The following is a 288,358-nucleotide window of genomic DNA, read 5'->3' as shown; positions in this document are numbered from 1 at the left end:
TTAGTATTTACCCTGGGTTCCAGCACCGCCAGCTGTTTCCCAGCAGTGTCTTTGGCACGGGTACTCCCTCCTGCCCAGCCTGTTTCCAGCACGCCAGCTGTTTCCGGGTAGTGTCAATGTCACTTTGCCTCCAATACGTTGTCCTGTCGTGTTGCAGTCGGGTTAGCCGACTCTATGGTGCCTGCAGTTTAGGTGACTCCTATGTGGGCTGCAGGATCTGGCAATGAAGGCTGGTTCCATAGTGCCAATAAGACAAGCACCCCCTGTAGGACTGTGGGTTTCGGTAATTGCGGCCGGCTCACGGCCTTGCAACTTTTTTCTTCATGGGTACCTTCTGCTACCCATCTGGGTTCCAGTACCGTCAGCTGGTCCTTGGCAGTGCCTTTGGCTTAGGTGTCTCCTTCTCGGTATCCAAGTTCCACCAACGTCTGCTGGTCCTTGGTAGTGCTTTCTGGCACAGGTACCTCCTGCTTAGTAACCGAGTTCCAGTACCGTCAGCTGGTCCTCGGTAGTTCCATTGGCTCTTGTACCTTCAGTTACCCATCCGGGTTCCAGTACCGTCAGCTGGTTCCCGGCAGTGTCTTTGGCACGGGTACTCCCTCCTGCCCAGCCTGGTTCCAGCACGCCAGCTGTTTCCGGGTAGTGTCAACATCACTTTGCCTCCAATACGTTGTCCTGTCGTGTTGCGGTCGGGTTAGCCGACTCTATGGTGCCTGCAGTTTAGGTGACTCCTATGTGGGCTGCGGGATCTGGCAATGAAGGCTGGTTCCATAGTGCCAATAAGACAAGCACCCCCTGTAGGACTGTGGGTTTCGGTAACTGCGGCTGGCTCACGGTCTTGCAACTTTTTTTTTATGGGTACCTTCTGCTACCCATCCGGGTTGCTGTACCGTCAGCTGGTTCTCGGCAGTGCCTTTGGCTTAGGTGCCTCCTTCTCGGTATCCAAGTTCCACCAACGTCTGCTGGTCCTTGGTAGTGCTTTCTGGCACAGGTACCTCCTGCTTAGTAACCGAGTTCCAGCACCGTCAGCTGGTCCTCGGTAGTTCCATTGGCTCTTGTACCTTCTGCTACCCATTCGGGTTCCAGTACCGTCAGCTGGTCCTCGGTAGTTCCATTTGCTCTTGTACCTTCTGCTACCCATCCGGGTTCCAGTATCATCAGCTGGTCCTCGGCAGTGCCTTTGGCTTAGGTGCCTCCTTCTCGGTATCCAAGTTCCACCAACGTCTGCTGGTCCTTGGTAGTGCTTTCTGGCACAGGTACCTCCTGCTTAGTAACCGGGTTCCAGTACCGTCAGCTGGTCCTCGGTAGTTCCATTGACTCTTGTACCTTCTGCTACCCATCCGGGTTCCAGTACCGTCAGCTGGTTCCCGGCAGTGTCTTTGGCACGGGTACTCCCTCCTGCCCAGCCTGGTTCCAGCACGCCAGCTGTTTCCGGGTAGTGTCAACGTCACTTTGCCTCCAATACGTTGTCCTATCGTGCTGCGGTCGGGTTAGCCGACTCTATGGTGCCTGCAGTTTAGGTGACTCCTATGTGGGCTGCGGGATCTGGCAATGAAGGCTGGTTCCATAGTGCCAATAAGACAAGCACCCCCTGTAGGACTGTGGGTTTCGGTAACTGCGGCCGGCTCGCGGCCTTTCAACTTTTTTTTTCATGGGTACCTTCTGCTACCCATCCGGGTTCCAGTACCGTCAGCTGGTTCTCGGCAGTGCCTTTGGCTTAGGTGCCTTCTTCTCGGTATCCAAGTTCCACCAATGTCTGCTGGTCATTGGTAGTGCTTTCTGGCACAGGTACCTCCTGCTTAGTAATCGAGTTCCAGTACCGTCAGCTGTTCCTCGGTAGTTCCATTGGCTCTTGTACCTTCTGCTACCCATCTGGGTTCCAGTACCGTCAGCTGGTCCTCGGTAGTTCCATTTGCTCTTGTACCTTCTGCTACCCATCCGGATTCTAGTACCGTCAGCTGGTTCTCGGCAGTGCCTTTGGCTTAGGTGCCTCCTTCTCGGTATCCAAGTTCCACCAACGTCTGCTGGTCCTTGGTAGTGCTTTCTGGCACAGGTACCTCCTGCTTATTAACCGAGTTCCAGTACCGTCAGCTGGTCCTCGGTAGTTCCATTGGCTCTTGTACCTTCTGCTCCCCATTCGGGTTCCAGTACTGTCAGCTGGTACCCAGCAGTGTCTTTGGCACGGGTACTCCCTCCTGCCCAGCCTGGTTCCAGCACGCCAGCTGTTTCCGGGTAGTGTCAACGTCACTTTGCCTCCAATACGTTGTCCTGTTGTGTTGCGGTCGGGTTAGCCGACTCTATGTTGCCTGCAGTTTAGGTGACTCCTATGTGGGCTGCGGGATCTGGCAATGAAGGCTGGTTCCATAGTGCCAATAAGACAAGCACCCCCTGTAGGACTGTGGGTTTTGGTAACTGCGGCCGGCTCGCGGCCTTGCAACTTTTTTTTTCATGGGTACCTACTGCTACCCATCCGGGTTCCAGTACCGTCAGCTGGTTCTCGGCAGTGCCTTTGGCTTAGGTGCCTCCTTCTCGGTATCCAAGTTCCACCAACGTCTGCTGGTCCTTGGTAGTGCTTTCTGGCACAGGTACCTCCTGCTTAGTAACCGGGTTCCAGTACCGTCAGCTGGTCCTCGGTAGTTCCATTGGCTCTTGTACCTTCTGCTACCCATACGGGTTCCAGTACCATCAGCTGGTTCTCGGCAGTTCCTCAGCCTTCTTGTACCTTCTGCTACATTTCCAAGTTCAAGCTTTTTGAAATGGTTCTTGGTAATCACTCTGGATCTCCCTGACGAGGACCCTGAAGACGAGGACCCTGAAGACCACCCCAAAGAAGACGAGGACCCCGAAGATGAGGACCCTGAAGACGAGGACCCTGAAGACCACCCCGAAGAAGACGAGGACCCCGAAGACAATGACCCTGAAGACGAGGACCCTGAAGACCACCCCGAAGAAGACGAGGACACCGAAGACGAGGGCGCTGAAGACGAGGACCCTGAAGACCACCCCAAAGAAGACGAGGACCCCGAAGATGACGACCCTGAAGACGACGACCCTGAAGACCACCCCGAAGAAAACCAAGAAGATGACCCTGAAGAAGATGACCAAGAGGACAAAGAACAAGAAGACAACCACCAAGATACAGAAGAACAAGAGACAGAAAACCAAGAAGCAGAAGTACAAGAAGCTGCAGAACAAAAAGCGGAAGAACATTAAGCATAAGACTAAAAATCAGAGCAAAAGATATTATCTAAATTATAAGCAGAAGATGACTAAGCAGTGTATGGGGGTGAGTCCGTTCCTCCTCGTGGTGCCCCTGGAAAAGACCTGCTGCTGCAGGCCAAACTGAGCGCGGACAAATCCTGTTGTAAATCTTTTGTGACGGGCAGAACGAAAGGTGTAATGTTCAAACTTTTATAGATAACAACTACAGGAATGCCTATCACAAATAAGAATATGATGAAGAAGAAGATGAAGAAGATGAAGAAGTAGAATATGAAGAAGAATAATAGTTGAATAAGAAGAATATGAAGAATGTAAAAAAAAAGAATAATACGAAGAAGGTGAAGAAGAAGAAGATGAAGAAGGTGAAGAAGAAGTTGATGAAAAAGATGCTGATGCTGAGGATTATGAAGGAGAAAGTGTGGGAGAAGTAAAAAAGAAGGTGAAGAGCATGGAAGTAGTGAAATAAATATCTGACAAAATATTAAAAAAATTAACATAGTCAATATTTCCGTAACTCAGAACGTCTTAAAAAAAAAATTAATTCCTGCTATTCCATTTGATTGGGCTAAACCTCTATGCCTTTATTGTCTCCCCCACCTCCCCCAATACATTCTACATTATTCTTAGTTGCTTTCCTTCATGTAGAATTAACCTACAAGGAAAGAAAGGGTTTATTTTTATTCCGATATTTCTGTCCCATTGACTTGCATTGGGTTCCGGTATCGGAATCGGCGATATCCGATACTTTTTGGGTATCGGTCCGATCCAATCCGATCTGATATTTCCCGATATCGGAAGGTATCGCTCAACACTAGTCAGGACCCTACATATCTGGGAAATAGGTGGCCTGCTCTCCCCTAATCAGTACTCTACAGAGGAGGAAACTCTGTAACTCTCTACATTAAAGACTATGGGTGTTATAGTAGGTGGCTACATTTCACAATTCTCATAAATTAAAATGGTGAGAGCTGCATGCATAGGCAGCCACTGTTCTATCTCCTATATGCTGTTCTCGTGTGAGAAAGGTTAGGAAACCCAAGTCTTTTGATATATAGGGGACCAAGATCTGGTTATACAGTGTTCTAATTCGTACTTGCTCATCCCTGTTTCTGAGCAGTGTGCTACTTTTCTCTACTCTGACAAAGAAACTGCTTTATCAGGGGCGGACACAGACTGTAGTGGGCCCATGTGCAAGAAATTTTTTGGGCCCCCCCCTGCCCTTCATCGGGCAACAAAGTTATGTAAACATAACCCCTCCATGTCCATCTCTCACCCCCCCATGTGCATCTCATCCCCCCCGTGCAGCTCTCATCCCCCCCTGTGCATCTCATCCCCTCCCCCGTGCATCTCATCCCCCCCGTGCATCTCATCACCCATGTGCATCTCATCCCCCCCGTGCATCTCTCATTCCCCCAGTGCATCTCTCTCCCCCCCGTGCATCTCTAATCCCCCCCGTGCATCTCTGATTCCCCCCACTCCTAGTTAATTAATTGTATTTAAAAAAAGAAAACTTGTTATACTTACCCCCATGCGATCCCTCCAGAATCCTGGTGCTCGTCCACGTCGCTGCCACCAGGTTCTCCTGACTTCCGGCCATGTGACGGCGCCGTCACATGACCGGAAGTCAGGGGAATCATGAAGGCGCTGCACTGCTACACAGAGGAAAGCAGAGCTGAGATGTCCCGGCACTTAGCGCTCAGCATGGGGCCGGCTCCAGGTTTTTGTGGGCCCCGGGCGAAAGAGTCTCAGTGGGCCCCTTTAACACATACCACGATTCATGATGCACAGATATCTATATATATATAGATATAGATATATATAGTACAATGCAAAGATTTCACTTCTTACATTACATGAGTGATATCTGTTGTAAATTCCACAATAGCTCAGAAACCAGCCCCCATAAAATGCTCCATACAGGAGACTGGCCCCCATAAAATGCTCCATACAGAATACTGGCCCCCATAAAACGCTCCATACAGAATACTGGTCCCCATATAACACTCCATACAGGATACTGGCCCGCATAAAACGCACCATACTGAATAATGGCCCCCATATAATGCTCCATACAGAATACTGACCTCCATATAACGCTCCATATGGAATACTGGCACCCATATAATGCTCCATACAGAATACTGGTCCCCATATAACGCTCCATACAGAATACTGGCCCCCATATAACGCTCCATACAGAATACTGGCCTCCATATAACGCTCCATATGGAATACTGGCACCCATATAATGCTCCATACAGAATACTGGTCCCCATATAACGCTCCATACAGAATACTGGCCCCCCATATAACGCTCCATACAGAATACTGGCCCCCATATAACGCTCCATACAGAATACTGGCCCCCATATAACGCTCCATACAGGATACTGGCCCCCATATAATGCTCCATACAGAATACTGGCCCCCATATAACGCTCCATACAGAATACTGGCCCCCATATAACGCTCCATACAGAATACTGGCCCCCATATAACGCTCCATACAGGATACTGGCCCACATATAGTGCTCCATACAGGATACTGTTCCCCATATAATGCTCCATGCAGGATACTGGCCCCCATATAACGCTCCACGCAGGCTGTTCCCCCCACATAATGCCCCATGCAGGCTGTTCTCCCCCATATAGGATGTCACCCTCCCTTATAATGACCCATGCAGGATGACACACACCCCCCCTTCCTTATAATGCCCCATGCAGGATGTCACACACACCCCTCCCTTATAATGCCCCATGCAGGATGTCACACACACCCCCTCCCTTATAATGCCCCATGCAGGATGTCACACACATCCCCCTCCCTTATAATGCCCCATGCAGGATGTCACCCCCTCTCCCTTATAATGCCCCATGCAGGACGTCACACACCCTCCACCTCACCCCCCTCCCTTATACTGCCATAGGCCTCCATACTATAAAAAAAAATCAAATACTCACCTCACGTCTCACCTGCTGCCGCTGCCCCGGACTCCTTAGCGTCGCCGGCCTCATCCCACTCTGCGCTGTGACTGCTCAGGAGAGAGCGCGGTGTAAAGACGTCACCGCGCCCTCTGATCTGAGACGTCACAGTGAAGCAGCCGCGGAGGATGCAGGAGCTGCTGCGGAGGCACGGGGAGGGGTAAGTATTGTGCCTGGTGCTGGGGCCCTGAGCAAGCGGTGGGGGAGCGGGGGCTGGCACCGCTCTCCTCCATTCACGGGTCCGATAGCGCGCGGGGTGCCCGACGGTGAGGGTCCCCCCCACGCCTGCTCAGGGCCCCGGCATTTGCCCGGGTGCGTCGGGTTCTGACGCCGGCCCTGTGGGGGCCCCATGAGGAGACGCACAAGAGGGGGGCCTGAACGGGGCTCCGATGGGGCCCCGACCGGCTGGGCCCAATACTGGAGTCAGGACAGTCATGCCTGCTGGAGGCTGGAGGGTCCCCCTCTCCCTCGGGGCCCCCGTTCAATGAACGGGCTGCACGGGCGGTAGGGCTGCACGGCCGGTAGGTCTGCCCCTGTGCTTTATATAGAAGGCTGTGGGCCATAAAAAATAGTACGGTGGACGACCTCATGTGGCCCCTGAGCAGCAGGTTGTGAATCCCTGGTATAAATGAATAATTCAAGAAATGTCATATAAAATCATTATCAATCCTCTAGACACCTGGACTGTGCCCCTTGAATATGTTTAACACTTAACCAACAAGCAGGGACAGGCTTAGGCTGATTGTTTCTTTTGCGCAAAATTGCACTTATTGCCCACCACCATTGCGCATATCACAGGTTCAAGTCCCCTAAGGCCATGTTCACACCTTCAGTGTTTGATCAGTATTTGTAAGCCAAAATCAGAAGTTGAACAATCAGATGAAAAGTATAATAGAAACACGTGCACCCCTTTTATGCCCACTTCTGGTTTTGGCTTACAAATACTGATGTAATATAAAAATCAGACAAGTTTGGTATCATACTGACCTAGACAATCATGATGCCAGGTCATTGTTCCCACATATTTCTCAAAAAAAGATGTCAGAGTTGTTTTTTTTCCGCATGTATATCACGCCTGTAGTGCCGGCGTCCCTGCCCTCTGCTAGGCAGGGACGCTGTTCCCCTCACCGCTCTGCTCCGTGCCCGGCGTCCCTCTCCCGCTCTGCTGGCAGCGCGCGCTCCTTCCCGGCCACTGTGCTTAGGGCGCGCGCGCGCGCCCTCCCTCCCTCTTAAAGGGGCCGCGCGCGCCGTCCTAAGGAGTCCCCGGCCAATGGCCGGAGGACTTTACCATATATAAGGCACCTCCTCCAAAATGGAGGTGCCCGAGCAATGTTGTTGCACCGTTCTACTCTGCTTCAGCCCTCAGGTCCCGTTGCCAGTTACCTGCCAGTTACCTGCCAGATTCCTGCCAGCTTGCTGTCCTAATCCTGCCTGATTTCCTGTTACCTGCCTGCCTGCCTGAGGTCCGACGGTCTGCCTTACAACTCCGGTCAGTCTGTCTAAGGACCAACTTGCCCGCTCACCTGGGAGCGCACATCAGCTACCTGCCTGCTTGCCTGAGGTCCGACGGTCTGCCTTACAACTCCGGTCAGTCTGTCTATGGACCAGCTTGCCCGCTCACCTGGGAGCGCTTCTCCGCTACCTGCCTGCTTGCCTGCCCGGAGGCTCCGCTGTCACGTGCTGTGACCACCAGCTATTCCAGACTCTTGCCCGCTCACCTGGGAGCGCTTCTCCGCTACCTGCCTGCTTGCCTGCCCGGAGGCTCCGCTGTCACGTGCTGTGACCACCAGTTATTCCAGACTCTTGCCCGCTCACCTGGGAGCGCTTCTCCGCTACCTGCCTGCTTGCCTACCTGGAGGCTCCGCCGTCACGTGCTGTGACCACCTGCTATTCCAGAGACTCTCGCTTGCTCACCTGGGAGCACACATCCTCCATCTGCCTTGCTAGCCTACCTGGAGGTTCAGCCATCACAGGTCGTACCTACCCTTTACCTAGAGACTGCCCCGGTCACTTGCCGTGACCTCCAGCCCGTTCTTCCAGAGACTGCCCCGGTCACTTGCCGTGACCTCCAGCCCGTTCTTCCAGAGACTGCCCTGATCACTTGCCGTGACCTCCTGCCCGTACACCCAGAGACTGTCCCGGTCACCTGCTGTGACTGCCTGCCTGGTCGCCACCCGCTCCCTTACAAGGACCGCTCCCTTGTATAGTAGCCCAGAGGTTCCGCCTCCCAGGCCCGTTACAGTTTGCTCGGGCCATGGAACCCGGTGGCACCCAAGCTCCCTCGCTCTCGGACCTGTGTCATGAACTGTCCCGTCAAAGGTCCCAACAGGAGTCCATCCTGGGTCACCTGCGGAATGTCAATACTCGCCTGGACACTCTGACTGCTCCAACAACAACCTCCGCCAGTGCCATGTCTCGCAATCCGGCAGCTCCGCTGTCCACTAGCACCATGATATCCTACTCCGGACCTCGGCTTTCTGCACCTCCTCGCTTCGGAGGCGACTCAGCCCAGGCTCGGGGCTTCATAAATCAGTGCACCCTGCACTTTGAACTATTGTCCCACCAGTTTAACTCCGACCGAGCCAAAATTGCATTCATCATGTCCCATCTCACCGGGGAGGCCCTGGCCTGGCTAAATCCTCTATGGGAGAGAGGAGACCCCCTGGTGTCCAACTTGCCTGCTTTTCTCACGGCTTTCCGGAAAGTCTTCGACGAACCCGGACGGAAGACCTCATCCGCATCATCGTTGCTACGCCTCCGTCAGGAAAGTCTCACCGTGGGCCAATATGCCATACGGTTCCGTACCCTTGCCTCGGAGCTGGCCTGGGATAACGACGCTCTGGTTTCTGTCTTCTGGGAGGGTCTGTCCGGCCGTATTAAAGATGAACTTGCCGGTCGGGACATTCCTACCACTCTCGATGACTTAATAACTCTTGCCACCCGGATTGACCTACGGTTCCAGGAGTGTGCCAGAGAGGTCACCCGTGAGAGGAGGTTACCACGTCTAGCTCCTACTTTTCAGAAACCCGTCACTCCTTCTGTCTCTAACCAGGTACACCCTCCTGAGCCTATGCAGGTCGACCAGACCAAGATGGTCAAGACCCGTCAGGACTTACGCCGTGCCGAGGGGACCTGCTTCTACTGTGGCAGTAAGGAGCACCGGATCCGTGCCTGCCCGGAGAGGTCGGGAAACGCCTGTGTCTAGGTTCGCTCAGAGAGGTCCAGTAGACAAGAATAAATCCTCTCCATCCCTGCTGTTGTCAGTTTCAATCGTCTACGGGGAGAACCGTTATTTCGAACTAGCCCAACTGGACTCTGGAGCAGCCGGGAATCTTATTTCACAGTCCCTGGTAGAGAAATACCGCATCCCCACCAAACCTCTGGCTGTACCCTTGTCTGTTGCTGCCGTGGATGGGGGGCTCTTACCACGCCCCATCCAACTCATCACCGAATCCATTACTCTGCAGGTGGGAATGCTGCATTCTGAAAGTATCTCCTTCCATGTTCTGCCTGGACTCTCTCACGCCCTCTTGCTAGGCCTACCTTGGCTCCAGAAACATGCACCCGTTCTTGACTGGCAGACCGGAGAAGTCCTTCGCTGGGGACAGGGCTGCCATAAGACCTGTCTGGTTCCCGTTCATCCCGTCCGTCCTTCTCCTACCCCAGCTAATCTACCTGGACTTCCGATTCCTTATTGGTCTTATGCTGATGTCTTTAATAAAAAGGAGGCAGAGACACTACCCCCTCATAGACCATATGACTGCCCTATCGACCTGTTACCTGGTACTTCTCCTCCCCGTGGGCGTATTTATCCATTATCCGCTGCTGAGACCCGGTCGATGTCCGAATATATTGAGGAGAATCTGGCCAGGGGATTCATCCGGAAATCTACCTCCCCGGCGGGAGCAGGCTTCTTTTTCGTCAAAAAGAAGGACGGCTCTCTCCGTCCCTGTATAGACTATAGAGGCCTTAACCAGATCACGGTGAAGAATAAGTACCCCCTTTCGCTCATTCCGGAGTTATTTGATCGTCTGAGGGGGGCTAGAATCTTCACCAAACTGGACCTCCGTGGGGCGTACAACCTGGTTCGTATCCGTCAGGGGGATGAATGGAAGACGGCATTCAACACCCGGGACGGCCACTATGAATATCTGGTAATGCCCTTTGGCCTCTGTAACGCTCCTGCCGTCTTTCAAGAGTTGGTCAATGACATCTTCCGGGACCTTCTCTACTCCTGCGTAGTGGTGTACCTGGACGACATCTTGGTCTTCTCTCCGGATCTCCAGACTCACCGGAGGGATGTTCGTCAGGTCCTGCTCAGGCTCAGGCAGAACCATCTCTACGCTAAATATGAGAAGTGCCTCTTTGAGCAGACCTCGCTTCCGTTTCTGAGCTACATTATCTCTCAGACCGGCCTACAAATGGATCCTGAGAAACTGTCTGCCATCGAGAAATGGCCCTGACCAGAGGGGTTGAAGGCTATTCAACGGTTCCTGGGCTTCGCCAACTATTACCGCCTCTTCATCCCGCACTTCTCTTCCCGGACTGCCCCAATTTCCGCGCTCACCCGTAAGGGTACTAATCCCAAAGAGTGGCCGCCCGAAGCAGAGGAGGCCTTTCTTTCCCTAAAACAGGCCTTCTCTTCCGCCCCGGTGCTGCATCGCCCGGACGGCAACAAGCAGTTCTTCCTGGAAGTTGACGCCTCCTCCTCTGGAGCCGGAGCGGTACTTACTCAAAAATCATCTTCCGGGAGAATGGTAACTTGTGGCTTCTTCTCCAAACTCTTTTCCTCTTCTGAGCACAACTATTCCATAGGAGACCGAGAGTTATTGGCCATCAAGCTGGCGTTGGAGGAGTGGCGTTACCTACTCGAGGGGGCTCTTCATCCGGTAATAATTTACACTGACCACAAGAACTTGGCTTACCTCCAGCATGCCCAGAGACTTAACCCGCGCCAAGCCCGGTGGTCCTTGTTTTTTGCTCGCTTTGATTTTGTTCTTCATTTTCGCCCGGCAGACAAAAACGTCAAAGCAGACGCCTTGTCCCGATCCTTTCTGGTGTCCGATCTCGAGGAAGAACCTAAACATATCATCGATCCCGCCAGAGTAATGCAGGTGGCTCCCGTGAGTCTAAATCGTCTCCCTCCCGGTAAGACATTTGTTTCAGTACCTGATCGGGAGAAGATCCTACACTGGGGCCATTCGTCTAAACTAGCTGGCCACGCCGGTCAGAAAAAGACCCTCCAGCTTATTGCCCGGCACTATTGGTGGCCTACCCTGCACAAGGACATAATAGACTTTGTTTCTGCCTGTGTGTCCTGCGCCCGCAACAAAGTCCCGAGACATCTGCCAGCCGGACGCCTCCTTCCGCTTCCTGTACCTGCTGCCCCCTGACAGCATATAGCAATGGACTTTATAACTGATCTCCCCGTCTCTGCCGGTTGTACGGTCATTTGGGTGGTCGCTGACCGCTTTTCCAAGATGGCTCACTTTATTCCCCTGCCAGGCCTTCCGTCTGCACCCGAGCTGGCTAAAGACTTTATCCGCCACATCTTCCGTCTTCATGGCCTGCCCCTCCACATCGTGTCGGATCGTGGGGTACAGTTCACCTCACGTTTCTGGAGAGCCACTTGTAAACTACTAGACGTCACCCTGGACTTCTCTTCCGCTTACCACCCACAGTCCAATGGTCAAGTGGAGCGGATCAATCAGAACCTGACCAGTTACCTCCGGCACTTCGTTAATGCCCACCATTCTGACTGGGTGGATCTCCTACCATGGGCCGAGTTCTCTTATAATAATCACGAGAGCGAATCCTCCTCCAAATCCCCGTTTTTTGTAGTCTTTGGTCAGCATCCTCGGATTCCTTTTCCTGTCTCCACCTCTGTGGACAACCCGGCTGCGGAATCTCTCGTTAGCAAATTTTCCTCCATATGGGAGAGTACCCGGTCCGCACTCCTTCTGTCATCCGAGCGTATGAAAAGACACGCTGACAAAAAACGCCTGGATCCTCCACAATTTCGTCCAGGAGATAAAGTCTGGCTCTCATCTAAATATGTTCGACTCAAGATACCTTCTTACAAGTTAGGGCCTCGGTTCATCGGTCCTCTAGAGGTCATCAGTCAGATCAACCCGGTGGCCTATAAATTGAAACTCCCGGCCAACTTACGGATCCCTAACTCCTTCCATGTATCTCTCCTCAAACCCGTGGTGCTTAACTCTTTTTCCAAGTCTACAGGTACGCCTCCTGCTCCGGTTTCTGCTGAGGACGAGTTTGAGGTAGAGAACATTCTTGCCACCAAAAGGGTAAGAGGAAAGACCTTTTTTCTGGTAGATTGGAAGGGGTTTGGTCCTGAGGAGAGAACGTGGGAGCCCCGGGAGAACATCCATGCCCCTCTCATCCTAGCTAAATTTCTATCTGGCCTAAAAAAGGGGGGGCCTAAAGGGGGGGGTACTGTAGTGCCGGCGTCCCTGCCCTCTGCTAGGCAGGGACGCTGTTCCCCTCACCGCTCTGCTCCGTGCCCGGCGTCCCTCTCCCGCTCTGCTGGCAGCGCGCGCTCCTTCCCGGCCACTGTGCTTAGGGCGCGCGCGCGCGCCCTCCCTCCCTCTTAAAGGGGCCGCGCGCGCCGTCCTAAGGAGTCCCCGGCCAATGGCCGGAGGACTTTACCATATATAAGGCACCTCCTCCAAAATGGAGGTGCCCGAGCAATGTTGTTGCACCGTTCTACTCTGCTTCAGCCCTCAGGTCCCGTTGCCAGTTACCTGCCAGTTACCTGCCAGATTCCTGCCAGCTTGCTGTCCTAATCCTGCCTGATTTCCTGTTACCTGCCTGCCTGCCTGAGGTCCGACGGTCTGCCTTACAACTCCGGTCAGTCTGTCTAAGGACCAACTTGCCCGCTCACCTGGGAGCGCACATCAGCTACCTGCCTGCTTGCCTGAGGTCCGACGGTCTGCCTTACAACTCCGGTCAGTCTGTCTATGGACCAGCTTGCCCGCTCACCTGGGAGCGCTTCTCCGCTACCTGCCTGCTTGCCTGCCCGGAGGCTCCGCTGTCACGTGCTGTGACCACCAGCTATTCCAGACTCTTGCCCGCTCACCTGGGAGCGCTTCTCCGCTACCTGCCTGCTTGCCTGCCCGGAGGCTCCGCTGTCACGTGCTGTGACCACCAGTTATTCCAGACTCTTGCCCGCTCACCTGGGAGCGCTTCTCCGCTACCTGCCTGCTTGCCTACCTGGAGGCTCCGCCGTCACGTGCTGTGACCACCTGCTATTCCAGAGACTCTCGCTTGCTCACCTGGGAGCACACATCCTCCATCTGCCTTGCTAGCCTACCTGGAGGTTCAGCCATTACAGGTCGTACCTACCCTTTACCTAGAGACTGCCCCGGTCACTTGCCGTGACCTCCAGCCCGTTCTTCCAGAGACTGCCCCGGTCACTTGCCGTGACCTCCAGCCCGTTCTTCCAGAGACTGCCCTGATCACTTGCCGTGACCTCCTGCCCATACACCCAGAGACTGTCCCGGTCACCTGCTGTGACTGCCTGCCTGGCCGCCACCCGCTCCCTTACAAGGACCGCTCCCTTGTATAGTAGCCCAGAGGTTCCGCCTCCCAGACCCGTTACAACGCCCCCCTGGGCCGTGGGGTACTCGGTAGCCGGGCCGGTCGATGCTGGGGAATGTCACAGTCGCAGTGACCCGGTCTGTGACCCAGGGTGGTCAATTAAAAGGGGTTAGTGAAAAGGGAATGAAGTTTTTATATATAATGTTCGTGACGCCACCTGTGGTATGCGGCTATATGGAGCCTCTGCTGCGGTGCAGATTCTCTGGAGCTGATGGTGACGCAGCAGAGTTGGTTCAGCTCTCCACAGGTAGAGCTTAGCTCCAGGGCAAGATGTAGTAATACTAAGAGGTAGCTGTGTTTGGTGCAGGGTAATGCAGGTGATGGCGTAGATAATAATTCTAGGACACAGTGGGGGTGCAGTCTTCAGATTTACTCACAGTTGTCAGACTCCAGGTTACCAGCGCCAGGGTAACCTCCCATGCCGTCCTGTGTTCACCAAGGGAGGGGTTCAGCAATCTCCCAGGTATCTCAGGAATACTTAACGGGACCCCATTCTGTGTGCCTTCCTCGGTCGTCTTCCTGCACTAGCTCTCACCCTCCTTCCCTGTGCCTCGCAAACAGTGTCCCAAGCCGGTAGTCTCAGATGTTGGCGGGCAACGTGCCGTTCCCTGAATCCTATGCGGCCACTTTTTTGGCAATATAGTTGCAGTAGTGAGCAGCTGCACCCTGAAAGTACAGTAGCCTCCAGCTCCTAGCTGAGCCTGGTTGTTCTCTACCACTTAGGGGCCGGTCCCCTCTGCGGCCTGATCCCTCCACACCATTGTAGATTCGGCGCACGGGTGGCTTCCACACTCGTCGTGCCTCTGGGATCCCCTCTGTTCCTGGAGCCTTCCCTCTGCTCCTGTCCTCTTCCAGCCTGTCCTTCTGGGCCTCTCAGTCTAGGCCCGCTCCTCTCTCCTCTCTTTCCTGAGCAGAGCTCCTACAGAGCTCCTGCTCCCAGTCTTTCTCCTCTCAGACTCCACTGACTCTTCCAAGATGGTTCCCCTTTTGTACTCGTACTCAAAGTGCTCCCCTGGTCTGCTCCCTCCACCCACACCCACTACATGGTTCCCCCTCTCTTGGTTCCCCCCACTTGCAACCAGGGAAAGGGCTCAGCATAAGCCAGTGCATCTTGCCCTGCCTGCTGGTCTGGAATGGTGTAGTGTTGAATGCAGGTGGGTGGGTCCGGGCAGTACTCCCTCCTTACCTGAGAGTGGGGCACCACACCTCTGGGTGAGATGCAGTACCTCTGTGGTGACTGAACCCGCAGGGGCGCCACATACCCCCCTGGTAAAACACAGCACGTCCGCGGGCTGGAACAGAGTAAAAACACAGGTGTTTTAGACATACAAAATTTTTTAGAATGCATTCACATAGAAGAACAATCATAACTTTTCTTCCCTTTATGGAAGGCACATTTTCTTAAACATTACAGATTTCTCTATCAAAATATTATAAAAGCACTTTTAATAACTTTGTCTTCACATATACACTACCTTTCAAAAGTCACCCAGACAATTTTGTGTTTTCCATGAAAGCTCATACTTTTATTTATCAAATGAGTTGCAAAATGAATCGAAAATATAGTCCAGACATTGACAAGGTTAGAAATAATGATTTTTATTGGAAAGAATAATTTTGTCCTTCAAACTTTGCTTTCATCAAAGAATGCTCCCTTTGCAGCAATTACAGCTTTGCAGACCTTTGGCATTCTAGCTGTTAATTTGCTGAGGTAATCTTGAGAAATTTCACCCCATGCTTCCTGAAGCCCCTCCCACAAGTTGGATTGGCTTGATGGACACTTTTTGCATACCATACGGTCAAGCTGCTCCCACAACAGCTCAATGGGGTTGAGATCTGGTGACTGCGCTGGCCACTCCATTACAGATAGAATACCAGCTGCCTGCTTCTTCCCTAAATAGTTCATGCATAATTTGGAGGTGTGCTTTAGGTCATTGTCCTGTTGTAGGATGAAATTGGCTCCAATCAAGCGCTGTCCACAGCGTATGGCATGGCGTTGCAAAATGGAGTGATAGCCTTCCTTATTCAAAATCCCATTTACCTTGTACAAATCTCCCACTTTACCAGCACCAAAGCAACCCCAGACTATCACATTACCTCCACCATGCTTAACAGGTGGCGTCAGGCACTCTTCCAGCATCTTTTCAGTTGTTCTGCGTCTCACAAATGTTTTTCTGTGTGATCCAAACACCTCAAACTTTGATTCGTCTGTCCATAAAACTTTTTTCCAATCTTCCTCTGTCCAATGTCTGTGTTATTTTGCCCATATTAATGTTTTCCTTTTATTAGCCAGTCTCAGATCTGGCCTTCAGAGCAAAGTAGCAAAGGAAAAAACCATCATCCCGGAGTTGCCTCTTCACTATAGATGTTGACACTGGTGTTTTGCTTGTACTATTTAATGAAGCTGCCAGTTGAGGAGCTGTGAGGCGTAGATTTTTCAAACTAGAGACTCTAATGTACTTGTCTTGTTGCTCAGTTTTGCAGCGGGGCCTCCCACTTCTCTTTCTACTCTGGTTAGAGCCTGTTTGTACTCTCCTCTGAAGGGAATAGTACACACCGTTGTAGGAAATCTTCAGTTTCTTGGCAACTTCTAGCATGGAATAGCCTTCATTTCTAAGAACAAGTATAGACTGTCGAGTTTCACATGAAAGTTCTCTTTTTCTGGCCATTTTGAGAGTTTCATAGAACAAACAAATGTAATGCTCCAGATTCTCAACTAGCTCAAAGGAAGGTCAATTTTATAGCTTCTCAAATCAGCCAAACCATTTTCAGCTGGGCTAACATACTTGTGCAAGGGTTTTCTAGGTTTTCTAAACATCCATTAGCCTTCTTACACAGTTATCAAACACAATGTACCATTAAAACACTGGAGTGGTGGTTGTTGGAAGTGGGCCTCTATACACCTACAGTGGTGGCCAAAAGTATTGGCACCCCTGCAATTCCGTCAGATAATACTCAGTTTCTTCCTGAAAATGATTGTAATCACAAATTCTTTGGTATTATTATCTTCATTTAATTTGTCTTCAATGAAAAAACACAAAAAGAATTGTCCTAAAGCCAAATTGGATACAATTCCACACCAAACCTAAAAAAAGGGGTGGACAAAAGTATTGGCACTGTTTGAAAAATCATGTGATGCTTCTCTAATTCGTGTAATTAACAGCACCTGTAACTTACCTGTGGCACCTAACAGGTGTTGGCAATAACTAAATCACACTTGCAGCCAGTTAACATGGATTAAAGTTGACTCAACCTCTGTCCTGTGTCCTTGTGTGTACCACATTGAGCATGGAGAAAAGAAAGAAGACCAAAGAACTGTCTGAGGACTTGAGAAACCAAATTGTGAGGAAGCATGAGCAATCTCAAGGCTACAAGTCCATCTCCAAAGACCTGAATGTTCCTGTGTCTTCCGTGCGCAGTGTCATCAAGAAATTTAAAGCCCATGGCACTGTGGCTAACCTCCCTAGATGTGGACGGAAAAGAAAAATTGACGAGAGATTTCAACGCAAGATTGTGCTGATGGTGGATAAAGAACCTCGACTAACATCCAAACAAGTTCAAGCTGCCCTGCAGTCCGAGGGTACAACAGTGTCAACCCGTACTATCCGTCGGCGTCTGAATGAAAAGGGACTGTATGGTAGGATACCCAGGAAGACCCCACTTCTTACCCCGAGACATAAAAAAGCCAGGCTGGAGTTTGCCAAAACTTACCTGAGAAAGCCTAAAACGTTTTGGAAGAATGTTCTCTGGTCAGATGAGACAAAAGTAGAGCTTTTTGGGAAAAAGCATCAACATAGAGTGTACAGGAAAAAAAAAGAGGCATTCAAAGAAAAGAACACGGTCCCTACAGTCAAACATGGCGGAGGTTCCCTGATGTTTTGGGGTTGCTTTGCTGCCTCTGGCACTGGACTGTTTGACCGTGTGCATGGCATTATGAAGTCTGAAGACTACCAACAAATTTTGCAGCATAATGTAGGGCTCAGTGTGAGAAAGCTGGGTCTCCCTCAGAGGTCATGGGTCTTCCAGCAGGACAATGACCCAAAACACACTTCCAAAAGCACTATAAAATGGTTTGAGAGAAAGCACTGGAGACTTCTAAGGTGGCCAGCAATGAGTCCAGACCTGAATCCCATAGAACACCTGTGGTGAGATCTCAAAATGGCAGTTTGGAAAAGGCACCCTTCAAATATCAGGGACCTGGAGCAGTTTGCCAAAGAAGAATGGTCTACAATTCCAGCAGAGCATTGTAAGAAACTCATTGATGGTTACCGGAAGCGGTTGTTTGCAGTTATTTTGGCTAAAGGTTGTGCAACCAAGTATTAGGCTGAGGGTGCCAATACTTTTGTCTGGCCCATTTTTGGAGTTTTGTGTGAAATGATCAATGATTTGATTTTTGCTTCATTCTCTTTTGTGTTTTTTCCTTGCAAGCAAATTAAATGAAGATAATAATACCAAAGAATTTGTGATTGCAATCATTTTCAGGAAGAAACTGAGTATTATCTGACAGAATTGCAGGGGTGCCAATACTTTTGGCCACCACTGTATGTAGATATTGCAATAAAAACAAGACGTTTGCAGCTAGAATAGTCATTTATCACATTAACAATGTCTCTGCTGGTCCTCAAACTTTGCTGACCAGTCCCATGCAGGGCGCCCGTACACCCATGCGGGTGCAGGCAAAGGAGGCTCCTGTAGAGGGCCCAGGAGGAGATTGACGCTATAGGCGCCCAGGGAAGGGGGTGCTGCCAATGGGCCCAGGAGCAGATTGTTGCTGCAGGCGCCCAGGGAAAGAGGTTCCGGTAAAGAGCCTAGGAGCAGGTCGGCGCTGTCAGTGCCCGGGGCAGGGGTGTCGTCAATACCTGCTCCTGCGGCCGCTTCATCACTGCTTGCCACCTCCTGGTCCAGGAGAGGCTCCACCGGGGCTGGGGCGCTGCTGGTGGAACGCAACACGGACTTCTGCCGGGTCAGTAACTTCTCCAACAGCTCATCCTTCCAGAGGGTGACAGCAGCCTGCTGGGCCTCCTCCATCCTCTGGCCCAACTCCTGTACCTCATCACGGAGGAAACTCGTATCCTCCAAGGATAATTTAGATAACACTCCCTCCAGGTTGAGGGTGACGCTGCAGGCTGCAGGCCACCAGCTGGACTCTCATGCTGGTCTCCCTCCATCGTGCCTCCCGGGTGCGGTCTGTCTGCACTGCTGGAGACCCCGCCCTGTCTCCAAGGTCTCTCCTCTCCCCTTTCTGGAGCGGTTCCATGGCTGCTTGCTGTCGGCCACACCTGGGGGCAGCTTCCCCAGACTGATGGACAAGTCTAGGTATATGGCCATAGGCGCATGGGGCGGGCTGTGCTTTTGGCGCCATTCTGGGACCTGGCCCACGATGGGAGGTTCCTTGTTGTCTTTTATCACGCACATAATGGCGCCCGTTCTTCTGGGGCGGGCGCCACATTCAGTATACAACACAGTCTCTAGGCATACGGTACCCGGCTATAATGGGTGTAAAGAAGTGCGGTTCTGGGTTGTAAGTAATCACCTAGGCAGGTTAACGATGCAACAATATTTTATTAATCACATCCATGGTAATGCAGCAATTCCAAGTAAATGGTCAAAATACAGTTCTCTCAGTCCTTAAGTTCTCAACCTGGGATCAATAGTTCCACTTGCTTTGTATCAGGCCATACTCACTGTCTCCCAATTTTTGGTTGGCCCACAGATTTTGTATCTCCAGCCAGTATAGTCTGTTGCCATAGTCCACGATCCTCCAGATGACGGCTAAAACAATAGAAGCACAGCTATCCAGTAGCAACAGTCCTAGAATAAAGTTGATATCCAACGACATATCCACAACTGTAGTATGTTTATCCAGCCCAGTTGATAACTGATCTCCAACCATACCCAAAAAGTGTGGCAAGTGGAGTAGGATGCGGCCAACACTCCAAAAGACTCAGCTCTTTTTGCTCCTCTGTGTGCAATATGAGTAATAAATAGTATTATTGGTTGATGTGCTGAAGCCACAGAAGATTACTAGTTGTTCTCTACATTATACAGCAGATAACAAAACTCCTCTGGTATATGTTCTGTTTCACCATCTATTTTGCTTCCCCTTTTCAGAAAATACTCCTAATAGCAGGGAACAAGTCAGCAGCGCAGATGGGTGCCGGCTAGTGTTGAGCGATTATGTTCTGTTAACCCTTCAGCCTCAAGCATTCACTGTTCGATGAAGACTATTCTAGAAGCCTTCATCTGAGACTGCAAGTAAGACCCCCTGTGATGATGGCTCCACTGTGTCTCAATCCAAACTCACCTAATGAGACCATTGGCTGTTGAAACAATGGACTCCTGAGATACAGATTAGTGGAATGCTGAACATTTTACAAGTGAATCTAGTGTACATACTGACAAGTTAGCAAAACTATATAAAACATGACAAGTAAATCACTAATAAAACACAATAATAATATTAACAAAAATGGTGGTCCGTTACCGGTAAAGTATCATAGTCTTTAGAAAATGTGCAGCTCCTCACAACGGGTTAGTTCATATCCTGTTTGTGTCCTGTTTGTGACGCTGAGTATGACGAGCCGTGGGGTACTCGGTAGCCGGGCCGGTCGATGCTGGGGGATGTCACGGTGGCAGTGACCCCGTCTGTGACCCAGGGCGGTCAATTAAAGGGGATTAGTGAAAGGGGAATGAAGTTTTTATATATAAAGTTCGTGACGCCACCTGTGGTATGCGGATATACGGAGCCGCCGCTGCGGTGCAGATCCTCTGGAGCTGATGGTGACGCAGCAGAGTTGGTTTAGTTCTCCACAGGTAGAGCTTAGCTCCAGGACAGGATGTAGTAATACTAAGAGGTAGCTGTGGTTGGTGCAGGGTAATGCAGGTGATGGCACAGATAATAATTCTAGGACACGGTGGGGGTGCAGTCTTCAGATTTACTCACAGTTGTCAGACTCCAGGTTACCAGTGCCAGGGTAACCTCCCACGCCGTCCTGTGTTCACCAAGGGAGGGGTTTAGCAATCTCCCAGGTATCTCAGGAATATTTAACGGGACCCCATTCTGTGTGCCTTCCTCGGTCATCTTCCTGCACTGGCTCTCATCCTCCTGCCCTGCACCTCGCAACCAGTGTCCCAAGCCGGTAGTCTCAGATTTTGGCGGGCAACGTGCAGTCCCCTGAATCCTATGCGGCCACCTTTTTGGTGATGTAGTTGCGGTAGTGAGCAGTTGCACCCCGAAAGTACAGTAGCCTCCGGTTCCTAGCTGAGCCTAGTTGTTCTCCACTAGTTAGGGGCCGGTCACCTCTGCGGGCTGATCCCTCCATGTCCTTGTAGATTCGGGCGCAAGGGTGGCTTCCGCACTCGCCGCACCCCTGGGATCCCCTCTGTTCCCGAAGCCTTCCCTCTGCTCCTGTTGACGCGCCCCCTGGGCCAGTGTTGTTTGGGGGATTACCCGGAGCCAGATCAGGTGGGGGTTGTAGTCTCCGAGTGGCGGTGACCCGGTCCGTGCCCAGGGTGTCAAGCTCAGTGTGTGGCAGTCCTACAGATGTTACTGGATGTTCTTTAGTGTCGACTACGCCACCCGTTGATTTGCGGTCGCTACGGCCGCCGCTGCAGCAGGGTCCGCTGAGGCTGGTGGTGTGTGTGCAGCTCAGGTAGTATAACCCCCAACGGGAGGGGTATAGCCTCAGGGGGTCAGTTGTAGAGGGTGGTGGTTGTGGTGGTGCAGTGAGGGTGGTAATAAGACTCCGAGTCGGGCTGTGCAGTTCAGGGTTTTACTTACTGCTGTTGTTCTGGTCACTCCGGCCTTGAGTGACCACCCGAGCCGTGCTGCGTCCACCAGGTCCTGGACTCGGCCAACCCCCAGGTGATTCTGGAGCGTGGTCCTGAGCTCCCTTTCTGACTTGTCCTTCTCTCTGGCCTTCCCCACCAGGGATCCACCTATGTCCGGCTCCCTCGGGCCTCTTGTTGGTAAAACCCTTGTCTCTGGGTTCCCTGACCCTATTCTTGGTTTGCCTTCTGGGTGGATTTAGTGGGTGGTCGTGGCAGATCCTGCCCACGACCTCCGGTCTCTGGCTAAGGATTAGTGCCCTCCACCAGCTTGGGATCCGGTACCCTTGTGCCAACTCTTCACCCTCTGGTCTAATTTTGGGTTCTTGGAGTTCCCTCTTCTCCCCCTCTGGGTCCTTCTTTCTCCTCTCTCTCTCTCTCTTGTCCTTGGAGCTGGCTGATCTTCTCTGCTCTGCTCCTCAGGTTACACTCTGACAGACTGACCAAACCTCTACAAAAGACCCTGTTCTAAGATGGTTCCCACCTTATATACTCCCTCTATGTGTGAGCTCAGGTGACCAGCACCCAATGAGCTCCTAGCATTACCCAGACTGCTCCCCCTATCTGCCCCTACACTACTGGGATGTTCCACCCCCCTCCCACTCCAGCCAGGGACAGACACTGTCGTACCTGCACATTTCTCTAGTGGGAGTACCATTGGTCTGTCCCCCGGAAATGGGATGTATGTAGTGCATGCAGCCTACTGAGCTCAGTTCCACACTCCATCCTTACCCGGGAGTGGAATATCACACCTCTGGCTGAGGTGCAATACCCCTGTAGCAGCCGAATCCTCAAGGTGCTACATTCCCCCCTGGTAAATCACAGCACGTCCTCGGGCTGTAAGATATAAAAAACATCCAAAACATACAATTTTTTTTTTTTCATAAACATAAACATATAAAACATCACATATATTATCAGCAATAAAACTTTTCATATAAATATTCTTGTTAACACTCTTGCTCCTCCGGCCACGGTGCAACTTGTGACCGGGTAAAGTGCGACAGTCTCTTCAAGAAAAACAACAGTTTCCTATAAAACCGGTAGGGGGCGCCTTAGAAAGCGCAACTATATACAGGGGGAATATGGCCGCTCTCAGTCCTCGGCCAGGTAATGGGAATAGGGACACACGGGTTAACAGTTCACTCTTGTCCCAACGGGGACATATTTAAAGCAGCAACAGTTCACTGTACCCCGATGGGTAACTATTTACAGTCTCTTTACCGTACTTTAACGACGGCGTCCTCCTGCTCCTTCTTTGGATTCAGACCCGTCCGGGTCCTCTTGCTCCTCCTCACACCGCAGCTCCTCCTCCGTCAGGCGATGTACATGGAGGGCGTAGGGTCCTTTGGCACACTTGTGCCGGGTGAAGGTGACCTCGTCCCCTACATACAGGTCACGACCTCTGTGTCCCTCTGGCAGATGGGACTCCACGTCTCTTCTGGTGACAAAGACGTCGCCGGGGGTATGAGGGTCTCTTATGAAGCCCCACCCATGCTGCAGGTTGAATTTAATCACAGTCCCGGTGGTACGGGGACCATGAGCTGCACGGGGGTTCCTCCTGGTCCGGCTCTTCTGCCCTGCGCTCTGTTCTTGCAGCCGCTGCTCTCGGACCCGCCTCTCTCTCCGTTCTCGCTCGAAGTCTGCCAACTGCTGGCGGCAGCACTCCACTCGCTCTGCTGCGGCTGCCCGCGTTTCTTGAGTGAACCCCATGAGATCTCCTCCGGTGGGGTCCCACTCGAATTGTGCTTCTTCTAGCGGGAGCGGGGTTCTCCTGACGGGCTTCGGAGCCGGAATCAGGGGCTCATCTAGGGGTCTTTCTTTCCGGAGTCGGGGATGGTGAAACTCCGGTGGCCACACAAAGGGCTGCCCATCCGGGCACGTGTGCTGGTGAAATAGATCTTCGCCCAGGTGCGGCACTCGAGATGTTGAGGGCGCGTTGATGGTAGCGGCGCCCGGGTTGACCAGGCCTTGCGTCCAGGCTTGGGGCACCCTAAAGGAAAAGGGCACCGTAAGGACGGCGGCGCCCGGGGTTACTCGGCCCTGCGACCAGGCTGGTGGCTCCGCGGAGGTAGGGGGCGCTGTTGGAATGGCGGCGCCCGGGTGTACTAGGCCTTGCGACCATACCGATGGTATTTCCTGCTTTGCCGCGCTCAGGGTCGAAGCGCGTGACGTCACAGGGGTCGCGGCCGCGGTTTCCGGTTGAGGCCTAGTCTGCGGCGGTGACGATGCAGCGACGGGCACGGCAGGGGGAACTTCGGGCTCTGCGACGGGGAGCTGGGGCAGGCACGTGGTTTCCCGGCTCGGGGTAGAGACGTCCCCTTTACCTGCCTCCATTCGTTCAGCTCCCTTCTCGGCGCCGTCTCCGGCCTTGAGTCCTCCTGCACCATCCTCAGAGGCGGTCTGTCTCCTCGTCTCGGGTGGCGTGCTCCGCTGACGGGTTTCGGTCCGCTGGGCCATCTCTCGGCTCCACTCCGCCAACGTCTCTCGCTGCACCCGGGCCATCCTCCGTGCGAGGCCCTCCAGCGCAGTCTGTGCACACTCCCGGTCTCGGGGGAGCTGTGCCAGGACCTCCACTAGGCCTAGTGGGGTTGTGGCTTGTAGCAGGCTCCTGACCACTGGGTCGGTGCTGCCTGACTCTCCCTCCATCTCCAGTAGGCTTTCTCTGGACTCCTCTCCAGACTTCTTGTCTCCGGGTGCGCTCTCTCCAGACTGCTCCAGGCGGCACCCATCTTCGTTCTTTTGTTTAGTCTCCGCCCACATTGAGGGTGGTCCCGGGGCAACTTAGTGATTGTCAGTTCCAGGGGCAGTTCTCTTACGCTGATGGACACTTCCAGCATCACAGTCTCTGTTGGTGGGCGCGGTTTCCGCTTTTGGCGCCATTCTTCGACCTGGCCCACGATGGGAGGTGACCTCTTGCCACCCTCTGGCACGCCCATAATGGCGTCCGCTCTTCCAAGGCGGGAAATCTTTGGAAATGGCGGGAATCGTCTCCCAGTGGCGGGAAACTCCATGGATGGCGGGAAAAAGCTGCAAATGGCGGACAACCGGCGGGAAACGACTTGTGATGGGGCCCGATGGCGGGGACCCTCCGGAACCGGCGGGAGACTTCTTTTTAAGGTAACGGTGTACTTTTCTTCAGGCACGCAGTACCCGGTTGTTGCGGGCACGTTATCCTGCCGACTACGCCAAAGTTGACGCGCCCCCTGGGCCAGTGTTGTTTGGGGGATTACCCGGAGCCGGATCAGGTGGGGGTTGTAGTCTCCGAGTGGCGGTGACCCGGTCCGTGCCCAGGGTGTCAAGCTCAGTGTGTGGCAGTCCTACAGATGTTACTGGATGTTCTTTAGTGTCGACTACGCCACCCGTTGATTTGCGGTCGCTACGGCCGCCGCTGCAGCAGGGTCCGCTGAGGCTGGTGGTGTGTGTGCAGCTCAGGTAGTATAACCCCCAACGGGAGGGGTATAGCCTCAGGGGGTCAGTTGTAGAGGGTGGTGGTTGTGGTGGTGCAGTGAGGGTGGTAATAAGACTCCGAGTCGGGCTGTGCAGTTCAGGGTTTTACTTACTGCTGTTGTTCTGGTCACTCCGGCCTTGAGTGACCACCCGAGCCGTGCTGCGTCCACCAGGTCCTGGACTCGGCCAACCCCCAGGTGATTCTGGAGCGTGGTCCTGAGCTCCCTTTCTGACTTGTCCTTCTCTCTGGCCTTCCCCACCAGGGATCCACCTATGTCCGGCTCCCTCGGGCCTCTTGTTGGTAAAACCCTTGTCTCTGGGTTCCCTGACCCTATTCTTGGTTTGCCTTCCGGGTGGATTTAGTGGGTGGTCGTGGCAGATCCTGCCCACGACCTCCGGTCTCTGGCTAAGGATTAGTGCCCTCCACCAGCTTGGGATCCGGTACCCTTGTGCCAACTCTTCACCCTCTGGTCTAATTTTGGGTTCTTGGAGTTCCCTCTTCTCCCCCTCTGGGTCCTTCTTTCTCCTCTCTCTCTCTCTCTTGTCCTTGGAGCTGGCTGATCTTCTCTGCTCTGCTCCTCAGGTTACACTCTGACAGACTGACCAAACCTCTACAAAAGACCCTGTTCTAAGATGGTTCCCACCTTATATACTCCCTCTATGTGTGAGCTCAGGTGACCAGCACCCAATGAGCTCCTAGCATTACCCAGACTGCTCCCCCTATCTGCCCCTACACTACTGGGATGTTCCACCCCCCTCCCACTCCAGCCAGGGACAGACACTGTCGTACCTGCACATTTCTCTAGTGGGAGTACCATTGGTCTTTCCCCCGGAAATGGGATGTATGTAGTGCATGCAGCCTACTGAGCTCAGTTCCACACTCCATCCTTACCCGGGAGTGGAATATCACACCTCTGGCTGAGGTGCAATACCCCTGTAGCAGCCGAATCCTCAGGGTGCTACACTGTCCTCTTCCAGCCTGTCCTCCTGGGCCTCTCAGTCTAGGCCCGCTCCTCTCTCCTCTCTTTCCTGAGCAGAGCTCCTACAGAGCTCCTGCTCCCAGTCTTTCTCCTCTCAGACTCCACTGACTCTTCCAAGATGGTTCCCCTTTTGTACTCCTACTCAAAGTGCTCCCCTGGTCTGCTCCCTCCACCCACACCCACTACATGGTTCCCCCTCTCTCGGTTCCCCCCACTTCCAACCAGAGACAGAGCTCAGCATAAGCCAGTGCATCTTGCCCCGTCTGCTGGTCTGGAATGGTGTAGTGTTGCATGCAGGTGGGTGGGTCCCGGGCAGTACTCCCTCCTTACCTGAGAGTGGGGCACCACACCTCTGGGTGAGATGCGGTACCTTTGCGGCGACTGAACCCGCAGGGATGCCTCAATTCCATAGCATTTTAATTTTTTTTCACCATTTTCCAGTACGTGGTGTAACAGGGTCACTGGCACTGTAAGTGAGGGCAAATATGTATCACAAAGATTGCTATCTTTCGTGATGTGAAACCCAGGAGTTTCATTCCAGCATGTTGTGTGCTGAGAGGGGTTATTCGGCCATGGCAAGGTTGGGCTTTTTTGTGAGTGGCTGTAAGAGATGGGTGGGATGGACACTCACCATATCTCCACCTCAAGTGTGTGGTTCGACAGGTTAAATGTTTGGCCACTGAGTTTTTTTTCTCTGTCTGTATGTCTCGAAGAAAAGGAGCCCCAGAGAAGAGTTTATGTGCAACTGTGCTGGACTCTGTTGATTGTACCCTGAGCAGGTGGATCCCCACAGGCATATGGACTATGCTATACGTTATCTTTTGTTTTCTCATTTTGCCAGAAAGGCCACATTTGTGTTGTTGAACCCTGCATTGGTTTATGCCGTGCTTGAATAAACCAGCAGAAGAAACATTCCTGTGTCTACCTCTGTGAGCAGCTGTGTGAGTCGCATTACCACAGTGGAAAAATGAATGGTGTCATTTAAAATTGCAATTCAATTGAAAAATAAACTGAAATATATTCAGGTAGAAAAAGAAAGAACTAAAATAATATGGTTGCATACAAATGCACAAACTTTAACCAATAGTTTGCTCAATTACCCTTTGAATTTATGACAGCATTCAATCTTTTTTGATACAAGTCTATCAGCATGGCACATCTAGACTTGGGAATCTTAGCCCACTCTTCTTCAGGCTGCGTGCCCACTATGCGTTTTTCAAACGTTTTTGCCGCGGAATGGTCCCCAATGTTAATCCGCATGTGTTGTGCACATGCTGCGGAAATTTCCGCTGCGGATTATCATCGCGGAAAAATATGCAGCATGTCCATTAATTTTGCGGACACGCAGCGTAATTGCCATTGACTTGCATTGAACTGCTTAATATCCGCATGACTACATGTACATATGTGGATATTAAGCGATTCAATGTGCGGATGGTACCCAGGTCTGGAGAAGAGAAGACTCTCCTCCAGACCCGGGTACCATAGTACCTGTTAAAAAAAAGAATTAAAAATAAAAAATAAACATTATACTTACCTTCCGATGTCCCCCGGTCTTACGTACGATGCGTTCGGTCTCTTGTACGGCTCGCGATGGTCTAAAAGAACCTGCGGTGACGTCATTTAGTCATGTGACAGGTCACGGGACCGCTGATGTCGGCGGTCGTGTGACCTGCCACTTGACTAAATGATGTCACCGCAGGTCCTTTTAGACCATCGTTAGCCGTACAAGAGACCGGATGCATCGTACAGGAGACCGGGGGCCATCGGAAGGTGAGTATAATGTTTATTTTCTATTTTTTACCATTTTTATTCTTTTTTTTAACTATTAACTTGGTCAGACTATATAAATCCATGCATGGATGTATATAGTGTGACCAAGTTGTCAAGCACTTTTCCAAGTGATGCTAAAATCACTTGGAAAAGCGCTTTATAACCCGCATGCAGAAATGCATGCAAAAATGCTTGACAAACGCTTCTACCTGGCAGGAAAAATGCATGCGGGAGGTGCATGGGAGATGCAGGAAAAATCTGCAGCATTTATGCATCATGGGCACTTATCCTTACAGTAGCTCTCCAAATTTTTAAGATTGTAAGGACATCACCTGTGTACAGCCTTCTTCAGGTGAGCCCACAGATTTTCAATTAGATGTAGGTCTGTGCTTTGGCTGAGCCATCATAAAACTTTGATCCTCTTCTGGGGAAGCCATTTGTTTGCCGTCTGTGGACTGGCAGGCGGGTTTTACAGAGCTCTACATATGCAAATTCGACACTGCAGCTTGCAAAGGAGGGGTCCGACAAGTGTGAGTGACAAAATCCCCCACCAGCAGTGGTGCAGCTGCTACAGACCCACTCATGTGGCTCCCTTTGTTTAAGAAATATAATTCAACAGCGAGTTATGGGAAGATGATACGTCCGAGTGATACACAAAATAGATTTTTGGAAACCTAAAAGAATGGAGAATCTCACCATTCCTTTCTTCACCGTCCAGCAAGCAAGGATAGTGAGATATGCTGCACAGCCTTTCAGAAGCCCCTAGGGCCACTGTACTTGGTCTCCATGCATAGCAGGGGCCCGGCTAGATCCGATGACACCAGAACCGGCTCCCTAAGATCGTCCAGTAAGGTGGTATAGCCCATCTTAGATTTGGGTATCTGTAGCTGGGAGAGAATCGGGGTGGAATCTTGGGCTCGACCAGGGGGTAGTTGGGGGAGTGACCCAGAGAGTTTAAGGGTCTCTGTAGCTAGAGCCCAGTGTCTTTTTCCTGGGGAGGTCATGACATCAAGACGTGTGAGAAAAGTCCATCAGTCAAGTGAGGGTCCACAGCCTCCCATGTGGCAGCCCTCCCCCACCAGCCAGGCCTTCCATCTAAACCGGTAACTGACTTGTAACAACTGCTTTATAACTTTTGTACCCATACTTTTGTATTTGTAACTCTGACCACTGTGTATGTACATAGTGTATTCTATTTGTTACTCTGAGCACTGAGTATCTGCATAGTGTATTCTATTTGTAACTCTGAGCACTGTGTATGTACATAGTGTATTGTTTAGTGTGCCCTTAAGGCGATTAAATACATAATTTAACATTGGGCTGTTCTTTTATCTCGATCCACGAACCTCACATCTGTTGTTCGGTCCAACGAACACGCTACCGGGCAGGTTTTTAGCCCGATATAAGTCCGTTATATCTAATAGAAACTGGTGGCAGCTCTCAAAGGCCGACTAGGCTCAGCTTCACTGGAGCTAGTGAAAGGAGCCTCTCAGCCTGTCAGGGTTGAGGGCGAGTGTGGTGCCACATCAGTGACTGAGTGGGCCTCCTCTTTTCACTCCCTGGTGCCTCCCTGTATCCGTGCGGACAGGGGGTGTCTGTGCAGAACTGTACCAATCTGACCTTATGCATCCTCGTGGCGGTATGGAATATCACATTGGTGCAGAGGGCCGGTCCATACCACGTGCTCCATCTGACGTAATTGTGACACCAGGCGGGAGGCGGCGTGTGGATCCATCACAAGTGGTGGCAGTGGCGAGATTCTGCGGGGTCTCCCTGCTGCCGTTTCTTCACATTGGTGGCAGCGGTGGGATTCTGTGGGGTCTCCCTGATACCATTTCTTCACATTGGTGGCAAGCGGTGTGGGATCGAGATAATAGGGCGTGTGAGTGTGGAACGTATACTCACAGACACTAAAGACTGCCAGTAGTAGCTTTTGCTGCTGGAGTTCAGCGCTAGACAGTTGGAGTGCAAATACTGTAAGCGGTGTGGGTGCATCAGGTTACAGTTTGGTGTCAGTGATCATAGAGTGCAAGGATGGCCAGTGGCACCAGGGCCCGAACCAACGAGGTGGCCGATGCTATGGGTGGTGTTGAGGAGGTGGAAGACAAGGTCGCTCTAAGAGAAGGGGAGTCTAACCTAGGCCCCCCAGAGAGAGAGTCGCCAGTGGTCGGCCCCGCAGAGGACCACCCACCATCTGACCTTTCATCCAGGCAGGCAGGCTTGGATGACCTTGTGCAGCTGCCTTAGCACGTCTCATGGCTGAGGATAAGGCCACCTATGAGGCCCTCACAGTCGCAGTGGAATGTCGTGAGGCAATCACCGCAACAGAACATCAACGGGAGCGTGAGCACCAGGAGAAAATGCTCCAGCTGCAGATCCCAGCCAGTCGCAAGTCCCATGAGATCCGAGTCCTGAACCTATGGTCAGAGGACTTTCCCCTGCTGGACAAAGGGGGGACTTGGACATGTTCTTGCTGGCATTTGAAATAACCTGCCATCAGTACCATCTGCCTGAGGACCAGTGGGTCCAGTTCTTAACCCCTCGCTTTAGGGGTAAGACTCTGGAAAGTTTTGGGTATCTGCCCAGTGAGACCACCCTGAGCTATGAGGACATCAATCAGGCTCTGGTCCGGCAGTACAACTTGACTCCTGAGACATACCAGAAGAAGCACCGCAGTCTGCAACAGGGTCTGGCAGACAGCTGGGTCAACCACATGCGGGCTCTACTGAGGGCCGTTGATCAATGGACCAAAGGACTGGAGCTCACCACTGTCCAGCAGCTGAAGGAGCTCATCGCGACTGAGCAGTTTCTGAAGAACTGCTCGGAGGACCTCCAACAGTACCTCCGTGACCGGAAGCCAAAGGGGGCCTCTGCAACAGCCACCCTTGCCGACAAGTACTCCAACAACAGGACTCCAGAGACCAAGAAACTTGCCGTCTGGAGAGGGAGTAAGACGAACGCGGTGCCTGCTGTCCCTGCCTCCAGGCCAAAGGGGCCACCTACCCATGCTTTCTCCTCCACGCCGGTAGAGGATCCCCAACTGTGTCACCTTTGCCGACAGCCAGGCCAATTCAAAGCCATGTGTCCCCAGCGCCAGAAGGGCCCATCCCCGTCCCAGAAACCGACCACTGTTTTGTGTGTGAGTGGGGGTGGTGGGAGGGCCCTTGACAACCTTCAGACTGTCACCACAGGCCAGGCCAGGGCCATGGGACTGTGGGATACCGGCGCTGAGATGACTCTTGTGCGGCCTGAACTGGTGTCACCCCAGGATTTGATACCTGGGAAGACTTTTGCCAGCTCTGGGATTGGAGGTGTCGAGCCGGCGCTGCAAGTCGCCAAGGTGTATTTGGACTGGGGCGCTGGGAGGGGAGTGCGGGAGGTGGGGGCAACTCCAAACTTTCCCGTGAGTGTTTTACGTGGGAGAAACTTTGGGCGGCTAGTGTCCTGCTATGTGGCCACTGAACCCCCAAGGCAAAACTCTCCAGACAATGTCATGTCCATCCCTATTGCTGCTAATGTTATTAACATGCTGACTGATGGGGATGTGCGGGTTAGTGATGTACTGTGTCCCTCTCCCCTCGGGGGGAGGAGATCATACAAGTCAGCTGTAATAAGGCCTTTGAGTGTGTGTCCCTCTCCCCTCGGGGGGAGGAGATCATACAAGTCGGCTGTAATAAGGCCTTTGAGTGTGGCCAGCCGGCAGGGTCGAACGGTTGGTCCTGTGAGGTTGTCACAGAGGTGACAGGGGGCAAACAGGAGGAGGAGCATGCCATGGAGGGCGGGGCAGTCCCAGGAGAGGTAGGGCTCCCAGGTAAGGCCGCAGGGCAGGGTTCCTATACAAACAGGATGTCAGAGGGCCAGAGTAGTCCATTTAGACTGGAGGTTTGGTCAGAAGCGGAGGAGAAGCGGGCACTACCCGCGGTCACAGTGGCCGTGGCAGCTGTCATGCGCAGTGGTTGCACCCGGGCCCCTCGGGAGTCCGACGGCTTCTCCCCTTCAGACCAAGTGGCTGCTGGGTCAGCTGGAGACCAGGAGACAGGTCCCGGGGAACTGACAGCAGACGTAGCAGTTTCATCTATTCTGGCCACATCCAGTCAGGGGTTTCAGCTGGCGTTATAGACTGACAACAGCCTGAAAGCTCTTAAGGAGCATGCCACACAGCCCGATATAAGTCCATTATATCTAATAGAAACTGGTGGCAGCTCTCCCAGGTCGACTAGGCTCTGCTTCACTGGAGCTAATGAAAGGAGCCTCTCAGCCTGTCAGGGTTGGGGGCAAATGTAGTTCCACGTCAGTGACTGAGTGGGCCTCCTCTTCTCACTCCCTGGTGCCTCCCTGTACCCGTGCAGACAGGGGGGGTCTGTGCAGAACTGTACCAATCTGACCCCTCGAGGGGGTGTAGAACCTTGGTCTCATCAGACCATCATGTTTTCCCACATGTTTTTGGCATATTCTATGTAGTTTTTTGTCAAAACATAGCCAGACTTGTGTAGCACCCTGAGGATTCGGCTGCTACAGGGGTATTGCACCTCAACCCAGAGGTGTGATATTCCACTCCCGGGTAAGGATGGAGTGTGGAACTGAGCTAGTAGGCTGCATGCACTACACACATCCCATTTCCGGGGAACAGACCGATGGTACTCCCACTAGAGAAATGTGCAGGTACGACAGTGTCTGTTCCTGGCTGGAGTGGGAGGGGGGTGGAACATCCCAGTAGTGTAGGGGCAGATAGGGGGAGCAGCCTGGGTAAAGTTAGGAGCTCATTGGGTGTTGGTCACCTGAGCTCACACATAGAGGGAGTATTTAAGGTGGGCACCATCTTAGATCAGGGTCAGTCAGTCAGTCAGTTGTCAGTCTGTGAGACGTCAGTCTGTCAGAGTGTAACCTGAGAAGCAGAGCAGAGGAGAAGAGAGAGAGACCCAGAGGCGCAGAGGGGACCCCAAGAGCCCATAAGAGAGCTAATAGGGTGAAGGGTCGGCAACAGGGTACCGGATCCCAAGCTGGCAGAGGCTACAGCACACCTTAGCCAGGAACCGGAGGTCGTGGGCAGGATCTGCCACGACCACCCACTAAATCCACCCGGAAGGCAGACCAAGAATAGGGTCAGGGAGCCCAGAGGAGGCTTGACCAACAAGAGGCCCGAGGGAGCCGGACTTAGGTGGATCCCTGGTGGGAACGGCCAGAAGAAGGGAGAGACAGAAAGGAGCTCAGGACCACACTCCGGAGTTGCCTGGGAGTTGACCGAGTCCAGGACCTGGTGGACGCAGCACGGCTTGGGTGGTCACTGCTGTACACAGTGACCCGAGCAACACCAGTAAGTAAAACCCTGGAACTGCATTTTATGTCTCTGAGTCTCCTTGCTGCACCTTCACAACCACCATCCTCCACGGCTGACCCCCTGAGGCTATACCCCTCCCGTTGGGGGTTATACTACCTAAGCTGCACTCATATCATCAGCCTCAGTGGACTCTGCTGCAGCGGCGGCCGTATTGACCGCAAATCAACGGGTGGCGTAGTCGACACAAAGAACTCTAATAACATCTGTAGGACTGCCACACACTGAGTTTGACACCCTGGGCACGGACCGGGTCACAGCCACTCGGAGACTACAACCCCCATCTGATCCGGCTCCGGGTATCCCTAACAACATGGCCCAGGGGGCGCGTCAACTTTGGCGTAGTCGGCAGGATTTCGTGCCCACAACCACCGGGTACTGCGTGCCTGAAGAAAAGTACACCGTTACCTTAAAAAGAAGTCTCCCGCCGGTTCCGGAGGGTCCCCGCCAACGGACCCCATCACAGGTCGTTTCCCGCCGGTTGTCCGCCATTTGCAGCTTTTTCCCGCCATCCATGGAGTTTCCCGCCACTGGGAGACGATTCCCGCCATTTCCAAAGATTTCCCGCCTTGGAAGAGCGGACGCCATTATGGGCGTGCCAGAGGGTGGCAAGAGGCCACCTCCCATCGTGGGCCAGGTCGAAGAATGGCGCCAAAAGCGGAAACCGCGCCCACCAACAGAGACTGTGATGCTGGAAGTGTCCATCAGCGTGAGAGAACTGCCCCTGGAACTGACAATCACTAAGTTGCCCCGGGACCACCCTCAATGTGGGCGGAGACAGAACAAGAGAGCAAAGATGGGTGTCGCCTGGAGCAGTCTGGAGAGAGCGCACCCGGAGACAAGACGTCTGGAAGAGAGTCCAGAGAAAGCCTACCCGGAGATGGAGGGAGAGTCAGGCAGCACCGACCCAGTGGTCAGGAGCCTGTTGCAGGTCGCCACTCCAGAAGGCCTGCTGGAGATCCTAGCACAGCTCCCCCGAGACCGGGAGTGTGCACAGACCGCGCTGGAGGGCCTCGCACGGAGGATGGCCCGGGTACAGCGAGAGACGTTGGCGGAGTGGAGCCGAGAGATGGCCCAGCAGACCGAAACCCGTCAGCGGAGCACGCCACCTGAGACGAGGAGACAGACCGCCTCTGAGGATGGCGCAGGAGGAATGAAGGCAGGAGACGGCGCCGAGAAGGGAGCTGAACGGACGGAGGCAGGTAAAGGGGACGTCTCTACCCCGAGCCGGGAAACCGCGTGCCTGCCCCAGCTCCCCGTCGCAGAGCCCGAAATTTCCCCTGCCGTGCCAGTCGCTGCATCGTCACCGCCGCCGACTAGGCCTCAACCGGAAACCGCGGCCGCGACCCCTGTGACGTCACACGCCTCGACCTCGAGCGTGGCCAAGCAGGAAATACCACCGGCCTGGTCGCAAGGCCTAGTACCTCCGGGCGCCGCAATACCAACAGCGCCCCCTACCTCCGCGGAGCCACCGGCCTGGCCGCAGGGCCGAGTAACCACGGGCGCCGCCGTTCTTACGGTGCCCTTTGCCTTTAAGGTGCCCCAAGCCTGGTCGCAAGGCCTGGTCGACCCGGGCGCAGCTACCATCAACGCGCCCTCAACATCTAGAGTGCCGCACCTGGGTGAAAATCTATTTGCCCAGCATACGTGCCCGGATGGGCAGCCCTTCATATGGCCCCAGGAGTACATTCAGCTGGAACTCCAGAGAGCAAGGCCCATGTGCGAGCCCCTGATTCCGGCTCCGAAGCCCGTAAAGAGGACCTCGCCCCCGCTGGAGGAGGCACAGTTCGAGTGGGACCCCACCGGAGAAGACCTCATGGGGTTCACTCAGGAGACTCGGGCGGCCGCAGCGGAGCGTGCAGAGTGCTGCCGCCAGCAGCTCGAGGTCTTCGAGAGGGAGCGGAGAGAGAGGCGGGTCCGGGAACAGCAAGCGCAGATAAGGAGCGCGGAGCAGAAGAGCCGGACCAGGAGGAATCCCCGTGCAGCACATGGTCCCCGTGCCACCGCGACTGTGATAAAATTCAACATGCAGCATGGATGGGGCTTCATTAGAGACCATCAGACCCCCGGCGACGTCTTTGTAACCCGCAGAGACGTAGAAAGCCATCTGCCGGAGGGACACAGAGGTCGTGACCTGTATGTAGGGGACGAGGTCACCTTCACCCGGCACAAGTGTGCCAAAGGACCCTACGCCCTCCATGTGCATCGCCTGATGGAGGAGGAGCTGCGGTGTGAGGAGGAGCAAGAGGACCCGGACGGGTCTGAAGAATCTAAAGAAGGAGCAGGAGGACGCCGTCGTTGAAGTACGGTAGAGAGAGACTGTACATAGTTACCCGTCAGGGTATAAGAACTGTTCTAGTTAAAATATAGTCCCCGTTGGGACCAGCAGATTGAACTGAAACCCGTGTGTCCCTATTCCCACTGACCGAGGACTGAGAGCGGTCATTCCTTTCCTAATACCTGACCGAGGACTGAGAGCGGCCATATCCCCTTGTATATAGTTGCGCTTCCTAAAGCGCCCCCTACCGGTTTTATAGGGAACTGTTTTATTCCAAAAGAGACTGTCGCACTTTACCTGGTCACAAGTTGCACAGTGACCGGAGGAACCAGAAACAAGAATGTTATTTATATGAAAAGTTTATGCTGCTGATAATGTTTATATGTTTTATATGTTTATGTTATGAAAAAATTTGTATGTTTTGGATGTTTATATTTTACAGCCCGAGGACGTGCTGTGATTTACCAGGGGGGAATGTAGCACCCTGAGGATTCGGCTGCTACAGGGGTATTGCACCTCAACCCAGAGGTGTGATATTCCACTCCCGGGTAAGGATGGAGTGTGGAACTGAGCTAGTAGGCTGCATGCACTACACACATCCCATTTCCGGGGAACAGACCGATGGTACTCCCACTAGAGAAATGTGCAGGTACGACAGTGTCTGTTCCTGGCTGGAGTGGGAGGGGGGTGGAACATCCCAGTAGTGTAGGGGCAGATAGGGGGAGCAGCCTGGGTAAAGTTAGGAGCTCATTGGGTGCTGGTCACCTGAGCTCACACATAGAGGGAGTATTTAAGGTGGGCACCATCTTAGATCAGGGTCAGTCAGTCAGTCAGTTGTCAGTCTGTGAGACGTCAGTCTGTCAGAGTGTAACCTGAGAAGCAGAGCAGAGGAGAAGAGAGAGAGACCCAGAGGCGCAGAGGGGACCCCAAGAGCCCATAAGAGAGCTAATAGGGTGAAGGGTCGGCAACAGGGTACCGGATCCCAAGCTGGCAGAGGCTACAGCACACCTTAGCCAGGAACCGGAGGTCGTGGGCAGGATCTGCCACGACCACCCACTAAATCCACCCGGAAGGCAGACCAAGAATAGGGTCAGGGAGCCCAGAGGAGGCTTGACCAACAAGAGGCCCGAGGGAGCCGGACTTAGGTGGATCCCTGGTGGGAACGGCCAGAAGAAGGGAGAGACAGAAAGGAGCTCAGGACCACACTCCGGAGTTGCCTGGGAGTTGACCGAGTCCAGGACCTGGTGGACGCAGCACGGCTTGGGTGGTCACTGCTGTACACAGTGACCCGAGCAACACCAGTAAGTAAAACCCTGGAACTGCATTTTATGTCTCTGAGTCTCCTTGCTGCACCTTCACAACCACCATCCTCCACGGCTGACCCCCTGAGGCTATACCCCTCCCGTTGGGGGTTATACTACCTAAGCTGCACTCACATCATCAGCCTCAGTGGACTCTGCTGCAGCGGCGGCCGTATTGACCGCAAATCAACGGGTGGCGTAGTCGACACAAAGAACTCTAATAACATCTGTAGGACTGCCACACACTGAGTTTGACACCCTGGGCACGGACCGGGTCACAGCCACTCGGAGACTACAACCCCCATCTGATCCGGCTCCGGGTATCCCTAACAACATGGCCCAGGGGGCGCGTCACTTGGATGTTTTACTTTGTAAGAAAAGGCTTTCATCTTGCCTCCTTACTAGTGTTGAGCCACCCCCGTAGTGTTCGAGTTCGGTTCGGTTCGTCGAACACCCGTGTGTTCGCCGAACAGTTCGTCGAACTGTTCGTCGAACACCTTCGAACACCGTTAAAACCAATGGCAGGCAAACAAAAACACATAGAAACACATAGAAAACACCTTCAAAGGTGTCCAAAAGCTGACAAACTGCTCAGAAGACACAACTAACACATGGAAAAGTGACAAGTACATATAGTCATGCGAAAAGAAAAGAGGTGGAGGAGTAAAAGGAGGGGGAGACACAGATATAGGCATGTCATGCCCTTCTAAAATCCAAAAAGTGAGAAGCCGAGACGGCCAGTCCGCTCCTGCCCGTTCCACCTCCGTGTCGCCGGGTTTGTGCCAGAGCCGCGGTGAACCCTGACGGCCAGCCCCCCTCTCCCAATACTGGTGCCTGTCCGCTGGTCGGTCGAGAGAGCCCCCCTGTGGTGGAGGCAGCTCTAAGCTTTTTAATTTAAATTGTCCCACTAATTTGAATGAATACACTTTAAATCCATTTACAAGGATCTATTGGAGGGCAAGTCTCATGCCAGCAGCCGCGTAATTCCAGCTCCAGTAGCGTCCACTAAAGCTGCTGCAGTTAAAAAGCTTTTATAAGGATCGAGCTCGGCTGTCCACCGCAAGGCATCCTAGTGCCAGTCCCAGCCCCTATGCCTTGGGGTGCCTCCTGATGCTCTTCACTAAGTATCCCGTGGTCCCGAAGCATTTCCTTTGAAAAAATTAAGTGTCCAAACTACAGGTGGTGTAGCTTGCTTAACAGCCGGGATAATCCGCTGACTAGCAGACACTGCTACTAGGCACAAAGTATTTCCTGGGCTAGATGCAGTTAAAAATTTGTAAGTAGATACTCTCGTTGGATGCTGAGAAAGCATTCCATAGAGTCTCCTGGCACGCCATATATGATTCTCTTAAAAAGCTTGGGGTAGGGGTCTAGGGGACCCTTTTATAGCCCAAATCACGGCCCTGTATCACAATACGTCACCTAGGCTGAAGATAAATGGAACTGTAGCACCGAGGGCTCGGTTGCTACAGACGTATTGCACCTCACCCAGAGGTGTGATATCTCACTCTCAGATAAGGATGGAGTGTGGATCAGGACCCGACACCTGCATGCATTACACCACATTGCCGTGGGGCAGGGCGACCAATATGCCCCTGAGATGGGCACGACAGTCCCTGTCCCTGGCTGGAGTGGGGGGAGGGAACACTGAGGAAGGGGAACCCTGCAGTGCAGGAGCAGGGAGGAAGCAGTTCCTGGGTGCATTGAGAAGGGAGTATAAAAGGTGGGCACCATCTTAGTTCAGTGCAGAGAAGTCTGAGCAGAAGTGGCAGGGAGCAGGGGCTCTGCATGAGCTCTGCTCCGGAGGCGGGCCTAGTAACAGAGGCCCAGGCCTGCAAGAGGGAGAAGGAAGGAAGAGGAGCGGAGAAGGCTCCAGGAACGAGGAATGAAGGGATCCCAGGGGTGCGGACGGGCGAGTCGCCACCGCACGCCCGAATCCACCTGCGTGGAGGGGTCAGGCCAAAGGGGGAGACCGGTCCCCGAACTAGTGGAGGCAGGAAACGACCCTCAGCTAGAAACCGGAGGCTCTGACATTTTATGTGGCGCAGCCCCTTGCTCCACCCGCTAGGAAGGCACCACATAGGGTCAGGGAAACTGGCGCCAAGTTTACCAAGAGGAGGCCCGAGGCAGCCGGACAGAAGTGTTGGTAAGAAAGGCCAGACAAAGGACACACAAAGGGGGTCCTGTGAAGCGCTCCAAAGTTATCTGGGAGTTGTCTGAGCCCCTCACCTGGTGAGCACAGTACGACGTGGGCAGCCGTTACCTGCAGACGTGGTCTGGATAATAAGAACTGTGAGTAAAGGCCCTGAACTGCATCACTGACTCCGTGTCGTTACTGCTGCTGCCCTGCACCATCACCCCCATCCTCCGCATACACTGCCCTGAGGCTATACTCCTCCCGTGGGGAGTTATGCTACGCTCTGCTGCACCCACAACACCAGCCTTAGCGGTCTGCCCTGTAGCGGCGGTTCACTCTGACCGCAATCCACGGGTGGCGTAGTCGGACATTTAAACATCAAAACCACATAAATAGTTCCGCCACTGGTTTGACCGCCCTGAGCCACGGAACCGGATCGCCGCCACGAAGACTACAACCACCAGCATCCACCAAAAAGGGTCCGGCTCCGGGTGTCCCAAGGCCCAGGGGGTGCGTCAGAACATTTTCATCACCTTTCACAATCACCAATGGGACAAGGCAGGGATGTCCTCTGTACCCTCTCTTATACATCCTAGTGACGGAGCACCTGCTCTCATCAATTCGCCATAACCCCAATATTAGGTGGATTGAGGTGGGAGGCACCGAGTACAAGTGCTCTCTATTTGCTGATGATGTCCTAGTATATATCACTCAATCACATATATCCATCCCTGCTGTTATGGCTGAAATAGATCACTTTGTTACATGGTAAAATTTTAAAATCAATGCAGCGAAGTCTGAGGCCCTCGATGTCTCCCTCCCTAAATCCATATAGGATTCCATCCAGTCCAACTTTCCCTTTGCCTGGCCCTCACAGGGTATCAAATACTTAGGAATTCCTATTCATAGAGACCTCTCCCATCTATGTTATCTTAATTTTGGGCCCTTTATTGAACAATTCCATACAGACCACGGTTGGCAAGTTAGAACTGTAAGATTCACTACGTGAACCACTGGTGTTTTGTGGAAAAGCACATGTACACCGCGTTCCAAATTATTATGCAAAAAGTGTTTAGGAGTGATAAGGGAAGAATTTGTTTGTTTGTCAGTTAAACTCATTGATGGTGATGTGTGTCAGGGCTCTTTATATCACTGTAAGCAATTGCAGACACCTGTGCTAATTAGTTTGGCAGGTGTGTCCAATAAAGGCAAGACTACTTAAGAAGGCTCTCTCACATTATTAAGCAGCCTACATTTTCTGCCAAAATGGGAAAGAAAAAGGATGTGTCGGCTGCTGAGAAGCAACAAATTGTGGAGTGTTTAGGTCAAGGCATGACTACAATCAACATTATGCGATGATCAGGATGAAGTGTCTTGGCAATCAAGAAGTATGTAGCTGATTCACAGTACACACGTGTGCGTGCTGATAAGGGCAAATTGAGGACTCTTTCCTACAGGCAATTACGTCAGGTTGAAAGAGCAGCGGCAAAAAAGCCTTGTCATAGCAGCAGACAAGTTTTTGAAGCTGCTTGTGCCTCCAACGTCCCCCGAACAACAAGATGCAGGGTCCTTCAGAGGTTTGCAGCTGTGCATACGCCATCCTGTCGACCTCCTCTATCCACTTCACACAAGCAGAAACGGCTCCAGTGGGCCAAACATTACATGAAGACTGATTTCAAAACTGTTTTGTTCACGGATGATTGCCGTGCAGCGCTCGATGGTCCAGATGAATGGAGTGGAGGATGGCTGGTTGATGGACACCCCACGCAAACACGGCTACAGCGCTAACAAGGAGGAGGTGGAGTAATGTTTTGGGCTGGAATCATGGGGAGAGAGATTGTCGGCCCCTTTAGGATCCCTGAAGGCGCTAAAGATGAACTCCATAATGTATGTGGATTTTCTCAAACAGCACTTCCTGCCATGGTTCAAGAAGAAGAACCGTGTATTTCACAGCAAGATCATTTTTCTGCATGATAATGCACCATCTCATGCTGCACATAAAACATCTGCATCTCTGGCTGATATGGGCATAAAAGGGGACAAACTTATGGTGTGACCCCCATGCTCCCCTGACCTCTACCCCATTCAGAACCTTTGGAGCATCATTAAAAGGAGTGTCTATGATGGCGGGAGGCAGTTCACATCTAAGCAACAGCTCTGGGAGGGTATTCTGTCCTCATGCAAAACAATTGAAGCAGAAACCATCCAAAACCTGACAAATTCAATGGACGAGAGAGTTCAGAAGCTCCTTTCGAACAAGGGGTCCTATGTGAAAATGTAACATCACCTAGAATAAAGTTTTGAGTTGAAAACTGTTTGATTTCAGTTTCTAACAACCTGCTAATGCTTATAATTTCAAAAATGACTATTTTTTTGGTCTTTATTAAAATGAAAAGGTTGATCGAAAAGTTTGGGGGATCTAAGAGTGTGGCAACCCAGTAGTCATGATTACTTCGAATTCTGACAATATGAGGGTCATGCTGCAGGTAGTGCAGCAAGAAGGCACTTATGTGTCTTGCGCATCTCGGAGCCCCAAAATTATTTTCCGGGCTAGATGCAGCTAAAAATTATTTTTAATTTTAAATCTGGTGAAGCTTATTATAGATGGCCTAATAGGATCAGTGCTGCACACTGCTACAAAGCCCAAATTATTTTCCAGTCAAGATACAGATAAACATGATTAGTAATTTGAAAGCTTAAAACGGTTGGTAGGGTGATTTTAACCAATCATCAAGCTTTTACTCTCCCCAGGATGACACAGGGGTAGAAAAGTCGTTTCGGATCCATGATTTGTTCATCTTTATGAACGTGAGTCTGTCTACATTATCAGTGGAGAGCCGCGTGCGCTTATCTGTCAGCACACCACCAGCAGCGCTGAACACACGTTCAGACAGAACGCTGGCTGCGGGGCATGACAAGATCTCCAAGGCGTAAGTGGCTAGCTCCGGCCATTTATCCAGATTGGAAGCCCAAAAAGAGCAAGGGTCCAGTGACACAGTCGTGGCTTCAATGTTTACTTGGAGATACTCCTGTACCATCGTCTCTAGGCGTTGACTATGTGTCAGACTTCTTGTCTCCTGTGGCCTTGCAAAGGATGGGCTAAAAAAGTGGTGAAATGATTCCGCAAAATTGATGTTACCAGCAGATACTGTGGTTCTGTTACGGTTTGAGTGCTGAACACTTGACGGTCCCACGGTTGGCAAGTTGGAACTGTGAGATTCACTACGTGCACCACTGGTATTTTGTGGAAAAGCACATGTAAGATTCTGCAACAGTCTCTGCTGATACTCCTGCATGCGTGCATCCCTTTCTATGGCAGGAATAATTTCTGCAAATTTACTTTTGTACCGGGGATCTAACAGTGTGGCAACCCAGTAGTCAGGATTATTTCTAATTCTCACAATTCGAGGGTCATGTTGCAGGTAGTGCAGCAAGAAGGCACTCGTGTGTTGCGCATCCAGGAGCACCAAGTCCCTGTTGTGTTGGTGGCGAGGTAACAATCATGCTTCCTTCCTCTGTCCTCTCCCCCCAACCTCGCACAACAGAAATGTGATCAAGGTCTCCCTCATCTGATGAGTCTTCCATCAGTTCGTCCTCCACTTCTTCCTGGGCTCCTGCACCTTCCTCACTAGTTTGGCTGCTACCATGCGCCCTGGTTAAACCATCTCCCCCACCCTCACATGCCTGCCGCCTTGGTGCTGCCGACCGTCTGGACCTTGCAGATGTTAGCCCTTCCGCATACAACTCCTCCTCCTCTACTTCCTCCACCTCCTCTTGTGCCACCACCTGACTCCGAATTCTGTTTAACATGTGCTCCAGCATGTAAATCACCGGAATAGTCATGCTGATAATGGCATCGTCAGCACTAAACATCTTCGTCGCCATTTCAAAACTGTGCAGAAGGGTGCATAGGTCCCTGATCTGAGACCACTCCTCCAGCGTGATTTGCCCCACCTCTGAATCTCGTTGGCCCAGGCTATACGTCAGAACGTATTGCACCAGGGCTTGTCGGTGCTGCCACAGTCGCTGCAACATGTGCAGAGTTGAATTCCACCGGGTAGGCACATCGCATTTTAGCCGGTGAAGTGGCAGGCCCAACGACTTCTGTAGAGATGTAAGTCGCTGAGCTGCGGGATGCGAACGGCGGAAGTGAGCACACAGCGACCGTGCCCTCTGCAGAAGGCCATCTAGTCTGGGATAGTGGGCTAAAAATTGCTGGACAACCAGGTTCAACACGTGAGCCATACAAGGCACGTGTGTGACATTGCCCCGGCGAAGGGCCGCACCCAGGTTTGCAGCATTGTCGCACACGGCCTTCCCTGGTTTCAGGTCCAGTGGAGACAACCATTCATGAAATTGGTTCTCCAGAGCTGACCACAACTCCTCAGCTGTGTGACTCACATTTCCCAGACATTTCAATGTAAAAACCGCCTGATGACGTTGAGCCCTACTGCCAGCATAGTAAGGAGGTGTGCAGGATCCCTTCTGCGCAGTTAGAAAGCTTGTGGCATGACCAGACAGGCTTTGGGTGCAGGTGGAAGACCGAGAGGAGGTTGAGGAGGCAGAAGCAGTGGAGGAAAAATGACATAAAGAGGATTGACGCACAACTCGTGGGGACGGCAAGACTTGGACAGCAGCCCCTTGTCCTGCTGTCACCATAGTTACCCAGTGCCCAGTCAGCGACATGTAACGCCCCTGTCCATGCCTACTCGTCCAAGTGTCTGTGGTGAAATGCACCCTGTCACACACAGAGTTTCTCAAAGAAGCGGTGATGTTGTGTGCGACATGCTGGTGGAGCGCAGGCACACCTTTCTTTGAGAAGTAGTGCCGACTGGGCATCTGGTACTGGGGCACTGCGACGGACATAAGGTCTCGAAAATCCTCTGTGTCCACCAGGCGGAAAGGCAGCATTTCTGTAGCCAAGAGCTTGCAGATGGTGAAATTCAACCTCTTAGCTTTCTCATGGCTAGGAGGAAATGGTCTTTTACTTGTCCACATCTGAGGGACCGAGGGCTGGCTATTGTGCTTAGACGGGGTTGATAAGGGTGTCCCCGGCAAACTGCCGGTCTGTGAGGAAGATGCAGGCGGACATGTTAGGTTGCCTTGATCCAAAGGTGGTGCTATCGATGTCGGACAGCGCTCAAGACCAGCTGGTGTTACCACCTCCAAAGAAAATGATGACCTGCCAATCACGCTGGCTGTTGCGGGTAAAGAGGTGGCAGGTCTGCGCCCCAAAACAGGTGTGACTGCTGTCCCCCCAGTCACAGAGGATGAAGAGGCCGCGGATGCACAAGATATGGCAGACGGTGGTTGGCCCGGCCGGCTAGACCGCATTGTAGCACACTGAGCTTCCCACTGCAACTTATGCTTCATGTCCATGTGCCGGTTCATGCATGAAGTACTCAAACTATGTATTTTTTGGCCTCTACTTAGCTTTTGCTGACAAATGTTACAGATAACACGAGTTGGGTCATCTTTATCGATCTGAAAAAATGCCCAGGCTATGCAAGGCTTAGCACCCATGCGACCTGAAGAGCCACCACGACTTGTGGTGAGAGGCAGAGTTGTGTTTGAGGATGCAGTTGTTGACATGCTTCCAGTACTACGTCTCTGTCCAGGAAGGCGCAACCTGACCTCGTCGTCACTAGCATCTTCCTCCACCTCCTCTGCTGACCTCATCTCTTGGCTGACTGTGGGTTGACAGTAAGTGGGATCTCCGACCTCATCATCATCACCCTGTGCGTTATCACACCCGTCGTCCTCAGAGCCAACCTGTTCCTGCCCTGACAAAAAACTAAAGTTGTCGCTCCAATCAGGTATTTGAGTCTTATCATCGTCTTCCTCATTGTCTCCACCAACAGGAGTTACAGTTTGGGAATGAGGGTCTACATTATGGTCAGAACCTTCTGCGTCTGGTCCTGGATCCGACTCATAAAGATTCTGGGCATCAGTGCAGATCATTTCCTCGTCTGGATTCACAGAAGCGCTGGAGTCGACCTCTGATTCCCAGGCTATAGTATGAGTAAACAGCTCTGCAGACTCAACCATCTGTTCTACCTCATACTCAGACGGGCAGCTGGAGATTTGGGAGCTGTGAGGAAGCAAGTGCGATTTGGGTGACACCTTTGAGGACTGGAGTATTTGTGATGTTGAAGTTGATGTGGAGGAGAGCCCACTTAAAGGAGCACTTGATATCCGTTGAAGCACCTGCTGTTTTTGTGCCTCATCTGGAATTTGTAGCGATTGGCGTGGCCGTAAGAAAGGGATCTTATCACATTGTCCGCTAAAAGAAGTAGACATTTTAGTTTGGCTGGAAGATGGTCTTTCTTCTGCACCTACCCCACGGACACAACCTTTTTTCCCCTTCCCAACACGCCTATTCCCCTTTCCACCAGCAGCAGGCCTTTTTCCACTCATTTTGGTGGTTAACTAATTCACAACTCTGGAGTTGTTTGCACAAAAAAACAATGGATGGTAACCGAGCAGAGCTGAGTGGCCAAACTGTGGTATTAGGCCAAAACTATTGGCTGGGTTAGATGCAGAAAAAAATTATTTTTAATTTGCAACCTGATGGAGGTCAGTATAGATGGACTAATAGACCAAGTCCCACACACCGCTAGAAGCCCAAATATTTTTTCAGAGCTAGATGCAGAAAAATTTTTTATTCAATTTGCAACCTGATGGAAGTCAGTATAGATGGACTAATAGACCAAGTCCCACACACCGCTAGAAGCCCAAATATTTTTTCAGAGCTAGATGCAGAAAATTTTTTTATTCAATTTGCAACCTGATAGAGGTCAGTATAGATGGACTAATAGACCAAGTCCCACACACTGCTAGAAGCCCAAATATTTTTTCAGAGCTAGATGCAGAAAAAAATTATTTTTAATTTGCAACCTGATGGAGGTCAGTATAGATGGACTAATAGACCAAGTCCCACACACCGCTAGAAGCCCAAATATTTTTTCAGAGCTAGATGCAGAAAATTTTTTTATTCAATTTGCAACCTGATGGAGGTCAGTATAGATGGACTAATAGACCAAGTCCCACACACTGCTAGAAGCCCAAATATTTTTTCAGAGCTAGATGCAGAAAAAAATTATTTTTAATTTGCAACCTGATGGAGGTCAGTATAGATGGACTAATAGACCAAGCCCCACACACTGCTAGAAGCCCAAATATTTTTTCAGAGCTAGATGCAGAAAAAAATTATTTTTAATTTGCAACCTGATGGAGGTCAGTATAGATGGACTAATAGACCAAGTCCCACACACTGCTAGAAGCCCAAATATTTTTTCAGAGCTAGATGCAGAAAAAAATTATTTTTAATTTGCAACCTGATGGAGGTCAGTATAGATGGACTAATAGACCAAGTCCCACACACTGCTAGAAGCCCAAATATTTTTTCAGAGCTAGATGCAGAAAAAAATTATTTTTAATTTGCAACCTGATGGAGGTCAGTATAGATGGACTAATAGACCAAGTCCCACACACCGCTAGAAGCCCAAATATTTTTTCAGAGCTAGATGCAGAAAATTTTTTTATTCAATTTGCAACCTGATGGAGGTCAGTATAGATGGACTAATAGACCAAGTCCCACACACTGCTAGAAGCCCAAATATTTTTTCAGAGCTAGATGCAGAAAAAAATTATTTTTAATTTGCAACCTGATGGAGGTCAGTATAGATGGACTAATAGACCAAGTGCCACACACCGCTAGAAGCCCAAATATTTTTTCAGAGCTAGATGCAGAAAAAAATTATATTCAATTTGCAACCTGCTGGACGTCAGTATAGAAGGACTAATAGAACAAGTCCCACACACTGCTAGAAGCCCAAATATTTTTTCAGAGCTAAATGAAGAAAAAAATTATTTTTAATTTGCAACCTGATGGAGGTCAGAATAGATGGACTAATAGACCAAGTCCCACACACTGCTAGAAGCCCAAATATTTTTTCAGAGCTAGATGCAGAAAATTTTTTTATTCAATTTGCAACCTGATGGAGGTCAGTATAGATGGACTAATAGACCAAGTCCCACACACTGCTAGAAGCCCAAATATTTTTTCAGAGCTAGATGCAGAAAAAAATTATTTTTAATTTGCAACCTGATGGAGGTCAGTATAGATGGACTAATAGACCAAGTGCCACACACCGCTAGAAGCCCAAATATTTTTTCAGAGCTAGATGCAGAAAAAAATTATATTCAATTTGCAACCTGCTGGACGTCAGTATAGAAGGACTAATAGAACAAGTCCCACACACTGCTAGAAGCCCAAATATTTTTTCAGAGCTAAATGAAGAAAAAAATTATTTTTAATTTGCAACCTGATGGAGGTCAGTATAGATGGACTAATAGACCAAGTCCCACACACTGCTAGAAGCCCAAATATTTTTTCAGAGCTAGATGCAGAAAAAAATTATTTTTAATTTGCAACCTGATGGAGGTCAGTATAGATGGACTAATAGACCAAGTCCCACACACCGCTAGAAGCCCAAATATTTTTTCAGAGCTAGATGCAGAAAATTTTTTTATTCAATTTGCAACCTGATGGAGGTCAGTATAGATGGACTAATAGACCAAGTCCCACACACTGCTAGAAGCCCAAATATTTTTTCAGAGCTAGATGCAGAAAAAAATTATTTTTAATTTGCAACCTGATGGAGGTCAGTATAGATGGACTAATAGACCAAGTCCCACACACCGCTAGAAGCCCAAATATTTTTTCAGAGCTAGATGCAGAAAAAAATTATATTCAATTTGCAACCTGCTGGACGTCAGTATAGAAGGACTAATAGAACAAGTCCCACACACTGCTAGAAGCCCAAATATTTTTTCAGAGCTAAATGAAGAAAAAAATTATTTTTAATTTGCAACCTGATGGAGGTCAGTATAGATGGACTAATAGACCAAGTCCCACACACTGCTAGAAGCCCAAATATTTTTTCAGAGCTAGATGCAGAAAAAAATTATTTTTAATTTGCAACCTGATGGAGGTCAGTATAGATGGATTAATAGAACAAGTCCCACACGCTGCTAGAAGCCCAAATATTTTTTCAGAGATAAATGAAGAAAAAAATTATTTTTAATTTGCAACCTGATGGAGGTCAGTATAGATGGACTAATAGACCAAGTCCCACACACTGCTAGAAGCCCAAATATTTTTTCAGAGCTAGATGCAGAAAAAAATTATTTTTAATTTGCAACCTGATGGAGGTCAGTATAGATGGACTAATAGACCAAGTCCCACACACTGCTAGAAGCCCAAATATTTTTTCAGAGCTAGATGCAGAAAAAAATTATTTTTAATTTGCAACCTGATGGAGGTCAGTATAGATGGACTAATAGACCAAGTCCCACACACCGCTAGAAGCCCAAATATTTTTTCAGAGCTAGATGCAGAAAAAAATTATATTCAGTTTGCAACCTGATGGAGGTCAGTATAGATGGACTAATAGAATGATGCTATGCCCAAAAGATTTTACTTCACTAGGTGCAGTAAAAAAATTGGTATTCTATACACAGGTGGTATATCTTGCAACACAGATAGGCTACTCCACTGACTAACACACTCTGCAATAGGCCAAAAAGGATTAGCTTTGCTAGATTCAGCCAAATGCTGTGAAAAAAACTTGCACAGCACTGGCACAGACCTGCCTGGCAAAAACTGATAGGAACTGATGTAACCTAGTCCTGAAAAGGACTCCAATTACAATTAGTCTTTACTCCCACAATCTATCTATTTAAGAGCACAGACCTGCCTGATAAAAGTCGTAGGAAATGCTGTAACCTAGTCCTTAAAAGGACTGCAATCACAACTATTCCCTACTCCCAAGCTATCTGTAGATTTGTGCGAAAATTGGCTTGAAATTAACAAGGTATAGCGCACACAGCAACAGCGGTGCCGTCTAACACGCAGCTGCAGCAGTGAGAAAATGGTGGCGACGGGGAAAATGGCTTGGTCTTATAGGGCAAGGACATGTGACATACACTGCCAATCACACATGCCCTTGCTTGTGTGAAAAAAAGCACTTCGCTCCGTGTGTGCGCTGCTGACAGATTGCACCTCCCCACTGCAAATGCGGGAAAGAGAAAAAAAAATGGAGATCTTCATTGTTCCTGCAGAGATCCATCCCCTGCCCCTCCCCCCGCCCCGCTGTACACTCAAACTGCGTATTAACATTAATTTTCATCATTACTGAGAAAAAATCCAGTTATGATTTTGGTGCACGAACAGTTATCGAACATAACCTCGAACAGCCGAATTTTTCTCAAATTGTTCGTGTTCGCCGACCGGCTCGAACACCGCCCAAAACAGCTCGAATTTGAGATTGGCGAACAGTTCGAGTAGAACAACGCTCATCTCTACTCCTTACCTCACAGGCCAGACATTAGAAGAATACAGGAGACTGTTATCCCATGCAGTACACAACTGTAACGAGGTGGCACGGGGTGGTAGTCGTGGGCGAGTCTACTGAGCAACCTTCAGCGAGCACCCCGGCACCTCGCACATGAATACACAGATAGAGTCAGTGCTTTTAAATAAAAACAACTTTACTGACAGATTGCAGTGTACAGGCAGCTGCAGCAGATATTCTCAGGCCCAGATCTTATGCAGGGACAATAAGCCGTTTCTCTACCTTCCGACTCAGTTTATCACAGCAGGCAGACTTTCACCTTCAGCACACCCTCTGTCCTGGTTGCCGCTTGTCCTAGGGAAGCTGTGCTACTCGGATAAGGCTCCTATCCCTTTTTCCACAGTCCCTGTTCTCTCTCGCTGTGCTACTCGGATATAGATATATATGTACATCCCTTTTTCACAGCCTCTGTTCGGTCCTCAGCTCCTGCTGAGGGCTGTCGGCACCCTCTCTCTCCTCCGCGCACCTTCTAACCCTGGCCTGGGTCTCTGGCTGCCGGACTCTCTGGTACTCACATGGACCCTTGATGTCTCGTGTACTGGCCTCTTCTCTGAGTGCATTTACACCATCACCGGTCCTTACTCATGGGCTTACGGCCCCACTACTTCGACCTGTCCTCGGTCCCGACCTGTCACGAGCAGGTCCTCACTCGTGGGCTTACTGTCCCCCACTGCCTCGACTCCTTCTTTGCGGGGACACCCCCGTCTTCACACAAGCTCCCTTTCTCTGGAGCACTTCTCTGAAACCTTGTCCTGGGCATGGCCGCCCAGACACTGCCCCTTGACTTCCTGTCTCCTGTCTCTAAGCTCACTGCCTCTGCTCCTCCCTGCTACGCTCCTCCCCCTGGACAGCTCTGCCATGCTGCTGTCACTAGGCAACTACTGCACTGTACAATACAGGGAGAACACATAAAAGCATCAACATTACACTCACACGGGGACAACTACTGCTGCACGTGGGAATAATAACAGAGAAAAGTCCTTCTTAAAGGGGTGGTGGCGTCCATCCCCCTTACACAACCATAACTTGCCATAAATTTCTGCAGCTCCATTATTGTTGCCTCTTAGCAGATGAGCAGATGATCGCAGCTTCAAGTCTCCTAAGAAGCATATAAATATAAAAAAAAAAAGTTTTTACAAATATTAAAAAAAAAAAAATCTAAAAGTTCAAAGCACCCCCCTTTTTGCCCCATTCAAAATAAAACAATAAAAAATGACACATATTTGGTATTACTGCATTCAGCAAAGCCAGATCTATCAAAATACGAAAACAATTAATCTGTTCGGTAAACGGCTTAAAGAAAAAGAAAAAAAAAGTCAGAATTACGTTTTTTTGGTCATTGCAACACTGCAATAAAATGCAATTAAGGGGCGATCAAAACATCATATTTACCCTAAAATGCAATCAATAAAAGTGTCAGCTCGCTACGCAAAAAAATAAGCCCTCACCCTGCCTCAGATCACGAAAAATGGAGACGCTATGGGTCTCGGAAGATGGTGCTATTTTTTTTTTTTTTTTACAAAGTTTGGATTTTGTTTTCACCACTGAAATAAAAAAAGAACCTATACATGTTTGATATCAACAAACTCGTAATGAGAATCATAATGGCAGGTCAGTTTTAGCATTTAGTGAACATGGTAAAAAAAAACAATTGTGGAATTGCACTTTTTTTTGCAATTTCACCGCACTTGGAATTTTTTCCAGTACACTACCGTATTTTTTGAACTATAAGACGCACCGGATCATAAGACGCACCCTAAATTTTGGGGTGGAAAATAGGAAAAAAACATTTTTGATAAGATAGGGGTCCATCTTATAGTCTGAATAGGTATCTTACCTGGATGGGCCGTGTATCTGGGGCACAGGAGGCAAGGTCCTTCAGAAAGCCGAGCCTGGCGCTGGTGGCTTGCGCTGGTCTCCTGGTTGCCTTGGTGCCTGGAGCTGGTGGCCTGGGGCTGGGCACCTGGTGACCTGGCTGCCTGGTGCTGGTGGCCTGCACTTGGCACCTGGTGGCCTGGCGCTGGTGGCCTGGGGCTGGGCACCTGGTGGCCTGGGTGCCTGGTGCTGGTGAACTGGGGGCCTGGTTGCTTGCACTGGGCATCTGCTTGCTGGCGCTAGGGGCTTGGGTGCCTGGGTGAGTGGTGGCTGGCGCTGGGGGCTTGGGTGCCTGGGTGAGTGGTGGCTGGCTCTGGGGGCTTGGGGCCTGGGTGAGTGGTGGCTGGGGGCTTGGGGCCTGGAGGAGTGATGGCTGGCGCTGGGGTTTGGGGCCTGGGTGAGTGGTGGCTGGGGGCTTGGGGCCTGGTGGAGTGATGGCTGGCGCTGGGGTTTGGGGCCTGGGTGAGAGGTGTCTGGGGCCCTGGGGCCTGGTACCGGGGCCGGTGTCTTGCTGTGAATAGTGTGGTAGAGCAGCATGAGTGGCTTCCGATGCTCGCGCCCATCTTTCTGAAGCTGAGATCTACAGGAAAATGGCCGTCGGCGTAGCAGAGAGCATGCGCCGGCTCCGGTGGCCATTTTCCTGTAGATCAGCTTCAGAAAGATGGCCACGCGCACCGGAAGCAGCTCACACCGCTCACATCAAGAAACCGGCCTCGGTGCCAGGCAAGGGCCCGGTTCCCAGGCAGATACCTCTTCTGCTGCCGCCACCGCCATCTGCTGCAGCTGTTGCCGCTGCCGATCCCGCTCCACCACCACTGGTAAGTTACTTTCGGACCATAAGGTGCACCCCCATTTTCCTCCCAAATGGGTATGGTAAAATCAATGGTGTCGTTCAAAATTACAACTCGTACCGCAAAAACAAGTCCTCATATGGCCATATTGGCGGAAAAATAAAAAAGTTATGGCTCTGTGAGGAAGGGGAGCAAAAAATGAAAACGCAAAAACGGAAAATCCCAAGGTGCTAAAGGGGTTAAGGCCTTGGAATTTTTTTGTGCCTTTCTGATAGCAGGGCCAGTGTTAAGGGAGGGTAAACTGGGCAATTGCCTAGGGCTCCCAACCCCATACCTGAAGTCCTGCTATGTATAGCGCAGGCAATCGGACGATCGCAGCTTCAAGTCTCTGAAGGGGACTATTGAAGTCAGTTAAAATTGTGAAAAAAAGTGTCTAAAAAAATAAAAACACCCACAAAAATTCAAATCACCCACCTTTTGTCCCACTGACAATAAAACCATGCAGAAAAATAAAAAACAGAAATGTCCAAACTATCAAAATTTAAAAACAATCCGATCTGCAAATGGTGTAACGGGAAAAAAATTCGAAACACCAGAATTACGGTTTCTTGGCCACCGCAACATTGCAATAAAATGCAATAAGAGGCGATAAAAATATTGTATCTACCCCAAAATGGGATCAGTAAAAACATTAATTTAGAGTGCAAAAAATAAGCCCTCACCCAGCACCATATCCCGAAAAATGAAAATGCAACGGTCTCGGAAAATGGCGACAAAAGCAAAAAAATATATAATAATACTCGTACTGACCTGGAGAATCATATTGCCAGGTCAGTTTTACTATATCGTGAACATGGTAACTAAAAAGAAACAAAAAGCAATTGTAGTATTGCACTTTTTTTTGCAATTTCACCTCACTTGGAATTTTTGTCCTGTTTTCCAGTACACAATGTGGTAAAATCAATGATGTCATTCAAAATTACAACTTGTCCAGCAAAACACAAGCCCTCATATGGCTATATCAATGGAAATGTAAAAAAAGTTATGGCTGTTGGAAGAAGAAGAGGAAAAAACGAAAATGAAAAAATGGAAAATGGCCCAGTGGTGAAGACGTTAAAGGTGGAAAAAGTTCTGAAATTAATCTAATTGGTATTTTTTTTTTCTTTTTACATAATCAGCAGCTGCTCATCGGCTGGAACTTTCACTTTTCCGTCAGACTGGACATCACATTTAGAATTTGGGTTTAGAAACGGGCATAATTCAGAATCAGGTTCATGTAAAGAGCCATATCCATGTGAGGACTATCATACAGTATAAAGGAAGCTATAGGGGCCATCATACTGGGCAAAGAAAACTGTGGAGACATCATACCGTACATAGCTCTTTAGAGCGCCAATCAACATGCAGGGATTGTCTGCCACACACTGTAATGCCGCAACCATGTTGGTTGTGGCATTACAGTGATTGGCTGGCTGCACAGCGTCATCAGGTCTATATCAGATCTGGCGCCGCCGTGCTCGTCACAGTCTACTCTGCAATCAGGCTGTGTAGGGAGAGGTGCTGCGGAGCTAGGGAGAGATTTGCTTAATTATTAGTTAGTGTAGGTATTCCACAAGATTCTCTACACATATCCATCTCAACTAACAGTCCTTCTGAGGACTAATACAGCTGCAGAGATATCAGTGGTAGGCAGGCGGGCAAGGTATATAGCAGACTGCAGTGCATATAGCAAGAGGGTCCATTCCAGTTCTATCTGCTGGTGGTTTTACAGATATTTGTAGAAATAGCCCCAGGTATCAGGGGCCAGGAATAATTTTTTTTTATCTTAATCCTGATTATTTGCTTAAAAAGCAATCCAGAGAACACCGTTTTTGTGCGCCAATTCGTTGTTGGCACTGCAGAATACAGGCAGGTCCTTTCTGCATTATAGCGCTAAAAATACAGCTAGTTAAAACTGTGGTTTGTCCGTCACACGGATCACATATAATTTCGCTGGAAACATTGCCCTTCCTGGCCTCCATTAAAATTTTGTTGCAGTGCGTCAGCAAACCTATTGACATGAGGTCAGCGCTGTTTAAAATAGTTACCTACAGGCCAGCTATTTAAAACTGTGGTTTGTCTGTCACACGGATCACATATAATTGCGCTCAAAATATTGCCATTTCTGGCCTCCATTGAAATTTTGTTGCAGTGTGTGAGTGAACTTATTGACACAAGGTCGGCGCTGGTAAAAATACTTACCTACAGACCAGCTATTTAAAACTGTTATATAGGAAAAAAAAGGAAAATTTCAGCCTACCATTAGTGTTGAGCATTCCGATACTGAAATATCGGGTATCGACCGATATTCGCGGTATCGGAATTCCGATTCTTAATTCCGATACTTTTAGAATATCGGATACCGGAATCGGAAGTTCCCATAATTCAATGAGCCAGTTTCATTTTATTCAGCCAATGAGGATCCTAAGAAGTGTGGGCACATCCTGTTAGGCATGTAGGCATGTTAACTAATGGCATGGCTGTGACTGGCTGCTGAAATGATGTCATGATGCCGCCGCCATTTTGAGCTCACTCTGCTGTGAATTTAGTTAGGGATAGGACGCTGTTGTTCTGAGGGACAGTTTTAGCTACCTATTTGCTCTATTCTGTTTTACCCAAGCTACTTTATAAATCGCTGTGCCTTGCAGTGCTAGTGCACAGTTCTCTGTGCTGTTCACCGCTGTCTGCAAGGTCTCTGTGTGTGAGTGCAGCTCACGATGTAGTGTGTGCTTCAGCCAAGTCTGGTTGTAGTGCGCTCAGCGTGCGTCACTGCCTCATACATTGTCATTTTTTGCTAATTGATCATTTTTCCTGATTTCTCCTATTAGTGTGGTGGTTCCATCCATATTCAGCTACATTGGTTCCAAACACACTATATAGGAGTGGATAGAGAAGTTTTTTTTGTCTTGCAGCGCTAGTGCACAGTGCTCTGCACCTGCACTGTTCACGCCTGTCTGCAAGGTCTCTGTGTGTGAGTGCAGCTCACGCTGTAGTGTGTGCTTCAGCCACGTCTGGTTGTAGTGCGCTCAGCGTGCGTCACTGCCTCATACATTGTCCTTTTTTGCTAATTGATCATTTTTCCTGATTTCTCCTATTAGTGTGGTGGTTCCATCCGTATTCAGCTACATTGGTTCCAAACACACTATATAGGAGTAGATAGAGAAGTTTTTTTTTTGTCTTGCAGCGCTAGTGCACAGTGCTCTGCATCTGCACTGTTCACGCCTGTCTGCAAGGTCTCTGTGTGTGAGTGCAGCTCACGCTGTAGTGTGTGCTTCAGCCACGTCTGGTTGTAGTGCGCTCAGCGTGCGTCACTGCCTCATACATTGTCCTTTTTTGCTAATTGATCATTTTTCCTGATTTCTCCTATTAGTGTGGTGGTTCCATCCGTATTCAGTTACATTGGTTCCAAACACACTATATAGGAGTAGATAGAGGAGCCTTTCTGCAGCATTGTGCCCTGCAGCCCCAGCCAGTTTAGTATTAGACTATTTTTTGTAGCCTCATCTATTGCATTGTAGGTTACCTTCCTGCATTGTAATAGCTACAAAAAGTTTGTGATACTATCGGTATTACATCTTTGGGCACATCCAGTGTCTTTTTGTGACAAAAAAAAACCTAAATAAAGTTCACCAAACACTCCACTTTACAGTTGTGTAGGCCACATTAGCTCATATTAAAGTCTAGTCCACACTTCATAAAATTAGTGTTTCTTACACCTGATAGCAGCTGTTCAGGAAAAAGCACACTAAGCCCTTAGTACTTTTCTGCCTATCTTTATCAGTCTACCAAGATGAAGAAGGCAGGGAGTAAGGCATGTGGTCGTGGTCGTGGGCTTGGAGTTTCTGCAGGGAGAGGACGTGAGGATTCTGTGCCTGCAGGGAGAGGACGTGGGGATTCTGTGCCTGCTGCGGGCACCAGTGACTCAGCATCCCCCAGTTTTACCAGGGAACAGTCCTTTATGCGCAGCTTTGTAGGAGCTAGCCGTACCCCACTGCTGCGGGAGGACCAAATTGAAGCCGTTGTCGGATGGATGGCAGCTAACGCATCGACTTCAATTAGTTCCAGATCCTCTCAGGTCCTGAGCACTGAAGAGCACCCATCTGTCTCTTCACTACCTGCCAAATTGCCCAGGCAGTCAGAGAGCCCTGGACAGGAGCCATCTCTACTTCTGTTCTCTGAATCTCTTGGCTTGGAAAGAGGGGGCCAGCCAAGCAGAATTCGAGAATTTGAAGAAGAGGTAGTATGCAGTGATGCGCAACCGTTTTGTCTCTCTGAATCTGAAGAGGCGGGTGGGCCAGTGCCTATGGTCAGCAGCACACCTCAGTACGCATCTGATAATGAGACTCAGGTGCCACTTTCTGGTGCGTACTGTGCTGTCGAGACAACCCAGGAGAAGCAGTTGTTTGAAGAGGGTGGTGTAGATGATGAGGTCCTTGACCCATCATGGCGTGAGGAACAGGAAGGTGGTGGGAGCAGCTCTGAGGAAGAGATTCCCCGAATGGCCCAAAAAGGAGGGAGAGGGAGGGGGCAGATTGGTTGCCTGTAGCCTCCACTTCGGCACCCATTAGGAGCATGGCTCTTCCAAAATCCAAAGCGGGCTCTCCCAAGACTTGCAGTGCCTGGTCCTTTTTTGATACAGTTGCAGATGACATTTGCTTTGTCAAATGCAAGCTGTGTAATCAGAAGGTGAAAAGAGGGAAAAGTGTCAGCAACCTCAATACCACAAATATGTGGAAACATGTGCGGACCAAGCACGTGGTGGAGTTACAGAAACACACTGAAGACCTAGGCCAACCTACAGCGCCACCTACCATCTCTTCAGCTCGTGTTGTAGCCTCTTCCTCCAGCTCACACACAGCTGGTTCGGCTTCCTCACAGGAAGAACCTCTGGCACTGTTGTACAGAGACACAGTGTAATTCCACCCACAGCACCACGTTTCCTGTCATCCTCACACTCCCAGGCCAGTCTACAGCCATCGTTAGCACAGGCATGGGAGAAAAGGCGCCCATACTCGGCAAACCACCCCCGAGCACAGGCTCTGAATGCTGGCATTGCAAAACTACAGGCCCTTGAAATGCTATCATTCAGACTGGTGGAGACTGACACCTTCCGTAACTTTATGGCATTGGCAGTCCCACAATACAACACGCCCAGCCACTTTTATTTCAGCAGGCAAGCCGTCCCTGCCCTGCAACAGCATGTGGAGGGAAAAATTAAACATGCACTACAAAACGCCGTCAGTAGCAAGGTCCACCTGACCACCGATGCGTGGACCAGTAAGCATGGACAGGGATGATACCTTTCCCTCACTGCCCATTGGGTAAATGTTGTGGAGCTGGGTACAGATCTTGAGAATGGCGCTGTACGTGTTCTGCCAACTCCAAGGATTGCAGGGATCCAGTCTGTACACATTGACTCCTCCTCATACTCTAGTTGCTCTGAATCAGCGCTGCAAGAGCCGTCACGGTCTACCTCCACATCGACCCGTGAACGGTTACCTGTTATGATAACCGATATGAGCACAGCCATGGCCAAACATCAACAGGCCATATTAACATTAATTTCTTTGGGGAATCGAAGCCACACAGCGCAGGAGCTCTGGAATGCCATCAAGCAGCAGAGCGACGTGTGGTTTGTGCCAGCGAATCTCCAGCCATGTATGGTAGTGTGTGACAATGGCCGAAATCTGGTGGCAGCTCTGGGGTTAGGCAACCTCACTCACATCCCATGTCTGGCACATGTGCTCAACTTGGTCATGCAGAGTTTTTTGAGGAACTATCCAGATCTTGATGCACTGCTGCACAAGGTCCGCATAGAGTGCGCTCACTTGCGGCGTTCCAGCAACGCAAGATCGCGCATTGCAGCTCTGCAGCGCCGATTACGTCTTCCGGAACATCGCATCATATGTGACCTACCCACCAGGTGGAATTCAACATTATATATGTTGGAGAGGTTGTGTGAGCAGCAGGCAGCAGTAATGGAGTACCAGCTGCAGCAGGCACAAACAAGTCGCAGTGCGCGCCGTTCACACTTCACCACCACTGAGTGGGCCTCTATGAAGGACATTTGCCACGTTTTGCGTGCCTTCGATTATTCCACGCGGATGGCGAGTGCAGATGATGCACTAGTCAGCATGACTATCCCCCTTATCTGCCTGCTTGAAAAAACACTGTAAGCACTAAGGGAGGAGGTTTTGGAAGAGGTGGAGGATGAGGAGTCACAAATGCCATCTGCTTCTGTCCAGTCTGCGCAACGTGGTTCCTCACAAAGGCCTAGGCAGGGGACACATTGTGAGGAGGATGAGGAGGAGTCAATGGTACACAATGCTCTAGTAGTCAGTATCTAGAGTGAGGGTGGGGTGATGCAGAGCAGGCAGAGATCACGCCTCAAGCAGGGGATAGCGTTTCTTGGCTAGTTTCCAGTCTGCAGCACATGGTTGATTTCATGCTGCAGTGCCTGAGAAACGACGCTGCATCGCCCGCATTCTCAACACGGCTGATTATTGGGTGTCCACCCTCCTAGATCCTCGCTACCGGGACAACTTACAAAGCCTCATAACACCGTTGAACCGGGAGCGTAAAATGCGGGAGTACCAAGACGCACTGCTGCATTCCATCATGTTCGCCATTCCAACCAAGAGCAGTGCTGCTAGTGCTTTACAAAGCAGCTTAGTGCGTCGAGGCAGTGGAGGAAGCTCTGCACAAAGAGGGAGCAGAAGCAGCGCCTCAGCACAAGGCAAGACCAGTATGGCCCAAATTTGGCAAAGCTTTGTGTCCCCGCCACCACAAATGTCTACACCATCACCGACGGCTCCGGTCAGCAGGAGGAAACGTTTCCATCAGATGGTGACAGACTACATGTCTTGCCTTCTCAGTGTACTCCCAGACGGCTCTTCCCCCTTCAAGTTTTGGGTCTCTAAGCTGGATACATGGCCAGAGCATAGCCAGTATGCATTGGAGGTGCTGGCTTGCCCTGCTGCTAGTGTATTATCGGAACGCGTCTTTAGTGCCGCAGGTGGTGTACTAACAGACCGTCGCATGCGCCTATCCTCCGATAACGTTGACCGGCTTACTTTTCTGAAAATGAACAAGGCCTGGATCTCGCATGAATTTGCCAGTCCTCTTCCAGAATAAATAATTGGTTGGCAACAGTATCCAGGTCTCCTGTTGTGTTCATGTTTCTACCACCTGAACTGTAATCCCTGAGATCCAACACCGCCAGTTGCTGCTCAGAAGTGCCGTCTGCACAGTCAACGCTTGCTGCCGTGTTATTGGGGGTTCAGTAACGTCAGCTGATCCCCTGCTGTGTGTCCGGCAAATTCTCCTGCTCTGTCCACATCCACTCTACTACTAATTTAAAACTTGCTCCAATTACACCTCTGGCTCCTCTGTTTTCAGTATTATCCCTGAGCTCCAACACCGCCAGTTGGCGCTCAGAAGTGCCGTCTGCACAGTCAACATTTGCTGCCATGTTACTGGGGTTTAGTAACATCAGCTGATCCCCTGCTGTGTGCCAAGCAAATTCTCCTGCTCTGTCCACATTCACACTACTACAGATTTAAAAGTTGCTCCAATTAGGCCTCTGGCTCCTCTGTTTTCAGTATTATCCCTGAGCTCCAACACTGCCAGTTGGCGCTCAGAAGTGCCGTCTGCACAGTCAACACTTTCTGCCGTGTTATTAGGGCTCAGTAACGTAGGCTGATCCCCTGCTGTGTGTCCGGCAAATTCTCCTGCTCTGTCCACATCCACTCTACTACTAATTTAAAACTTGCTCCAATTACACCTCTGGCTCCTCTGTTTTCAGTATTATCCCTGAGCTCCAACACCGCCAGTTGCTGCTCAGAAGTGCCGTCTGCACAGTCAACGCTTGCTGCCGTGTTATTGGGGGTTCAGTAACGTCAGCTGATCCCCTGCTGTGTGTCCGGCAAATTCTCCTGCTCTGTCCACATCCACTCTACTACTAATTTAAAACTTGCTCCAATTACACCTCTGGCTCCTCTGTTTTCAGTATTATCCCTGAGCTCCAACACCGCCAGTTGGCGCTCAGAAGTGCCGTCTGCACAGTCAACATTTGCTGCCATGTTACTGGGGTTTAGTAACATCAGCTGATCCCCTGCTGTGTGTCCAGCAAATTCTCCTGCTCTGTCCACATTCACACTACTACAGATTTAAAAGTTGCTCCAATTAGGCCTCTGGCTCCTCTGTTTTCAGTATTATCCCTGAGCTCCAACACTGCCAGTTGGCGCTCAGAAGTGCCGTCTGCACAGTCAACACTTGCTGCCGTGTTATTAGGGCTCAGTAATGTAGGCTGATCCCCTGCTGTGTGTCCGGCAAATTCTCCTGCTCTGTCCACATCCACTCTACTACTAATTTAAAACTTGCTCCAATTACACCTCTGGCTCCTCTGTTTTCAGTATTATCCCTGAGCTCCAACACCACCAGTTGGCGCTCAGAAGTGCCGTCTGCACAGTCAACACTTGCTGCCGTGTTATTGGGGTTCAGTAACGTCAGCTGATCCCCTGCTGTGTGTCCGGCAAATTCTCCTGCTCTGTCCACATCCACTCTACTACTAATTTAAAACTTGCTCCAACTACACCTCTGGCTTCTCTGTTTTCAGTATTATCCCTGAGCTCCAACACCGCCATTTGGCGCTCAGAAGTGCCGTCTGCACAGTCAACACTTGCTGCCGTGTTATTGGGGTTTAGTAACGTCAGCGGATCCCCTGCTGTGTGTCCGGCAAATTCTCCTGCTCTGTCCACATCCACTCTACTACTAATTTAAAACTTGCTCCAATTACACCTCTGGCTCCTCTGTTTTCAGTATTATCCCTGAGCTCCAACACCGCCAGGTGCCGCTCAGAAGTGCTGTCTGCACAGTCAGCATTTGCTGCCCTGTTATTGGGGTTCAGTAACGTCAGCTGATCCCCTGCTGTGTGTCTGGCAAATTCTCCTGCTCTGTCCACATTCACACTACTATAGATTTAAAAGTTGCTCCAATTAGGCCTCTGGCTCCTCTGTTTTCAGTATTATCCCTGAGCTCCAACACCACCTGTTGCCGCTCAGAAGTGCCGTCTGCACAGTCAACAATTGCTGCCGTGTTATTGGGGTTCAGTAACATCAGCTGATCCCTTGCTGTGTGTCCAGCAAATTCTCCTGCTCTGTCCACATCCACTCTACTACTAATTTAAAACTTGCTCCAATTACACCTCTGGCTCCTCTGTTTTCAGTATTATCCCTGAGCCCCAACACTGCCAGATGGCGCTCAGAAGTGCCGTCTGCACAGTCAACACTTGCTGCCGTGTTATTGGGGTTCAGTAACGTCAGCTGATCCCCTGCTGTGTGTCCGGCAAATTCTCCTGCTCTGTCCACATCCACTCTACTACTAATTTAAAACTTGCTCAAATTACACCTCTGGCTCCTCTGTTTTCAGTATTATCCCTGACCTCCAACACCACCAGTTGCCGCTCAGAAGTGCCGTCTGCACAGTCAACACTTGCTGCCGTGTTATTGGGGTTCAGTAACGTCAGCTGATCCCCTGCTGTGTGTCCGGCAAATTCTCCTGCTCTGTCCACATTCACACTACTACAGATTTAAAAGTTGCTCCAATTAGGCCTCTGGCTCCTCTGTTTTCAGTATTATCCCTGAGCTCCAACACCACCAGTTGGCGCTCAGAAGTGCCATCTGCACAGTCAACACTTGCTGCCGTGTTATTGGGGTTCAGTAACGTCAACTCATCCCCTGCTGTGTGTCCGGCAAATTCTCCTGCTCTGTCCACATCAACTCTACTACTAATTTAAAACTTGCTCCAATTACACCTCTGGCTCCTCTGTTTTCAGCATTATCCCTGAGCTCCAACACCGCCAGTTGGCGCTCAGAAGTGCCGTCTGCACAGTCAACACTTGCTGCAGTGTTATTGGGGTTCAGTAACGTCAGCTGTTCCCCTGCTGTGTGTCTGGCATATTCTCCTGCTCTGTCCACATCCACTTTACTACAGGTTTAAAACTTGCTCCATTACACCTCTGGCTCCTCTCTGTTTTCAGTATTATCCCTGAGCTCCAACACCGCCAGTTGCTGCTTAGAAGTAGAGATGAGCGTTGTTCTACTCGAACTGTTCGCCAATCTCAAATTCGAGCTGTTTTGGGCGGTGTTCGAGCCGTTCGGCGAACACGAACAATTTGAGAAAAATTCGGCTGTTCGAGGTTATGTTCGATAACTGTTCGTGCACCAAAATCATAACTGGATTTTTTCTCAGTAATGATGAAAATTAATGTTAATATGCAGTTTGAGTGTACAGCGGGGTGGGGGGAGGGGCAGGGGATGGATCTCTGCAGGAACAATGAAGATCTCCATTTTTTTTTCTCTTTCCCGAATTTACAGTGGGGAGGTGCAACCTGTCAGCCTATCAGCAGCGCACACACGGAGCGAAGTGCTTTTTTTCACACAAGCAAGGGCATGTGTCATTGGCAGTGTATGTCACATGTCCTTGCCCTATAAGACCAAGCCATTTTCCCCGTCGCCACCATTTTCTCACTGCTGCAGCTGCGTGTTAGACGGCACCGCTGTTGCTGTGTGCGCTATACCTTGTTAATTTCAAGCCAATTTTCGCACAAATATACAGATAGCTTGGGAGTAGGGAATAGTTGTGATTGCAGTCCTTTTAAGGACTAGGTTACAGCATTTCCTACGACTTTTATCAGGGAGGTCTGTGCTCTTAAATAGATCGGTTGTGGGAGTAAAGACTAATTGTAATTGCAGTCCTTTTCAGGACTAGGTTACATGAGTTCCTATCAGTTTTTGCCAGGCAGGTCTGTGCCAGTGCTGTGCAAGTTTTTTTCACAGCATTTGGCTGAATCTAGCAAAGCTAATCCTTTTTGGCCTATTGCAGAGTGTGTTAGTCAGTGGAGTAGCCTATCTGTGTTGCAAGATATACCACCTGTGTATAGAATACCAATTTTTTTACTGCACCTAGTGAAGTAAAATCTTTTGGGCATAGCATCATTCTATTAGTCCATCTATACTGACCTCCATCAGGTTGCAAATTAAAACTAATTTTTATCTGCATCTACAGTACCTCTGAAAAAATATTTGGGCTTCTAGCAGTGTGTGGGACTTGTTCTATTAGTCCATCTATACTGACCTCCATCAGGTTGCAAACTGAATATATTTTTTCTGCATCTACCTCTGAAAAAATATTGGGCTTCTAGCTGTGTGTGGGTCTTGTTCTATTAATCCATCTATACTGACCTCCATCAGGTTGCAAACTGAATATATTTTTTTCTGCATCTACCTCTGAAAAAATATTTGGCCTTCTAGTAGTGTGTCGGACTTTCTCTATTAGTCCATCTATACTGACCTCCATCAGGTTGCAAATTAAAACTAATTTTTATCTGCATCTACAGTACCTCTGAAAAAATATTTGGGCTTCTAGCTATGTGTGGGACTTGTTGTATTAGTCCATCTATACTGACCTCCATCAGGTTGCAAACTGAATATATTTTTTTCTGCATCTACCTCTGAAAAAATATTTGGCCTTCTAGTAGTGTGTCGGACTTTCTCTATTAGTCCATCTATACTGACCTCCATCAGGTTGCAAACTGAATATAATTTTTTTCTGCATCTAGCTCTGAAAAAATATTTGGCCTTCTAGTAGTGTGTCGGACTTTCTCTATTAGTCCATCTATACTGACCTCCATCAGGTTGCAAATTAAAACTAATTTTTATCTGCATCTACAGTACCTCTGAAAAAATATTTGGGCTTCTAGCAGTGTGTGGGACTTGTTCTATTAGTCCATCTATACTGACCTCCATCAGGTTGCAAACTGAATATATTTTTTTCTGCATCTACCTCTGAAAAAATATTGGGCTTCTAGCTGTGTGTGGGTCTTGTTCTATTAATCCATCTATACTGACCTCCATCAGGTTGCAAACTGAATATAATTTTTTTCTGCATCTAGCTCTGAAAAAATATTTGGCCTTCTAGTAGTGTGTCGGACTTTCTCTATTAGTCCATCTATACTGACCTCCATCAGGTTGCAAATTAAAACTAATTTTTATCTGCATCTACAGTACCTCTGAAAAAATATTTGGGCTTCTAGCTGTGTGTGGGACTTGTTCTATTAGTCCATCTATACTGACCTCCATCAGGTTGCAAACTGAATATATTTTTTTCTGCATCTACCTCTGAAAAAATATTTGGCCTTCTAGTAGTGTGTCGGACTTTCTCTATTAGTCCATCTATACTGACCTCCATCAGGTTGCAAATTCAAAATAATTTTTTTCTGCATCTAACCCAGCCAATAGTTTTGGCCTAATACCACAGTTTGGCCACTCAGCTCTGCTCGGTTACCATCCATTGTTTTTTTGTGCAAACAACTCCAGAGTTGTGAATTAGTTAACCACCAAAATGAGTGGAAAAAGGCCTGCTGCTGGTGGAAAGGGGAATAGGCGTGTTGGGAAGGGGAAAAAAGGTTGTGTCCGTGGGGTAGGTGTTAAAGCAACAGTAACATCTGCAGAAGAAAGACCATCTTCCAGCCAAACTAAAATGTCTACTTCTTTTAGCGGACAATGTGATAAGATCCCTTTCTTACGGCCACGCCAATCGCTACAAATTCCAGATGAGGCACAAAAACAGCAGGTGCTTCAACGGATATCAAGTGCTCCTTTAAGTGGGCTCTCCTCCACATCAACTTCAACATCACAAATACTCCAGTCCTCAAAGGTGTCACCCAAATCGCACTTGCTTCCTCACAGCTCCCAAATCTCCAGCTGCCCGTCTGAGTATGAGGTAGAACAGATGGTTGAGTCTGCAGAGCTGTTTACTCATACTATAGCCTGGGAATCAGAGGTCGACTCCAGCGCTTCTGTGAATCCAGACGAGGAAATGATCTGCACTGATGCCCAGAATCTTTATGAGTCGGATCCAGGACCAGACGCAGAAGGTTCTGACCATAATGTAGACCCTTATTCCCAAACTGTAACTCCTGTTGGTGGAGACAATGAGGAAGACGATGATAAGACTCAAATACCTGATTGGAGCGACAACTTTAGTTTTTTGTCAGGGCAGGAACAGGTTGGCTCTGAGGACGACGGGTGTGATAACGCACAGGGTGATGATGATGAGGTCGGAGATCCCACTTACTGTCAACCCACAGTCAGCCAAGAGATGAGGTCAGCAGAGGAGGTGGAGGAAGATGCTAGTGACGACGAGGTCAGGTTGCGCCTTCCTGGACAGAGACGTAGTACTGGAAGCACGTCAACAACTGCATCCTCAAACACAACTCTGCCTCTCACCACAAGTCGTGGTGGCTCTTCAGGTCGCATGGGTGCTAAGCCTTGCATAGCTTGGGCATTTTTTCAGATCGATAAAGATGACCCAACTCGTGTTATCTGTAACATTTGTCAGCAAAAGCTAAGTAGAGGCCAAAAAATACATAGTTTGAGTGCTTCATGCATGAACCGGCACATGGACATGAAGCATAAGTTGCAGTGGGAAGCTCAGTGTGCTACAATGCGGCCTAGCCGGCCGGGCCAACCACCGTCTGCCATATCTTGTGCATCCGCGGCCTCTTCATCCTCTGTGACTGGGGGGACAGCAGTCACACCTGTTTTGGGGCGCAGACCTGCCACCTCTTTACCCGCAACAGCCAGCGTGATTGGCAGGTCATCATTTTCTTTGGAGGTGGTAACACTGACGCGCCCCCTGGGCCATATTCTTTAGGGGAATACCCGGAGCCGGATCAGATGGGGGTTGTAGTCTCCGAGTGGCTGTGACCCGGTCCGTGCCCAGGGTGTCAAGCTCAGAGTATGTGGCAGTCCTACAGATGTTACAAAGTTCTTTATGTCGACTACGCCACCCGTTGGATTGCGGTCACTACGGCCGCCGCTGCAGCAGGGTCCGCTGAGGCTGATGGTGTTGGTGCAGCTTTAGATGGTATAACCCCCAACGGGAGGGGTATGGCCTCAGGGGGTCAGGTGCAGAGGATGAGGGTTGTGGTGGTGCAGCGTAGATGAAAAGTAAAGACAGAGTCGGGTTATGCAGTTCAGGGTGTTTACTTACTGCAGATATTCCGGTCACTCCGGCCTTGAGTGACCACCCGAGCCGTGCTGCATCCACCAGGTCCTGGATTCAGCCAACCCCCAAGCAAGTCCGGAGCGTGTCCCTGAGCCCTCCTTCTTGTCCTTTCTTCTGGCCGTCCCCACCAGGGATCCACCTAGGTCCAGCTCCCTCGGGCCTTCTGTTGGGAGACCCTTGGCCTTGGGTTCCCTGACCCTACACGTGGTTTGCCTTCAGGGTGGATGTGGTGGGTGGCCGTGGCAGATCCTGCCCACGGCCTCCGGTCTCTGGCTGAGGTATGCTTTAGCCCCCACCAGTTTGGGATCCGGTACCCTATTGCCAACTCTTCACCCTGGGGTTCTACTTGGGTTCTCAGAATTCCTTTCTGTCTCCCCCTCTGGGTCTTTCTGGCTCTCCTCTCTCACTCTCTCTGGGCTGCTCTGCTCCTCTGCTCTGCTCCTCTGACTCCTCGCAGACTGACTCCACTCTGACAGACTGACCCTGATCTTAGATGGTGCCCACCTTAAATACTCCCTCTATGTGTGAGCTCAGGTGACCAGCACCCAATGAGCTCCTATCTTTACCCAGGCTGCTCCCCCTATCTGCCCCTACACTACTGGGATGTACCACCCCCCTCCCACTCCAGCCAGGAACAGACTCGGTCGTACCTGCACATTTCTAAGTGGGAGTACCGTTGGTCTGTTCCTCGGAAATGGGATGTGTGTAGTGCATGCAGCTTTCTGAGCTCAGTCCCACACTCCATCCTTACCCGGGAGTGGAATACCACACCTCTGGGTTGAGGTGCAATACCCCTGTAGCAGCCGAATCCTCAGGGTGCTACAACACCAGCTGGTGTTGAGCGCTGTCCGACATCGATAGCACCACCTTTGGATGAAGGCAACCTAACATGTCCGCCTGCATCTTCCTCACAGACCGGCAGTTTGCCGGGGACACCCTTATCAACCCCGTCTAAGCACAATAGCCAGCCCTCGGTCCCTCAGATGTGGACAAGTAAAAGACCATTTCCTCCTAGCCATGAGAAAGCTAAGAGGTTGAATTTCACCATCTGCAAGCTCTTGGCTACAGAAATGCTGCCTTTCCGCCTGGTGGACACAGAGGATTTTCGAGACCTTTTGTCCGTCGCAGTGCCCCAGTACCAGATGCCCAGTCGGCACTACTTCTCAAAGAAAGGTGTGCCTGCGCTCCACCAGCATGTCGCACACAACATCACCGCTTCTTTGAGAAACTCTGTGTGTGACAGGGTGCATTTCACCACAGACACTTGGACGAGTAGGCATGGACAGGGGCGTTACATGTCGCTGACTGGGCACTGGGTAACTATGGTGACAGCAGGACAAGGGGCTGCTGTCCAAGTCTTGCCGTCCCCACGAGTTGTGCGTCAATCCTCTTTATGTCAAAGTTCCTCCACTGCTTCTGCCTCCTCAACCTCCTCTCGGTCTTCCACCTGCACCCAAAGCCTGTCTGGTCATGCCACAAGCTTTCTAACTGCGCAGAAGGGATCCTGCACACCTCCTTACTATGCTGGCAGTAGGGCTCAACGTCATCAGGCGGTTTTTACATTGAAATGTCTGGGAAATGTGAGTCACACAGCTGAGGAGTTGTGGTCAGCTCTGGAGAACCAATTTCATGAATGGTTGTCTCCACTGGACCTGAAACCAGGGAAGGCCGTGTGCGACAATGCTGCAAACCTGGGTGCGGCCCTTCTCCGGGGCAATGTCACACACGTGCCTTGTATGGCTCACGTGTTGAACCTGGTTGTCCAGCAATTTTTAGCCCACTATCCCAGACTAGATGGCCTTCTGCAGAGGGCACGGTCGCTGTGTGCTCACTTCCGCCGTTCGCATCCCGCAGCTCAGCGACTTACATCTCTACAGAAGTCGTTGGGCCTGCCACTTCACCGGCTAAAATGCGATGTGCCTACCCGGTGGAATTCAACTCTGCACATGTTGCAGCGACTGTGGCAGCACTGACAAGCCCTGGTGCAATACGTTCTGACGTATAGCCTGGGCCAACGAGATTCAGAGGTGGGGCAAATCACGCTGGAGGAGTGGTTTCAGATCAGGGACCTATGCACCCTTCTGCACAGTTTTGAAATGGCGACGAAGATGTTTAGTGCTGACGATGCCATTATCAGCATGACTATTCCGGTGATTTACATGCTGGAGCACATGTTAAACAGAATTCGGAGTCAGGTGGTGGCACAAGAGGAGGTGGAGGAAGTAGAGGAGGAGGAGTTGTATGCGGAAGGGCTAACATCTGCAAGGTTCAGAAGGTCGGCAGCACCAAGGCGGCAGGCATGTGAGGGTGGGGGAGATGGTTTTACCAGGGCGCATGGTAGCAGCCAAACTAGTGAGGAAGGTGCAGGAGCCCAGGAAGAAGTGGAGGACGAACTGATGGAAGACTCATCAGATGAGGGAGAACTTGATCACATTTCTGTTGTGCGAGGTTGGGGGGAGAGGACAGAGGAAGGAAGCATGATTGTTACCTCGCCACCAACACAACAGGGACTTGGTGCTCCTGGATGCGCAACACACATGAGTGCCTTCTTGCTGCACTACCTGCAACATGACCCTCGAATTGTGAGAATTAGAAATAATCCTGACTACTGGGTTGCCACACTGTTAGATCTCCGGTACAAAAGTAAATTTGCAGAAATTATTCCTGCCATAGAAAGGGATGCACGCATGCAGGAGTATCAGCAGAGACTGTTGCAGAATCTTACATGTGCTTTTCCACAAAATACCAGTGGTGCACGTAGTGAATCTCACAGTTCCAACTTGCCAACCGTGGGACCGTCAAGTGTTCAGCACTCAAACCGTAACAGAACCACAGTATCTGCTGGTAACATCAATTTTGCGGAATCATTTCACCACTTTTTTAGCCCATCCTTTGCAAGGCCACAGGAGACAAGAAGTCTGACACATAGTCAACGCCTAGAGACGATGGTACAGGAGTATCTCCAAGTAAACATTGAAGCCACGACTGTGTCACTGGACCCTTGCTCTTTTTGGGCTTCCAATCTGGATAAATGGCCGGAGCTAGCCACTTACGCCTTGGAGATCTTGTCATGCCCCGCAGCCAGCGTTCTGTCTGAACGTGTGTTCAGCGCTGCTGGTGGTGTGCTGACAGATAAGCGCACGCGGCTCTCCACTGATAATGTAGACAGACTCACGTTCATAAAGATGAACAAATCATGGATCCGAAACGACTTTTCTACCCCTGTGTCATCCTGGGGAGAGTAAAAGCTTGATGATTGGTTAAAATCACCCTACCAAACGTTTTAAGCTTTCAAATTACTAATCATGTTTATCTGTATCTTGACTGGAAAATAATTTGGGCTTTGTAGCAGTGTGCAGCACTGATCCTATTAGGCCATCTATAATAAGCTCCACCAGATTTAAAATTAAAAATAATTTTTAGCTGCATCTAGCCCGGAAAATAATTTTGGGGCTCCGAGATGCGCAAGACACATAAGTGCCTTCTTGCTGCACTACCTGCAGCATGACCCTCATATTGTCAGAATTCGAAGTAATCATGACTACTGGGTTGCCACACTCTTAGATCCCCCAAACTTTTCGATCAACCTTTTCATTTTAATAAAGACCAAAAAAATGGTCATTTTTGAAATTATAAGCATTAGCAGGTTGTTAGAAACTGAAATCAAACAGTTTTCAACTCAAAACTTTATTCTAGGTGATGTTACATTTTCACATAGGACCCCTTGTTCGAAAGGAGCTTCTGAACTCTCTCGTCCATTGAATTTGTCAGGTTTTGGATGGTTTCTGCTTCAATTGTTTTGCATGAGGACAGAATACCCTCCCAGAGCTGTTGCTTAGATGTGAACTGCCTCCCGCCATCATAGACACTCCTTTTAATGATGCTCCAAAGGTTCTGAATGGGGTAGAGGTCAGGGGAGCATGGGGGTCACACCATAAGTTTGTCCCCTTTTATGCCCATATCAGCCAGAGATGCAGATGTTTTATGTGCAGCATGAGATGGTGCATTATCATGCAGAAAAATGATCTTGCTGTGAAATACACGGTTCTTCTTCTTGAACCATGGCAGGAAGTGCTGTTTGAGAAAATCCACATACATTATGGAGTTCATCTTTAGCGCCTTCAGGGATCCTAAAGGGGCCGACAATCTCTCTCCCCATGATTCCAGCCCAAAACATTACTCCACCTCCTCCTTGTTGGCGCTGTAGCCGTGTTTGCGTGGGGTGTCCATCAACCAGCCATCCTCCACTCCATCCATCTGGACCATCGAGCGCTGCACGGCACTCATCCGTGAACAAAACAGTTTTGAAATCAGTCTTCATGTAATGTTTGGCCCACTGGAGCCGTTTCTGCTTGTGTGAAGTGGATAGAGGAGGTCGACAGGATGGCGTATGCACAGCTGCAAACCTCTGAAGGACCCTGCATCTTGTTGTTCGGGGGACGTTGGAGGCACAAGCAGCTTCAAAAACTTGTCTGCTGCTATGACAAGGCTTTTTTGCCGCTGCTCTTTCGACCTGACGTAATTGCCTGTAGGAAAGAGTCCTCAATTTGCCCTTATCAGCACGCACACGTGTGTACTGTGAATCAGCTACATACTTCTTGATTGCCAAGACACTTCATCCTGATCATCGCACAATGTTGATTGTAGTCATGCCTTGACCTAAACACTCCACAATTTGTTGCTTCTCAGCAGCCGGCACATCCTTTTTCTTTCCCATTTTGGCAGAAAATGTAGGCTGCTTAATAATGTGAGACAGCCTTCTTAAGTAGTCTTGCCTTTCATTGGACACACCTGCCAAACTATTAGCACAGGTGTCTGCAATTGCTTACAGTGATATAAAGAGCCCTGACACACATCACCATCAATGAGTTTAACTGACAAACAAACAAATTCTTCCCTTATCACTCCTAAACACTTTTTGCATAATAATTTGGAACGCGGTGTACATGTGCTTTTCCACAAAACACCAGCGGTTCACGTAGTGAATCTTACAGTTCTAACTTGCCAACCGTGGTCTGTATGGAATTGTTCAATAAAGGGCCCAAAATTAAGATAACATAGATGGGAGAGGTCTCTATGAATAGGAATTCCTAAGTATTTGATACCCTGTGAGGGCCAGGCAAAGGGAAAGTTGGACTGGATGGAATCCTATATGGATTTGGGGAGGGAGACATCGAGGGCCTCAGACTTCGCTGCATTGATTTTAAAATTTTACCATGTAACAAAGTGATCTATTTCAGCCATAACAGCATGGATGGATATATGTGATTGAGTGATATATACTAGGACATCATCAGCAAATAGAGAGCACTTGTACTCGGTGCCTCCCACCTCAATCCACCTAATATTGGGGTTGTGGCGAATTGATGAGAGCAGGTGCTCCGTCACTAGGATGTATAAGAGAGGGGACAGAGGAAATCCCTGCCTTGTCCCATTGGTGATTGTGAAAGGTGATGAAAATGTTCTGACGCACCCCCTGGGCCTTGGGACACCCGGAGCCGGACCCTTTTTGGTGGATGCTGGTGGTTGTAGTCTTCGTGGCGGCGACCCGGTTCCGTGGCTCAGGGCGGTCAAACCAGTGGCGGAACTATTTATGTGGTTTTGATGTTTAAATGTCCGACTACGCCACCCGTGGATTGCGGTCAGAGTGAACCGCCGCTACAGGGCAGACCGCTGAGGCTGGTGTTGTGGGTGCAGCAGAGCGTAGCATAACTCCCCACGGGAGGAGTATAGCCTCAGGGCAGTGTATGCGGAGGATGGGGGTGATGGTGCAGGGCAGCAGCAGTAACGACACGGAGTCAGTGATGCAGTCCAGGGCCTTTACTCACAGTTCTTATTATCCAGACCACGTCTGCAGGTAACGGCTGCCCACGTCGTACTGTGCTCACCAGGTGAGGGGCTCAGACAACTCCCAGATAACTTTGGAGCACTTCACAGGACCCCCTTTGTGTGTCCTTTGTCTGGCCTTTCTTACCAACACTTCTGTCCGGCTGCCTCGGGCCTCCTCTTGGTAAACTTGGCGCCAGTTTCCCTGACCCTATGTGGTGCCTTCCTAGCGGGTGTAGCGAGGGGCTGCGCCACATAAAATGTCAGAGCCTCCGGTTTCTAGCTGAGGGTCGTTTCCTGCCTCCACTAGTTCGGGGACCGGTCTCCCCCTTTGGCCTGACCCCTCCACGCAGGTGGATTCGGGCGTGCGGTGGCGACTCGCCCGTCCGCACCCCTGGGATCCCTTCATTCCTCGTTCCTGGAGCCTTCTCCGCTCCTCTTCCTTCCTTCTCCCTCTTCCAGGCCTGGGCCTCTGTTACTAGGCCCGCCTCCGGAGCAGAGCTCATGCAGAGCCCCTGCTCCCTGCCACTTCTGCTCAGACTTCTCTGCACTGAACTAAGATGGTGCCCACCTTTTATACTCCCTTCTCAATGCACCCAGGAACTGCTTCCTCCCTGCTCCTGCACTACAGGGTTCCCCTTCCTCAGTGTTCCCTCCCCCCACTCCAGCCAGGGACAGGGACTGTCGTGCCCATCTCAGGGGCATATTGGTCGCCCTGCCCCACGGCAATGTGGTGTAATGCATGCAGGTGTCGGGTCCTGATCCACACTCCATCCTTACCTGAGAGTGAGATATCACACCTCTGGGTGAGGTGCAATACGTCTGTAGCAACCGAGCCCTCAGGGTGCTACAGTTCCATTTATCTTCAGCCTAGGTGACGTATTGCGATACAGGGCCGTGATTTTGGCTATAAAAGGGTCCCCTAGACCCCTACCCCAAGCTTTTTAAGAGAATCATATATGGCGTGCCAGGAGACTCTATGGAATGCTTTCTCAGCATCCAACGAGAGTATCTAATTACAAATTTTTAACTGCATCTAGCCCAGGAAATACTTTGTGCCTAGTAGCAGTGTCTGCTAGTCAGCGGATTATCCCGGCTGTTAAGCAAGCTACACCACCTGTAGTTTAGACACTTAATTTTTTCAAAGGAAATGCTTCGGGACCATGGGATACTCAGTGAAGAGCATCAGGAGGCACCCCAAGGCATAGGGGCTGGGACTGGCAGTAGGATGCCTTGCGGTGGACAGCCGAGCTCGATCCTTATAAAAGCTTTTTAACTGCAGCAGCTTTAGTGGACGCTACTGGAGCTGGAATTACGCGGCTGCTGGCATGAGACTTGCCCTCCAATAGATCCTTGTAAATGGATTTAAAGTGTATTCATTCAAATTAGAGAGACAATTTAAATTAAAAAGCTTAGAGCTGCCTCCACCACAGGGGGGCTCGCTCGACCCACCAGCGGACAGGCACCAGTATTGGGAGAGGGGGGCTGGCCATCAGGGTTCACCGCGGCTCTGGCACAAACCCGGCGACACGGAGGTGGCACGGGCAGGAGCGGACTGGCCGTGTCGGCTTCTCACTTTTTGGATTTTAGAAGGGCATGACACGCCTATATCTGTGTCTCCCCCTCCTTTTACTCCTCCACCTCTTTTATTTTCGCATGACTATATGTACTTGTCACTTTTCCATGTGTTAGTTGTGTCTTCTGAGCAGTTTGTCAGCTTTTGGACACCTTTGAAGGTGTTTTCTATGTGTTTCTATGTGTTTTTGTTTGCCTGCCATTGGTTTTAACGGTGTTCGAAGGTGTTCGACGAACAGTTCGACGAACAGTTCGGCGAACACACGGGTGTTCGACGAACCGAACCGAACTCGAACACTACGGGGGTGGCTCAACACTACTTAGAAGTGCCGTCTGCACAGTCAACACTTGCTGCCGTGTTATTGGGGTTCAGTAACGTCAGTTGATCCCCAGCTGTGTGTCCGGCAAATTCTCCTGCTCTGTCCACATCCACTGTACTACAGATTTAAAACTTGCTCCAATTACACCTCTGGCTCCACTCTTTTTTCAGTATTTACCCTCAGCTCCAACACCACCAGTTGCTGCTCAGAAGTGCTGTCTGCACTGTTAACACTTGGTCCAGTGTTATTGGGGTTCAGTAACATCAGTTCATCCTCGGCAGTGCCTTTGGCTTAGGTGCCTCCTTCTCGCTAACCGAGTTCCACCAACGTCTGCTGGTCCTTGGTAGTGCTTTCCGGCACAGGTACCTCCTGCTTAGTAACCAGCTTCCAGTACCGTCAGCTGGTCCTCGGTAGTTCCATTGGCTTTTGTACCTTCTGCTACCCATCCGGGTTCCAGTACCGTCAGCTGGTTCTCGGCAGTGTCTTTGGCATGGGTACTCCCTCCTGCCCAGCCTGGTTCCAGCATGCCAGCTGTTTCCGGGTAGCGTCAACGTCACTTTGCCTCCAAAACGTTGTCCTGTCCTGTTGTGGTCGGGTTAGCCGACTCTATGGTGTCTGCAGTTTAGGTGACTCCTATGTGGGCTGCGGGATCTGGCAATGAAGGCTGGTTCCATAGTGCCAATAGGACAAGCACCCCCTGTAGGACTGTGGGTTTCTGTAACTGCGGCTGGCTCGCGGCCTTGCAACTTTTTTTTTCATGGGTACCTTCTGTTACCCATCCAGGTTCCAGTACCGTCAGCTGTTTCCTGGCAGTGTCTTTTGCACGGGTACTCCCTCCTGTCCAGCCTGGTTCCAGCATGCCAGCTGTTTCCGGGTAGTGTCAACGTCACTTTGCCTCCAATACGTTGTCCTGTCATGTTGTGGTCGGGTTAGTCGACTCTATAGTGCCTGCAGTTTAGGTGACTCCTATGTGGGCTGCTGGATCTGGCAATGAAGGCTGGTTCCATAGTGCCAATAGGACAAGCACCTCCTGTAGGACTGTGGGTTTCAGTAACTGCGGCCGACTCACGGCCTTGCAACTTTTTTTTTCATGGGTACCTTCTGCTACCCATCCGAGTTCCAGTACCGTCAGCCGGTTCTCGGCAGTGCCTTTGGCTTAGGTGCCTCCTTCTCGGTATCCAAGTTCCACCAACGTCTGCTGGTCCTTGGTAGTGCTTTCTGACACAGGTACCTCCTGCTTAGTAACTGATTTCCAGTACCGTCAGCTGGTCCTCGGTAGTTCCATTGGCTCTTGTACCTTCTGCTACCCATCAGGGTTCCAGTACCGTCAGCTGGTTCTCGGCAGTGCCTTTGGCTTAGGTGCCTCCTTCTCGGTATCCAAGTTCCACCAACGTCTGCTGGTCCTTGGTAGTGCTTTCTGACACAGGTACCTCCTGCTTAGTAACTGAGTTCCAGTACCGTCAGCTGGTCCTCGGTAGTTCTATTGGCTCTTGTACCTTCTGCTACCCATCCGGGTTCCAGTACTGTCAGCTGGTTCTCGGCAGTTCCTCAGCCTTCTTTTACCTTCTGCTACATTTCCAAGTTCAAGCTTTTTGAAATGGTTCTTGGTAATCACTCTGGATCTCCCTGACGACGACCCTGAAGACAAGGACCCCGAAGACCACCCCGAAGAAGATGAGGACCCTGAAGACAACGACCCTGAGGACGAGGACCCTGAAGACGAGGACCCTGAAGACCACCCCGAAGAAAACGAGGACCCCGAAGACGACGACCCTGAAGACGACGACCATGAAGACCACAGAAGAAGACTATGCAGTGTATGGGGGTGAGTCCGTTCCTCCTCGTGGTGTCCCTGGAAAAGACCTGCTGCTGCAGGCCAAACTGAAAGCGGACAAATCCTGTTGTAAATCTTTTGTGACGGCCAGAACGAAAGGTGTAATGTTCAAACTTTTATAGATAACAACTACAGGAATGCCTGTCACAAATAAGAATATGATGAAGAAGAAGAAGATGAAGAAGATGAAGAAGTAGAATATGACGAAGAATAATAGTTGAATAAGAAGAATATGAAGAATGTAAAAAAAAAGAATAATACGAAGAAGGTGAAGAAGAAGAAGATGAAGAAGGTGAAGAAGAAGTTGATGAAAAAGATGCTGATGCTGAGGATGATGAAGGAGAAAGTGTGGGAGAAGTAAAAAAGAAGGTGAAGAGCATGGAAGTAGTGAAACATAAATATCTGACAAAATATAAAAAAAATTAACATAGTCAATATTTTCGTAACTCAGAACGTCTTAAAAAAAAATATTAATTCCTGCTATTCCATTTGATTGGGCTAAACCTCTATGCCTTTATTGTCTCCCCCAACTCCTCCAATACATTCTACATTATTCTTAGTTGTTTTCCTTCATGTAGAATTAACCTACAAGGAAATAAAGGGTTTATTTTCAATCCGATATTTGTGTCCCATTGACTTGCATTGGTTTCCGGTATCGGAATCGTCGATATCCGATATTTTTTGGGTATCGGTCCGATCCAATCCGATATTTCTCGATATCGGAAGGTATCGCTCAACACTACCTACCATGCCATAAGGGTCCACTGGTACACGGAAATCCTTGGTAGCAAATCCAGGGATGAGAAGCAGTAGGAAGTAGATGAGAAAAACTCCAGTACCTTCTCCGTATCCATCACAAGAAATGTAAAGTTAAAACGTCCATCTTATTAGTTCCATTAAAAAAGCGCCGTACGTAAGGCAGACCTTACGCGTTTCGAACCAAACAGGGGTTCTTAATCATAGGTTACATTGCTATGGTTAAAAGACATATATATACACTAGCTATTGAACCCGTTCTACGCCTGGGTGGCGAGCATTTTTATTGGTATATGGTCTCCCATGCTGGTATGTGCTGCCCCCCTCCTTGTATTTGTACTGCCCCCATGCTGTCCCCACCATCCAATCCTGGTATGCGTGGTACCCCTCACCCCCAATCCTGCTATGCGTGGTACCCCTCACCCCCAATCCTGGTATGCGTCGCACCCCTCACCCCAAATCCTAGTATACGTGGCACCGCTCATCCCTATCCTGGTGTGTATGGTATCCCTCATCCTGGTATGCATGGCACCTTATCCCTCACTCCCAATCCCGGTATGCGTGGCACCCCTCACCCCCAATCCCGGTATGGTGGAACCCCTCATCCCGGTATGCGTGGCACCCCTCACCCCCAATCACGGTATGCGTGGCACCCCTCACCCCCAATCCCGGTATGCGTGGCACCCCTCATCCTTATCCTGGTGTGTATGGCATCCCTCATCCTGGTATGCATGGTACCCCATCCCTCATCCCTATCCTGGTGTGTATGGTATCCCTCATCCTGGTATGCATGGCACCCCATCCCTCATTCCCAATCCCGGTATGCATGGCACCCCTCATCCCCCAATCCCGGTATGCATGGCACCCCTCATCCCCAATCCCAGTATGCCTGGCACCCCTCATCCCCAATCCCGGTATGCGTGGCACCTCTCATCCCCAATCCCGGTATGCGAGGCACCCATCACCCCCAATTCCGGTATGCGTGGCACCCCTCACCCCCAATATCATTATGCTTGGCACCCCTCACCCCCAATCCCGGTATGCGTGGCACCCCTCATCCCTATCCTAGTATGCGTGGCACCCCTCATCATTATCCTGGTGTGTATGGTATCCCTCATCCTGGTATGCATGGTACCCCATCCCTCATCCCGGTATGCATGGCACTCCATCCCTCATCCCCAATCCCGGTATGCGTGGCACCCCTCATCCCCAATCCCGGCATGCGTGGCACCCCTCATCCCCAATCCCGGCATGCGTGGCACCCCTCATCCCCAATCCCGGCATGCGTGGCACCCCTCATCCCCAATCCTTGTATGTGTGGCACCCCTCATCCCCCATCCTGGTATGCATGGCACCCCTCATCCCCAATCCCGGTATGTGTGGCAGCCCTCATCCCCAACCCCGGTATGTGTGGCACCCCTCATCCCCAATCCCGGTATGTGTGGCACCCCTCATCCGCAATCCCGGTATGCGTGGCACCCATCATCCCCAATCCCGGTATGCGTGGCACCCCTCATCCCCAATCCCGGTATGCATGGCACCCCTCGCCCTCAATCCTGGTATGCATGGTCCCCTCACCCCCCAATCCTGGTATGCGTGTTACCCCTCACCCCCCAATCCTGGTATGCATGTTACCCCTCACCCCCCAATCCTGGTATGTGTGGCACCCCTCACCCCCCAATCCTGGTATGCGTGGTACCCCTCACCCCCCAATCCTGGTATGCGTGGTACCCCTCACCCCCCAATCCTGGTATGTGTGGTACCCCTCACCCCCCAATCCTGGTATGTGTGGTACCCCTCACCCCCAATCCTGGTATGTGTGGTACCCCTCACCCCTAATCCTGGTATGCGTGGCACCCCTCACCACCCAATCCTGGTATGTGTGGTACCCCTTTCCCCCAATCCTGGTATGTGTGGTACCCCTCACCCCCCAATCCTGGTATGTGTGGTACCCCTCATCCCCCAATCCTGGTATGTGTGGCACCCCTCACCGCCCAATCCTGGTATGTGTGGCACCCCTCAGCCCCAATCCTGGTATGTGTGGTACCCTTCACCCCCAATCCTGGTATGCGTGGTACCCCTCACCCCCAATCCTGGTACGTGTGGTACCCCTCACCCCACAATCCTGTTATGTGTGGCCCCCTCATCCAAAAAAAATAAACAGTTATACTCACCTTTCTTCCCTGTGCTCCAGCGTTGCTGCATCCTCTTCTGCCGGAGGCCGGGGGAGGAGTGTGGCGCTGGAGCACCGCGCTGTCCGGCGCCATTTTGCTGAAGACACACTGTAAATGTGTCTTCAGTAAAATGGCGCCGGATAGCGCAATGCGCACGCGCCGGTCCGACGCCTTCACTCCGCCCCCGGTCTCCAGCTAAGAGAGGCGCCGCGGCAATGCTACTCCCGGTCAGGTAAGTATGTAAGTGACGCGCCCCCTGGGCCTGTACTGTGCAGGGGGATACCCGGAGCCGGATCGCTGGGGGTTGTAGTTCTCCGTGGCGGTGACCCGGTCCGTGCCCAGGGCGGTCAAACCAGTGGCGGTCTTAAGTAATAACAATGTCCGACTACGCCACCCGTGGATTGCGGTCAGTGGGGACCGCCGCTGCGCTGCCGACCGCTGAGGCTGATGTTGTTTGCGCAGCCGAGTATGGGATAACTCCCCATGGGAGAAGTATTGCCTCAGGGCAGCTAATGTGGATGATGGGAGTGATGGTGTGAGCGTCCCAGTAGTAATGGTGCTGGTGCAGCGATGAAACACAGAGACGTGTGGTGCAGTTCAGGGTCTTTACTGATGGTATAAAGCAGACCCTCCCGGGAGTACTGGTTAGCAGTAGGGGCCTGGTCAGTCTGTGAGCAAGCAGGATCTCCCCTGGCCAGGTGGAGTTGTAGGCCTCCCCGACTATCTGCACTCTTTCCTGGCTACCTTGCTCTATGCGGGTAGAAGTAGCCCACGTCCCTGAGTATACCGTGTGGTGCTCACCCGTATGGCCGGTGACTTGGGGCCTTCCGTTAGCCTTCGCTTCACTATGGCGGTGCTGGTCCCTTGCTTGTGACCGTGCCTTCGGGTTTCTAAGGCCAGAGGACATGGAATCCCCTGCCGGTTGGATTCTGCTGCTGGACCTGGATGTCCCCACAGCCTCGGACTCCGTGTTCGGGTTAGTGTCTTCAGCCAAGGCGAGCTTTCTAGCTTCCAGCCTCTGGCACTCGCTCCTGCTCCTACAGAGCTCCTGTTGTAACTTTCCCTGTGTCTGCTGTCCTCCAGACCTGACTGCGTCTCTGTCTGGGACTTCACTCTGACTCTGACTCCGACTGCTCTGCTTGTTCTGCAGGCTCTGTCTCACCTAATCCCGCCCCAGACCCAGTTTATAAGGGCAGATTCCTCCCCTCCCAGGTCTGGGTGGGCCGTGTTGCATGCTTAGGGCTCCTGACCAGAGAAACCTCCCACTTGCTCTCAGACATAATATCTCTATTACTGTGGTAACCAGACCCCTGGGGTGCCACATAAGTATGGCGCCGGAGATCGCAGTATGCGTTCAGTGTCTACACATACCGCGATCTCCGGCGCCATACACTCCTCTTACCTGTAACGGCTGGATGCGTGCATCTCTCTGAAGCCAGACTGCGCATCACGCATGCGCAGTCTGTCGAGGCTTCAGACAGAGACATGCATCCCCGGCTATATTATAGATATGGACTGAAAACAAAAGAGAAAATAGGGTGGAGACAACAAAGAACAGGAAGTTCATTAGTGAATGAAAATCGTCCTGAGGATAATTGCTCAGTAATATGCATAAATTAAATTTATGTGCATGGTATACTACCAAATCAAGTACATTGCTGATTTTCACTGTGGTGATCTTTCCACACTTAAGGTTATTGGTATAGACAAGGTGCAAAGACAAATACGCGGAGAAGATAGAGGCAAGCTTCTCCTAGCCAGAGAAGCCTCATGGATTCTTAAACTTAACTCTCACATTCCCAATGGTCTCAATTTTTGAAATGATCTAATGTGCATTTTTTGATATTTTTTTCTAATGGTGTACTTAATTTGCCAGCATACCATGCACATAAGTTTAATTTCTGCATATTACTGAGCAATTATCCTCAGGAGGATTTTCATTCACTAATGAACTTCCTGTTCTTTGTTGTCTCCACCCTATTTTCTCTTTTGTTTTCAGTCCATATGTATATATATATGTCTTTTAAACATAGCAATGTAACCTATGATTAAGTACCCCAGTTTGGTTCGAAACGCGTAAGGGCTGCCTTATGTATGCTGCTTTTTTAATGGAACTAATAAAATGGACGTTTTAACTTCATTTCTTGTGATGGATACGGAGAAGGTGGAGTTTTTCTCATCTACTTCCTACTATTTAAAACTGTGGTTTGTCCGTTACACGGATCACATATACGTTCGCTCCAAATTCAGCCATTTGTAGTGAGCGTGGAAGATATTGTTCTCCATTTAAAATGGGCAAGGCAAGGGATGGGGAACTGGACGTGATGGTGATAGTGCATGCAGAGGCCGTGGCCATGGGCAAGCTGAAATTGTGCCACAACAAATACCCACATCTTCTCGCTCGACCTTCCTGTCCCAATTAATAGGGGACCACAGAACACCACTATTGAACACAAAACAGTGTGAAAATGTTATTGGTTGGATAGCAGAGAATTCTTCCAGTCACCACCACCTCCACCACCCTGTCTTCCACACGGTCAAGTCTCAGTAGCCGTGAGTCTGGATCACATATTCCTCACCCTGATCCTCCTTCCTCCCACCATGCCAAGTGCCTAGAGACAACTGATCCCACACTTGGACACTCCAAAGAGCTGTTCACTTTTCCATTTATAGATTCGGGCCTCTCGTCTCGTCCACTTGAAGTGGGGCAAGAGGAGATCACATGTAGCGATGCCCAAATATTTGAGCAGCCACAGTCATACAAAGGCGACGGTGGGAAAGTGTCACAAGAGGGGGGCGATGATGAGACATAATTGCCAGAAAATCAGGAGAAGGACCAGGGTGCGAAAGTGGAAAACAAGGTGGTGGATTATATAGTAACTAACCCAACCTGGCAGGAGGACATGCAGAGCGAGGACAGCAGCACACAGGGGAGAGGAGGCAGAGCACCCCAACAGGCAGGAAGAAGCAGTGTGGTGGTTGCAGACAGAAGGCGGGCAACCATTCCCCGTAACACCAACACGACGGAAGTTGCCAGTACAACTATTAGGTCTTCCCGAGTCTGTTTGTTTTTTAAAGACTCTGCTGATAACCCCAAAAAGGCCATTTGTACCACCTGCCAGGCCAGCATCAGCAGGGGTAGCAAAACTACCAGCTTGACCACCACCAGCATGATTAGGCAAATGGCAGCAAACCACCCGACTTTGTGGGCCAAACCCCAGGGTTCAGGAATAGTGTCTGCGGGTGACACCACTGCTTCTTCCATTGTTGTGCGTGCAAGCCAATCCCCTGTCCATAGTGCATGCGAAGATGCCTCCTACCATGAACCTGTCATTGCACACTCTCAACTAGCACCATCAGCAAGCACGTCCTTGTCCCAGCACAGCTTTCAGTTGTCCATACCCCAGTCCTGTGCAAATACGCAGCCAACGCCCCACAGGCCACACTACTAAATTCCCACATCTCGCGACTGCTTGCGCTTGAAATGTTGCCTTTAAGGCTCGTGGAGACTGAAGCTTTCCGCAACCTGATGGCGGCAGCTGTCCCTCGGTACTCGGTCCCCAGCAGCCACTATTTCTTCCAGTGTGCCGTCCCCGCATTACACAAGCACGTGTCCCACAACATTAGCCGTGCCCTCAACAATGCAGTTACTGGGAAAGTCCACCTAACCACGGACACATGGACAAGTGCTTGTGGGCAGGGAAGGTACATCTCGTTGACGGCACACTGGGTTAACATAGTGGAAGCCAGGCCTAGTCAGACATTAGGACGGAACACATCCTCCCGAAGCCAAGGATTGCGGGTCCTAGGTCAATCAGGGTTGCCCCCACAGTCTACAGCTCCTGCACCTCATCCTCCTCAGCCTCCTCCTCCTCTTCAGCCTCCATCTCCAAAATGACCCCATCAGTCACAAGCTGGAAGCACTGTAGCACTGCATCAGGCAAGCAGCAACAGGCTGTGCTGAAGCTAATATGCTTAGGTGACAAACCGCACAATGCTGAAGAGTTGTGGACAGCTCTGAAAGAGCAGGCAGATCTGTGGCTGACACCGCTGAACCTACAGCCAGGCATGGTCATGTATGACAATGGTCGGAACCTGTAGGCGGCTCTGAGGCGAGGCGAGCTCACACATGTACCATGCCTGGCCCATGTGTACAATCTCTTGGTTCAGCAGTTTCTCAAAACCTATAGGGAGCTGCAGGATCTGCTTGTCAAAGTCCGCCGCCTGTGTGCCCATTTTAGAAAGTCAGCTACAGCTTCCGCCACCCTTGCCGTGCTTCAGCTCCATTTACAGCTTTCGGCTCACCGACTGGTGTGTGATGTTCCCACGCGTTGGAACTCTACACTGCAGATGTTGGGAAGGATTTGTGAGCAGAAGAGGGCAGTTGTTGAGTACCAGTATCAACAAGGCCGTCGGTATTCAGTTCAGACTCCACACATAAGACCTCAGGATTGGACATGGATGTCAGACATCTGTACCATCCTCCAAAATTTTGAGTACTCCACCAAGATGGTGAGCGGCGATGACGCCATAATTCGCGTCACCATCCCGCTTCTCTGTCTTCTGAAATGCTCTCTGCTCACAATCAAAGAGGATGCATTGCAGGCAGAGCACGATGAGATGGAGCAAGGAACCATACAGGGTGATTACACACAGCCCAGCCTCATCTCATCCCAACGTGGATTGGGTGACAATGAGGAAGAGGAGGAGGAGGAAGAACAGGAGATAGTTTCATGCACTATAGATGGTATTACCTACACAACTGTCATAGCGTCTGTTCAGCGTGGATGGCCTGAGGACAGGGAGGAGGAGGAGAGTATGGTCAATCGTCCTCTTGGTGAGGACACGGAAGTCTTGCTTGTTAGCAGTCTGGCAAGCATGGCTGAGTTTATGTTACGCTGCCTTTCCCGTGACCCTCGCGTTCTCAAAATTTTGGGAGACAGTCATTACTGGTTGGTGACACTTCTAGACCCACGCTAAAAGAAGATCTTTATATCTCTTATTCCTGAGGCGGACAGGTCTATGAAAATGGGGCAGTACCAGAAGGCCCTTGTTGCGGAACTATTAAAAAAATTCCCATCTGAAAATGGTGGTGGCAGAGGTCACAGTTCGTTGGACAACCAAGGAGTACAGGCGCGAGAGACTCAACTCCAATCCAGCAGAAGCAGAGAACACTGTCAAAGTTCTGGGAGAGTTTTTTCAGCCCCTTCCATTGCACAGGCCCTAAGGCGTGGGGTACTCTCACAAGGAGTGCAAAGTTTGGGAAGATGCTGAGGGAGTACCTTGCCGACCGTACCAAAGTCCTCTGTGATTCCTCTGTGCCTTATAATTATTGGGTATCCAAGCTGGACGCTTGGAATGAACTGGCTCTCTATGCCTTGGAGGTCTTGGCCTGCCCTGTCGCTAGCGTTTTATCAGCCTGCCCTGTCGCTAGCGTTTTATTAGAGCAGGTTTTTAGTGCCGCTGGTGGAATTATAACTGATAAGCGCATCCGCCTGTCAACTGAGAATGCTGACCGGCTGACTCTTATAAAAATGAACAAGGGCTGGATTGGGCCAGACTTGTCAACACTACCGAATGATAGCAGCGTAACATAAACTCAAATCCAGTGTATTTTTTTGGGAGGTGTATTCCCATACACCTTTTCACACCCACACATGGGTATACGCTCCCTGATTTTGGCTATTTGCTCTGTTCCTCCTCCTTCTCCTCATCCTCATCCTCCACCACCATATCACCAGGGTGACCGTGGTCTGTGATGCAACACCCACATCATTTTTGTAAAGGGTGTTTATGATGATAACATTTTATATACAGTATGGTCATGTATACCCCCCAGGGGAAAATGTTTGTCAACCCTCTCCTTTCTAATGGGAACTTTTTTTTATGAGGCCCTACTCCACGTCTTTACCAAGTTGCATTGGAGTGCCTCCCAATTTTTGGCAGCCCTTGCATTCACTGCATAGGCAAACACTATGGGAGACCCACTTCCTAATAATGGGAACATTTTTTCATGAGGCCCTCTACGTCTCTTCCAAAGGGCATTGGAGTGCCTCCAAATTTTTGACAACCCTTGCATTCACTGCATAGGCAAACACAATGGGAGACCCACTTCCTAATAATGGAAACATTGTTTTCAGGAGGCCCTCTGACCTCCACGTCTCTTCCAAGGGGCATTGGAGTGACTCCAAATTTTTGGCAACCCTTGCATTCACTGCATAGGCAAACACTGTGGAAGACCCACTTCCTAATAATGGGAACATTTTTTCATGAGGCCCTCTACGTCTCTTCCAAGGGGCATTAGATGCCTCCAAATTTTTGGCAACCCTTGCATTCACTGCATAGGCAAACACTATGGGAGACCCACTTCCTAATAATGGGAACATTTTTTCATGAGGCCCTCTACATCTCTTCCAAGGGGCATTGAAGTGCCTCCAAATTTTTGGCAGCCCTTGCATTCACTGCATAGGCAAACACAATGGGAGACCCACTTCCTAATAATGGGAACATTTTTTTTTCAAGAGGCCCTCCTCTATGTCTCTTCCAAGGGGCATTGGAGTAGGTCCAAATTTTTGGCAGCCCTTGCATTCACTGCATAGGCAAACAGTATGGGAGACCCACTTCCTAATAATGGAAAAATTGTTTTCAGGAGGCCCTCCTCTAAGTCTCTTCGAAGGGGTATTGGGGTGCGTCCAAATTTTCAGAGAGGTATTGGGGTGCATCCAAATTTTGGGCAGACTTGCCGCTCACTTCATACGCAATAACATTATAGGAGACCCACTCTTTAGTAATGAGAACAACAAAGCATAGCCGGCTGATGGCACTCTAAGAATAGCGAGGGCCGACTGCTGGCCCTTTAAGAATAGTATAGGCCGCCTGATGATCCTATAAAAATAGGCTTTGTGACTTTCAGAATCCCTCCTTCATAAATGAAGCAGGATGTGTCTGATCATGTCTCACACACCACATGGCCAGATAAGGTTGTAAAATGTTAAAATGACATTTCCCGGAGAATGTATTTGTCACTGTTGAAAGCAATACAAAAGTGCAAAAAAACGCATCAAAAACGCTACATGTGAACATAGCCTAAGGTGTGGAGGAGTATTTTTGTTTTTGGTTATTTATTTTGCCTTATATACAAGTCATTACCCTGGAAAAGATGTTCCTTAACAAATTTCAGAGGAAAATACATTTTGGTTTCTTTTTTGTATGTTTTATTGTGAGTCTGTAAAAGTGACGTAATACCTCTGACAACGTTGTTCACATCAGTGACCTGGTGTTCAGAAATGCTTAAAGGGGTCTTCTCCATGCTGTTCCCATGTCAGTTGATCACTGTTCCCATCGATTTGGCAAATTTTTAGGCCCTCTGCAGACCGCCGGGGGGAGCAGCCTGAAAAATGCTCAAGTTTCCCATAGGCATACATTGGCCTCGTTGCTCGGGTCGAGCACCCGAGTATTCCAATGAGCTTGACCCGAGCAACGAGTACCCGAGCATTTTAGTGCTCGCCCATCATTACTAAGCACCCTGTGTTATTTACATGCACTATTATTATCTCTTTACTACAGGGTATTTGCACATTTTGTTTTTATCTTAGGTTCTGCTTATTAAATGGCCACAGTATGAATGAACACCTGTGCATTACACCTATATCAACATATGCTCTGGGTAAAAAAATGTTAAGGGTTTTGGTTTAGTTTTTGTACTTTGTAAAAAAAAAGGGAGGTGGCTCTCCTTTCATAGGGCTGTTCATTTTCCACAGGCAGGTGTCTGAACTGTTGGGACCCAGGTCCTACTTTGCCCTTAGCTATTTTTATGTCTTCTGACACATAGTGAGATGAACTACAAGAGTTAGGAACCATCCATACTGTCCTCACCTTGTCATGGTGGGACACCTTTTAAGTTTTTTGATCAAAATAATGTTTTTTAAGTACCCCATGTTATTAACACGTACTATTACTATTTATATACTTACTGCAGGGTGTTGACTCATTTTGTTTTATCTTAGGTTCTGTTGTGTGACCGTAGCCTGAATATGAGCTACAGCTAGAGTCCAGAGACAGAGCATCTGACTCCCTAATGCAGCACAATCTAAGCACATTCAGGTCATTGTGTGGCACCCTGCTACTACAGGTACCACAGGACCCAAAAGGGTGCATGGATGGACTTCTCCACAAGAGGCCCTCACTACAAACAGACACCTCCAACCTTCCACCTCAGACCACCAGAGGGAGCCCTGTTAGGGATATATAAACTGGGGGGTGGAGTCAGGTAGTCAGTCAGTTAGTTAGTCAGTCAGAGAGTGTGCTGACACTGAGAACAGTGAAGACGCAGTACGTCTGCTGCTGTACTGAGGGCCCCGAGTGTGGCCGAGGCAAGGAGAGAGGAGTTAAGGGGGCAGAGGAGCGTCTGAAGCTCATCCAAGACACAAGCCGGACACCAGGTCCGCGCCTACAGGGTTCTCTACACCCAGTAGGGACAACTGGCATACCAGGAGGCTTTCAGACCCCTGGTCATCCTGAAGCTACAATGAATTACAGGACTAGGAACCACGAAGGCCCCGACGTCCAGGGATAGTGGTTGCCAGAGAAAAGTCCTACTACCAAGTAGTCAGGTGAGAGAGCAAAACAACATAGAAACTAGGCCAAGTTCCAGGCTGTCCAGAAGCTTAGAGAGAGGAAGACACGGACCAGGAGGCCTACAACCCGCTCACTGGGGAGAGTTCTGAAGTGCACCCTTCCTATTAAGTACCCTGGACCCTACCTGCCGTTACACCAGTAAAGGTACTGAAGCGAATCCCCTGTGTGCGTGTCCGTCATTCCCCCTGACCCGACCGGGCCACCTCTCACCTGAATCCCATCCATCAACCCTGCCCCGGGGGCCCGCTCCACCTGTGGAGAGCAGAACCATCCCAGCTGCCATCCCATCACCCCCGAAGGTCTGCAGCAGCGCCGGAATTCATTACCGGGAACCACAGGTGGCGTCACGAGACAAACTGTTAACAAAAGCCCCCTTTTAAAGAGTGACCCCAGAGGACGGGCCCGGGAGCTGACTGCCGTGACATCCTACAAAGAAGGTAAAGGCCCGGGTACTGAGTCCCCCATATCCCCCCTGGGCAAGTCATACTCTTCCTGGCGTCACGAACAGGATTTCGTGCCCGTTATCACCAGGTACTGTGTGCCGTATTTGAATTGTGTTTGTCCTGTGGTGAACATCACCGCCATTACCGCATCGCCGCGTGGGAAGAAGAGGGGTGTAACCATGGGAACCAGAGAGGCATGACCGTTAGTAGCGCAAAGCTCAAGCCCCGCCTCGCGCTCTGACACAGCACCAGGAAGCGTCAGGCCCTGGAAGGAGACCGTCGTCTGCGGAGCTGCGGCCTACCAGAAAAAGTAAAGAAGGTAGGCTACGGTTTACTATGGGGGCGCAACCATGGTCGATGACCAGCAAGACGCCGGAGCACCGGTTAACGCTCTCGATGCTCAACTTGCGCTGCCCCACCAGCAGGGGTCGTGACTCCAGTGATACCCATGGCCCTGCCGTACGTCCCCGGAGCAAAATGGCTTCCCCAGTATGATGGCAAACCAGACACCCTGTCTGGATTCAAAAGAAAAATATGCGGTGTAATGGATATGTACTCAATGACTGGTAAACAGAGAGCCGCTATTGTGCTGGGACAATTGACTGGTGCCGCAGAGTGGGAAGTTGAAGCCTGGCCAGCCGCAGACCAGGAATCAGTATCTATCATATTTAAGAGACTGCAAACTGTCTTTGAAAACAGCACTGAGACAGATCTTCGGATGAGGTTCTACCACTGTACCCAGAATACTGAGGACGGTATCCGGGACTATGCTTGGCGTTTACAAGAGGCACTGCAGGCCCTGAAACAGGTTAGTCCGGCCAGCATACATGATGAGAACAAAATGCTGACAGAACAATTCATTCGGGGGTTGAGGTTCCAGGAGGAGAGCAGAACTGTAAGGTGGTGGGCCTTAGATCATCCAAATGCCCCCTTTGACACCATGAAGGACATGGCTATTACATCAGATACTGCTATCCAGCGTTACCAGGGTGGGGCCACCCCAATGGCCACATCACTCACTGCCCCAAAATTAGCTGCTGAGACAAAAGTGCAAACGGTGCCCCCTAGCGAGCTGGACAGCCTGCGCTCTGAAGTGCGTCAGCTAAGTAAAACCCTGGCCACTGTCCTGAGCGCCCTGCAGCTACAGACGGAGCCCGAGCCGGATGGAAGGATCCTACTCGCCGACAGTCCGGAGGATGTCCCCTGGATGAGGAGAAGAAGGAGGACAACACCACCCCGTGGGAGGACCAACGACCAACGTCGCCCTCCAGGAGAACTCATCTGCTACCATTGCCACAAGGCAGGCCACACCGCGCGGATCTGTCCTTTAAACGGGCAAACCCTGGGGCCAAGGGCCGACATCCAGGAGTAGGTCAACCAGGCCCATCAAGCTGGTACGACCGGTTTGTAGGAGGAAGGCCTTTCCTGTCCATCATGCTGGACGGCATAGCAACACCTGCACTACTGGACACCAGCTCACAGGTAACCATCATACCTGATGTCCTCTACAAAAGGTACTGGTCCATAGATGAACTCCACCCGCCAGACCCGAACCTCTCTGTGTATGCCTCTAATGGCCTTCTTCTTAACCTAGTCGGTGTTAAGGATGTGACAGTGAAGGTGAGGAGAGTGGAACTAAAGGACCAAGGACTGATTGTCATAGAATCTAACCCTGGTGATACAAATCCATATATGATACTTGGTACAAATGTTGTTGGTAACTGTTTAGGAGAAGTGTTATTTTTACTCCAACAGATTGCTGACACTGCCAAACCAGGACAGAGGAAGGTGCTCCAGAAGGAAATTCGCGCCCTCCTGTACCAGCAACAGGTAAAGCTAACAGGTGGTGATATTGGTAATGTACGGGTGACAGACCCGATACCCATTGTGATTCCCCCAATGAGTGAAATGCTGATTTGGTGTAGGGCAGCAATAGGTCTCAAGGGACAGAACTACCAGGCGATAGTAGAGCCCATCAACTCAGAGCACAGACCGACACTCCGAACTGCTAGAGGGGTAGTTGATGTACGCAATGGAAGGGTACCCATACGCCTCCTAAATTGTGGGGAGGAGGAAGTTAAATTGCCACGATACGCCACTGTTGCCAGACTGTATACTGTGAATAATGATGCCATACACACAGTGGAATCCTTGACCCCACCGGATACAGTGGAGGACAATGACTCCGAAGCTCAGCTGGAGGAATGGTGTCAACAGCTCCATGTTGGGACTGACGCCACTCCTGTCCATCAGAAACACGGTGTTTACAGAGTGGTTCAGGAATATGAGCAGGTGTTTACTAAACACCCACTTGATTTTGGAAGGGTTAAAGGGGTACAACACCACATACCCACTGGTAACCATCCACCCATTAAGGAGCGTTACAGACCCATACCACCAGCACATTACCAAAGAGCCAAAGAAATGTTGCATGACATGAAAAAGGCAGGGGTAGTAAGGGATAGCTGTAGCCCCTGGGCAGCTCCCCTGGTCCTGGTCAGAAAGAAGGACGGTAGCATGAGGATGTGTGTAGATTACAGACAAATTAATCGAATAACACATAAAGATGCATACCCTTTGCCCCGTATAGAGGAATTCCTGGCTGCTCTAAAATCTGCAAATTACTTCTCCACATTGGATCTCACTAGTGGGTACTGGCAAGTCTCAGTTGCTGAGGAAGACCGGGAGAAGACAGCCTTCACCACCCGATGGGATTATGTGAATTCAACAGCATGCCATTTGGACTCTGCAATGCACTCGGAACGTTCCAGAGGTTGATGGAGTGTTGCTTGTGACACTGGAACTTTGAGACAGTGCTGCTATACCTGGATGACGTTATCGTGTACTCGAGGACGTATGAAGACCATCTAAAGCACCTGGCGGCGGTATTTGAGGCATTGTCCCGATATGGGATGAAACTAAAACCTTCCAAGTGCCACCTGCTCAAACAGAAGGTTCAGTACCTGGGACATGTGGTCAGCTCAGAGGGAGTAGCACCAGACCCGGAAAAGGTCACTGCCATCCAGAAGTGGCCTGAACCAAGGAACATCAAAGAAGTACGTCAATTTCTGGGACTGGTCGGGTACTACAGGAGGTTCATTAAGGACTATACCAAAAAGGCAGCACCTTTACAAGATCTCCTAGTAGGACAGTCCAAAAGAGGTAAAAGTCCCCCATTCCAGTGGGGCAAAGAGCAGACTGATTCCTTTGCGTCAATGAAGGAAGTCCTAACCGGTGAGGAAATCCTGGTTTACCCCGACTACGGCCAACCTTTCCTGTTGTACACCGACGCCAGCAACGAGGGACTGGGAGCTGTGTTGTCCCAGAAGCAAAACGGCAGATAAAAGGTAATTGCGTATGCCAGTAGGAAGCTTCGCCCTACTGAGAGGAACCCGGAGAATTACAGTTCCTTCAAGCTGGAGTTCCTGGCCTTGGTCTGGGCTATCACTGAAAGATTCAAGCATTACCTAGCCTCAACTAAATTCACAGCCTTTACCGACAATAACCCCTTGACACACCTGGAGACAGCCAGGTTGGGAGCCATGGAATTGCGTTGGGTGGCCAGATTGTCGAATTACCAGTTCACAATCAAGTACCGGGCAGGTCACAAGAACACCAATGCTGATTCCCTGTCAAGAATGCCCCACCAGTCGGACACCGAGGATGAAGTGGATGACCTAGAAGAAATTGAATTACCTGCTTTCCACAGAAGCGGAATGGTCCACGAGCAACATACCTCCAGAAGACATCATGGTAAGATGCTAAATCCTTTACCTCATCACAGCTGGAAGGAGACCCAGGACAGTGACCCGGTTGTCAGCCTCATCAAAGGACTGATAACCCAAGAAGGTTCTCACCTGGAGAAGGATGCTCCTCCACAAGCCAAACACCTGTGGAATGAGAGAAGCCGGCTGTTCATCTACAGAGAAAAGCTGTGCAGAAGGTATGTCAGCCCCAGAACCCATGAAATGGTGTGGCAGATTGTTGTACCCAGGACGGATATCCAGATGGTGTTAGAGGCCTACCACGACCAAGCAGGTCACTTTGGCTGGAAGAAGCTGGAAACCCTGCTGAAGGACCGATTCTATTGGGTTGGAATGCGGAGTTCCATAGAAAGGTGGTGCCGGAATTGTGGGCCATGTAGCCTCAGAAGGAAAGACTATGGCAGCCAGAAAGCACCTTTGCAGTCCATCAAAACTGCCCAGCCCCTGGATATTGTCGCTATGGATCACGTCAAACTGTCGCCCAGCAGATCAGGCTATTCCTATGCCCTGACCATGGTGGATCACTATTCCCGGTTCCTGGTGGTAGCCCCTGTCAAGGATCTGACAGCAGAAACTGCAGCAAGAACGTTTCAAGCCTACTTCTGCAGACCCCATGGATATCCGGACAAGGTGCTAACAGATCAAGGCCCTGTTTTTGAAGCTGAGCTATTCAAGGACTTCTGTCACCTGTATGGATGCAAGAAGATCCGGACTACACCATATCATCCGCAAACCAACGGTATGTGCGAGAAAATGAATAACATCGTTATAGACCTGTTAAAAACCCTACCTTTGGAAGAGAGGAACCAGTGGCCAGACAAACTACCTGACCTAGTGGACCTGTATAACCACATACCTGTGAGTTCCACTAATTGTACCCCAGCGTACCTCACGAGAGCAAGACCTGGAAAATTGCCCATGGACCTGGAGCTCGGAGTGGTAGAACCTGCTGCAGATACGTCCACTGAAGATTGGGACACAAGTCGGCAAAAGCAGTACAGGAAAGTACAGGCCTGTGTCGAAGACAGTCTAAACAAGATGAGGGAAAGACAAGAAGATCAGTATAACAAGCACGCACCAGCTGAACCCTTGGCACCTGGAGAGATAGTGCTAAAGCGGAAAAGAAGAGGTCACAAGCTCGATGACCAGTGGGAAAGAGAGCCCTACACAGTGTTGAATTCTAAATTTGACAACACCAAAACCTGCCTGATCAGCAAGGATGTTGGTAAAACAACCGCAACAGTCTCAAGAGACCACTTGAAATTGTGCCCAGATCTACTGAAGACACAGGAGGAAGAAATACCTCTTGTAATACCGGAGAAACCCAAGGACGATGTAGTTCATACAGTTCTAGGAGATTTCCCTGCGCACTGGCCTCAACTCGACGGAGCGGTTATCATACCAGTGATACACTTCTGTCAACCACCAGAAGAACCTCCACCACAAGAAGAACCTGTGAGCGCCCTAGCAGAATCTGCTCAGGAACAGGAAGAGTCTCCAGTAAACAGCGTACTTGCCAGTCCCATAGAGAGATTGAGGCAGTTTTATAATCTACCCGCCCGTAGATCTGATAGGTTAACAGAGAGTACATGCACAGACACCAGTATCACCCCAGTGCTACGAAGGTCCACACGCAGCACACAAGGCCAAATCCCTGCCAGGTATAGGGAATAAATACAAAACGCCTACCGTGTAAATAGTTACCCATTAGGGTATTGCCTACTGTTATTTATTGTGTGAACTGAAAATAATGTGTTCATTTAGTTACCCGTAAGGGTATAAAGACTTGTAGGCTGAGGACTGTGAGCAGCCAAAGACTTTCCATTGTAAATAGTTGCACTTATCAAAGTGCCTCCTTATTTGTTTCATAAAAAGACCACAGAATAAAAACCCGTTTGGCGTGGCCGAAGACGTGGTCCAAGACCTGGCTCACTTATGCCCTGTAGCCACGCCCAGGGCCTATGTTGAGGGTTTTCAGGCGGGTCCCTCATGCTACTCTTGTTACACCTTCATCAGTGAAATGGACACCTGGTGACGGGACTTACTGTAACATTGTTATTGTAATTACTATTTTTACTTTTTGTTACCTGTTTAAAATGCTTCAGTCCAGGAGTACTGAATTGTACTAGGGGGGAATGTGGCACCCTGCTTCTACAGGTACCACAGGACCCAAAAGGGTGCATGGATGGATTTCTCCACAAGAGGCCCTCACTACAAACAGACACCTCCACCCTTCCATCTCAGACCACCAGAGGGAGTCCTGTTAGGAATATATAAACTGGGGGGTGGAGTCAGGTAGTCAGTCAGTTAGTTAGTCAGTCAGAGAGTGTGCTGACACTGAGAGCAGTGAAGACGCAGTACGTCTGCTGCTGTACTGAGGGCCCCGAGTGTGGCCGAGGCAAGGAGAGAGGAGTTAAGGGGGCAGAGGAGCGTCTGAAGCTCACCCCAAGACACAAGCCGGACACCAGGTCCGCGCCTACAGGCTTCTCTACACCCAGTAGGGACAACCGGCATACCAGGAGACTTTCAGACCCCTGGTCATCCTGAAGCTACAATCAATTACAGGACTAGGAACCACGAAGGCCTCTGCATCCAGGGATAGTGGTTGCCAGAGAAAAGTCCTACTACCAAGTAGTCAGGTGAGAGAGCAAAACAACATAGAAGCTAGGCCAAGTTCCAGGCTGGCCAGAAGCTTAGAGAGAGGAAAACACGGACCAGGAGGCCTACAACCCGCTCACTGGGGAGAGTTCTGAAGTGCACCCTTCCTATTAAGTACCCTGGACCCTACCTGCCGTTACACCAGTAAAGGTACTGAAGCGAATCCCCTGTGTGTGTGTCCATCATTCCCCCTGACCTGACCGGGCCACCTCTCACCTGAATCCCATCCATCAACCCTGCCCCGGGGGCCCGCTCCACCTGTGGGGAGCAGAACCATCCCAGCTGCCATCCCATCACCCCCGGATGTCTGCAGCAGTGCCGGAATTCATTTCCGGGAACCACAGGTGGCATCACGAGACAAACTGTTAACAAAAAACCCCTTTTAAAGAGTGACCCCAGAGGACGGGCCCGGGAGCCGACTGCTGTGACATCCTACAAAGAAGGTAAAGGCCCGGGTACCGAGTCCCCCATATATCCCCCTGGGCGAGTCAATTGCCCAAGTGATTTCAATGCTCTATCAATTTGAAAATAGGGTCACTTGATAGTATAAAAAATTGGTACGATTTTCATCCAGAAAAGTGGTACGATTTTTTTCTCACTTTTCTTCTGTGTGCAGTCTGTATACCATTTTTTTACTCAGTAGCTAGTAATCATTTACAAGACCATTTACCGTTTCCTATGCTGCAGAATTGTAATGCATCTGTAAAAATCAGATGCCATACTGTGGCATCCAATTTTTTTCTCTCACTCAGGAGGTGTAACTATAATAGGAGCAGGAGATATAATTGCACTCGGGCCCTGGAGCGTTGGGAGTCCAAAAGGTGCCCTTTGGCCCATATGAAAAGACTATTACAGATCACTACCCATTCCTGCTAATACATGTGGGGACAAATGACACCGCAAGAAAGGACCTGGAAACCATCTGCAGTGACTTTGAAGACTTAGGCAAGAAAGTGAAAGAATTGGGAGCACAGGTGGTCTTCTCATCCATCCTCCCAGTGGATGGCCATGGAACAATGAGGTGGAATAAGATTCTACAGGTGAACAACTGGCTACGTCGATGGTGCCGTCAACAAGGATTTGGATTTCTGGATCACGGAATGAATTACCTATACGATGGACTACTTGCTAGAGATGGGGTGCACCTTACGAAGACTGGAAAACATGTATTTGGAAGTCGCCTTGCTACACTCATCAGAAGAGCTTTAAACTAGAACAATGTGGGAAGGGAAGTGTAGCACCCTGAGGATTCGGCTGCTACAGGGGTATTGCACCTCAACCCAGAGGTGTGATATTCCACTCCCGGGTAAGGATGGAGTGTGGAACTGAGCTCGGTAGGCTGCATGCACTACACACATCCCATTTCCGAGGAGCAGACCGACGGTACTCCCACTTAGAAATGTGCAGGTACGACCGAGTCTGTTCCTGGCTGGAGTGGGAGGGGGGTGGTACATCCCAAGTAGTGTAGGGGCAGATAGGGGGAGCAGCCTGGGTAAAGATAGGAGCTCATTGGGTGCTGGTCACCTGAGCTCACACATAGAGGGTGTATATAAGGTGGGCACCAACTAAGAACAGGGTCAGTTGCAGAGAGAAAGTCAGGAGCAGAGGAGAAGAAAGACCCAGAGTGAGAGAGGAGAGAGAGAGAGACCCAGAGGCACAGAAGAAAAGGACTCTAAGACCCCAAACTAAATCCCCGGGTGAAGAGTCGGCACAGGGTACCGGAACCCAAGCTGGTGGGGGTAAAAACACTCCCCAGCCAGAGACCGGAGACCGTGGGCAGCGTTTGCCACGGTCACCCACCACATCCACCACGAAGGCATACCACGTGGAGGGTCAGGGAACCCAAGGCCAAGGGTGTCCCAACAGAAGGCCCGAGGGAGCTGGACCTGGGTGGATCAATAGTGGGGACGGCCAGAGAAAGGACTGAAGGAGAGCTCAGGGTCACGCTCCGGACTTATTTGGGAGTTGGCTGGATCCAGAACCTGGTGGACGCAGCACGGCTCGGGAGGTCACTCGAAGCTGGAGTGACCAGAACATCAGCAGTGAGTAAACATCCTAAACTGCATAACCCGACTCTGTCTCTGATTGCCGTCTACACTGCATCACCACAACTCCCATCCTCTGCACCTGATCCCCCTGAGGCTATACCCCACCCGTTGGGGGTTATATCACCAGAGCTGCACCTACATCACCAGCCTCAGCGGACCCTGCTGCAGCGGCGGCCACAGTGACCGCAATACAACGGGTGGCGTAGTCGACAATAAAGAACTTATAACATCTGTAGGACTGCCACATACAACTCAGTTTGACACCCTGGGCACGGACCGGGTCACAGCCACTCGGAAGACTACAACTCCCATCTGATCCGGCTCCGGATATTCCCCCTAAAAGAATATGGCCCAGGGGGCGCGTCAACTTTGGCGTAGTCGGCAGGATTACGTGCCCGCAACATCCGGGTACTGCGTGCCTGAAGAAAAGTGCAAGTTTACCTCAAAAAGAAGTCTCCTGCCGGTTCCGGAGGGTCCCCGCCATCGGACCCCATCACCAGTCGATTCCAGCCGGTTGTCCGCCATTAACAGCGTTTTCCCGCCATCTGCAGAGTTTCCCGCCACTGGGAAGCGATTCCCGCCATTTCCAAAGGTTTCCCGCCTTGGAAGAGCGGACGCCATTATGGGCGTGCCAGAGGGTGGCGGGAGGCCACCTCCCATCGTGGGCCAGGACCGAAAATGGCGCCAAAAGTGGAAACCGCCCCCACCAACAGAGACTGTGATGCTAGAGGTGTCTGTCAGCGTGAAAGAACTGCCCCTGGAGCTGACAGTCACCAAGTGGCCCCGGGACCGCCCTCGAGGTGGGAGGAGACGAAAGGAGAGAGCAAAGATGGGTGCCGCCTGGAGCAGTCTGGAGCGAGCGCACCCGGAGGCAAGAAGCCTGGAGAGGAGTAGCGGAGGAGCTTACCCGGAGATGGAGAGAAAGCAGAACAGCACCGGCCCGCTGGCCAGGAGTCTGCTAGAGACCGAGGAAGGAGAGCGGAGCAGCACCGGCCCGCTGGCCAGGAGCCTGCTGGAAGAAGAGCAGAGCAGCACCGACCCGTTGGTCAGGAGCCTGCTAGACACCACGACCCCACTAGGCCTAGTGGAGGTCCTTGCACAGCTCCCCCGAGACCGGGAGTGTGCACAGACTGCCCTGGAGGGCCTCGCACGGAGGATGGCCCGGGTACAGCGCGAGATATTGGCGGAATGGAGCCGGGAGATGGCCCAGCAAGCTGAGACCAGTCAACGGAGCACGCTACCCTGGAAGAGGAAACAGACCGCCTCTGAGGATGGCGCGGGAGGACCAAAGGCCGGAGACGGCGCCGAGAAGGGAGCCGGACGCAAGGAGGCAGGTAAAGGGGACGCCTATACCCCAAGCCGGGAAACCGCCCACCTGCCCCAGCTCCCCGTCGCAGAGCCCGAAAGTCCCCCTGCTGTGCCCGTAGCCGCCATGTCACCGCTATGGACTAGGCCCCGACCGGAAGCCGCCGCAGCGACCCCTGTGACGTCACGCGCCTCGACCCGGAACGTGACAAAGCAGGAAATACCAGCAGCCTGGTCGCAAGGCCTAGTACCCCCGGGCGCCGCATCACCAACAGCGCCCCCTACCTCCGCGGAGCCTCCGGCCTGGTCGCAAGGCCAGGTAGCCCAGGGCGCCGCCGTATTAACGGTGCCCTTCACCTTCCAGGTGCCCCAGGCCTGGCCGCAAGGCCTGGGCAATCCGGGCGCCACCACCACCGCGCCCGCGCCCGTAAAACCAAGGGTGCCACACCTGGGGGAGGACTTGTTCAGCCAGCTCACATGGCCGGACGGGCGGCCCTTCATCTGGCCCGAAGAATTCCATGAGCTGGAACGGCAGCAGAGACTAGGGCCCTTGTGTGAGCCCCTGATTCCGGCTCCGAAGCCCGTGGCACGGGTCTCGCCTCCTCTGGAAGAAGCCCAATTTGAGTGGGACCCCACCGGAGAAGACCTAATGGGGTTCACTCAGGAAACCAGGGCAGCTGCAGCGGAGCGTGCTGAGTGTTGCCGACAGCAGCTCGAAGAGTTTGCGAGGGAGCAGAGAGAGAGGCGGGTCCGGGAGCAACAGGCCCAAATACGGAGCGCCGAGCAGAAGAGCCGAACCAGGAGGGACCCCCGTGCAGCGCACAGTCCCCGTACCACCGGGACTGTAATAAAGTTTAACCTGCAGCATGGGTGGGGCTTCATCAGAGACAACAACACCCCCGGCGACGTCTTTGTCACGCGCAGAGATGTGGAGTCCCATCTGCCGGAGGGGCACAGAGGTCGTGACCTTTATATCGGGGACGAGGTCACCTTTACCCGGCACAAGTGTGCCAAAGGACCTTACGCCCTCCATGTGCATCGCCTGACGGAGGAGGAGTTGCGGTGCGAGGAGGAGGAGCAAGAGGACCCGGACGGGTCTGAAGTTACAACCAGCTACAAGCAAAGAGCAGGAGGAAGACGCCGTTGAGTGCGGCAGAGCAGTAGATGTAAATAGTTACCCGACCGGGTACCAAAGAAACTGTTGCTACATATATATAGTCCCCGTTGGGACCAGCATGAGTGAACTGTTTACCCGTTATTCCGTATTCATACCAGGCTGAGGACTGTGAGCAGCCATTCCCTTCCCTTTACCTGGCCGAGGACTGAGAGCGGCCAACTTCCCCTGTATATAGTTGCGCTTCCTAAAGCGCCCCTACCGGTTTTATAGGGAAAACCAGTTTTCCAGAGAGACTGTCGCACTTTACCCGGTCACACGTTGCACAGTGACCGGAGGAGGAGCCTGAGGCGACGAGAATGTTTTATCTGCTAAGATATGTTGTTTAATATGTTTTATATGTTTATGAAAAATTTGTATGTTTTTGGTGTTATGTCTTACAGCCCGAGGACGTGCTGTGATTTACCAGGGGGGAATGTAGCACCCTGAGGATTCGGCTGCTACAGGGGTATTGCACCTCAACCCAGAGGTGTGATATTCCACTCCCGGGTAAGGATGGAGTGTGGAACTGAGCTCGGTAGGCTGCATGCACTACACACATCCCATTTCCGAGGAGCAGACCGACGGTACTCCCACTTAGAAATGTGCAGGTACGACCGAGTCTGTTCCTGGCTGGAGTGGGAGGGGGGTGGTACATCCCAAGTAGTGTAGGGGCAGATAGGGGGAGCAGCCTGGGTAAAGATAGGAGCTCATTGGGTGCTGGTCACCTGAGCTCACACATAGAGGGTGTATATAAGGTGGGCACCAACTAAGAACAGGGTCAGTTGCAGAGAGAAAGTCAGGAGCAGAGGAGAAGAGAGACCCAGAGTGAGAGAGGAGAGAGAGAGAGACCCAGAGGCACAGAAGAAAAGGACTCTAAGACCCCAAACTAAATCCCCGGGTGAAGAGTCGGCACAGGGTACCGGAACCCAAGCTGGTGGGGGTAAAAACACTCCCCAGCCAGAGACCGGAGACCGTGGGCAGCGTTTGCCACGGTCACCCACCACATCCACCACGAAGGCATACCACGTGGAGGGTCAGGGAACCCAAGGCCAAGGGTGTCCCAACAGAAGGCCCGAGGGAGCTGGACCTGGGTGGATCAATAGTGGGGACGGCCAGAGAAAGGACTGAAGGAGAGCTCAGGGTCACGCTCCGGACTTATTTGGGAGTTGGCTGGATCCAGAACCTGGTGGACGCAGCACGGCTCGGGAGGTCACTCGAAGCTGGAGTGACCAGAACATCAGCAGTGAGTAAACATCCTAAACTGCATAACCCGACTCTGTCTCTGATTGCCGTCTACACTGCATCACCACAACTCCCATCCTCTGCACCTGATCCCCCTGAGGCTATACCCCACCCGTTGGGGGTTATATCACCAGAGCTGCACCTACACCACCAGCCTCAGCGGACCCTGCTGCAGCGGCGGCCACAGTGACCGCAATACAACGGGTGGCGTAGTCGACAATAAAGAACTTATAACATCTGTAGGACTGCCACATACAACTCAGTTTGACACCCTGGGCACGGACCGGGTCACAGCCACTCGGAAGACTACAACTCCCATCTGATCCGGCTCCGGATATTCCCCCTAAAAGAATATGGCCCAGGGGGCGCGTCAGAAGCAAAAGGCCAGAAAAAGCCATACAGCTGACAAATACTATTGAGATCTCTGCTACTGGAAGTGGAAAAGAAGAACAAAGACAAAAAAATCTAAATAATAAAAATATGGGAGGAAGAGAAACCAATCACAAACTAAAATGTTTTTATACAAATGCACAAAGCATGGGCAACAAACAAGGAGAATTGGAACTACTAATGCAGGAAAAGGAATATGATGTCATTGGAATCACTGAAACTTGGTGGGACGATACACATGATTGGAATAAAAGGCTAAAAGGATACAACTTATTTGCAAGAAACAGACTTGATAAACGAGGAGGAGGTGTTGCATTGTATATTAGAAAAGCGTATATCTGCACAGAGATTGAAGCTTCAGAGACTGGGAGTTCTGTGGAAACTGTTTGGGTAAGAATACAAGGAGAGAACAACGGAAAGGACACCATTGTAGGCATTTACTACAGGCCACCTGGGCAAGCTGAAGATATGGATGAGCTCTTTATGTATCAAATGACCAAGTTCTCCAAAAAATATGACGTAGTGGTCATGGGAGATTTCAACTATCCAGACATTTGTTGGGAATCTCTCTCAAGTAAAACTAACAGGTCAAGCAAATTCTTATCCTCTCTTGCTGACAACTTTATCTTCCAAAAGGTAGGGGAGAAAACAAGGGGATCTGCTACTTTGGATCTAATCCTTATAAACAGGGAGGAAATGGTTGAGGAGGTAAAGGTGGCTGGGACCCTAGGAGGCAGCGATCATGCTATTATAGAATTTTGGATAACTAGAGGAGGAAGACATGTGAAGACTCAAACTTCAAGGTTAGATTTTAGAAAGGCAGATTTTAAGAGACTCAGAAAGAGAATAGGAGGGATCCAATGGCTGGATGTCCTTAAGGACAAAAATGTCCAGGAAGGATGGGAAATTTTTAAAAATGAGATTCTCAAAGCACAATCGTTAACAATCCCGAAAAGTAGGAAGAATGGGAAGCATTTAAGGAAACCAGGATGGATGAACACAGAACTTAAACACATGCTAAAAAGAAAGAAAGAAATGTTTATTAAATGGAAAGAGGGAGGCATATCTAAAGAAGATTATAATGCAGTCTGCAGATCCTGCAGGGCACGTATCAGGTTAGCTAAAGCTGACAATGAATTAAGGCTTGCAAGAGATGTCAAAAGCAATAAAAAAGGATTTTGGGGGTATGTCAAAAGTAAAAGAAAAGTCAAAGATGCTATAGGATTTTTACAGGATGAAAATGGAGAAATGGTAAGAGAGGACGTTGAGAAGGCTGAACTTTTTAATTCCTATTTTGCATCTGTTTTCTCTCAGAAAGAAAATGTAACATCAACTGATCTTCACTGTCCTTTTAAAGGAATAGAGGAATCCAAGTTATCAGTAAACAGAAAGATTGTGAGGGAATATTTAGCTAACATAACTGAGTTCAAGTCTCCAGGTCCAGATGAATTACACCCCAGAGTACTGAAGGAGATTGTAGAAGAAATTTTAGAACCACTCTCCATAATCTTTGAAAATTCTTGGAGAACAGGAGAAGTCCCAGAAGACCGGAGAAGAGCAAATGTTGTTCCTATCTTCAAAAAGGGGAAGAAGGTGGACCCAGGGAACTATAGGCCGGTGAGTCTGACTTCTATACCAGGAAAGATCTTTGAACAAATTATTAAACAACATGTATGTAAGTACATGGATAAGAATGAAGTGATTAACCAGAGTCAGCATGGGTTTGTAACTAACAAGTCATGTCAGACTAACTTAATTTCCTTCTATGACAGAATCACTGACTGGGTGGATCAGGGAAATGCTGTAGATATAGTATATCTTGACTTCAGCAAAGCATTTGACAAAGTATCTCACATCATCCTTATTGAAAAAATGACCAAGTATGCAATGGACCAGGCAACTGTTAGGTGGATTCATAACTGGCTTAGTGATCGGACTCAAAGGGTGGTTGTAAATGGCTTCACATCCAGCTGGATGAATGTCTCAAGTGGGGTACCACAGGGCTCCGTCCTGGGACCTGTATTGTTCAACATCTTTATCAATGATTTAGATGAAGGAATTGAGGGTAAACTGATTAAATTTGCTGATGACACAAAGCTAGGAGGGATAGCTAATACTAGCGAAGAGAGAGAGATGATTCAAAAAGACCTAAATAAACTGGAGCAGTGGGCAGCAACCAACAGAATGGTTTTTAACAGGGAAAAATGCAAAGTACTACATCTGGGCAATAAAAATGAAAAAAGCATATACAGAATGGGAGGAATAGAGCTAAGCAACAGTACATGTGAAAAAGACTTAGGTATACTAATAGATCATAGACTGAACATGAGTCAACAGTGTGATGCAGCAGCAAAAAAGGCAAATACAATTCTGGGATGTATTAACAGAAGCATACAGTCTAGATCACGTGAAGTCATTATCGGTCTTTACTCCTCTTTGGTCAGACCTCATCTGGAATACTGTGTACAGTTTTGGGCACCACATTTTAAAAAAGACATCGACAAACTGGAGCAAGTTCAGAGAAGAGCGACCAGAATGGTGACTGGTCTGCAAACCATGTCCTATGAGGAACGGTTGCAGGATTTGGGAATGTTTAGCTTGCAAAAAAGAAGACTGAGAGGAGACTTAATAGCTGTCTACAAATATGTCAAGGGCTGTCACATTGTAGAAGGATCATCTTTATTCTCATTTGCACAAGGAAAGACTAGAAGCAATGGGATGAAACTAAATGGGAGGAGACACAGATTAGATATTAGAAAAAACTTTTTGACAGTTAGGGTGATTAATGAGTGGAACAGGCTGCCACGAGAGGTGGTGAGTTCCCCTTCAATGGACGTCTTCAAACAGAGGCTGGACAGACATCTGTCTGAGATGATCTAGTGAATCCTGCTTTGAGCAGGGGGTTGGACGAGATGACCCAGGAGGTCCCTTCCAACTCTACCATTCTATGATTCTATGATTCTATGATTCTATTACTTTTAAAGACTTGCAATAGTTGGTGGCCCCATTAAAGCTCTTGCACTGGGCCCATAAGCATCAAGTTACGCCAACACTCGTACCAATCTCATAGTGAAATCGCAGCATGCTGACATTTTTTCACAGACAGATTCTGTCAGTGAAAATAAACAGACATCAGAGCTGCTCCATTGAATGACATTGAGCCAAGTGCTATCTGATAAAAAATTGGATAGCACTGGTCTGATGTATACACTGGTGTGAACGAGCCCTGATAGTCAAGTGAGGCTAAAGTCTATAGGGCATAATAGTGGCTTATTACTTAGCACTGTTGCATTTCAGCACTGGGGTTCTGGGTTTAAATCCCTCAAATAGCATCTGCAAAGGAGTTTGCATATTTTCTCCATGTTTGTGTGGGTTTCCTTGAGGTACTCAGGTTTTCCCCCACTCTCCAAAAACAATAAATATGATAGGGAAGTTAGACTGTGAGCGATAATGGGGCAATATCTGTAAAGTGCAGTTGAATATGATTGCGCTATATAAGTAAAATACATAAATGGACAGCTTTGACAGGGAAAAAAATTATTTTTACATACTGTATGAAAGTGGTTACCTTTAGTTAAAAAAATTGCACTACATTTCAGTCTGTAGTATTCATTAAGGAACACTATAGAATATACTGGTTCAAAAAAAATCTTATTGCATTACTGCTTTTGCAAATTAATCATAAAAAGGTCACATATTTTAAGTAAATCATTTTGAAATTGCACAAAAGTTACAGACATCAACTGCTATGTAGAGATTCTAATCCAATAATTATATTTGAAACAGAAAATTGTCATTTTTATTCTCTTTCAGAATTACATTTTTCAAAACCACCAGCGAAAAATGTGGGCTTTTTCATGAAGCGGCTTTGCCTAGGAATACCCAAGCAGGTCTGCCAGCTTCTTGAAGATGCTGTGTGCACATACTCTTATGGGGAGCATTCAGAAGAGTTTTTCTTTTCCAGAAATGGTTTTGAATCAGGTTTGAAGAGTTTTGGAAGTTTTTTTCTTGAAGTTTTCTTTGCAGTTTTTTAGATTTGACAGTGTATACTTTGGAGAGGTTTCCTTCAGGTGACATGCACATTCTTTTTACCACATGAAGTTTTTCAAAATCTTATAAGGAAAAGAAAAAGTAAAAAAAAAATCCTCATTTGAAAAGCAAAGTGCATTTCCCATGGACATGAATTGCTAGAGCTTTCCAAGTTTTGAAAGCAGTTTGAGGGTATGTGCACATGACGTCTATAAGACACAAATGGATCCACCGAGATTTTCATAGGCGAAGCCGCTTAAGGAAAAAGCCGGCGTTCTTTTTCCTGAAGAGACTTAGCTGGCAGTTTTGCTGACATGTTTTTCAATGGCTCTGCTGACAACATCTTTTCCCTGTACCTTCAACTATAAAAGAGTGGGCAGTTTCCAAATGAAGTCAGTCAAAGAATAAACATGTTACTCCTTTTAACCATTTCCAAAACCTGAAGAGGAGGTAAGAATAGACTGAACTTTTGCACATCAATGTTGTTTTTACTTTGCTGTGCATTACAGTCATTTTTTAAAAGATGCATTTTCAAGTGGGTTCCAGGCAGAATCTGCCTGAAAAAGATGTTTTGTACATTTACCCTAAGGAAATTGTTGGAAAGGATCAGCTCCAAAAAACTGCTAAAAACCTCAGTATGAACATACCCTTTTGGCTTAAATGAGGCTTCTTGTATGCTGCACTTATATCTACAACATTAAAGCTTTGCTCAAAGACTTAGATGCCTATTAAAAGTAATATCCATGTTTGGACAGTCTTGAAGAGCGTCTCTTTCTGTCACAATGAATCCCTTATGCTTGCTGGAAATATAGCCATTTTAATATTTGTAAGCAATGCCTCAAGATAAAACTAATACAGTGGTACAATATTCCAAGAAGAAACTATATAATAAATTCAACAGAAAGACAAACATTATTTTACATCTTTTTGACATTATAAGGCATTTGGGTATTAAGTTATAAGGCAGACATTGGTATATGAAAAGTAATGTTGAAGTCTTCATTGGTTAGGTTTTGGCACTTGGTTTCTTTGTAAACTGTATTCCTTTGCCTGGAGTCTGAGATTGGCGATACTGTTCATCATGTTCATTCCCTGGGCAGGATTAGCATTGACACAAGTGGATGATATGGCACTACAGGAAAAAAATGTACAAAATTAGGTAGTAATACTCACTCATAATGACTGGTATCTTTTTGTCTATATGGAGCAAGAATTATATGTATTATTATCAAACAATTAACAGGCTTTTCCCACAAATAATATTTATCTTATATTCTCAGGATAGGAGACAAATATAAAATTGAGGGCCCCACCTCTGAGCTTCCCTACCATTGGACCTATGACTGAGCTCTAGATTTAGATTTACAAGACCGCTGTTCCTTCTCACTGCTCATCCTCAGCAAAAAGCAGAAATAAAGTGATATTAAAGCATGCGCTCTGCCCCTATATTGTTGTAAATGGGGGCTGACAAAAGTGAATGAGTGCCATTTTAATAATGTTGTGGCCCCAGCATTATTATACTTACCCTCTATCTAGTAAAAAAGAAATAAATGTCAGTTGTGGAAAACTGCCCTTAAATGTTAAAATATTTCCAAATTTTCGCTATGCCTCAGGTACCTATTAATATTTTTTGGATAGTGTACAATACAAATTAATTCTATGGGTTACAGCCTCCCATCCAAGAAGACATGTCATAGGTCTTATGCAGGGGCATATGCGGAATTTTTAGGAGGGAAATGGCAAAACTCTGCTCCTTCTTCCTCCATCTCCAACAATAATAGACTTCCTTTTCAAACTTTCTACATCACACTTTATAAGACTGATTAGATTATCAGTTTTCTTGTAGTAACTCCTGAGGCTTGGTAACTCATGAGTCTCTAAGACTGCTGAACACATTTTATAACATCATTTACTTAATTGAAACATGATTAATAAAATATAATATAAGAGTTAATGAAGAACCACAATGAGTTCTTGGAGAGATAAATCACATTTATATACGCGCATCAGCCAAAACCCGAGCACCCGAGCATTTTAGTGCTCACTCAACCTAATAAATAAGTAATAAATAAATAAAATGCAAGTGCCTAAATTCATTCACATTTGACACATACTATCAGCTAGTAAAGGTATTGCACTTCCCTATGTGCAATACCTTGACTAGCTCATAGTATGTGTTAAAAGTGAATGAATTTAGGCACTTGCATTTTATTTATTTATTACTCATTTATGCTTTGACACATATTGGCACCTTGCACTTTGTTTAACTTTTGCTGCTATTATATATATTGAGTAATGATATCTATGCACTAGCACTTTCCAATACTTTTTTACATCTTGCTCATTTATAGTTATTGGCATTTAAACTCATTTAGGGAGGATCAAAAAATACTATATATTAAAAATCTAATCTGTCATATGCTTTGCTATTTGATTGCTACATGTTCTGATACCTTTGCTTATTTTCTGTATGTTTTATATTGATTCCTAATAAAATCATAATTTTAACAATTTATTTATGCCTCATTTTAATAGAGACACTATTTGGAGCTTTATTATTTTGTTCTTTGATTATTGTTATAGAGGCTATTCCTTTTTTGGTGACACTGTGTATTAATTACTGTATGGCCCATAGTAGAGGTTTGATTGCAGAGAGAAGCATTTTAATCATGGCTATTTTGTACAGGCTTGGCGTCCGGGGGGCGCCAAGCAATCCCTGCCTTTGTGCTTATTATTCCCCCAAATCCCCACCTATATGCTTAATTATCATATTCCCCCCTCCCCTGCACATCACAGGGCCCTGTGACCTGCCCTGTGATGTGCACTGTGCTCTCTGACTTCCGGGCTCACATAGAGCGCGCTTTGCTTCATCCCGGCCCCGTCTCTACGTGCACTGCGCCACAGGGTTCTATTGCGCAGGCCCCGGGGAGTCACTGTCACTCTCCGGGCACCTGTGCACTAAAACACAGCAGCGCAGTGCACAGGCAGACGGCGCTTAGCGCATGCTCGGGAGTCAGGGAGCACAGTGCACGTCACAGGGCCCTGTGACGTGCAGGGAAGGTGGGGAATATGATAATTAAGCATATAGGCGGGAATTTGGGGGAATAATAAGAACATAAGCGGGGATTGCTTGGCGTCCACTGGACTCCAAGCCTTTACAAAATAGAACTGATTAAAGTGCTTTTCTCTGCAATCAAACCTCTTCTATGGGCCATACAGGTATGTATAGATTTACTTTTCTATACACTGTATGCCCATAGTAGAGGTCTGATATCTCCAAAGTGGTGACAGTCCTTTATTTGTAAAAGAGATGGCACCAGAAAGCACTATGGATAGAAAGAAAACTAATGGCGGCAGTGTGATGCTCTGGGCAATCTTCTGCTGGAAAACCTTAGGTTCTGTCAATCATATGAATATTACTTTGTCACAACCACCTACCTAAACAACAAAGTACAGATGTTCTTGGCAATAATAATACCTAATAGAAGCAAAGCTCCGCAGATACCAGTCCAATCTAGCATCTGTGTTGATTAAAAGTCTGATTCATGCAGCTGGATATTGATTCAGAGAGGCACCATATTTTCTTTAAGAACAGATACACTTTTTTGATATGGCAACAGAATAATTTCATGTAAATCAAAAGTCACACAAAGGTATCTTAGGTTTGTACATTTATGTATTGAATGCAGGATATAATAGGCTGAATGAAGACTAAAGCACTGATTCAAAGTGTTTTTGACAGATTTCTTTGATAAGTCGCAACATTTTTGCACGATTTAAGATTGTATTGGGATGGTGGACTGTACTATTGTGTTCCAACCCCTGAAGACACCAATTGCGCTCTGCTGTATATTATAAAGTGAATAGTATAATGTGGTTTTACATATATTTCGTCATGTGAAACGTGAACTCTGTATGGCGGTTTTAGGTGTATATTGTGATATGTTAATGTATAATGTATCGTGCGGGATAAGTATTGTTAGTATAATAGGCATAGTGTGCAGCAGGAATATAGGGAATGTAAAGTATAAGATAACTGATATAATACATAGTGTTGTGAGGGTGACCTCGCCACTCACATTTTGTAGAGCGAGACATAGTTAAAATTGGGACTAGCCCATAGTGGGAGTGGCAAGCCCCAATAAAAAGGGACTGTTTCCTGGTAGGCAGTCAGAAAGGGAAGTAAAGTAACCAAGGTCAGTCAAGTTTAAGTGCAGTGGGCTGCTAGTGTCAGCAAGAATTTATCGTTTGGGACAGTGAGAGGCCTTACTTGAATCGCTTGTGGACATTCCTGTAACGTCTGGAGCTTAAGACTCTATACAAGTACTATGAAGAGTGCCTAATCCTCTGGCGTACAGAGGAAGATGGACATGGAACCATGTGAAGGAAAGGTAGCAGTTGCCGGGTGTACTGCAGAACTGGACGGGAAATCCCTGAGGCTGATGGAAACAGTAAATGTAGGGATAGTCCAGGAGGAACGAATTATAATGCTGAAAACGTACTGTATTAAGGAAACAAGGTATAAGAAGTGTTGTGGCCAATACTGCGTGTTACAATCTGATGAATTTGAACTGTCCAGTAAACTTTTGTTTGTTGAAACAAACTGGGCGTCCCCTGAGTTATGTGCGACGCCTCCTGAACATGGAGGCCTGGAGACAGCTGAGGCCTGGGCCTACAAATGAGTGTGATACACCCCACACCTAACAGCACATTGGGACTGGGATACGATTTTCCTGAGTCATCAAAACCACCTCTAAGGGTGCTTTCACATTTCGTTTAGGCATACATTCAGTGGCTCACATCTGAACCCCCTGCAAAACCGGATTCGGACTTATGCGCCAACAAGGCCAAAGACTATAATGGTGCCAACAAAGCACACGTGTGCTCTGCGGTGCATCATTTTCAGACACCCAAATGTAGTCTTCTCATATATCCATTTGACATCTACTTTTATGTCTTTTGATTTTTATTGTATTATTCATGCTTCTCATTTGATTCAGCACCTGCTTTCTTAGGTTGTAATTCTCCTGTGTACCAATCATTTTATCAATAAAGTTATTAGTTTTTCACTTCATCAAATTCGGCCTATATTTTGTTTGTTCTCGTTCTTGGTTTTCACATCTGAAAACTGGCGTACACTTTGTGTGCCCTGCTACAAATCTTTCTCCTGTCACAGACTGGAGTAAGATTTCTGGCATAAGGTACACCACGCCTTGTCATAAATAAGAAGAGCGGTGGCGTCATAATCCATTTTGGAAAAAGCAGGGCAAAACTAGTGTAAAAACTTGAAAAATGTAAAACTTTTTGCGTACCATGGAGATGAAAAATTTTGCAACTTATTTTCTGATGAATGAAGTCTAAAGCTGACTCAAGTAGATTACAGAGTGCTTTGCATAAAGCAAGTCTGGCAATGCACAGATCATACAGATCATACAAGAATCTACGATGGACATTTATTAAGCAGCTTATGCCAGTTTTCTTGCTAAGAATCACAAATTTTAAGGCACATCAGTTTGCACAAGAGTTAGCAGGATCATTTGCCTTCCAACAGATTTATTATAGCTTACGTCACAACCTGGTGTAAATTATAGCACAAATCTACACTCAATGGGACCCGATTCATTATTGCATTTTGTGCCAATTTTTTTGCATGAACACTGCATAATTAGTGATCTCTAATTTGCGACAAAATCATCAAATTCTTCGCGACATTTTGCAAATTGCAAAATTTGTCATCACTATATTTTTTTCACAACTGGAGTGATGTCATGTATAGCAGATATGTATGCTATTTATTTTGGTGTATTTTTTTATTTTTGCAACATTTCCAGCTGAAGGGTCATAAAACCAATTAAAGACAGAAAAAAGACAATTTTGTGCTTTGTGCAAAATTCTTGACTCCCGTCACGTGATGATAAATTTGGCATGAAATAGTCAGCGAAAGCCAAAAAAGAAAAATTACTTTAGAACGATGAATCAGGCACATAGCTTTTATAGAATTTTACTCTAGTTTCCTCCAGACTAATGTCAAAACCTTCTACTAGTCTCATTCTTACCTCACCTAGCTCTTTCTCTGGTTTTTTTTTTTGTCTTCTTATATCTTCTCTATTTCTATTCCTTTCTCCTTTGTTCTTCTCCCATCTTCAACACACTTTTTTCAATTCCTTTTTCATTCTTTACTCAGCTCCTTTTCTCCCCCTTTTGTTGTTCCTCTTAACTAGTCTTCATTAGGCTCTGCCCATTTTTCAAAAAGATGGTGGGGCTGGCAAAAAAGTACTACAATTTTTCATAGAGTAGTATTGGTACACAAATTTAAGGATTACAACACTGAAAGTAAGTGGGGGCCTGCCAGTCTGGGAGCCCTACTGCTACAGGCAACACGCATGAAGGAGACCCAACCACGAGTCTCCACATTTCCAAAAATTAGGGGCAGACACCACCAAAGTGGCATCAATTTCACCAGGGTATAAATAGTATAATGGGGACCGACACCTCTTCCACTACAGCCAACCCAGCAGATGGAGACCCTATCAGGAGTCTTCAAATTTCAAAAAATTAGGAGCAGACAAACCAAAGTGGCATCAATTTCACCAGAGTAGAAATAGTATAATGGGGACCAACACCTCTTCTACTACAGCCAACCCAGCAGATAGAGACCCAAATAGGAGTCTCCATATTTAGAAAAAAATATTGCTAAAAGAGTTGTCCAGTACTTTTAAAAATATGCCAATAAGCGGAAGAGGGACCCTCAGCTGCAGCCTGGACTTGTCGTGACGTCAGCGGATGTCAGAGCCGGCTGCAGCCGGGGGTCACGTGCTGCCTGTGAGCGGCCACCGATAGTGCCGCTCACAGGCAGAAACAGCACCAGGAGGTAATTAGAAAGAAGCTTCTATTTATCATTAAAACACATTGGCATATTTTTAAAAGTACTGGACAATCCCTTTAACATCTGCAGCAGCAGCAACAGCAGGCACAGAAGCCACGACAAAGATATCACAGATTGAAATTACGTGAGATCAATGCAGCACACTAAAAACTACACCATCGCCTAGTCTGTACAGTCTGCGGTTGGAGAGCAAAATACCTTGGAGATCCATGGCTTGTTCATCTTGATGAAAGTTAGGCAGTCTACACTTTCAGGGGACAGCCAGCTGCATTTATTCACTAGGACACCACCAGCAGCGCTGAAGACACGTTCTGAGAAAAGGCTGGCTGTGGGGCATGATAAAACTTCCAAGGCGTGACAGGCGAGCTCAGGCCACTCTTCCATTTTTGAAGACCAAAATGTAAAAGGGTCCAAACCCTCCATGATGGTATTGATATCGAGCTCGAGATACTCCTGCATCATCTGCTCCAGCTGTTCACTACGTTTCAGACTTGTACTCTGTTGTGCTGGTGTACGAGCTGGTCTAAAAAATGTGTGAAAGGACTCACAGAAATTGCTTCTGCCACTTACACTGCTGCTGCTAATGTTTTTGCGTTCCTGAGGTTAGAAGTCTAGAGCTGCAATGTACACTGTGTGCCTCACTGCTGTCTTGGGGAAAACCTCTCTTAAGGTTGTGTAAAAGCGTATTTCGATACTCCAGCATGCGCAGGCCCATTTCCAGGGAGGGAAGTATCTGGCAAAATTTACTCTTATAATGTGGATCTAACAGAGTGGCAACCAAGTAGTCAGCGCTATTTTGAATCCTAACTACACGGGGATCATGTTGCAGATAGTGCAGCAAGAAGGCACTCATGTGTCCGGCTCTTCCATGCATTTCCAAGCCCATGGTGGCTGAGTAACACTAATGCTTGTTTCCTCCGCCCCCTCCCGCCAACCACGAACAACAGACATCTCCACGAACAACCTCTTCATCTCCTGACTGTTGCTCGCCCATCACCTCTTCCTCCTCCATTTGTTCCTCAGCTCTTGCACCTTCACTAACAGTTTGTCTGGTATCTCCAGCCCCCCTCAAGCACCCACCACTGTGACGACAGTCTGGAACTTAAAGAAATTGTTATCACTTCTGCATCCTCCTTTGCTTCCTCCTCTTCCTCTGGGACCACCACCTCCTCCCGCAAGCTATTCAAAGTCTGCTCCAGCATATAGATGACCGGAATAGTGATGCTGATGATGGCATTGCCAGTGCTAACCATCTTAGTAGCCATTTCAAAACTGTGCAGAAGGGTGTAGAGGTCCTTAATCTGTACCCACTCTGCAAACGTTATTTGCAGCACGTACGTATTGGGTTGGTCCAGGCTGTACGACATGAGATACTGCCTCAGGGCTTGTCGCTGCTGACGCAGTCACTGCAACATGTGCAATGTGGAATTTCACTGTGTCGGCACAGCACATATCAACTGGCTAACTGGCATGGACAAAGACCTCTGTATCGATGCAAGTCGATGACCTGAGGGGTGCGAAGGGTGTGTAGGAGGAAACAATCTTTTACGTGATCACGACTGCAGGACCGAGGGCTGGCTACAGTGCTGAGAGAGGGTGGAGTAGGTTGAACAAACTGCTGGACCATGAGTGAGGTGCAGATGGAGATGTTACGGTCGATTGAGAAAGACGTGGTGTGTCCGTTGAAGTAAAAACAGCAGGCATGTCTGCTTCCGTTACAGCTGACGGGCTCTCACTCAGTCTGACTGGAGCGGTAAACAAGAGGAGGTTCTGCGGTCGGAGACCTGCGTGAGAATACTTGGCACGGTGACAGAGGAGGAAGAAGTAGCAGATGGGGTGGACGATGGTTGGTGAGGCCCGCTGGTCCGCATTTTATCGCAGTAAGATTGCCATAGTAACGCATGCTGATCGCGCATGTGATGGTTCATGCATGTAGTAGCCAAATTATTGCAATTTTTCCCTCTATTGAGTCTTTTTTTGCAAAATTGTCAGATAACGTGAGTTGGCTCATCCTTTGCGGTGTCAAAAAAGACCCAGGCAAGGCAATCCTTGCCACCCCTGCGAGCTGCAGACCCGCGACCACTGCTGGCCACAACCACAGTTGTGGCTAAGGATTCAGAGCTCGTAGTGGTTGTATCACTCCGTGGCTGAGCCGTAGGCCGCAATGTAACCTCCTCATCTTCCTCCTCCTCCACCTCCTCAGATGAGCTACTGAGCTCATCAGGTTGGATAGCAAATAATGGTTTCAGCAGGCTTGGTAGCTTGGCAGCACCACACAGTCTTCCACACGGTCCAGTCAAACCAGCCTAAAGTCTGGATCACTTAATTTCTGATTGTGGTCTCTCAACTTGCATGCTCCAAGAGGGACAGGAGGACATGCTATTTAGTGATGCACAAAGCTTAGAACAGCCACGACTACAAGAACATGATGGTGGGGAACAGTAAATTTTGGATAAGGAGGAAGATGATGATGAGAGTTGCGAAGTTAGGAGGACCAGCGTGCAATGGTGAAAGATGAAGTCTGGTGGATGATGAAGTCACCGACCCAACCTGGGAAGCTGGCATGCAGAGCGAAGCCAGCAGCGCTGAAGGGTAGAGATTAGCAGAACTAAAACAGGAAGAGGCAGTGGGGTGACTAGAGGTAGAAGGCAGGAAACTGTTCCGCAGAGCACCAACACTCATGAATTTCTCCGTCAAAGAGTTAGGTGTTCCCCAGTCTGGGACTTTTTTAAAGAGAGTTCTGAGAGTAACAAAGCAGCCATTTGAAACCTGTGCCATGCCAAGATCAGCAGGAGCCTGACCACTAAGAGCCTAACCACCAGCAGCATTATCAGGCACATGTCATCTAAGGACCTGACTCGGTGGGCCAAATGCCTGGGTCCACGATTGGTGCCAATGAGTGACACCACTGACTTTTCCCCTAGGTACTTCCTAATCTCCAATCCATGACACTGGCACAGATGCCTCTCATCCTGCACCTGTCCTTGAACATTCTGAGGCACCATCATCAGGCACTTCCAAGTCCTTATCCCAGTACAGCGTTCATCTGTCCCTTTCCCAGGCCTTAGAATGAAAAGAGAAAGTTCCCAGCCACCCAGCCACAGGCCCAAATGCTAAACGGGTAGATTTCCAGGCTGTTTGCCATGGAAATGTTGTCGTATAGGCTGGTAGACATGGAGGATTTCCTCCGACTCATGTCGCCAGCTGCCTCTCGGTACTCGGTCCCTAGCTGCCACTTTTTATCCCGGTGGGGCATTCCCACCTTGTACCCACACGTGTCCAGGAACATCACCCGTGCCCTTACCAACGCAGTTACTGGCATTGTCCACTTAATGACTGACACGTGGACAAGCGCTAGTGGCCATGGACGCTACACTTCTCTGATGGCACACTGGGTGAACACTGTGGAGGCTGGGGCCGAGTCTCACCCTGACATGCACATGGGTTACCGAGGCCGAGGATTGCTCGCCCTACTTCTATCAGGGTTTCCTCCTTCTACACCAGTTCCTGAACCCCTCCTGCTCCTCCTCATCCTCCATCTCCAATGTGCTATCTCAGAGCACATTGTCCACATCAGCCGGAAGCTGAAAGCTCTGCAGCACTGCCTCAGCGAAGCGGCAACAGGCTTTGCTGAAGTTAATTTGTCTAGGAGACAAATTGCACACAGAATTACTTAAAGGAATAATATACCAATCAGATCTGTGGTTTTTGCTGCTGATCCTTCAACCAGGCATGGTCGTGTGTGATAATGGGCATGACCTAGTTGCGGCTGTGAAGCTTGGCAAGCTCACACACATACCATACTTGTCACATGAGCTCAACTTGGTAGTTTAACAGTTTCTGAAAACCTACCCAGATTTGCCAGAGCCTCTGATCAATGTATGCCGCAACAGCACCCATTTTTACAAGTCGGCAACAGCTGCCACCAATCTGGCAGTGTTGCATCAGCGCAGGCAAGCGCCAGCTCACCGACTCGTGTGCGACGTTGCCAGGCGCTGGAACTCCATACTGCACATGCTGGCAAGGCTTTGTGAGCAGCAGAGGCCAGTTGTTAAGTACCTGCTCCAACACACCCGTCGGTATTCTGGTCAGCCTCCGCACATAACAACTGAAGAGTGGGCATGGATGTATGACATTTGTGTCCAAGACTTTGAGGACTCTACAAAAATGGTGAGCGGCGATGAAGCCATAGTCAGCACAGCGATCCTGCTTCTGTGCCTACTTAAACAGTCGCTGCTCACAATTAAATATAAAACTATGCATGCGGACCAGGTGGAGATGGAGGAAGACATAAGACAGAGAGATTCCACCCAGGCCAGCCTTTTTTATCTGCTCAGCGCAGATTGGGTACTAATGAGGAGGTGGACGCTGAGGAGGAAGAAGAGGAGTAACAGGAGCTAGTGGTTAGTGCAACAGAGGCTAGTACCCACACAACCTTCATCCCATCTCTCCAAAGTGGAAGGACTGAGGATAGGAATGAGGAGGAAATGGAGAGTCGTCATGGTGGAGACAGGGAAGTGTTGGCTGTAGGGACCTTGCCACCTATAGCTGCCTTTCCCGTGACCCTTGCATTGCATTCATTTTGGTGCAAAAAGAGTAGACCCATGCTACAAGGAGAACTTTGCATCTCTTCTTCCTGAGACAGAGGGGTCTTCTAAAATGGTATTATACCAGAAGGCCATTGTGGAAATTATGTTGAAAAAATTCCCATCAGACGCTAGTGGCAGGGGGCAAGATTCATTGCCCAACCAAGCAGGAGAGACCAGGGAGACACACAGCTGAGGTAAGGGTAAACTCTCAAAGGCTTGGGCCAATTTCATGACACCACCCCAGTGCCTGATGTCCGGATATTTTTGTCAAGGAGGAAAAAGTTTTTAAAGATGGTCAAGCAATACCTGGCTGACCAAACCAGTGTACTCCCAAATTCCTATGCGGCTTTCAACTATTGAGTCTCAAAGCTGCACACCTGGCAAGAGCTGTCCCTCCATGGCTTGGAGGTGTTGTGCTGCCCTGCCACTAGCGTCTTGTCTGAGCGGGTTTTTAGTACCACGGGTGGAGTCATAACAGACAGGCTCACCCTCATAAAAATGAACAAAGACTGCATTAGCCCACATTTTTCCACATCACCAGATGACAGCATCACATAAAGTGATTTAAATATTCAATATTTTAATGAGGCCCACCAGTTGCTGTCTTTCAGGGGTCTATGGATGACCCTCCTTATAATGTTTGTCTGGCTTGGCGCTATCTGCAAAGCCTTTATGACTGTATAAGTACATCAAGTACACTTTCAAATTGTTTACGTTCAGAATTTTTTTATGGATTCAATGACTCTTCCATACAGTTTAACATGGTTATTATTACGGTGGTATGTATAACTTACAAGAAGCTTGCCAAATATTTCTGGTTTAGGTTACTCATCCATTTGAGTATTACGTGCTTTCTGTCACATTTTGATGGTATATAACACACCAAAAAAGCATCTAAAAAATTTGGCTTGTTTACATTTCTTACCCATATACTATTCTGTGGTCTGGGGTACATTTCTGTGATCTGTAAAACTAAAAGCATTTAAACATTTTGCAGGCTTAAATTTTGCAACCATACAGTATTCTGTGTTCTGGGGTACATTTTGTTGGTATTTAATCCTCAAAAAACTTTTTGAAAACATTATCCTTATTTTATTGCTCCTAAATAGACTATTCCATGGTCTGGAGTACATTCCAGTGCTATATAACCATCAAAAAACTTGCTGAAAACTTTACCCTTATTATATTTCTCATATATAGACTATTCCGCAGTCTGGAATACATTTCATTGTTATAGAACCCTCAAAAGGGCATAGCTTTTAAGAGTCTAGGAGTACCACTACATGACAATTTGAACAGAATGTGTATGAGACCATTATGTGTAAGGCCATGGCCCCACTATCAGTATTTGGTCAGTATTTTTTCTCAGGTGTGGGAGCCAAAAGCCGGTGAGGAACAATCAGAGAAAAGGTATAATAGAAACAAGTCACCAATTCTGCATTTATCACCCACTCCTGGTTTTGGCTCCCACTTTTGAAAAAAAATACTGACCGAATACTGGCCAAATACTGATAGTGGGACTGTGGCCTAATAGAGAGTGTAACTGAGTCCTTAATTTTTGGCAGTTCTTGCTTCCTTCAAAAATTAAACTGAAATTTCCTATTTTTTTAATAAAAAATATTTTTGGTTTACTTAAATTATATATATTTTAAAATCATTTTTAAATTTGGCCTTATATACAGGTCATTATACAGAGAAACATTATTCCTAACATTTTTATTCTTGTAAAATGCAATTTCTGGTCAGTTTGGAATGTTTTATTGTCACTCCTTAAAGTGAAGTAAAAGTGTGACAGCATTGTTCTCAGCAGCGATCTGGGAGTCAGAGATGCTTTCAGGGGTCTTCCCCATGCTGCTCTGCTTCCATTCTGCACTTTTCTTATCTTTTGGAACATTTTCCCTGCCTCCCAGACTTCATTGTAGGGTCTGCTGAAAAAAGCTCGGCTTTCCCATTGCCTCCCATTATACTCGTTACTCGTGTTGAGCATTCAAGTATTAGGAATTGCTCAGTTCAAGCAACGAGCACTCGAGTATTTTAGTGCTTGCTCATCTCTAAAAAACTTGACTTGGCTGAAAAAGTTTGGGACAAATTTAAAAAGATTGTGAAGTGGATTGGATCTGAAACAATTTGGAAGATGAGGCCATCTACCATGACTACTGTGTACACACGGATGGTACAGTGAAACTACGAATGGTCATTAAATCAGTTAATTTTGCCTGCTTTTATGAATTTCTGGCTACAGAGCACCATAAAAAACAAGAATCTATCAATGAGAGCATGGAAAAATGTCTGAAGTTCTGAACTGTGGAAGAGATGTTCGCTACACCAGCTTGTATTACGATTAGAGATGAGCGTTGTTCTACTCGAACTGTTCGCCAATCTCAAATTCGAGCTGTTTTGGGCGGTGTTCGAGCCGGTCGGCGAACACGAACAATTTGAGAAAAATTCGGCTGTTCGAGGTTATGTTCGATAACTGTTCGTGCACCAAAATCATAACTGGATTTTTTCTCAGTAATGATGAAAATTAATGTTAATACGCAGTTTGAGTGTACAGCGGGGCGGGGGGAGGGGCAGGGGATGGATCTCTGCAGGAACAATGAAGATCTCCATTTTTTTTTCTCTTTCCCGCATTTGCAGTGGGGAGGTGCAGTCTGTCAGCCTATCAGCAGCGCACACACGGAGCGAAGTGCTTTTTTTCACACAAGCAAGGGCATGTGTGATTGGCAGTGTATGTCACATGTCCTTGCCCTATTAGACCAAGCCATTTTCCCCGTCGCCACCATTTTCTCACTGCTGCAGCTGCGTGTTAGACGGCACCGCTGTTGCTGTGTGTGCTATACCTTGTTAATTTCAAGCCAATTTTCGCACAAATATACAGATAGCTTGGGAGTAGGGAATAGTTGTGATTGCAGTCCTTTTAAGGACTAGGTTACAGCATTTCCTACGACTTTTATCAGGGAGGTCTGTGCTCTTAAATAGATAGGTTGTGGGAGTAAAGACTAATTGTAATTGGAGTCCTTTTCAGGACTAGGTTACATGAGTTCCTATCAGTTTTTGCCAGGCAGGTCTGTGCCAGTGCTGTGCAAGTTTTTTTCACAGCATTTGGCTGAATCTAGCAAAGCTAATCCTTTTTGGCCTATTGCAGAGTGTGTTAGTCAGTGGAGTAGCCTATCTGTGTTGCAAGATATACCACCTGTGTATAGAATACCAATTTTTTTACTGCACCTAGTGAAGTAAAATCTTTTGGGCATAGCATCATTCTATTAGTCCATCTATACTGACCTCCATCAGGTTGCAAACTGAATATAATTTTTTTCTGCATCTAGCTCTGAAAAAATATTTGGGCTTCTAGCGGTGTGTGGGACTTGGTCTATTAGTCCATCTATACTGACCTCCATCAGGTTGCAAATTAAAAATAATTTTTTTCTGCATCTAGCTCTGAAAAAATATTTGGGCTTCTAGCAGTGTGTGGGACTTGGTCTATTAGTCCATCTATACTGACCTCCATCAGGTTGCAAATTAAAAATAATTTTTTTCTGCATCTAGCTCTGAAAAAATATTTGGGCTTCTAGCGGTGTGTGGGACTTGGTCTATTAGTCCATCTATACTGACCTCCATCAGGTTGCAAATTAAAAATAATTTTTTCTTCATTTATCTCTGAAAAAATATTTGGGCTTCTAGCAGCGTGTGGGACTTGTTCTATTAGTCCATCTATACTGACCTCCATCAGGTTGCAAATTAAAAATAATTTTTTTCTGCATCTAGCTCTGAAAAAATATTTGGGCTTCTAGCAGTGTGTGGGACTTGGTCTATTAGTCCATCTATACTGACCTCCATCAGGTTGCAAATTAAAAATAATTTTTTTCTGCATCTAGCTCTGAAAAAATATTTGGGCTTCTAGCAGTGTGTGGGACTTGGTCTATTAGTCCATCTATACTGACCTCCATCAGGTTGCAAATTGAATAAAAAAATTTTCTGCATCTAGCTCTGAAAAAATATTTGGGCTTCTAGCGGTGTGTGGGACTTGGTCTATTAGTCCATCTATACTGACCTCCATCAGGTTGCAAATTAAAAATAATTTTTTTCTTCATTTAGCTCTGAAAAAATATTTGGGCTTCTAGCAGTGTGTGGGACTTGTTCTATTAGTCCTTCTATACTGACCTCCAGCAGGTTGCAAATTGAATATAATTTTTTTCTGCATCTAGCTCTGAAAAAATATTTGGGCTTCTAGCGGTGTGTGGGACTTGGTCTATTAGTCCATCTATACTGACCTCCATCAGGTTGCAAATTAAAAATAATTTTTTTCTGCATCTAACCCAGCCAATAGTTTTGGCCTAATACCACAGTTTGGCCACTCAGCTCTGCTCGGTTACCATCCATTGTTTTTTTGTGCAAACAACTCCAGAGTTGTGAATTAGTTAACCACCAAAATGAGTGGAAAAAGGCCTGCTGCTGGTGGAAAGGGGAATAGGCGTGTTGGGAAGGGGAAAAAAGGTTGTGTCCGTGGGGTAGGTGCAGAAGAAAGACCATCTTCCAGCCAAACTAAAATGTCTACTTCTTTTAGCGGACAATGTGATAAGATCCCTTTCTTACGGCCACGCCAATCGCTACAAATTCCAGATGAGGCACAAAAACAGCAGGTGCTTCAACGGATATCAAGTGCTCCTTTAAGTGGGCTCTCCTCCACATCAACTTCAACATCACAAATACTCCAGTCCTCAAAGGTGTCACCCAAATCGCACTTGCTTCCTCACAGCTCCCAAATCTCCAGCTGCCCGTCTGAGTATGAGGTAGAACAGATGGTTGAGTCTGCAGAGCTGTTTACTCATACTATAGCCTGGGAATCAGAGGTCGACTCCAGCGCTTCTGTGAATCCAGACGAGGAAATGATCTGCACTGATGCCCAGAATCTTTATGAGTCGGATCCAGGACCAGACGCAGAAGGTTCTGACCATAATGTAGACCCTCATTCCCAAACTGTAACTCCTGTTGGTGGAGACAATGAGGAAGACGATGATAAGACTCAAATACCTGATTGGAGCGACAACTTTAGTTTTTTGTCAGGGCAGGAACAGGTTGGCTCTGAGGACGACGGGTGTGATGAGGTCGGAGATCCCACTTACTGTCAACCCACAGTCAGCCAAGAGATGAGGTCAGCAGAGGAGGTGGAGGAAGATGCTAGTGACGACGAGGTCAGGTTGCGCCTTCCTGGACAGAGACGTAGTACTGGAAGCACGTCAACAACTGCATCCTCAAACACAACTCTGCCTCTCACCACAAGTCGTGGTGGCTCTTCAGGTCGCATGGGTGCTAAGCCTTGCATAGCCTGGGCATTTTTTCAGATCGATAAAGATGACCCAACTCGTGTTATCTGTAACATTTGTCAGCAAAAGCTAAGTAGAGGCCAAAAAATACATAGTTTGAGTACTTCATGCATGAACCGGCACATGGACATGAAGCATAAGTTGCAGTGGGAAGCTCAGTGTGCTACAATGCGGTCTAGCCGGCCGGGCCAACCACCGTCTGCCATATCTTGTGCATCCGCGGCCTCTTCATCCTCTGTGACTGGGGGGACAGCAGTCACACCTGTTTTGGGGCGCAGACCTGCCACCTCTTTACCCGCAACAGCCAGCGTGATTGGCAGGTCATCATTTTCTTTGGAGGTGGTAACACCAGCTGGTCTTGAGCGCTGTCCGACATCGATAGCACCACCTTTGGATCAAGGCAACCTAACATGTCCGCCTGCATCTTCCTCACAGACCAGCAGTTTGCCGGGGACACCCTTATCAACCCCGTCTAAGCACAATAGCCAGCCCTCGGTCCCTCAGATGTGGACAAGTAAAAGACCATTTCCTCCTAGCCATGAGAAAGCTAAGAGGTTGAATTTCACCATCTGCAAGCTCTTGGCTACAGAAATGCTGCCTTTCCGCCTGGTGGACACAGAGGATTTTCGAGACCTTATGTCCGTCGCAGTGCCCCAGTACCAGATGCCCAGTCGGCACTACTTCTCAAAGAAAGGTGTGCCTGCGCTCCACCAGCATGTCGCACACAACATCACCGCTTCTTTGAGAAACTCTGTGTGTGACAGGGTGCATTTCACCACAGACACTTGGACGAGTAGGCATGGACAGGGGCGTTACATGTCGCTGACTGGGCACTGGGTAACTATGGTGACAGCAGGACAAGGGGCTGCTGTCCAAGTCTTGCCGTCCCCACGAGTTGTGCGTCAATCCTCTTTATGTCATTTTTCCACCACTGCTTCTGCCTCCTCAACCTCCTCTCGGTCTTCCACCTGCACCCAAAGCCTGTCTGGTCATGCCACAAGCTTTCTAACTGCGCAGAAGGGATCCTGCACACCTCCTTACTATGCTGGCAGTAGGGCTCAACGTCATCAGGCGGTTTTTACATTGAAATGTCTGGGAAATGTGAGTCACACAGCTGAGGAGTTGTGGTCAGCTCTGGAGAACCAATTTCATGAATGGTTGTCTCCACTGGACCTGAAACCAGGGAAGGCCGTGTGCGACAATGCTGCAAACCTGGGTGCGGCCCTTCGCCGGGGCAATGTCACACACGTGCCTTGTATGGCTCACGTGTTGAACCTGGTTGTCCAGCAATTTTTAGCCCACTATCCCAGACTAGATGGCCTTCTGCAGAGGGCACGGTCGCTGTGTGCTCACTTCCGCCGTTCGCATCCCGCAGCTCAGCGACTTACATCTCTACAGAAGTCGTTGGGCCTGCCACTTCACCGGCTAAAATGCGATGTGCCTACCCGGTGGAATTCAACTCTGCACATGTTGCAGCGACTGTGGCAGCACCGACAAGCCCTGGTGCAATACGTTCTGACGTATAGCCTGGGCCAACGAGATTCAGAGGTGGGGCAAATCAAGCTGGAGGAGTGGTCTCAGATCAGGGACCTATGCACCCTTCTGCACAGTTTTGAAATGGCGACGAAGATGTTTAGTGCTGACGATGCCATTATCAGCATGACTATTCCGGTGATTTACATGCTGGAGCACATGTTAAACAGAATTCGGAGTCAGGTGGTGGCACAAGAGGAGGTGGAGGAAGTAGAGGAGGAGGAGTTGTATGCGGAAGGGCTAACATCTGCAAGGTCCAGACGGTGGGCAGCACCAAGGCGGCAGGCATGTGAGGGTGGGGGAGATGGTTTTACCAGGGCGCATGGTAGCAGCCAAACTAGTGAGGAAGGTGCAGGAGCCCAGGAAGAAGTGGAGGACGAACTGATGGAAGACTCATCAGATGAGGGAGACCTTGATCACATTTCTGTTGTGCGAGGTTGGGGGGAGAGGACAGAGGAAGGAAGCATGATTGTTACCTCGCCACCAACACAACAGGGACTTGGTGCTCCTGGATGCGCAACACACATGAGTGCCTTCTTGCTGCACTACCTGCAACATGACCCTCGAATTGTGAGAATTAGAAATAATCCTGACTACTGGGTTGCCACACTGTTAGATCCCCGGTACAAAAGTAAATTTGCAGAAATTATTCCTGCCTTAGAAAGGGATGCACGCATGCAGGAGTATCAGCAGAGACTGTTGCAGAATCTTACATGTGCTTTTCCACAAAATACCAGTGGTGCACGTAGTGAATCTCACAGTTCCAACTTGCCAACCGTGGGACCGTCAAGTGTTCAGCACTCAAACCGTGACAGAACCACAGTATCTGCTGGTAACATCAATTTTGCGGAATCATTTCACCACTTTTTTAGCCCATCCTTTGCAAGGCCACAGGAGACAAGAAGTCTGACACATAGTCAACGCCTAGAGACGATGGTACAGGAGTATCTCCAAGTAAACATTGAAGCCACGACTGTGTCACTGGACCCGTGCTCTTTTTGGGCTTCCAATCTGGATAAATGGCCGGAGCTAGCCACTTACGCCTTGGAGATCTTGTCATGCCCCGCAGCCAGCGTTCTGTCTGAACGTGTGTTCAGCGCTGCTGGTGGTGTGCTGACAGATAAGCGCACGCGGCTCTCCACTGATAATGTAGACAGACTCACGTTCATAAAGATGAACAAATCATGGATCCGAAACGACTTTTCTACCCCTGTGTCATCCTGGGGAGAGTAAAAGCTTGATGATTGGTTAAAATCACCCTACCAACCGTTTTAAGCTTTCAAATTACTAATCATGTTTATCTGTATCTTGACTGGAAAATAATTTGGGCTTTGTAGCAGTGTGCAGCACTGATCCTATTAGGCCATCTATACTAAAGCTTCACCAGATTTAAAATTAAAAATAATTTTTAGCTGCATCTAGCCCGGAAAATAATTTTGGGGCTCCGAGATGCGCAAGGCACATAAGTGCCTTCTTGCTGCACTACCTGCAGCATGACCCTCATATTGTCAGAATTCGAAGTAATCATGACTACTGGGTTGCCACACTCTTAGATCCCCCAAACTTTTCGATCAACCTTTTCATTTTAATAAAGACCAAAAAAATGGTCATTTTTGAAATTATAAGCATTAGCAGGTTGTTAGAAACTGAAATCAAACAGTTTTCAACTCAAAACTTTATTCTAGGTGATGTTACATTTTCACATAGGACCCCTTGTTCGAAAGGAGCTTCTGAACTCTCTCGTCCATTGAATTTGTCAGGTTTTGGATGGTTTCTGCTTCAATTGTTTTGCATGAGGACAGAATACCCTCCCAGAGCTGTTGCTTAGATGTGAACTGCCTCCCGCCATCATAGACACTCCTTTTAATGATGCTCCAAAGGTTCTGAATGGGGTAGAGGTCAGGGGAGCATGGGGGTCACACCATAAGTTTGTCCCCTTTTATGCCCATATCAGCCAGAGATGCAGATGTTTTATGTGCAGCATGAGATGGTGCATTATCATGCAGAAAAATGATCTTGCTGTGAAATACACGGTTCTTCTTCTTGAACCATGGCAGGAAGTGCTGTTTGAGAAAATCCACATACATTATGGAGTTCATCTTTAGCGCCTTCAGGGATCCTAAAGGGGCCGACAATCTCTCTCCCCATGATTCCAGCCCAAAACATTACTCCACCTCCTCCTTGTTGGCGCTGTAGCCGTGTTTGCGTGGGGTGTCCATCAACCAGCCATCCTCCACTCCATCCATCTGGACCATCGAGCGCTGCACGGCACTCATCCGTGAACAAAACAGTTTTGAAATCAGTCTTCATGTAATGTTTGGCCCACTGGAGCCGTTTCTGCTTGTGTGAAGTGGATAGAGGAGGTCGACAGGATGGCGCATGCACAGCTGCAAACCTCTGAAGGACCCTGCATCTTGTTGTTCGGGGGACGTTGGAGGCACAAGCAGCTTCAAAAACTTGTCTGCTGCTATGACAAGGCTTTTTTGCCGCTGCTCTTTCAACCTGACGTAATTGCCTGTAGGAAAGAGTCCTCAATTTGCCCTTATCAGCACGCACACGTGTGTACTGTGAATCAGCTACATACTTCTTGATTGCCAAGACACTTCATCCTGATCATCGCACAATGTTGATTGTAGTCATGCCTTGACCTAAACACTCCACAATTTGTTGCTTCTCAGCAGCCGACACATCCTTTTTCTTTCCCATTTTGGCAGAAAATGTAGGCTGCTTAATAATGTGAGAGAGCCTTCTTAAGTAGTCTTGCCTTTCATTGGACACACCTGCCAAACTAATTAGCACAGGTGTCTGCAATTGCTTACAGTGATATAAAGAGCCCTGACACACATCACCATCAATGAGTTTAACTGACAAACAAACAAATTCTTCCCTTATCACTCCTAAACACTTTTTGTATAATAATTTGGAACGCAGTGTACATGTGCTTTTCCACAAAACACCAGTGGTTCACGTAGTGAATCTTACAGTTCTAACTTGCCAACCGTGGTCTGTATGGAGTTGTTCAATAAAGGGCCCAAAATTAAGATAACATAGATGGGAGAGGTCTCTATGAATAGGAATTCCTAAGTATTTGATACCCTGTGAGGGCCAGGCAAAGGGAAAGTTGGACTGGATGGAATCCTATATGGATTTGGGGAGGGAGACATCGAGGGCCTCAGACTTCGCTGCATTGATTTTAAAATTTTACCATGTAACAAAGTGATCTATTTCAGCCATAACAGCATGGATGGATATATGTGATTGAGTGATATATACTAGGACATCATCAGCAAATAGAGAGCACTTGTACTCGGTGCCTCCCACCTCAATCCACCTAATATTGGGGTTATGGCGAATTGATGAGAGCAGGTGCTCCGTCACTAGGATGTATAAGAGAGGGGACAGAGGACATCACTGCCTTGTCCCATTGGTGATTGTGAAAGGTGATGAAAATGTTCTGACGCACCCCCTGGGCCTTGGGACACCCGGAGCCGGACCCTTTTTGGTGGATGCTGGTGGTTGTAGTCTTCGTGGCGGCGACCCAGTTCCGTGGCTCAGGGCGGTCAAACCAGTGGCGGAACTATTTATGTGGTTTTGATGTTTAAATGTCCGACTACGCCACCCGTGGATTGCGGTCAGAGTGAACCGCCGCTACAGGGCAGACCACTGAGGCTGGTGTTGTGGGTGCAGCAGAGCGTAGCATAACTCCCCACGGGAGGAGTATAGCCTCAGGGCAGTGTATGCGGAGGATGGGGGTGATGGTGCAGGGCAGCAGCAGTAACGACACGGAGTCAGTGATGCAGTTCAGGGCCTTTACTCACAGTTCTTATTATCCAGACCACGTCTGCAGGTAACGGCTGCCCACGTCGTACTGTGCTCACCAGGTGAGGGGCTCAGACAACTCCCAGATAACTTTGGAGCACTTCACAGGACCCCCTTTGTGTGTCCTTTGTCTGGCCTTTCTTACCAACACTTCTGTCCGGCTGCCTCGGGCCTCCTCTTGGTAAACTTGGCGCCAGTTTCCCTGACCCTATGTGGTGCCTTCCTAGCGGGTGTAGCGAGGGGCTGCGCCACATAAAATGTCAGAGCCTCCGGTTTCTAGCTGAGGGTCGTTTCCTGCCTCCACTAGTTCGGGGACCGGTCTCCCCCTTTGGCCTGACCCCTCCACGCAGGTGGATTCGGGCGTGCGGTGGCGACTCGCCCGTCCGCACCCCTGGGATCCCTTCATTCCTCGTTCCTGGAGCCTTCTCCGCTCCTCTTCCTTCCTTCTCCCTCTTCCAGGCCTGGGCCTCTGTTACTAGGCCCGCCTCCGGAGCAGAGCTCATGCAGAGCCCCTGCTCCCTGCCACTTCTGCTCAGACTTCTCTGCACTGAACTAAGATGGTGCCCACCTTTTATACTCCCTTCTCAATGCACCCAGGAACTGCTTCCTCCCTGCTCCTGCACTACAGGGTTCCCCTTCCTCAGTGTTCCCTCCCCCCACTCCAGCCAGGGACAGGGACTGTCGTGCCCATCTCAGGGGCATATTGGTCGCCCTGCCCCACGGCAATGTGGTGTAATGCATGCAGGTGTCGGGTCCTGATCCACACTCCATCCTTACCTGAGAGTGAGATATCACACCTCTGGGTGAGGTGCAATACGTCTTTAGCAACCGAGCCCTCAGGGTGCTACAGTTCCATTTATCTTCAGCCTAGGTGACGTATTGCGATACAGGGCCGTGATTTTGGCTATAAAAGGGTCCCCTAGACCCCTACCCCAAGCTTTTTAAGAGAATCATATATGGCGTGCCAGGAGACTCTATGGAATGCTTTCTCAGCATCCAACGAGAGTATCTAATTACAAATTTTTAACTGCATCTAGCCCAGGAAATACTTTGTGCCTAGTAGCAGTGTCTGCTAGTAAGCGGATTATCCCGGCTGTTAAGCAAGCTGCACCACCTGTAGTTTAGACACTTAATTTTTTCAAAGGAAATGCTTCGGGACCATGGGATACTTAGTGAAGAGCATCAGGAGGCACCCCAAGGCATAGGGGCTGGGACTGGCAGTAGGATGCCTTGCGGTGGACAGCCGAGCTCGATCCTTATAAAAGCTTTTTAACTGCAGCAGCTTTAGTGGACGCTACTGGAGCTGGAATTACCGCGGCTGCTGGCATGAGACTTGCCCTCCAATAGATCCTTGTAAATGGATTTAAAGTGTATTCATTCAAATTAGAGAGACAATTTAAATTAAAAAGCTTAGAGCTGCCTCCACCACAAGGGGGCTCGCTCGACCCACCAGCGGACAGGCACCAGTATTGGGAGAGGGGGGCTGGCCGTCAGGGTTCACCGCGGCTCTGGCACAAACCCGGCGACACGGAGGTGGCACGGGCAGGAGCGGACTGGCCGTGTCGGCTTCTCACTTTTTGGATTTTAGAAGGGCATGACATGCCTATATCTGTGTCTCCCCCTCCTTTTACTCCTCCACCTCTTTTATTTTCGCATGACTATATGTACTTGTCACTTTTCCATGTGTTAGTTATGTCTTCTGAGCAGTTTGTCAGCTTTTGGACACCTTTGAAGGTGTTTTCTATGTGTTTCTATGTGTTTTTGTTTGCCTGCCATTGGTTTTAACGGTGTTCGAAGGTGTTCGACGAACAGTTCGACGAACAGTTCGGCGAACACACGGGTGTTCGACGAACCGAACCGAACTCGAACACTACGGGGGTGGCTCAACACTAATTACGATCACTCTGCACCAGGCTGTCTAACAGGCATACTACACCAGCAGCACCAAAACCTCGTCCTCGTCCCCTATTTGATGCTTTCTTCATTTTTTTGAAGCGCTTTTTAGGCACAGTACTCCCACAGACACGCGTGCAGATTACAATAATTAGTTTTTATGCAAACACACACACAAGTGCAGATTAGAAAAGTCTGTTTTTACGTACAGTACTCCAACAGGCACAGGTGCAGATTATAAAAAAAAAATTCAGGCACATAACTCCCACAGACTCTGGTGCAGATTAGAAAAACTTGTTATGACGCACAGTACTCCCACAGACAAGGGTGCAGATTAGAACATTTCATTTTTACGCATTCAGACACAGGAACAAGTTAGAAAAAAAACATTTTTAGGCACATTATTCGCACAAACACGTGTGCAGATTAGAACATTTTGTTTTTACGCACAGTACTCCCACAGATACGGTGCAGAATACACATGAGGCTTTTTGGCACGGTGCACACACACAGAACCTAAGGGTATGTGCGCATGTTCAGGATTTAATTGCAGAAATTTCTGCATCTCTTGGCAGCAAAAATGCTTGAGAAAAAAATGTGCGCTTTGCCTCGATTTTGATGCGTTTTTGTGTATTTTTTATGCCTTTTTGTACAGCAATGAATGCTTTTTGTATCTAAATAGAGATATTTGAAAAAAAAAACGGGACATCGGTTTAACCCTTGGATTACCGTCGGACCTGGGGTGAGTATATTGGTTAATTTAAATGATTAAAGAATGTGTCTTTGTATTTCAAATAGAGTGCTTTACTCTCAGTGTGTGTGTTTATTTAACTCTTTACTTACAAGTTTGTTTAGTAATGAGGGTGTCTGCTTGACACCTCTTTATCACTAAACAAAGGGCTTGGTGTCAGCGACACTTAATCCCGTAAACTCTAATCCCATTAGCATTAATTCCCATTCATGTCATTTCTGGGCAGCTGAAAGCTTCTATTTTTAGCCTAGGAAGGGTCCATTAGGCCAACATGTTCCCTGGCTGTGAAAAACAGCTCACAGCTATTGCGTTAGCTGCTACATCCCCACAATCAGCAACCAGCAGCGCTTTGGAAGCAGCATATTTTTGCTGCGCCCAAAACGCTGTGTTCTAATGTCGCACTTGTTTTGTCAGTCCATGCAGATGCACCACATGTAATGACATTTCAATCAGTCAAAATCTGCAGAGGAGACTAGCGTCTCCGCTATAGATGTTGGCATGCTGCGAGTGAGTTTGGGTATGTGCTCATGATCAGGAAATGCTGCTAGTTTGACGCTGTGTGTTTATGCAGCGTCAAACCTGCAGCGGCCATATGTTACAGCATAGTATTTCTAGAAATCCCATGTCCACTATGCTTGCATCAGAGGCTGCAGATCACCCATGGACACTGACATGCGGCGCATCTTTCAGGAGCACAGCATGTCAAATTCACTTGCGGAGTCTAGTCTAACCAGCAAAGGCTAGGCAGACAGCTGTGAGCTGATGTTAATAGTCAAGGAAGGGGCCATGGATACTAGCCCCCCATGAGGCTAATAATATCAGCTCTCAGCGGCCCCAGAACTGGCGCATCCATAAGCTGCGCCAAATCTGGCACTTAGCCTCCACTCTTCCCACTTGCCCTGGTGTGGTGGCAACTGGGGTAATAGGGTTGGAGTGCATGTCAACCGTGTATTGGCAGCTGACATGATGCCCAGGTAGTAATGGAGGGCGTCTATAAGACGACCCCATCACTAAATCCATAGTAAGGTGTTTGACGTTTTTTAAATAAAGACACGGCCAAAATAAAGTATTTTATTTTAAATAAAATTCCACATGGATTTAATATTTTATTTAAAAATAAAAAACACTGTATACTCACCTAACGCCTAATCCCCGATGCCCCCTGTAACATCCCTGGCGGCGTGCTCGCATGGTGCACCACCTCCCACCATGCAAGACCGCAATCTTACCTGTCAGTCCATGCTGCACTCTTTGCTCCAGTACCTGCTCTGTCCATGTCTCTAGTCTGATTGCTTAGGGCATCGGCACAGCTTTCTGCTTGTTTCTTATAGCTACTGTGTGCACAGTCCTAATGCGTCCCCAGCCTATTGCTGTGAGTCACTGGATACTTAAACCCCCTCCGCCCAGTAGGAGGTGCCTGAGCAACACTTTCTCTCAGTTTGTCTTTTGCAACTGAATTGCCAGGTCCTGTCCTGTATCTAGTCTGTTCCACCACCCTGGGGGCTGTATACCCAGGCCTGTTACCTGTCTGTTCAGCCACCCTGGGGGCTGTATACCCAGGCCTGTTACCTATCTGTTTCCGCCACCCTGGGGGCTGAGTTCCCAGGCTCGTTTCTGTTTCAGTTCCTGTCTGAACAGTGTCCTAGCCCATTTCTTGTTTGTTTCCATGTTTTGTACCTTCCCTTTTCCTGCAGTGTCTGAACCTGCACCTAACTCCAACTCGTTGTCTCTGTACTTCTGTTTGTGAGTTTTGTGTCCACTCGCTACTTCATTGTAAGTACCTTGTGTGTATCTGGTTCTGCTCGTTCAGTTTCCCTGCCTCCGTATTTACCTCCTGTGTTCTAGCTATCTTCCTGTATCTTCCAGTCTGTTCCATGTGAACAGAGCCCTGTCCTGTCTGCCTTCACCTTCTGCTCTGTTCTGCTCTGCTTGCTCACCGCTCCGGTGGTTCTGCTCTGCTCCGCTTGTTTACCGCACCTGCGGTTCCGTTCTGCTCTGCTTGCTCACCACTACGGCGGTTCCGCTCTGCTCCGTCGTGCATGTGTGCATGTGTGGCACCCCAGGGGTCTGGTTTCCACAGTAACGGCAATGTTATGTCTGAGAGCAGGTGGGAGGTCTCTTGGTCAGGAATCCTATGCATGCCACACCTCCTGCCCAATCCTGGGAGGGGAAGAACTTCCCCTATATAAACCTGGGGCTGAGGCAGGGTTAGTGAGTAGAGAAGAAGTAGAGACAGAGAAGCAGATATAGGAAAAGAACATCAGGAGCTCTGTGGGAGCAGTGCTACAAGGAGTCAGGGGCTGGCAGCTGCAGAGCTCGCCCTGACTGAGAAGTTATCACCGGACCCGGAGTCCGAGGCTGTGGGGACTAACTCCTATCCAGCAGCAGAAACCGACCGGCAGGGGATTGCAGGTCCTCTGGCCCAGAAACCCGAAGGCACGGTCACACGCGTGGGACCAGCACCGCCGTCGTGGAGCGGAAGCCACTAGAAGGCCCCGAGTCACCGGCCATACGGGTGAGCACCACACGGTACACTCAGGGACGTGGGCTACTTATACCCGCCTCTAGCAAGGTAGCCAGAAGAGTATCGTTAGTTTGGGAGGCCTACAACTCCGCCTGGCCAGGGGAGATCCCATCTTCTCAAGGACTGACCAGGCCCCAATCGCTAGCCAGTACTCCGGGAGGGTCTATCGTTGTCACCAGTAAAGACCCTGAACTACACCGTACCGTCTCCGAGTGGTTCCTGCTACCCCCATCATCCACGTCGGCTGCCCTGAGGCCATACCCCTCCCGTTGGGGGTTATACTATCACGCTGCACAATCCTACCACCGGCCTCAGCGGTCTGCCCTGCAGCAGCAGCTCCTTAGCTGTACTCAACGGGTGGCGTAGTCGTCCAACATCTACCGCTAATACAGCGCCACTTAGTCTGACTCCCTGGGCACGGACCGGATCACCGCCACGAGACTACAACCCTCAAGAGATCCGGCTCCGGGTAAGCTCCCGCGTGCGCAACGCAGCGCAACACAGGCCCAGGGGCGCGTCAACTTTTGGCGTAGTCGGCAGGATCTCGTGCCAGCAACCACCGGGTACTGCGTGCCTGAAAAAGACTGTTCAAACTTACCTGTGGTGAAGATTCCCGCCATCCGGCGCCATCTTCCACTTCCTTCCCGCCATCGGTGGAGTTTTCCCGCCATCCGGCGCCATCTTCAGCCTTCTTCCCGCCATACGTGGAGTTTTCCAGCCATTGGACGCCATCTTGAGGACGCCGCGCGGGAAGAAGAGGGGCGTGGACTCCGAAAGCGCGCGAGAACTGAAGCCCCGCCTCACGTCCGGACGTTGCGTGAGGTCCTGGAAGGAGCCCAGCAGACGCCGACGTCACAGGAGCGCGACGGAAGGTCCTCAACCCTGACGATCCACTGCGGAGCCGCGGCCTACGGAAGAGGATCATCGCAAGGTAGGCCACAGTCAACTAGGGGGGAGAAGGATGCCGGATACGGAGGAGAGCTTCACCGCTTCAACCCCCGCCAGCGCCACCGCTGTTGCGGTCATGCCTTTCACCATGCCCTATATCCCGGGGGCAGCCTGGCTACCCCAGTACTCAGGGGAGTCACATACCCTGCATGACTTTAGAGAAAAGCTGGATAGCCTCTTCCAGGTGTACCCCCTCACAGAGGAGCAAAAAGTGAGCATCCTGGTGGCCCAATTAACCGGGGCAGCCCAAAGGGAGGTAAAGTCCTGGCCACCTGGGGGGAGGACTGTCGCAGGGATACTAACCCGGCTGAGGGACACCTTTGATACCCGCACCTCAGCCGAGATCAAGCTTAGATTCTACGGGTGCAAACAGCGGGCACATGAGAGTATAAGGGACTATGCCCTGAACCTACAAGAGGCCCTGAGAGCCATTAAGCAGACCGACCCTGACGGCGTGGGAGACGAGGACAGGCTGTTGACTGAACAATTTATAGAGGGTTTATATTGCAATGCCCACCGAACCCAGTTGCGGGCAATGGCCTTACAGGACCCTCATCTGGGATTTGCACAGTTCAAGGACAGAGCCATCCGGGTGCTTCGAGAACCGGCACCAGGTGGCGTTGTGACCCCCAGACGCCCCACTACCACTTACCACCAGGAGGCGGCGCCCTTGTCAGCAGGGCCTGTGGGAGCTGATGCGCAGGCTTTGAACAATGACCCGGCTCCAGAAGTGCACCATCAGGTCCAAGAGCTAGCTAAAAGCGTTGCTGCGCTAACCCGAACTGTGCAGTCTTTACAGGTTTCCACTCCAGGGAAGATCCAGCTGGCATCCGGACCGGAGGACATCCCGTGGCGTCGACCAAGGAGGACCCCACCGGCCAGAGGAAGACCCAGCGACCGATACAACGAGGACGGACGACCCATCTGCCGCCGCTGCAATCAACCCGGACATATGGCAAGGTACTGTCCTTTAAACTGGCACAACCTGGGGTAGAGGGCCAACCCCCAGGAAAAAGATCACCAGGCCCATCGAACTGGCGCGACAAATATGTGGGAGGACGTCCAGTCTTACCCGTGGTACTGGATGGCATTCCTATGAGTGCCCTACTGGACACCGGGTCACAGGTCACCACCATCCCGTACGTGCTCTTCAAGCAGTACTGGAATGACTCGGATATCACCCGCTACCCTGACGACGACTTGAGTATCATCGCCAGCAATGGTCAGCCCGTGCCACAGATTGGATTTAAAGAGGTGACCATTAAAATCGGTAGGGTCGAACTGGCAGCACAGGGACTGATCATTGTAGACATTGACAAACACGAGAGTCACCCAAAGATAACTCTAGGAACTAATGTAATTGAAAATTGTCTTGCAGAGGTGATTTTCCTTTTACAGCAGGTTGCCAAGAACGCCAGCTCCGGCCAGCAGCGAGTGCTCCAGAAAGAGATCCGGGCACTGATGCGACGGCAACAGCTAGAACTCTCCGGTGGTGAGATTGGTAGCGTGCGAATGTGTGACCCTTTCCCTATTGCCATGCCCCCGAAAAGTGAAATGATGATTTGGTGCCGGGCAGCTATTGGTCTGAGAGGTAGAGATTACCAGGCAATGGTAGAACCAGTTTACTCAGACAGTAGGCCCACCATTTTGACAGCACGGGGGGTGGTCAATGTACGCCATGGGAGGGTGCCCGTTCGCATAATAAATATCGGGAAGAGGGAAGTGTACCTGCCCCGGTATGCCACGCTAGCCAAATTGTATACCATCAATCAAGATTCCATACAGTCCGTAGAACCCTTGCCTCCATCTTCCCCGGAGGAAGGTAACGGCTCTCAGAAAACAATGGAGGACTGGTGTCAGCAACTACATTTGGGTACTGATTCCACTCCCTCACACCAGAAACAGGGAGTCTATCGGGTGGTTCAAGAGTACGAGAGAGTGTTTAGTAAACACCCGTTAGACTTCGGGCGAGTCAAGGGGGTAGAACACCACATCCCCACGGGAAACCATCCTCCCATAAAAGAGAGGTATCGACCCGTACCCCCTGCACACTACCAACACGCCAAGGGGATGCTTAGAGACATGAAGGAGGCTGGGGTGATCAGGGATAGCTGTAGCCCCTGGGCAGCTCCACTAGTCTTAGTCAAAAAGAAAGACAACATCATGAGGATGTGTGTAGATTACCGGAAAATCAACCGTATCACACACAAGGATGCGTACCCCTTACCAAGGATAGAGGAGTCTTTGGCTGCTTTAAGATCTGCTAACTTCTTCTCTACCTTGGATCTCACTAGTGGGTACTGGCAGGTTCCTGTAGCAGAGGCGGACCGGGAGAAGACCGCATTCACCACCCCGATGGGACTTAGCGAGTTTACCTGCATGCCGTTCGGACTCTGCAATGCTCCAGGAACCTTCCAACGATTAATGGAGTGATGTCTGGGCCACAGAAACTTCGAGACGGTCCTGTTGTACCTGGACGATGTCATCGTATATTCCAAGACGTATGAGGACCACCTGAAACACCTGGCGGAAGTGTTCGAAGCTCTGGCAAGCTACGGCCTAAAGGTGAAACCCTCCAAGTGTCACCTCCTGAAACCAAAGGTGCAGTACCTGGGACACGTGGTGAGCGCTGACGGAGTGGCTCCCGACCCTGATAAGATCACCGCAATTAAGGAATGGCCAAGTCCCTCCAGTGTAAAGGAAGTGCGGCAGTTCCTCGGGTTGGTAGGCTATTACCGCAGATTCATCCCCGGTTTCACCAAAAAGGCAGCTCCTATGCAGGACCTCCTGATAGGCCAGTCCCGGAAGGCCAAGAACCAGAAGCCACCCTTCAGATGGGAGAAGTTAGAAGAAGAGTCCTTCCGCCAGCTGAAGATGGCCCTCACGGGGGATGAAATCCTGGCGTACCCTGATTACAGCCAGCCCTTTATCCTCTACACCGACGCAAGTAACATCGGGCTAGGAGCCGTGCTGTCCCAGATCCAGCAGGGGAAAGAACGAGTAATCGCTTACGCCAGCCGAAAACTGCGACCCACCGAAAGAAACCCTGAGAATTACAGCTCATTTAAGCTAGAGTTCCTGGCAGTGGTGTGGGCAGTCACCGAACGCTTTAAGCACTACCTCGCTTCTTCCCGGTTCACCGTGTACACGGATAACAACCCGTTGACACACCTGGACACGGCAAAACTCGGTGCCCTAGAGCAGAGATGGATGGCCCGTCTGTCCAACTACGAGTTCACAATCAAATACCGGGCAGGACGCTCCAATACCAACGCGGACGCCCTGTCCAGGATGCCAAACCTACCGGACGTAGGAGAAGATCCAGAGGGACTGGAAGAAGTTGAACTCCCCGCGTTCCACCGTCATGGGACTATCCAGTATTCCCATCGGGTAAGGAGTAAGCAAGCCGCTACGTTTAACCCCTTGCCTCACTACAACTGGGAGGAAACGCAAGACAGTGACCCTGCCGTCCGGCTGGTGAAGGAGATGCTGACTCGGCCAGAGGCTCGCCTTGACCCAGACGCTCCGGAGGAAGCTAAGCAACTGTGGGCTGAGAAGAGTCGACTGTTCCTTTACAAGGGGAAGTTGTGCCGCAGAATGGTTAACTCCCGGACGCATGAACTAATCTGGCAAGTAGTGGTGCCACGGAGAGACGCAGCCATGGTGATGGAAGCATACCACGACGGGGCTGGACACTTCGGATGGAAGAAGCTGGAGTTCCTGCTGCGTGGGCGGTTCCACTGGGTAGGCATGAGGGGAACCATCGAGAGGTGGTGCAGAGACTGTGGCCCGTGCAACCTAAGAAGGAAGGACCGTGCCAGCCAGAAGACTCCCCTGCAGTCCATCGTCACCCGGCAGCCGTTGGAACTGGTAGCCTTGGATCATGTAAAACTGACCCCAAGCAGAAGTGGCTACGTCTACGCGTTAACCATTGTGGATCATTACTCCCGGTTCTTGGTTGTCGTCCCCGTTAAGGACTTAACGGCTCAAACAGCAGCTAGAGCCTTCCAGCAGCACTTCTGCCGTCCACACGGGTACCCGGACCAAGTGCTGACGGACCAGGGACCTGCCTTTGAAGCGGAGGTCTTCCAGGAATTCTGCAATCTGTATGGCTGCCGGAAGATAAGGACGACACCCTATCATCCGCAAACTAATGGACTTTGTGAGAAAATGAACCAGGTGGTAATGGATCTCCTGAAAACGTTGCCCCTGGAAGAACGCAGTCTGTGGCCTGAGAAGCTGCCCGATCTGGTGGACCTATACAACCACATCCCGGTAGGTTCCACCAACTGTACCCCGGCTTACCTAATGAGGGCGAGACCTGGTAAGTTACCTGTTGACCTGGAAATGGGAGTCCTGACACCCGAGGACACTTCACCAGAAGCAGACTGGGACACAGAGAGGCAGCAGCAGTACCGGAAAGTACAGGAGAGCGTGGAGCGAAGTCTCTGTCAGGCTAGGGAAAGACAAGAGAAAACTTACAACCAGTATGCTCCCGCTGTTCCCCTGGTACCCTGAGAGCAGGTCTTGAAGAGGAAAAGACGGCTCCACAAGTTGGACGACCAGTGGGAGAAGGACCCGTACACCGTACTGCCCTCAAGCCACGAGAACCCGAAAGTCTGTACCATCAGTAAAGACGGAGGGGAGACCATAGCCATTGTATCCCGGGATCACCTGAAGAAGTGTCCTGAACAGCTACGGAACCCTGAAGAGGAACAAGAAGACCATCGACCCGTAGAGGAAAGGGAAGATATGGTTAGTACTGTGCTCGGAGACTTCCCTCGGTCCTGGACTCAAGTCAATGGTGCAGTTGTGGTACCCGTCCTCACGTTCCTCCAACCAGCATCCCAAGTGCCTACGGAGCAACAGGTAGAGCTGGAAGAGCAGCCGGTCCAGGAGGCAGAAGACTCCACACAAGCAGAACAGGAGGATCAACCCTCTGCTTATAGTGAGCCTGCCGTACCCCTAGTGAGTCAAAGAGCCGGTAGACAGCTTCCCAGTTTACCCTTGACAGCTCCTACACCCTGTAGTTCAGGGCTAGACAGTCAGCTCCGTAGGTCCACTAGGGCCACTAGAGGCCAGTTACCCGCACGTTGGAGGATTTGAAGTGTATAAATTGTTTTATTTGTGGTTACCTGTTTTTCTTGTTGCTTGTGTATAATTATGTGTTTCTTGTTATTTTTAGGAGTCCTTGGTGGATTTACCGGGAATCCTTTGTGTATAGTTGGAGCGTAACCCAGGACGGACTAAAGACTGTTAAGGACTCGGGGCAGGACAGACCCCTACCTGGTTACGTCTCCCTGTTTTGGTGAAATGGACACCTTGCTTTTCTTCAAAGACTGCGCCCGGTTGCGGACACGCCGTAACCATCTTTATGTGTTTTTCTTATTGTATTATTATTGTTATTATCTTGTTATGTTTTTCTAAAAATATGTTTAGTCCCGGAGTACTAAATTTCACTAGGGGGGAATGTGGCACCCCAGGGGTCTGGTTTCCACAGTAACGGCAATGTTATGTCTGAGAGCAGGTGGGAGGTCTCTTGGTCAGGAATCCTATGCATGCCACACCTCCTGCCCAGTCCTGGGAGGGGAAGAACTTCCCCTATATAAACCTGGGGCTGAGGCAGGGTTAGTGAGTAGAGAAGAAGTAGAGACAGAGAAGCAGATATAGGAAAAGAACATCAGAAGCTCTGTGGGAGCAGTGCTACAAGGAGTCAGGGGCTGGCAGCTGCAGAGCTCGCCCTGACTGAGAAGTTATCACCGGACCCGGAGTCCGAGGCTGTGGGGACTAACTCCTATCCAGCAGCAGAAACCGACCGGCAGGGGATTGCAGGTCCTCTGGCCCAGAAACCCGAAGGCACGGTCACACGCGTGGGACCAGCACCACCGTCGTGGAGCGGAAGCCACTAGAAGGCCCCGAGTCACCGGCCATACGGGTGAGCACCACACGGTACACTCAGGGACGTGGGCTACTTATACCCGCCTCTAGCAAGGTAGCCAGAAGAGTATCGTTAGTTTGGGAGGCCTACAACTCCGCCTGGCCAGGGGAGATCCCATCTGCTCAAGGACTGACCAGGCCCCAATCGCTAGCCAGTACTCCGGGAGGGTCTATCGTTGTCACCAGTAAAGACCCTGAACTACACCGTACCGTCTCCGAGTGGTTCCTGCTACCCCCATCATCCACGTCGGCTGCCCTGAGGCCATACCCCTCCCGTTGGGGGTTATACTATCACGCTGCACAATCCTACCACCGGCCTCAGCGGTCTGCCCTGCAGCAGCAGCTCCTTAGCTGTACTCAACGGGTGGCGTAGTCGTCCAACATCTACTGCTAATACAGCGCCACTTAGTCTGACTCCCTGGGCACGGACCGGATCACCGCCACGAGACTACAACCCTCAAGAGATCCGGCTCCGGGTAAGCTCCCGCGTGCGCAACGCAGCGCGACACAGGCCCAGGGGCGCGTCACATGCATGTGTGCGTACCGTGTGTGCATGCATGTCTGAATACCATGTGTGCATGCATGTCTGTGTACCGTGTGTGGGTGCATGTCTGCGTACTGTGTGAGCATGTCTGCATACCGTGTGTGCGAGCATGTCTGTGTACCATGTGTGTGCATGTCTGCATACCGTGTGAGCGTGCATGTCTGCGTACTGTGTGTATGTGCGTGCATGTCTGCGTACTGTGTGTATGTGCATACATGTTTGCATATGTGAAGGATGAGGGGACAGCTTGGGCCCTGTGTTGCATACCTATATTTCTGTATCTGCGCATCATGAATGGTGGTATTTGTTAAAGGGGCCCACTGAGACTCTTTCGCCTGAGGCCCAAAACCTGGAGCCGGCCCTGGTAGTGTCCCATGGCAATTTTTTGTGCGTTTTTGACTTATTGACTTGAATTGAATTGAAACTGCGTGTTTGCTGAATTAAAGTCTTTGGGTGAAAAATGCTGCAGAAACGCACAAAGAATGGACATGCTGCAGATTTAAACGCAATGACAATCCTGACAGGAAAATCCCTGATCATGCACACAGCACTTCAGGATTGTCATTGCATTACCTGGCACATGGATTACCTAGCTTTTTTGGTGCATTTCTGCGTGGAAAAAATGCCACGAAAACGCACCAAAAACGCACAGTGTGCACATAGCCTAACACTGTCCATCACTCCATCTGCTTTCTATCCCTGCGCTTATCAGAGCAGAAAGGCGGTGGCACCAGTGATCCGGCACTTATACAGGCGTCGATTTATTCATCCCTTATCTGGAGCAACACTACAACAAACAGCTTTAAGAAAATTGCTATTTAATGGGGAAAACAAGTTTTTACTAAAACAGACATGTCAGGAGGGCCAGTAATAAAATGTACTTGAGGTTTAGTAAAATGTCAGCATCTTTCACTCACTTACCATGGGTATATTTGCGTCAATTTTCTCACCAATCTTGGAAAAGGTATGTTCGGACTTTCGGAGTTTGGGACCATCCACTAAAATGTAGGAGGCAAAACAAAATCCATTGTAAGTCTTAAATCTACTTACTAAATTCCTATGCACATATATTAATATCCCAAGTTTTCAGGGGCCTATTTAACTAAATGCTATCTAAGACAGAATTGAAAAATCCAAAATGCTTTTTTTTATTTATGATTGTGTGCCCTAATGATGTTAATAGTAAAAAATATGATCATGTGTCATGACTCTTGCGGTGATGTTTAACTGCGAATTGTATGATTTTGACAGCAGTACCATATTTTAGTAATGCATTCTACAATGTCACTAGTGCATAATATCATAATATCAGGAGCAAAACCATTCACCATAATGCAGATGGGGGCAGTTTGATTTTTGTTAAAAAGCCCCTCACAGCTCCCAGCAGTTTTACTGTACACTGAGATCAGGGGCGGACACAGACTGTAGTGGGCCCCAGTGCAAGAAATTTTTTGGGCCCCCCCGCCCTTCATAGGGCAACAAAGTTATGTAAATATAACCCCCCCATTGGCATCTCTCACCCCCCCATGTGCAGCTCTCATCCCCCCCATGTGCAGCTCTCATCCGCCCCATGTATCTCTCATCCCCCCCATATGCATCTCACCACCCCCCGTGCAGCTCTCATCCCCCCATGTGCAGCTCTCATCCCCCCATGTGCATCTCATCCCCTCCCCGGTGCATCTCATCCCCTCCCACATGCATCTCATCCCCCCCGTGCATCTCATCCTCCATGTGCATCTCATCCCCCATGTGCATCTCTCATTCCCCCTGTGCATCTCTCATCCCTCCCCCCGTGCATCTCTCTCCCCCCCGTACATCTCTCATCCCCCCGTGCATCTCTGATTCCCCCCACTCCTAGTTAATTAATTGTATTTTAAAAAAAATAAAACTTGTTATACTTACCCCCATGCGATCCCTGCAGAATCCTGGCGCTCGTCCACGTCGCTGCCACCAGGTTCTCCTGACTTCCGGTCATGTGACGGCGCCGTCACATGACCGGAAGTCAGGGCAATCATGAAGGCGTTGCCACAGCAGCGCTACACTGCTACACAGAGGAAAGCATGTCCCGGCGCTTAGCGCTCAGCATGGGGCCGGGGGCCCAGGGCCGGCTCCAGGTTTTTGTGGGCCCCGGGCGAAAGAGTCTCAGTGGGCCCCTTTAACACATACCACGATTCATGATGCACAGATACCGAAGAGAAATATATATATAGTACAATTCAAAGGTTTCACTTCTTACATTACATGAGTGATATCTATTGTAAATTCCACAATAGCTCAGAAACCGGCGAATCGCTCCACACAGTATACTGGCCCCCATAAAATGCTCCATGCAGGAGACTGGCCCCCATAAAATGCTCCATACAGAATACTGGCCCCCATGAAACGCTCCATACAGAATACTGGTCCCCATATAACGCTCCATACAGGATTCTGGCCCCCATAAAACGCTCCATACAGAATACTGGCCCCCATATAACGCTCCATACAGAATACTGGCCCCCATATAACGCTCCATACAAAATACTGACCCCCATATAACGCTCCATACAGAATACTGGCCCCCATATAACGCTCCATACAAAATACTGGCCCCCATATAACGCTCCATACAGAATACTGGCCCCCATATAGCGCTAAATACAGGATACTGGCCACCCATATAACGCTCCATACAGGATACTGGCCCCCATATAATGCTCCATGCAGGATACTGGCCCCCATATAACGCTCCATACAGAATACTGGCCCCCATATAACGCTCCACGCAGGCTGTTCTCCACACATAATGCCCCACGCAGGCTGTTCCCCCCACATAATGCCCCATGCAGGCTGCCCCCCCCATATAGGATGTCACCCCCCTTATAATGCCCCATGCAGGATGACACCCCCCCTTCCTTATAATACCCCATGCAGGATTTCACACACACACCCTCCCTTATAATGCCCCATGAAGGATGTCACACACACCCCCTCCCTTATAATGCCCCATGCAGGATGTCACAGACCCCCCCTCCCTTATAATGCCCCATGCAGGATGTCACACATCCCCCCTCCCTTATAATACCCCATGCAGGATGTCACCCCCCTCCCTTATAATGCCCCATGCAGGATGTCACACACCCCCACCTCACCCCCCTCCCTTATACTGCCACAGGCCCCATACAATAAAAAAAAAAAAATCAAATACTCACCTCACATCTCACCTGCTGCCGCTGCTCCGGACTCCTCAGCGTCGCCGGCCTCATCCCGCTCTGCGCTGTGACTGCTCAGGAGAGAGCGCGGTGTAAAGACGTCACCGCACCCTCTGACCTGAGACATCACAGTCCAGCAGCCGTGGAGGATTCAGGAGTTGCTGCGGAGGCACGGGGAGGGGTAAGTATTGTGCCGGGTGCCGGGGCCCTGAGCAAGCGGGCGCTGGCACCGCTCTCCTCCACTCACGGGTCCCATAGCGCAGGGTGCCCGACGGTGAGGGGCCCCCTCCGCCTGCTCAGGGCCCTGCGGGGGCCCCATGAGGAGACGCACAAGAGGGGGGCTCCAAGGGGGCCCCGACCGGCCGGGCCCAATACTGGAGTCAGGACAGTCATGCCCTGATGGCGGCCCTGCTAGAGGGGCCCCCTCTCCCTCGGGGCCCCCGTGCAATGACGGGCTGCACGGGCGGTAGGTCCGCCCCTGACTGAGATGCTCTGTGACATGTAATGCCTGATATTTGACGAGGTAGTGTATATCACAAGTTACACACATATAATAGTTACAAAATTACAGACAACAATCCTCTTTTCTCTGATAAATGTCTGTGGCATAGAGCTCTATACTCTCTGCTCTCACTGTAAAGAATCCATACCAGCTTGTGCGAGATATTTAGTGTAAACCTCTTAAATGACCTAAATATAATCATTAACAGAGTGTAAATTAAAGGGACTATCAGCACAGAATGACTGTTCAAACCAAGTACAGAAACTCGCTGCTTCATGGTGGGGCCATCATTTATATACACCTTCCTACCTGTTTAGTTTCCATCTATTCCCTCTATCAGTGGAGATTGGGGGAGAACAAGTGTGAAGGTGTATTTTAATGATTGGCCCCGCCATGAAGCCCCATGCGACGGGGCTTAGCTTGATCAGTCATCCAGTGCTGACAGAGTCGCTTTAAGTCTTTTAAAAAAGAAGACATTTTTGAAGTCTCTGAAAAAAATTATGCATCCAATTTGTCCATGATTTTTCTGAAGCTGCTTACTATTCTGCCTTTGCTGGTTTATTATAATTACCATAATTTTTTAGTTCACAATAAATGCTGCCAATGTGTTAATATTACTGTTCTAAAAAACAATCATCTTTTACTTATAGATCTCATCATTCAGTTTTATATTCCATTATGTCAGTAAAAACATTCACTATTGGTTTTTATATGAGTTGCCTAGAAAAAAAATCTGGTTGGCAACTCTGTACCTATTCAGAAATACCTGTTTTCCATGCAGTGATTATCGTGAAGAATGAATGTTTCCAACAAGTTCAAAAAAGAAATCTGCATAAATTAAAGGCGCTGTCTTGACCCATCATATTGACGGTCTTTCTATCAATATGAGATGAGGGGGTCTGATACCAGGACCCCCCAACAATTAGCTGAAGACAGCTCCTGCAGTAAATTGGTGTAAACACATGGAAGGGTGCTGCAGAAGATGGCTCCATTAATTGCGTAGTGGCTGTCGCCGGGTACTGCAGAACAGCTCCTATTTAAGGCCCTCTTCACAAGTCCGTGTTTCCGTACATATGGTATCCGTTTTTGGCACAGATGCCACGCATACCCATTATAACCTATGCTGCTATATATGTCTGTGCTTTTACATGGACCGTGTATCCATGCAAAACACAAAGAGACATGACCTTTTTTTTCTGGCAGCACGGATCACAAGGGCCAATACAAGTGTATGAAAAACACGCACAGCATCCATGTGCCGTCCATGTGTTGCACGTTTTTATCACTGAAAAGTATAGAGAAGCTTTGTAATTTCATTCTTTCTTTATGACACACTGATGACTGAATGATCCAAAACACTGATGGCACCAGTACTGTTTTTTCCTATACCAGTTTGATATGGATGTAAGAAGGGGGCATAAAAGAGATGTTTTTAGCTGATCGTTGGGGGTGCTGGGTGTTAGACTCCCACAGGTCTCATCAACATAGTGTAATCTGACAACCCATTTAACGTAGCTTATTGATTATAAGTTTATGGATAACCAGTTATGGACTAAGATTAGAGTTTCTAAAGTTGGAATGAAGATTTTATATCATAATTTATGTGCAAAAATTAGTAGGAGCATAACTGCAGTTTTAACCCTTTCCTGAACTCTACCATAAATGTCAGGAGTCAGTGTCAGGACATTCTTTGTGGGCAGAGTTAGAGAATTCTGTGCTCCCATCCTGTTCTTTTGCTGAAAAAAAAATGGAAAATGCGGTGTTTGAGGGTGCTGCTGAGTCCACAGAAACAGGGTAACCAAGAGGTTGGAAAGAGGGAAATCTTATTGACAATGCATTTCAGAGTTCTTCATCAGTTCACACTTTAGACTGTTGCACGACAATGCTTGTGATTGCAAAGTGCTGCCTAGCAATTCCACAATGTTTCAGGCAGGGCCGTATTTACCTATTTGCTACTATGCAGTGGAGAACCAGTGTCTAGGGCAGCAGGTTGGTTGGGGCAAAACCAAAAAGAAATGTTAAACCCCTCCACTAGACCAAATAACAAATCTGGTGTCTTTGCAGTGGGTTGTGTGTGTTGAGGTTCCCTGCATTCATTCGCATTCCCGTCCATGAGCCATGAATACAAATGAGGATGCCGGCACTCGAACACTGCAAGACCAGAGGAGCACTAACTAGCTCCCTGCTCCAACGTGCAATGGCATGATCACAGTGCTGACATCGCTGCAGTGTGAAGGGGTCGCCTCATCATACTACTGATGTAGCTTTAGTGACAGCATGAAGAAGGGGCATGGTGGAGGCCACAGTTCATAAGTGAAGATCGTGTGCTGGGTATCATTCACACTGGATGTGGGGTGGTGGGTATAGTTCATAAGGGGGCAGTGTGATGGGTATAATTTACAAGAGAGGACAGTATTAGGTCATAGTACATAAGGAAGAAATGTGTAGCAGTCATTGTATATAAGGGGACTATTTTATAAAATACAGTGTAAATGCCATATACCATAAGAGGAACAGTGTGGCATCATTTTTGTGCAGGGATCATAGTGAGGGGCAATTATTTGTTTAGGATAGGGCTTATTTAGGGCACAGTATGGGTGGCTATTTTTATTCAGAGGGAATTGTAAAGACACTGTTAATTATTTTTAAGGACACTGTGTCAGGATGTGCTGTAGAAGATCAGAAAAGAGCAAAGTCTGTAGAGACTCTGGCTTTGAAAAGTCACTCTAGAGTCTGGACCAGAAGAAGGAAAAAGGTATGAGATGAATTCCAATCAGAGAAGATGTCACCTTTATGTACAGTAGTGTGAAAAAGTGTTTGCCCCCTTCCTGATTTCTTATTCTCTTGCACACTTAAATGTTTCAGATAACAAAGTGAATTTAAATATTAAACAAAGATAACACAAGTAAACACAAAATGCAGTTTTTAAATGAAGATCTTTATTATTAAGGGAAAAAGAAATCCATCCCTACAGAGCCCTATGTGAAAAAGTCTTTTACAATGCCCTTGAGGAATTTTGGCCCACTCATCTTTGCAAAATTGTTGTATTTCAGCCACATTGGAGGGTTTCCGAGCATGAACTGCATTTTTAAGGTTATGCCACAGCATCTCAATCGGATTAAGGTCAGGACTTTGACTAGGCCACTCCAAAGTCTTAATTTTGTTATTCGTAAGTCATTCAGAGGTCGACTTGCTGGTGTATTTTGGATCATTATCCTGCTGCATAACCCAAGCTTGAGGTCACAAACAGATGGCCGGACATTCTCCTTCAGGATTTTTTGGTAGACAGCAGAATTCATGGTTCCATTTACCACAGCAAGTCTTCCAAGTCCTGAAGTAGCAAAACAGCCCAAGACAATTACACTACCACCACAATATTTTACTGTTGGTATGATGTTCCTTTTCTGAAATGCTGTGTTACTTCTATGCCAGATGTAATAGGACATACACCTTCCAAAAGTTCAACTTTTGAATCATCAGTCCACAGAGTATTTTGCCAAAAGTCTTGGCGATCATCAAGATGTTTTCTGGCAAAACTGAGATGAGCCTTTATGTTTTTTTCCTCAGCAATGGTTTTTGTCTTGGAACTCTGCCATACATGCCATTTTTGCCCAGTCTCTTTGTTATGGTGGGGTCATAAACACTGACCTTAACTGAAGCAAGTGAGGCCTGCAGTTCTTTGGATGTTGTTGTGGGGTGTTTGTGACCTCATGGAAGAGTCGTCGCTGCACTCTTGCAGTAATTTTGGTCAGCCGGCCACTCCTGGGAAGGTTCACCAGTGTTCCATGTTTTCGCTATTTGTGGATAATGGCTCTCAATGTAATTCGCTGGTGTCCCAAACCTTTAGAAATGGCTTTATAACCTTTTCCAGACTGATAGATCTCAATTATTTTGTTTCTCATTTGTTCCTGAATTTCTTTGGATTTCAGCATGATGTCTAGCTTTTGAGGATCTTTTAGTCTACTTCACTTTGTTAGGCAGGTCCTATTTAAGTGATTTCTTGATTGAGAACAGGTGTGGCAGTAATCAGGCCTGTGTGTGGCTATGGAAATTGAACTCAGCTTCCCAAAGATGTGATAAACTGCAGTTAATTTATGTTATAAGGGGGGGGGGAGCAATCACTTCTTCACACAGTGCCCTGAAGGTCTGGATTTCTTTTTCCCTTCATAAAGAAAGACCTTCAATTAAAAACTGCATTTTGCGTTTACTTGTGTTATTGTTGTCTAATATTTACATTTATTTTGTGATCTGAAACATTTGACAAACATGCAAAAGAATAAGAAATCAGTAAGAGGGCAAACACTTTTTCACACCTCTGTATCTGTACCACTGTATCTGGATCTAAGGGTGCATTTAAACTGACCAATCGTGGGCCGCCAACTGGCTATATGAAGCCAAACAACAGATGTTTAATAGCCTGTTTACACCGGCTAACTGCTTTCTCATGTGCACAGAACGATCATTAACATGATCATTTTATGTGCATAGAATAGCATTGTTGTCATCAGCACATGTCCTGTTTACACAGGACGAACTTCTACTGAGAATGATGGTATTTAACCCCTTAACCCCCGAGGGTGGTTTGCACGTTAATGACCAGGCCAATTTTTACAATTCTGACCACTGTCACTTTATGAGGTAATTACTCTGGAACGCTTCAACGGATCCCCCTGATTCTGAGAATGTTTTTTCGTGACATATTGTACTTCATGACTGTGGTAAAATTTCTTCGATGTCACTTGCGTTTATTTGTGAAAAAAATGGAAATTTGGCAAAAATTTTGAAAATTTAGCAATTTTCAAAATTTGAAATTTTATGCCCTTAAATCAGAGAGATATGTCACACAAAAGAGTTAATAAATAACATTTCCCCCATGTCTACTTTACATCAGCACAATTTTGGAACCAAAATTTTTTTTTGTTATGGAGCTATAAGGGTTAAAAGTTGACCAGTGATTTCTCATTTTTCCAACAAAATTTACAAAACCATTTTTTTAGGGACCACATCACATTTGAAGTCACTTTGAGAGGTCTTTATGACAGAAAATACCCAAAAGTGACACCATTCTAAAAACTGCACCCCTCAAGGTGCTCAAAACCACATTCAAGAACTTTATTAACTCTTCAGGTGCTTCACAGGAATTTTTGTAATGTGGAAGAAAAAAATGAACATTTAACTTTTTTCACAAAAATGTTACTTTAGACCCAATTTTTTTTATTTTCACAGGGGTAACAAGAAAAAATGGACCCCAAAATTTGTTGTGCAATTTCCCCTGGGCACGGAGATACCCCAAATGTGGGGAAAAAACACTGTTTGGGCGCACGGCAGGGCTCGGAAGGGAAGGAGCGCCATTAGACTTTTTGATTGCAAAATTTGCTTGAATAATTAGCGGACGCCATGTTGCGTTTGGAGAGCCCCTGATGTACCTAAACATTGGAGCTCCCCCACAAGTGACCCCATTTTGGAAACTAGACCCCCCAAGGCACCTATCTAGATGCATAGTGAGCACTTGGAACCCCCAGGTGCTTCACAAATTGATTCGTAAAAATGAAAAAGTGTTTTTTTTTTCACTTTTTCATTTTTACGAATCAATTTGTGAAGCACCTAGGGGTTCCAAGTGCTCACTATGCATCTAGATAGGTGCCTTGGGGGTCTAGTTTCCAAAAAGGGGTCACTTGTGGGGGAGCTCCAAAGTTTGGGCACACAGGGGCTCTCCAAACGCAACATGGTGTCCGCTAACAATTTGAACCGACAATTTGTTAGCGGACACCATGTTGCATTTGGAGAGTCCCTGTGTGCCCAAACATTGGAGCTCCCCCACAAGTGACCCCATTTTGGAAACTAGACCCCCCAAGGCACCTATCTAGATGCATAGTGAGCAGTTGGAACCCCAACCCCAAATATTTTTTAGCATAGCTTTATTCTGAGAGCTATAACTTTTTTATTTTTCGGCTGATGGAGCTGTATGGCAGGTTGTTTTTTGCGGGACGAGATGACGTTTTCAGCGGTACTATTTTTATTTATATTTGTCTTTTTGATCGCGTGTTATTCCATTTTTTGTTTGGCGGTATGGTGATAAAGCATTGTTTTTTGCTTAGTTTTTTATTTATTTTTTTTACCGTGTTCACTGAAGGGGTTAACTAGTGGGACAGTTATATAGGTCAGGTTGTTCCGGATGCGGCGATACCAAATATGTGTACTTTTATTGTTTTTTTTGTTTTTTTTTATAATAATATTTATTGATGGGTACATTATATTTTTATTTTTGGTAAAAAAAAAAATTTAATTTTTTTTTAAATATTTTTACAATTTTTTTTTATTTTTTTTTTCACTTGCTGATAGTTTTTATACTTTATTACTTTGTCCCACTCTTAGACTTTCACTTTTTTTTCTCTGATCGCCTGCATGGCACAGGAATGCAGCACCATCCCTGTGCTATGCAGGCTGTCAGCGCTGGACAGGGAGAAGATTGTTTGGAGATGCACTGCGCATGTCCAAAAAATCTTCCTGCTGTCTGGTGACCCGGATGTTGTCATGACGACATCGGGTCGTCATGGCAACATCCTGGAAGCCACGGCAGACAGCGCTGGAAGCCGGAAGAGGAGGTGAGTATCTGCGATCACCTCCTCTTGCCACCGCAATGCTGCGATCGAGTTCGATAGCAGCATTGCGGGGGTTAATGTGCTGGGAGCTGTGCGTGACCGCTCCCTGCACATAGTACCGGGTGTCAGCTGTGACAATCAGCTGACACCCGGCGGCGATCGCGCCCGCACAGCCTGTGTGCGCGCGCGATCGCCATGACGTACTAATACGGGTCTGGCTCTTAAGTCCCAGGGCACAGACGCGTATTAGTACGTCTAATGGGGTTAAAGCTTCAAGATCATCAAACCTGATAAATGAATGCTTTGCTTCTGCATCAAGTGATTGACAGCCTGTTTAAATAGACTAACAATTGGGAACAACTTATTAGCCCATGCAAATGCCCCTTAGCACCTTAAAGAGTAACTGTTGTGTCCCACGACTTGGGAATCATACAGTATTGTATTGTATATGTTGCATTGCTATGCAATAAGGTTTGCCTTTAGAAGTTTGTCCTCCCTCTCTCCCTGTTGTCCTTCCTAGCTCTGATGTCAGTAACCCCTCCCTTCTTCCTCATCCTGATTATGTCAGCCATCTTAAGAAGCTAATGTCTTGCAACCTGGTTCTGAATAGTCATTTTTACAAACTTTAATTGTGTATAACTACAAGAACTCAGCTTGAAAATACTGTAAACCTTCTTTTGAAATCTTCATATGTGCCTCTGCAGTCAAGTCAAGCTATCTGATGATATTTCTTCATGTGAGTACTAGTTAATAGACACAGCCAAGAAACCATGTATCAAGAAACCCACACTCGCAACCTACTTATGGATTCAGAATATTAAAAATTCTATCAGATACATCTGGAAAGCCAGATTACAGTTTCTTTAAAGATACAGCTCAGACATCAGATTGTCTGCTCATAGCATATAAGAAATCATCAGTGTGTGTAAAGCAATCATAGCACAGTCTACCTCAACATACACCCAGCTCGAATACTGTAGCCCAAATCACTATACAGATCCATTCTGCCTGTGAAGTACAATGTTTGAGGGGAAGACTACACGGTCTTTGTAAGATCAACAGTCAGACGACGAAAGCATAGGTCCTTATCCATGGTCCAGTGAGAACGCTAAACACTCAACCAAGCTTACAAGGAAGGTTAAAAAAAATTGAAAGGGTTAAACATGAACTTTCTTGTAATGTATCAGACTTATGACAAAAATTGCTGAGTCACATCAACATCATCTCTCAGCCTACTGCTCATGAACTATCTCTATGACAACTATGGGAAGTAGATGAGGTCTATACCAGAAAGGTGCAGGAATATATTAAAACTCTGAAGAATCTTAATACACATGATTTTCTTGAATAACTGCAAATTTCCAGGAACTTAACTCTGAGAGATACCGTACAGTACGTAATATTAAGTCTATAACAGAGGGAAGAATTGCATAAATACCAGAGACGTCATATTGCATTTTTGGGTCCACCAATCAGTCAAAACACTCTCCAAAATCTTCAACTCTCAGCAAGCAGCATATAAGGGCACATGCGGAAGCTGAGGCTAATAAGATACAAGTCGCCTTTGTCGAAAAGAAAACTGAGATGGAAGTCGAAGCAGCACACAAGAAAGCAGAGATGGAAGACAAAGTAGCACACAAGAAGGCAGAGATGGAAGCCAAATCAACACACAAGAAGGCAGAGACGGAAGCCAAAGCAACACACAAGAAGGCAGAGATGGAAGCCATATTGGTCCCCAAGAGAGCAGAAATGAATGCATTGGAAGCGAGTGCAGCAGCTCACGCAGTGCGCAAAAAAGAAAATATGGAAGCAAGTGCAACATGCAGGAGGGCAGAAACAGAGGCCCCAGAAAAGAAATGCGAGCATGCCACAGCCATTGCAAGGTTAAAGGTCCTGGAACAAGCTATCAACGGGAGTCAAAGAGACAGTATCACTAAGCCAAAACAGAGCACCCCCTGACTCCAACAATTGTTCCTGACAGTAAAGATATTTATGCAAAGCAACAGGAAACAGGATGCAGATCCTTCCGCAACACCCTGTATTCAAAGTCAGAACAATGCACTGCCAATCCTCTATCCCGAAACATCTTCATGCACCAGAACGTACCAGGGCCCTGTGCCTCAGCAAACTCCATACATAGATGCCCACATGCAAGCCAATATGCTGGCAAGTCACCACACTCCTGACAAACACATAGTTCCAGTTCCATTTGTGGCAGAAACTATGCGCATCAAACCAGTTACTGGACTAAATGCCTATGCCGCACCATACTTTTCTGCAACTGTATGTCAGGACACTACTCAGAATATGAATAACACTAGTCATCCAGCAATTGTCTTCCCAAAACCAGAGAAAACTGACATGTCTGACTTTGCAAAATACATGGCTCACCGTGAACTTACTAAAATCGGTCTCACAAGATTCAATGATCAACCTGAGAACTATAGAGGTTGGAATGTGCCTTTAGGACCGTAGTTAGTGACCTCAACATCACAGCTGCTGAAGAGCTAGATCTGCTGATCGGGTGACTCAGGTCATTATCCATAGAGCAGGTCAAGGGACTCAGATCTGTCCACATCAGTAATCTAGCGGCTGGTCTCATGGCTGCAAAAGAGAGACTACAAAAAAGCATCGGCAGTCCTGAAGCTATAAAGAATGCACTGTTCAAGCAACTACAGGATTTTCCAACAATATCCAGTAAGGACAGTTCAAATATCCAAGAGCTCAGTGACTTACTGTTAGAGCTCCAGTTTGCAAAGGCAGACTGTTATGCACGGAACTCACTCATACATAGGGGGAATAATAAAGCCTACAACATAGAGAAGCCGCACCCTCACACTACTGGTCCTTGTACAGACTAGACTATCCCTAGCTGCACAACTAAAAACACCACTTCGGACCTGGCACTCTAAAAGCATGTTGAGGGGTTTCTCTTACTTCCTGAAGAATCTGAGGGGAGGCCACAGTGCACAGCTAAACAGGAGAGGTAAATTAAGCAGCGGGATACAAGGACCCAGGGTGAAGAAACCTAAACTATGGGCTCAAAGGGGAAATAAGGAGAACTAAGGAGAATAATAAATGAAACAAAAATAATCTGCCACCAACCTAACTGAGGAGAAAGGAAAGGTGCTGAGAAGGCACACAAACAAACACACAGCAGAAATACACACAGTGTTTGCCTGGTAGGGAAAATCCCTTTGCTGAAGGGCTGAAACCCCTTAACACTAATCCACTTAGAAGTATAGCCAGCAAGGAAGTGTAGTGAAGATAGAATATATATAGCTCAACCAGAATGTAATAGGGCAACCAAAACGGGACAATGGGAAACACCTGAAGAGGAGCAAACCCAGAAAGAAAAAATAAAGGCAATAATAACCATCAGCATAAGAGCAACGAAGAAAAGGGCATCAGCTTAGCAGACAGGAAATCCAACCACGTAGCCAGAGGTCACCACTCACCTACCTGGCCTCCGCTATCTGGACACTGCTACTGGTGCAAACCCAATAATCTCTAATAATCTCTAAGGAGTACAATATTCAAGAAAAGTGGACCACACTTGGGTCAAGATTAGTGTTGAGCATTCCGATACTGAAATATCGGGTATCGGCCGATATTCGCGGTATCGGAGTTCCGATACTGAGTTCCGATACTTTTGGAATATCGAATACCGGAATTGGAATTTCCCATTATGCCTGCGCTCTGCAGTGTCTCTGAAGGATGACAAGCTGGATGGCAGCGCTCAGCTTACTGTACTTGTCATTTAGTGTAAAGGATTTAATAAAAAAAATAATAGTGTTTTCATGCACCGTCTCTTAAAAAAAGCCGGCCGGCAATTCAGCAGCGGTACCCGACAATTTACAACATAAAGAATAGAGCATCACACATAGATTAGATAGATAGAAACATGTCAGTCACATATATAAGAAGTACAGTGACATTGTTGGTTACTGTACTTGTCATTTAGTGTAAAGGATTTATTTAAAAAAATAATAGTGTTTTCATGCACCGTCTCTTTAAAAAAGCCGGCCGGCAATTCAGCAGCGGTACCAGACAATTTACAACAGAAAGAATAGAGCATCACACATAGATTAAATAGATAGAAACATGTCAGTCACATATATAAGAAGTACAGTGACAGTGTTGGTTACTGTACTTGTCATTTAGTGTTAAAATAAAGGATTTATTTAAAAAAAAATTGGCGTGGGGTTCCCCGTAATTTTAATCTCTAGCGGAGGTTAAGCAGACGGCTGGGGCAGATGTTTGAAGCCTGGGAAGGGGGTAATACCCACGGAGCTTCCCAGACTACTAATATCAGCCCTCAGCTGAATAAATAGCCTTTACTAGCTATTAAAATGGGGGACCCCCCCCAAAAATGACGTGGGGTCACCCCTATTTTAATAGCTAGCAAAGGCTAGGCAGACAGCTGGGGGCAGATATTAATAGCTCAGGAAGGGTGCCATGAATATTGGCCCCCTCCCAGGCTAGAAACACCAGCCGTCAGCCGCCCCAGAAATGGCGCATCCATAGGATGCGCCAATTCTGGCACTTAGCCTCGCTCTTCCACGCTGCCCTGTAGCGGTGGCAGTGGGGTAATAGGGCTGGGGTTGATGTCAGCTTATAATGCCAGCTGACATCAAGACCAGGTTAGTAATGGAGAGGCGTCTATAAGACACCCCCATTACTAACCCCATAGTCAAAGTTAAAAAAAAACACAAACACCCAGAATAAAGTCCTTTAATTGAAATAAAGACACAATTCTTTATTGTTCTAAATTAAACCATACTTACCATCACGCCCATTCCAGCTGAAGCCAACGATCTCCTGCAATAAAAGTAAAATAATAAAGCAACATCATCCTTACCTTTCCACGGTTCTCAGGACAGCTTCAGCTCTGCTACATTCGCCATTTTCCGGGGTGGCTGCGGACTGCAATTTGCAGTGGGGGGGGGGGGAGGCAGAAAGCTCGGGCCTCCCTGCGCTGCAGATTCCAGCCCCAAGCTGCCTAGTTGTACCTGGCTGGACACAAAAATAGGGCGAAGCCCCACGTATTTTTTTTTTAATTATTTCATGAAATTCATGAAATAATTAAGAAAAAAAGGGCTTCCCTATATTGTTGTGTCCAGCCAGGTACAAATAGGCAGCTGGTGGTTGGGGGCAGCCCGTTCCTGCCTGCTGTACCTGGCTGGACACAAATATAGTGCGAAGCCCCACGTCAATTTTTTTTAAATTATTTAATGAAATAATTTAAAAAAAAGGGCTTCCCTATATTGTTGTGTCCGGCCAGGTACAAATAGGCAGCTGGTGGTTGGGGGCAGCCCATTCCTGCCTGCTGTACCTGGCTGGACACAAATATAGTACGAAGCCCCACGTCAATTTTTTTAAATGATTTCAGGAAATTCATTAAATAATTAAAAAAAAATTGACGTGGGGCTTCGCACTATATTTGTGACCAGCCAGGTACAGCAGGCAGGAACGGGCTGCCCCCAACCACCAGCTGCCTATTTGTACCTGGCCGGACACAACAATATAGGGAAGCCCTTTTTTTTAAATTATTTCATTAAATAATTTAAAAAAAATTGACGTGGGGCTTCGCACTATATTTGTGTCCAGCCAGGTACGGCAGGCAGGAACAGGCTGCCCCCAACCACCAGCTGCCTATTTGTACCTGGCCGGATACAACAATATAGGGAAGCCCTTTTTTTTTTATTATTTCATGAATTTCATGAAATAATTTAAAAAAAAAATACGTGGGGCTTCGCCCTATTTTTGTGCCCAGCCAGGTACAACTAGGCAGCTGGGGGCTGGAATCCGCAACGCAGGGAGGCCCAAGCTTTCTGGGCCCCCCCCCCCCCCGCTGCAAATTGCAGTCCGCAGCCACCCCGGAAAATGGCGCGTTCATAGAAGCGCCATCTTCTGGCACTGTACCCAACTCATCCAGGGCCCTGGTGCGGTGGCTCACTGGGTAATAAAGGGGTTAGGGCCAGCTTGGCATTATTAGCTGGCCCTAAGCCTGAAATTACCATCACGCCCATTCCAGCTGAAGCCAACGATCTCCTGCAATAAAAGAAAAATAATAAAGCAACATCATCCTTACCTTTCTATGGTTCCCACGACAGCTTCAGCTCTGCTACATCGAGATGACAGGCTGGACCGCAGCAGAAAGCTGCCATCCAGCCTGTCATCCCGCAGACACTGAGAAGCGCAGGCATGCTTGCGCTCTGTAGTGTCTGGCTGTGACGGCATCCAGATGAGCCGAGGTCATGTCCAATGAACTCAGATCACCTCATGCATGTCACTGACAGCGTGGGAAAATTCTCCTACGCTTAGCAGGAGAATTCTCTCACGCTCACCGCATGCGCAGGAGAATTCTCCCACGCTGTCAGTGACGTGCATGAGGTGAGCTGAGTTCATTGTCGGCTCATCTGGATGCCGTCACAGCCAGACACTGAGGAGCGCAAGCATGCTTGCGCTTCTCAGTGTCTGCGGGATGACAGGCTGGATGGCAGCTTTCTGCTGTGGTCCAGCCTGTCATCTCGATGTAGCAGAGCTGAAGCTGTCCTGGGAACCATGAAAGGTAAGGATCATGTTGCTTTATTATTTTTCTTTTATTGCAGGGGATCGTTGGCTTCAGCTGGAATGGGCGTGATGGTAAGTATGGTTTAATTTAGAACAATAAAGAATTGTGTGTTTATTTCAATTAAAGGACTTTATTCTGGGTGTTTGTGTTTGTTTGTAACTTTGACTATGGGGTTAGTAATGGGGGTGTCTTATAGACGCCTCTCCATTACTAACCTGGGCTTCATGTCAGCTGGCATTATAAGCTGACATCAACCCCTGCCCTATTACCCCACTGCCACCGCTACAGGGCAGTGGGAAGAGCGAGGCTAAGTGCCAGAATTGGCGCATCCTATGGATGCGCCATTTCTGGGGCGGCTGACAGCTGGTGTTTCTAGCCTGGGAGGGGGCCAATATTCATGGCACCCTTCCTGGGCTATTAATATCAGCCCCCAGTTGTCTGCCTAGCCTTTGCTAGCTATTAAAATAGGGGGGACCCCACGTCATTTTTTGGGGGGGTCCCCCATTTTAATAGCTAGTAAAGGCTAGGTATTCAGCTGGGGGCTGATATTAGTAGCCTGGGAAGCTCCGTGGGTTTTACCCCCTTCCCAGGCTTCAAACATCTGCCCCAGCCGTCTGCTTAACCTCCGCTAGAGCCTAAAATTACGGGGAACCCCACGCCAATTTTTTTTTTAATAAATCCTTTATTTTAACACTAAATGACAAGTACAGTAACCAACACTGTCACTGTACTTCTTATATATGTGACTGACATGTTTCTATCTATCTAATCTATGTGTGATGCTCTATCTTTCTGTTCTAAATTTTCGGGTACTGCTGCTGAATTGCCGGCCGGCTTTTTTAAAGAGACGGTGCATGAAAACACTATTATTTTTTTGAATAAATCCTTTACACTAAATGACAAGTACAGTAATCAGCACTATCACTGTACTTCTTAGATAGAAACATGTCAGTCACATATATATCTAATCTATGTGTGATGCTCTATCTTTCTGTTCCAAATTGTCGGGTACCGCTGCTGAATTGCCGGCCGGCTTTTTTAAAGAGACGGTGCACGAAAACACTATTATTTTTTTAAATAAATCCTTTACACTAAATGACAAGTACAGTAAGCAACACTGTCCCTGTACTTCTTATATATGTGGCTGACATGTTTCTATCTATCTAATCTATGTGTGAAGCTCTATTCTTTTTGTTCTAAATTGCCGGGTACCGGTGTATGCCGCTGCTGAATTGCCGGCTTTTCATGTTTCACTGTGAGCACTGTTCCCATCGATTTGGGCAACCACCTCCCCCAATACATTCTACATTATTGTTAGTTGTTTTCCTTCATGTAGAATTAACCTACAAGGAAAGAAAGGGTTTATTTTCATTCCGATATTTGTGTCCCATTGACTTGCATTGGTTTCCGGTATCGGAATCGGCGATATCCGATACTTTTTGAGTATCGGCCCAATCCAATCCGATCCGATATTTCCTGATATCGGAAGGTATCGCTCAACACTAGTCAAGATACATAAGAGAAAATCAAGTCTCTTTTCTTCCATTTTCCTACTTCTGTGAGTTTATCAAAAAATATTGCAGAGTTTAAGACGGAACTAAGCTTTTCCCATGGAGAACCCAGCGGCTCCTGCTAAATATGAGCATCCGTGTTCGAAAAACAGAAGCTCCAGTGGTCTAGTGTCAGTGAAAAAGATGTTCTTCTCACACCTACATCAGCTTCAGACAGGAAAAACGCAGGGACAAAAACATGCATTTTGCTGCTTTTTACTTGAATTTTTGGTGCAGATTTTACCCCACTCATTAGTATGGGAGAAATCTGCTGCAGGAAAGCTGTAAGAATTGACATGATGCAGATTTAAATATATACCAAATCTACATGTCAAAAATAAGCAACTTATGCATGAAACTTCAGGATTCTCAGTCACTTTGTTAGCACCAGGAAACTCTTCAGGTTTTATGAAAAAAAGTTTACACTGAAAAAATGCAGCAAAAATGCAACGTGTGCACAAAGCCTAAGTATTTGGAGTGTGACAGTGAGGACCACGTGCAAGCGCTCCATCTATCTCAACCTAACTCTTCACCACTTATGCCTTCTCCTACCAAAACATGGCATGGGAGGATGCATATCAAGCAGCGAGTTATACCACAGTATCTTCTTCATGCATGGAAGAATGCGGAAAAGGCCTCAGGGGCAAGTCATGTGTGAAGTTATGCCTGGTGAATGAATATCCCAATGGTCAACTGGAGAAAACCATAAGGGTGTGAGCCATCCTGGATGATCAGATCAACCGATCATTTGAAAAGTCAGCACTCTTTGATCTGTTCAATTTAAATACAAATGCTGACCCTCACACCTTAGGCACCTGCAGTGGTGTTACAGAGCCAACGATCTTTTAGTAACTTCTCTTCAGAACACTGTGATACCCTTACCTACACTCATCGAGTGCAACCAGGTGCCATCCAATAGGGAGAAGATGACAATGCCAGGGGCAGCTCTTCATTACCCTCATCTAAAGACTATAGCCAACAAGATACCACCAGCCCTTGACAACAGTGCATACTGTATATCCTGATTCTACTTGGCATTCTCTGGTTACACAAAGTATGTCCGCAAATCAATGAACCACATGATCCTCCATTTGCCCAACGCTTTGATCTAGACTGGGTTATCATAGCCAATGTTTGTATAGAAAAGATGAAGAGGTCTACCAAGATATCCTCATGTAAGACTCATATCTTGCCAAATGGCTGCAGCACGTACTTTCAGCTAGGCCCACATCATTACTGGAGAAGCTGAGTAACAGTAAGTGGCAGCAAGAACCATCCTGACAACATGAACGCCTATGATGACAGCCTCGGGTCAACAGTGTTCAATTCTACAAGTGAAGACAACAATTTGGCACCTGCAAGAGAGTACAAAGAATTCCTTAAATTCATGGAAAAGGAATTCGCTCAGGAAGATTCCAACAGCTGGGTAGCACCTTTACCCTTTCGTTCTCTAAGAACAAGGTTACCAAACAATCTGCAGCAACAACTGCAAGGTTTTTATCTTTAAAATGAACACTAAAGAGAAAATGGAGATGGAGGAACATTTCATTGACTTAATGCAGAATATCTCTGATAGAGATCATGCAGAACTTCAGTACCACGAAAGGAAGAAGAATGCTGGTACCTTCCATCCTTTGGTGTCTATCACCCTTGTAAAAATAACCAAATCAGAGTGGTGTTTGACTCCAGTGTACAATATGAAGGCATCTCTCTCAATAGCCTGCTCCTCACTGGGCCTAACCTAAACCACAGCCTTATAGGAGTACTGATTCACTTCATACAAGAACCTATTGCAGTAATGGCCAAAAACTAGCAAATGTTTGATTGCTTTATTGTGAGGGGAGATAGTAGGCTCTACCTCAAAGTAGATTAATGTTATCTGTTATTCACATATCCATCTCAACTAACAGTCCTTCTGAGGACTAATCCAGCGGCACAGATATCAGTGCTAGGCAGGCGGGCAGTGTATGTGGCAGACTGCAGTTCATATAGCAAGTGGGTCCATTCCAGTTCTGTCTGATGCTGGTGCTTTTACAGATATTTCTAGAAATAGCCCCAGGTATCAGGGGCCAGGAATAATTTTTTGGGGATCTTAATCCTGATTATTTGCTTAAAAAGCAATCCAGAGAACAGTTTTTCTGCTCCATTTGCTTGTTGCACTGCAGAATACAGCCAGATCCTTTGCATATTACAGCGCTAAAAATCCATCTATTTAAAACTGTGGTTTGTCCGTCACACGGATCACATATAAGTGCGCTGAAAATTCTGCCATTTCTGGCCTCCATTGAAATTTTGTTGCAGTGTGCCAGTTTAGTTACTGACACGAGGTCGCTGTTAAAAATAGTTACCTACAGGCCAGCTATTTAAAACTGTGGTTTGTCCGTCACATGGATCACATATAAGTGCGCTGAAAATTCTGACAATTTCTGGCCTCCATTGAAATTTTGTTGCAGTGTGTCAGTGAAGTTATTGACACAAGGTCGCTGTTAAAAATAATTACCTACAGGCCAACTATTTAAAACTGTGGTTTTCCGTCACACGCATCACATATCACTGCGGTTCAAATCCAGGCATTTTTAGTGAACGTAGAAAATATTTTCCTCCATTTAAAATGGGCAAGGCGCGTGGCAAGGGACGGGAAAGTGGACGTGATGGTGATGATTGGTGCATGCAGAGGATGAGGCCTAGGCAGTGGGCTAGTTGAAATTGTGCCACAACAAACACCCACATCTTCTCGCTCGACCTTCCTGTCCCAATCAATAGGGGAACGCAGAACACCACTATTGAACACAGAGCAGTGTGAAAAGGTTATTGGTTGGATAGCAGATAATGCTTCCAGTCACTTAGCCACCACCACCATCACCCTGTCTTCCACACGGTCAAGACACAGTAGCCGTGAGTCTGGACCACATATTCCTCACCCTGATCCTCCTTCCTCCCACCATGCCGAGTGCCCGAAGACAACTGATCCCACACTTGGACACTCTGAAGAGCTGTTCACTTGAAGCAGGCCAAGAGGAGATTGCATGTAGCGATGCCCAAATGTGGTGGCCGCAGACAGAAGGCGGGCAGCTGTTCCCCGTAACATCAACACGACAGAAGTTGCCAGTACAACTGTTAGGTCTTCCTGAGTCTGGTTGTTTTTTAAAGAATCTGCCGATAACCCCAAAAAGGCCATTTGTACCACCTGCCAGGCCAGCATCAGCAGAGGTAGCAAAACTACCAGCCTGACCACCACCAGCATGATTAGGCACATGGTAGCAAAGTACCCAACTAAGTGGGCCGAACCCAAGGGCCCAGGAACAACGCAGTTACTGGGAAAGTCCACCTAACCACAACACATGGACAAGTGCATGCGGACAGGGGCGGTACATCTCGCTGACAGCACACTGGGTTAACATAGTGGAAGCAGGGACCCAGTCAGACCTTGGGACGGAACACGTTCTCACAATGCTGAGGATTGCGGGCCCTGGGTCAATCAGGGTTGCCCCCACATTCTACAGCTCCTGCACCTCTTCCTCCTCCTCCTGTTCAGCATCCATCTCCGAAATTACCACATCAGTCGCAAGCTGGAAGCACTGCAGCACTGCCTCAGCCAAGTGGCAACAGGCTGTGCTGAAGCTAATATGCTTAGGTGACAAACCACACAATGCTGAAGAGTTGTGGACAGCTCTGAAAGAGCAGGCAGATCTGTGGCTGACACCACTGAACCTACAGCCAGGCATGGTCTTGTGTGACAATGGCCGGAACCTGGTGGTGGCTCTGAGGCGAGGCGAGCTCACACACGTACCAGGCCTGGCCCATGTGCTTAACCTCGTGGTTCAGTGGTTTCTCAAAACCTACCCGGAGCTGCCGGATCTGCTTGTCAAAGTATGCCGCCTGTGTGCCCATTTTAGAAAGTCACCTACAGCTTCCGCCAACCTTGCCGTGTTTCAGCAGTGTTTGCAGCTTCCGGCTCACTGACTGGTGTGTGATGTCCCCACGTGTTGGAACTCTGCATTGCAGATGTTGGGAAGGATTTGTGAGCAGAAGAGGGCAATTGTTGACTACCAGCATCAACAAGACCGTCGTTATTCAGTTCAGACTCCACACATAAGACCTCAGAAGTTGACATGGATGTCAGACATACAGTGGGTACGGAAAGTATTCAGACCCCTTTAAATTTTTCACTTTGTTTCATTGCAGCCATTTGGTAAATTCTAAAAAGTTTATTTTTTTTCTCATTAAAGTACACTCTGTAACCCATCTTGACTGAAAAAAAACAAAAATGTAGAAATGTTTCCAAATTTATTAAAAAAGAAAAACTGAAATATCACATGGTCATAAGTATTCAGACCCTTTGCTCAGTATTGAGTAGAAGCACGCTTTTGAGCTAGTGCAGCCATGAGTCTTTTTGGGAATGACGCAACAAGTTTTTCACACTTGGATTTGGGGATCCTCTGCCATTCTTCCTTGGAGATCCTCTCCAGCTCCATCAGGTTGGATGGTGAACGTTCGTGGACAGCCATTTTCAGGTCTCTCCAGAGATGCTCAATTGGTTTTAGGTCAAGAATGGTAACAGAGTTGTTTTGAAGCCACTCCTTTGCTATTTTAGCTGTGTGCTTAGGGTCATTGTCTTTTTGGAAGGTGAACCTTTGGCCAAATCTGAGGTCCAGAGCACTCTGAAAGAGGTTTTCATCCAGGTTATCTCTGTACTTGGTCGCATTCATGTTTCCTTCAATTGCAACCAGCCATCCGGTCTCTGCAGCTGAAAAACACCCCCATAGCATGGCTGACACCATGATGTTTCACTGTTGGGATTGTATTGGGCAGGTGATGAGCAGTGCCTGGTTTTCTCCACACATACCGCTTAGAATTATCACCAAAAAGTTCTATCTTCGTCTCATCAGACCAGAGAATCTTATTTATCATAGTCTGGAAGTCCTTCATGTGATTTGGAGCAAACTCTATGCGGGCTTTCATATGTCTTGCACTGAGTAGAGCCTTCCATCGGGCCACTCTGCCATAAAGGCCCAACTGGTGGAGGGCTGCAGTGATAGTTGACTTTGTGGAACTTTCTCCAATATCCTTACTGCATCTCTGGAGCTCAGTCACAGTGATCTTGAGGTTCTTCTTTACCTCTCTCACTAAGGCTTTTCTTCCACGATTGCTCAGTTTGGCTGGACGGCCAGGTCTAGGAAGACTTCTGGTGGTCCTAAACTTCTTCCATTTAAGGATTGTGGAGGCCACTGTGCTCTTAGGAACCTTGAATAATGCAGAAATTCCTTTATAACCTTGGCTAGATCTGTGCCTTGCCACAATTCTGTCTCTGAGCTCCTTGGGCAGTTCCTTTGAGCTCATGATTCTCATTTGGTCTGAATTGCACTGTGAGCTGTGAGGTCTTATATAGACAGGTGTGTGCCTTTCCAAATCAAGTCCTATCAGTTTAATTAAACACAGCTGGACTCCAATAAAGGAGTAGAACCATCTCAAGGAGGATCACGAGGAAATGGACAGCATGTGACCCTTTATCTTACAGGCCCTGAGGCGCGGGGTACTCTCACAAGGAGTGCAAAGTTTGAGAAGATGGTGAGGGAGTACCTTGCCGATCATACCAACGTCCTCCGTGATTCCTCTGTGCCTTATAATTATTGGTTATCCAAGCTGGACACGTGGCATGAACTGGCTCCCTACGCCTTAGAGTTCCTGGCCTGCCCTGCCGCTAGCGTTTTGTCAGAGAGGGGTTTTAGTGCCGCTGGTGGAATTATAACTGATAAGCGCATCCTCCTGTCAACTGAAAATGCTGACAGACTGACTCTTATAAAAATGAACAAGGGCTGGATTGGGCTAGACTTCCCAACACCACCGCATGATAGTGTGACACCCCAGGGGTCTGGTTGCCACAGTAATAGAGATATTATGTCTGAGAGCGAGTGGGAGGTTTCTCTGGTCAGGATCCCTAAACATGCAACACGGTCCGCCCAGACCTGGGAGGGGAGGAATCTGCCCTTATAAACTGGGTCTGGGGCGGGATTAAAGTAGTCAGAGCCTGGAGAGGGAAAGGAAGAACTAGGAGCTCTGTAGGAGCAGTAGCAGAAGTCCAGGGGCTGGAGCTGAGCAGAGTTCGCCCTGGACGAAGATACTAAAGCCGGACACAGGAGTCCGAGGCTGTGGGGACTAATATACACCCAGCAGCAGAAACCAGCCGGCAGGGGATTCCAGGTCCTCTGGCCATAGAAGCCCGGAGGCTCAGTCACAAAGAAGGGACCAGCGCCGCCATCCAGGAGCGGAGGCTAACAGAAGGCCCCAAGTCACCAGTCATACGGGTGAGCACCACACGGTATACTCAGGGACGTGGGCTACTTGTAACCGCTGACAGCAAGGTAGCCAGGAAGAGTGCAGATAAACGGGGAGGCCTACAACTCCACCTGGCCAGGGGAACTCCTGCTTGCTCGCAGACTGACCAGGCCCCTTATACTAGCCAGTACTCCCGGGAGGGTCTGCCTTGTACCATCAGTAAAGACCCTGAACTGCACCTCCCGTCTCTGTGATTCCTTGCCGCTCCTGCACCATTAGCACTGGGACCCTCACACCATCACTCCCATCATCTTCCACATTAGCTGCCCTGAGGCAATACTCCTCCCGTGGGGAGTTATCCCATACTCGGCTGCGCAACCAACATCAGCCTCAGCGGTCGGCAGCGCAGTGGCGGTCCCCACTGACCGCAATCCACGGGTGGCGTAGTCGGACACTTATTACAATACAAATAGACTGCCACTGGTTTGACCACCCTGGGCACGGACCGGGTCACCGCCACGGAGAACTACAACCCCCAGCGATCCGGCTCCGGGTATCCCCCTGCACAGCACAGGCCCAGGGGGCGCGTCAACTTTGGCGTAGTCGGCAGGATTTCGTGCCCGCAACCACCGGGTACTGCGTGCCTGAAAAAGAGACTTTTATACTTACCTGTGGTGAAGTTTCCCGCCGTCCGGAGTCGTTTCCCGCCATCCGGAGCCGATTCCCGCCATCAGACGCCATCTTGGACCGTTTCCCGCCGTCTTCTGCCTTCTTCCCGCCATCTGCAGCTGCTTCCCGCCTTCGGACGCCATCTTCGGGACGCCGAACGGGAAGAAGAGGGGCGTGGACGCCGAAAGCGCGCGAGATCCGAAGCTCCGCCCCACGCTCTGATGCTGCGCAAGGTAATGGAAGGGAGGAAGAGCGACGCTGACGTCATCGGAGCGCGACGCCAGATCCTCAACCCAGACGATCGACTGCGGAGCCGCGGCCTACAGAAGAAGAGCATCGCAAGGTAGGCCACGGTCCACTAGGGGGGAAGGAGGATGTCGGACACCGAGGGGAGCTCCACTGCCACAGCCACCGCCAGCGCAACCGCTGCAGCAGTCATGCCATTCACCATGCCCTATATCCCGGGGGCAACCTGGCTACCCCAGTACTCAGGGGAGTCACATACCCTAAATGACTTTAGAGAAAGACTGGATAGCCTCTTCCAGGTGTACCCCCTCACAGAAGAGCAAAAAGTGAGCATCCTGGTGGCCCAATTAATCGGGGCAGCCCAAAGGGAGGTAAAGTCCTGGCCACCTGGGAGGAAGAGGACTGTCAGAGACATACTAACCCGGCTGAAAGACACATTTGACACCCGCACCTCAGCCGAAATAAAACTAAGATTTTATGGGTGCAAACAACGGGCACATGAGAGTATAAGAGACTATGCTCTAAACCTACAAGAGGCCCTGAGAGCCATTAAGCAGGCAGACCCTGACAGCGTGGGAAATGAAGATAAGCTGTTGACTGAACAATTTATTGAGGGTCTACTGTGCAATGCCCACCGGACCCAGTTGCGGGCAATGGCCTTACAGGACCCTGACCTGGACTTTGCACAGTTTAAGGACAGAGCCATCCGGGTGCTCCGAGAACCGGCACCAGGTGGCGCTGTGACCCACAGGCGCCCTGCTATCACTTACCACCAGGGGACGGCGCCCTTGTCTGCAGAGCCTGTGGGAGCTGATGCGCAGGCTTTAAACAGTGACCCGGCTACAGACCTGCACCATCAGGTCCAAGAGCTGACTAAGAGCGTTGCCGCGCTAACCAGAACTGTGCAGTCTTTACAGGTCTCTTCTCCAGGAAAGATCCAGCTGGCATCCGGACCGGAGGACGTCCCGTGGCGCCGACTGAGGAGGACCCCACCGGCCAGAGGAAGACCCAGCGACAGATACAACGAGGATGGACGACCCATCTGCCGCCGCTGCAATCAACCCGGACATGTGGCAAGGTACTGTCATTTAAACGGGCACAACCTGGGGTAGAGGGCCAACTCCCAGGCATAAGACCATCAGGCCCATCAAACTGGCGTGAAAAATACGTAGGGGGACGTCCAATCTTGCCTGTGGTACTGGATGGCATTCCTATGAGTGCCCTACTAGACACCGGGTCACAGGTCACCACCATCCCGTACGTGCTCTTCAAGCAGTACTGGAATGACTCGGACATAACCCACTACTCAGATGACGACCTGAGTATCATCGCCAGCAATGGTCAGCCCGTGCCGCAGGTGGGATTCAAAGAGGTGACCATTAAGATCAGTAAAGTCGAACTGGCGGCACAAGGACTGATTATAGTGGACATAGACCGTCATGAGAGTCACCCTAGAATAACCTTGGGAACTAATGTGATTGAAAATTGTCTTGCAGAGGTGATTCTCATTTTACAGCAGGTTGCCAAGAACGCCAGTTCCGGCCAGCAGCGTGTGCTCCAAAAAGAGATCCGGGCACTGATGAAGCGGCAACAGGTGGAACTATCTGGTGGTGAGATAGGTAGCGTGAGAATGTGTGACCCGTTCCCTATTGCCATGCCCCCAAAAAGTGAGATGATGATTTGGTGCCGGGCAGCTATTGGTCTAAGAGGTAGAGACTACCAAGCAATGGTAGAACCCGTCTACTCAGACAGTAGGCCCACCATTTTGACAGCACCGGGGGTGGTCGATGTACGCCATGGGAGGGTGCCCGTTCGCATCATAAATATCGGGGAGAGAGAAGTACACCTGCCCCGGTATGCCACGCTAGCCAAATTGTTCACCATAAACCAGAACTCTGTACAGGCCGTGGAACCCTTGCCTCCATCTCAACCAGAGGAAGGTAACGGCTCTAAGAAACCAATGGAGGACTGGTGTCAGCAACTGCACTTGGGTACTGACTCCACTCCCTCACACCAGAAACAGGGAGTCTATCGGGTTGTTCGGGAGTACGAGAGAGTGTTTAGTAAACACCCGCTAGACTTCGGGCGAGTAAAGGGGGTAGAACACCACATCCCCACGGGAGACCATCCGCCCATAAAGGAGAGATACCGACCCGTACCCCCGGCACACTACCAACATGCCAAGGGGATGCTTAGAGACATGAAGGAGGCTGGGGTAATCAGGGACAGCTGTAGCCCCTGGGCAGCTCCACTAGTCTTAGTGAAAAAGAAAGACAACACCATGAGAATGTGTGTAGACTACAGGAAGGTCAACCGTATCACACACAAAGATGCGTACCCGTTACCAAGGATAGAAGAGTCCTTAGCTGCATTAAAATCTGCTAACTTCTTCTCTACTTTGGATCTCACTAGCGGGTACTGGCAGGTTCCTGTAGCAGAGGCGGACCGGGAGAAGACCGCATTCACCACCCCGATGGGTCTCAGCGAATTTAACTGTATGCCGTTCGGGCTCTGCAACGCACCAGGAACCTTCCAACGGTTGATGGAATGCTGTCTGGGACACCGGAACTTCGAGACGGTCCTGTTATACCTGGACGATGTCATCGTCTATTCCAAGACCTACGAGGACCACCTGAAACACCTGGCAGAAGTGTTCAAAGCTCTGGCGAATTACGGCCTAAAGGTGAAACCCTCCAAGTGTCACCTCCTGAAACCAAAGGTGCAGTACCTGGGACACGTGGTGAGTGCTGACGGAGTGGCTCCCGACCCTGATAAGATCACCGTGATTAAGGACTGGCCAAGACCCTCCAGCATAAAGGAAGTGCGGCAGTTCCTCGGGTTGGTAGGCTACTACCGAAGATTCATTCCCGGTTTCACCAAAATGGCAGCCCCTATGCAGGACCTCCTGATAGGTCAATCTCGGAAAGCCAAAAACCAGAAGCCACCCTTTAGGTGGGAAAAGCTGGAAGAGGAGTCCTTCTGCCAGCTGAAGATGGCCCTCACGGGGGATGAAATCCTGGCATATCCAGACTACAGCCAGCCCTTTATCCTCCACACGGACGCAAGCAACATCGGGCTAGGAGCCGTACTGTCCCAGATCCAGCAAGGGAAAGAACGGGTAATCGCTTACGCCAGCCGAAAGCTACGGCCCACGGAGAGGAACCCTGAGAATTATAGCTCATTCAAGCTGGAGTTCCTGGCAGTAGTGTGGGCAGTTACCGAACGTTTCAAGCATTACCTTGCCTCCTCCAAATTCACCGTGTACACGGATAACAACCCGTTGACACACCTGGACACTGCAAGGCTCAGTGCCCTGGAACAGAGATGGATGGCCCACCTGTCCAACTTTGAATTCACCATCAAATACCGGGCAGGACGCTCAAATGCCAACGCGGATGCCCTGTCTAGAATGCCGAACTTACCGGACGTAGGGGAAGATCCGGAAGATCTGGAAGAAGTTGAGCTCCCTGCGTTCCACCGTCATGGGATTACCCTGTATTCCCACCGTGTGAAGGACAGGCACTCCGTGACGTTCAATCCCTTGCCCCACTACAACTGGGCGGAGACGCAAGACAGTGATCCCGCAGTCCATTTGGTGAAGGAAATGCTGACCCAAGCCGATGCCTGTCTTGACCCAGACGCTCCGGAGGAGACCAAGCAACTGTGGAAGGAGAAAAGTAAGCTGTTCCTCTACAGGGAGAAGCTGTGCCGGAGAATGGTTAACTCTCGAACACATGAGTTGACCTGGCAGGTAGTGGTCCCAAGACGAGACGCGGCTATGGTTCTGGAGGCATACCACAACGGAGCAGGACACTTCGGATGGAAGAAGCTGGAGTTCTTGTTGCGTGAACGGTTCTACTGGGTAGGCATGAGAGGAGCCATCGAGAGGTGGTGCAGAGACTGTGGCCCGTGCCACCTGAGAAGAAAGGACCGTGCCAGCCAGAAGACTCCCTTGCAGCCCATCATCACCAGACAGCCACTGGAACTGGTAGCCCTGGACCATGTGAAACTGGCTCCATGCAGATCTGGGTATGTCTACGCCCTCACAATCGTGGATCATTACTCCCGGTTCCTGGTGGTGGTCCCGGTCAAGGACTTAACGGCTCAAACAGCAGCTAGAGCCTTCCAGCAGCACTTCTGCCGTCCACACGGGTACCCGGACCAAGTGCTGACAGACCAAGGACCAGCCTTTGAAGCGGAGGTCTTCCAGGAGTTCTGCAACCTGTATGGCTGCAAGAAGATAAGAACAACGCCCTATCACCCTCAAACCAATGGACTCTGCGAGAAGATGAACCAGGTGGTGATAGATCTGCTAAAAACATTGCCCCTGGAAGAACGCAGTCTGTGGCCTGAGAAACTGCCCGATCTGGTGGACCTGTATAACCACATCCCTGTAGGTTCCACCAACTGTACCCCGGCTTACCTAATGAGAGCAAGACCTGGTAAGCTGCCTATTGACCTGGATATGGGAGTCCTGACGCCTGAGGACACCTCGCCAGAGGCAGACTGGGATACAGAACGGCAGCAGCAGTATCGGAAAGTGCAGGAGAGCGTCGAGCGAAGTCTGTCTCAAGCTAGAGAAAGGCAAGAGAAGGCTTATAACCAGTATGCTCCCGCTGTTCCCCTGGTACCTGGAGAGCAGGTCTTGAAGAGGAAGAGGCGGCTCCACAAGTTGGACGACCAGTGGGAGAAGGACCCATACACCGTACTGCCATCAAGCCATGAGAACCCAAAAATCTGCGTAATCAGTAAGGATGGAGGAGAAACCACAGCCATTGTCTCCAGAGACCACCTGAAGAAGTGTCCCGAGCAGCTGCAAAGCCCTGAAGAAGATCAAGGAAACCCTCAACCCGCAGAGGAAAGGGAAGAAATGATCAGTACCGTACTCGGAGACTTCCCCCGGTCTTGGACACAAGTAAACGGCGCTGTCGTGGTACCCGTCCTCACCTTTCTCCAGCCAGCCCCGCAAGTGCCTACAGAGGAACCGGTAGAGCTGGAAGAGCAGCCGCCCCAAGAGGCAGAAGAGTCCACACCAGCAGTACAGGAGGATCAACCCTCTGCTAGTAGTGAGCCTGCTGTGCCCCTAGTGAGCCAAAGAGTGCGCAGAAAGCTGCCCAGCTTGCCCATAACACCTCCTACACCCTGTAGTGCAGAACCAGTTAGTGAGCTCCGTAGGTCCACTAGAGTCACTAGAGGTCAGATGCCCGCTCGCTGGAGAATCTAAACCAATGCACTGTAAAGTTGACTGTTTATTGAAAAATGTTTATGGTTTATGTTTGTTGCCTGTTACTAATTATGTTTCTCAGTTACCCTGCAGATTTATTTGGACTAACAGGTTATGGACACTGGATAACCGGAACAGTTTTGTAGATAGTTGCACCTTGGTGCCTCTTGTGAAGACGGCCGCGGAAGAGAAAACCTGTCTGGCGTGGCCTCCTTGCGGCCCAAAGTAGTTAGTCTACCCTTGCAGCCACGCCCAAGGACAACGCAAGGGGTTTGCTTTGGACAGGTCCCCTATTCTGTGCCAAGACTTCGCCTTGTTGGGTGACATGGACACCCCCTTTGTTTCATAAACTTCACCTTGGGTGGTATGGACACCTGGTCACGGAAACGCCGTGACCTCTACAGACTAAAGTTTCTTGTGAATATGTTGTCTTCTTATTGTTATACCTTGTATTTATGTTTCTTTAAAAATGTGTTTAGTCCCGGAGTACTAAAATTTACTAGGGGGGAATGTGACACCCCAGGGGTCTGGTTGCCACAGTAATAGAGATATTATGTCTGAGAGCAAGTGGGAGGTTTCTCTGGTCAGGATCCCTAAACATGCAACACGGTCCGCCCAGACCTGGGAGGGGAGGAATCTGTCCTTATAAACTGGGTCTGGGGCGGGATTAGAGTAGTCAGAGCCTGGAGAAGGAAAGGAAGAACTAGGAGCTCTGTAGGAGCAGTAGCAGAAGTCCAGGGGCTGGAGCTGAGCAGAGTTCGCCCTGGAAGAAGATACTAAAGCCGGACACAGGAGTCCGAGGCTGTGGGGACTAATATACACCCAGCAGCAGAAACCAGCCGGCAGGGAATTCCAGGTCCTCTGGCCATAGAAGCCCGGAGGCTCAGTCACAAAGAAGGGACCAGCGCCGCCATCCAGGAGCGGAGGCTAACAGAAGGCCCCAAGTCACCAGTCATACGGGTGAGCACCACACGGTATACTCAGGGACGTGGGCTACTTGTAACCGCTGACAGCAAGGTAGCCAGGAAGAGTGCAGATAAACGGGGAGGCCTACAACTCCACCTGGCCAGGGGAACTCCTGCTTGCTCGCAGACTGACCAGGCCCCTTATACTAGCCAGTACTCCCGGGAGGGTCTGCCTTGTACCATCAGTAAAGACCCTGAACTGCACCACCCGTCTCTGTGATTCCTTGCCGCTCCTGCACCATTAGCACTGGGACCCTCACACCATCACTCCCATCATCTTCCACATTAGCTGCCCTGAGGCAATACTCCTCCCGTGGGGAGTTATCCCATACTCGGCTGCGCAACCAACATCAGCCTCAGCGGTCGGCAGCGCAGCGGCGGTCCCCACTGACCGCAATCCACGGGTGGCGTAGTCGGACACTTATTACAATACAAATAGACTGCCACTGGTTTGACCACCCTGGGCACGGACCGGGTCACCGCCACGGAGAACTACAACCCCCAGCGATCCGGCTCCGGGTATCCTCCTGCACAGCACAGGCCCAGGGGGCGCGTCAATAGCAGCGTAACATAAACTGAAATCCAGTGTCTTTTCTTGGGAGGTGTATTCCCATGCACCTTTTCACACCTACACATGGGTATACGCTTCCTGATTTTGGCTATTTGCTCTTGTCCTCCTCCTTCTCCTCATCCTCCACCACCATATCACCAGGGTGACCGTGGTCCGTGATGCAACCCCCACATAATTTTTTTAAAGGGTGTTTATGATGCCCATGAAAATTTTTTTTTATACAGTATGTTCATGTATACCCCCCAGGGGTAAATGTTTGTCAGTCCATACACTTAGTGCATGGGCATTACAAGTGTATAGGAGGCCCGCCGCTCCTTTCTAATGGGAACATTTTTTTATGAGGCCCTCCTCCATGTCTCTTCCAAGGGGCATCGAAGTGCCTCCAAATTTTTGGCAGCCCTTGCATTCACTGCATAGGCCAACCAACACTATGGGAGACTTTCTCCTTTCTAATGGGAATTTGCCATTACTGTGGCCCTGCTCTGTGTGTCTTTAAATTCTTAGTGGGGTTTTTCCTAAAATTGGTCAGCCGTTGGACTCACTGCATACCCTATAACTGTATAGCAGACCCTCTCCTTTTTAATGGGAACATGTCATACCTTGTTACTGTGGCCCTGCTCTATGTGTCTTTAAATTCTTAGTGGGGTTTTTCCTAAAATTGGTCAGCTGTTGGACTCACTGCATACCCTATAACTGTATAGCAGACCCTCTCCTTTCTAATGGGAACATGTCGTACTTGTTACTGTGGCCCTGCTCTGTGTGTCTTTAAATTCTTAGTGGGGTTTTTCCTAAAATTGGTCAGCCGTTGGACTCACTGCATACTCTATAACTGTATAGCAGACCCTCTCCTTTCTAATGGGAACATGTCATACCTTGTTACTGCAGCCCTGCTCTATGTGTCTTTAAATTCTTATTGGGGTTTTTCCCAAATTTTGGCAGCCCTTGCAGTCACAGCATGGGCATTACCACTATAGGAGACCCGCTCCTTTATAATGGGAACATTTTTTTTACTGAGACCCTCCTCTATGTCTCTTCAAAGGGGTATTGGGTTGCGTCCAAATTTTTGGCAACCCTTGCAATCACTGGATACGCAATAACAGTATAGGAGACCCAATTGTTAATAATGGGAACAACAAAGCATAGCCGGCTGATGGCTCTTTATCAATAGCTACGGCGACTGCTGGCCTTTTAAGAATAGTAAGTGCCATCTGATGTCCCTGTAAAAATAGGCTTTATGACTTTCAGAGTCCCTCCATCATAAATAAAAAAGGATGTGTCTGATGATGTGTCACACACCACATTGCCAGATAAGGTTGTAAAATGTTATAATGACATTTCCCGGTGAATGCATTTGTCTTAAAAAATAACGTAAAAAAACAAAACAATAGGATCTTTCTTTAGTATAAAAAACAGCGTCACCAATTTATCCTCAATGTAATCACATTGTTCAGCTCATGCACCTCCTCCTCCATCTCCAAAAAGATCACATCAGTCACAAGCTAACAGCACTGCAGCACTGCCTTGGCCAAGTGGTAACAGGCTGTGCTGAAGATAACATGCTTAATGCTTAATTGACAAACCGCCCAGCGCTGCAGAGTTGTTGAAAGCTGTAACACAGCAGCCTGATCTGTGGCTCTCACCGCTGAACATACAGCCAGGCATGGTCGTGTGTGACAATGGGCGGAACCTGGTGACGGAGAAATGACAGCTGGGGTAGATACGGTTTCCCTCTATGCCAGCCCTTTCACCGAGCTAAAGAATATAGCTGTGGTGAAATACAACTCCCACTGAGAAGCTGTTTCAGATTGAAAAACATTGTGCCCACCAGAGGATTTGATTCTGAGGGCTAACCTTTCTCACCCGCTCAAGAGCCCCATAGCAGCTGCAAAGTTAGCGCTATCATGAACTCTCCTGAAGTAGAAGCCAATGCACACCAGAGGACTATCGGGTGGGACCGTCCAACCCTGCTGAGAAGCAGTCCTGGCTAAGAAAAGTGTGTGGGAAGGTTCCTGGACACTCTATGGCTGCTTTTTTACTGGAGGAGGAAACACACGCAAACAGAGGAGAACATACAAAGTCCTTGCAGATGTTGTCCTTGCTGGGATTTGAACCCAGGATCCCAGCGCTGCAAGGCTTCAGTGCTAACCACTGATCCAATGTGCTGCCGTTTACCCTCTAATATCTAACAGGCTGGAGAAACTTGCACCTACTGCCACTCTATCTTCAGCTCCTTTGTGAGAAAATGTATTTGGGCAGCCACTCAGTCTACCAAATAAAATTCCTGAGAAGGAAATTGGGGGCGGCTTCGCTACTGGTACTGGGGGCAGTGCTAATACCATGGTGTCGTACCATAATGTGCTGGAAATATTCCAGGCTGGTAGGAGGCAAGCAAATTCCCACAGAAAAGTACCAGCAGTAATGTTCAGGCCACATTTCAAGTGCAAGCAGCTTTAGAGGACTTCCTGGGAGAAATGACACGCAGGGTAAACACGGTTTCTCTCTATGCCAGTCCTTTCACCGAGCTAAATACAACTCTTAGCAAAAAAAGTTGTGGACTGGCTCCGTACCGTCCCTGGCCACATTCACCTGTCCACATGTTTGTGGTTAGGCGGTCCTTCCCAGTAAGTGCACTGGGGAGGGCACTGGTAATGTTGTGGGACTCGTGCTTGTGGAAGGCGGAGGCGATACCGGGAAATATAGTGGCGGCTGGGGACCGAGTATGGACACCCGGCCGCCGCCGGCATGAGGTTGTGAAAAGCTTCCGCCTCCACGACCTTAACAGGCCATATTTCAAGTGCAAAGAGCTGCCCAGAAATCTGGCAGTTTAGTGTTGCGGCCTGTGGGTGGGTGGGTGGCTGGCTGCATACTTGCACTAGCATTCCAAGTAACAGAAAACTAAGCAGATGGTGGCCTCTATCATCATCATGGCCTCACCTTGGCACTATGAACTCTCTTGAAGGAGAAGCCAGGGCCCGTCGGAGGAGTCTCCGGTTCTCTGGTGAGCCTGTCCAACCCTGCCGGAAAAGAGCCCTGGCTAAGAAAAGTGTGGGGGAAGGTTCCCGGACACTCTATGGCTGCTTTTTTAATGTGGATCGGCCATGCTTATGCATGTTATTTCTCAAAACGCATTACAGATCAGGCCATTGTCCAACTCTGTATTCAAGAAATTAAATGCGCAAAGAAAGATGTGTGTGTGTGTCAAAGCACCACCGACAAGTGCGAGTTGATGTTGGATGGGCTGCCATTGCTTCTGCAACAAGCTCAATTACAGGACTTCCTGGGAGAAATAACACGCAGGGTACATACAATTTCCCTCTATGCCAGTCTTTTCACCGAGCTAAATACAACTCTTAGCAAAAAAAGTTGTGAACTGGCACCGTACCGTCCCTGGCCACATTCACCTGTCCACATGTTTGTGGTTAGGCGGTCCTTCCCAGTAAGTGCACTGGGTAGGGCATGGGTAATGTTGTAGGACCCGTGCTTGTGGAAGGCGGAGGCGATACCGGGAAATATAGAAATATAGTGGTGGCTGGGGACCGAGTATGGACACCCGGCCACCGCCGGCATGAGGCTGTGAAAAGCTTCCGCCTTCACAAGCTTAAAAGGCCATATTTCAAGTGTAAAGAGCTGCCCAGAAATCTGGCAGTTTAGTGTTGCGGCCTGTGGGTGGGTGGCTGGCTGCATACTTGCACTTGCATTCCAAGTAACAGAAAACTAAGCAGATGGTGGCCTCTATCATCATCATGGCCTCACCTCAACACTATGAACTCTCCTGAAGGAGAAGCCAGGGCCCGCCGGAGGAGTCTCCGGTTCTGTGGTGCACCCGTCCAACCCTGCCGAAAAGCAGCCCTGGCTAAGAAAAGTGTGGGGGAAGTTTCCCGGACTCTCTATGGCTGCTTTTTTAATGTGGATCGGCCATGCTTATGCATATTATTTCTCAAAACGCATTACAGATCAGGCCATTGTCCAACTCTGTATTCAAGAAATTAAATGCGCAAAGAAAGATGTGTGTGTGTGTCAAAGCACCACCGACAAGTGCGAGTTGATGTTGGATGGGCTGCCATTGCTTCTGTAACAAGCTCAATTACAGGACTTCCTGGGAGAAATGACACGCAGGGTACACACGGTTTCCCTCTATGCCAGTCCTTTCACCAAGCTAAATACAACTGTCAGCAAAAAAAGTTGTGGACTGGCTCCGTACTGTCCCTGGCCACATTCACCTGTCCACGTGTTTGTGGTTAGACGGTCCGTCCCAGTAAGTGCACTGGGGAGGGCATGGGTAATGTTGTGGGACCCATGCTTGTGGAAGGTGGAGGCGATACCAAGAAATATAGTGGCGGCTTGGGACGGAGTATGGACACTCGGCCACCGCCGGCATGAGGTTGTGAAAAGCTTCTGCCTCCACCAGCCTAAAAGGCCACGTTTCAAGTGCAAGCAGCTGTCAAAAATTTGGCAGTATAGTATTGCAGCCTGTGGGTGGGTGGCTGCCTGCATACTTGTGCTTGCATTCCAAGGAATGGGGTAGGGACAACTGAACGCTGCAGTGGGACAAGGATGTGGATGGTGATTGTTGCAAGTCTGCAAAGTCAGGTGCATGGCGGGAGGCATCTTCGCATGCGCCAAGGATCACTTATGATGGACACACTTTTAAGCAGTGACCTGGGAGTCAGAGATGCTTCCAGAGGTCTTCCCCATGCTGTTCCCATGTCTTTTCAGCACTGTATGCATGTGTCTGATGATGTGTCACACACCACATGGCCAGATAAGGTTGTAAAATGTTAAAATTACATTTCCTGGTGAATGCATTTGTCTTGGTTGAAAGCAATTCAAAAGTGCAAAAAAGCATCAAAAACGTTACGTGTGAACATAGCCCAAGTTGTGGAGGAGTATTTTTGCTTTTGGTTATTTGTTTTGCCTTATATACAAGTCATTACCTTGGAAAAGATGTTCCTTAACATATTTCCCAGGAAAATCCATTTTGGTTTCGCTTTTGTATGTTTTATTGAGAGTCCGTAAAAGTGGTGTAATACTCTGACCACGTTGCTGACAGCAGTAATCTGGGAGTCAGAGATGCTTCCAGGGGTCTTCCCCATGCTTTTCCCATGCTATTTGAGCACTGTTCCCATCGATTTGGGCAATTTTTAGGCCCTCTGCAGACCGCCGGTGGGAGCCGCCTGAAAAATTCTCGAGTTTCCCATAGGCTTACATTGGGCTCGTTGCTCGGGTCGAGCACCTGAGTATTCCAATTTGCTTGACCCGAGCAACGAGTAACCGAGCATTTTAGTGCTCGCACATCACTAGCAATTATCAAGACACACTCAATAAAGGAGTGGTTCTGCAGGTGGGGACCACAGACCATATCTCAGTGCCAATGCTTTCTGGCTGATGTTTTGGTCACTTTTGAATGTTGGTTGTGCTTTCACACTTGTTGTAGCATGAGACAGACTCTACAACCCACAGAAGTTGCTCAAGTAGTGCAGCTCATCCAGGATGGCACATCAATGTGAGCTGTGGCAAGAAGGTTTGCTGTGTCTGTCAGCGTAGTGTCCAGAGGCTGGAGGCGCTACCAGGAGACAGGCCAGTACACCAGGAGATGTGGAGGGGGCCAAAGGCAGGCAACAGCCCAGCAGCAGGACCGCTACCGCTGCCTTTGTGCAAGGAGGAATAGGAGGAGCACTGCCAGAGCCCTGCAAAATGACCACCAGCAGGCCAAAAATGTGCATGTGTCTGCACAAACGGATAGAAACCGACTCCATGAGGTTGGTATGAGGGCCCGACATCCACAGATGGGGGTTGTGCTCACAGTCCAACACCATGCAGGACGCTTGGCATTTGCCACAGAACACCAGGAATGGCAAAGTCGCTACTAGCGCCCTGTGCTCTTCACATATGAAAGCAGGTTCACACTGAGCACATGTGACAGACGTGACAGAGTCTGGAGTCGCCGTGGAGAGCGATCTGCTGCCTGCAACATCCTTCAGCATGACCGATTTGGCAGTGGGTCAGTAATGGTGTGGGGTGTCATTTCTTTGGAGGGCCGCACAGCCCTCCATGTGCTCGCCAGAGGTAGCCTGACTGCCATTAGGTACCGAGATGAGATCCTCAGACCCCTTGTGAGACCATATGCTGGTGCAGTTGGCCCTGAGTTCCTCCTAATGCAGGACAATGGCAGACCTTATGTGGCTGGAGTGTGTCAGCAGTTCCTGCAAGATGAAGGCATTGAAGCTATGGACCGGCCCTCCCGTTCCCCAGACCTGAATCCGATTGAGCACATCTGGGACATCATGTCTCGCTCTATCCACCAACGTCACGTTGCACCCCAGACTGTCCAGGAGTTGGCGGATGCTTTAGTTCAGGTCTGGGAGGAGATCCTACAGGAGACCATCTGCAACCTCATCAGGAGCATGCCCAGGCATTGTAGGGAGGTCATACAGGCACGTGGAGGCCACACACAATACTGAGCCTCATTTTGACTTATTTTAAGGACATTACATCAAAGTTGGATCAGCCTGTAGTGTGTTTTTCTACTTTAATTTGGGGGGGTGACTCCAAATCCAGGCCTCTATTGGTTAATAAATTTGATTTCCATTGATGATTTTTGTGTGATTTTGTTCTCAGCACATTCAACTTTGTACAGAATAAAGTATTCAATTTCATTCATTCAGATCTAGGATGTGTTATTTGAGTGTTAACTTTATTTTTTTGAGCAGTGTGCATATATATATATACAGTACAGACCAAGAGTTTGGACACACCTTCTCATTTAAAGATTTTTCTGTATTTTCATGACTATGAAAATTGTACATTCACACTGAAGGCATCAAAACTATGAATTAACACATGTGGAATTATATACTTAACAAAAAACTGTGTAACAACAGGAAATATGTCTTATATTCTAGGTTCTTCAAAGTAGTCACCTTTTGCTTTGATGACTGCTTTGCACACTCTTGGCATTCTCTTGATGAGCTTCAAGAGGTAGTCACCGGAAATGGTCTTCCAACAATCTTGGATGAGTTCCCAGAGATGCTTAGCACTTGTTGGCCCTTTTGCCTTCACTCTGCGGTCCAGCTCACCCCAAACCATCTCGATTGGGTTCAGATCTGGTGACTGTGGAGGCCAGATCATCTTGCGTAGCACCCCATCACTCTCCTCCTTGGTCAAATAGCCCTTACACAGCCTGGAGGTGTGTTTGGGGTCATTGTCCTGTTGAAAAATAAATGATGGTCCAACTAAACGCAAACTGGATGGAATAGCATGCCGCTGCAAGATGCTGTGGTAGCCATGCTGGTTCCGTATGCCTTCAATTTTGAATAAATCCCCAACAGCGTCACCAGCAAAGCACCCCCACACCATCACACCTCCTCCTCCATGTTTCACGGTGGGAACCAGGCATGTAGAGTCCATCCGTTCACCTTTTCTACGTCGCACAAAGACACCGTGGTTGGAACCAAAGATCTTAAATTTGGACTCATCAGACCAAAGCACAGATTTCCACTGGTCTAATGTTCATTCCTTGTGTTCTTTAGCCCAAACAAGTCTCTTCTGCTTGTTGCCTGTCCTTAGCAGTGGTTTCTTAGCAGCTATTTTACCATGAAGGCCTGCTGCACAAAGTCTCCTCTTAACAGTTGTTGAAGAGATATGTCTGCTGCTAGAACTCTGTGTGGCATTGACCTGGTCTCTAATCTGAGCTGCTGTTAACCTGCGATTTCTGAGGCTGGTGACTCGGATAAACTTATCCTCAGAAGCAGAGGCGACTCTTGGTCTTCCTTTCCTGGGGTGGTCCTCATGTGAGCCAGTTTCTTTGCAGCGCTTGATGGTTTTTGCAACTTCACTTGGGGACACTTTCAAAGTTTTCCCAATTTTTCGGACTGACTGACCTTCATTTCTTAAAGTAATGATGGCCACTCGTTTTTCTTTACTTAGCTGCTTTTTTCTTGCCAAAATACAAATTCTAACAGTCTATTCAGTAGGACTATCAGCTGTGTATCCACCAGACTTCTGCACAACACAACTGATGGTCCCAACCCCATTTATAAGGCAAGAAATCCCACTTAATAAACCTGACAGGGAACACCTGTGAAGTGAAAACCATTTCCGGTGACTACCACTTGAAGCTCATCAAGAGAATGCCAAGAGTGTGCAAAGCAGTCATCAAAGCAAAAGGTGGCTACTTTGAAGAACCTAGAATATAAGACATATTTTCAGTTGTTTCACACTTTTTTGTTAAGTATATAATTCCACATGTGTTAATTCATAGTTTTGATGCCTTCAGTGTGAATGTACAATTTTCATAGTCATGAAAATACAGAAAAATCTTTAAATGAGAAGGTGTGTCCAAACTTTTGGTCTGTACTGTATATATATTTGATGTATTATTTATATGATCAGAGATTTATTGAGCACTATGTCACTTTAGACCTACAGAATTAATTGGAGCATATATTGTAGTGGTCTATCTCTGTTGCTCACTCATCTTTTTGTGCATCATTAGTATTACACCTGTTGTTGGATTCTTATAATAATATTTGTTTTTGTATTTTATTCAATAAAATTTTCATTTTTTTAAACAATGTGGATGTATTTTGGTTCTGGCATGTAACTTAGTATTTTGTAGCATAACCTCTTGCTTTAAACAGTGAATTACTCTCTATGTTGTGATCAATAAATAGTATATGCAAATATACGGATAGATACTACTGTGCAAGCGCAGCCGTCGGCGCCGTTTTGTTGAAAGACCACAATATGAACTGCGCAAGTTCAATATTTAAAATAGGAGGCAGATCAGTGAAGGATCCGTTACCTAACACTTAAGCCCAGGATGAATATGAAAACAGAGCACCATATAAAGCCCTGCCCATAGGCCGACCCAGAGCACAAGAACCTAATTATCTCCAAACTGCAAATAAAGATTAAACAACAACCACACGATGGATTTCATCAACCAAGGTATCATTTTAATCAGTGTAACAGAGCCAACCTGACACTGCCTGTAGTTTGTTTAGCAAAATCCTGATTACAGGTTCACGTTAAGAACGCTCATTTCGCTATAATCTTTTAGTGTAAACAGGATGTCAATTACCCAAAATGATATTTTCTTCAGTGCAAATGATCACAAGTGCTGCCGAGAAAAATGGCAATCTATGTGCTCTAAGTGGTCTATTACAGATCTATTACAGATTGCTCAGTGAATGTTGATTATTGTGGTATGCCTGTGTAAACAGGATATTAAATGTCCGCCAATTGGCAAAAGTTTACCGATCGGCGGTCATTTAGTGCTGCCAGTCGGTGCATGTAAACAGAGCCTAATTCCTTTTATCAATGCAGTCTTAGGCAGTGAAAGAAGATTCCTGGTTGTCTGGGGGCATTGAATGGGTTAATATCAATACACCTGGTGGCCCCAGTCAATGAGAGTGTTAACTCTAGTATCCTTGATGGTTTAGGGCATTAAATGGGTTAATGTAAGGATCATGTGTCTCACACCCCAGATACACATAGGATACATGACACACACACAATAGGACATGTGTCACACACACATGACTCGCCCCTTTTACATGGGACACATGCTGCACACACGACAATCCTGCATAAGGCACATACCACACATAATGCTTAAACAAAGGACATACAACACACAGAATAAGAAAAAACTATAGACAAACAATTAGCTACATAATGTACCTGGTACAAGCTAATGTATATAACCCTGGACCCCACTGCTCACATTGCAGCACTGTGCAGGATAGCTAGTATTTATAAGTCCTCTGTTCTCATTTGCAAACAGTCTCCTACAGCCAACTAAAGCCTGCTAAGGTACAGGAGCAATAAGTTATTGACCTGTGAAGTCTCCTTAGCTCTTCTTGAGGGATGAATGACTGCTGACTGCTTCCTCTACCAGCAGCAGTGAAATGCCACAGTGGGGACCTCAGCTCCAGAAATGTTGCCAAGCAGCAGCATGCACTAGCACTGTGTTATGCTGCCATCTACTAGAGACAATAATTACATCTCTTCAAAAACAGAAAAGCCATAGGCCCCAAGACATTAAAGAGGACTTTTCACCAACTGTTACCTTATAAACTGAATGTACAGAAAAAAAATTTGCGACTGATTCATCAAAGCTTTTACTCTTGAAAAGTGTTGTAAGGGTTTTGAAAAGTAAAGCTTTTACTCTAGAAAAGTGTTGCAAAGGTTTTGAAAAGTTGCAAAAATTTTGTGCTGTGGAGAAGTCCGCTAAATGTTTGCAATCTTAGTCATTTTTACACAAGTTTGCATCAACTTTGCTGAAATGGGCAGAGCTGGGGAGGAGCCTGGGCAGGAAAGGGCGTGGCCTTGCTGGCTTGTCAAATTCATCAAATATGCCGGCATTTATGCTATTCATGACTGGAGTAGCACGCCATTCAGAAGAGGCGCCAAATTCCTGAAATGGTGCATGCTTCTTAATGAGTGTGGCGCCTTCTAGCATTCGCTATGCCTGTCTGGATAAATCAGCCCCTTTATTTTTTTTCCCCACTCTGTTTTGGAGATACAGCACCCCAACATTTCTGGCACCTTATTATTATTAATTGTTATTATCACTCAACTGGCAGGTTATTGTGTTCAGCTCTATGACTTGTTCTTTGCAACTTTTCGAAATGTTTTACACCAATCTGGCACAAACACTTTGATTAAATCTGGACCTGCTGTGTCCAGGACATTTGGGACTAGAGATGAGCGGATCGATTCATGGGACTATAGTCCAGCATCCAAGTCAGTGCTACCTGGTGGCTGGACGGGAGGCCGAGAATCTCTAACCTTCCAGCCAGGGTTGCCAACCGTCCAGAAATTTCAGGACAGTCCATAAAAATAAGGTATGTTTTCTGCCTGTCTGTAAAGCAAACTAAGGAGTCCGTATTTTTTTTTAAACTGAAGAAACGTATACAGATTATTTTGACTGTAATTTATCATCATTTTACAGTTTACAGTGAATGCAGCTGATGTCTCCATATCAGAATATTTTAAATGATCAAGAAGGTCAAGATCGATCCCCCCCTTGTCTGATGACTTTATAATCATCTCCTTGTTCTTTTGCAGTCTAGTTAGAGCTCTCGATTCATCTATAGATAAATTTGAGTTACAGTGAGGGTTATTATACTAACTCAAATAGTTACCTGAGACTTTACATAGGTCCCCCTCTTCCTATTTTGTGTAGATATCAATACTTGTTATTTCATTATTCAGGGGCTTTCTGGTACTCTTCTTTTTTAAATCAGTATATGGACCACGGCTTCTCCCTTTATCATTTTGTTATAGTAACCCTATCAATGCAGGATAGCCCTCAATACCCTCATCCGATAGTCCAAGCTGATGGCATTGCTCCCTATCATGCTGCTGAAAAAATAATCTCCATTTAAGATTGCGTCCAAAGATATTAACATCTTTCACCCAATTAAAGCAATTGAATGGATTTGTAGGTACAAGGTTTAGTCCTTTCTGTAATATTCCTCTCTTGAAAGTACAGTGGGTACGGAAAGTATTCAGACCCCTTTACATTTTTCACTCTTTGTTTCATTGCAGCCATTTGGTAAATTCTAAAAAGTTCATTTTTTTTTCTCATTAAAGTACACTCTGCACCTCATCTTGACTGAAAAAAAGCAGAAATGTAGACATTTTTGCAAATTTATTAAAAAAGAAAAACTGAAATATCACATGGTCATAAGTATTCAGTATCAGTATTTACTTTAAAGTGAAAAAAATGAACTTTTTAGAATTTACCAAATGGCTGCAATGAACAATGTAAAGTGGTCTGAATACTTTCCGTACCCACTGTATATGGGATATGAGATTTGTGAAGTATCCTTGATCCAATACAGCATTTTCCTCAGATCGTACCCCATAGGTGATCTCTTTCCCAAAAAAGAGTGTGATGCTGAGGAAAATTGAGTCAAAGCTTGTAGTTGTATCTGAGGTTGTTGATGTTTCTCTCCATGTTCCTCTTTGTCTGGGTTGATTCCTTCTTGTTTGCCATTTTGATTTACAGGGCCTACCTTTTCCTTGAAAATTTCCCACACTACTGCTTTCTGTTTTTTCAGCATCAAATGTATCTATATCAGATGACGATATATCTGTAGTTTGCTTTGATGAAAAACTATATGCTTGGTTATCCTTAAATTCACCTAGCTCTCACGTGAATTGTGTGTGTTTTCTTTCTTTGAGAATCAATTGAAATTTTCCTACTACTGTCTGCCGGGTGTCCTCATGTCTATTGAAATCAGGGTCACCTGTAGAAAGCATGCAGAGAAAAAGCACTGGAAAAAAAGTCCGCTTTTATGCTACATGTGAACATGACCTTAGAGTTACATTTTTATTACATTTTTATGGGTTTAATAGAGAAAAAAAATCAATCTTGTGATTTTTTTTTTTAAGCCATTTACTGAACCATAGATAACCTGATCGCTGTGTTGAAGAAACAGCAGCAATTTCTTTAACCCCTTACCAATCAGGTGATTTTTCGATTTTAGATATTTCCTCCTTTTCTTCCAAGAGTCATAACTTTTTTCATTCCCCATCCACATAGCTGAATGTGGAATACAGGACAAGTTATTATTTAAAATGACATCATTCATTTTATTGTTTCGATGTACTAGAAAATAGGAAAAGATTTCAAGTATAGTAAAATTGCAAAAAAACACTGTAATTCTGCAATTGTGTTGGGGGTTTTGCTTTAACAGAATTCATTTTGTTATAAACATGGCCTGGCAATATGATTCTCCAGGTCAGTACAATTATTGGGAGTCCAAACTTGCAAACTTTTCTATTTTAAATGTTGAAAAAAATGTAATCATTTGTAAAAAACCAAAAAGTTTGCTTGTGTCGCCATTTTCTGATACCTGCAACATTTTCATCTTTACATCGATGGAGCTATATGAGCTCTTGTTTTTTTGTACGGAAACTGATGTTTTTATTAATACCATTTTGGGGTAGATATGACAAAGATTTGATCGCTTAATATTATTGAAAGTTTTGCAGTGACTGAGATGTTGAAGTGACTGGGAAAATTTAATTATGGCATTTTGATTTTTTTCTCCTTATAGCAATTACTGATTGGGTTAATTGATGTTATATTTTGATTGGAGTTTTAAGGATGCAGTAATACCACATATGTTTATTGAAAAATAAAAGCATTTATTTCTTTATTTTTAATTGAAAAAAGAGAGGTGATATGAATTTTTTTAAATACTTAGAAATACATTTTTTTTTGCATTTTATATTTTAGTCCCCTTAGTGGACTTGAACCTATGATAATCTGATCACTTATAAAATATACTGCAAAACAGTAGTATTGCGCTATATAGTAAAAATCCTAAACTGTTTAGCACATTCAATGTCAGCAATCATTGGAATGTCAATATAATTTTCAACATATTGGCGATATAAGAATATGATTGTTTCAATGATTGCTGACATTGAATATGTTAAATAGTTTTGGAAAGCAATGGCTTGGCGGGATGGCTGCATGCATGTCAAATGTATGTGTTTGTCATGGAGTCCAATATCCAGCATTTTTGCGCACTTGGAATACTGAATAAAAACATCTTTAGAACTTTAGTAATTATTTGCATGTTGTATTTTTCACTTTGAGCTGGTATGTTTATTCCTGTCAGCACGTTTTTGTAATGAACAGTAAAGACATGGCTGTGTTGGCTCTTTAATACTGATTATATTTATACCATTGGTGAAAAAATCCTCTTTGTTGAGCTTCTCTAATCAGCATTTGAAGTTTTCCACTAATTAGATTTTGGTGCACAGAGGCTGGAGTGTACACTGGGTCTTCTCCTCCCTGTCTGTGATTCCCCAGGCACCTTCGCCTGCCTCCAGTCTGTGAATGATCTGCCTCTTCCGTTTGAAATTTAAGCAGTGACCCATCATTCAGGACTTAATTGTCATGATTCCACCCCTCAATGTGTCTGGGACGTAGTTACTGACAGCTCAGCCGTCCAATCTGGTGCAGGGGCGTGCTGAAGCTGTCAGTACTTTGATTGACAGCTCAGTCATCCAGTCTGGTGCATGAGCGTGCTGAGCCGTTGGTGTTTTGAGTGACGACTCAGCTGGCAATCTGAGACTGGGAGGTATTGGGCTGCCTTAAGGTGTTCAGGTGATTGCTCAGCTGCTTAGCTTTGGGCTGTCAGTCCCAGATCTCTGCCAGACATACATTCAGCTCAGTGAGGTTTGTCTGTCTGTGCTTTGTGTTCTGTTTGTTAATCTTTTTGCTGCCGTACCTTGGACCTCGTTCCGACCATCCATTTTGCCTGTTTCCTTTGATCTCATCCACTTTCCTCCTGGTATTCTGACCTCGAACAGTTACCTGACTGCGCCTTTGTCTCTTCGCTCTATTTATGACGTACCCTCCTGGCTTTTGACCTTGGACTCCTTGACTACCCTGACTCTCGGCTTGTCCGAGAGAAGTGACTCAGCGTCACATTAATGACTCAGGAGCTTCTGACTCCAGCACTCCCCATCCCCGATTTTCATGCTGCTTTTGATGAATCAAGCCCAAAATTCATAAATTCCTTACTCCGAAAAAAAACATCTTAGAATTAAAGATTTATTTTGCTATATTTCATTGCATAATCAAGGTTTTGTCAGTAGTATCACCTCTATACATGTACTGAACTTGTGTAGTTCTCTGATAAATATTGTTGCACGCACGAGATAAAATTATAAAATTCTTCAACACTCCGGACAATTTAACGTTTACCTATAAGGGGATGCTGAACTCCAGGATAAATATTCATTTGGCCGTGGAGCTGGTCTCGGTACTACTGGTTGTTCAACTGCAGTTACTTCTCCTGAATATGATTTAAGAAGTGAAGCATTCTTATTTGCCAGCATCGCTCTTTCATTTCTTCGAAACTTGGCTCTTCTGTTCTGGAACCAAACCTTAAAAATAGATGTAATGCATATATTTATAAGGTATGTAAATATTCAGTACTCAAAAACAGTATTAGTGTTCCCTGACTACCAATACAGTGGCTGGTAATCTCCCAGAACTAATTTTATTGGTAGTTATGAAATGAGGTTCTATGGAGGTAACAATTTACTTACGGTTTTGCAGGCACTCAATTGTGAAAACCCCACCAAAACACACTGTATATGCATATATCTGTATACAATATATACGCACAGTACAGTGCAAAACGTATAGGCAGATGTGGAAAAAATGCTACAAAGTAAAAATGCTTTTAAAATACAAAGTGAGCAAAAAAAAGAAATCTAAATCAAACCAATATACCGTATTTTTCGGACTATAAGATGCACTTTTTTCCTCCAAAATTTTGGAGAAAAATGGGGGTGCGTATTATAGTCCGGATATACCTTTTGGTTGTGGCTGTGGCTGAGGGAGTGGGAAAGCAGCAGCAGTGGAAGGAGCGGGTCACAGAAGCAGGAGACGGCTGCTGTGGCTAACACTGTGCCCGCTATTAAAGTGAATGAATAATCACTGCTCTACACTCCCATGGGCGCACGTGATCGCACAGCACCTGCAGGAGCTGGCGGCTGCGGTGAACACTGTGCCCACTATTAAAGAAAATTAATATTCACTGCTCCCCATGCCCATGGCACAGAGGAAAAGAAGGTGAATATAATTGTTTATGTTTTTTATGCGTGCGGTGTGTTGAGGGCCATACATACCAGGATGGGGATGAAGGGTGCCATGTATACCAAGATGGGAATGAGGGGTGCCATGCAAACCAGGAATGGTATGAGGGGGCCATGCATACCAGGAAGGGTATGAGGGGACCATGGATACCAGGAATGGTATGAGGGGGCCATGGATACCAGGATGGGTATGAGGGGCCATGCATATCAGGACGGTGATGAGGGGGCCATGCATGCCAAGACAGGGATGAGGGGGCCATGCATACCCGGGATGGGGATGAGTGGGCCATGGATAGCAGGATGGAGATAAGGGGGCCATGCATACCAGTATGGGGATGAGGGGGCCATGCATACCAGGATGGGGATAAGGGGGACATGCATACCAGGATGGGGATAAGGGGACCATGCATACCAGGATGGGGATGAGGGGACCATGTATACCAGGATGAGGGTGAGGGGGTCATGTATACCAGGATGGAGATGAGGGTGCCATGCATACAAGGATGGGGATGAGAAGGCCATGTATACCAGGGTGGGGATGAGGAGGCCATGCATACCAGGATTAGGATGGGGTCTATGTATACCAGGAAGGGGATGAGGAGGCCATGTATACCAGGATGGGGATGAGGGGGCCATGCATGCCAGGATTAGGATGGGACCATGTATACCAGGATGGGAATGAGGGGGCCATGTATACCAGGATGGGGATGAGGGGGCAATGCATACCAGGATGGGGATGAGAGCCGTGTATACCTAGATGGGGTGCCATTTATGCCTGGATTGTGGGCCATGCATGCCTGGATTGGGGGCCATACATACCTGGATTGGGGAACATAGATACCCGTATGGGGGATCATATATACCTGGATGGGGATATATCAGGATGGGGGGGCATATATACAAGGATGCAGACATATATATACCAGGATGGAGGGATATTAGTATAGAATTGGGGGACATTACCCCTATAAGAGTGTCAGCAGCAAAACCTCCACACCACCATAACGGTGCATCATAACATTTTTTGCTTCATTTTTTTTCTATTTTCCTCATCTAAAACCTAGGTGTGTCTTATGGTCTGGTGTGTCTCATAGTCCAAAACATATGGTATGTTGTAGCCATCATTTGCCTTCAAAACAGCATCAATTCCTCTAGGTACACTTGCACACAGTTTTTAAGGAACTAACGTCAAATCTTGTATTGATATAGGCTTGCACAAATCTTTGTGTCACCTCACATCATCCCACACAGACTCGATGATCATGGCTCTTTGGGGGCCAAATAATCACTTCCAGGACTCATTGATCTTTATGCTAAAGATGGTTCATTGGCCATATATATGATTCCTTTGGCCTTGTTTCCATGTTGAAGGTATGTTTATTGGCCGCAATCTTTCCAAGTAGGCCACTTCTGGCCAGACATCTATGAATGGTAATTGGTTGTAGCTGCTCCCACTGATTGCTGCTAATTCTGAGACGATGGCACTGCAGTACTAGACATCTTCCGATTTTGAAGGGAAATTCGCAGGATGCATCTTACAGTACCATCAGGGAGGTATTTAAAAGCTCCAAATGTATTCTGCCACAGGTCAATGACCCCCCAACAAATATTCAATGTCATTAAGAACTATATTCAGCATAAAGAAAAACAAGAAATCCTGGAAGTGATTATATGGCCTCCACAGAGCCCTCATCTCAATATTGGATCTGTGTGGGATTGCATGAAGAGTCAGAATGATTTGCACAAGCCTACATCCACAAAAGATATAAGTTAGTTCAAGATATTTTGAACAACCTCTCTGCTTAGTTCTTTCAAATCCTTTGTGCAAGTACCTAGAAGAATTGACGCATTGATGCTTTTTTGAAGAGAAATGATGGTCACACCAAATATTGATTTGATTTCTCTTTTATTCTTTGATTTTGTAAATTATTGAATGACAAAGGTAAACTATCAACACTTGTACTTGTGAATGCATTCTTCATATTACATATATAGAAAGAGAGAGACAGAGACAGAAAGAGAGAGCTATAAGAGATTTCCAATTAATTGCAATCTTGATTTCTATGCATTTTACACAGTATCCCAACTTGCTTGGAATTTTGTAAGAAAGTTGGGACACTGTGTAAATGTGTAGAAAGCAAGAATGCAATGATTTGAAAATCTCTTATAGCCAAGTTTTATTCACACCAGAGCATAGAATACAGCTCAGAAGTTGAAAATTAGATATTTTTCCATTTCATTTGAAAAAAAATAATTATTTTAAAAATTGACGGCAGCAATACATCTCAATAAAGTTGGAAAAAAATTAACAAAAGGCTAGAAAAGTAAGTTGCACTAAGGAAGGAAAGTATCTGGAGGGTTAATGATCAACTAGCAAAGCAGAAAAACTACATCTGCCAGAAATACCAGACTATTCCAGTAGGGGGAGCCTGAGCTTCATATGCTGCAAAATATGTTCGCACTGAAAAGTTCATCAGGTCAGCTAATACCCTTAGGATCTGTATACTGTATATAAGCAATCCTACAGCAGGTACAAATCCAGTGCAATGTGAGTAAAGTGCATAAATGCTAGGCTCTGCACTATGTGAAGCACTTTCTATATACTATCGGTCTTGAGCCTCACCTAATTATCTCATATCTTAAACTAATTGCACTTTATCTATGCTTGGCATGACATGGTGTAGGCTTGAGCACTCTGCATTTATGTCTTAGGCTATGAGTCCACGATGCAGAAATGCTCCGGATTTTTCCTGAGCGTTTCTGCATCTCCCTGGCAGAAAAAACGCATGCGGATTGTACATGCAGATTGTACATGTGGATTGTACATGCGTTTTTCCTGCCAGGAACAAGTGGATTTGAAGCGTTCTTCACATGCATTTCCGCATGCGGGTTGTCAAGCGCTTTCCAGGTGATTTTTAGCATCACTTGGAAAGTGCTTGACAACTTGGTCACACTATATAAATACATGCAACCGGCATGGATTTATATATAGTGTAACCGTAAAAGAATGGTAAAAAATAAAAAAATAAACCTATACTTACCTTCCGATGGCCCCCGGAGTCTTTATTCGCTCCGTCCTGGCTGCCGGCAGCTCGCGGTATACTGAAGGACCTGCCGTCACATGACTTTGACGTCAGTGCAGGTCCTTCAGTCCACCGCGAGCTGCCAGCAAGTGAAGACAAGCGCAACGGGGGCCATCAGAAGGTAAATATAATATTTATTTTTTATTTTAATCTTTTTATTTTACAGGTTCTATGGTACCCGGGTCCGGAGCAGAGTCTCTTCTTCTCCAGACCCGGGTACCATCCCCACATTGAAACGCTTGGATTCCGCATGTACAGATGCAGTGATGCGGATTCCATGCGTTCCAATGCAAGTCAATGGCGGCGAAAACGCAGCGCTTCCGCAAAATAATTAGTAGTGCTGCGTATTTTTCCGCAATGATAATCCGCAGCATGTGCACAGCACATGCGGATTATCATTGGGGAACATGGCAGACTTTCTACCAAGCGTTTTTTAAGCGTTTTTGCTGCTGCGGAAATGCTTAAAAAAGGCATCGTGGGCACACAGCCTTAAAATATTAGGTGTAGTCTGTGCAGTCTGCTTGGTACCTCTCTCTATTATGTTAAGCACATTCTCTATATACTAGTGATCCTAAGACTTAGTTCTATGAACTCATATCCATTATTGCATAGCTGATTGCACTTTTAACTACTTCCAGCAGCCACAGGCCTTGTTTTCCGCTTGAGCAGGACTCACTGTCCACCTAGCATTTATGCACTTTAGTCACATTGCACTTTACTGGATTTGTACCTGCTGTAGGATTGCTTATATATGCAGACCCAAAGGGTATTAGCTGACATGTGATGAACTTTTCTGAGCTAACATATTTTTCAGCATATGGAGCTCAGGCTCCCTCTACAGGAATAGTCTGGTATTTCTGGCAGATGTAGTTTTTCTGCTTTGTTTTCCCTTATTTTTAGTGTTTTATAATTTTTAATTTTATTCAATAAAGTATACTGTATTTGAATTTGGATGGCTCTAGCTTCCTTTTCTCTATAAGTTTATATAATTTTGTGGAAGTGCCATTACTATATGGGCTGTATTCTAGGTATATAATGTTTCTGAAAATTGTGGAACAATTTCAGAAAATTATTCCTCAACATAAAATTGCAAAGACTTTGAACCTCCCCCTGCAAATTACTGCAATGGCTCAGTAATACTTTCAGAAATCATTGTCTGTGAACACAGTTTGCCATGCAATCCTCACATGCAAATCTATCATGAAAGAAAAAGCCATATATCAACACAATCAATAAATGCTCCCATCTTCTCTGGGTTAAAGTTTATTTAAAATGAACTAAGGCAAAAAGGAAAACTATTCTGTGGTCAGATGAATCAATTCTTTATGGAAACCACAGATGCTGTGTCCTGCAGATGCTGTAGCATTGCTCTATATAGCACAAGCGATCACACGATTACAGGTTATAGTCCCCTAAGGTGACTAACAATTCCAGTGAAAAGTAAAAAAAAAAAGTTTTAAAAAAATATGGAAAATATAAAAAAAAAACATACAAGTTCAAATCACCACACTTTTCACCCATTAAAAATAAATAAATACAATACACGTATGTTGTATCACAACATTCAGAAAGGTCTGATTTTTCAAAATATAAAAATAATTATCCCAGTCGGTAAATACCATACACAGAAAAAAATTCAAGAATGACAAAATTACATTTTTGTGGTTGCTGCAATACCACGTAAAATACTGTAACAAGCGATCAAAATGTCATAGCTATCCAAAATGGTAGCAATAATGTTGTCTCATCCCGCAAACAATAAGTCATCACACACCTCCGTCGACTGAAAAATAAAAACGTTATGGGTCTCAGAAAATGGTGACACAACCCAGAATATTTTTTTGTTCAAATTTCTGATTTCTTTTTCACCACTAAAATAATATAAAAACTGGAAACATTTGGTATTACAGTAATTGTACTGATGAGGAGAATCATATTTCCGGGTAATTTTTATAACACAATGTACACCATAAAAATTATTCCCAAAAAACAATGTCAGAATTTCATTATTTTCACAATTTCTCCCAACTTTGATTTTCTTTCCCGTTGTCCAGTACATTTTGTGTTAAAATGAATGAGGTCATTCAAAAGTACAAGTCAACCTGCAAAAAACAAGACTTCATATGTCTATGGGATGTAAGGTGGCTGTTAGACACATAGTGGATGGGAGATAAACCTGGAGTGATGCATTAGTACATAAAGGACTAAAAGGGGTTATTTGGCCATGAAAGGTTGATTACGAGCAGCTGAACAGCTGCTCACCATATCTACACCCCTGGATGTGGTTCATTTTGTAAAAGGAGACCTGTATGTCTCGCAGATGTTTGTGTGTATGGAGGTGTGCAGATCTCCTGGATTGAGTGACTTTGTAAAGGCTAAGAAGCTGGACTCTAAACCAGGCCGGCTAACCAGCACTATTGTATGGACTTTTTGCTTTATGTTTTACTTCATGCCGGACAAGGGCTGTATTTGAGTTTCCTCTAATGTGGTTGATGAGGACTGAAATAAACCAGCTGGACTTTAAATAGAAACAGTTCCTGTGATACCTCAGATCGCTCCCAAGTGAGTAGCATTGTTACATTTGGTGTTAGAAGTGCGGGCAGTGTTCCCATGACCTGCAGAAGTACTGAATGTTATGGGAGAAGGCAGCTATAAGCCAGGGAGCAACATAAGACAGAATGGAGGACCTGATTAAACACCTGGTGCAAGCTCAACAGGAGACATGTAAGCTGCTTATACAACAGTGTTCCCATGACATGTAGAAGTACTGCATGTCATGGGAGAAGGCAGCTATAAGCCAGGGAGCATGGTCAGACAGAATGGAGCACCTGATTAAACACCTGGCGCAAGCTCAACAGGATACAAGTAAGTGTGACATGCAGAAGTAGTGCTGTTGCTTCAAAAGCATCCAGCAACTATAAGAGTTAACACAGACACAACAGACAGGAAGTGTTGTGCTTCAGAAGCATCCAGCAACTAGAGGGGTTAACACAGTCACAGGAGACAGAGAGTGTTTTAGCAGAGCCCCAGGGGGATTGTGGGAAACTTATTATTGTAGTCTGGCTGAAGCCGAAGAGAAAGGTGGTGTGTTATCTGGATCTGACAGAAGGCAACGGAACAGTATACAGATCAAGAGAGAAACTAAACACAGGTCAGATAAACTCCCTGAACTAAAATTGCAGAGTAGTATCAGGCAGGAAGATAAAGACTGGAAGGAATTGTGTCATAGGGATCATCTCCCTCATCAAACCCCCCCCCTCCATCTCCATGCAGAATAAAGAATGCTGTGTACTAGTGAGTCCTTGTGAAGGAAAAGCCTGCTGTTTATGCATAGAAGTGTGCTGCCAAGAGATATAGTCTGTGCTGAATTATGCTACTGAAGAGACTGTAATACTGTGCCTGCTTTATGAGACTGTACTGTAATGAAGATTGTTGCTGTAATATCCCTGAATTGCACTGGCCGTGCTTCAGATTAAATTCCACTGATAAACTGTTGAAAAAGACTCTTGTCAGATGTGTCTGGTCAGCAACTGAATCTATCGTGTGCCTGAGAGAAGCTGCAGCCTATGGTCACCCTGAGTAACGGTTCCCCCAGGATTCCAACGAATTCATGAAACCCGTCTCGCCCTATCTGAACCTAGCGGTGTGCGTGTGACATTTGTGGCCCGTACGGGCAGTCCTGAGCGGGAATTAGCGTGTAGAGGGAGACAAGGAAAAATGTCTGGAAAAACACAGCAGCACAGCACCTCAATTCAACTCTGCTACACCAGTTAAAGGGGACCAGCCGTAAAGAAAACTCACTAGCAGCAATGGATGTGGAAATACAAATGGACAGAATTAGTAAGGTGCTACTTCAGTTGACCTGTGAAGAATTGAGAACAGTAGCAGACCATATAAAGATGTCAGAAGAACAAATTTCTAAAGCACACAACCGCAGGCAACTGTTTGCTGCCATTAATGCAAAAATGGATGGGATGAGCTACGGGAGAAAGAAGCTGAAGACGTCATGGGGACGTTCCTCCAGGAGCTAACACAGTTTCTAACCAGGTTGAAGTTGAAGTATGGAGGGGCGGCACCAATTACCAAAATCGGGAATCTCCGTCCGCAGACTGAACTACAGGAATTGAAAGAACAACTCAAAGCCCTAACAGCCCTGCAGGAATTGACTAAAATCTCTGAACAGGTGACAGACTCAGACAGAACCTTTAACCTGCTCGGGTTAGATAAATCAGGAAGACAGTCCTCTCTAACACCACAAATCACCATAAGGAAAGAATTCAAGATCCTGGAGAGTGTGAACAGAAAGAGAGATTTTCTTATATGAACTTGTTGCACCAGATCGATGCAGGCTTACAGAAAGGCTACCAGCCAGATGAGATCGTTGAGGGGGTGGTGAAAGCGATCAGCCCAGGATTGAATCTCCGTAGTATGCTAGAAATGAAGAGTAAATTGACCTTGTAACAGCTGAAGATGATTTTAAAAGGTCACTATAAGAGAGTACCTTAGAATTGTTCCCCTGACCCATTAACCTCTGTAATGCAGCAGCTTGCTAGCATTACTGTAAATGGTCCAGGATGTGTTTTACCTGACCATGTACCTTCCCCTTTAACTGACTGGTCACATGACTGTGACATCACACAGGTCCTGTATGCACAGTAAAGGTCTGTACACATGACTGGGACAGCACACAGGACCTATACACACAGCTGACTGATCACATGACTGTGACATCAGCAAGGTCCTGTCAGTATGTGGGTGTCTGTGCACAGGATATATAAACTGTTATGCACACGCCCGGGCTGAGTGGCGTGTGCGTGTGATTGTAGTGATTCCACTGGACCATGAACCGGAGAGTGCCTGGAGGGGCGTGACTAAGTATCTGGCCGATCCGACCAAGATGGCACGACGGCATACGACGCCAGTGCACCAGGGAGAAACCGGGCAGAGGGACCAGGTGCTACTCCAGGTCAAACTCCGGACACGGGGGTTGACCCACACAGGGATTACTGGATCAGGCTGGTTAGGCTGGCGCACAGACTGGAGGGTATAGGCAGGCACGACTGGTATGCAGGCAGGCGGGTAAAGGCAAGCGCAGCTAGAGTGCAGACAGGGAGGCACTAGCAGGTAGGAACACAGGCGGGATAGGACCCAGTACACACTGGGACTCAGGAACAGGCAGGTTAGGCTGGCACAGACTGGTGGATATAAGCAAACACGGCAGGTATGCAGATGGGTGGATACAGGCGAGTATGCAGGCAGGGAGGTACTGGCCGAAAGGACGGGCTGGAGCACAGAAAGGTTAAGACCCAGTACAGACTGGGTCACAGAACCGCAGATGCGGTAGACAACCACAGCAGAGAGGGAACGCCCGAAGCGGTGGGCAAGAACAGAGCAGGACGGGGCTGCAGGAGCAGCGAGCACAAGCAGGGCAGGACAGGACTGCCGGAGCAGCGGGCAGAAGCAGGGCAGGACAGGACTGCCGGAGCAGCGGGCAGAAGCAGGGCAGGACAGGACTGCCGGAGCAGCGGGCAGAAGCAGGGCAGGACAGGACTGCCGGAGCAGCGGGCAGAAGCAGGGCAGGACAGGACTGCCGGAGCAGCGGGCAGAAGCAGAGCAGGACAGGACTGCCGGAGCAGCGGGCAGAAGCAGGGCAGGACAGGACTGCCGGAGCAGCGGGCAGAAGCAGGGCAGGACAGGACTGCCGGAGCAGCGGGCAGAAGCAGGGCAGGACAGGACTGCCGGAGCAGCGGGCAGAAGCAGGGCAGGACAGGACTGCCGGAGCAGCGGGCAGAAGCAGGGCAGGACAGGACTGCCGGAGCAGCGGGCAGAAGCAGGGCAGGACAGGACTGCCGGAGCAGCGGGCAGAAGCAGAGCAGGACAGGACTGCCGGAGCAGCGGGCAGAAGCAGGGCAGGACAGGACTGCCGGAGCAGCGGGCAGAAGCAGGGCAGGACAGGACTGCCGGAGCAGCGGGCAGAAGCAGGGCAGGACAGGACTGCCGGAGCAGCGGGCAGAAGCAGGGCAGGACAGGACTGCCGGAGCAGCGGGCAGAAGCAGGGCAGGACAGGACTGCCGGAGCAGTGGGCAGAAGCAGGGCAGGACAGGACTGCCGGAGCAGTGGGCAGAAGCAGGGCAGGCTAGAACCGCCGGAGCGGTAAGCAAAGGAGTCAGAGCAAGCTAGGCTGAGTAGGGGGGACAGGGCTCTGTTCACACGGAACAGACAGGAAGAGAAAGGCAGAGCCAGATACCCACAGGGTACTTGCAGTGAAGTAGCGAGTGGACCACAAACTCACAAACGGGAGTACAGAGACAACAAGCAGGAGTTAGGTACGAGTTCAGACTCTGCAGAAAAAGGAAGGGAACGGACATCGGACATAGAGGCAAAACAGGTAAAGGATAGGAGAGAGTTCAGACTGGAACTGAGTGTACGGAGGAGACCGACACTGCAGAGGGATGCAGGAGCGGGTCTGGGAATACGGCCCCCAGAGAGGCGGGACGTACAGGCAAGGAGCGTGTTCAGACAGGACAGACAAGATACAGGAGCGGGTCTAGGTAATCGGCCCCTAGAAGGCGGGAGGAACAGGCTAGGAGCGTGTTCAGACAGGACAGACAAGATACAGGAGCGGGTCTAGGTAATCGGCCCCTAGAAGGCGGGAGGAACAGGCTAGGAGTGTGTTCAGACAGGCCTGGAAATACAGCCTCCAGGAAAGGCAGACAAGAGAACACAGAACGGGACCTGGCACCTTCAGAGTGCAAGCACACACTGAATGAAACACTATGCTCAGGCAGGGATAGATGGAAGCAGCTGAGCTATATACCAGGTGACAGACAGCAATAGGCTGAGGACGCACAAGGGGTGTGACCCACAGCAGGTACAAAAAGCAGGAAGTGATCGGGCGCCGCCCTTAAGCAGCAGAAACAGACACAAACAGACAGCATGGAGGGAAGCCAGAGAGACATTCTGGACAGGAGATCAAGTGCGCGCTCTTGCACAGTGGGAGATGGACCACTATGCAAGGACGCCGCCAGGTATGTTACATAAACCCTGGTGATTTGAGACAGGTGTGTTCGGTGTGAGGCGTGAGGCCTGTGCTCCGTGTGTGTGGTACACCGTTTGTGAGAGGCCTAGTGAGGCCGAGTGAAGCCTGGCAGCCTGAAAGGCAAAGACTGGATCCTGTGCGGATGCTAGTGGCCTTGGAAGGCAGCGGCTTTGGAGTGAAGCCTGGTACCTGAAAGGTCGAGCGCTGGATCCTGTGTGGATGCTAGTGGCCTTGGAAGGCAGAGGCTTGAGGAAGAGTCCTGAAAGGCAGAGCCTGGATCCTGTGTGGATGTCAGTGGCCTTTGAGGGAACGACGGCTGGAGACCCCTACCTGGGAAGCCACAAAGCCACAGTGGTGGCGGATTAAATGGACTGCAGCAACTAAACCCGGCAAAGGTAATACACTTTGTTACATGGACTGTGTTATGGTCATTGATAACTTATTACCTTGCCGTAGGCTGTAACCTGGAGCAAGTGGGCCTGTGTGCCACTTGGCTCATGAATATTGTAGATATGTGTGTCGGCGTGCCACGGAGTTGGACCCGGTGAACTGTGGCTTATGAAGTAATAAACTGCAGCTTTGTGAGAAAAACGTAAAGACATTGCACGTGTGCATTGATTGACGCAGCGAAGCGAGTAACCCCCATTATGATGACTAGCGCTGCCTTACACCTCTCACAGAAAAATAATGAATCATCCCAAAGTTTCTTGTTCAGAGCAATTGAACTGAAGGATAGATTGTTGTTTGCATCAAGAGATGTACAAGCGGAGGAGAGGTTTGATGCTAGATTAGTCCATAAGAAGTTCTTGAGATTATTGGAAACGGGGTTAATCAGCAAAGACATCAAGTTGCAGCTGAAACAGTACCTAGAAGATCCTGGCATTCTGGACAAAGTCCTAATTGAAAAAATGAACGAGACAACTAGTTTGGAGTCAGAGAGCGAACAGGCTCTGCTCCTAAAATCACCAAAATGAGTCAGCTGAAGATGGAGACCCCCGGTGGCCAGTCCGAAGATAATCATCGAGACCCTCCAGTGCCACCTCCGAGAGGGAACCTTAAAGCACCAACAAAAGAGAGGACCGCCAGCGCTGACTGGGAGGAAGTAATAGGAGAACTGCGAGCCGAGTTGATTTAGGTGAAAAAGTTGATTCGTTCTAGACAAGAACCTGTATCCCTCAGACACAGGGGTAGGTTCCAAAACAGAAGACACCCGGCTTGTGAAACATGCCATTCATCAAATCAGAGTACTGTATGCGTCCACTGTCTAAGATGTGGTGATGAAGGACATTATGCCAAGGAATGCCAATGGTCACAGTCGTTTGGGGTTAAAAGACAGAAGGTTACCAGTGCAGGGCGACTGGTAACCGCGACACGGAGAAGGCCCCAGAAGTAAATCCAAATCTCACCAAACCCAGAACGGCGCATTAGGTAAAACGGCTGCATCAGTACTATCCCCAAGTGTGTTCCCATCTACAACAGCTGCAAGAGAGACAGGGGCATCAGTTACTTAATGCCCAGTGTGGAGGTTAAATGATGTGCTCCTGGGAAGAGGATCCCTCAGTCAGTAAATATAGCATCATCAGTCTAATCAATGAAAGATGCTTTATACAGTGCCAGCTAGATGGACTCCTGGTAAAAGCACTGTGGGACACAGAAGCCCAAGCGAGCCTTTTAAATGAAGAATGGAGAAGGCGCTACCTGCCAGGTACAACTCTTAGGACCAGTGGAACTCCACGGCAAAGCCGTCAACCAGACCAAAGTCCCTTTCATAGGCTGGGTGGAAGTGACTTTCCAACTGAGGGCCACGAAGAACAACAACACCATCAAGCTTTTGGTACCTTTTCTCGTGACCAGTGATCAGAACGTGGCAGAGGATCCTATCCTGGGTTATAATGTAATCAGTGAAGTTATCACGAAACACAAGTCAGGGACACTGGTAGTGGATGCAATTGTCACATCACTTGCCATACCCAACGCCGTGGCAGAAAATGTGATTTATAGAGTAAAGAAAGCACAGAATACAATGGACCTAAAAGAAGTCAAGGTAGGTTGGCGCTCAACCATCATCCCTGCAAACCAAATGGTGGGGGTGAGGTGTGGAGTCCGGGTAGAACCGGGAAGAAAAGTCCAGAAAAGACTGTTCATGCCAAAAGACTCCTCAGAAATTCCGGAAGCCCTAGTTGAAGGTGAGACTGTGCTTATGGTTCCTACTGGTGAGTTTGCTCGAGTGACAGTACCGGTGATGAATACTATGAAACACGAAATTAGACTGGATCCAAAGACTGTGTTAGGTCACATCGTAACTGTTAAACCAGTATATCCAGCCAGTGTGAGACCAGCCCATGGGTCTACCGTGAATTCAGTCTCCCCACCAAGAAACAGAAGTTGCGCAGGGGAGGAAATTGCACGACCCACCTCGGGGTCATGGGATCCCCCAGTACCCCCGGAACACTTGTGTGCTGAAGATCGAGCCGTAGCAAAACAGATGCTGAGAGAAGAGTGTCATGCATTCTCTAAAGATGACTCTGATATAGGCTGTATCCCATCGTTGCAGTTGAAAATCAAATTGAAAGACACAAGCCCAGTAACCAGAAGTTACATGTCTGTGCCAAAACCATTACACCGTGAAGTGAAAGAGTATTTACAAGACCTAATCAACAGAGGTTGGGTCCAAAAGTCGAAGTTGTCTTATTCCTCTCCTATTGTTTGTGTTAGGAAGAAGGACGGTACATTGAGACTCTGCTGTGATTACCGGGAACTAAACCGAAAGTCAATACCTGATCGGCACCCGATACCAAAGATTCAAGACATGCTGGATAGCCTATCAGGAAGTACCTGGTTGTCTGTCCTCGATTAGGGTAAAGCATACCATCAAGGGTTTGTTGAAGAGTCCAGTAGACGTTTGACAGCATTCATCACACCGCGGAGGTTATGCGAGTGGATCCACATACCGTTTGGGCTCAGTTCAGCTCCAGCAGAATTCTAGAGGAGTATGGAGACATGTTTAGAAGGATTGAGGGACGATATCTGCCAGGCGTACTTGGATGACAATGTGGTACAAAGCAAAACCTTCCGGGAGCATGTTGAACACATGAGGACCATATTACAGCGGTATCAAAAACATGGAGTTAGGTTGACCCCAAAGAAGTGTGAACTGTTCAAAAGTCAAGTCCGATTTCTAGGGAAAATTGTGTCCGGAGAAGGATATACCATGGACCCAGCAGAAATCACTCCGGTACTGATCTTAAAAGACAAGCGACCCTCTACTGTCGGGGAGTTGAGGCAGATATTAGGATTCCTCTCCTACTATCGTACATACGTTCGGAATTTCTCCAGGATTGCCGCCACACTATACCTCCTCTTGAGGGGGACGACAGATCAACAACACCCACGGAGAAAAAGAGGAATGCGGGTAGGACCGGGCTTAAAAGAAACAATGCCATTTCGTCCCAACAGCCCATTCTCTGGACAGCAGACCACCAGGAGGTATTGGAAGAACTAGTAGACTATCTGGTAAAACCACCCACCTTGGGATATACTGATTTCAACTTACCCTTTGTTCTTCATTCTCACGCTTCTCAAGTTGAACTGGGAGCTGACCTGTATCAGCATCAAGATGGAAAGATGTTGATAGACGCCGAGAAGAATTACCATCTACATTCCGGAAAATTGGAATTTGTGTCGTTGAAATGGGCTATCTGTGAACGATTTAGAGATTATCTCTACTACAGCAAAGAATTTGAGGTATACACTGACAACAACCCTTTGACCTATGTCCTCACTATAGCCAAACTGAATGCAACGGGTCAGAGATGGGTCGCTGAACTAGCTGACTTCAGTTTCAGCATCAAGTACAGGCCAGGAAAATGCAATGCGGATGCTGATGGATTGTCGAGAATGCCACTAGAGCCTGAGAAGTTCATGCAAGAATGCTCAGAGGAAGTGAGTCTGAAAGCAATTGAGAGCACTACCCAAGCAGAACAAGCTTATCAAGAGGAAGACACACCATTGTGGTGTCCGTTCATGGTGGAAACCACCATAAAAGCGAGAGAACAAGATCACCCCCTGTCCATTCAACAACTACCAAAAGGAAAAATCCATAGAGCACAGCGGGAAAATCAAATAATTGGTAGAATACTATTTTATGTTGACCAAAATCGGTTTCCAAGTAAACGGGAGATAGATAATGAGTCACCAGCAGTATCTGTTTTAGTTAAAGAATGGACGAAGCACTACGTCAGTGAAGATGGTATCCTGTATCGTAAAGGAGGAAAAAAACGGCAGTTGATACTACCCAGAGTAGTCCGTAGGTTGGTCTTCAAAGAACTCCATGAACATGGGACACCTGGGAGTGGAAAGAACAACCAACTTGATCCGTGAACGTTTCTTCTGGCCGTACATGCAGAGAGATATTGAGAGGTACGTGACCAGGGAGTGTGGGTGTCTGAAAGATAAATGTCCCAACACATCAACCCAGGAACCTATGGGCAACATCCAAACTACGTATCCATTTGAGATGGTCTCAATAGACTTTCTACATCTCGAGACGTGCAAGGGTGGTTACGAATACATCTTGGTGGTGATGGACCATTTTACTCGATTTGTTCAAGCATATGCCACCACCAATAAAGCGGGTCGAACAGCGGCAGAGAAGATCTTCAATGATTTTGCTTTGAGGTTTGGGTTCCCTACGAGGTTACACCACGACCAAGGAAGAGAATTTGAGAACCAGCTCTTTGCCAAGCTAGGAAAGTACTGTAGAATTCAGAGATCCCACACAACACCCTATCACCCAGAGGGTAATGGACAAGTGGAACGTTTTAACCGGACATTATTGTTGATGTTGCGCACTTTAACAGCTGACGAGAAGAAAGACTGGAAGAGTTCTCTGTCAAAAGTGGTACATGCCTATAATTGTACAAAGAGCGATGCAACGGGTTACTCACCCTTCTTCCTATTGTATGGACGATCACCAAGACTGCCAATCGACATCATGTTCGATACTCCGGTGTCAGAGACTTATAGAACGTATCCGGAGTACGTTGGGAAATGGAAGGAACAGATGGCAGAGGCATACAACATAGTGTCCAAGGTGGTTACGCAAGGACAGAGCAAGAGTAAGGAGTACTATGATCGAAAATGTTATGGAGCAGAATTGGCACCAGCAAGCCGACCAACCTTCTTAAGGGGACAAAATCAGTCATGGCCAAATGGACGTTGGAGGCGGCAATGGTCTTTCAAGAACTGAAAGCAGCTCTGTGTAAGCAGCCGGTACTGATTGCCCCTAAGTTTGAGAAGGAAATTGTGCTCCAAATGAATGCCTCAAAAGTCAGATTAGGAGAGGTCCTCTCTCAGGAGATACACAGAGAGGAGCATTCTGTTCTCTACCTGAGCAGGAAACGGTCAGCATGTGAGAAAACTTATTCCATTGTAGAAAAGGAATGCTTGGCCATAAAGTGGGCGGTGGACACATTGTGATATTATTCTGTTAGGGTGAGAATTTAAATTTGTGTCAGACCATGGTCCACTCAGGTGGATGAGGAAGAAAAATTGGGATAATGCTTGTATTACCTGCTGGTTTCCAGCCCTGCATGATTTCACTTCCATGTAGAACATAGAGCCAGGAGTTACATGGTAATGCTGATGCCCTCTCGAGAATCCCATGTCTAGTGGTAGAAGGTGCCAAGCCCACAACTTTAGGCAAAGGGGGAGGTATGTAAGGTGGCTGTTAGACATATAGTGGATGGCAGATAAACCTGTAGCAATTCTTTAGTACATATAGGACTAAAAGGGGTTAATCAGCCATGACAGGTTGATTATGAGCAGCTGAATGGCTGCTCACACTATCTCCACCCCTGGATATTGTTCATTTTGTAAAAGAAGACCTGTTTGTCTCACAGATGTTTGTGTGTATGGAGGTGTGCAGATCTCCTGGATTGAGAGCCTTTGCAAAAGGACTAAGAAGCTGGACTCTAAGCCAAGCGGGCTAACTATCACTATTATATGGACTTTTTGCTTTATGTTTTACATTATGCCGGACAAGGGCTGTATTTGAGTTTCCTGTAATTTGTTTTATGAGGACTGAAATAAATCAGCCGGAGTTTGAATAGAAACGGTTCCTGTGATACCTCAGATCGCTCCCAAGTGAGTAGCATTGTTACAGTGGACAGAAAAATAAAAAAGTTATGGCTCTGGGAAGAAGTTGAGGAAAATAGAAAAATGCACAAACGGAAATTAGCTACTTCATGAAGGGGTTAAAGAAGTTTTCCAGGATAAATTAGGCTAACTTAAAAATCATAAAAAAGCACTCCAGAGCACTCCCCCTCATAGAAATACATCAATGCTAAAATAAAGTTATGGCTCTTTGAATTGAAGGATGAACACATAAAAATAAATGCTGGGTCAAGAAAGAATTAACAGACCTGGGATTTAAGGAGTTCATTATTAAAAGGTTTATTTATGCAATGGAAAAATACCGAATAATGAAACAGCAACAACGTCACTGCGTTTTTCTCAATAACCACAGCTGGTGTTAAAGGTGTTGGTTAGGTTCTCAATCCATTCAATTAAAGTGTATAGAAACACAAACATCTTGCACGTTTTTGAAGTTAGCTGAAAAGTGTTCCAATTTTCTTGGAACCTCCAGATTTCCTTTTTAATGGGACTCCTTCCAACCTGCTTGTTTTCCGTATATCTCCACCATTCTATGGCCAGAGCTGTCAATCAAAGAAGAGGGTGGAGAGAGTAAACAAGCAGGTGGGAAGGAGTATTTAAATGATTGGCCCCACTGTGAAGCACTGAAAGGCGGAACTTAGTTTGAACAGTCATTCTGTTCTGACATAGTCCCTTTAAACACTCAAGGCCAAATTAATTAAGACTGTCATTGAGTGCCCGAGACTTAACGAATTAGGTGCAACTCGCTCCAGCAGTGCATTCTTTAAGAGGCGCCACCTTCAGGAACTGGAGTAAATTTTTGGTGAAATTCATGGCACTAACGTAGCACACGTTTTCATGAATTAGATTTGCAGGCTCAGTCACACCCTGACCTGCCTATTTTGGCTAAGTTGGCTGAGACTTGCACAAAAACACCAAAAGTCACAACATTTTTGCGCAACTCTGAGTTGTGGAAACGTTTTGCGACATTTGAAACTGTTTTACTCTTCAAAACTGTAGAAAACAGCTACATGAATGATGGCCTAGGACTTTATATAAATCATGTAAATATTTAGGTGCAGGTACATGCTGTGCTACATTTGTACTATACCGTACTATGTTGTACTTAGCCATAGAAAAAGATGCCAAGACCTACGTAAGATGGGACTGAAAAAACGTGATTCCACTGATCAAAGCTCACTGTTTTGTTCTTAGGTCTAAATGGATTTTACCTCAGCTCAAAATGAAGAAACGACGAGTCAATAACAATGAATAAAAAGTACACTTTATTATTATTGATATAATAAAAACAGCACATACATATAATCTCAAATGGCAAAAAAAATGGTCAATGGTGAAACCATAACAGGCACCATAGAGGCAGGCAGTGGCACCATCGGCTGGCATACACATGTGAGTCATCGGGTTCTGTGTATCTTTATTCATACTGTATAGGTGTAGGTTTGACTGTTTCCAACATGTATTAGACATATGTTAGCACATTGCACTTTAGTGTTTATTCATGCCTGTTGGGAAACTCTTATTCATATGAGCTATTGCAGTTTAAGATACTATTTCAGCAATCAACCTTTCCAATTGACTAATTCCCTATTATATATTTTTTCCTGATGGAGTGTTTGCCACTCTGTGGTGCCTGTTATGGTTTCACCACTGACCATTTTTTTGCCATTTGAGATTATATGTATGTGCTGTTTTTATTATATCAATAATAATAAAGTGTATTTTTTATTCATTGTTCTTGACACGTTGTTTCTTCATTTTGAGCTGTTTTCTATTATGACGTTGAACTTATTATATTGTCCTGATCCATATATGTTCATGTTGATATGACCTTGGTATCTTTCCAGTGGTCAATTTTTGTTTGATGGATTTTACCTCACCTACACTGACTCTCTTAAAATTTAGAATCCCAGTGTATGTGATAGGGTTTACCTGAACTCGGGCCTCAGTGAGATTAACTCTCCGTGCAAGATCCTCTCGTACAAATGCATCTGGGTAATGTGTTCTCTCAAACACTCTCTCAAGGGCTTGGAGCTGACTGCTGTTAAATGTTGTCCTGTTTCTCCTTTGTTTTCTCTTTTTCTTCTGTTCTGCATTTAACTGTTCATCTGTATAGGGTTGAAAATTTAAGCATAAGAAAGGTGAAAACTTACATTTTCAAACACACGTATATAAGATATGCAATGTGTGCATTGGTTTTCTAATTCTTACTATTTCAAGTTGTTTACTAACACAAGTTTCCTAAAACCTTTTAAAGAACTTCCACAATTCTTTTTATAAAGCATTATTTCATATGAAATACAGAACAACTGCACTAGCAATATCCCTATGTAGATTATAGGAAGGATAAGTGATAAATTATCGATCAGTGGGTGCTGATCAGCAGAACAGGAACTGTTACCCCAATAGAGAACTTTTATCCTTAGTGAGAATGGTTTAGCAGTTTGGATGCTCAAACACTGCTCCCTTCCCTATGGGGCTGCTAGAATAAGCCAAGCACAGCACTCAGCAGCCCCATGGGGAATGAATTCAGCAGCGTTTGAGCATGCGCACTGCCGCTCCTTTCTAAAGAGGATAAAAGTTCTTCGTTCTGCTAATCAGTGAGGGTCTCAGTGATCAGCCCCACACCAATCAATAAGGTGTCACCTAGCTTGTGGATAGATAACTTGTTTTCACCAGAGAACCCTTTTAAATGCACAGAGGAGCGGATAGCATAAGGTTCAGTTGCAAAGGGGCGTAGATAGGGAGGAGAGCCCATCCCAACAGTACAGTGGTACTAATATTAAAAGGCCTTAAAATACAGAAAAGCAATGAAGCAAGCTTAAGGGAAGTTGTGCCATAAGGCTACAGGGCTTAGTGATTTAAAGAGATGTGGCTTAATAGAGGAGTGAAGCTTAGTTGAGCAGTACTAGGGATTAAGCTTAGTTGCCTATCTTTCATTTGTTGAAGAAAGTATGGAAAGACAGGGATGTGTGAAGTAGTACTATACTATATATCAATCAAGAGTATGAATGACTGAGAGTGTTAGAATCCCCCTGTTTGTTTTTTCCATCTTGTGTTTTGCAGTCACGTGACCATCTACCTTTATATTCCTGCTCCGCCCTTCTGGCTGTGCTGGACTTCAGTGTTGTTTTGACTGTTTCTCTAGCCAGGTGCTTCTGTACCTTTCTCTGTCAGTTTGCTTGGTCCTTCTGGGACCTCTAGTACCTTTTTGTCAGTTTGTCTTTTTGTGTTCTGCAACAACTTCTCTGTTTAGGAGGTGTCCCATTTTTGTTCCAGTCCTTAGTTCTTTTAGGGACCCCTCCTCTTATGCTATAGGTCTTCGTTCAGACTAGCCGAGGACTAAGGTGGGTCTGTTTGCTAGGAATAGGCAACCCGCAACATCGTAGGAATTGAGCTTACTCTTACTGTAGGGATAGCTTTCCCCTTTCTTTCCTTAGTACTTGTTGCAGATCATAACAGACAGCTGAGTGCTACATGATTTTAAGGCTGAAATATGTGTGCCACATGTTTAATCTGCCATGTTTCTAAAACTTAGAAATGTGGCACACAACTCAGATGATTCAGGGGAGGTGCGAGAGCTGCAGCCCCTTAGTGACAGCCGATTGCCTGCAGTACTCACATTATATAATGTTACGCAACCACCAGGAGATCTGGCACACTTCAGCAGTGTCGGGAGGTGAGCATAACTTTTTTTTATTTTACTCTGGGGACTAGGGCCTTTAAGAAGGGGAAGTCCAAGTAGTGGAAAAAACATTTAATCCTGATTTTGATTGTCATGACATCAATTTAAAAAATATAGAGAAATAAAAGATGACCTGCAGCTGATTGATAAGATGAGCATAACTTATCTTATACCTAATATTATAGTGGCCAACCCTCCTGGGTCTCACAAATAAAGTGGACGCTTCCATATAATAAGAAAGGCAGCTAAAATCTTTAGAAACTTACACATACAGTCATAATGTCACGCAAGGTGTGGGAAAGACTTAGTGCAACACAAAAGGAAGAGGGAAAGGGAGCCCAGAGTCTAGGGAAAGGGGGGAAGTGGAGACCTCCTAGGTTGATCTAGCGTCATCCTGTCTCCCCTAACGTCCCTGTATTGGCACTTCATCAATCGCTGCACGCGTACCTCGCCCTGTCTTTCCCTGGCGTATGGCTAAGGCTAGGGAAGGGAGGAGATGAGCACTAGTCGATCTCCACTAAACACTATAGAGAACAGGGGTGCTTAAATTGCTTAGTTTTAGACGAACTCCAGACAAATGTGCACATGTCTCCAAACTCTAGAGAGGACGAAGTACTGCTCTTGCTAAAGCTTTCACAAGTAGTAATGAATATTGCCAGCACCTCCCTCTGAAACACAGCAGGTATTTATACACCCAGGCAGGGTGTTAATTAGCCAGAGGGAGGTAGCCGCTGGGTTCTAGAGACAGCCTCTATGAAGATGTCTGTAATACCAAACGTAGAGTTCTCCTGCAACCAACTGCAAGGCGACTGTCTGTCACCTCTGACACACCCATGACAGTACCCCCTCCTCTACGAGTGGCCTCCAAACACTCAGGACCAGGTTTTTCAGGGTAAGAGGTGTGGAATGAGCAAACCAACATGGGAGCATTCACCTCTGACGCTGAAACCCACATCATCTCCTCTGACCATAGCCTTTCCAGTGCACCATGTATTGTAGAGAACAACGTTGGAGACAAGAATCTACAATCCTCGAAATCTGGAACTTCAGATTATCATCAACCATTACTGGGGGCGGTGGTAGAGGTGAGGGCTCAAGAGGTTCCACATACTTTTTGAATAAGGACCAGTGGAACACGTTGTGGACCTTAAGGGCCTGAGGAAGTTCAAGACGAAACGCTGCTGGGTGAATGATGGCGGTTATTTTATAGGGACCAATAAACCTAAGTCCCAGCTTCCAAGAAGGAACTTTCAATCTTATATTCCTTGTAGACAACCACTCAAAATCATTCACATTCAGGTCCGGACCTGGCAAGTGTTTTCTGTCAGCCATACGTTTATACCTGTCTCCCATGATTTTTAATTTACTCAGAACACCCTGCCATACTGAGGAAAGCAACGAAGCAAACCGTTCCTCCTCAGGAACTCCTGAAGCTCCTCCCCCATTAAAAGTACCAAACTGTGGGTGATAAGAAGAACGGTGACCTGCCAGTGGATTCTTAACGATGATTATTAATGCCAAATTCTGCCAGCAGTAAGTAGGATTCCCAATCCTCCTGATTTTCGGAGAAGAAACACCTGAGGTAGGTCTTCATATTCTGATTGACATGCTCGGTCTGTCCATTCTACTGTGGGTGGAAGGCAGAGGAAAAGGACAGCTGCACCCCCAGTTGAGAACCGAATGCCTTCCAGAACTTGGAAACAAACTGGGTCCCCCAATCTGACACCACATCGGAAGGAACCCCGTGAAGCTTCATGATCTCATTTATGAACACCTGAGCAAGTGTCTTGGCATTTGGAAATGCAGGCAATGCAACGAAGTGAACCATTTTACTGAACCTATCTACCACCACCAACACCCCCGTTTTGCCTGCAGAAACTGATAGGTCAGTAATAAAATCCATGGACAAGTGTGTCCATGGCCTACTAGGGATAGGTAGCGGAAGAAGAGTACCAGACAGACGGGTATGCTAAACCTTAGAATACGTGCAAATACTACAAGCGGCTACGTGTTCAATCACATCCCGATGCAACCCCGGTCACACAAAACGACAAGAGAGGAGGTCCTCGGTTGCCTTACCACCTGGATGCCCAGCAAGCACAGAGTTATGATGTTCCTTGATTACTTTGCGGCACAGATTAGATGGTACAAATAACCTTCCTGAAGGGCAGGAGGCAGGGGCTTCCCCCTGAACCTCCAACACCTCACCCTCCATTTCAGGATACAGTACCGAAATGACCACCCCTTTCTGTAATATCGGGGAAGGGTTCTCATGGTCACCACCACCAGGGAAGCTCCGGGACAAAGCATCAGCCTTGACATCTTCTGACCCCTGGACGAAAAGTGACAACAAAATTGAACCTAGTAAAAAACAGGGACCACCTGGTTTGCCTAGGGTTGAGACGTTTAGCTGACTGGAGATATGACAGGTTCTTATGGTCAGTAATAACAGTAATAGGATGGACATCCCCCTCAAACCAATGTCACCATTCTTCGAATGCCATTTTAATCGTCAAAAGTTCCTTATTACCCACGTCATAATTTCTTTCAGCCAAAGACAATTTTGTAGAGAAGAAGGCGCATGGACGCCATTTACCAGGGGTCGGACCCTGAGACAACACAGCCCAAATCCCAACATCCGACGCATCAACTTCCAAAATAAAGGGTTGGGAAACACTGGGTTGACTGAGTATAGGTGCAGTGGCAAAATGATTCTTTAAGGAAGAAAAAGCCTGGAGGGAAGCATCTGACCATTTGGAAAAATCAGACCCCTTCTTAATCATGTCAGTAAGGGGTTTCACAATAACAGAGTAATTTTGGATGAATTTCCGGTAAAAATTAGTAAAGCCCAGAAAACGTTGTAGAGCCTTCAGGTTCTCGGGACGTTCCCAATCAGGGACTGCACGGATCTTCTCCGGATCCATCCAAAAAACCGAAGATGACACCAAGTACCCCAAAAACTTTACCTCCTGAACAGCGAAAACACATTTTTCCAGTTTGGCATAAAGTTTGTTTTCCCTTAATTTCTGGAGCACCTGCTTAATATGCCCCCGATGAGTCTCAAAATCAGGTGAATAAAGCAACATATCATCCAGATAGATCACCACAAACCCCCCCACCAAATGATGGAAAATATGATTTATGAAATGCAGGAATACCGCAGGTGCATTGGTCAAACCAAAAGGAATAACCAGACTCTCAAAATGTCCTTCCAGGGTATTGAACACTGTCTTCCATTTGTCTCCTTCTCTGATTCTAACCAGGTTGTAGGGTCCCCTTAAATCCAACTTCAAGAATACCTTAGCTCCCACAACCTGGCTGAACAAATCAGGAATCAGAGGAAGAGGGTATGGATCATGGATGGTAATTTGATTTAATTCCTGGAAATCTAAACAGGGACGTAGACCGCCATCTTTTTTCTTCACAAAGAAGAACACTGCCGCCATGGGCGAAGATGAGGGTCTGATATGTCCCTTCTCCAGACTTTCTGCAATGAAATCCTTCATGGCTTGTCTCTCAGGGCCAGAAAGATTATACAGTCTGGACTTGGGTAGTTTTAGCTCCGGGGGTCAGGTTAGTAGGACAGTCATAAGCACGATGAGGAGGCAAATTCTGACACCCCCCTCTCAGAAGAAACGTCCTTAAAACCAGACAGAAAAGCAGGTCTTATTTCCGTAGAGACAGTAGCAAGGAAAATATCTAGACAGTTCTCGTGGCAGTAATCTCCCCAATAAATAATCTCCCCGGTTTGCCAATCCACCAACGGATTATGTTTAACAAGCCAAGGAATGCTCAAAACAATCGGTGTGGGAAGATTGTCCAGGACATAGCAAGGGATTATTTCACAATGAACTGACCCCAACCTCAGTTTTACATTATGTACAATCCGAGTCAATGGCAAAGATGGATATAGGTTCAGCTAAAGCACAGCAAGCAAGACCATGAGTTTTCACAAACTCAGCATCAACCATGCTGACTCCGGCTCAACTGTCAACAAACACAGAAATTTTCTTGGTTTTGCTCTCTAGCACCACCTCTGCTGACAAGACAAAGCGGGAACGGCAGGTTGGTAACAAATGCACCCCTTGTTTATCCAGACTATAAAAGTTAATCGAGACTCCTTATGTTTAGGAATTGCAGGACAGGTCCCAACAAAATGTCCCTTTTTCCCACAAAAAAAACATACGCCTTTTTTCCTGCGAATCTCTGGGGAGATGTATGATGTAGAGACACCCCCTAACTGCATGGGTTCCTCCACATCCCCTAGTACTGGCTCGACCCCAGACCGCTCCCCCGACACAACCCGACAAGAAGACTCCGGAGAAGGTGGTCTCACCCGTCTATCCCGAAGGCGTCTATCAAGACGTATGGCCAACGACATGGCAGCCTCCAACAGGGCTGTGGAGTCGGAGTCGTGGAGTCGGTGCCCATTTTGGTGGAGTCGGAGTCGGTATAAAATGGACCGACTCCAACTCCTAAAATATATAATAAATTGGGTACAGTAGTTCAATGCAGTTTGTGTGGAATACTTTTTCATAAGAATTTGGGAAAGTTATGAAATGTCCTATAAATGTCTGTCCTATTCCTGATCTAAGGGTCTAGACTTTTAGCTGAGAAAAATGTGTCCTACCGTAAATTTATCACTTAAACATGAGCCATGTATGAGGGAGTCAGAGTCGTGGAGTCAGAGTCGGAGTTGAAGTCGGTGTCATGGAAATTGAGGAGTCTGAGTCGGAGTCGAAGGTTTGGCTTACCGACTCCACAGCCTTGGCCTCCAAGGACTGAGGGGTTTCATATACTGCCAAAGCATCTTTCAACCTTTCCGTAAGCCCCTCACAAGATTGACTTCTAAGGGCTGAGTCATTCCATTTGGAATCCGTTGCCCATCTACAGAATTCCGAATTGTACGTTTCCACTGACCGATTCCCCTGCTGAAGGCGACGGAGCCTAGACTCAGCCAAGGTGACTCGATCAGGGTCATCATAGATGAGGGCCAGAGCCCCGAAAAACCCCTCCACAGATTGGAGACAAACTGAGTCCTGCGGTAAAGAAAACGCCCACGACTGAGGATCAGGGAGATCAGCAGGGAGATCAGCAGAGAGATCACAATACCAACCCGTTGCTCCTCATTTCCGGAGGAGTAAGGACGAAGTTTAAAATACAGTTTGCAGGCCTCCTTGAAAACAAAAAACTTGTCCTTACCTCCTGAAAACCTATCCGGGAGGGCAACCTTGGGTTCAGGCTGGGCAGGCCTAACTGCAGAGTCCCCCACATTAGCGATCAGTAGCCGCTGATGTTTCTGCTGAACCTCTCCAGGGACAGATAGAAAAAAGAGAGGGGTCGCTCACTGGTCTATTCGGGTGCTCTGAAGAAAAAAGTAATCTCAATTGCCAAATTATGCGCAAAAAACCTTCATTTTTCAAAGTGACATTAGTCCAGATACAATATTTCTTATATTTTCATGTATGGAGTGCCGAAGTTCTTTTTGCAATTGAGATTACTTTTTTCTTCAGAGCACCCGAATAGACCAGTGAGCGACCCCTCTCTTTTTTCTATTAATCATTTTTGGGATCCCGCTCCTGGAGCATTGCAGCAGGTACGTGTTCACACTATTAGAAGTTTGACAGCCTTTTTTCTGACCATGTGTCCCTCCCATTCAGTCACAGGTGGTTTTAACTAGCTCTACCAGCCCATACATTGTAGGTTAAAAGCCCAAGCAGAGACATATTGTCCATACAGGCTTACAGCCCAAGAGTGGCATATCCAGTGGTAGTGTAGCGTAGTTTCCCATCATACGAAGGTGACCTTGTCGTGGTTGATGGGCACACATAAATTGGCCAAATTATGCGCAAAAAACCTTCATTTTTCAAAGTGACATCTCTCCAGGGACAGACAGCGGAACTGCTCTGCGAGCTCTGCAACAGTACCCATACCAAGGGAGAATGGAAAAAAAAAAGTCCAAGCTCAAAAACACATAGAGGGAAAAAAACAAAACAAAGTGTCAGTCTTTTTTTTTTTCCCTTTCCAAAATGTGCTCGGCCAGCGATAATGTCACGCAAGGTGCGGGAAAGACTTAATGCAACATAAAGGGAAGAGGGAAAGGGAGCAAAGAGTCTAGGAAAAGGGGGGAAGTGGAGACCTCCTAGGTTGATCTAGCGTCACCTTGTCTCCCCTAATGTCCCTGTATTGGCACTTCACCAATCGCCGGACAGGTACCTCGCCCTGTCTTTCCCTGGCGTATGGCTAAGGTAATGGAAGGGAGGAAATGAACACTAGTCGATCTCCACTAAACACTATAGACAACAGGTGTGGACAAACAGGGGAAATTACTTAGCTTTAGACGAACTCCAGACAAATGCGCACACGTCCTCAAGCTCCAGAGAGGACAATGTGCTGCTCTTGCTAAAGCTTTCAGCAAGAGTAGTAATGAATATCACTGGCACCTCCCTCTGAAACACAGCAGGTATTTATACACCCAGGCAGGGTGTTAATTAGCCAGAGGGAGGTAGCCGCTGGGTCCTAGAGACAGCCTCTTAGTAGATGTGTGTATGCCAAACATAGAGATCTCCTGCAACCAACTGCAGGGCGACTGTCTGTCACCTCTGACACACCCATGACACATACACTGACCATGCCTCTGAGTTCATCTTTTCCCTGATACAGATACCGATCGATGCCGTAAAGTGATGTGAAATAACAGCATATTGGTTCAGCAATGTACCCAAACAGTTGCAGATTTCAGCATAATCATCAGTACTTGGACATTGTGGGAGAGTAAACTGTTTTACTTGGGACATTTAGCATCTTCATCATCACAACATGATGGATAACAGCAGTGACACATACAAACCAGAAGAGCATACAGCGTACAATTAACTATAACACCACAGTGAGCGTCATCTGATATTTGCTTCAGATAGTCCTAGATGTTGAATACTCCAACTCCCTTTCTGATCAGCTAAGGCTTAGTCTTGTAGGCCCAGCCCCCTCATCAGATTTGAACGCCTCTCTCTGCAGTCAATGGCTTCACAAAAAAATTCTGAACAGGTGGATCCCCCGATGGACCCATGTGCAGGAATGGGCCCCCCATCCCTATGTTTGAGCAGTATTTGGCCCAATACACTTGGATCACTATGTACACACAAGGAAAGCATCTCAGCATTCTTTTGCCAAACTACCCAGTGTATCATTATATAGGAACATAGTCAAATTATAAATGATTGTAATATGCATGTAGCTGAATTGTGAGCCCTGGAGTCAGTGTTACTGGTGGGGCCTTGGCACTAGAGTCCGACACTGTGCAATCATGTTATCACCTAGAAAAAGAAAAAGCACAGCGGTACTCCTCTAATGTAGAATGTCCCTGATATGGTTACTTTCCTAGTGTTATATAATGCACTCTCTCACTCACCTTTAAGAGTTCTGATATTGTTTAGGCATAACCCTAATTGTAACTAGTGAAGTGAACTATGCTGCTCCTACTCGCTGTAGCCTGAGGTCCAGGTAGAAAAAGTCAACATGGGTGCCAAAAGCTGGAAGGTGCTGGCCAAAAGGAACTGAGGGTGAAGCTTCAGTTGGTTGGAGAAGTAGTTTATTTAGAACACGCATTTAAAAAGCGAACTGCTCTTTACCATTTCCGAAACATCTGGAATCTGTCATATTACAGTGAGAAAGATTATTCCCAAGAGGAAAACATTCAAAGCAGTGGACTATGTTCCCAGGCAATGTCAGACTGGGGTGCCAAGGGCCCACCAGTAACCAACTCCAGGGCCCCACTTTTCAGCTACATGCAAATTTGACATTAGCCTCAATCACAAATTTATATAACAATGAACTGAGTAGACTGTTAAATGAATAAGATGCTGCCTTTATCTGTACAAAGTGATTTACGTATATTGTGCCAAGTACTGGTCCTATAAGAGGGTGGCGGGCCCACTCTTGCACAGGGGCCCACTGGAGGATTTTCCTGTTCTCCTGTGGGCCAGTCTTGTGGGCCATGCCTGTACCCAGGCATGGTTTTTCCCACAAATTCACAACAAGTGTGAAGTTAGTACAGTTAATACAATTAGAATAAGACTGAAGAAGTATAGATTGTTTGGAAGGGTTTTCAGGAGAAAACCTCTTTCAAAAAAGAATCAAAGCACTGGACCGGGGCACCTTGCAGTCATTAAGTTTACCATTTACTGATAGGAGAAGTGTTGCATTTAAAAATTTTTGGAGTGGTGGGTGGAGGAGGAGAAAGCCACAGACACAGGCATTCTATTACAAGTTCTATAGATCATTATGAGCACCAACTGCCATCTCTCACATCAATAATTGGAGAATCTGCATTCACTCAATACAGATTTTATCCATGAATTTAGAATTTTGAGAATGAATGATCAGTTCAGGGGGAGAAAGAATACAAAGGTTCATATTTTCATGTGTATTATTGATTTAGGAAAAAAATAAAATGACAGTTACTCTTTAGGCAACATTGTAAAGAAGTATGAGAAAAATTTCTCCAGAATGATGTGAGTGACTGATAAAGTCATACAGAAAATGATTACATTGTTATTGCTCCTAAAGGTGGTTTTAGCAGATCAAATTAGAAAGATGTACACACTAAACCAAAAGTAAAATAAAAATGTTTATTTTACTAAATTGAATAAAATACAGTTTTATTGAATGAATAAAGTTAAAAACATAAATTTTATCAATTGGCCAGTAGGTGGCACCACATAACAACAGATAGGTAAAAGTATATCTATGCCCGTAAGTATGTTTGAGTGAATGGGCCATCAAATAGTAGGTACTACAATTACCAATGAGAGTTGATATCAAATGTAGTTCCCACATAGATGTTAGGCAAAAAAACACTGAAAATAGAGTAAAGAAAGTTATGTATTTTACACCTGTTGTGATGCGGTGCCAGATCCCCCACGTGTGTTTTGGCACTGTGCCGAAAATTAAAAATGGATTGCAGAACATATTGCTGATATAAAGAACAAAGGAAGAAAAGGTGATTAATACATCAGGTGCAGCTAAGCATTTTTTTGACGCCTTAGGGATGATTTATGATGAACCTGCAGGGTCCAGATTGCGGAGGCTAAGACCATGAACCTGAAGCAGGGGTCAGTTTCACCGTGGCCTTACGGATACTCTTAAGGACGCTCTGGCTTTGCATACTCCACACTGTTCTTTGTGGGAGGCTATGACTCGGGTCATTTGTATGGATCGTAGAATTTAGGAGAGGCGTGATGTCTGCCTCTGATCCCTGACAGACGTAGCTTGTGCTTCCTGGTGAGTGTATTTGCCCGATTCTGTTGTGTTGAGTTCTGATCAGTTCTGATTTATTTCGGATGCTTTATTCAGTGCTGTAGTGATCATTAAAGAACAATGAGTTCTGCGCGATTGGTAAATTGCCAAATCACCTCCGCTCATTCAGCTTGACCCTTTGGACCATGTTCTGACTATTCCTCTTATGGCACATTATTATGACAGCTAGGATTTGCATGCCAAAATATGGTTTGCATGGTCATCTTTTAAGGATGACCCCTGATTTAAGTCATGGCTCTCCTGATTGATCTCTCTAGACCAGAGGTCCCCAACCTTTTTTGCACCAGGGACCGGCTTTAAGCAAGACCAGTTTTCCATGGCCCGGTGGGGGTGGGGGCGGGGCTTTGGTCATATGGGGGTGGGGTTATGGAGGGGTGGAGCTGTATGGGGAGGATGCTGGCGGGACCTCGGTGTACAGCGCTGCTAAGTAGCAGCATTGTACATTGAGCGTCAGTGTATACAGCGCTGCTGCTTAGCAGCGCTACACACTGAACACCGGTACCGGGAGCCGCGTCACTGAAGCCAGTCTGCTGCCCCAGCACGCCCCACATAACATGTTCTGCCAGGGGCGTGTCAGTGAGGAGAGCCTGCCGCCCCACCCCGTCAGGAACACACCATGCTGTGCAGGAGGGCCGCGTCACTAAGACCCGCCCCGTGACGTACAACAGGTACCATGCTGTGCAGGAGGGCCGCGTCACTAAGACCCGACCCGTGACGTACAACAGGTACCATGCTGTGCAGGAGGGCCGCGTCACTAAGACCCGCCCGACGCCCCACCCCGTCCTGCATAATGTTCTCTGCCGGGAGCTGCGAGCTGTCACGGCTATGGCAGAAAACATTATAAATCCACACAGAGCGAGCTCTGACCAGGCGCAGGGCCGCGGAGCTAGCTGTCAGCAGCGCCGCGGACCGGCTGAAAAACCCCAACGGCCCGGTCCTGGTCCACGGACCGGCGGTTGGGGACCTCTGCTCTAGACTGCATACATCATTGGGGCTATTTGGTTAGAACTGCTCTCCCCCCTAAATCATAACCAATCCCCTTTTCATCCCCCTACATCTACCCTCCTTTTTACTCTCTCCTTTATTGTTCTCTTCCTTCTCTTTTCTCTCTTGTTCTTCACCCACCTTAAATTTAACTCATTTTTGCTTCTTTTTGAGAATCCTATCAACCTACGTCAATCTCATTTAATCTCATTCTGAAATCTCAAACTCCATATAAGGTCAATCATTATTATGGAATGAAAGTAAAGGTTTATTTAGTAAGATGTTCGCTCATGATTAGGACCTTGTCTGTACATTATGTAAGTTGAAAATTTTAGTTGTACGATGGTATTGTATACTTATTATCTAAAATCTAATAAAACATAGTTTCTGAAAAAAAAAATACTGGCCTTACCATACATTCTATCCATAGGAAATCTTGTTCCTCCTCGACAATCCAGCCATTTGCACAAAACAGGTCAAGTAATTAAGTTCTTTCTGATTAAAGGCTGAGGGTCATACTGCATCCTCCTATAACAGGAAGAATCAGAAAATCGGGTTAAAATCTTTTTCCTATGTTTAGCATAGTCCATCTCTATCCTATTTGCCGAATTATGATTTATTACTATTCTCACATAGATCAAAATCCTACATGTAGTATATTACAATCAAATCAACTGGTGTCAGATGTTCGCTTTTCAGTAGTGGTGACATTGAAAAGAGATAGATAGTTATAAAAAAATAACTGACCATTACATGTCATTGCTAAGTGACCTATCTAGTACAACCATAGCATAGAAACATATATTTATGAAGCCAAGGCATGTAGAATATACAATGCGCAATGGCCAGCAGTAACATGTTAATGAAAGGGAAAAGCTTAATGCAATGTAACCCCTACAAAAATAGCACTGAAAACAGCCATCAGGAAAATGTGATTTTGGAATATTGGAAACCATATTATATAACACAAAGAAATTGTCCTTAATTCACAATATAAAAGTTTTATGGTTATTTACAACATCTCCACCAATAAATAACCACGCACTTGACAGTATGCGGCATGGAAATTCTTTCAGAATGGTATAGTACAATAAGCTTATAATTTTAGGGAAAACCACATGCAGAGGTTTAATTATGTGATAAATTGGTTAAATTAGATTTTGTAATTTTAAAAAGGTAAGTGAATAAAGCTCGCAAGCCATTGCTAGTCTTCAACTGTACATAGCTTGCACTGCCTCAAATACAACGTTAAGGCAAATCATCTACCAGAAGGACTCTCCAAAACTTCTTTCCCAATAAGAATTTCTTTTATTAATCAACTTAAAATACAGAAAGCGGATTTAGAGAAACATAGTGATGGACTATGCTAACATGCTGATTCTTCAAGTTATAGTAGGTGCAGGAAACTTCATTGTGTCAATTAAAACTGTTTTTTGAATGTTTCTGTTAAAAAGAAAAAGGATTTTATAAAATACTAGATTTTATGTAGAAAATGCAACTGACACAGGCATGTGGCTTCACAGTAATGATAGACAAAATTAACAAAATGGTTTAAAATGTACCAAAATGTTGGTATTCTGGAAATACATGCAAATATTACATTCTTATCTCAAAGGATTGCCACTAAAGGCTTTTTCTTAAGTTTCACACAAACTAAATTGCTGTGGTGAAAGATCTCAAAATCACCAAAGCTGTAATCATCCGAGCTGATAATGTTCTGGACAACCCTTCCTCAACTGCTTATCCCCCCACGCACCCCGTATAAACTAAAAAAGGCTATCCTCAGCTCCGGGGTTGGAGCTATTCCAGCGATGCAGGCGCCTGGTCTCCCGAAGCTCATGTAGTGTTGTTATGCCACATGCGCCCTTGTTATGCCACATGTGCCCTTGTTATGCCACATGCGCCCTTGTTATGCCACATGGCCCTGTAGTCAATCAGCAGCCGCTTCACTCTCACTTCCTTCAGACAAAACTGACACCCGAAAAAGGTGATAACTGCTGCTGCTCTCACTTCTGTATCAGCGTCTAAGGTGATGAAAATTCTTTGCATCGCTGGAGGATCAAGCTATTACATGGTGCAGGTTGTACTGCTGGAAAATGAGCTATATACTGTACATCCTGGCACACATGGAACAGAATCTACAACACGCAGCTAGCATATGAGACTGTATCACCTGCTCATCTGGAGGAAGCAAACTGACCAGCAAGATGAGCATGGTTCAAATTGTTCTCCTTCTTCTCCTCGTGATCATCTTTCTGGTAACCAGTCTGTACTTTGAAGTAGTGCCTTGTTATTGTCATCACCGCCACCACCATCCTCACCTATTGCTTTCTATATACTTCCTCCTCTACCTTCATCGCATCATCAGCTCTCATTTTGTGGGCCCAAGAAACATCCATTCAATTGTCCAATTACATGAAAATTGCACTCTTGTGAAAGTATAGTGTGTGCTCAGGCTCAATGGAAAATACCTAGCCACCATAATTTATTGTATCAAAAAGCCATCTCTGCCAGCTTTATGCACAAATTGCAACATTTTTTAAACACCAACATTTATTGTATTATGTGCATCATTTCTTTGATATAATAAATCATCTACTTTCTGACTTTGGGTGAAATTAAACATTATTGTGACTGTGTCTGGGTGGAATTTTCCTGGTAGCACCAAGATCAAGATTGTGAAAAAGGGCCACATTGTTAAAAATTATCCTGCCAAAATTCTTTGAACCTCATCAGTAAAATGTGAAAAAAAATATTACTTTTTTCTAAAATTGTTCAGAAATTTTTAATGGCAGTGGAATCGGCATATTGGCAGGAAAATCTGCTGACTGCATGTATGACCAGGAGAATTCTTTCCACTCCCTGCAAAGTGAACACTTCCCTGCATGTGTGGCCCCCGCGCATGCAGGGCAGGGCAGGCCGAGACAAATTGTCAGCAAGGGCTAAATTGTTTAAAATTAACAAATCAAAATTCTTTCACTTCCATAACTGCAATGTTCTTTACCAAAATTATCATTTTTTTTCCAGAATTTTTCAAGAACTTTTTGGGTGGTAGAATTGGCATATTATCAGGAAAATCTGTGCTCCCTAATAAATGAAGCTTTTGCACAGTGGATAATTGCCTGATGCATGTATGCTCTCCCTGCAGTCAACACTTCTTCACGTGTGCGGCCCCTCTGCAGAGCTAGGAAGAAAGGGCTAAATTGTTTGAAATTTTCAAACCCAAATTCTTTACATTTTATAAATTAAAGTTTCTTTCACAAAATTTACACATTTTATATATATGACATGATGGACCAGATGGTTTATCTGCCAGTGCAAAAACTGATGCACATCCGCAAACAGAGTTGCACCGCCTGAACAGCCATGTTCAATCAAACCTAGACTGTGTCCTTTCTCAAGCAAATATCCTGAGTGCTGATCCCATGGATCTCTGGGTCTACAAATTCGAGCAATGGCAAGAACTGTCACAGTTTGCTTTGGGCATATGGTCATGTCCGGCCCCCAGTGTAATGTCAGAGAGCATGTTCAACATGGCAGGTGGATTTCTCACAACAAAGCGGACCAGGTTATCCAATATAAGTATAATCCATACTGAACTTTTGTAGGTCCTTTATAATTGGCTACTGGTCCAGTGGACCTTGTTAAATTATCTTGATTACTGTAATACTCTCATACTATTGTATGTGTTTGTGTAGTATTTGAATTTTGAAAAAGGTTCTGGAACACAAATGGATTTTTGTAGGAGAGAATGATTATCTGGCATAGGTATCTTTAACCCTTTCACCCCGAAGCCTGTTTTCACCTTCCTGACCAGTCCAATTTTTTTAATTCTGACCAATGTCACTTTTTGAGATAATAGCTCTGGAACGCTTCAACGGATCCCGGTGATTCTGAGATTGTTTTTTTCATGACATATTGTACTTCATGATAGTGGTAACATTTATTTGATATGACTTACGTTTATTTGTGAGAAAAATGGAAATTTGGCGAAAATTTAGCAAATTTCAAAATTTTAATCCTTATGCCCTTAAATCAGAGAGATACTGTATGTTACACAAAATAGTTAATAAATAACATTTCCCACATGTGTACTTTACATCAGCACAATTTTGGAACCAAAATTTTTTTTTTGTTAGGAAGTTATAAGGGTTAGGCTGCGTGCCCACTATGCATTTTTCAAGCGTTTTTGCCGCAGAATTCCCACAGCGAAAACGCTTTTAAAATGCTTGGTAATACGTGCCCCATGGTCCCCAATGATAATCCGCATGTGCTGTGCACATGCTGCAGAAATTTCCGCTGCGGATTATCATTGCGGAAAAATACGCAGTATGTCCATTAATTTTGCGGACACGCAGCGTAATTGCCGCCATTGACTTGCATTGAAACGCTTGATATCCGCATCACTACATGTGCACATGCAGATATGAAGCGATTCAATGTACGGATGGTACCCGGGTCTGGAGAAGAGGAGACTCTCCTCCAGACCTGGGTACCATGGTACCTGTAAAAAATAGAATTTAAAATAAAAAATAAAGATTATACTTACCTTCTGATGTCCCCCCGGCCTCCTCAGCGATGCGTCCGGTGTGTTGGGCTGACGTCGCGGTCACGTGACCTGTACATGACTGAATGACGTCATGGCAGGTCCTTTTACACAACCGCGAGCCGCCCAACACACCGGCCGCACCGGAGAAGGAGACCAGGGGCCATCGAAAGATAAGTATGTTTATTTTTTATTTTTTACCATTCTTATTCTTTTTTTTAACTATTACTTGGTCACACTATATAAATCCATGCCGGTTGCATGGATTTATATAGTGTGATCAAGTTGTCAAGCACTTTTCCAAGTGATGCTAAAATCGCTTGGAAAAGCGCTTGATAACCCGCATGCAGAAATGCATGCAAAAACGCTTGACAAACGCTTCTACCTGGTGGGAAAAATGCATGTAAAATCCACATGTGTTTTTCCTGCCAGGTAGAAGCGTAAAAAATATGAAGCATTTCTGCATCATGGGCACTTAGCCTTAAAAGTTGACCAGCGATTTCTCATTTTTCCAACAAAATTTACAAAACCATTTTTTTAGGGACCACATCACATATGAAGTGACTTTGAGGGGTCTACATGACAGAATATACCCAAAAGTGACACCATTCTAAAAAATGCACCCCTCAAGGTGCTCAAAACCACATTCAAGAAGTTTATTAACTCTTCAGGTGCTTCACAGGAATTTTTGAAATGTGGAAGGAAAAAATAAACATTTAACTTTTTCTTACAAAAATGTTACTTTAGACCCAATTTTCTTTCACAAGAGTAACAGGAGAAAATGGACCCCAAAATTTGTAGTGCAACTTCTCTTGAGCACACCAATATCCAATATGTGGGGGAAAACCACTGTTTGGGCACACAGCAGGGTTTGGAAGGGAATGAGCGTCATTTAACTTTTTGAATGTAAAATTTGCTGGCATAATTAAAGGACGCCATGTCGCGTTTGGAGGGCCGCTGATGTGCCTAAACAGTGGAAACACTCCACAATTGACACCATTTTGGAAACTAGACCCCTCAGGAAACTTATCTAGATGTGTGGTGAGCACCTTGAACCCCCAGGTGCTTCACAGAAGTTTATAACATTGAGCCGTAAAAATAAAATGTTCACATTTTTCCCACAAAAATGTTTTTCAGCCCCCAATTTTTCATTTTCAGAAGAGTAGCAGGAGAAATTGCCCCATACCATTTGTTGTGCAATTTCTCCTGAGTAAGCCGATACCCCATATGTGGGAAACAAACACTGTTTGGGCGCACGGCAGGGCTTGGAAGGGAAGGAGTTCCATTTGACTTTTTGAATGTAAAATTAGCTTGAATAATTAGCAGACACCATGTTGCATTTGGAAAGCCCCTGATGTGCCTAAACAGTGTAAATCCCCACAAGTGACACCATTTTGGAAACTAGACCCCTGAGGGAACTTATCTAGATGGTTGGTGAGCACCTTGAACCCCAAGGTGCTTCACAGAAGTTTATAACATTTGAGCCATAAAAATAAAATTTTGACATTTTTCCCACAAAAATGTTTTTCAGTTCCCAATTTTGCATTTTCAGAAGAGTAGCAGGAGAAATTGCCCCATACCATTTGTTGTGCAATTTCTCCTGAGTAAGCCGATACCCCATATGTGGGAAACAAACACTGTTTGGGCGCACGGCAGGGCTTGGAAGGGAAGGAGTTCCATTTGACTTTTTGAATGTAAAATTAGCTTGAATAATTAGCAGACACCATGTTGCATTTGGAAAGCCCCTGATGTGCCTAAACAGTGTAAATCCCCACAAGTGACACCATTTTGGAAACTAGACCCCTGAGGGAACTTATCTAGATGGTTGGTGAGCACCTTGAACCCCAAGGTGCTTCACAGAAGTTTATAACATTTGAGCCATAAAAATAAAATTTTGACATTTTTCCCACAAAAATGTTTTTCAGTTCCCAATTTTGCATTTTCATAAGAGTAACAGGAGAAATTGCCCCATACCATTTGTTGTGCAATTTCTCCTGAGTAAGCCGATACCCCATATGTGGGAAAAAAACACTGTTTGGGCGCACGGCAGGGCTTGGAAGGGAAGGAGTGCCATTTGACTTTTTGAATGTAAAATTAGCTTGAATAATTAGCAGACACCATGTTGCATTTGGAGAGCCCCTGATGTGCCTAAACAGTGTAAATCCCCACAAGTGACACCATTTTGGAAACTAGACCCCTCAGGGAACTTATTTAGATGGTTGGTGAGCACCTTGAACCCCAAGGTGCTTCACAGAAGTTTATAACATTTGAGCCATAAAAATAAAATTTTGACATTTTTCCCACAAAAATGTTTTTCAGCCCCCAATTTTGCATTTTCATAAGAGTAACAGGAGAAATTGCCCCATACCGTTTGTTGTGCAATTTCTCCTGAGTAAGCCGATACCCCATATGTGGGAAAAAACACTGTTTGGTTGCAGGCAGGGCTCGGAAGGGAAGGAGTGCCATTTGACTTTTTGAATGTAAAATCTGCTGGAATAATTAGCGGACGCTATGTTGCGTTTGGGGAGCCCCTGATGTGCCTAAACAGTGGAAAAACCCCACAAGTGACACCATTTTGGAAGCTAGACACCTCAGGGAACTTATTTAGATGTGTGCTGAGCACTTTGAACCCCCAAGTACTTCACAGAAGTTTACAACATTGAACCGTGAAAATAAAAAATACAAATTTTTCCCACAATGTTTTTTAGCACAACATTTTGCATTTTCACAAGGGTAACAGGAGAAATGGACCACAAAATTTGTTGTGCAATTTCTCTTGAGTATGCAGATACCCTGTATGAGGTCAAAAACTACTTTTGAAGCATAGTGCAAAGCTCAGAAGGGAAGAAGCACCATATTGGAGTTCAGATTTTGTTGGACTGGTTTGAGGGTGCCATGTCACATTGGTAAAGCCCCCGAGGTGCCAGCTGAACCCCCCATAAGTGACCCCATTTTACAAACGACACCTCTCAATGAATTCATCTAGGGGTGCAGTGATCATATTGACACCACAAGTGTGTCACATAATTTTATACCATTGGGCAGTGAAGAAAAAATAATTACATTTTTACCACAAAAAAATTGTTTTAGCCCCAGATTTTACATTTTCACATTGTGAAATGGGTAAAAATGGCACCAAAATGTGTCCCACAATTTCTGCTGAATGTAGAAATACCCCATATGTGGCTGTACAGTACTGCTTAGCCACACGGCGAGACTTGGGAGGGACGGAGAGCTTTTTGCCTCCTGGAGCGCAGATTTCCCTAGAATAGTTTGCAGACTCCATATACAGAGACCCTACGTGATAAAAGAGCAGAATCCCCCTCAAGTGACTCAATTTTGGAAATTATACCCCTTTCTGAATTTATTTACAGGTGTAGTGACGATTTTGACTCCATGGGTGTTTTCCAGAAACAAGCAGCAGTGGATGCTGCTAAGTGAAGATTGCAAACTGCCGTTGTAGTGACCAGTACGCTGTAGCGACCAGTAAGTTGTAGTGACCAGTACATTATGCTCAGCTCATGCTTCTGGAGACATGCACCCATAAATTAAGCAGGCTCTCATCACTACAGGAATGTTAAACATGTGGATGTTAACTGCGGTTTAGACACACACTGGAGCTAAGAAGGAAGGGGGACATTTGGATTTGGGAATGCAGAATTTGCTGGATTTCTTTTGGAGGGTGAGAGCCATTTAGTTTTTCCAGAACCTTTGTGCTACCAGTAATGTGGAAGCCCCTATATTATTGTTAACAGATGACGGTACCTGAGTGGGGACTTGCTTTTTTTGTGACAGGAGTTGAAGCTTTTATTGGGAACATTTTACATAACATTTTGGAACACGTTTTTCCTGCACTTTACACTGAGCACTTATATCAGGGTTTCCATCTAAATCTCCAATTGACGTGATTCAGGTCACATCAGCTTGGGTAACTAAAGCTAAAAAGTTACCCAAATGCCACTAAACACATTTCAACATAGACTATAAATTTACATCTTGCCTAAGGCATTAGACCCTTCATGAAAAATATGTTTGTAGACATAAGTGGCTAGTGATGGGCGAACCCAAACAGTAAAGTTCAGGGTCCGTACCAAACACACAGTGAAAATGATCTTGCTGCGGAATGCACGGTTCTTCTTCTTGAACCATGGAAGGAAGTGCTGTTTGAGAAACTCAACATACATTATGGAGTTCATCTTTACCCCTTCAGGGATCCTAAAAGGGCCGACAATCTCTCTCCCCATGATTCCAGCCCAAAACATTACTCCACCTCCTCCTTGTTAGCGCCATAGCCGTGTTTGCATGGGGTGTCCATCAACCAGCCATCCTCCACTCCATTCATCTGGACCATCGAGATCATTTCATGCATGATAATGCCCCGTCTCATGCTGCACATAACACATCTGCATCTCTGGCTGCTATGGGCATAAAAGGGGACAAACTTATGGTGTGGCACCCATGCTCCCCTGACCTCAACCCCATTGAGAACCTCTGGAGCATCATCAAAAGGAGTGTCTATGATGGCGGGAGGCAGTTCACATCTAAGCAACAGCTCTGGGAGGGTATTCTGTCCTCATGCAATACAATTAAAGCAGAAACCATCCAAAACCTGACAAATTCAATGGACGAGAGAGTTCAGAAGCTCCTTTCGAACAAGAGGTCCTATGTTCAAATGTAACATCACCTAGAATAAAGTTTTGAGTTGAAAACTGTTTGATTTCAGTTTCTAATAACCTGCTAATGCTTATAATTTCAAAAATGACCATTTTTTTGTTCTTTATTAAAATGAAAAGGTTGAAAACTCTGATGTGCATAATAATTTGGAGCATGCATTTTGAGTGCAGTTTGAGTTTTTAATTTTTTTAAAAATATACTGTTATCATAGGCAGTTTGTACAAAAACCTTTCAATTGTACTCTAATGGTTATTTGACTGGAAAATTACAATGACTGCAATTCATATAGGTAATTTGGGAAAATCTGAGAAAATATTATTTGCATAATAATTTGGAACACAGTGTATAAGACACCCCCAATACTGACCAAATAGTTGTACTGGTAAAAAAAAAAAACACAGCGAGAATAAAATACTTTAATTGAAATAATGACACAGACTCGTTTATTTTAAGCAAAAATAAAAAAGCATTATACTTACCTTAATGCCTAATCCAATGAAGCCAATGTCCCCTGGAAAAAAAAACAGAACATAATAAACCGCCATTATGCTCACCTTTACACCTAATCGACCGATGCCCATGTCCCCTGGAGAGGAAAAATAATAAACAACCATATTCGTCACCTGTCCAATGTGAAAATAATCCATAATGTCCCACGACGATCTGGTGAATTGGAAAGCAGTCACATCAGTGACTGCTCTCCCCGCCTGCCGGCTCACATTGTAATGTGACCGTAATCGCTCCTGGAGTGTATAGCACTGAGCTACCATGAGAAAGTTCACCGGGGTACAAAGTTGATGAACCCCAGTGACCTCATTATTGGCACCGCTTGGTGCATGAGAAAGTTCTCATGCAGCGAGCAGTGATGTAAGTGAGGTCACCAGGGTTCATCAGCTATGAACTCTGATGAACTTTCTCATGGCACCCTCCACACTGCAGGTCTCAGTATGTTTCGGCTGACGTGGAGCGCAGTCACATTAGTGACTGCTCTCTAAATCATCTGGATCGTCGGGGGACAGTATGGATTATCACATCAGATAGGTGAGGAATATGGTTGTTTATTATTTTTCTTATTTTTCAGGGGACATGGGCATCAGTGGATTAGGAGAAAAGGTGAGTATAATGGTTGTTTATTATTTAGTTTTTTTTTCCAGGGGACATTGGCTTCAGTGGATTAGGCATTAAGGTGAGTATAACGCATTTTTATTTTTATTTCAAATAAAGGAGTCTGTGTCATTATTTTAATTAAAGGATTTTAGTCTGGCTATGTTTTTTTTTTATAATCTAACTTTGGGGTTAGTAATGGGGGTGTCTTATAAATGTCTCTCCATTACTAACTTGTGGGCTTGATGTCTGCAGCCATAAAACAGCTGACATCAACGCCATAACCTTTACCACACTTGCCACCGCATCAGGGCAAGTGGGAAGAGCCGGGCAAAGCGTCAAATGTAATGCGCCTTATCTGGGGTGGCTGCGGGCTGCAATTTTTAGGCTGTGGGGGGCAATATCCATGGCTCCTTCCCAGTCTGAGAATATCAGCCCTTACATGTCTGCTTTGGCTTGGCTGTTTGTCAAAAATTGGGAGGACTTCACGCTAGTATTTCTTAAAATAATTTTAAAGACCCCTCTATTCTTGATAACCAGCCTTGATAAAGCTGACAGCTTGTCGGTTTTTTCCTGCGCTTGTTATCAAAAATAGAGGGACTGCAAGTCTTTTCTTTTTTTATTTCTTTATTTGAAGCACAAGCGCCGACTGATGAATAAGTACACTGATGGGAGTAGTACTCTCATCAGCCGACGCCTGTCAGATCTACTGGCTCACACGCTGTCATTTGACAGCGTGGGAACTACAGCACTCTGACTGGCAGTAACGATATTACCGCTGATCTGAGCCCGTGATTTCTGCACTGTCATGCAGTTGACAGTGCGGTAAACAATGGATGTTCGGGCTCCCCATTCATCTGAATATGGCCCGGGTTCGGGTACCCAAACCAAACTTTCTTTTACATGTTCAGCCAAACCCGCCAGACCCGAACATCCATCACTATATTTGGCCTGATTCATTATTGCATTTTCATCTTTTTTTTTTGCCGAGGTTTTGGTGTTTTGCATCTTTTTTTGTGTGAACCAAATTCAACTTTCCGTGTGCGCCTCTGTAGGAAGGGTTTAGAGTTTCCAAATGTGCGTGTAACATTGGTGGCCCGTACGGGGAATCCTGAGCGGGAATTAGCGTGTAGAGGGAGAAGAATAAAAGTGTCTGGAAAAACACATCAGCACCTCAACTCAACTCTGCTACACTAGTTAAAGGGGACCAGCTCTAAAGAAAAACTCACTAGAAGCAATGGATGTAGAAATACAAATGGACAGAATTAGTGAGCTGCTTCTTCAGTTAACCTGTGAAGAATTGAGAACAGTAGCAGAACATATAAAGATGTCAGTAGAACAGATTTCCAAATCACACAACCACAGGCCACTGTTAGCTGCCATTAATGCAAAAATGGATGAGCTGGGGGAGAAAGAAGCTGAAGACGTCATTGGGACATTCCTCCAGAAGCTAACACAGTTTCTAACCAGGTTGAAGTTGAAGGATGGAGGGATGGCACCAATTACCAAAAGAGGGAATCTCCATCCACAGACTGAACTACAGGAATTGAAAGAACAATTCAAAGCCCTAACAAAAGCCCTACAGAAATCGCTCCAGTACTGGCCTTAAAAGACAAGCAGCCCTCTACCGTCGGGGAATTGAGGCAGATATTAGGATTCCTCTCCCATTATCGTACTTACTTTCGGAAATTCTCCAGGATTGCCGCCCCACTATACCTCCTCTTGGGGGGGACGACAGAGACAACAACACCCACGGAGAAAAAGAAGAACGCGGAAAGGACGGGGCTTAAAAGAAACAACGCCGTTTCGTCCCAAAAGCCCATTCTCTGGACAGCAGACCACCAGGAGGTATTGGAAGAACTAGTAGACTACCTGGTAAAACCACCCATCTGGGGATATCCTGATTTCAATTTACCATTTGCTCTTCATTGTGACGCTTCTCAAGATGGACTGGGAGCTGCCCTCTATCAGCATCAAGATGGAAAAATGAGAGCCATCGGTTACGGTTCTAGAACGTTGACAGACACCGAGAAGAATTACCATCTACATTCCGGAAAATGGAAATGGGCTATCTGTGAACGATTAGACCAAGTACAGGCCAGGAAAATGCAATGCGGATGCTGACGGATTGTCAAGAATGCCACTAGAGCCTGAGGAGTTCATGCAAGAATGCTCGTTGGAAATCAGTGTGGAAGCAATTGAGAGCACTACCCAAGCAGTACAAGCTTATAAGGAGGAAGACACACCATTGTGGTGTCCAGTGACAGTGGAAACCACCATAAAAGCGAGAGAACAAGATCACCCCCAGTCTATTCAACAACTACCAAAAGGGAAAATTCGTAGAGCACAACGGGAAGATCAGATAATTGGTAGAATATTACTTTATGTAGACCAAAATCGGTTTCCAAGTAAACGGGAGAGAGATAATGAGTCACCAGCAGTATCTGTTTTAATTAAAGAATGGACGAAGCTCTACCTCAGTGAAGACAGTATCCTGTATCGTAAAGGAGGACAAAACTGGCAGTTCGTACTACCCAGAGTATTCCGTAGGTTGGTCTTCAAAGAACTCCATGAAAACATGGGACACCTGGGAGTGGAAAGGACAACAAATTTGATCCGTGAACGTTTCTTCTGGCCGTCATGCAGAGAGATATTGAGAGTTACGTGACCAGGGAGTGTGGGTGTTTGAACACATCAACCCGGGCACCTATGGCCAACATGCAAACTACGTGTCTGTTTGAGTTGATCTCAATAGACATTTTGAGATGTGCAAGGGTGGATACGAATACATCTTGGTGGTGATGGACATTTCACTCGATTTGCTCAAGCATATGCCACCACTAATAAATCGGGTCGAACAGCAGCAGACAAGATCTTCAATGATTTTGCTTTGAGGTTTGGGTTCCCTACGGGGTTACACCACAACCAAAGAAGAGAATTTGAGAATCAGCTCTTTGCCAAGTTAGGAAACTACTGTAGAATTCAGAGATCCCACACAACGCCTTATCACCCAGATGGTAATGGACAAGTGGAATGTTTTAACCGGACATTATTGTCGATGTTGCGCACTTTAACAGCTGATGAGAAGAAAGACTTGAAGAGTTCTCTGCCAAAAGTGGTACATGCCTTTAACTGTACAAAGAGCAATGCAATGGGTCACTCACCCTTTTTCCTATTGTATGGACAATCGCCAAGACTGCCAATTGACATCACGTTCGATACTCAGGTGTCAGAGACTTACAGAACGTCTCCGGAGTACGTTCGGAAATGGAAGGAATGGGTGGCAGAGGCATACAACATAGCATCCAAAGTGGTTACGCAAGGACAGAGCAAGAGTAAGGAGTACTATGATCGAAAATGTTATGGTGTAGAATTGGCACTGAGAAGTCGGGTGCTAGTCAAGAACGCACGTGAGAAAGGCGGTCCAGGAAAACTTTGTTCGTACTGGGAAGACAAGGTGTATGTGATCGTAAGGAGGAAAGCTGATGACAGCCCAGTGTATGGAATCCGATTGGAAACGGGAGACAAGAAAACCAGAATAGTCCATAGGAATTTACTGCTAACCTGTGATTATCTCCCACCACAACAAGACTTCCCAGAAGTAGACCGACATCGGCCAAAATCGACTAAGGGACCACCACAGACTGAAGCTCCGGAGGTGGATTGTGACCTTGAAAGTTCCGATAGAGCAGAACACACTGTTGTATTTCTCGAACCGGCAAGGAGAGGGATGTACCATCTTCAGGAGACTGAACTAAGTCCCGAGGCTGCAGAGTTCATACTAAGGAGTACAGATGAAGTCCAATTCAAACCTGATGATCGAACCCCCCCCCCCCCTGAAGAGACCGATCGACACTCAGGAGGAGCATAATTACCAGAACGTGTGGAAACAAGCGACTTAGAAGAAGTACAGGAACTTACAGAGGCAGCTCCAAGAGCATCTGAGGAAGCACGGGAAATGAGTGCGGCGGAAGAAACTCCTGTGACTGAAGAACCCGTGGTATCTGAGGAAGAACCCACCAGGAGGATGTTGACTCGAGAAGTGAGGAGGCCCGTGATGCTGACGTATGAGACACTTGGTGAACCGAGTCAAGTGCCAAGGACTGTCGACTGGAAACAGGTATCTCTGCCTACGGACCAGGTAAGCCCACTTGAGTGGTATTCACCACCGAGAGGTAGTATGGAAGATGTTCCCTGGTTGAAAGACTTGTTTTCATACTTTGATTTTTCTTAAAAGACTTTGTAGAAGCAAAGAACTGTTAAAGCATAGATAGAGAGAGCTGGTTGAAGACGTACGAAAAGCTCCAGCTGAAGAGATGCTGATTGTTTTAATGGTGTTAATTGTTTATTTCTTACAGGCGTCCTACAAGAAAAAGGTCGTAAGAATAGGTTGTTATCAATGTTTATGAACGTTATACCAATTTGTCAATGCCAATTTGTATATAAAGTTATCCAACTTTCACCACTGTCTCAAAATTGGTCAGATTGACCAAGGTCGAGGACGACATTCAAAAAGGAGGGAAGAGTGTGACATGCAGATGTAGTGCTGTTGCAGAGTGTGACATGCAGAAGTAGTGCTGTTGCTTTAAAAGCATTCAGCAACTATTAGAAGTAACACAAGCACATGAGACAGGAAGTGTTGTGCTCCAGAAGCATCCAGCAACTAGAGGGGTTAACACAGTCACAGGAGAAGGGGAGCCGTTTTAGCAGAGCCCCAGGGGGATAGTGGGGAAGTTGTTTACTGTCTGGCTGGAGCTGAAGAGAAAAGTGGTGTGTTCTGTATCTCACAGAAGTGCCCCTGCAAGTAAAAAGGATTCAAGTCAGGAGTGAAGCTAAGCACAGGTCAGGTAGAGTTCCTGAACTAGCAGTGCTGAGTATTGTCAGGCATAAAGATAAGGACTGGAAGAAATGGTGTCACAGGGATCATCTCCCTCAGCAAACCCCCCCTTCCTCCTCCATCTCACTGTACTGTAAAGAATGCTGTGTTCATTAATGTGCCTTTGCATTAGAACTGTGCTGTCCTGTACTACTGGGAAGACTGTGAACTGCTGTGCTGCTAAGGAAACTGTACTGTTTGTCACTAGAGCCTGTTGCTCATAAGACTTAACTTGCACTGGCCGTGCGGCTTCTTATTAAATGCTACTGTTCTACCGTTTATGAGGACTCTTGTCAAGTGTGTCTGGTCAGCAAGTGAAACAATCTGTGTGTTTGTGCCTGAGTGTCATTACCCCTGTGTGCCTGAGAGAAGCTGCAGCGCATGTTCTATGGTCGCCCTGAGTAACGGTTCCCCCAGGATTCCAAAGAATTCATGTAACCTGTCTCGCCCCTATCTGAACCTAGCGGCGTGCGTGTAACACATCTCTATAGGAAAAAGTTCATGGACACAATGAAAATGATTCTTAAAAAAAGAAAACATTAAAAACTAATCAAAATCAAGGTGGTTTTCACTAGCCATGTCTGTTAAAAAAAAAAATTAGCATGAAGGATATATTTTTCCTCTATTTTTTGACTCGGATGAGGGAAAAATAACACAAAATGTTAGTAAGAATTGTCCCATTGATTTTTATGGAAAAAAATTGCTGATCAAATGTTCAGTTCTTAGAGCACCTTTTAAATGTTTCAGGTTTTTAATGATGACAATCATTTGGAAGAAGTGACATGTACATTCAGGAGGGGTTTTCCGCAAGGAAGAAGCTCAATGCTTTACAATACAAGCTAATAGGAAGGCTAAAAAGAGGCCTGGAAGATGTTTTCCTCACTGCTTCATGGATTTCAAAAATGTCTGGAAAACTTCAGTAAAAAGATAGGCAAAATGCTAAAAAAAAAACACAGAAAAAAATTAAAAATATCTTGGAATTGATCAAAAAACTTGAAAAAAGATTTTTCAGGATTACTAATTGCCAGAAAAAAAAACAGCAATTCTTTTGCTTAAAGCACCAGTCGAGCATTTTTTTTATTGCAGTGCTGGAATGGTGCTTTTAATCTAAGTTACCATCCCCTACTCTAATACTTACCGGCCGCCATCTTCACCTTTTATTGGTTCCGTTCCCGTTAGTCTCCAGCAGTTTGTGACCTGCCAGATCACTCCAGTGTTTGTTTGGTGGGTGAGCTGGAGGTCACTTTTCAATGGCTCCGGAGCTGCGCTCAGTGAGTGACAGGACACCGCTCCTGAGCTCAGCTTCGGAGACGCTCGCTGGAGCGGCTCATTCTCCCTGGCTCCTCGGCATCAGTGGTCAAAGGAATACAGCGAGGGACATCTCTGGACAGGTGAGCATAAGAATTTTTTATTTTATTCTTATTTTTACACAGGGACACTGCGGGAGCAGACTACTACTCCCAACATTGTCCCTTGCTCATGCTGATCACAGCGCAAGCAAGGAACCATGATGAGGGCAGCGTTCAGCACCCGGCGCTTGGGAACAGCGCTAACTGTAGAGCTGATTCCCAGGCGCCGGTATGTGTCACACTAACGACACACGGATGTCATCCATGTGTGTTCAGCAAGAAACACTTTTGCGGACCGTGCATCTGCAAAAAAACAGACATGTCAGTGTGTGGAGCACCCGGACACACAGTCTGTGGGAACACGCTGACATATGCACAGACCCATAGATTTGAGTGGGTCTGTGTGTGTATGTATCTCCAGGATGTGTGGAAACTGTCACCACATGTACTGGAAACACGGACATGTGAAAAAGCCGCTACATTGAGAGCTCGTTACCGTTACCTCTGACTCCCGGGCAGTCAGAGACTGCAGTCACAGGACCAAAGCGTCTTCGATAGAAAGTGAAGACGGCAGCGGGTAAGTATAAGACTAGAGTCAGGGACCTTAGGTTAGTAGTACCACTCCAGCATTGAAGAAAAAATGCTCCATTGCTGCATTAAAAAAAGATGGTTTTAACTGCTGGAAAAAAATGCAATGTTTCTCTTTTTCACTTTTCAGGACATGAGCGCTGCAGTCCTATTTTTTCTGTTTTAGATAATATGCTTATACTGGTGGCAGTAGCACGAATTTTTTCTGCTTATAAAGCTTTGTCCTGGCTAGGTCAGCCAATTCACACTAAAACGGTTCATCATAAATACTGCTAACTACTGAGCTGTTAATGCTGTGCTAAGTGCCTTGATTTTGCAGTAAAGTAGATATTAACTAAAGAAAGCATTTAAAATGTAACTGTTGTTTTAAATTTTATTGAATAATAATGTAGAGCAAGTGATTTTAATAATCTTTTAAATATATCTTATAAATGAAATTCGAAAGAAAACTTTTCAAAAACCTTTTAGAAGATGTCCCCTTATGCTGTTTCTGAAGCAAATCCATATTCAGTTCCACAGATATTGAATACGGCTTTCTAAGCTTGGGGGCGCTCAGTGACATCGACACTGATTGGCACCGTTCCCCCTCTCCCACCCATCATTACAATTTCAGTGGCATCCACATCCTCAGGACATGGATACCATTAAATAGAATGATGACTCAGGGAGCCAAAGGTTAGTAACACACTACGCTTTCAGGGATTAAAATCCTGCATGGCATGCAAAGGTCCCCCTGCTCACGCCAGCACATGTCCAAGGCCATTTGAAGTTCGCTAATGACCATCTGGATGATCCAGAGGAGGCATGGGAGAAGGTCATGTGGTCAGATGAGATCAAAATAGAACTTGTTGGTATCAACTCCACTCGCCGTGTTTGGAGGAAGAAGGATGAGTACAACCCTAAGAAAACTGTGAAGCATGGTGGGGGAAACATCATACTTTGGGGGTGCTTTTCTGCAAAGGGGACAGAACGACTGCACCGTATTGAAGGGAAGATGGATGGGGTCATCTATTACGAGAGTTTGGCCAACAACCTCCTTCCCTCAGTAAGAGCATTGAAGATGGGTCGTGGCTGGGTCTTCCTGCATGACAATGACCTGAAACACACAGCCAGGGAAACTAAAGAGTGGTCCTGGTGTGGCCTAGCCAGTCTCCAGACCTGACCCAATAGAAATCTTTGGAGGGAGCTGAAACTCAATGTTGCTCAGCGACAGCCCCGAAGCCTGAAAGATCTGGAGAAGATCTGTATGGAGGGTTGGGCCAAAATCCCTGCTGCAGTGTGTGCAAATGTGGTCAAGAACTACAGGAAACGTCTGATCTCTGTAATTGCAAACAAAGGTTTCTGTACCAAATATTAAGTTGTGTTTTTTCTGTTGTACCAAATACTTATTTCATGTAATAAAATGCTAATTAATTACGTAAAAATCATACAATGTGATTTTCTGGATTTTTTTAAGATTCTGTTTCTCACAGGTGAAGATAAAAATTACAGACCTCTCCATTCTTTCTAGGTGGGAAAACTTGCGATATCGGTAGTGTATCAAATACTTATTTTCCCCAGTGTAACTGGCAAGGGGAAATTTGTTTGAAACATCTAAGAAATGTAAAATACAGCATCTGCCACAAAATAAAGGCTGAATTCTGGCATATTTCAAATAGTAAAAATGCCGACTTTACTTTATGTGAAATTCAACTAAACAGTCATAAACTGGTATCTTGTGGCCCATAACAACTCTGTTTATACCTCACTCCAGCTGTGCCATACATGGGCCACAGAGAGATATTAATTCTTACAGCTGAAGTAAGGTATTAACAAAGTTCTAGCTGTTCTAGCCACAACATAACAGTTTATGATCATTTAGGTAATGTCCCTATAAAGTGGTCACCTGCACCTAGATCCCAGAATTGTAACTGATCAGACTTGCTAATTTGGAAATTGTCAATTTCCACATAGCATACAATCATATAATCTAACAATTTGATTCACTTTTATAAACCATGACTGTGATTCTTTACAATCGTTCATTAAGTAATTGAAGTAAAAACACTCAAGATACATCACTACGATTCAATGAGTGTCACTACCTTGTAAAATCCAGTCTGCAGGCAATGACCACTGCGGTTTGGGGTCAAGTCAGTGCGGCTTCTAACAATACTAGTCATACAAAAAGATCCAGCACCAGATAGAGTAAAACAAAATATTCAAACTTCAATGGAAGCATGGTACAAATACCGTGAAAGTGTTTGACTTACAAATACTGATTAAAAATACTGACCAAATACTGAACGTGTGACCGTGGCCTCAAAATACGCTGGTACTACTGTCTTTAAGACCACAATCACATGTTCAGTATTTGGTCAGTATTTTACATCAGTATTTGTAAGTCGAAACCAGGAGTGAAAGAATCATGGAAAAGTATAATAGAAACAAGTCACCACTTCTGTATTCATCACCCACTCCTGGTTTTGGCTTACAAATACTGATGTAAAATACTGACCAAATACTGAATGTGTGAACGTGACCTGACATGTTTCAACATAGTCGGCTACATTGCCACAATGAGATTTTGGTGAGTTTTTAATGCTGCCGAATCTCTGCACCTATTGTTTAAATTAGGTTACTTGCGGTTCTTCATTGCATTTTTTTAACATTGAAATAAACACTTCCCAAAACTTTCACTGGTTCACCACTAAAATGAAAAAAATCCCACGCAGGTCCGACGATGTGAACCAAATCTGACGAAATCAGCAAATCCAGTAAAGTCCAGCTAATTCTCTGTACAAAGCCTATGGAGCTTCGTTCTGGCGCTCTATACGCTTGGCAAACAACCTCTTCTGGGTCACGCAGTGCTGCGCGAGACCCGGTGACTCTGATAATCGGTGACATCAGTAACGCTACCACACTTCACAGTCGCTGTGCGTGACACGGAACATCTGAAGAGCGTTAATGTTACCGATGTCACCGCTTTACAGAGTAGCCGGGTCTCTTCCTATAAACTTGCATTAGATGCAGAAAATCTGCAGGTAAAAAACGCCCATGCACTGTCAGTGTGTTTCCAGGGTGGAAACTCATCAAAAATGCAGGTAATCCGCACATGACTATATCAATAAGGAAACAAAAACGCGATAAAAACACCTGTAAAAAGGCACTCCAAAACGCAATGAAAAAATGTAACTACCTTAATTTACAGAAATGGTGCAGAAAATCTGCAACAGCAAAAACTCATCAAAATCTCATCATGGGAACGTAACCTTTTAGTCTATGGGACTACTCACATGTCATGTATTTTTGCAGCCTGAGTGGTCCGCACAAAATCATGTAGACAATAGACATGTCTGACACTCGGATGAAAATTACCAATCCAAATCTATGGGTCCCTGCAAACATCACACAGCACTCCAGTGCCATTTATGTACAGTCCATTTTCTCTGACTTTTTGATAGAAGTCTGAGAAACCTCCAGTAGCTTTTTTTTATTTCATACAAGAAAATTCTGGTAGTAAAAACTGAAGCACTGGCCAAAGTCTGATGAACATCTGATTAAAAAAAAAAGCCTTATGAAACTCGGTCTATTTTTTTTTTTTTTTTTTCATGAGAGAAATCACTGATGTCTGAATAAGCCCTTACCCAGATCAATCCATGGAATCAGCTGGGGCCACATCACGCACGTAAGTCACATAAAAGTGAACAACCGTGATAGACAAAGACTAAACCAACTATGGCTACAGAGATTTAGCCACTCTTTTAAAGAAGTTCTAATAAAGATTGTTTGGATATTTTATTTATCTGCTGCTGGATCTAAACTTTAGTTATGAGTTAATAAATTGACCTAGTAAAACAAAGATATTGGCTTTAGTCATCTCCTTATCTCCCTAATCCTGGGTCACTTTTATTGCGCTTTGAGTATCCGAGGGAGAACAAAATTCCCTCCTCATCTGACATATCCATTCTATGAGATTTCAGACTGTAATAAAAATGACTGATCTGACACATGGGAAAGTGATCACAGCAATAGGATCAATATACAGACTTGGCTTGGGTTTTACTACAAATCCTTTATATTCCTGATACTTGTATTAGGGATTGTTGTCAGACACATATAGAAGGGTGTTATTGCTAAATAATCCTATATATACACTATCTCATCATTCCTTTCAGTCTAAACTGCAGCTCACATGCATAATACTGTAAATGGGCAACATATACAAATTACCAAGAAAAAAACTGCGAGTTTGTCAGGATGGGTAAGCACAGGACATGTTAAGCACTTTATTAGGTATTTTCATTGGGAATTTATTTTTTTTGCAAAATTAATTCATGAAAAACATAAATACCCAGCCCTGTGCAAATGTCAGGTCAACGCTCTGATTTTCTGATTATCCAGAAGCCTAATGTGCAAAAAAGGCTGCACAGTCCGTACAGGATATATCCCACTATTTTACATATTAGTGCTATTATTTTACATTTCACATATTATTGTAATTTGCATACAGCCTAATGGTCGCTGGAGAACAGTGCAAATCTCTAAACATAAGATGCCAGTGTGAACGTGGACTAATAGGACCAGATCTCCAATAATCTGTTGTGATCTGAAAAGACAAATGCCAGTGCAGTGCCATGTGGCTGTATGATAGCTGAAAGCTGTACTAAAGGCCACAGCTCCACTATCAGTATTTGTTCAGTATTCGGTCAGTATTTTTTCTCAGGAGTGGGAGCCAAAACCAGGTGAGGAACAGAGAAAAGGTATAATAGAAACAAGTCACCAATTCTGCATTTATCACCCACTCCTGGTTTTGGCTCCCACTCCTGAGAAAAAATACTGACCGAATACTGATAGTGGGGCTGTGGGTGCCCTTGTCACCAGCACTTCTGTGCTGCGCCTAGCATGGTCAGGCAGGGGGGAGGTGGGTTATCTGTGAGCTCCTGGGGGAAGAGCTCTGCTTGTCTGACCTCCACATCACAGGATAGATTAGTGAATGGGGACTTTCCATCAGTAGGGCCTTTTCAGGTTTTGGCACTTTAGTTGGGGTGAGTCCAGTAATTCAGGGGTTATTTTTATACACATTTTATACAGACCAGATCAGTGGGGATCACCACCAGACTGCAGGGCTTTTCTCACAGGAGCCCACACATACCAATATGGTGGGGCTTTTCATGGTGTTTGACATTTGTTGTTTATAAAACTTGCATTTTTCTCCCATACATTTTAAAATGAGAAAAAAATGAGTGTGAAGGAGCCCCTATACTGGGACAGTCCAAATCACTTTGCTCTTAAAACTGATAAGCCCACAGAAAAGGCCCATCTGGTTCCCCCCATGTCCCTCCACACTGTCTATCACCTCAGGTTTATTTCTACTGGCTGGAGAAGCCGCTTAATCGGCACAATGATCTAAATCCCTCTATAACCTGCAGACTTGGCAGGGAAGGCGCAGGCAGTAGGACCGCGGGGTGTCCGGCTGCACCGGCTGCAGGGGCCCCTGGGGCAGAGCCTGCTGCACTCTCGGGGGGCCACACTTCCCTGGGACAGGCTGCTCCCTCATCTCTGGGGGCCTGAAGTCACCCCTGATCCTTATGTTACTGGTGGAGAGCGCAGTGATTTCCCTTACCTTTCCTACCCAAGGAGCCGGCTTCCATGATCTATGTAGACTGCCCATCTTTATGTGTCAGTTTGCGATTTACTGACACATATCACACATTACTGAGCAGAAGATCCAAGCGCAGCTGATTTGTCGCAAACATGTGGGCTACTGAAAATCAGTTCTGGCCACCTGCACAGGGGTCTCAGCGCAATGTTAGCAACCCCCATTTAAGACAATCACAGCATGTGTCTATACAACCAATCTGCAGCATATCGGGACAACCTCATATCATCAGATCCCAGAGCCACTGATGGCAGCAGTTACTGACATGCACCCGGTAATATATACGACTGTAAGAAGTCATTATATCAGAAGACCAGAATGTGCAATAGGATGGAATGGATGACTGATGTCCTGGAGTTCAGCAGTGCAATGTGAACATGGACATAGTGTCAGCGGTTCTCACCTCCCTGCCCGCACCAGACTGACACTATGTCCCTCTATAATGTCCTCCACATGGTGATAATCTGTGCATATTGTTACACAGTATTGTGTTATATTATTAGATATTAGTTATCTGTCAATAATATTAGATATAGTATTACATGTATTACATATGAATGATTTATTATATTACTATACATGAATGCTCTACGTGAAGAATTAGACTGTACTTGATGTGGATAATCTATGTATATTAGACTATATAGGCTATAAATAATATATTACTAAATGTATTACATATGATTCATATATTTGTATTACTAGAACATATTATTATGAATGATATATTTATATTATCAGACTTGTATTAGGTTTGGATAATTTTTGTACATTACTAGGCTACATAGCCTGTGGATGATATATTAGTAAATGTATGACATATGGACGATATATTTTTATTATTGACATGAATGATTTTCGTATATAATTAGTTTGTATTAGATGTGTATAATCCATGTACATTATTAGACGATATAGGATATTGATGATATAATACTAAATGTATTACATATGGGTGACATTTTTAATTCTAGACATGAATGATCTATGTATATTATCAGACGGTATTAGATGTGGATAATCTAATTATATTATTAGACTATACAGGCTATGGATGATCTATTACTAAATATGGATGATACCTTCCTATTAATAAACCATATTATTACAGTTGATCTGTTGATATTATCAGACATAGATTTGGATAATCTAGGAATATGACTGTACAGGTTGGGGGTGATATATTACTAAATGTATTGCATACCGATTATATATTTTCATTACTAGATATAAATGAGCTATGTATATTATCAGATTGCATTAGATGTGGATAATTTATATACATATATATATATATATATATATATATATTATTAGACTATATAGGCTGTGGATGATGTATTACTAAATGTATTACACATGTATGATATATTTTTATTAGTAGATATTAATGATCTTTGTATATTATCAGACTGTAATAAATGTGGATAATCTATGTATAGCAGACTATATAGGCTGTGGATGATGTATTTCTAAATATATTATATATGGATGATATATACCTTCCTATTACTAAAGCATATTATTACTAGTGACCTGTATATTATTAGACTGTATTAGATGTGGATAATTAGATTTTGATAATCTATGTATATGGCTATATAGGCTGTGGATGATATATTACTAAATTACATATGGATGATGTATTTTTTATCTCTAGTCTTTATTATTATTGATGATCTGTATATTATTAGACTGTATTAGGTGGGGATAATCTATTTATATGAATACATAGGCTGTGAATGATATATTACTAAATGTATTACATATGTATGATGTATTTTTATCTCTAGCCCTTATTATTATGGGTGATATATATATTATCAGACTATTAGATTTTGATAATCTATCTATATGGCTATATAGGCTGTGGATGATATATTACTACTGGTATTACATGTAGATATCTTTTAATCTCTAGCCCTTCTTATTATGGGTGATCTTTATATGATTAGATTGTATTAGATGTGGATAATCTATCTATATGACTATATAGGCTGTGGATGATGTATTTTTATCTCTGCCCATTATTATGGATGATCTGTATATGCTTAGACTATGTTAGAGAGAAGAATGAATGTTCTGGTTGTTTTTCCTCTCCACACCTGACACTGAGCTGTCATTATTATCTCAGCACTCACTTTCTTGTTGTGGGGTGTCACTTCCACTGCTCAGCCCTGGAGACTCCAGTAAGCTCCTTTGCCCTGTATCCTCCTCGGCCTGAACTCCAACCATCTCGGTCGATTCCTCCAGATCCAGCAGGTGACTGACTGAGAAGTTCTTTTTGTGCTGCAGACTCTCTACACCGGCTGTTATGGGGGTCTCCAGACGTCCCCCGACCAGCGCCTGCCTGTCTAGGAGCTGGTGGTTGTAGCTGGAAGTCATGGTGACAATGACTGCAATGCTCCTACAGAGGTAATGGACGTGGGTCACTGTTCTGGAGGGATAGAGCCAAGGTCCCGTCTGTAGAGCTCAGCTCCGGCGCATCCTGGGCTCTGCCTTCTCCTTCTGATGCCTTGCAGATGTAGGAGGCCAGTCTTTGGGAAGAGCTTAAGCAGAGCTTTTTTTCTTGCACAACTATTGTTTCTGCGACTTGGATGCAGAACTGTTTGGCACATCAAACGCCACAGCCTGGCATGTAGGAGGGGACTTGTGAGGGGAGAAATGAAGACTGGAGACCCCAGGGAGGACCATTCACTTAATAACAGCCTAGTATTACGTGGCAATGTCTTTGTGCTGTTCCTGATGTTCCACAGATCACCCTGTCCTCCTCCTCCCTCCTTGTCCTACTTGTAATGCCTCCTCCAACCACAGATCACCAGCTCCTGCCAACAACTCATCTCCCGGTTTCCTTCCTTAGGCTACATTCACACAAGTATGTTTTTGGTTCGTGATTCTCTCCTCCGTGAGAATCGGCCACTTATGCAGCTGAGGGCTCGCTCACATGCATAACTCCGACGAGTGCCATGTTATGTTTTATCAGATAGCATTGGGCCCAATGTTATACTAGGGGGCAGTGCAAATATGCGTTTTTTTCTCAAGCTGAATTATGCATGCTGTGAATGGCTCTACGAATCAGATCACGCGAGTGCAGTCTGATTTACGTGGACACAGACAATAAAGAAGATGGAGAAATCAAGTTCTCCGTCTTTTCCACACCTGTGATACAATTCTTTTGTGCATGAGAATCGGATCACATTATGCTGACACTCTGATCAAACCATGATCAGAGTGTCATTACCATAATCGACCCAATTCTTTCGGAAGAGAGAATCATTGCTCATTTGACTGTAGCCTGACATTCTCATCTTACTCTGATCAGAGTTTGATCAGTGTCAGCATACTGTTTTCCGATTCTCTCAGACAAGGAGAAGATGGAGAAAAAAAATGTCTCCATCTTCTTTATTGTGTGAGGCTGCAGAAAAAGGACTGCACTCAAATGTGCACTGCCCCATAGACTAACATTGCTCCAAGTGCCATCTAATGTTTTGTGGGGTCGCACTTGGACAGAAAATAGCTTGTCTGCTCCTACCCAAACCATCAGTCTGTTTGGAAACAAATTGCAGCATGCACTAGTCTCATCCATTTTGCGACAAGACTCATGCATACATTTCAGTGGGAGGCCCCAAAAAACAGTTGCCCTAAGTACACAATTTGTACATCATCCGCTTATAAATGATCTATTGCAAATATGAACACAGGGTAATGTATACAGCTTAAACCAAATAATTTTATTAGTTATTTATGCATAAAAACGATGCTATACAGATCTCAAAACTGGAAAAATAATAATGACTATGCAAATGAAATGATTTTTCATACACTCGTGTGAACTTAGATTTACGCTAATTATATTCTAAAAGACTGACAATTCTAGTCACCTCAAGTATCCGGTTATCAGCAATCTGGAAATAATTAATTAGGATTCATTTCATATTCTTGTTTCAGAAGCTTCAAACGGCCAAGCTGATTAACAACGTCCAATTATCATGAACGAGTGTTCTGAAGAATGCTCTATTCCTGATAATCGGGCAGTGTAAACAGGCTGACAATTACCAGACCAATAAGCAAAGTACACGTTCATTGGGTAAAATGATATTTAAGCTTGCTTACAAATCAGCAGTCTCTGCAGCACATGTGTACACAGTAAACGTGCTGCCGAGAACAATAACAGTCTATGTGCACAGAAGATCTGTTACTGATTGTTCTGGGCATAGGAAACACAGTCTGCCTGGCTCAACAGACGATTAAACACGGATTTACCAGCAAGTAGCTCACTAGCAGTTATAAAATGCCGCAAGTCAGATGGTGTAACGCTGCCCCAATTCCTATACCAGTGATGGATTATTAGTCAGATGGTGTAACGCTGCCCCAATTCCTATACCAGTGATGGATTATTAGTCAGATGGTGTAACGCTGCCCCAATTCCTATACCAGTGATGGATTATTAGTCAGATGGTGTAACGCTGCCCCAATTCCTATACCAGTGATGGATTATTAGTCAGATGGTGTAACGCTGCCCCAATTCCTATACCAGTGATGGATTATTAGTCAGATGGTGTAACGCTGCCCCAATTCCTATACCAGTGATGGATTATTAGTCAGATGGTGTAACGCTGCCCCAATTCCTATACCAGTGATGGATTATTAGTCAGATGGTGTAACGCTGCCCCAATTCCTCAATTCCTATATCAGTGATGGATTATTAGTCAGATGGTGTAACGCTGCCCCAATTCCTATATCAGTGATAGATTATTAGTCAGATGGTGTAACGCTGCCCCAATTCCTATACCAGTGATGGATTATTAGTCAGATGGTGTAACGCTGCCCCAATTCCTATATCAGTGATGGATTATTAGTCAGATGGTGTAACGCTGCCCCAATTCCTATACCAGTGATGGATTATTAGTCAGATGGTGTAACGCTGCCCCAATTCCTATACCAGTGATGGATTATTAGTCAGATGGTGTAACGCTGCCCCAATTCCTATACCAGTGATGGATTATTAGTCAGATGGTGTAACGCTGCCCCAATTCCTATACCAGTGATGGATTATTAGTCAGATGGTGTAACGCTGCCCCAATTCCTATACCAGTGATGGATTATTAGTCAGATGGTGTAACGCTGCCCCAATTCCTCAATTCCTATATCAGTGATGGATTATTAGTCAGATGGTGTAACGCTGCCCCAATTCCTATATCAGTGATGGATTATTAGTCAGATGGTGTAACGCTGCCCCAATTCCTATACCAGTGATGGATTATTAGTCAGATGGTGTAACGCTGCCCCAATTCCTCAATTCCTATATCAGTGATGGATTATTAGTCAGATGGTGTAACGCTGCCCCAATTCCTATATCAGTGATAGATTATTAGTCAGATGGTGTAACGCTGCCCCAATTCCTATACCAGTGATGGATTATTAGTCAGATGGTGTAACGCTGCCCCAATTCCTATATCAGTGATGGATTATTAGTCAGATGGTGTAACGCTGCCCCAATTCCTATATCAGTGATGGATTATTATATTTCTCAACAAAAAGAAATACACAAACTTACATTTTGAATACACAAAGGCCCAGACTCATTAATATTGGGTATTTTGGCATTTTAAGCTTTGCCAAAAAGTCGGTGGAGCTTAACTGAGAAAGGCGTGGTATAACAACCATTAAATTAATCATAATTTGCACAACAGGGACAAATGTACGTCAGTCTAAAGCAGGGGTCTCAAATTCGGCTGGGTATATGGGACGCACAAAAATTGAATTTGGAGGGCACAATTCTTTGTTCAAAGTGACATTTTTAGTGATACCATTTTTTTCTATACACCTTTTAAACATTTTTGCCAGGTTTATTTTTTTTATAGCTTGGGTCGTTATGGATGTGGCGATAATAAAAGTGCACTTTTTTGTGTTTACTTTAGTTTATATATAAAACAGCATTTTTAGTGCCAAATATTTTTTCATGCTTTATTTTTTTTTTTTTTTCATTTTTACAATTTTGTTTCCTCCAATTGGCCACATACAGTAATATTGTTTTACAATTAGCACCATATAGTAATAATGGTAAACATCTTGTAGTAATGGTCCCCATCCAGGTCCCCATCTTGTACTAATGTGCCTCATCCAGGTCCCCATCCTGTGGCTATGTGCCCCATCCAGGTCCCCATCCTGTGGCTATGTGCCCCATCCAGATCCCCATCCTGTGGCTATGTGCCCATCCAGGTCCCCATCCTGTGGCTATGTGCCTCATCCAGGTTCCCATCTTATGGCTATGTGCCCATGCAGGTCCCCATCTAGTGGCTATGTGCCCATCCAGGTCCCCATCTTGTGGCTATGTGCCCATCCAGGTCCCCATCTTGCGGCTATGTGCCCATCCAGGTCCCCATCCTGTGGCTATGTGCCCCATCCAGGTCCCCATCCTGTGGCTATGTGCCCCATCCAGGTCCCCATCTTGTGGCTATGTGCCCATCCAGGTCCCCATCTTGTGGCTATGTGCCCCATCCAGGTCCCCATCTTGTGGCTATGTGCCCCATCCAGGTCCCCATCTTGTAGCTGTGTGCCCAACCAGGTCCCCATCTTGTGGCTATGTGCCCCCTGTGCTGTCCTTCATGGCAAACATCTTGTAGTAATGGTCCCCATCTTGTACTAATGTGCCTCATCCAGGTCCCCATCCTGTGGCTATGTGCCCCATCCAGATCCCCATCCTGTGGCTATGTGCCCATCCAGGTCCCCATCCTGTGGCTATGTGCCTCATTCAGGTTCCCATCTTGTGGCTATGTGCCCATGCAGGTCCCCATCTTGCGGCTATGTGCCCATCCAGGTCCCCATCCTGTGGCTATGTGCCCCATCCAGGTCCCCATCATGTGGCTATGTGCCCCATCCAGGTCCCCATCCTGTGGCTATGTGCCCCATCCAGGTCCCCATCTTGTGGCTATGTGCCCATCCAGGTCCCCATCTTGTGGCTATGTGCCCCATCCAGGTCCCCATCTTGTGGCTATGTGCCCCATCCAGGTCCCCATCTTGTAGCTGTGTGCCCAACCAGGTCCCCATCTTGTGGCTATGTGCCCCCTGTGCTGTCCTTCACACACATAAAAGAGAAAAAAAAGATTATTCTCACCTATCATCCGTTGCCTCGGCATCCTTCCTGCAGATGTGGCCCACAGGCACCTCAGAGTCAGGCCCCTTGACGATCCAGACCCCTTGACGATCCCGACCTGGTCCAGGAGGAGCCGCTGACAGCAGCGCTGCATTGCCGCACAGAGACTGTCTCCCAGCACGACATTACCAATGCCAGCCGCCGGCCAATCAGAAGCCAGCAGCTGACATCTGCGCATGGCAGTGACGTCATACTCGCTGCGCTGGCACGCAAATGTCAGCTGCTGGCCTCTGATAGGCCAGCGGCTGGCATTGGAAATGCTGTGCCGGGAGACAGTCCCTGTGCGGCAATGCAGCACTGCTGTCAGCGACTCCTTCTGGACCAGGTCGGGATCGTCAAGGGGTCTGTGCCTGTGGGCCGCATAAAGCAGCCTCAAGGGCCGCATGCGGCCCGCGTGTTTGAGACCTCTGGTCTAGAGTATATTTCTTGTGATGGCGCATGACAACTGGAAAATATGCCAAATTCATTAAGTGGTGAAGCGCATTTTACTCCAGCGCACAATTCATCAAGACTGGTGGGGACAAAATGAATACAACTCTGGTAACCACACATGAAACAAGGGTATTTGTGAACTCATCAGGGTGTCACAATATAATCAAATACTATGCTGAAATACTATTGAAAAAAGGAGTAAAGAGAATTTTCAAACTATACGTATGTGTATAATGGGAGCTATGAAAATCCGTATGAACAATGCATACCCACCTACTGAATTATTAGTGTAAAACCATTGTAAAACTACATTAAATTCTTCTAGTGCTGTTACATAGGCAATGTAAGTGTACAGAAAAGGGGATTTCTTTAAAAAAAAGAAAGTTGTTTTATAGTGAAGAGCTTTATGGGGTTATTTCAGCCCAGGCAGCAAAGTCAATAAGTATGTGATTGTACCTGAAGAGCTCTCATCTACAGGATCAAATCAGGGGCGGACATACCGCCGGTGCAACTGCACCGGGGCCCGGCGGTGCAGGGGGGACCTTGCAGAGTGGATAAAAATGAGGGCAATCTGGCCAGTTTCTTGGAGCCCCAGGCTCCGGGGAGCCCATGGCCAGATAGCCCTCATTCTGTACGGCGATTCCTGCAGCTCAGCTGCCTATAGGAGAAAATGGAAGCGGAGCTGCAGTGATCCATCCTCTGCTTCCTGCTCATCCGCGTTTTCAATGTGACACAGAAGCACGCTGCTTGATGACGTCAGCAAGCAGCACACGCCTGTGTCAGGGAAAAAGTTGCTGGTGAGGATGATGCTGCAGGGGAACGTGCAAAGAGGTAAGTAGTTTTTTTTTTATTTTATCCAATACACTGGGGCAATGATGCAGGGAGAGCAGTGATGGGGGTGCAGTAATAATGAGGATGATGGGGGGAGAGCAATGATGAGGATGATGGGGGAGAGCAGTGATGGGGGCAGTAATGATGAGGATGATGGGGGGAGAGCAATGATGGGGGTGATGGGGGAGAGCAGGGATGGGGGGACAGTAATGATAAGGATGATCAGGAGAGGAATGATGGGGGGAAAGCAATGATGGGAGTGATGGGGGAGAGAAATGATGGGGGAGAGAAATGATGGGGTGATGGGGGAGAGAAATGATGAGGATGATGGGGGGAGAGAAATGATGGGGAGAGAGCAATGATGGGGGTGATGGGGGGAGAGCAATGATGAAGGTGATGGGTGGACAGAAATGATGGGGGTGATGGGGGAGAGAAATGATGGGGGTGATGGAGGAGAGCAATGATGGGGGTGATGGGGAAGAGCAATGATGGGGGTGGTGAGTGACAGCAATGATGGGGGTGGTGTGGGACAGCAATGATGGGGGTAGTGTGGGACAGCAATGATGGAGGTGGTGTGAGAGAACAATGATGAGGGTGGGGGAGAGGACACTGAGGTGTGGTGTGGGAGAACAAAGATGGGAGGAGAGCAATGATGGGGGTAAGATGTATAGGACACTTTATAATGAATTGAAAGGTGGGAGAAGATGCTGTCAGGGGCTTGTAACGACTTGGGATGTGGCGGAGGATGCTCAGTACCTGATAACATCTTCTCCCACCTCCAAAGTGTGGTTGAGAAACATGTATGTATACAATATATGTGACCTTGTTATTTTCTAGGCTGGAGACCAACGTGACAAGACGAGTCGCGGCTGGGAGATGTCGACATGAAGGTCTGACCAGATGGAGAAGAAACAGCAGAAACCGACTCTGATCAGATGAGACGTCAGTGGTAAGTGCCTGGATGTAAATATTATTCTATATCTGCGCTGTGTGACTTGGAGTGATAATGTTATCTGCAAAATCTCTTAGGCTGCATTCTCACTTTTGTGTGAAATATCCGTGTGCTGCCAGATTTTTTTATTAGACGGCACAAGGACTTGTAGAATTTTATAGATTCATTCACGCATCCGTGAAAATCACAGATCTGAGAGTGAGATCTGTGAGGGTGAGAATGTCCTGTTCTGATCCGATTTTGTGGATTAGAATAGGACATGCTCAATGCGTCTGTAAAATCGGGCAGCACTCTGACACCGCACACGGATACAGGAATGTAGCCTTATTATGTATAGCGCAGTCCCTTAGTATATAGACTACGTAAGGTATATATATATATATATATATATATATATATATATACACATATAATGTGGTTATATATATATATGTGGCTATATACAGTGCAGACCAAAAGTTTGGACACACCTCATTTAAAGATTTTTCTGTATTTTCATGACTATGAAAATTGTACATTCACACTGAAGGCATCAAAACTATGAATTAACACATGTGGAATTATATACTTAACAAAAAAGTGTGAAACAACTGAAAATATATCTCATATTCTAGGTTCTTCAAAGTAGCCACCCTTTGCTTTGATGACTGCTTTGCACACTCTTGGCATTCTCTTTATGAGCTTCAAGAGGTAGTCACCGGAAATGGTCTTCCAACAATCTTGAAGGAGTTCCCAGAGATGTTTAGCACTTGTTGGCCCTATTGCCTTCACTCTGCGGTCCAGCTCACCCCAAACCATCTCGATTGGGTTCAGGTCTGGTGACTGTGGAGGCCAGGTCATCTGGCGTAGCACCTCATCACTCTCCTTCTTAGTCAAATAGCCCTTACACAGCCTGGAGGTGTGTTTGGGGTCATTGTCCTGTTGAAAAATAAATGATAGTCCAACTAAACGCAAACCGTATGGAATAGCATGCCGCTGCAAGATGCTGTGGTAGCCATGCTGGTTCAGTATGCCTTCAATTTTGAATAAATCCCCAACAGTGTCACCAGCAAAGCACCCCCACACCATCACACCTCCTCCTCCATGCTTCACGGTGGGAACCAGGCATGTAGAGTCCATCCGTTCACCTTTTCTGCGTCACACAAAGACACGGTGGTCGGAACCAAAGATCTCAAATTTGGACTCATCAGACCAAAGCACAGATTTCCACTGGTCTAATGTTCATTCCTTGTGTTCTTTAGCCCAAACAAGTCTCTTCTGCTTGTTGCCTGTCCTTAGCAGTGGTTTCCTAGCAGCTATTTTACCATGAAGGCCTGCTGCACAAAGTCTCCTCTTAACAGTTGTTGAAGAGATGTGTCTGCTGCTAGAACTCTGTGTGGCATTGACCTGGTCTCTAATCTGAGCTGTTGTTAACCTGCGATTTCTGAGGTTGGTGACTCGGATAAACTTATCCTCAGAAGCAGAGGTGACTCTTGGTCTTCCTTTCCTGGGGCGGTCCTCATTTGAGCCTGTCTCTTTGTAGCGCTTGATGGTTTTTGCAACTGCATTTGGGGACACATTCAAAGTTTGCCCAATTTTTTGGACTGACTGACCTTCATTTCTTAAAGTAATGATGGCCACTCATTTTTCTTTACTTAGCTGCTTTTTTCTTGCCATAATAAAAATTCTAACAGTCTATTCAGTAGGACTATCAGCTGTGTATCCACCTAACTTCTGCACATCACAACTGATGGTCCCAACCCCATTTATAAGGCAAGAAATCCCATTTCCAGTGACTACCTCTTGAAGCTCATCAAGAGAATGCCAAGAGTGTGCAAAGCAGTCATCAAAGCAAAAGGTGGCTACTATGAAGAACCTAGAATATAAGACATATTTTCAGTTGTTTCACACTTTTTTGTTAAGCATATAATTCCACATGTGTTAATTCATAGTTTTGATGCCTTCAGTGTGAATGTACAATTTTCATAGTCATGAAAATACAGAAAAATCTTTAAATGAGAAGGTGTGTCCAAACTTTTGGTCTATACTGTATATCTCCAAAGAAAAAAAGGCAGCACTCCATATGTAGTGGAAAAAAATAGGACTTTATTAGCCCATCAAAATTGTGGCAACGTTTCGGCTTGAGAAAGGCTGTGCTCAGCCAAAACGTTGCCACAATTTTGATGGGCTAATAAAGTCCTATTTTTTTCCACTACATATGGAGTGCTGCCTTTTTTTCTTTGGAGATATATATATAATGTATATTAAACGGCATTGTTTATATATTGTTTTTCAACATACATTGTTTTTCTATGAAAACATGTTGTAGGATACAATTTCCACTAGAGGGAGCAAGCAGAATATAGATTTACGCAGGTAGTTTTGATTACTATGGGCACAACAGATGAGCAATATGCCGCCTGGGAAAGTAGCATAAACTTGTCTGTATTCCCTAACAGAGAACATTTCTATTGCTGATATGACCCACACTACTAGGTAATGCCGCGTCTAAATAATTGCTATTCACTGGCACTTTTCTAAGATAAAAACTCCCCAAGATTCCTTATTAAATTTATCACATCCCCTGGAAAACTATGCCTTCTTCTCAAAAGTGAAAAACAGTTAAAATTCGGAAATGTGACCTTCATAGAAATGGTAGTCTTGAAAACAAGTGTAGTTGCTAATACATGATTTTTATGAGCCTGTCCACAGTTTGCTCCCCAACAGCTTAAGGGTATGTGCGCACGTTCAGGATTTGATTGCAGAAATTTCTGCAAGGCATCTCTTGGCAGCAAAAACACGTATTTTGCTGCGATTTTGAGGCATTTTTTATGCGTTTTTTTATGTGTTTTTATACAGCAATGAATGCTTTTTGGACCTAAATAAAGATATTTGAAAAAAGAAACGGACATTGCTTTAACCCTTGTATTACCATTGGACCTGGGGTGAGTATATTGGTTAATTTAAATGATTAAAGAATGTGTCTTGTATTTTAAATAGAGTGTTTTACTCTCAGTGTGTATATTTACTTAACTCTTTACTTACAGGTTTGTTTAGTAATTAGGGTGTCTGGTTGACACCTCTTCATCACTAAACAAAGGGTTTAGTGTCAGCAACACCTAATCCCATAAACCCTAATCCCATTAGCCTAATTCCCATTCATGTAAATTCTGGGGCAGCTAAGAGCTGCTATTTTTAGCCTAGGAAGGTGCCATCAGGCCAACATGTTCCCTGGCTATTAATAACAGCTCACAGGACGCAGCATATTTTTGCTGTGTCCAAAACACTGTGTTCTAATGTTGCACTTGTTTTGTCAGTACATGTGGATCCACCGCATGTAATTGTCATGCAGGGTGTGGGAAAGACTTGCAACACAGAGGGAAGAGGGAAAGGGAGCGCAAACACTAGGGAAAGGTGGAAGTGAAGACCTTCGAGTCTGGTCTAGTGTCACCCTGTCTCAACTACCGTCCCTATATTGGCTCTTCACCAATTGCCGCACACGTGCCTCGCCCTGACTTTCCCTGGCGTATCACTAAGGCTAGGGAAGGGAGGAGATGAGCACTAGTCAATCTCCACTAGACTCTATAGACAACAAGGGTAGACAAACAGGGGAAGATTGCTTAGCTTTAGATGACTCCAGACAAATGTGCACACGGCCTCAAGCTCCAGAGAGGACGAAGTACTGCTCTTGCGAAAGCATCACAAGTGGTAATGAATATTGCAGGCACCTCCCTCTCAGACACCCCAGGTATTTATACACTCAGGCCAGAGAGCTAATTAGCCAGAGGGAGGTAGCCGCTGTCTCCTAGAGACAACCAGCCTCTAAGAAGATGTCAGTAATGCCAAAGGTAGAGATCTCCTGCAACCAATTGCGGGGAGACTGTCTATCACCTCTGACACACCCATGATAGTAATGCCATTTCAATCGGTCAAAATCTGCAGTGGATACTAGCATCTCCTCTACAGAACTTGACATGCTGTGGGTAAGTTTGGATATATCACCATGATGAGGAAATGTTGGGGATTTGACGCTGCGTGTTTATGCAGCGTCAAACCTGCTGCGGCCAGATGTTACAGCATAGTGGATGGGATTTCTAGAAATCCCACGTCCACTATGCGTGCATCTGTGGCTGCGGATCACCCGCGGACACTGACATGTGGCGTTTCTTTCAGGACCGCAGCATGTCAAATTCACTTGCGGATTCACTAGCCCCCGCAACAGAAATTTGTCCACTAGAATGTATTGAATCAACAGAGGGAAAGCCAACCATTGGGAGCTGATATTAGTAGCCGGGGAAGGGGCCATTAGCCAAAAATGTTCCTTGGCTATTAATAACAGGCCACATCTTTTTGCTTAGCCTTTACTGGCTAGATTACAGGGGGCCCCAGAAAAAAATTGTCGTAGGATACCCCTATAAAATCTAACCAGCAAAGGCTAGGCAGGCAGCTGCGGGCTGATATCAATAGGCAGGGTAGGGGCCATGGATCCTTGCCCCCTCCGAGGCTAATAATATCAGCTCTCAGCAGCCCCAGAACTGGCGCATTCATAAGATGCACCAAATCTGGCGCTTAGCCTTTGCTCTTCCCACTTGCCTTGGTGCGGTGGCAAGTGAGGTAATAGGGCTGGGGTTCATGTCAGCCTCGTATTGTCAGCTGACATGAAGCCCAGATTAGTAATGGAGGGCTTCTATAACACGCCCCCATTACTTACCCTGTAGTAAACTTTTTGAAATAAAGACATGGCCAGAATAAAGTCTTATTTTAAATAAAATTCCACATGGTTTTAATAATTTATTTAGAAATTAAAAACACCGTATACTTACCTAACACCTAATCCCCGATGCCCTCGTCTCCTGTAAGAAACCAAAAATAAAAAACAAGTATATCCCTCACCTGTCCGCCGTGATGACATAATCCAGTGTCCCACGACGATCTGGGTCACTTCTACAGCAGTCACACCAGCAATCACTGATGTGACTGTTGTAGAGCACTGTACACACTGGCAGAAATGTAATCACTCCTGTCAGTGTATGGCGCTGAGCTGCTGGGAGTGACGTCCCTTGAGTTCAATCAGCTGATAAGCTCTGGTGACCTCACTTACTGCATCTGTGATGTGTGAGAAAATTCTCACGCAGTACCGGTGCCATAAGTGAGGTCACCGAAGCTCTCAGCTGATCTTCAGCTGATGAACTTAAGTGACCTCAGTCCCATCAACTCAGTGCTATACACTCCCAGGAGCGATCGTGCTCCTGTCAGTGTAAAGCGTGCTGCTGGGTGATCGGATCGCCGTGGGACATTCGGGGTACGGGGGACAGGTGAATATAAGGTGTTTTTTATTTTAATATCGATTTATTTTAACTATTTTTTTACACTGAGTACAGACGCCGGGTGAGGAAGCTACTTTTCCTCTCAGACGCATCTGATCTCGCAATTGTCAGGCCATAGGATGATGGGAGGAGTAGTCTTCCGAGAGAAATTCTTTGTGCGTTTTTGCTGCATTTTAGACTCAATGACTTGAATTTAGTCAGTCAAATGTGTAGCAAACATCCGCAGCAAATCGGCAAATAATTTTATACCTGCATTTGACTGACTCAATTGAAGTCAATGGGTGAAAAACGCTGCATAAACTCACAAAGAATGGACATGCTGCAGATTTAAACGCAATGACAATCCTGACAGGAAAATCCATGATCATGTGCAGAGCACGTCAGGAGAGTCATTGCATTTGCTGCCACATGGATTACCTAGCATTTTTTGGCCCATTGCCACGTGGAAAAAATGCTGCGAAAATGCACCAAAAACAAATTGTGTGCGCATAGCCTAAGGCTATGTTCACACAGTTTTTTATGTGGATTTTCTGGCTGACAAATCCACGTTTAAAAAACACTATTAACACCTGTTTTTTGGAGCAGTTTTGTAGCAACATGCTGTTTTCCACACTTTTCATGTGGTGTTTAACATATTTTTAGTGTGATTTTTGATACGTTTTTAATTATAATATGAGATGTTGCAAAAACCTCACCAAAAATGCATCAAAACAGCATTAAAAATATAAGGCAAAAATTTAAATATAGAAAACACAGTAAAGAAACAACATGACACTTTTTGTAACAAGCAGCACCCCCCCACCCTGAAATATTAGCAGTATTGGGGTGTTTCATTATTTAAATAAATACGGAGGTTGTTGCAATAAGCTTGCAATAGTTATTTTATATAAATTTTGCCGGAGAATCCACTCCAAAAACTGCATCAAAAGGACTCATGTCAACATGATACATGTTAGAAAACATTTTCAATCTGCTCTTACCCAGCATTAGAATAAGAAAACACACCTACAGTGGCTTGAAAAAGTATTCACCCCCCCCCCCCCCTGATATTTTTTGCCTTCTGCTACCTCACAACCTGGAATTTCACTTTTTTTTGTTTTTTTAGGGTTTGCATCAGTTCATGAAAATAACATGCCTACAGCATAACTGAAGACTTCAGTGACTGTGCATAACTATTCACCCCCTTAAAGTCAGTACTTTTTAGAACTTCCTTTTGCGGCAATTACAGATGCAAGTCACTTTGAATAACTCTATGAGCTTTCCATACCTTGCCACTGGGATTTTTGCCCATTCCTCAAGGCAAAACTGTTCCAGCTCCTTCAAGTTAGATGGTTTCCTCTGGTGAAAAGCAATCTTCAAGTCTGACCACAGATTCTCAATTGGATAAAGGTCTGGGCTTTGATTAAGCCACTCCAAAACATTTACACATTTCCCCTTAAGCCACTCGAGTATTGCTTTAGCAGTATGCTTTGGGTCATTGTTTTGTTGGAAGGTGAACCTCCATCCCAGTCTGAAATCACTGACAGACTGAAAAAGGTTTTGCTCAAGAATATCCTTGTATTTCGCATCATCCACCTTCTCCTCGACTTGGACCATTTTCCCTGTGCCTGCTGCCGAAAAACATTCCCACAGCTAAATGCTGCCACCACCATGTTTCACTGTGGGGATGGTGTTCTTGGGGCAAAGAGCTGTGTTGGTTTGGCGCCAGACATAGCATTTACCTTGGTGGTCAAAAAGTTAAATTTTGGTCTCATCTGACCACAGCACCTTCCTCTATATATTTGGGGAGTCCCCTACATGTCGTTTGGCAAACTTAAAATGAGCCTTACAATTTTTGTAAGTAAAGGCTTTTTTCTGCTCACTCTTCCATAAAGCCCACCTCTGTGGAGTGCACAGCTTATTGTGGTCGTATGGATAGATACTCCAATCTCTGCTTGGGAACTCTGCAGCTCCTTCAGGGTTACCTTTGATTTCTGTGCTGTCTCTTTGATTAATGCCCTCCTTGCCCAGCCTGAGAGTTTTGGTGGGCAGCCCCCTCTTGGCAGGTTTGTTGTGGTACCATATTCTTTCCATTTGCTGATAATAGATTTAATGGTGCTCCATTATCATCAGTTATTGGGATATTTTTTTATAGCCCAACCCTAACTTGTACTTCTCAATAACTTTGTCCCTGACTTGTTTTGAGATCTGAGATCTCCTTGGTCTCCTTGGTGTTGTTTGGTTAGTAGTGCCTCTTGCTTAATGGTGTTGCAGCTTCTGTGGCCTCTCAGAAAAGGTGTGTATATACTATCAGAGCAAGTGACATTTGACTATTTAGTGCTGATGCATTACACACAAATTGGATTACAAAAATATTTAAACACAGGTTGTAAAGTAAAAAAATAGGTAAAAAGCCAAGGGGGTGATGCATTACACACAAATTGGATTACAAAAATATTTAAACACAGGTTGTAAAGTAAAAAAATAGGTAAAAAGCCAAGGGGGTGAATACTTTTGCAAACTACTGTATAGTGCATATGTTGTGTTTTTTTCTACATGTAGTTTAGTAATATAAAGATATGTTCACAGTTGTTTTTTTTATGAAGATTTTTCTGGGTAAAAAAAAAAAAAACCCGACATGCAAGAACCTCTCCTAAAAGACATTGTTTGTTGTATGGTTTTATAATAAGATATGCTTTTTTATCGCTGTTTTGATGCAGTCTTTGAAACATTTTTTAGCATGTTTTTTGAATTATAATATGGGATGTATCAATATAGGGTTTTTTTTGGCATTTTTACACTGAAAACATAATAGAAAAAATCATAAAAAAATGATAAAAACAGAACATTTTGATGTTATTTTCTGTATGTAAAATGCACAAAAGAATTGACATGATTCTTTACATAACACGTGTTCAAAAACACACACGACATGACACTTGCACTACAGGAGCATTTTCTCATTAAATGAATCGGAAGCTTGTTACTAGCAGATTTAGGCTATGTGCCCACGCTGCAGAAATGAAGCAGAAATTTTCTGCTTCATTTCTGCATGTCCTCTCCTGAATAAACGCATGCGGTATTCCGCACGCGTTTATCGCGCGATTTCCACATGCGGAATTGCCTTGTGTCTTTTATTGCACTGCAAAGGTAATTCCGCTTGCGGAATCGCAAAATTAATGAACATGCTGCGGATTTTTTCCCGCAGCAAAAACGCTGCGAAAAAATCAGCAGCATGGGCATTGAACCTGCGGAATCCCCTTGGGGACCATGGGGGCGGATTACATAGCGTTTAACAAGCGTTTACGCTGCGGAAATTCCGCAGCATATGCGCTTGAAATTTGCTACCTGGGCATATAGCCTTAAAGCATTTTCGATGTGGATTTTGATGCAGAATCAGCACCAAACACCGTTTAAAAAACTCCTTGTGAACATATCTTTAACAACCACCAATACATATTTTTACAGTAAACAGAAAAAAAATGACCGTCACATATGAAACAAGAAATAGGTATGAACAGGTGCTTACTAGGAGCAGCTACCTCCATATACAACTAACAAACAAAGCAGCACACTGTAACGCTAAGTATGCAAACATGAAATATATGAAATTTGAATAGCATTACTGCTGTAGAAAATAGAAATAAATGAGAAATCTTAGCGCATAAATTGGCCAATGCATGTGTACCTGGTAGCCACGATAAGGCGTCTCTCAAAATACCAGGACTCTACCAATGTGAATACCTCTCTAAGGGACATCCGTCTGCTTATGTGTGGGAAAGTAAGATTCTATTGCAATTAAAACCACCTGTGGCATAGAGGCGGAGTGCTCATTCAAGACTTAGGCTGTGTGGCCACTATGCGTTTTTCAAGCGTTTTTGACGCGCCCCCTGGGCCAGTGTTGTTTGGGGGATACCCGGAGCCGGATCAGATGGGGGTTGTAGTCTCCGAGTGGCGGTGACCCGGTCCGTGCCCAGGGTGTCAAGCTCAGTGTGTGGCAGTCTTTACAGATGTTATTAGTTCTTAGTGTCGACTACGCCACCCGTTGATTTGCGGTCAATACGGCCGCCGCTGCAGCAGGGTCCGCTGAGGCTGGTGGTATGTGTGCAGCTTCGGGTAGTATAACCCCCAACGGGAGGGGTATAGCCTCAGGGGGTCAGGTGTAGAGGATGGTGGTAGTGGTGGTGCAGTGTGGTTGGTAAGAAGACTCAGAGTCGGGCTGTGCAGTTCAGGGTTTTTACTTACTGCTGTTCTGTTGGTCACTCTGGCCTTGAGTGACCGCTCGAGCCGTGCTGCGTCCACCAGGTCCTGGACTCGGCCAACCCCCAAGCGATTCTGGAGCGTGGTCCTGAGCTCCCTTTCTGACTGTCCTCTCTACTGGCCTTTCTCACCAGGGGTCCACTTATATCCGGCTCCCTCGGGCCTCTTGGTGGGTGCACCTCTTCGGGGTTCCCTGACCCTATACCTGGTGTGCCTTCTTAGTGGACTTAGTGAGGGGCTGCTCCACATGTAATGACGCAGCCTCCGGTTCTTAGCTGAGGGTTGTTTCTCTCCTCCACTAATTTGGGATCCGGTTCCCTTGCGTGCCAACCCTTCACCCTTCTGGTCTAATTCTGGGTTCTTGGGGTTCCTTCTTCTCCCCTCTGGGTCCTTCTCTTCTCCTCTCTCTCTTCTCTCTGCAGGCGCTCCTGGACCTCTCTCAGGACTGACTGACTCTCTACAGAAGACTGACCCTGATCTAAGATGGTTCCCACCTTATATACTCCCTCTATGTGTGAGCTCAGGTGACCAGCACCCAATGAGCTCCTAGCATTACCCAGACTGCTCCCCCTATCTGCCCCTACACTACTGGGATGTTCCACCCCCCTCCCACTCCAGCCAGGGACAGACGCTGTCGTACCTGCACATATACCTAGTGGGAGTACCATCGGTCTGTCCCTCGGAAATGGGATGTATGTAGTGTATGCAGCTAACTGAGCTCAGTTCCACACTCCATCCTTACCCGGGAGTGGAATATCACACCTCTGGCTTGAGGTGCAATACCCCTGTAGCAGCCGAATCCTCAGGGTGCTACATTCCCCCCTGGTAAATCACAGCACGTCCTCGGGCTGTAAGAGAATAAAACATCCATAAACATACAATTTTTTTCATAAACATCATAAACATATAAAACAATATATATATTATCAGCAAAAACTTTTTATATAAAACTTTCTTGTTAATTTTCTTGTTCCTCCGGCCACGGTGCAAATTGTGACCGGGTAAGTGCCACAGTCTCTTCTGGAAGAAAAACAGTTTCCTATAAAACCGGTAGGGGGCGCCTTAGAAAGCGCAACTATGTACAAGGGGAAATATGGCCGCTCTCAGTCCTCGGCCAGGTATTAGGAAAGGAATGACCGCTCTCAGTCCTCGGTCAGTGGGAATAGGGACACACGGGTTTCAGTTCAATTTGCTGGTCCCAACGGGGACTATTTAAAGCAGCAACAGTTCACTGTACCCCGACAGGTAACTATTTACAGTCTCTTTACCGTACTTTAACGACGGCGTCCTCCTGCTCCTTCTTTGTCTTCAGACCCGTCCGGGTCCTCTTGCTCCTCCTCACACCGCAGCTCCTCCTCCGTCAGGCGATGTACATGGAGGGCGTAGGGTCCTTTGGCACACTTGTGCCGGGTGAATGTGACCTCATCCCCTACATACAGGTCACGACCTCTGTGTCCCTCCGGCAGATGGCTTTCTACGTCTCTGCGGGTTACAAAGACGTCGCCGGGGGTATGATGGTCTCTTATGAAACCCCAACCGTGCTGCAGTTGGAATTTAATTACAGTCCCGGTGGCACGGGGACCGTGGGCTGCACGGGGGTTCCTCCTGGTCCGGCTCTTCTGCCCTGCGCTCTGTTCCTGCAGCCGTTGCTCACGGATCCGCCTCTCTTTCCGCTCTTGCTCGAAGGCTGCCAACTGCTGGCGGCAGCACTCCACTCGCTCTGCTGCGGCTGCCCGCGTTTCTTGAGTGAACCCCATGAGGTCTCCTCCGGTGGGGTCCCACTCGAACTGCGCTTCTTCCAGCGGGAGCGGGGTCCTCTTAACGGGCTTCGGAGCCGGAATCAGGGGCTCGCACAGGGGCCTTGCTTTTTGGAGTTCCAGCTGGTAGTACTCCGGTGGCCATATAAAGGGCTGCCCATACGGGCACGTGTGCTGGGCAAACAAGTCTTCACCCAGGTGTGGCGCTGTGGACGTTGAGGGCGCTGTGGTGGTAGCGGCGCCCGGGTTCGCCAGGCCTTGCGACCAGGCCTGGGGTACCCTGAACGTAAAGGGCACCGTGAAGACGGCGGCGCCCGGGGTTACTTGGCCCTGCGACCAGGCCGGTGGCTCCGCGGAGGTAGGGGGCGCTGTTGGAATTGCGGCGCCCGGAGTTACTGGACCTTGCGACCAGGCCGGTGGTGTTTCCTGCTTTGCCGCGCTCAGGGTTGAGGCGCGTGACGTCACAGGGGTCGCGGCCGCGGCTTCTGCTTGAGGCCCAGTCTGGCACGGTGACGATGCAGCGACGGGCACGGCAGGGGGAATTTCGGGCTCTGCGACGGGGAGCTGGGACAGGTACACAGTTTCTTGGCTCGGGGTAGAGACGTCCCCTTTACCTGCCTCCGTCCGTTCAGCTCCCTTCTCGGCGCCGTCTCCGGCCTTCATTCCTCCTGCGCCATCCTCAGAGGCGGTCTGTCTCCTCGTCTCGGGCGGCGTGCTCCGCTGACGGGTTCCGGTCTGCTGGGCCATCTCACGGCTCCACTCCGTCAGTGTGTCTTGCTGCACCTGGGCCATCCTCCGTGCGAGGCCCTCCAGCGCGGTCTGTGCACACTCCCGGTCTCGGGGGAGCTGTGCTAGGATCTCCACTAAGCCTAGTGGGGTTGTTGCTTGCAGCAGGCTCCTGACCACTGGGTCGGTGCTGCCTGTCTCTCCCTCCATCTCCGGGTACGCTTTCTCTGGACTCCTCTCCAGACTTCTTGTCTCCGGGTGCGCTCTCTCCAGACTCCTCCAGGCTGCACCCATCTTTGTTCTTTTGTTCTGTCTCCGCCCACATTGAGGGTGGTCCCGGGGCAACTTAGTGATTGTCAGTTCCAGGGGCAGTTCTCTCACGCTGATGGACACTTCCAGCATCACAGTCTCTGTTGGTGGGTGCGGTTTCCGCTTTTGGCGCCATTCTTCGACCTGGCCCACGATGGGAGGTGGCCTTTTGCCACCCTCTGGCACGCCCATAATGGCGTCCGCTCTTCCAAGGCGGGAAATCTTTGGAAATGGCGGGAATCGTCTCCCAGTGGCGGGAAACTCCATGGATGGCGGGAAAAAGCTGCAAATGGCGGACAACCGGCGGGAAACGACCTGTGATGGGGTCCGTTGGCGGGGACCCTCCGGAACCGGCGGGAGACTTCTTTTTGAGGTAACGGTGAACTTTTCTTCAGGCACGCAGTACCCGGTTGTTGCGGGCACGTTATCCTGCCGACTACGCCAAAGTTGACGCGCCCCCTGGGCCAGTGTTGTTTGGGGGATACCCGGAGCCGGATCAGATGGGGGTTGTAGTCTCCGAGTGGCGGTGACCCGGTCCGTGCCCAGGGTGTCAAGCTCAGTGTGTGGCAGTCTTTACAGATGTTATTAGTTCTTAGTGTCGACTACGCCACCCGTTGATTTGCGGTCAATACGGCCGCCGCTGCAGCAGGGTCCGCTGAGGCTGGTGGTATGTGTGCAGCTTCGGGTAGTATAACCCCCAACGGGAGGGGTATAGCCTCAGGGGGTCAGGTGTAGAGGATGGTGGTAGTGGTGGTGCAGTGTGGTTGGTAAGAAGACTCAGAGTCGGGCTGTGCAGTTCAGGATTTTTACTTACTGCTGTTCTGTTGGTCACTCTGGCCTTGAGTGACCGCCCGAGCCGTGCTGCGTCCACCAGGTCCTGGACTCGGCCAACCCCCAAGCGATTCTGGAGCGTGGTCCTGAGCTCCCTTTCTGACTGTCCTCTCTACTGGCCTTTCTCACCAGGGGTCCACTTATATCCGGCTCCCTCGGGCCTCTTGGTGGGTGCACCTCTTCGGGGTTCCCTGACCCTATACCTGGTGTGCCTTCTTAGTGGACTTAGTGAGGGGCTGCTCCACATGTAATGACGCAGCCTCCGGTTCTTAGCTGAGGGTTGTTTCTCTCCTCCACTAATTTGGGATCCGGTTCCCTTGCGTGCCAACCCTTCACCCTTCTGGTCTAATTCTGGGTTCTTGGGGTTCCTTCTTCTCCCCTCTGGGTCCTTCTCTTCTCCTCTCTCTCTTCTCTCTGCAGGCGCTCCTGGACCTCTCTCAGGACTGACTGACTCTCTACAGAAGACTGACCCTGATCTAAGATGGTTCCCACCTTATATACTCCCTCTATGTGTGAGCTCAGGTGACCAGCACCCAATGAGCTCCTAGCATTACCCAGACTGCTCCCCCTATCTGCCCCTACACTACTGGGATGTTCCACCCCCCTCCCACTCCAGCCAGGGACAGACGCTGTCGTACCTGCACATATACCTAGTGGGAGTACCATCGGTCTGTCCCTCGGAAATGGGATGTATGTAGTGTATGCAGCTAACTGAGCTCAGTTCCACACTCCATCCTTACCCGGGAGTGGAATATCACACCTCTGGCTTGAGGTGCAATACCCCTGTAGCAGCCGAATCCTCAGGGTGCTACATTTTTGCTATGTAAATGCTTGCAAAACGCTTAATAATTCGTGCCCCATGATCCCCAATGAAAATCTGCATGTTCTGTGCCCATGCTGCGAAATTTTCCGCAGCCGATTTTCTTTGCAGAAAGATCCGCAGCATGTCCATTATTTGTGCGTTTCTGCATGCGGATTTGAGGTCCCAATGCATTTGAAAAACGCAAGTCAAATCCGCATGTAAAAACGCTGCAAAAACGAGTGTAAAATCCGCAAGCGTTTTTACTGCCAAGAACATGCAGACATTTTCTGCTTCATTTCTGCATCGTGGGCCCATACCCTTAAACATAGAAACAGAAAAACTGACGGCACTTCCAAAACAAGAAATAGGTGTGAACAGGTGCTTACTAGGAGCAGCTACCTCCATATACAACTAACAAATAAAGCAGCACTCTGCAACGCTAAGCATGCGAACATGAAATATATGAAATTTGAATAGCATTACTGCTGTAGAAAATAGAAATAAATGAGAAAACTTAGCGCATAAATTGGCCAATTCATGTGTACCTGGTAGCCATGTTAAGGCGTTTCTCGTTGTATCAGGACTAGAGATGAGCGGTGTTCGACTAGAACTGTTCGCCAATCTCAAATTCGAGCTGTTTTGGGCGGTGTTCGAGTTGTTCCACGAACCCGAACGATTTGCAAAAAATTCGGCTGTTCGAGGTTATGTTCGATAACTGTTCGTGCACCAAAAGCGTGTCCTGCATGTCTGGCGCTATTTAGAGCACCAATCATGCAGGGATTGTCTGCCACTCACTGTAATGCCACAGCCATGGTGGTTGTGGCATTACAGTGGTTGCCCAAATCGATGGGAACAGTGCCAACAGTGAAACATGAAAAGCCGGCAATTCAGCAGCGGCATACACCTGTACCCGACAATTTAGAACCGAAAGAATAGAGCTTCACACATAGATTAGATAGATAGAAACATGTCAGCCACATATATACGAAGTACAGTGAAAGTGTTGCTTACTGTACTTGTCATTTAGCGTAAAGGATTTATCAAAAAAAATAATAGTGTTTTCATGCACTGTCTCTTTAAAAAAGCCGGCCGGCAATTCAGCAGCGGTACCCGACAATTTATAACAGACAGAATAGAGCTTCACACATAGATTAGATAGATAGAAACATGTCAGTCACATATATATGAAGTACAGTGATAGTGTTGGTTACTGTACTTGTCATTTAGTATTAAAATAAAGGATTTATTATTAAAAAAATTGGCGTGGGGTTCCCCTTAATTTTAGTCTCTAGCGGAGGTTAAGCAGACGGCTGGGGCAGATGTTTGAAGCCTGGGAAGGGGGTAATACCCACGGAGCTTCCCAGGCTACTAATATCAGCCCCCAGCTGAATACATAGCCTTTACTAGCTATTAAAATGGGGGACACCCCAAAAAAAATGACGTGGGGTCCCCCCTAATTTAATAGCTAGCAAAGGCTAGGCAGACAGCTGGGGGCTGATATTAATAGCCCAGGAAGGGAGCCATGAATATTGGCCCCCTCCCAGGCTAGAAACACCAGCCGTCAGCCGCCCCAGAAATGGCGCATTCATAGGATGCGCCAATTCTGGCACTTAGCCTCGCTCTTCCACGCTGCCCTGGTGCGGTGGCAGGGGGTAATAGGGTTGGGGTTGATGTCAGCTTATAATGCCAGCTGACATCAAGCCCAGGTTAGTAATGGAGAGGCGTCTATAAGACACCCCCATTACTAACCCCATAGTCAAAGTTAAAAAAAACACAAACACCCAGAATAAAGTCCTTTAATTGAAATAAAGACACAATCCTTTATTGTTCTAAATTAAACCATACTTACTGTCACGCCCATTCCAGCTGAAGCCAACGATCTCCTGCAATAAAAGAAAAATAATAAAGCAACCTCATCCTTACCTTTCCATGGTTCCCACGACAGCTTCAGCTCTGCTACATCGAGATGACAGGCTGGACCGCAGCAGAACGCTGCCATCCAGCCTCTCATCCCGCAGACACTGAGAAGCGCAGGCTTGCTTGCGCTGCTCAGCGTCTCTCTGTGACGACATCCAGATGAGCCGAGTTCATGTCCAATGAACTCGGCTCACCTCATGCACGTCACTGACAGCGTGGGAAAATTCTCACGCTGAAGCGGTGAGTGCAGGAGAATTCTCCCACGCTGTCAGTGACGTGCATAAGGTGAGCTCATGTCCAATGAACTCAGCTCACCTCCTGCACTTCACTGACAGCGTGGGAGAATTCTCCTGCACTCAGCGCTTCAGCGTGAGAATTCTCCCACGCTGAAGCGCTGAGTGCAGGAGAATTTTCCCACGCTGTCAGTGACGTGCATAAGGTGAGCTCATGTCCAATGAACTCAGCTCACCTCCTGCACGTCACTGACAGCGTGGGAGAATTCTCCTGCACTCAGCGCTTCAGTGTGAGAATTCTCCCACGCTGAAGCGCTGAGTGCAGGAGAATTTTCCCACGCTGTCAGTGACGTGCATGAGGTGAGCCGAGTTCATTGGACATTAACTCGGCTCATCTGGATGCCGTCACAGAGAGACACTGTGGAGCGCAAGCAAGCCTGCGCTTCTCAGTGTCTGCGGGATGAGAGGCTGGATGGCAGCGTTCTGCTGCGGTCCAGCCTGTCATCTCGATGTAGCAGAGCTGAAGCTGTCATGGGAACCATGGAAAGGTAAGGATGATGTTGCTTTATTATTTTTCTTTTATTTCAGGAGATCGTTGGCTTCAGCTGGAATGGGCGTGATGGTAAGTATGGTTTAATTTAGAACAATAAAGAATTGTGTGTTTATTTCAATTAAAGGACTTTTTTCTGGGTGTTGTGTTTTTTTTAAATACTTTACTAGAAATTCATGGTGGTCATGTCTAATATTGGCGTGACCCCATGAATTTCGGGCTTAGGGCCAGCTGATAATGCCAAGCTGGCCCTAACCCCTTTATTACCCAGTGAGCCACCGCACCAGGGCCCTGGATGAGTTGGGTACAGCGCCAGAAGATGGCGCTTCTATGAACGCGCCATTTTCCGGGGTGGCTGCGGACTGCAATTTGTAGCGGGGGGGGGGCAGAAAGCTTGGGCCTCCCTGCGCTGCAGATTCCAGCCCCCAGCTGCCTAGTTGTACCTGGCTGGACACAAAAATAGGGCGAAGCCCCACGTACTTTTTTTTTAATTATTTCATGAATTTCATGAAATAATTAAGAAAAAAAGGCCTTCCCTATATTGTTGTGTCCGGCCAGGTACAAATAGGCAGCTGGTGGTTGGGGGCAGCCCGTTCCTGCCTGCTGTACCTGGCTGGACACAAATATAGTGCGAAGCCCCACGTCAATTTTTTTTAAATTATTTCATGAATTTCCTGAAATAATTTAAAAAAATTGAAGTGGGGCTTCGCACTATATTTGTGTCCAGAAAGGTACAGCAGGCAGGAACGGGATGCCCCCATCCACCAGCTGCCTATTTGTACCTGGCCGGACACAACAATATAGGGAAGCCCTTTTTTTCTTAATTATTTCATGAATTTCATGAAATAATTAAAAAAAATTGAAGTGGAGCTTCGCACTATATTTGTGTCCAGCCAGGTACAGCAGGCAGGAACGGGCTGCCCCCAACCACCAGCTGCCTATTTGTACCTGGCCGGACACAACAATATAGGGAAGGCCTTTTTTTCTTAATTATTTCATGAAATTCATGAAATAATTAAAAAAAAAGTACGTGGGGCTTCGCCCTATTTTTGTGTCCAGCCAGGTACAACTAGGCAGCTGGGGGCTGGAATCTGCAGCGCAGGGAGGCCCAAGCTTTCTGGGCCCCCCCCCGCTACAAATTGCAGTCCGCAGCCACCCCGGAAAATGGCGCGTTCATAGAAGCGCCATCTTCTGGCGCTGTACCCAACTCATCCAGGGCCCTGGTGCGGTGGCTCACTGGGTAATAAAGGGGTTAGGGCCAGCTTGGTATTATCAGCTGGCCCCAAGCCCAAAATTCATGGGGTCACGCCAGTATTAGACATGACCGCCATGAATTTCTAGTAAAGTATTTAAAAAAAACACAACACCCAGAATAAAGTCCTTTAATTGAAATAAAGACACAATTCTTTATTGTTCTAAATTAAACCATACTTACCATCACACCCATTCCAGCTGAAGCCAACGATCTCCTGCAATAAAAGAAAAATAATAAACCAACCTCATCCTTACCTTTCCATGGTTCCCACGACAGCTTCAGCTCTGCTACATCGAGATGACTGGCTGGACCGCAGCAGAACGCTGCCATCCAGTCTGTCATCCCGCAGACACTGAGAAGCGCAGGCATGCTTGCGCTCCTCACTGTCTCGCTGTGACGGCATCCAGATGAGCCGAGGTCATGTCCAATGAACTCGGCTCACCTCATGCACGTTACTGACAGCGTGGGAAAATTCTCACGCTGAAGTGCTGAGTGCAGGAGAATTCTCCCACGCTGTCAGTGATGTGCATGAGGTGAGCTCATGTCCAATGAACTCAGCTCACCTCCTGCACGTCACTGACAGCGTGGGAAAATTCTCCTGCAATCAGCGCTTCAGTGTGAGAATTTTCCCACGCTGTCAGTGACGTGCATGAGGTGAGCCGAGTTCATTGGACATGAACTCGGCTCATCTGGATGTCGTCACAGAGAGACGCTGAGCAGCGCAAGCAAGCCTGCGCTTCTCAGTGTCTGCGGGATGACAGGCTGGATGGCAGCGTTCTGCTGCGGTCCAGCCTGTCATCTCGATGTAGCAGAGCTGAAGCTGTCGTGGGAACCATGGAAAGGTAAGGATGAGGTTGCTTTATTATTTTTCTTTTATTTCAGGAGATCGTTGGCTTCAGCTGGAATGGGCGTGATGGTAGGTATGGTTTAATTTAGAACAATAAAGGATTGTGTCTTTATTTCAATTAAAGGACTTTATTCTGGGTGTTTGTGTTTTTTTTAACTTTGACTATGGGGTTAGTAATGGGGGTGTCTTATAGACGCCTCTCCATTACTAACCTGGGCTTGATGTCAGCTGGCATTATAAGCTGACATCAACCCCAACCCTATTACCCCCTGCCACCGCACCAGGGCAGCGTGGAAGAGCGAGGCTAAGTGCCAGAATTGGCGCATCCTATGAATGCGCCATTTCTGGGGCGGCTGACGGCTGGTGTTTCTAGCCTGGGAGGGGGCCAATATTCATGGCTCCCTTCCTGGGCTATTAATATCAGCCCCCAGCTGTCTGCCTAGCCTTTGCTAGCTATTAAATTAGGGGGGACCCCACGTCATTTTTTTTGGGGGGTCCCCCATTTTAATAGCTAGTAAAGGCTATGTATTCAGCTGGGGGCTGATATTAGTAGCCTGGGAAGCTCCGTGGGTATTACCCCCTTCCCAGGCTTCAAACATCTGCCCCAGCCGTCTGCTTAACCTCCGCTAGAGCCTAAAATTAAGGGGAACCCCACGCCAATTTTTTTAATAATAAATCCTTTATTTTAATACTAAATGACAAGTACAGTAACCAACACTATCACTGTACTTCATATATATGTGACTGACATGTTTCTATCTATCTAATCTATGTGTGATGCTCTATCTTTCTGTTCTAAATTGTCGGGTACCGCTGCTGAATTGCCGGCCGGCTTTTTTAAAGAGACAGTGCATGAAAACACTATTATTTTTTTAAATAAATCCTTTACACTAAATGACAAGTACAGTAAGCAACACTGTCACTGTACTTCATATATATGTGACTGACATGTTTCTATCTATCTAATCTATGTGTGAAGCTCTATTCTTTCTGTTCTAAATTGTCGGGTACAGATGCTGAATTGCCGGCCGGCTTTTTTAAAGAGACGGTGCATGAAAACACTAATATTTTTTTTAATAAATCCTTTACACTAAATGACAAATGCAGTAACCAACACTGTCACTGTGCTTCTTATATGTGTGACTGACATGTTTCTATCTATCTAATCTATGTGTGATGCTCTATTCCTTCTTGTCTAAATTGTCGGGTACCGGTGTATGCCGCTGCTGAATTTGCCGGCTGGCTTTTTTAAACAGAGTGTCTTCTGAGCAGTTTGTCAGCTTTTGGACACCTTTGCAGGTGTTTTCTATGTGTTTCTATGTGTTTTTGTTTGCCTGCCATTGGTTTTAACGGTGTTCGACGGTGTTCTAAGGTGTTCGACGAACAGTTCGACGAACAGTTCCTCGAACATCCCGGTGTTCGACGAACCGAACCGAACCCGAACACTACGGGGGTGGCTCAACACTAATCAGGACCCTATCAATGTGAACTCCTCTTTAAGAGACAAATGTCTGCTTGTGTGTGGGAAAGCAAGTTCTTGGTGCAATTAAAACCGCCTGTGGTCTAGAGGCGGAGTGCTCAGTCAAAGCCTATACCCATTTTTTTTCTGTTTATACAGTTGTGCTCAAAAGTTTACATACCCCGGCAGAATTTTTCCTTTCTTGGCCTTGTTTCAGAAAATATGAATGATAACAAAAAAACTTTTTCTCCACTCATGGTTATTGGTTGGGTGACGCCATTTATTGTCAAACTACTGTGTTTTCTCTTTTTAAATCTTAATGAGAAAATCATTCAAATGACCATGATCAATAGTTCACATACCCCAGTTCTTAATACAGTGTATTGCCCCCTCTAACATCAATGACAGCTTGAAGTCTTTTGTGGTAGTTGTGGATGAGGTTCTTTATTTTCTCAGATGGTGCTACTTTGTTTGTTAGTTACCCTTTTAAAGCAGTCATTAAATGGAGATATATACAATATATCTATATATAAACAGCTGATACTGATACTCTGCAGCATCTGTCTCGATTGGATTTTCGGCTTTAGAACCAATTGGTGGAGATTAATCCCTTAAGTGCCACTGTCAATTGTGACAGCAGCATTTAGACAGTTGAGAGAGGGCTCACTCTTTAACACTATCAGAACCCCCAATCGCTGATAGTTACCATTGGATTACATATACTCGGGTATGGTGACCTGTTACACCCTGGTCTAACAGGCTGTGTCAGTGAAAAACAGTACTGCAGTGTATGAGACCTGTGTATTAGAGGGGTTTCAAGGACACGAAACTTCAGGAAGGGAAATTTCCAACAGTTGAGAAATGATCTTAGTGCAATAAACTGGGACAATATCCTGAGACATAAAACAGCATAAAGCAAATGGGAGACATTTATTAGCATCCTGAATAGGACCTGTGCACAATATATACCCTATGGGAATAAACATTCTAGAAATAGGAGGAAACCACTACGGTTAAATAGAGCTGTAAGGGGCGAAATAAGTGACAAAAAGAAAGCATTTAGAGAACTAAAGCAAGTAGGGAGTGATGAGGCATTAAATAAATATAGAAAATTAAATAAATTATGTAAAAAACAAATCAAGGCAGCAAAGATTGAGACGGAGAGACTCATTGCCACAGAAAGTAAAAATAATCCCAAAATATTCTTTAACTACATAAATAGTAAGAAACTAAAAAATGATAGTGTTGGCCCCTTTAAAAATAGTCTGGGTGAAATGGTGGATGAGGATGAGGAAAAAGCCAATATGCTAAATGATTATTTTTCAACAGTATTTACACAAGAAAATCGCATGACAGAAAACATGATCAGTGATAACAAAAATTCTCCATTAAATGTTAATTGCTTAACCCCGCAGGAAGTACGGCGGCGTCTAAAAATCACTAAAGTTGACAAATCCCCGGGCCCGTATGGGATACACCCGCGAGTACTGCAGGCATTAAGTAACAACATAGATAGACCATTATTTTTAATCTAAAGATTCCATAATAACAGGGTCTGTACCACAGGACTGGCGTATAGCAAATGTGGTGCCAATATTCAAAAAGGGGACAAAAACTGAACTTGGAAATTATAGGCCAGTAAGCTTAACCTCTACTGTGGGTAAAATCCTGGAGGGTTTACTAAGAGATGCTATACTAGAGTATCTGAAGAAGAATAACCTCATGACCCATAATCAACATGGGTTTACGAGGGACCGTTCCTGTCAAACTAATCTGATCAGCTTTTATGAAGAGGCAAGTTCTGGACTGGAACAAGGAAATGCAGTGGATGTTGTGTATATGGACTTTTCAAAAGCTTTTGATACGGTTCCACACCAAAGGTTGATACATAAAATGAGAACAATGGGGATAGTGGAAAATATATGTAAGTGGGTTAAGAAGTGGCTCAGTGATAGGAAACAAAGGGTGATTATTAATGGAACACACTCAGACTGGGTCACAGTTAACAGAGTGGTACCACAGTGGTCAGTATTGGGCCAGCTTCTTTTTAACATATTTATTAATGACTTTGTAGGGGGCATACAGAGTAGTATTTCAATATTTGCAGATGACACTAAACTCTGCAGGGTAATCAATACAGAGGAGGACAATTTTATATTACAGGAGGATCTATGTAAACTAGAAGCTTGGGCTGATAAATGGCAAATGAGCTTTAATGGGGATAAATGTAAGGTAATGCACTTGGGCAGAGGAAATAAAATGTATAATTATATTCTTAATTGTAAAACACTGGGCAAAACTGTCACTGAAAAAGACCTGGGTGTATTGGTGGACGACAAGCTCACGTTTGGAGGCCAGTGTCAGGCAGCTGCTGCAAAGGCAAATAAAATAATGGGATGCATTAAAAGAGGCATAGATGCTCATGAGGAGAACATAATTTTACCTCTATACAAGTCACTAGTGCGACCACACTTAGAATACTGTGTACAGTTCTAGTCTCCGGTGTAAAAGAAAGACATAGCTGAACTAGAGCGGGTGCAGAGAAGAGTGACCAAGGTTATTAGAGGACTGGGGGGTCGGCAATACCAAGACAGGTTATTACACTTGGGGTTATTTACTTTGGAAAAACAAAGGCTTAGGGGTGATCTTATTACTATGTACAAGTATATGAGGGGACAGTACAAAGACCTTTCTGCTGATCTTTTTACTCTGAGGCCTGAGACGGGAACAAGGGGGCATCTTCTATGTCTGGAGGAAAGAAGGTTTAATCATAATCACAGACGCGGATTCTTTACTGTAAGAGCAGTGAGACTATGGAACTCTCTGCCGCATGATGTTGTAATGAGTGATTCACTACTAAAATTTAAGCAGGGCCTGGATGCCTTTCTTGAAAAGTATAATATAACAGGTTATATATACTAGATTCCTTGATAGGGCGTTGATCCAGGGAACTAGTCTGATTGCCGTATGGAGTCAGGAAGGAATTTTTTTCCCCAATGTGGAGCTTAGTGTTTGCCACATGTTTTTTTTTGTCTTCCTCTGGATCAACATGTTAGGCTATGGGTTGAACTAGATGGACTTAGTCTTCCTTCAACCTTAAAAACTATGTTACTCTATTACCAGCAATCAAAGTTAAAAAATATTCAAGTCTCACAGTGGGACTAAGTAAAACAAAAAAGTTCAACAAAATGTGTAAAAATGTAAAAAAAGAAACACAAAAAAAGAGCCAAAAAAACTCACAGAAAGCGGATTCGCCACTTTTGTTTTATTACAGAGATAAGTAAAGATACACATATTGATATTGCCGGGTCCGGAATAACCCAAACTATAAAACTGCAATCTTATTTATTCCATACAGCAACCACTGTAAAAATAACGAATGCCAAAAATATATATTATTTTATCATTATAACACACACAAAAATGTATTAAAAGGTTATCAAAAAGTTATATGGAAATGAATGGTATCAAATAAAAATCCAAGTCGTCCTTCAAAAACAAGCCCTCATACAGCTCTGTGGGAGAAAAAGTAAAATATGTTACAGCTTTCAGAATATGATGATGCAGAAACAAATTATGTCTTGTGAAATATTATTGTTAGTGTGCAAAAGTAGAAAAGTATGAAAAAAACTATCGATTTTGTATCGCTATAATCGTACCGAATGAACAACCCTGTATAATCACATTTACTGGACAGTGAACCGCATTAAAAAAAAAAAAAACAGTAACTGAATTATTGGGTTTTGTTCATTATGCACCCAAAAAAATCTGAGAAAAATCTGATAAAATTGTTACAGCACTCAAATTCTGGCAAAGAAAAAAAAACAACTTTTTTAAATAAAAAAGCATTTTTAGTTTTGTAAAAGTAGCAAGACATAAATAAACTATATAAATCTGCTACCACTGTAATAGTACAGACCCAAAGAATAAAGCCGTCTTATCACTTATGACGCAGGATGAACGGCGTAAAAAAAAAATTAAGAATAGTTTTTGAACTGCTGTTACTTGTTCATTCGTTATAGTGCTCGGATCACATTTTCCCTGCTCTCAACACTGGACACTTACATTGGAGTTTCCCTTAAAATCCCCAAAAAACGTGATTCAGACAAAACACCTGGTAGTCAGTTTTAGTGTCTTTTTAGTACACAAAAGTGTGGTCAACCACAGTCCTGTACATGCCTAAAACTAAAGACCACCGGAACATTATAGTGAATGGTTCACACTGAATCTTTTTGCTGAGTTTTTTTTAAGCGGAAACTGAGCAGAACTTCCAAGTTTTTTAGGAGGATTTTGAAGAGTTTCTTCTCAAAAACTCAGCAAAAAGACTCGGTGTGAACACACTTTAGATTGTCTATAGATGGAGCTTTTTTATGCATTTGAAGACTAAGGCCACATTCACACGTTCCATACCTGGTCAGTATTTTACATCAGTATTTGAAAGCCAAAACCAGAAGTGGGTGATAAAGACAGAAGTGGTGACAGGTTTCTATTACACTTTTCCTCTGATTGTTCCACTTCTGGTTTTGGTTTACAAATACTGATGTAGGGGGCGTGGCCTGGACGCTGAGGATGTAAGCCGCAGGAGTCCTGAGCTCCATGATTGTAAATCCTAAAGCTACTTCCACAGCTACGGGAAGAAATATTTCTGTTCTTTTTCACCTCTGGACCTCTTCAGGACCCTATTGGGATCATTTTGTCACCAAGACCGTGGATTTCGGACACTTATATCGTTGGAAGCATATAGCACAATCCTTCTCACCACATCACAAGCAATACTGTGACTACTACAGCAATACTGTTTTGTTTTTTTTTCTTCTCTTTTTTACGCATAACATAACGCCTCGGACCCATCACGGTCTGGTCTGCGCAATTGGTCTATCTTCTCTTTCAACATCTTAATATTTAAACAAGCTGTGCATTGTATTAGATTTGCAATATCGTACCGCACTGTATTTCTTTAAGACGCTATATTGTTCACTCACACTCCTCAACTCCACTGTCTTGTTTAAATTTTTCAATACTATTTTCTACATTTACACCTTCCAAAATGAGTGGTGCTAAAAATAAAATCCCCTCCGCTAACAAAACCTCTGACTCTTCCAACAAATCCAAACCTCAGAGAGAGAAACTCTTTCAATCTCAATCACACTTCTCCTTATCTTACTCTAAATCATCAGAGATCTCAGCTAACATATCTAGTCCAGTTAAATCCAGATCGCCTCTTAAAAGAGACGAAGATAAAACTACCACCAAAAATAAAAACATACCTTCTTTGCTCAATGCCGCCTCTGTAGAAGAAATGGATTTATCCATTTCCGCAAAAAGGAAAGAGCCAGGAGACTGGGGCCACTTAAACTCATCCCGCGAAGCATCAGAAGATGAATTCGCTGACCCCTCTCCCAATATCAGCTCCGAAAAAAAACGCTTCAAAAAAGACTGTCAATCTTCATCTAATATCCAGTCACCCAGTTCTAACTCTGATATCCATTTTGGATCTGAGGAGAACTCTTTCACCAGATATTTAGATAAACTATCAAGAACATTCAACGAGAACATGAATCTCGGCTTTGTAAAACAAGCTGTCCTAATCCAATCTAACTTTGACACCCTCAACCAAAAATTTGAGAATAATAAAACAAGAATAATTCAAGTTGAGGAAAAAACTGAAATTCTATTAAAAGACAATCATGACATTCACCAAGAAATCCGCAATCTTAAAGCTAAAATAGCAGACTTGGAGGATAGAAGCCGCAGGAATAATTTAAAATTGCGAGGAATTCCTGAAAGCGTCACCCAAAATAATCTAGCTGAATATGTCAAAACAATCTTCAAAAAGGCTCTTCCATCACTATCCAGCTATGATCTAAACATAGACAGGATCCACAGGTTACCCTGACCGTCATCTATCCCCTCTGACAACCCAAAGGATGTCATTTTATGAATACACTTCTATACTACCAAAGAAAAAATCCAGAATTACATCAAGGAAAATAAAACCTTTCCAGATCCTTACGGCCATATCAAGGTCTTTGCGGACCTCTCTAAAGCAACCATTGAAGGAAGGAGGGCATTTAGAGAAGTTACAGCTTCTCTCAGAAGTAATAACTGCTAAAGTCCTAAGCTAGTCTGTACGAAGACCTATAGATGTGGGGGAGGAATCCCTACAAGTACTAAGGACTGGGAGGAATATGGGACACCTCCTAACAGAAATAGTAGCAGACAGACGAACAAACAAAATATAAAGAACAAAGAGGTCAGTAAATCAAGCAAACTAACAGAGCAAGACACAGAGCACAGGCTAGCTAGAAAGTAGATATACAATGAAGTCCAGCAAAGCCAGAAGGGCGGAGCAGGATTAAATAGGCCAACAAGGTCATGTGACCAGCAAAGGAAAAAAAACCTAACAGCAAGGTTCTAACAATGCCCCCATACCATGCCCCTAAAACCGAGCCACCTTATCACCGCCTGTGCCCTTGGAAAACCTAATTGCCTACCATCCCTCATTACGTCGGCGCGCAGCGCCCCCCAATGCACATATGAGTGTCCAATGATCCAGACTAACGAGGGAACATCACCTAAAAGAATAATAAACAAGCAGGTTAGCAACTATTCCACATCTAGCAAAGTTTTTGCGGCAATTAACTGCGAACATATGACAAATAATGGTCCGAACTCCATCTTCCGATCCGTTTTATCGTCTCAGCCCCTAAACCGCGTCTATCAGCCTCCGACGCTGCACCGATCCTAAAGGAATGCTAACCGTAAATCTCGGGACTGAGACTCAACTCCTGCACCCCCTTTTTTAAGACCGCTGTAAACTGAAAAACGGGAAAGAAATGACCCGTCGCAATGCCGTAATAGTGGGCCCGATCTATTTGACCACAATTGCCAGTAGACCTCCAAGCACCTTCTAGGGCACATTAGAGCCCCTTCCACTATACCTAACACGACACGCTTCCCTTTCCCAAACTGATCCATTTTAGACCGTCTGATCCAAAAATCGATCCCCCAGGCCCAGCAGCTCACGTCTTTGGCTAATAGACCTCCCTCTCTATTCCTACTAGGGGCTACCAACTCACCCACTCTCATAGCCCCAAAAAAAAGGCTAGAGCAAATGCCAACTTAAACAATGCCACCTCGAAATTAGAACAACAAATGGTTTCCAAAACCAGACCCAACCTTTCCAATATGCTAAACGTGACTGGTCTACGCTTATCCAAACTCTTGTTTCCTCTTTGAAAACCCCTGAGAGCCTGCCTGACCAAAAAGGATTTTGTAACGTCAGTCAAACCCTGTAACTTGAAACCAAAAAGCAAGCCTGGCTATAAATTTACTCACTCTGGATGCTGATCACCCTGAATCCGCTGCTTTACCAACAAAAAACAATATCGCCAACGTCCTATCCCTGTCACTCTCTAGTGCCCCCACTGTGACACCCAACTTTGCCATATGTTCCACGATGCCTCATAAGCAGCCCAGGTTGAACTCGCCACCGACTCTTGGATCAATCTTCCGGCTCGTCCAAAACCAGCTGCCACAACCGCGAAGGGCATTCCACTCCTGCGACTTCTGCCTCTGGTGCCAATGAACGGAAACGCTCCCACTGGAAACGAGACAAAGCATCCGCTATAGAATTTTTGACACCTGGCACATGTACAGCCGAAATCCATGCATTAAGCTCCAAGCAGCGGAGCACCAATTCCCTGACCAACTTGATGACTGGAGGAGACGAGGCCGATAGGCTATTAATCACTTCCACCACGCCCATATTGTCACAATGGAACCTGACTCTCCGATTCGAAAAAGACTCGCCCCAAATCCAGACCGCGACTACAATTGGGAACAGTTCCAAAAGAACCAGATTTTTTGTGAAACACCTCTCTTTCCAGGAATTGGGCCATTTGCCTACACTTTCCCTTACAGAAAACTCCATATCCTGCTCCGCCAGCCGCGTTGGTATAAATCTCGCAATCAAAGCTGTTCAGGAAATCCTGCTGAATCAGCGACCTGCCATTGTACGTGTCCAAAAATTGCTTCCACACCAACAAGTCCTCTCTATGCTCTCTATTCAAACGAATAAAGTGATGCGATGCCTGCACTCCCGCCGTTGCCCTTGACAACCTACGACAAAATATTCTACCCATAGGCATGATCCCACAGGCAAGGTTCAGTCTCCCCAGCAGTGATTGAAGCTCCTTCAAAGTCGTCTTACGCAATTTTACCATTCTCACAACCTCCTGTCTAAGTAACAGCAACTTTTCTTCGGGCAGTCGACACTATCAATCAAAATGCCTAAAAAAATCAATACCGTACAGGGACCTTCGGTCTTTTCTTTTGCCAGAGGAACCCCGAAACGTTCCGCAACCCACACCATGGCTGCTCACAAATTATTACAAACCAACGAATCAGGTGGGCCTATGAACAAAAAATCGTCCAGGTAGTGGATAACAGACTGGACACCTGCAACATCCCTGACAGCCCATTCGAGAAAAGTACTGAACGTTTCAAATAATGAACAAGAAATAGAGCAGCCCATGGGCAAGCACCTATCCAAGTAGTAACCATTGTTCCAAAAACAACCCAACATTGAAATGCTGTCCGGGTGAACCGGAAGGAGCCGAAAAGCTGACTCAACATCCATTTTTGCTAACAGTGACCCATGCCCGTACCTGTGAACCCAAGCCACAGCCGCATCAAATGAAGTATATTCCACAGAACATAATTCTGGGGCTATACCATCGTTGACTGAACAACCTTTTGGGTACGACAGGTGCTGAATCAGATGAAATTTGTTCGGCTCCTTCTTAGGCACAACCCCCAACGGAGAAATGATCACGCCTTCCACTGGTAAACTATCAAAAGGCCCCGCCATGCGACCCAACTCAACTTCTTTTGCCAACTTAACACTAACAACCTCTGGATGCAACAAAGCAGACCTAAGATTCTTAACCGAAAAGGGGACTGTATGCTCAGGAGGCGGGATCCTGAAACCTTCTAAAAACCCATCCCTAATAATTCCGGACTTCGCTTGATCAGGGTATCTATTTAGAAAGGGGGCCATCCTTGGAAGATTCACCGGAGTCGCCCCCTTGACCAGAACCCACCGACGATCGTCCCTTTCCTTTTTTGAAACATTTTGCCGCCCCGTGGGAGCTCCCGTTACAATGGGAGCAAACGTGCTTGAACTTACAGCCATTCCCAAATTTACACTGGCAGTCATTAAACTACCAGCACGTTCCTGACTTATCTTTTCCTCCCTGTGCTCCCTGACTGCCTCCGCCAGTTCCTGATGAGTAACTCCCGCTCTCCCCGCTCCCGTGAAAGGACTGCCCGTATCTAGCGGGAGCCATTACTTTTAACCAAAGCCCAATGTCTTTTTGATCCCACCTGATTTCCGGCCGTACCGCCTTCCTCTGTCTGAATTGCTCATCATACCTAAGCCATGTTTGTCCCCCGTAAGTCCGATGTGCTTCCCCAATCGCATCTAAATAGCAGAATAAACCCGAGCAATTCTCAGGAAACTTCTCCCCAATGACCCCGGCCAATATAGCAAAAGCTTGAAGCCAATTCGCAAAAGTCTGAGGAATCAAGCGCCACCTCCGCTTCTCCTCCTCCTCCTTCTTGCTATCATCCTTCTTCCCCTTGTCTAAATTAAACTTCTCCAGGGGAAGAAGGGAGAAAATTTCCACGTATTCATCACGCCAAATTTTCTCCTTCACTTCTTTCTTTAAGTGTGCCCCCAGCAGCCCCTCGAAGCACACGTACACCTCCCCTCTTGCCCTGTCATCAAGCTTCACGGTATCACCCTTATCCTTCTCCGTCTGTACCGAGACTGAAACCCCAGTCGCTACTCCCTCGGCGCCCGCCGCTGATCCTACCTCTACCCCAGTAGGTTGCGGCGACAAGCCTTGCCCTGGTAACCAGGCATCCACGGGGGATCCTCTTGACCCACCCGCTGCCGTGCTTTCCATTCTCATCAAAACCTGTGACATAATATATCTCTAATTCCAGATACCCCTGCCCCATCGGGACCGGCTAAACCCCCCCTCGATGCTACCTCCCGATCACTACCTTCATCACCCAAAACTGCCCCCGCGGGCCCCAAACACACTGTACGATCGTACTCACGCCGCTGCACAGGTGCTGTGTCCCCGCCAGCCGGAAATCCTGAATCCAGATGCTCGCTCCTTCCATCACGGTCGCTACTGTAGTCGGATCCATTGGTGTCCATTCGCTCCTCCAGGCCCGCGCCCCTGGTCTCCTCGTCACCAGGGGGGGACCTGAACGGATAGAGCTGGCCGTTGTCGTCTCGGCGACCGTATTTCACCATCCCGCCTTGGAATACTGGATGTCGCTCCGATCCTCCTCCGACTCCCAGACCCAGACCCATGGGCCTGGTCCGTGCTTCCCGAACCGACGCTGCCAGGCAGCTCGATGCTGCCCGCCGCTCCTTCCCTTCCACGGAAGGTCCCATGACTGCTGCCTGCCCGTGGGTGCTTGCCTCCCCGTCTTCCTCGTGTTTGTCCCAGCAGGCACCCCGACAGGAGCATCGCCAGTGGTGCCTGCCGTCCTCCGCACTGTTCCCTCAATGGTTCCGGTTCTTCTCCAGTCCTGCTGGGCCCTGCCGCTGCCGGCAGGCGCGATGCACGTCGCAGGTGCGCAGCGCGAAGCAGGTGCGCTACACGTCGCAGATGCGCCGCGCACGCGCCCCCCAGCTACGGCCCGAACTCCCGTGTCTCGCGATGCTTGTTCCGTCGGCTGTGTATCTGGTGCGTCCTTCGCCTCTTGTGTAGGCCGCACTCCGCGCTGAGCGGCGGCAACAGACCGGCTGGATGGATTACTGCCAGGGCGAGAGCGTCGGGCAGGAACCACCCTATCTTGCTCTTCCCCCGCAGGGTCCCCGGAGGGGCTCCGAAGCCTGCGCCTGTTCCGCGTGGGTACCTCGGGTAACAGTCTCTCCAGGGGCCGTGGCCTCCTCCTCCTGCTCCTTCTCACAGATACAGGCTGCGCTTCTGCGTCCGCGGCTGTTCCCAGCAAGGCAGATAGCTGGGCCTCCAGCCATCCCTCTCTCCGTGATAATGCTGCCACTTGAAGCTGGCCCACCAGGGATTGAATGGACGCCATTGCAGGTAGCTCTCTCCGTTGTTCCTAAGGGAATGGCGGTTTTCCCACACTTTTCCTTATAAATACCCCCCTTCTTCACTACCCGCCCCCCTGCTTCCCATTACCCAATCCCCAACCTGCTCCATTCAAACTACCAGACCTGAGAGGGGAATGAAACCTCCAGGCCAACCCCGGTCATGGGTGGCTTCCCCCTAGCTCTGCTGTCTCCAGCCCCCTCCTTTACACCATGAGTATTAAACTTCTTTCATATAATGTGAGAGGCCTAAACAGCCCAAACAAAAGACACTCCATCTGGAAGGAAATCAGCAACAGTCACGCGGACGTGATGTGTCTTCAGGAAACAAAATTTTATCAAACAAACCACCCTAAATTTTCACATAAGAATTTTCCCAATATCTTCGAATCCTTAAACCCCCCCCCCAAAAAAAGCGGGCGTTGCCACAATAATAAAAAACTCAATTCCCTTTGAATTGATAGAAGAGCATTGTGATTCCTCAGGCAGATATCATATCTTGATCTGCTATCTGAACAATCAATTGAGTACCATTGTTAATATCTATGCTCCCAATAAAAGACAGATTCCCTTTTTGGACAAACTTATGAGGAAAATCCAGCTAGCAAGAAAAGGTGCCTTAATTCTACTAGGCGACTTTAATATTGTACCAGATGGTCACCTAGATTCCTCCTCCCCAACCCGATATACCGCTGCCACTCTCAATAATTGGATCTTTAAAAAAAAAATTTTCGACGTCTTTCGCTGTATCAATACAACATCTGTCGAATATACACATTTTTCCGACGTACACCAGTCTGCTTCTAGAATCGATCTTATTATTAGTGATGTGTTCTCTCTTCCCAAATTTATGAAAGCTACAATCCTTCCAATAACTATTTCCGATCACTCTCCTGTTCTGTGTGAGATCTCATTAGGACCTAATCTCCAAAATAAATTCCTGTGGAAATGCAACTCCTCTCTTCTACAAAACCCTAATTATACAGAAGAAATCGATTCCGCTTTAAGGAACTTCTTTATTGAAAATTGTACTGAGGGTATGGATCCTTTCATCTGTTGGAATGCTCACAAAGCATTTATGAGAGGGGTCCTGATGCAGATCTCGTCCAGACACAAAAAAAACCACAGAGCCAAACTAACCTCTTTGCAATCTCAAATAAAAATCAAAGAAGACCTCCAACTCAACTCCTCCTCTCCCACTATATCAACTCAAAAATAAATTTTCTATCTCAGACAGGAATTAAAACGCAAAATTTTCTCCTCCTACGATTCGATGATCAAATCATCTAAATACAATTTCTATACCTCTATAAACAAACCAACCAGATTTATGATGCATAGTCTAAAATCCAATAGATTAAAAAATAGAATTGACAAAATCAATTCTTCCACAGGGGTTCCATCATCTCATCCAAAAGAGATCACGGACATCTTTGCAGAATACTACCACAAAATGTACAACCTACACCTCAATCCTCTCTCTCCATAACCAAATAAAAATGATATGGAAACATTCCTTTCGTCCACTAATCTTCCCAAGATTAACCCTAACGACTTAGATCAACTAACCGCCCCGTTTTCCGAAAAAGAAATCGAAGATACCATCCAAAAACTTAAAAACCACAAAGCTCCTGGTCCTGATGGTTTTACTAACGAGTACTTTAAAATTTTTAACACCTAATCCCAAAAATGACCCAAATATTCAATTTAGCCTCTTCCCAAGGATCTTTCCCGGAAGAAATGCTTAAAGCAAACATTATATTAATCCCTAAATCTAAAGTCGAATTAGACCAGGTCAAAAACTTCAGGCCAAGCTCACTGATTAATACAGACCTTAAAATGTATTCAAAAATTTTAGCAAATAGATTAAAAAACTCCCTCCCATACCTTATAAACAATGACCAAATTGGTTTTGTTGGTGGCAGACAGGCCACGGAAGGAACAAGGAGAATTATAAATATTATTAAGATGATTAATTCCTCGAAGCTTCCCACAATTTTCCTCACCCTTGATGCCGAAAAGGCCTTTGACAGACTGAATTGGAGCTACTTAAATTCAACTCTCCTTAAATTCGGCTTTAATAAAAAATCACTTCTTTTTATCTCTGCTCTCTACTCAAATCCTAGCGCTAGTATCTATGTAAACAATCATCTCTCAAATCCATTTACACTGTCCAATGGCACCAGACAAGGGTGTCCGTTATCCCCTCTCCTTTTTGCTCTTGCAATGGAGCCGCTAGCTCAAACAATAAGGGACAACCCAAAAATATCTGGAATCCCGATCCCTTCACGTCAATACAAAATTAGTCTCTTCGCGGATTACCTTTTTTTGACTCTTTCTGACCCTGTCAATTCTATTTCTGAACTCACCAAAGTACTCAACGCATTTTCTAAAATATCATATTTTAAGATCAACGAAAACAAATCTAAAATCCTTCAATTCAATCTAAATGACCACTCCATAGATAAAATTAAAAACCTTTCATCTTTTTCTTGGTCAGTAAATGAACTCTCATATTTAGGTATTTCGATTTCTAGAAATATTAACTCCACGATCTCTCTCAATATCGACAACTTAGGCACTACCATAGCTAAAGATCTAAAGGCCTTGGGCAACCATGATCTTTAATGCTCGGTAAAATATCAATAATTAAATCTATCATCCTTCCCAAAATTCTGTATCTTTTTAGAACACTTCCTCTTACAATTCCCTCATCCTCCCTATTGAGACTGCAAAACCAAATTAATTCCTTTATTTGGAACTATAAAAAACCTAGTCCTTAATAACATCCTATATAAAAAAAAAAACAAAATGGCGGAGCCAGTCTCCCTAACATTACAGCTTATTATTGGGCCAACCTGATCAAACAGAGCTCTTACTGGTTCGTTACTGATAAACCTCCTGCCTGGTACAATCTGGAATTACACCAAAATAATAACTCCCCTCCCTGCGATCTACTATATAAACAATTATTTAAAAACTCTCCCAATTACTCTAATAATCCTATTTTCCAGGCTACGATCTCCGCTTGGGAAAAAATATCAAAACCTAGAAAGAAAGCAAAAAAATTCGACATCATTAAAACTCTTCCTTTATCATTCATAGCTTCTCTTAACAACTCACCAATTCCCTCTCATTGGTCGAATCTTGGCCTTAAAAAAATAAAAGATTTATACAATGGTGACTATATCTGTTTATATTCTGAGTTAAAAACCAGATTTAACCTACCTTCATCTGATTTTTTTCATTTTATAGTTTTAAAAGACCATATAAAACAATTCCTAACCAATAAACCGAAAATGTCCGAACATTCAAGTAAACTTATTTGCAATAGTAACCACATCTTGTTTTGGGGCACAAAAAATCTATACTCATGGTTTAATAATGACACTGAGTTCGTTGAGAATTCATATTTCGCCAAATGGGAATCTGATTTAAAAATCTCTCCAGATTTAGACCAATGGGAAGATGCTATAAACTACTCTTACTCAGCTACCATTTCAACTTCTCTCCAAGAGTCCTATTATAAAATGTTGACCAGATGGTATTATACCCCCTCTAGGTTATCCCATATTAGCTCTGAATCATCTCCTTTGTGTTGGAGAAATTGCGGTATTAAAGCTGACCTATTACACATTTTCTGGTCTTGCCCGAAAGTCAAAATCTTATGGGATCAAATCTCCTCCTTTATAAAACGGACTCTCAACAAGTCAATAAAAATCACCCCACAAATGGCCCTATTATCTTTTGATCTAGAATCTCTGGATCCTCATTGCAGGCGTCTCCTCATTCACATATTTCTTGTTGTCAAAAATTCTTTGGCCTTTTTCTGGAAGAAAACAGACATTCCCAAAATTTCTGATATTATCGACAAAATCTCCACACACAAGGAATTCGAATTAAGATTTGCTATTATAAACAATTGTCTTCCTAAGCATAGCAAGAAATGGGATCTTTGGTCTGATGCTTATTCTTAAAATCTCTTTGTTTGAAAAGAAGATTCGTACTCTAATGGGTGAATATTGAATGTTTACTCTTTAATATTCCTTATAATTGTTCTATAATGATTAATACTAATGTACTAAAGTATCATTATGTGTTTGTTTTTTGTTTTCTGACACCATATCAGTTGCTCGTTTTATTGTTCTCCTAACTACCCCCCCCCCCTTTTCCTCCTTCTCTACCCCCCATCCCTCCCTACTCTCCTACTCTTACCCCTCACCCTACCCCTGTTTTATAAAATGTTTCAATAAAAATTATTGGAAAAACAAATACTGATTTAAAATACTGACAAAATACTGAACGTGTGAAAATGGCCTAACAGTTTTTCAATTGCTTCAGCAAAATCTTCTCTTTTGGGGAGTTTTTGCAGTAGTTTTTATTTAACTGAAGTGGATTTGAAGAATCTGAAGAAATTTTTTTCCCAAAAAGGTTTTTTTGCAGCCTTTGATTTGTCACTTCCAAGTTTCAGAGGTTTTCTTCAGGATCCTCTTCAAAGAAGTGGCATGCACTTTTTTTTCAGCAGGCGTTTTTCAAAACCCCTTCAAGAAAAAAAAAAAAGATAAAAAAACTTCTCATATGAACATCAAAGTGGATTTTCCATAAAAATTAATTGAAAGAGTTTTTCCAAGCATGATTAGGGTATGTGCATACAACATCTTTTTCAAGCAGATTTCGTCTGAAAAAGCACTGTACAAAATGAACATTGTGCACAGCAATGTCAAAATGACATTACCGTGCACATGTTCCAGTTTGTCACTTTTAACCATTTCAGACTTCAGAAACCCTGGAGCGGTTAAAAGGAGTAACATGTACAGTCTTCGAGCAGCTTCATTTGGAAGCCACTTCGCTCTCTGTTATACAAGATACAGGAAAAAGCCACCGCTGGTGGAAGTGACGTGAAAACTACTGAAAGCGGCTAGCGGTTCAGCCATTGGATTAAAGACGTGTACCTTAAGGTTATGTGCAGACAGAAGGTTTTTAAAGGAGATTTTGAAGAAGAAACTTAGTCGAAACTGATCAGAAACTTCAAGTTTGTGAGGAGTTTTGAGATTTTGAGTTGGATTCTGAGAGTTTCCCTTTAGATTCTGTTCAGTTTTCACTCCAAAAAGACTCTGTGTGCATATTTAGCCAATGAGTGGAAAATCCCCAAATCCTACTGAAAACTCTTCAAAACCTTGGAAGTTCTGCTCAGTTTCTTCTAAAAAAAAACTATACAAAAAGACTATGTGCACATACTACAAAGCAGGTTTGGAAAAAAATCTCCTTAAAATATCTCTGCATGAACATAGTTTAAGGCTGGGGTCCCACTAGCGTATGGCATTCGCTGCGAGAGGATCAGATGCAATATGCCAATGACATTTGGCTCCTGCTCTGCTGCGAGCGGGAGCCGAATGTCATACTATTTGTAGTATCGGTGTCTCTGCCCCCTGCCAGGCAGAGACGCCGTCCCTCTCACCACCGCGCTCCCTGCCCGGCGTCCTCCAGCGCTCCTCTTCCTGCTTCTGCCGGCGTGCGCAGCTTCCCGGGCACTGTGCTTAGGGCCAATTGCCGGAGGTCCTCCCATATATTTAACACCTCCTCCAATATTATTTTATCATTATAACACACACAAAAATGTATTAAAAGGTTATCAAAAAGTTATATGGAAATGAATGGTATCAAATAAAAATCCAAGTCGTCCTTCAAAAACAAGCCCTCATACAGCTCTGTGGGAGAAAAAGTAAAATATGTTACAGCTTTCAGAATATGATGATGCAGAAACAAATTATGTCTTGTGAAATATTATTGTTAGTGTGCAAAAGTAGAAAAGTATGAAAAAAACTATCGATTTTGTATCGCTATAATCGTACCGAATGAACAACCCTGTATAATCACATTTACTGGACAGTGAACCGCATTAAAAAAAAAAAAAACAGTAACTGAATTATTGGGTTTTGTTCATTATGCACCCAAAAAAATCTGAGAAAAATCTGATAAAATTGTTACAGCACTCAAATTCTGGCAAAGAAAAAAAAACAACTTTTTTAAATAAAAAAGCATTTTTAGTTTTGTAAAAGTAGCAAGACATAAATAAACTATATAAATCTGCTACCACTGTAATAGTACAGACCCAAAGAATAAAGCCGTCTTATCACTTATGACGCAGGATGAACGGCGTAAAAAAAAAATTAAGAATAGTTTTTGAACTGCTGTTACTTGTTCATTCGTTATAGTGCTCGGATCACATTTTCCCTGCTCTCAACACTGGACACTTACATTGGAGTTTCCCTTAAAATCCCCAAAAAACGTGATTCAGACAAAACACCTGGTAGTCAGTTTTAGTGTCTTTTTAGTACACAAAAGTGTGGTCAACCACAGTCCTGTACATGCCTAAAACTAAAGACCACCGGAACATTATAGTGAATGGTTCACACTGAATCTTTTTGCTGAGTTTTTTTTAAGCGGAAACTGAGCAGAACTTCCAAGTTTTTTAGGAGGATTTTGAAGAGTTTCTTCTCAAAAACTCAGCAAAAAGACTCGGTGTGAACACACTTTAGATTGTCTATAGATGGAGCTTTTTTATGCATTTGAAGACTAAGGCCACATTCACACGTTCCATACCTGGTCAGTATTTTACATCAGTATTTGAAAGCCAAAACCAGAAGTGGGTGATAAAGACAGAAGTGGTGACAGGTTTCTATTACACTTTTCCTCTGATTGTTCCACTTCTGGTTTTGGTTTACAAATACTGATGTAGGGGGCGTGGCCTGGACGCTGAGGATGTAAGCCGCAGGAGTCCTGAGCTCCATGATTGTAAATCCTAAAGCTACTTCCACAGCTACGGGAAGAAATATTTCTGTTCTTTTTCACCTCTGGACCTCTTCAGGACCCTATTGGGATCATTTTGTCACCAAGACCGTGGATTTCGGACACTTATATCGTTGGAAGCATATAGCACAATCCTTCTCACCACATCACAAGCAATACTGTGACTACTACAGCAATACTGTTTTGTTTTTTTTTCTTCTCTTTTTTACGCATAACATAACGCCTCGGACCCATCACGGTCTGGTCTGCGCAATTGGTCTATCTTCTCTTTCAACATCTTAATATTTAAACAAGCTGTGCATTGTATTAGATTTGCAATATCGTACCGCACTGTATTTCTTTAAGACGCTATATTGTTCACTCACACTCCTCAACTCCACTGTCTTGTTTAAATTTTTCAATACTATTTTCTACATTTACACCTTCCAAAATGAGTGGTGCTAAAAATAAAATCCCCTCCGCTAACAAAACCTCTGACTCTTCCAACAAATCCAAACCTCAGAGAGAGAAACTCTTTCAATCTCAATCACACTTCTCCTTATCTTACTCTAAATCATCAGAGATCTCAGCTAACATATCTAGTCCAGTTAAATCCAGATCGCCTCTTAAAAGAGACGAAGATAAAACTACCACCAAAAATAAAAACATACCTTCTTTGCTCAATGCCGCCTCTGTAGAAGAAATGGATTTATCCATTTCCGCAAAAAGGAAAGAGCCAGGAGACTGGGGCCACTTAAAC

The 288,358-nt window shown here is 46.8% G+C and overlaps 1 protein-coding gene across 2 annotated transcripts; it reads right to left on the bottom strand.

Moving 5' to 3' along the window:
* Positions 1-104,887: 104,887 nt before the first annotated feature.
* PRRX1 (paired related homeobox 1) lies at positions 104,888-242,835 on the bottom strand. 2 transcript variants are annotated; one of them, XM_073642692.1, is made up of 5 exons: positions 242,212-242,830; positions 205,238-205,413; positions 186,111-186,292; positions 139,922-139,998; positions 105,247-105,384 (listed from the first exon to the last, which is right to left on the bottom strand). In XM_073642692.1, exons 1-4 carry the CDS (start codon positions 242,453-242,455, stop codon positions 139,947-139,949), a joined length of 654 nt encoding a protein of 217 aa, XP_073498793.1. In that variant the 5' UTR covers positions 242,456-242,830; the 3' UTR covers positions 105,247-105,384; positions 139,922-139,946. The 2 variants fall into 2 exon arrangements, with proteins under 2 accessions (XP_073498792.1, XP_073498793.1); XM_073642691.1 differs by lacking the exon at positions 139,922-139,998 and having other exon boundaries at positions 104,888-105,384; positions 242,212-242,835.
* Between the last annotated feature and the right edge of the window lie 45,523 nt (positions 242,836-288,358).

This window comes from Phyllobates terribilis, unplaced genomic scaffold (assembly GCF_046119375.1).
Source record: "Phyllobates terribilis strain yellow unplaced genomic scaffold, ASM4611937v1 Scaffold_8__6_contigs__length_399053987, whole genome shotgun sequence".
Classification (NCBI taxonomy): domain Eukaryota; kingdom Metazoa; phylum Chordata; class Amphibia; order Anura; family Dendrobatidae; genus Phyllobates; species Phyllobates terribilis.
Note: the sequence above shows the minus strand (reverse complement) of the source record. Positions and strands in the feature narration are given on the sequence as shown.

Coding starts and splice junctions, on each gene's coding strand:
- PRRX1 (XM_073642691.1), bottom strand. CDS start 242,455: ATGACTTCCAGCTACAACCACCAGCTCCTAGACAGGCAGGCGCTGGTC. Junction 205,414..242,211: donor TGACACCCCACAACAAGAAA/GTGAGTGCTGAG, acceptor AACCCTATACAG/ATGAACAGTTAAATGCAGAA. Junction 186,293..205,237: donor TCACTGAGGCCCGAGTTCAG/GTAAACCCTATC, acceptor TCTATTTTTAAG/GTTTGGTTCCAGAACAGAAG.